Source organism: Zeus faber (assembly GCF_960531495.2).
Source record: "Zeus faber genome assembly, chromosome: 21".
Taxonomy (NCBI): Eukaryota; Metazoa; Chordata; class Actinopteri; order Zeiformes; family Zeidae; genus Zeus; species Zeus faber.
Genome location: NC_137208.1, coordinates 16,169,863 through 16,453,345, shown reverse-complemented (window position 1 = coordinate 16,453,345; position 283,483 = coordinate 16,169,863). Strand labels below are relative to the sequence as shown.

At 47.2% G+C, this 283,483-nt stretch overlaps 14 protein-coding genes across 23 annotated transcripts in view; 9 read left to right on the top strand and 5 right to left on the bottom strand.

The window, feature by feature from the left end:
* The window catches only part of magi2a (membrane associated guanylate kinase, WW and PDZ domain containing 2a), a gene marked incomplete at both ends in the record, with an annotated part of 192,299 nt that extends 113,572 nt beyond the window's left edge, over window positions 1–78,727 (top strand). Inside the window, 21 exons of the mRNA XM_080022644.1 lie at window positions 8,172–8,291; window positions 15,276–15,491; window positions 17,428–17,638; window positions 19,098–19,177; window positions 37,224–37,281; window positions 38,744–38,865; window positions 39,470–39,745; window positions 40,863–41,045; window positions 46,999–47,688; window positions 58,741–58,772; window positions 61,220–61,475; window positions 63,542–63,583; window positions 64,008–64,123; window positions 65,284–65,476; window positions 67,776–68,027; window positions 68,774–68,959; window positions 69,046–69,310; window positions 71,037–71,274; window positions 71,641–71,784; window positions 74,262–74,400; window positions 77,997–78,727. Of these exons, the coding sequence (XP_079878770.1) occupies window positions 8,172–8,291; window positions 15,276–15,491; window positions 17,428–17,638; window positions 19,098–19,177; window positions 37,224–37,281; window positions 38,744–38,865; window positions 39,470–39,745; window positions 40,863–41,045; window positions 46,999–47,688; window positions 58,741–58,772; window positions 61,220–61,475; window positions 63,542–63,583; window positions 64,008–64,123; window positions 65,284–65,476; window positions 67,776–68,027; window positions 68,774–68,959; window positions 69,046–69,310; window positions 71,037–71,274; window positions 71,641–71,784; window positions 74,262–74,400; window positions 77,997–78,727 (4,550 nt within the window). The remainder of the gene's footprint in view (window positions 1–8,171; window positions 8,292–15,275; window positions 15,492–17,427; window positions 17,639–19,097; window positions 19,178–37,223; window positions 37,282–38,743; window positions 38,866–39,469; window positions 39,746–40,862; window positions 41,046–46,998; window positions 47,689–58,740; window positions 58,773–61,219; window positions 61,476–63,541; window positions 63,584–64,007; window positions 64,124–65,283; window positions 65,477–67,775; window positions 68,028–68,773; window positions 68,960–69,045; window positions 69,311–71,036; window positions 71,275–71,640; window positions 71,785–74,261; window positions 74,401–77,996) is intronic.
* Window positions 78,728–85,980: 7,253 nt separating this feature from the next.
* Window positions 85,981–126,713, top strand: LOC307246492 (fatty acyl-CoA reductase 1). The gene is made up of 12 exons (XM_080022428.1): window positions 85,981–86,013; window positions 101,604–101,892; window positions 113,769–113,944; window positions 119,133–119,312; window positions 119,738–119,915; window positions 122,304–122,348; window positions 122,475–122,593; window positions 123,086–123,153; window positions 124,684–124,855; window positions 124,979–125,108; window positions 125,623–125,750; window positions 126,291–126,713. Exons 2-12 carry the CDS (start codon window positions 101,704–101,706, stop codon window positions 126,451–126,453), a joined length of 1,548 nt encoding a protein of 515 aa, XP_079878554.1. The 5' UTR covers window positions 85,981–86,013; window positions 101,604–101,703; the 3' UTR covers window positions 126,454–126,713.
* Window positions 126,714–130,266: 3,553 nt separating this feature from the next.
* Window positions 130,267–136,160, bottom strand: LOC307246240 (endoplasmic reticulum-Golgi intermediate compartment protein 2-like). Its single transcript, XM_080022104.1, has 14 exons — window positions 136,026–136,160; window positions 135,380–135,510; window positions 135,174–135,282; window positions 135,021–135,067; window positions 134,858–134,925; window positions 134,185–134,225; window positions 133,907–134,008; window positions 133,708–133,803; window positions 133,319–133,374; window positions 132,755–132,853; window positions 131,704–131,801; window positions 131,459–131,621; window positions 131,233–131,312; window positions 130,267–130,711 (listed from the first exon to the last, which is right to left on the bottom strand). Exons 2-14 carry the CDS (start codon window positions 135,483–135,485, stop codon window positions 130,631–130,633), a joined length of 1,146 nt encoding a protein of 381 aa, XP_079878230.1. The 5' UTR covers window positions 135,486–135,510; window positions 136,026–136,160; the 3' UTR covers window positions 130,267–130,630.
* A 2,211-nt stretch (window positions 136,161–138,371) lies between these two features.
* Window positions 138,372–162,417, top strand: kdm7aa (lysine (K)-specific demethylase 7Aa). Its single transcript, XM_080022643.1, has 18 exons — window positions 138,372–138,490; window positions 147,073–147,158; window positions 147,771–147,888; window positions 148,028–148,188; window positions 150,568–150,709; window positions 151,424–151,610; window positions 151,985–152,147; window positions 153,441–153,528; window positions 153,614–153,720; window positions 154,038–154,129; window positions 154,555–154,641; window positions 154,801–155,055; window positions 156,896–157,020; window positions 157,670–157,806; window positions 158,017–158,111; window positions 158,199–158,422; window positions 158,856–159,268; window positions 159,393–162,417. The coding sequence occupies exons 1-18, from the start codon at window positions 138,393–138,395 to the stop codon at window positions 159,479–159,481; spliced, it is 2,667 nt and encodes an 888-aa protein (XP_079878769.1). The 5' UTR covers window positions 138,372–138,392; the 3' UTR covers window positions 159,482–162,417.
* Window positions 162,418–162,604: 187 nt separating this feature from the next.
* Window positions 162,605–164,555, bottom strand: ndufb2 (NADH:ubiquinone oxidoreductase subunit B2). The gene is made up of 4 exons (XM_080022045.1): window positions 164,350–164,555; window positions 163,987–164,131; window positions 163,131–163,243; window positions 162,605–162,697 (listed from the first exon to the last, which is right to left on the bottom strand). The coding sequence occupies exons 1-3, from the start codon at window positions 164,433–164,435 to the stop codon at window positions 163,169–163,171; spliced, it is 306 nt and encodes a 101-aa protein (XP_079878171.1). The 5' UTR covers window positions 164,436–164,555; the 3' UTR covers window positions 162,605–162,697; window positions 163,131–163,168.
* A 5,671-nt stretch (window positions 164,556–170,226) lies between these two features.
* On the top strand, window positions 170,227–199,275 carry kmt2e (lysine (K)-specific methyltransferase 2E). Of its 9 annotated transcripts, none has more exons than XM_080021976.1 (25): window positions 170,227–170,447; window positions 180,990–181,174; window positions 185,220–185,331; window positions 185,652–185,881; window positions 186,056–186,195; window positions 186,832–187,013; window positions 187,099–187,137; window positions 187,226–187,426; window positions 187,519–187,649; window positions 187,757–187,874; window positions 188,442–188,551; window positions 188,697–188,955; window positions 189,781–189,879; window positions 191,436–191,507; window positions 192,095–192,277; window positions 192,796–193,122; window positions 193,233–193,532; window positions 193,629–193,779; window positions 193,905–194,131; window positions 194,392–194,448; window positions 194,542–195,096; window positions 195,213–195,469; window positions 196,727–196,806; window positions 196,885–196,958; window positions 197,034–199,275. In XM_080021976.1, the coding sequence occupies exons 2-25, from the start codon at window positions 181,104–181,106 to the stop codon at window positions 198,066–198,068; spliced, it is 5,010 nt and encodes a 1,669-aa protein (XP_079878102.1). In that variant the 5' UTR covers window positions 170,227–170,447; window positions 180,990–181,103; the 3' UTR covers window positions 198,069–199,275. The 9 variants fall into 9 exon arrangements, with proteins under 9 accessions (XP_079878102.1, XP_079878101.1, XP_079878100.1 ...); XM_080021975.1 differs by having other exon boundaries at window positions 193,230–193,532; XM_080021974.1 differs by having other exon boundaries at window positions 185,217–185,331.
* A 3,198-nt stretch (window positions 199,276–202,473) lies between these two features.
* On the bottom strand, window positions 202,474–226,332 carry lhfpl3 (LHFPL tetraspan subfamily member 3; the record flags this gene model as incomplete). The annotated part of the gene is made up of 3 exons (XM_080022759.1): window positions 202,474–202,496; window positions 204,054–204,284; window positions 225,873–226,332. 3 exons carry the CDS (start codon window positions 226,330–226,332, stop codon window positions 202,474–202,476), a joined length of 714 nt encoding a protein of 237 aa, XP_079878885.1.
* Window positions 226,333–228,808: 2,476 nt separating this feature from the next.
* orc5 (origin recognition complex, subunit 5) lies at window positions 228,809–237,457 on the top strand. Its single transcript, XM_080022031.1, has 14 exons — window positions 228,809–228,924; window positions 231,033–231,125; window positions 231,847–232,032; window positions 232,248–232,322; window positions 233,938–234,049; window positions 234,463–234,593; window positions 234,697–234,745; window positions 235,465–235,555; window positions 235,669–235,724; window positions 236,007–236,119; window positions 236,213–236,260; window positions 236,346–236,456; window positions 236,903–237,015; window positions 237,122–237,457. The coding sequence occupies exons 1-14, from the start codon at window positions 228,814–228,816 to the stop codon at window positions 237,165–237,167; spliced, it is 1,335 nt and encodes a 444-aa protein (XP_079878157.1). The 5' UTR covers window positions 228,809–228,813; the 3' UTR covers window positions 237,168–237,457.
* A 1,393-nt stretch (window positions 237,458–238,850) lies between these two features.
* Window positions 238,851–244,194, bottom strand: guca1aa (guanylate cyclase activator 1Aa; the record flags this gene model as incomplete). Its single annotated transcript, XM_080022641.1, has 5 exons — window positions 243,213–244,194; window positions 241,027–241,261; window positions 239,597–239,746; window positions 239,410–239,503; window positions 238,851–238,978 (listed from the first exon to the last, which is right to left on the bottom strand). Exons 1-5 carry the CDS (start codon window positions 243,479–243,481, stop codon window positions 238,851–238,853), a joined length of 876 nt encoding a protein of 291 aa, XP_079878767.1. The 5' UTR covers window positions 243,482–244,194.
* Window positions 244,195–244,773: 579 nt separating this feature from the next.
* Window positions 244,774–261,517, top strand: golgb1 (golgin B1; the record flags this gene model as incomplete). Its single annotated transcript, XM_080022640.1, has 20 exons — window positions 244,774–244,811; window positions 245,178–245,256; window positions 245,516–245,695; window positions 245,811–245,924; window positions 246,484–246,651; window positions 246,760–246,882; window positions 248,088–248,201; window positions 248,409–249,189; window positions 249,364–249,440; window positions 250,844–250,913; window positions 251,502–256,599; window positions 256,743–257,154; window positions 257,282–257,515; window positions 257,670–258,512; window positions 258,661–258,854; window positions 259,039–259,198; window positions 259,388–259,476; window positions 259,591–259,662; window positions 259,852–259,942; window positions 260,051–261,517. 20 exons carry the CDS (start codon window positions 244,774–244,776, stop codon window positions 260,186–260,188), a joined length of 9,075 nt encoding a protein of 3,024 aa, XP_079878766.1. The 3' UTR covers window positions 260,189–261,517.
* A 170-nt stretch (window positions 261,518–261,687) lies between these two features.
* On the top strand, window positions 261,688–266,705 carry hcls1 (hematopoietic cell-specific Lyn substrate 1). The gene is made up of 17 exons (XM_080022793.1): window positions 261,688–261,756; window positions 262,494–262,577; window positions 262,673–262,746; window positions 263,117–263,246; window positions 263,392–263,502; window positions 263,588–263,642; window positions 263,733–263,843; window positions 263,947–264,057; window positions 264,161–264,271; window positions 264,375–264,485; window positions 264,570–264,625; window positions 264,721–264,790; window positions 264,925–265,079; window positions 265,203–265,340; window positions 265,617–265,785; window positions 266,150–266,212; window positions 266,325–266,705. The coding sequence occupies exons 2-17, from the start codon at window positions 262,494–262,496 to the stop codon at window positions 266,459–266,461; spliced, it is 1,686 nt and encodes a 561-aa protein (XP_079878919.1). The 5' UTR covers window positions 261,688–261,756; the 3' UTR covers window positions 266,462–266,705.
* A 233-nt stretch (window positions 266,706–266,938) lies between these two features.
* Window positions 266,939–268,779, bottom strand: llph (LLP homolog, long-term synaptic facilitation factor). The gene is made up of 3 exons (XM_080022795.1): window positions 268,704–268,779; window positions 268,083–268,317; window positions 266,939–267,409 (listed from the first exon to the last, which is right to left on the bottom strand). The coding sequence occupies exons 2-3, from the start codon at window positions 268,303–268,305 to the stop codon at window positions 267,249–267,251; spliced, it is 384 nt and encodes a 127-aa protein (XP_079878921.1). The 5' UTR covers window positions 268,306–268,317; window positions 268,704–268,779; the 3' UTR covers window positions 266,939–267,248.
* A 382-nt stretch (window positions 268,780–269,161) lies between these two features.
* pex26 (peroxisomal biogenesis factor 26) lies at window positions 269,162–271,568 on the top strand. The gene is made up of 4 exons (XM_080022255.1): window positions 269,162–269,371; window positions 269,739–269,879; window positions 270,643–270,968; window positions 271,102–271,568. Exons 1-4 carry the CDS (start codon window positions 269,163–269,165, stop codon window positions 271,353–271,355), a joined length of 930 nt encoding a protein of 309 aa, XP_079878381.1. The 5' UTR covers window position 269,162; the 3' UTR covers window positions 271,356–271,568.
* Window positions 271,569–272,216: 648 nt separating this feature from the next.
* usp18 (ubiquitin specific peptidase 18) lies at window positions 272,217–275,470 on the top strand. 2 transcript variants are annotated; one of them, XM_080022019.1, is made up of 10 exons: window positions 272,217–272,313; window positions 272,792–272,888; window positions 273,109–273,248; window positions 273,370–273,455; window positions 273,556–273,690; window positions 273,875–273,970; window positions 274,050–274,214; window positions 274,326–274,457; window positions 274,761–274,804; window positions 274,905–275,470. In XM_080022019.1, exons 1-10 carry the CDS (start codon window positions 272,271–272,273, stop codon window positions 274,969–274,971), a joined length of 1,005 nt encoding a protein of 334 aa, XP_079878145.1. In that variant the 5' UTR covers window positions 272,217–272,270; the 3' UTR covers window positions 274,972–275,470. The 2 variants fall into 2 exon arrangements, with proteins under 2 accessions (XP_079878145.1, XP_079878146.1); XM_080022020.1 differs by having other exon boundaries at window positions 273,370–273,449; window positions 274,905–275,469.
* The last annotated feature ends 8,013 nt before the right edge of the window (window positions 275,471–283,483 follow it).

Here is a 283,483-nt window from a genome sequence, read left to right as displayed (position 1 = left end):
GCTAGTGTTAATGTGGTCTGGTGTGGAGTGGCGTGACTTTTGCAGGGCAGCAGTTCAACATCCTCTTTCAGGCTGACGTTCTGTCTGTCCATTTGCCAAACGTGGCAGTAGGCAGGCGCTGAATGGCATGCTGATCTATCCCTTCTAATACCAGGGCATTAAGAAAGGCCGGTCACTTCCTAATTGGCTAATGGTTAGATTAGGGCAGCTATAAAGACCATGCTGACGCTGCCTCGGCCAGTAACAACAGGGAGATTAGGTAGTGAATCCGTGGATCTGCTTCATGCCCTCACGCCTGAGGCCAGTGCCTATAGTTGCCATGTCATAACAACACCGAAGGGGATGATATTCGCCGTTAGAGGCTTGCTGTCAGGTGATCTCAAACCTCCAACGCCCATTCTCCCCTTACATCTTTGGCTGTGAAGTTCTACACTGCAAAGCAACTCAACTCAACAAATACACAACAGCACATCCTGCTGACTTAAAACACACCGCTCTCCAAACATCGTGGCAGCTGGACCCCGGAGAGACCTCTATAGTAACTTCCGTTATGTCTGCTAAGCCCAATGTGGTAGCTGTGGAGATGGCGAGCTGCCAGACATGCATACAGAGGGAAGAAGAGGGAATTGGTGGGATAGTAAATGGATGGACAGTGGATCGGTCAGGTACTCTTATTTTGGTTATAACGGTAGTAAATGGATGGAGTGAATACTGTGTTTGGATACAAATGTGAGATAGTTCATGGCCGCAGCGTACACCTCTGTAGGAGTCCGGTCCCTGGGACTACATAGAGTCCGATGAGTAAAAATGCCAAGTCAGTCACTTTTCTACTCAGTCTGAGAGAAATTAGCATGTGAAATGCCCTACTTTAATGTTTTAGTGAAATATCTACTGTATGAAAGATATTTTACAATATTTACTTATTCTATTACTACTTCTACTACTACTTGTCAGCCTCTGCAAACACCCCTTTTATAGCTTCAAAGTGCCGCTATACAAGTCATCACAACGTCCTTTGTTCAATCATCATTGAAAATGTTAATTAGCAAAAATATTCATAATAGTTGTTAGTTATGGTTGTAAGTTCGACAGTCAAACCCAACAGGACTTGGATGGACAATTTCTTTTTTTTTCTAGCGATACCAGCAGAAGTATCGTCCAATAGATAGCATCAATCACATCCATTTACTTTTATAGCGCAGCGTATACTTTTGCTCATTGTTATGAGAACATAAAAACTGAGGTTCAATTCATTTGTATCAATTAAAGGCAGAAAAATAATCCATTTCTTTAATATCTGCCCTACTTTCTCCTGGTATCAGATCAATATCGGCCCTCTGACCTGCCGTAACTATTGCCACTCAGCACTCAAGAAGCTTGTGACTTAACTCACTTAAACCTACCGGTCTAAAGAAGCAGACACACAACTCACTGAACTAATTCAAATGTAATCAGGCCCTTCTTTCACCTGATCCAGTCGCTCCAGACTGCGCTCAAGAGAAAGGGCTGCGAGAAAGGCACTGACCGGCAGCCACAGGGCTGAAAGGTGGCACGGCGACAGCAAGTCTCCAGACAGGAGGACCCGAGAGACCCGGCACATTCTGTCCTACTTACTCTCTCTCTCTCTGTCTGTCTTATTTCTTTATTTCATTTTCTATTTGACATACACACAAGTGCAAACTGACACACACACGCGACATACACACACACACACACACACACACACACACACACACACACACACAGAGAACATACACTATTTCTGTTCCTTTTCCTTATTCTCTCTTCTCTGTCCCCCACTTTCTCTCTCCCCTCTCTCTATCTAAATTATATTACTCTGTACTACATGACTGATGATTGGCCCTAGTTCTGACATCATACAACAAGCTCCTGATGATGTATAGTATGAGCGAGTGTATATTATCAGCACAGCAGAGCCCTATTCCATGCATTGAGTGTCTTGATGTTAGTACGCAACACCTGCCCGGGGATGAATACAAGGACCTCATTGCCCTCACGTCAGGCAATTTCTCACATACGATCCGGTATTTACATTCTCTGCGTTTTTTTCATGCCGTCATTGTATCCGATCGGGCATAATTTCATGTAAAGCATGCACCAGGGTCACGTGTTGTGTAACGCGTGGCTTCTGTCTAAACACACAGATGGCTCGGAGCAGAGCCGTGCTAATGCAGTCCGTGTTCCACGGCAGTGTTTTTCACGGCCTCCGCCGGTTATTAAAAACCACTCCAGGTATTGCAAGTGATCCGTGCCCCGTCGGTAACAGGGCTTAGCTCCGCGGTTGAGAGCTGCTTTCTTTCCCCGCGACTGCCGAGTGGAAGCTGGCGGGGAAGAGCTGGGGGGAGGCTGCAGGTGTTGCTGTAGGCTAGGAGACCCACAGCCTATTGGTGTTCTCCACCGGCTCCCGCCCACCTCCATCTCAGGCGCTATTGTTCCCTTTCTGCGTCTTATTCTCCGCCACCTCACCCCCTGCCAAATATCTGTGCTCACAGGGAGGCTCCAAAGAACAGTTTTCACACAGGAGATGAATCTCCAAAGCCACGCCTCTGTTATTACGCGCTGCACCCAAGGACAAATAAATCGCCATCTGCTCCGGTTGTCAGCAGTAGTTGGCGTTTTTTTTTGTTTGTTTGTTTTCCCCAGCGCTATGGTTTCAACACGCAAAAAGCACCAGGGAAGGCATTGCTACTGTTCCCCTCTGAACTATTGCAGGTATTTTTATCCCTTATCTCGCTCTCTCGTAATGCCTCTCTCGCTCCCAATTTCCCCCACTTTTTCTCTCTCTGTGGGTCGCACTCTGTCTCAAAAGAAAAAGGCCTTGATGGATAGGATGTCGCTGCAAAAGAATGAGGGGGGGGGGGCCAAACACTTGGTGAGTTTTCGTCTTTGAACCCCAAATGGCCCGAATCCAGAAATGGGCCGGCGGGGAGCTTTAAAAGCACGACACCCAGTCGCCTCAATGACGCCATGGTGAATGCAGTGTTTCACCGTAATGCATTTCCCAGCGTGCTGTAATGAGCGTGTTGCAAAATGCAAATAATGGTTCACTTCCCTCCGAAAAGACGCACAGCGAGCTTTGTCTTTGGCTGAACCTCACAGTGGTTTATCGCAAGATCATTATTTTTGTTTTTCAGAGAGGTATATTTGCACCGAATCGCTGATTTGCAGTGCAGGATCGTGACCCATATACACAGGAAAGAAAGCGAAGGTGACGGGGATGGGGGGCTGGGTTGCGCCTGCCTCCTTTTAGTAAACTGTCACCCAGGAGAAGTCCCCCGCCAGAAGACACTGCTAAAAATAGCTCCCAACATCAAAGGTCCTCTTTGAAGTGTGTATGTGTGTTTTATTGTGTGTGTGTGTGTGTGTGTGTGTGTGTGTGTGTGTGTGTGTGTGTGTGCGTGTGCGCGTGCGCGTGTGCTGCTACAGCGTAACTCGGTAGATCCGCCAATGAGGAAGAACTACCAGTGAAGGATACACGTGTCTGTGCAAAGTGACACCACCACAGACCCCACCGCTGGAGATCACACACTCACACACGATGTCTACCGATTCTTCAGCAAATCACCTCTATGCTCTCCGTTTTACTCTCAAAGTTTCATTTGAATGCTGAAGCCGAGCCGTAGGCTCACACCAGAAGAGATCTCTGTCGCTTGTAGCCATTCCTGTTCAACTCCTCAGAGTAGTTGCCATAGCAGCATATAAAAAGATTAATGCACAAATGCATATAGCTGCTTTAATTTATTTAGATGTTGTTTGAAAATATATTTATTTGTAAGTGAATTTTTTTTTTTATGTTTAGTTATTTATAAAATGTATTATATATTATAATATAATATATGAATATCATAAATAATAATATGTGACCCACAACAGACTTTAAGCACATTTAGTGGCTTTTTTGACTTTTTCCGCATAATTTGAAAGTGAAGAATCAGTGCTTCAAAACAAGGTGTCACTTGTGTATATAAAGCAAATATTTTTAATGCTATGACTTGTTAATGGCATGGATGTGGCAAACTGTGTTTCTGAGATAATCACCTTCAAAGTTTTCCCCCACACTTGGCTTCATTCAGCCAGCTCCCAGAATGCAAATAGCTTGGAGGACCAACACAGCCTAGTTACTTGTCACCTGTCCAATTGACACCCTGCTGAATGGGGACTTGACACCCTGCTGAATGGAGCAATCTCTGCATTGTTCTTTTGTTTTGAAGGATTGTTGAACAGCTTCATCGACACACAACATCTTTTGTTTCTAAAAAAGCTTTTATTTAACAGTAAGAACATACATATTTTATAAAAGTGGAATTATTTTGTATTTTAAAAGTGCGGACAACACAACAAAATGTAGAGTCTATCAATAATGAGTCTCTATATATCAGCCTCGGTGTGTCATTTAATATATAAATGTGCGTTTGCCAATTATCTTCAAAGTTGTTTGTGTTATGTGGGCTAACCCCAGTTCTTGTGCATTGCTGCTTGTTCATAATCTGCATCACCAACCTCGACAGACTTCATCACGTCATCAACTTCTTTTGTTGTAACAACAACGAGCGTATCGTTGGTCTCCTCCGGTGGTTCTTGAAAATATTTTTTTTCATCGTCAACATTCCGGTTGAAATCCGCTATTTGAAATGTTCTCCAAGTCCAGGAGTAACGCCGGTATCAGACTCAGCATCGCTGTCAGAGAACTGACTATCAACGTGTCCAAATCCAGTATGCGCTGCTTACACTGACTTGGATCTATTGCACTGGTCAGATTAAGGTCCGCGATGTGATTTAGATCCTCCACCCGCTTCTCGTAATCCATAACTACACTGAGATGTTTTCACAGACAAGTGAAACCAGATCCTCGTCTCGTTTATGGAAGTGACATCAGCATTACTTCTTTGTTGGTATATGTTGGTATACACCACCTACACAATAATGTCTGTGTGTGTGTGTGTGTGTGTGTGTGTGTGTGTGTGTGTGTGTGTGTGTGTGTGTGTGTGTGTGTGTGTGTGTGTGTGTGTGTGTGTGTGTGTGTGTGTGTAAAAGTAGTATGGTTTGAAGGTTGAACTCTATCAAACAGTTTCACATTGTGACTTCACATGGAATATGGAGGAATAATCTTCACCTGGACGGTCGCTTTAAAGGAAACAATCAATCTGCGTTGTTCAGCACTATTCAGCGTCTCAATAAGTGAACTGTGTTTCCCCATGTAATCTAACCGGAATATTTAACTCCACAGTTTAACATTTTTCTACTATTTATAAATCAAACTCGGTTTTGAAAATATGTTGAGTGATTAAAAAAAAACTGAATCTGGAAAAATCGAATTTTCCTACTAGAACGTTTTTTTTCAACTTATTTGGCTGCTCCTGGTGATTTTAGAAATGCACGACAATTCGGATTTTGCTGCAATGGGTCACATATATATCACGTTACAAATCAAGTGGCAAACCTCACCAGGAACCCAACTACCTCCGAGATCTTCTTCCATCATCATAAAGTTGAACTCCGCTTAACTTTCTCCTGTTGCCAAGTCTCCGAGATGGCGTCGCCGAGCGTCGCATCGCTCCCAGTCACTCCTTGTTGCCACCTCCCATTGGAAATGAATGACTTCTGGCCGCTTTGTTGCTGTTTGTCGCTTCTGGTGTGAGCTTACAGAAACGGGTATTTTGGAAGGTGTGGGTTAATGCGGAAACAGGATTGGGTAGTAAAAACAGTTTGAAATGTTAGGCTAGGCTTAAATGTCAGTGCTTTTTTTGTGGTATAGTGTTCATTTTAGTTGTCGTTAACATGGTAGTTGGACTTACTCAGCTCCATTGTAACCATTAACACAATATTACACAGTGAGATCTGTGTTTCTGTGTTTGCCAATTCTGGAATCAAATGAAAAGGCCTGCTGAAATCCTGAAACTCAAAATGAAATATAGCAAGCAGCTTTGAAAAAAAACAGCTGGTTTCAACAGATAGTCGCTGCCACACTTGAGAGATGGAAGGTGGAATACCATTTAATTTCTGGCATTGTTTCAGTGATTTGTATGTGCATTGCAATTAAACAGAAAGCAGTAATCGTACATCTTTCAGCCAATGTAAACCGTTCATTATTCCCCACATGGACACCTACATGTAGACACCAAGTTATTCCATTACCAGGCACCATTATTGAGACATCGTAAAGGAGAGTAAGACAGGATTTTGCTGTTTCTCCATTTAGTAATAATGTGTTGGAGATTTTTCTAGAGACGGAATGTTTGCGAGCAAGACTAAAGTCTGGTAGGACAGCAATGTACAGTATATTTACTTTTTCTGACCAAGCCTTAAAGGAAAATGGAAAAGAGAAAGGAAAAGGAAGAATCAGCTCAAGTGATTGGCATCAGAATCTTTGAAATTGATCCAGTATTGAGAGAATAGCTTTGGCCGACCACCGTGCAGTGGGCGGATGAATGTGCGGCAGTCAAGATTGTGATCACTCGGGTTGACTCCCAACGATCGAAAAATAAGGCTTAGGTTTAAAAAATACCGGAGTTTTAAAAATATGAAGCCTTAAACGTATTATTTGAAGGGCAAACTGATAACTCAATGCCCGTATACAGATCTGGACTATGCTTTGTGTAATTGGGACAAGGTGGGTTTCCAGGACATCACAGCCTAACAAATAGTAACATCTATTCAGGTTTTGTTATGTCCATATAAGGACATATTAATCAACAAATTGAGCTTATAAAACGACCTTGGCCGACATCTTCATAGCCTCAATGGATTTATTGTCTTTTCATCTTATCCATTCATGCCTGGGCGGTCAGCGACGTCCACAGATGGAACATAGTTGTCCAAGAGTCACCACGCCAGAGAATAATCCCGGGTTGCATGCCAGACTGAACAGAGTCCGGATATTCAATTTACACCTGTCCAGTTGTCCGCTGCTGTTGTCACATTATAATGATATGTGACAGGTGGTAGGAGCTTGTGTCAGCTGGTGAGGTTCTAGCGGTGGCAGGATTAGCTGCATCGCTGGTTTAGTTGAAAAAAACAATTTTGACCTCTTTTGATTTCTCCATGCTTCAGTATTTGCCAGCATTGTGTATTGATTGTTTTTTCAGTTGACATTTTAAAGGCAACTACAAAATCATGCCTTGCCACAAAAAAAGAGCGATCAACAGTACAGGTGTTGCGAACGGAGACCACAAAGATCGAAATGGATTGTTTAAAGCACTTCACGTACTACGTTGAGGGTCTGAGGATTGGGTTTGCTGGCTTCTCCTCCAGGGAGAACAGCCCTCAGCTCAGACGTTTAAACCCTCTTCAAACCTCAGATGGAGAGCTTCTTGACACAGCCAGTGTCAATTTGTCTAACCTCCAACAGGTCTAATTGGCACACAGCAAGGAGGAACGCAAACCCTCACTTTTCACCCTGGAGTTGTGTACAGGTGACAGTCTTCCCTATGGATGTGTCAAGATTTCTCCTCTTAGTTGCATCACACAGCTCCAGGAGTGGCACTTGTACCCTTCTTAAATATTTCCTCTAGCCTAAGGAGAAGAGAGGACGGAGAGCTGGCACAGGATCAGTTTCCCACAAGTGGCCTGTTATATACCTTTGCCTGTGTATGTATTTTTTTAGACACTGACTATGATGCTTACTGTGCTGTAACTGTTAGGCCCAAGCCTTTGCAATGAAAGTTTTAATGTATGTAGTGTGTTGCCAATGTTGCTACAAAACATGGTGTATTATATTTGCAGTTTAAATATTATTTGTGAGTTTTTTGACCAGCGTATCCACAATACAGTATATAACGCACTTGATTTTCACCTGGAGTTTACATCCACAGCATCAAACTGTCCTGAACAACATAAAGACAGACAAGACTCATGAAATGCTCACAAGCATTTAAGTTGATTAAGTTTCTATCGCTGGGCATAAAAAGTTTGAGATGAACCACCTGATTTTTCCTCCGAGCAAGTCTAAATCCTTACTATGCAAACACAATTGACACAATTCAGTCCTTTGACTTAAAACCAAACAAAAATATGGATACGAAATAGCAAGTAATCATTGTTCATCAGGGGGAGGCGGCTGATGGTTTCCCACCACTACTGTGAAGTGACGAAGGGTCTTCAGAAAGTATAACCGAGCTCCCCTTCTCTCCTTTCGACTTCTACCCCTTCAGGTACAACCAGGCAGCCCAAGGAAGGAGAAGTACCTGGGGTGGACTACAACTTTGTGACCATTGACCGGTTTATGGAACTGGAGAAAAGCGGGGCCTTGCTAGAGAGCGGAACATATGAAGGTAAAATCCAATTCAGGATACGATTCATTGTGGAATGTAAAAGTTTTTCCATTTACGACCCATCATCCCCAACCACACGCGGAATATAAACGCGGGCGAAAATGTGTCGTGAGGATCGCTCTGTTTTTCCACGACCAAAACTCTTGACATCACTCATCGTGACGGCGGAGAAAGCCTCAGTCGAAAGTAAATTAAGAGAAGGGAGAGAGAGACCAAAACGCGCACGACATCGCCGACAGCTCTCCCCTCCTGCACGTTGGCTCTCCCTCGTGGAGCCATCATGGGGCCTCAGTTGCCTTATCAAGACGAACAGGCCCCCTCTGAAACCGCCAACTACTCTCTCTGGACAGCGGTCGCAGAGGCCTTCTCTCTCGGGCACTGTCTTTGTAGGGTTTGGCGCATCAGTTTACAGTTTACTTGGCTTGCGCGTCCCAGTCGCAGAGGAAGCACAACAAAAAAAAAACAGGGAAAAAAAAACCCCAAACTACATTGCAGATGGCCAATTTAACGGTCGGTTGCCAGGAGCGATGTTAGATCCTTTCGGCAACGGGAGCATTGCATCTCATTCAACGGATGGCTTCCACCGGGAGACGAGATCCTCCTCGGGGTGGACCCTCCACCATCATTCACCATTTTATATATTTTAATAATTTATTGCCCAATTACACGAGAGAGAAAGTGAGGAGAGGAGAGAGAGAGAGAGAGAGAGAGAGAAGCAAAGACTACTGGTACGGAGAGTGCGCTGTGAGGAAGGCAGAAAAAAGACCAACATTTATGACACTTGATGTGAATGAACGCCCTATCATTGCTTTTCGCAATAGAAAAATGGTGCATTATCATTCTATATAACCTCGTTTTTTTTCAGAAGCGTTTAAGCCATCAAATTATGCAATTAGATGGATTTTAGTAGTTGTGGGCCGGATTAATTGAATTTTTCATTATGAATCCCATTCCTAATCCGCTTTTTAGCACAACCTTAGTGGTACTCTTGATTGATTGAAGCCATCGGAGTCCATGGCTTTCACAGCAATTCTGCCACTTGCTTTGACTTCAAAGACGAGCGTTTCTGGGATCCTGCAGGTTATTTTAGTTCACACTCTTGAGTGCGCTGAATACGTTTATTTTATGCCTTTTTCTTTTCTTCCCCGGATACAATTCTCCCACTAAGTCTCCAGAATTTGTGTCCATAGTTTGCGGTTCTAATCCCGACAGTCGCATGATCTCTTTACAGCTACACTCTTCCATTTCTTTATCAAGGTGTCCGTGTTTTTCCGAGAACTCCAGCAAGACGTATCAATGGCTGTCTCCTACCCAAAAGGAGAGACATCGACTAATGTATTTTTCAAATCTCATTGGCACTCCCAAAACTGTCTGCTGTGCCCTCTCATTGTTGCTGTCGTAGTTTGTCTCGAATGTTGACACCCGCTCATTGGAATAATCTTTGTGGGTATTAACGCATCTTCTTCTCATCACCCCCTCCCACCAGTAACACAGCATACCAGTTGAGATACGTAACTAGCCTGTCCTCGTGTAACGGCAAAACCATTCAGAACCGCCGGAGACTTGGCGGTTGGAAAAAAGATGGGCTGGGAGTAGAGTTTCTGTTGGAACAAATTGCTGCCGGTCCACGTTTCCTGGAAGAGTTCAATGTCCCGGACAAATGGGAGAAATTCCCGTCATCTGTGTTTATTGGGCTTAGAAACGCTTGATAGGCAGGTTATATAAAAATCAGGCATGTAAACAAGAAGGCATGTAGATTCATAATATTCATTGTAGAATAAATAAAATAAGTGCTGTCAGCTAAGCCATTTTGAAAAACAAATAAATATTACCAGTATTATGACTTGAAATGAAATTATTTTCATTTGCGAACAATAAGTAACAAGTGCAGTCACTTCAATAAAATTTTGACGAAATAAAAAATGCCAAGTAGGTCTAAATATATAATATGGTTTGTGGTGTTGTCCACATTTGTCAGGACGTCCCGTCAACATATCTTACGACAGAATGGATATTTACCGTCTGCTTTTGTTCGAACCTAAATATCCCAAAAAATGCCAAACTATGGATGTCTGTGTCCCTGTTGTCAACGATACATCATCTTTCTGCTTCTCCTCCGAGTTCTGGACGCTGCGCTCCGTCTCCACTCCTGTGTCCTGTGTTTATGAGCGCAACCTGTGGGCGGGGCTTATTTCTATATCGACAAACAGGATTGGTTAGAGGTGAAGGATCAGCTTTGTATCGTCCAAACTGATTGGCTTTCCATTGCAACTTGCCGAATGCGGAGATAAACAGATCTGCTGAGGTTTTTTTTCATCTAAATTATTGTGTGTATTTTATTTCAACATTGAGGAAAAAAATATGCCGATCATTATCGTTATTGTTTTATCGCACTAATTCAAATTGTGCTTAGAGGGAATTATGTTCACCGGACATTATTACCGGAGAGATATGAGAATATGTCAGACTTCAACAGATTGTCCCGGTCAAAAAACGGTAATTACCAGGTAACGGAAACTCTGGTTTGAAGTCTGCACCATGGGGCTGTAACCGCACAAACTTAGTTCATTACGATTCTTTCCCACACTAACAGCTGAAGTCTTCTCCTAAACAGAACATTTTTCTTTGCCTCAGGTGTCGCGGTCGTGTGTCCAAACATAAACTTTGTCTGTAAATGCATCTTTGGTGTGTGGGTGTGCATGCTTGTGCAGATCGACCCGCATTATTTTGTGTCTCCATGTGCGCAGAGTGTTTGTCTATGCATGTACGTGGCTTTTTGTCTCCTGGTGGAGGTTAATGTTGGAGCCACAGTACCGGAGGAAACAGACAGGGCCTGTTTGTTTGCCGAGCTAGACTGCGAGCTTTGTCCAGCATGAAGCGTGAAGCCCAGACACAGCTACTCCCCTCAGGCTGCGTTTCAGACTGCGTAGAATAATGCAGTTCTGTTGCATTTTGAAATACTCACATTTACGCTGTCTAGCTCGGACCGGGCCTATCCATCTTGCACGGTGAGGATTTGAGGCATTATGTAACCGCGAAATAGCGCCTCAAATAATTTGTTTCACGAATCGACTTTTGAAAACTTGTGAGAAATGGAGCTGTGTTTTTTTATTTCTTATCCTTCTTTTCTTTTTGACATATTAACAGTTTAACAGTTCGCAACAGACACTGTGGATTGAAGGCGTCATTTGACTTTCTCCACACATAATCCTGTTCAGATGTAGTGAGGGTGAAACATGGCTCATCAGACCATAATACTTTTTTCCCATTGTCAGGGGTCCAAATTATGTGTCTTTTTGCATTGGCCCTTGATTCAAACACTCTCGCACATCGCTTCTTTGAATTCCAGCTAATGTTTAGTCTTTGTTGATACTGGGTCACAGAGGTTCTATTTCATTCCTACCGACCGTCAGAAACGGTGCCTTCAGGCACTGGATTTTCTCCATCTTGCGTCTCGGCAGGTCAAGTGCTTATACCAAGAAAGTCACCTGTTGTCCTTCGATGACACGGAGCCACCTCCCCTATAGAAGCCCGCATCATCTTGAAGGACGCCCCTTTGCATCTTCTCGCAATACGCTTGAAAGAAGCAGGTCCGTAAAAAATGTAAACATAAGGCGTTTATTCTAACGGGTGAGTTTATCTGTGGGTAGCCTTGTAAATTATTTTGGAGCCATGGGTGTTCGTCCCCCAGACGCTACGGTGAGCTTAACCAGTCTTACATCTTGGACTGTCATGCAAGGTTTTCATTCACCTGGCTGATGGTATTCACAATACAGCTGTGGCTAATGGTAAGTAGAGCAACAGTGTCGCTGGTGCTCTCTTAATTACAGATATACTGTATTTATATACTGTTTTTGATGTCTACTATCTGACATTAAGTAGTTGAATTGTTTCAGTAACTACTTCATTTATATTATAACTGTGGCAGTGGCTTCGGGGTACCGGCCCCGGTAGTACTCGGCGTACTGTTCTGTTTAGCCTGATGCTAATCGGAGTTCGCTAATGTGAGTGTTGGCAGCCAGTTACTTGTTCCGCTGTGATTGTGCGGGCGGGGATTGTTGCTGGGTCATTGTTTTCCCTGTTGGAAAGCTGCAGTCTCAGCGATTGTTGCGTTCGCTGAGTATTGGTTAGCAACTTAGCATCTACGTATTTACGTGGTATCGTCTGGTAAACAGTTAAAATGTAATGGACCCCAATAGCTGTGGCACATGCATGGCTGCTCTTCAGGTAGATGACGGTCAGGATGAGTGCCCTGCGTGTCTCGGTGTGGACAACCTGAGAGCTGTGTTATCAGACACCACGATACACCGGTAATTATCCATAATTATTGCTGAAAACGTGGACGACAGGGTGTCCCTGAAGAGATCTGAAGTAGGTGCACTGGTGGGCAAGGTCAATGCTCTGACTTCTGAATCCGCCTCGAGTCCCACAGGTATCCCCGTGGGACTTGTCGGTGCTTTTGTAATCCCTGTGCCCGCCCTCATTTGAGCCCATCGGGGAGGCCGAGCTGAAATGGCTGTCTATTCAGACAGGGTTCCTCCTGGCCATTGCATCAGCAAGACGAGTGGGGGAGCTTCATGCTCTATCAGTTGGCCCAAGATGCATGTGCTGGAATGCCAATTTTCCCTCTATCCCTGTCGGTGATCTTTGCCTTCGCCCGCTGATCCTCTTTGCGAGGGGTCGGGTACCTTTTTGGCTGGGAGAGCCATAAAAGCCAAATATTTCTAAATGTATTTCCTTGTGAGCCGTATAATATTTAATAAAATTTAATGCAACTTAATGCATGCATTTTTTAAGTAAGGCATACATTTTTAACGTATAACAAGTCTCTGAGTACTTAAAAAAGCGCTATATATAATACATTTCTCTTTATTCTTCTTAATAATATTGTTTTACTGTAGCTAACCAATAATAAATTAAATACTTTTTACCATTAATGCGACTTCTGGTGCTGCATGGTTTTGCTGATGGCCTTGTAGTCTGCGTCATACGTAGTGAGGTTAAGCTTCATGCTGCGTTGAGGCTTCCATCAGTTAAACGTGTGCGTAGGTTGCTCTTAATGTTTCTCACATGTGAGAAAGTCTGCTCACATGCGTATGTAGAGCCAAACATGGTCAATACGGCAATACTCACACGCTGCATTGTGTGCTATGTGACGGGAAGCTCGTTCCAAGTTTTAAGAATCAGCTGGTCCAGGTTCAAGTTCAAGTTCAAGAGATTATTTGTCACATACATATTGAAGTTTTTTCCATTTCTGTCCACTTGTGTTCAGCTGATTGGTCCTACACGAGGCAGGGAGTTTTCTCTGTCTACAGAGGGGATTGGCGCACAGGCTTGTAAGCAGCCCAGTAGTGGAACGCCATTCCTCCTGCACCCAAGAGGATCCTAATTAACGACAATGATTATTATAATCCTCAGTGATATATATAATTGTTGCCTGCGTGCCGCATATTGAAATGAACAATAAAATTCTTGCCATGTCGGCGCACCACGGCCAGAAAGCCTCCGTCTCCCTCCCTAAACCCTTACCTGTGGGCAGAGACTCCCACAAATGGCGACTGAGCAGAGACCCGGGAGGGGCCCGGAGTCTTTCTGTGGTCCGCAGCCGGTGCTGGACTACCCCCCTTTGTCCGCCACAATTATATTTTGAATTTTATTTTTCAAAATTGTAATTTCGCTTACCTGTTTTACTAGAAAATGACACAGAATAATTATTTATTACTTGTTAATTGTGATGAAAAATTTTAGCTCAAAATTGTCTGCGAGCCATATACCGTCATCGAAGGAGCCATAGATTCCCGACCCCTGCTCTGTGCTGATGCACTTCGCCCATGTTTGGCATGTGTTGTCATGGTTTTTCGAGACTTTTCAGACATGGATTATCTGACGTCCTGTGACTCACTATTGTATCTGCATTTGACTTTCTGTTTCAAAGTATCAAAACTGAACCCGTTTTTGATGTGATGTGTCTGTTATATTGCCTCCCCCTCCCCCCTTTATGACAGAGCAATCTCTGGACGATCTGATAATTGATTGATGTGCACAGCAGAGGAAGAGCGACACCAAGGGCAAACCACCTGGTGTGTGTGTGTGTGTGTGTGTGTGTGTGTGTGTGTGTGTGTGTGTGTGTGTGTGTGTGTGTGTGTGTGTGTGTGTGTGTGTGTGTGTGTGTGTGTGTGTGTGTGTGTGTGTGTGTCTTTGTGCCCGTCCGTCTGCGTGCGTGCAAATGTGTTTGTTGTTGTTTTTGCATCAAGAGTGTGGTGATCGCTGAGATTGTAGGACACGATCTGAACTTCAGCTCGCAGCTTATTTGTTCACGGATCACCTGGCTTCGACATGGAACAGGATGTCAACCTGGGCTTCACCTCCTCCTCCCGGCGTATTTCAGCGGCGTCACAAGACTCCATCTTCTTTCGACGTGTTTTATTTATTTTTTTCCTCCTGCTTGATACCTGGTGTATACTTCTATTTTGATTGTCTGTTATACTTTTGTTCTGTCTTTGTTTTCGTTTCGTTTTTTCGTTTATTCTCCCTCCTGCTGCTCGCCGACTCCCGCTATGTGTACATTAACATTTCAGACCTTTGGTGGAAGTTGTAATCCCTCCATTGTTTATGAGAAACACATTAGGCAACATTTACCCCCATCACTCCATGTATCTATCTATTCCTCATTTCTTTTCATATTTAATTGAAAACGTGCATTTATGCAACAGCCTTTTAAGCATCCCTCATTCTCTCTCCAGATCCTCATGCACTTAAAGTATCAACTCTTTACAAGTAAAGCGTGATCCACAGCCATAGGACATGAGGCTTGCTTAACAAATGCAAACCAATACAAAAGGGCCAATCCTCTTGGTTATCCAGTGTGCAAATATGACTTAATCTTTCTCTCTCTCTCTCTCTCTTTCCCTCAATCTCTCTTGCTTTCACGTGTGTCTATGTATTTGCGTTTGAATGTATGTGTCTGCCTCTTCTTGTGTCCAGACAACTATTACGGCACTCCGAAGCCTCCCGCCGAGCCCAGCGCTCTGCTGCTAAATGTAACGGACCAGCTGCTGCCGGGCGCCAGACCCAGCTCAGAGGGCAAGAGGAAACGCAACAAGTCGGTCAGCAACATGGAGAAGGCCAGCATCGAGCCCCCCGAGGAGGAAGAGGAGGAGAGGTCCGTCGTCAATGGCAACGGCGTTGCCGTCACTCCAGGTCAGCCCCGGCAGCCGCTCCCTGATCGCCTGGGTTTTCCCCCCTTTCCTCACTGTAGCTGGGGACCACGTCCTCCAGCAGGTCAACCCATCAGAAGAAATACGAGAATCACACTCTCCCCTGGGGCTGTTACCTAGCAACATGAGTTGAAACAGATTGTCAGCGCATGCAGTCTTGGTATATAAACACCTTTGAATTGTTGCCCAACTACAAATAGTCCAGATACAGTACATCTATACCCTTAAGGACAACTATAGAGCGGGGTATGTGAAATTATGATTATAGGTCACACACATTAAAGCACACGAGCACGCAAAGCAAGGCTTTTCCGGACAACACACGTGCTGGTGTCCAGGGTTGTTTGTGGTTGACAAACAATACACCCTGGTTGAATCATGCGGCCAAACAAGTTGAGCACGAAGAACAGACTTCAGAATTAACTCAATCCAACAAATACATCACTTTGTGTTAGAACCCCCCCAAAAAAATCTGCATTTAACATCAATAGCCAAGCTTTGGAGAATAGCTGTACCTTTAAATGTCCCCATAAATATCCTTAATTGACCTCATATGCAGCTTTGAGTTTGAGTCTGAGTTTGGTTTTGTCTCGTGATCACATGAACCGACGGTTATAAAAGGGCACATTATTTGTTTTTTATTATTTGATTATTAGAGTCCAAATCCACAAGCATGCTCTGGTCCTGTGATTTTATAAGCCGGGGTTTAACGGCCCGAGGACAGACTCTGTATTTATCGAGCTTCCCACAAAAAGGGAGCGTATCAGTCGGGGGTGGATGAATGTTTCGGAGGCCACGCCGCTCCTCACACACGGCAACGTGGCTCGACATCCAAAAGAACAGATTTTCGAGACCTCGAGCGTGGGACTCACCCCAGTGAGGAGGCGCCGCATGCGGGTGGCGCTCTGTGAAAAGAAAGGATGAGATTCTGGTTTTCTTACCGCAAGGAGCTCAAACAAGGTAAGGCCAGTTGGTACGGACAGTTGGGTCGGTTTTGCGGTTTCTTTTACGGCTATCTCTGCATTATCTCCCCCCCCGCCCCAAATACATAACCCAGTGCATGATGCTTATCTATAATCTACAACGTAGCCGATGGCGCTGTGAATTCCATTCCGTTCCGACGACAGAAACTGTAAAGGTTTTGCACTTAGCTGTATTTATAAATATATTTTTTTATCAGTCGATAAACCGCCTGTCAGCGCTACGGTGAGTGCCACTTGGCTGAGTTTTTCCTTGTGTGGATGGACAGAGTGCAGGCTGACCAGGGGGGAGGAGGAGTGGAGGGTGTGGAGGGGGACGGGGGGGTTGCACAGGATCGATAGAGCACGGCAGGCTCTGTGATCTAAGTAGATAGCTCCCTCGCTCTTTCCCTCTCATAGATTATCTCTCAATCCCCCTCTCCCCGTTGCGCCGTCCGACCTGCTCTCCCTCCCTCCCTCCCTCCCTCCCTCCCTCCCGTGAAGCTCCCCGGGGGAAGCGCACGCATGAATGCAGGTGTGCACGTGCTCAAGAACGGCAGAATTTGTTTCCATGTCTCTCTCTGGCGTCCGCACACGCACGCACGCACGCACACACACACACAAGGACGTGCACACACATGCGCAGCACACCGGCACGACTCAAACTATCAAACTAGGGCACTATCAGCCAACTTCTCTCTCTGTCTGCTCCCGCCTCTGCTTTCTTTGTCGCTTTACCTCGTTCCTTCAGTCATTCTCTCTCTCTCTCTCTCTCTCTCTCTCTCTCTCTCTCTCTCTCTCTCTCTCGCTCTGTCCCTCCACCTCTAATCTGCTCCATTCCTCTCTTTCGTTCAACTTGCCGGGCTAGCTGCAGTCCCCCCCCTCACCCATCCATTACTTCACCTGGCGATAACGTCGACCCCCCCCCCCCCCCCCCTTTGTTCCCCCTCGTCCGCCCAGAGTCCAGCGAGCATGAAGACAAGAGCACAGACGCTTCGGGGGACCTCCTCCCGCCAGGGCCCTCGGCTGAGGCCCCCGCTGAGGGGCCCAGGGACGAGGGGCAGCCCCTCGAGACGCCTGCCCCCAAGCCAGAGGAGAACGACGAGCTGGGGCCACTGCCGGACAACTGGGAGATGGCCTACACCGAGAAGGGAGAGGTGTACTTCATAGAGTAAGTGAAATCTGCAACTGCTGCGTGTGTGCAGTGATGCATGAATGCGCGCGCGCACACACACACACACACACACACACACACACACACACACACACACACACACGCGCGCACACAATCTATTGTTGAAGGTCTACGGTGTAATAACATTAGGTGGTCTCCTTTAATACATTTCCAGGTTCTTTTTTGGACGGGGTCAGAAAGAGGGTAGAGTTAGCAAAACATTTAAATACCCTTTCAAAGCCAATTAAGCAGCCACGCTCGCACGCACGCACGCACGCACGCACGCACACACACACACACACACACAGTAGGTATTCTGCCAGTTGTTAGTCCCGCTGGTTTTATAAGAGCTGTGTTATACAAGCAGAGAGGTGCAATTCATTAGAACCGTTGGGGGTTTTAGTGCAGCAGTAAAAACCCATGGAGGTAAGTCTTACATCTAAGTTAATGTAATCGCTGTGTGTGTGTGTGTGTGTGTGTGTGTGTGTGTGTGCGCGTGTGCGTTGGTTTAGGCCCCGCTTCTTTTAGTGTTACAGTCGAGGAACGAACCAAACGTCAAAGCATCGCAACTCTGTCCAAGTGTGCGCTTTCTGAGGGTCCCCATAACGTCCCCTCAACGCCGCTCGTCTTTTGGCGGGCGTGCCAGGCGTGTGCCGTCTGTGCATGTGTGTTTCCACACGTCGGTGGGCTTCTAATTCGTCACCATATGTCCCTCCCACCCCATCACAACACCCATTGGTGCCATTAAAGAGCCGGTTCGGTTAGCCAGCCTGCCGAATAACACAATTTCGGCCGTGTTTATCTTCCTGTGTGTTGGTCCAGGAGGTGAGTGATGCAGCGCAGAGGTGACGGAGATTGCAAAGGGAGGTGGGAGCGGGGTGGGGGGGGGGGGCCAGTTTGATGAGGAGAGGAAAGAGGGGGATGCTTTGAAGAGAGCGGGAAGCAGTGGGGTGGAGGGGCGACACCATATGGTGGGAAGTTAGAGAACCTGGATGGCTGGAAGAGGCGGCCGTGCGTGCGTGCGTGCTCGTTCCCCGCTCTTTCGTCTTTTTATAATCACTTTTCATCCGAGGCAGATGACCGGAGGAAGCGTAGCAGCTTTCCCTGCTCCATCACTGTATCTGATCCGGGGTTCCAGCTCTCTCCCTCTCTCCCTCTCTCTCTCTCTGCCTCAGGCTTAGGATAGATCTGCCCGAACCCACAGCTGCTCCCTCCGTCAGTCCGTCAGTGCCCACCCCCACCCCCCACATACACCGCCCGTCTCCCCCTAATGAGAAACAGTGAAGCAATTTAAAAGTATCGATCTCCACTTTGTTAACCAAAAGTGTCTTTCTTCTTCTCTTCCCTCTATCATCCTCACCTTTTAGCGGCGGGGGAGGGGGTGGGGGTGGGGGTCTCATCAGGCTCCGTTCCTAACATCTCTCTCTCTCTCTCTCTCTCTCTCTCTCTCTCTCAGTCACAACACCAAGACAACTTCGTGGCTCGACCCCAGACTGGCCAAGAAGGCAAAGCCGCCGGAGGAATGCAAAGAGGACGGTGAGTGCCGTCATCCTTTTACTCTACCTTTTTTTCCTCCGCACCGTCGTTATTCTAAATGCAGAAGTTGCGTCGGTCCATCGCCTTGGCAACCACTACGACACCCGCTATCGTACGGCCGAAATTTCTGCGCCGGGTGATTAGGACATCTTTACTCAGGTACACGTGGGGTGTAATTGCCATTTTTTATTTATTTTATATATATATATATATATATATATATATATATACACTGTTTATAGACAATGAGATTAAGATTATAATATATTTTTATTAATACAGACCACATAAAAAATGTATAATTTGTTTACCTGTCCTTGAAGTCCTTGAAAATGAAAAAATGGTCCTTAAAAAGTACTTGAAAGTCCTTGAATTTAATTTTGTAATGCCAGAATGAACCCTGTCCCATCTATCTAGATGTGTGTGTGTGTGTGTGTGTGCGTGCGTGCGTGCGTGCGTGCGCGCACATGAGCGTCTTTTGGGTGCTACAGAGAGCTCTTTATTCTTATCTGAGAGAGGAGAGAAAGGTGGAGTGTCCTTCACGCATACACACACACAACCATCAAAAGCAGACATACACATATACACAAATGTCACAGAACAAGGGAGTCTGCTTTGAATCTCAATGCAGTCAGCGTTTATATATATATATATATATATATATATATATATATATATATATATATATAAAAATATATGTACGTCTGTGTGTGTGTGTTTGTGTCATCTTTCTCCCTCACTGGCTTTCCCCATCGCTCTCTCGATTCTGAACGCAGCTTAGGGGAGATTTACGGCCGCCAGTCTGGGGCGTGCTTTGAGATGGAACCCGTGAAAAATAAAGGCTTTGTTTTGGTGTGGCTGTTCAATAGCCTTTCTAAAGCGCACGCATCTATGTTTTTCACGTGTGTGTGCGTGTGTGTGTGTGTGTGTGTGTGTGTGTGTGTCGATGTGTTTTGTTTGCACACGGACACGCTGTGCCAGAGCGGATCGGTTCCCGGAAAATGAGTAATCGGGCAACTAGGGTTTCCTCTAAAAAATATACCTGACCCGCGTACACATAACAGATATGGAGGTGTGTGCGCACACACACACTAGCGTAAACTTCGAGAGTTTCAAGAGAACTTAGTACCTGGAAGTGTATTTCTTTGTGTTGATGTGTGGCCCAGTTTTTGGTGGATTCTGCCAAACATAGAAAAAAAATGAACTCCCATTAAACTACTGTACTCTAAACGAATGTAAGAATTATTTATTTTAAATAGCTAAAAAAGAAGTCCTGTGCTCATTAGAAAGGATTATCCAGCTGTTTTACATACCTTGCATCTACAAATCAGAAACAAACTCCGCTTTAACAACATCAAGCGGCTTTGGAAATGCGTCCCGCATTTTAATTGGCTTCATGTCTTCCAAATGAGCTTGGCACAGCGACTGTCATTCAAACCGCCAAGGTGTTAGTCGGCGCACTTTTGTGCTGAAGTGCTTGAAAACAGAGTCATTGAAAACCTGAGATATTCCCCATGGTTTTGTTATTCAAATCGTGACATAATAAAACAATTCCAGAATCACTTTTCTGACGGGTTATGCCGTAGAAGATGACAGCGATATTAATAATGGATATAAACTAATATAAATAATGGAGAATGAGACTACGATTATATTCTATTTGAATTAATAAACATAACATTAAAAATGTATTAAATTTCTTTTGAGTATTTTGCGTGTTTTGCATCCTTAAAAAATGAAAGATAGGGCTTAAAAAGGTACTTGAAAAGTCCTTGAATTTCATTTTGTAATGCCAGAATGCACCCTGTTGAGTTTACGCTGAGTAAAGGTGGTAATAACCATCTGGGTCAGGCCCTGATGCAAGGCGTACAAGCCTCTCTGCATCAGATGCCCCGCCAAGTCTAGCCGAGGTCTGGATGTACACATTTCAAAGTAAGATCGAATTTGATAGTAGGAACATTCTAGAAATGCGTTCCAGATCCTATCGCAAGGAAGATATTTGGAAGCCATAAATACTAACTGGTTGATATTTTGCCTACCCAGATATTTTTTAGGCCTGTCTATGAGCCTTGTCTTCAATGTGGTACTATAAGTGGATGTGTTTGTTTGGTGTAGGTGTGTGTGCGGCATTAAATGGGCTATTAAACGTAGAAAAAACTGTGTGTGTGTGCGGCAGTAACCAAAAACGCGCCCCCCCGTTGACTCAATGCCCCTTTAATCCCTTGAATTGAATCACCGTCACAATCTTCTCCTTAATTTAAAGACACTGCCTCCACTGAAGCCACTTAATACCCCCCCCGCCCCCACACACACACACACACACACACACACCGCCATCCCTCCCAATCTCCAAACATTAAGAAGAGTGGGAGGGAGGGAGGTAGAAACATCTCGGAGATGATGAAATGACGCAGAAACAAAGGCGGCGAGGCGTTTGGCGAGCAACCTAATTGGGCTTTCATCTCCCCCCCCCCCGCGCCCCCCCGATCGCATCGGTCCCGGCGAGGAGGCTCCACGCCACGAGGTGAGCGCGGCTGATGTCTGCGGAGATGCGTTATTGATCTCGTCGCCCGGCGCGGCAACTTTGTCCCACGGCGGGGCTGGAGGGACGCCGGGGCGGGTTAAACGCTCTGGTGAATTTCCTCCGGCGTGGAGGTCTCCCGTCAGATGGGTTTCAGGGAACGTGGATGCGTTGCCCAAAACGCGCGCCTTTGATTGCCCAAAAGGGTTCTCTGATCTCTGAGCAGTGCCCGCCCCCGGCTCCACAGATGCACAAATCGCTTTTGTTACACGTTTCACCGGGATGATAGGCGGCGCAGAAGTGGGAACGTGCATTTGAGACTCGTAGCAACCGATTCAAGCCGCTCCAGTTATCGACTTGTGCTTGTGCTCGAAAAATATCCAAGAAGAAAAAAATTTATTCGTGAGGAACTATTTCACAGGTGTGCAACTTTTTGGCACGGCTGTGCGAATATGTTCTGCGCCACCGCCTCTGCGCCACCGCCACTGCAGCGACCGTCGCGAAAATGTGAACGTCTGAGCGTCTCAATTAGTGATTCGTGGAATGGGATTTGTGGTGAAGGTGTAGCTGTTGCTTTGTGTTTACGGAAGAGAAAACAATTCTACGAAATTCAAATTTACTGATACAGATGTGTGACTGTTTTCTACTACGACAAATTACATATCATAGGTGCTTGGTTGTTTTTGACGCAATAATACCTTCAGGGCCGGTCTCCGAATGGACTATTGTGTTGTTTCGAAGTGCACCAGAAGCATGGGCCCTCACTTTGATACCATTACGTGTGTGTGTGTGTGTGTGTGTGTGTGTGTGTGTGTGTGTGTGTGTGTGGCTGTGCTGTGCTGTGCTGTGCTGTCCAGAATTTGACAGCCGGCCACCCGCCACTCCTGAGAGCTGAGTTGGGAAGAGAAAAGCTGCCTCTGTATATTAGGTATTGATTGTCAGAAGGTGTGTGTGTGTGTGTGTGTGTGTGTGTGTGTGTGTGTGTGTGTGTGTGTGTGTGTGTGTGTGTGTGTGTGTGTGTGTGTGTGCGTATGTGTGTGTGTGTGTGTGTGCGTGTGCGTGCGCATTTGGGCCCGAGCCAGACTCTGATAGGCACTAACAAGATCACAGGGTGGGATCCGCAGGCTGTAAATGGGACAGCCTGTGCAGTGGAGCCTCTTGTATTTAGAGAACGCGCACACACACACACACACACACACTCACACACACACACAGTGAAAGAAATACAACAACCTATTTTCTATGTAGTCGCTTGCGTCACGTACAACCAGATTCTGTCAAAATACAGCCATTGGATGGAGCACGGTGCACGGAGCTGTCAGACGATTTTCTCCAGTTCAAAGGACCGAGGAGGCCAGAGAAGACAACAGCCCACTGTCAGAGAGACTTCGGCGTTGTTATGCAACCGTGTCTATCGCTCTCTCTATCTCTCGCTCTCTCTCTCTCTCTCTCCCTCTCTCTCTCTCTCTCTGCCTCCGTCTTTATCACCTCCTCTCACTCGCTGTCCGTCTGCGTCGTTTGTCTTTGCCTCCCGTCAATCTCTCTCTCTCTCTCTCTCTCTCTCTCTCCCCCACCCTCCCCTTTCAACCCTCTGATCCCGCCCTCCAGCGGTCTTAAGATAATGATATTTAAGGACGGGGGTCTTGCTTCTCTCCCTCCCACACCCTTACCCCTACTGCCAAATATTCGCTGGCCATGAACTAACAAAACCAGGCCGTCGGCCAGGGCAGGTACTCCCGCCGTTGTATTTATTCGCTGCACCTGCTGCGCCGTTTTTTTCACCCGCTGGGTTTGTAGCAGAAAAGCTTGTGAATGGGAGTCGGAGGAAGGGGAACCGCCACCACTGTCTTCGCCCCCCCATTTCGCCGTGTTTCATCACTCTCGGAGACGGCGGCGCGCCCCGACTAAAAAGGACGCTCGACGCAGAGTGTGTGCTGATGTCGTTCTTTGAGGGGCGAACGACCCCCACCCTCCCCCGCTTCCTCTCCGTCCCGGCTGACTTTGTCCCTGCAAAGTCTCCGCTATGAGAGCACCTCAGCAAGCGGGAAGCGTAATTAAACATTCCGCTCGTGTCACGACGCCGGAGAGACAGTTATCATTGCTTCGCACGCCCGGGCTCGCACGCCCGTCTCAGCCTCCGTCCCGGGAGAATATCAAAGGCTTCTGTTTTCTTTTTCATGGGGGTGGGGGAGGGGAGAGAGAGAGAGAGAGAGAGAGAGAGAGAGCGAGCTTCTGTACTTGGCGCCCTCTGCCTCGTCGGTGAAGGGGTCCAGAGCGATGAAATAGAATCGGCGCCGGCCGGACATGTGCTCCCGACACACACACCGGCCCAAGTGGGGGTCGCAACTATGTAGAGAGAGAGAGAGAGAGAGAGAGAGAGCGGCAGAGGGTGTTTCCGCGGGTTCCCCCACCATGGAGGCCGTTGGGGAAAGGGAGCGAGACGCAGCGCCCTCCTTCACCTTGAGACTGCTGCAGCGGAGTGGTGGTGGTGTGGAGCTGGGTGTGGGTGGTGGCGGGCGGGGAGGGGGGGGCAGGCAGGCAGGCAGGCAGGCAGACCGGCAGGCCGACCGAACGAACGAACGAACGACAGGCAGGCGTAGCTGTCAGCAGTCTGATTGATGGGTATATTTTGAGAGCATCCCCACGCGGGCATGCCTGAGGCCTGGAGATTGAGGGGCCCATTCAAAACACTGTGACAAGTGATTGTCTGCATTTGGGCATCAAATTCATTGTGTGTGTGCACGTGTGTGTGTGTGTGTGTGTGTGTGTGTGTTATATCCATTACTTAAGCGTTTTGGTTTTATTTTTTATAAAAGAATAATTTTGGGCTGTCTCTGTAAATAAGGATCTCTTTTCACGTTGAACTACGCCGTTTCTTGGTGGAGGTCCTGATCACCTTGCCGGGGGTTATTTTGCGATAAAGCCCGGCTGGCTGCACACTATCCCACTGTGGCGGGTTGGCCGCGTAGGGGTACGAAATGGAGGAGGCAACAGTCCGCTGCAGCGTTAACAGCGCCGACTGGCGCGTTTGTATTATAAAAGAACGGCTCTCTGGCCAAACATAGAAAACGGAAATCATAAATAAGCGTCCCGACGCTTGGTCTCTCTCTTCCTTGCCCGCGCACTAACTTGCGTGTCCCGCCGCTTCCCGCGCGCGGCGCCACTCGGGAGCCGACATCCCTGACTTGAAGCAGGTCGACGAGAGAAGCCCATGCCGGCGTCTGCAGATGGCGATTTAACCGCGTCCCCCCCCCCCCCCCCCCCCCCCGGTCTGCCACACCCACTTATTACACTGCTCTTCACCAAATAACAGAATGTATTGAGAGGGAATATTGATTTGAAAGGATTTCATAACAAGTACGCCTATTTCCTCTTCGGGAAATTGTCCTCGAGAACGTAGCTGACGCTGGGTGTAGCGAGGGACGTGAATCCAGATGGAGAATCGGTTGCCGGGAGCAGCGGCCATTATCAACAGACAGCGGTCGTTATCCAGAAGTAACCGAACGCTGACCGCCGCAATTGACCAATCAGAATTGAGTATTCCTCCGAGCTGTGAAATAACCTCTACTTGATCAAAACAAAGTTCAGAACATAACACGATAGAGGATGAGTGCGCGAGAGCCTGCAAATGCCTGCAACTATTATGTTAACTGGGCATGTCAGAAAAACATGTGCTTCGTGGAGCGGAAAAAAGTTATTTTGGGACCTGTGTGTGTGTGTATGTTTTTTCACCCCATTGGACTAATCTGATTAGCACACGCTTACATTTAAGTGTGTGAATGGCATTGGATCCGATGTTGTTACGGCATGAAGAATATTTTGCATTATCACATGTCTTTAAGCCACTTAAAGTTCATTGTTCATCATTCATTGAGTTCACTAATTGATGTAACAGCGTTTCGCTTTTTTGGGTCAGATTTCTAATTTCTGGCTCAGTCCATCTTTATTTTAATTTGTCAATTCAAACTGTTAATTAAGTTAGAAATGAGTTGAATGTAATTAGTCGTGATACATAATTTTGTGTAATGAACGTCATCCGCGCGGCTGTTATAATGCAGAGCACTTAGCATAATTATCCTGTTGGGTGAAAGGACCTCGCTAAGTAGGAGTGTTTTACCGCTCCAAGTGTGTGCAGGTGTCGCTGATGACAGCGCGTAGACGCGAGGGAAAAAAAAATCCAAGACCAGAGAAAATAAGTGTGCGTGAGAGTACCTGGGTTGTGTGTGCTGTGTTTTGTTGTGTTGTGTGACGTCTGAGGGGTGCGGGGACGCCACAAAATACTACCGCGGACAGGTTATTGCCGGAGAATTCTCACCGCGTGGCCGGTGAGGTACACCCCGTGTCACTCCAGGGAACAATCTGAGAATTCATTAACAGTTTATTCGGGCAGAATAAAGACAGATGCACAGATACCGCACACTTTAAAAGCGGTGGATGGCTGTACACTCTGACCTTGCCTCCACTGGATGAGCCTTTATACCGAAAGAGGCGGCCTTGTCATTGGTTGGATGTCGTCCACAAGACCACACCTCCCCAATCACATATCCCATGGTTGCAATGATTAACAGTCAAAGTTCGGTCACAGTTACAATCCTACTGTGCTGAAACAGACCACAGTACTATATGTGCATCAATAATAATGCACCAACACGGACACGTCTATACTGTATCCATGACAATACAGCATACTTTCCCTCCATCCCTTCCCTACACACTCAAATACTGGACGCTCGTTGGTGCGGTGTCTGCAGAGAACACTTGCAATAAGCCGAAAAATGCGTTGTTTATCAAATTTGGACCTTTGAGATACTTGCAAAATCGAAGATGTAAACTTTCATTCACTGGAACTTTGAACTCGAACAAAATCGGAAGAAATGTCAAAATGCTTCTTTTTTCTCAACCTGTGCTGTCAGCATGCTGGGGATACAACTCGGAGTGAGAGCAGTATTCATGTGCGGCGGCATGGTGGAGGTTGACTTAATCGCTGAAAACATTCTGATGAATAAGGGGGATATAAGTGGTCAGAAGTGTTTATAGAATTCCACTGGGCAGCCATCTGATCCAGGTGATTTATTGGTGGGCATAGAGAAGAGAGCTTTCTTGATTTCTTCTAGAGTAAGTGGTTCATCTAATGTGGTAGCCTGCTCTGTGTATAGGTTAGGGAGGTGGATATCATCGAGGAATGAGTTATTAATTGTTGTATTTGATTAATTATCCGAGTGATATAGCTTTTTATAAAAGTCTCTGAATATGTTATTGATGTCTTGCGGGATATGTTATCCTACCCTGTGGATCTTCGATGGCTGTAATAAATGTTTTTTCTATATCGTGTTGGAATTGATTGGCATGAAATTTACCTGATTTGTCATTGAATTCAAAATAATTTGCTCTTGTTCGTTGGAGGAATTATGTCTTTTGATGGATGACATTATCAAGCTGAGATGTAATTGTCCTGATCTCATTTCAGATTTGCTCAGTGGGTGAGTGGGCTTGTTGGGAGTGCAAGTCTTTTAACTTTTTACATTTTTATTCATGTCGTTTCTTTTTCTTGTGAGTGGAGAATGAAAATAATACTACCTCTTAGAACTGCCTTAGCCGTTTCCCAGGGTAAGGTTGGTGATATTTCTTGAGAGTCATTCAGTTCAATGAGGGAAATCCACTCTCTGGAAAATAAATGGCTAAATTCTTTATGTGTCAAAAAGTGAGGTGTTAAACCGCCACCTGCCGGGAGGGTTCCGGTTGGTTTCATTTATGAGGTTGAAACTAATCGGCCCGTGATCGGAGATTACAATAGGGTGGATTTCAGGATTAGGGATTTTGGACATTACAGAGATACTTGTCAAGAAAAAGTTGGTTTTTAGAGAAGCTTTGGTGGGGTGGTGAATAATATGTGTATTTTCTATTATGTGGATTATTTGATCGCCAACAACAGCGAGCTCAATCATATTGTTTTATAATGTCCGACAAACGCCAGGGCTTATTATTTCTGGTTTATGAACGATCTAAACTTGGACTGAGTACTGTGTTGAAGTCCCCTCCTCGTATAATAATTGAGTCAGAGTATTCGAAGAGTTTTGAAAATATATTGTGAAAGAACTTGGGGTCGTCCTCATTGGGTCCATAAATATTAGCTCGAGTTAATTTAATGTTACCGAAAATTCTGTTCATCATTATGTAACGCCCTTCTGTGTTTGATACTGTAGTTTTATTCTGATATGAGCTACTTTTGTTGATCAATATAGAAACACCTTTTTTTTTTTTTGTTGTATGATGCAGAAAACATCAAATTAACACATTTGGCTTTGCGTTTGAGGTGCTCGAAATGCAGTGAGGTGAGTTTCTTGCAGGAGACAGAATCTGGGGATCATCCTGGTGAGGTGACTTTGGATTTTGCTACGTTTAGCTGGTGAGCCCAAGCCTCTCACATTCCAACTAACAACCTTAATGGTTGTGGATTTGTAGTTTTCCCATGCAGCAGCACAGTGCATCCAAGGCAATAGCTATATTACCATGCCTATGTTTTCCCAAAGAAAAGTCTTGAGTTTTTCTTCTTTACATTCATTTTTACTGTCTTGGTATTGCAGGAAGTTTGTACGGATGCATATCTACACAAACAAATGACAATAGAAAAAGGTAAACATAGAACATTGCAGAGTTAGACATCCATATTGTGAGGGACTGAACAGAGTGAGATGATGAGAGGAGTAGGGAGGGAGGGATTGGGCAGGTGAGATTGAGATGAGAGTGAGCAATATTTTCAATCCCGACATAGATAGGATGCTAATTTCCACATCTATCATCTCAGAAGTATCAAAATAACCAGGGAGTGGTGGAGTCTTGGAATAGCAGACCATCTATATATAGTTTATCAACACTCGTTTACCCTTCCGCTGGTTCTCCTTCAGGATGGGGTACACCACCTTCCTTCGGTCGTTGATCTCCCGGGGGAATTGGTCATTCATACTCAGCGTGGTTCCTTTCAGTTCTCGCCCTTTGCTTTTAACCAGCTCCTCGTGCTTGAGAAGTGTGCAAACCTAGCAACGATTCAGCGACTGTTCCCAGTCGGTGAGCCCGGTGGAAGGAGTCCGTGGGGAGTTTCAGGGCCGTGTGGAGGAAGTCTTTCACCATGTTTTCTGGGCACTCTGTGTTCCTCTCTGGGATCCCAGAAAAGAGGAGTCCCACATACTTCTGGATTGGATATCTAGGATAGTCTCTTTCATTATTTTATTTAAATTTTTTACAACCTCTATCTCCGTTGTGAGATGCTTTGCGGAGGATTTTAGACCCGTGTTATCATTTTGCAACTCGCCGACCGTGCGGTGCAGGGAATCAAGGCTGGCGAAGTGGACCAAGCATATCCAGCTTTTTGTTAATCTCATCCAAAACACTAACCTATCACTTGCTGAGTCTGCCTTCTTCCTCTTCACGGTATTCTTCCGGTCCTGGTTCTCTTCTTCTTCTCTTTTTAAACCTGCGCTGTCAGCATGCTGGGCATACAACACAGTATTTGTATTTCATTGCATCTAGGACAGAGTTAGTCTGCAAGTGGAGTATAAATTCTCAACCTGCAATGCAACTCTTTATCCATTCTTTAATCATCAAGAACTGCTGCAATAACTCAGTCCTGTGGACGACCTGTAGGATGACAAGAGTGTGTGTGTGTGTGTGTGTGTGTGTGTGTGTGTGTGTGTGTGTGTGTGTGTGTGTGTGTGTGTGTGTGTGTGTGTGTGTGTGTGTGTGTGTGTGTGTGTGTGTGTGTGTCCGTGTGTGTGTGTGTGTGTGTGTGTGTGTCCATGTCTGTCTGTGTGTGTGTGTGTGTCCGTGGGTCCGTCCACCGGTGAGTGACAGGATTTATCCCAATTGGTTCTGGTGTTTAAGGGTCAGTATTATGTGGTGCGGCCTCCAAGCAGCGGAAAGGGCCCTGAAGCCCCCCCTGAGCTCCGCAGCTGCCTAGACACTCCAAGGCTGCAGGAAAGCCACGAGCACTCTGCCCTGCGGCCACAGAAGACCCCTGGGCCCCCAGAGAAGCTGGAGGCCCGCGGAGCCACCCCCACGCCCGGCCCCGAGGATCATAACCCAGTCCAGGGAGCACGAGGAGACCCCGCACTCCTGGGGCGCACAAATACAATCAACCCCCAAGTGCAGGCACAAGATGCAACCGTAGGCACAGAACCTGGGCCGCAGGCGCCGGGCATGGACCGCAGGCCCAGATCCAGGCCCCACGCCGACACGCAGGCGAGCAGCCGGGACCCACATGCCCACTCATGCCTCGCTGAAGGGGTGAGGCCCGCCCCACCGCAACCGACCAGACGCCCCACCCAGCTGCGAGTGCCGAGCACCCATCCACGAAGCAGAGCGTTCTCAGCTCGGGGCACCCGGATGTTAGCCCCTCCCACCAACGTCAGCAGCCCACCAGATATATGGGCCCTCCAGCACAAGGGGCACCCGCTGCAGAGAAGCCGCACAGCGGGAGCAAAGGCCGACAGCCGCCAGGACTCCAGCCCAGCCGGTGGGGGGCCCACCCGGCCGCCCCCCGGACAATTATACCCCCACACCGACACGGCAGCGACCGGCCACCCCAGAAAACCCCAGTGCTCGATGTGTGCTGTTGGTAATTGCAGTTAGAATTGCGGGGTGTGGGGGTGTGAGTCCTTCAGGCAAGTCAATCACTTGCACCCCTCCTGCCCCGCAGACCCTGGTCTGGTGGAGTGTTGTTCGGTCATGGTCCGTTTCCATGAGGTACTTGGTATAATAATAATCATTATAATCCTTGAGGTCCTCTACCTTGGTTTCGCGCAGTGTTTCCTTTCATTATAGATATATATATTTTGCAATTCACTTTGTTATTTGTCTGAGTTGGAGTAGATCGTCGGTGTTTTTGTTCGTGCAGCCTGTTTTAGTTTGTTGTCACATTGTCAATAAGCCGCATTATAAGGTCGGTGCTCATCAACACATAAAGCATTAATTGATTCAAAGCATCAACATTTATGTAATATTGACATACTGTATAATCTCTCCCTCTCGGAGCCCGGCAGGGAGCGTGGGGGCTCCCTCCGCTTTGTGCCTGCCCGGGGACGGGGAGCTCTGTTCCCGCTCCGTCGACTCGGGGTACACACGCAGACATGGCTTTTTTCCCCCCCAAATAATAACAAGCAACTTGGGACAGAAGAAATATCTGTTTCCATCGCATTATTAGTGCTTTCCTGAATAAGGTATTCGGATCCCTACTTACCACTGCCTTGCTTTCTTTTTTCCTCATTCTCTTTTTTTCTCTTTCTTTTTTCACTTCCAGATGGATAACTCCTCTTAATTTTCCTTCATTGACTTTCAATTCAAACTTCAAGGATGTTCTGGGAATCAATCGTGCAAGTTGATGGGGCCCTTTAGGGAGCTTTTCTCCTGAGATGTCATTGCAAATTGTCCATTGGTTGTTTGGGGGGGGGGGGGGGGGGTGTCAGTCACTGCGGTTGCTACATTTTGAGACATTGCTGTGGAGTGAAGTTTGTCAGCCCTCGGGGGCCCCCTAACAGCCTGGGGCCCCAAGCAGTTGCCTGCCTTGCCTGTTCACAAGCTGCATGTCTGACAATAATCTAAAAGGTATCAACAATGCTCCCGTTTAGAGACATTCTCTTCATGAGGTCAGACTACACTGCAGACTGCACTCGGCGCTGGCTCGCAGACTCTGGGAGGTATCAAGCAGGTTTAATATCTTGTCGTGTGAGGATGGAGTTGGAAGTGACTCAGCGAGCTACGGCCAATGAGAGCAGACATGGGGTGAGGGGGAGGGGAGTGCAACGAGAAGGGAGTGCACGGGGCAGCAGCCAGAAACACACGACATGCCTATTTTACTATTCTTCTCTAGGTTTTTAATATATTTTTACTTAAATTGTGCTTTTATTCACCTTCCTCCCGATACCTTTGAGAGGACATTTAATATCAAAATGTATGCATGTACAGTGTCCATGGAGATGTATATGGCATGTATGCACAATTATGGACAGATTTGTGCTGTATAGGAATACATTTGGAAAGCAGAAAATACACAATATAAACCGTGCAATGCAAGACAGTGTAAGGCAGTGAAATAAAATGGATCCGTGACCCTGTCAGTAATCAGAATTAGCCGATCTACAGTATTTAAAGATGTGCAGCATTTTCAACACATTTGGCCTTGATAGATGCCAAAGACAGTCATGCTCATTTACTCGTGTTTTCCATGTTCCCATCATGTGGTTATCATGTGTTTTTTTTTTTTGTTTTTTTTTTGCCCCCACATCAGCATTGATAATGTTTAAAAAAAAAAGAAAACAATTTCCCAGCGGCTCTTTGACGCTGACGCTGTTCACCAGCCCAGTCACACCGCAAAATTCCAACGCGCACCTTATCTTCCCCATCTGGTCCGGCGTGTCGCCCCTGAAAGAGCCCTTTACTTTCTTTTTCCTTTTTCAAACCTCCGTTCCCGCCCCCCTTGGCTATTCCACACCGACCCGGCAGAGGAAAAACCCAGGCAGGTACATCTTTCTTAGTCCTTCAAAGGAATCCACGTGTTTATCCATCACGAGGCCGGAAGGAAGGGGAACGCACGCCGCGTTTTCCAGCGACATTAGCGCGTCTCAGGTCCCAACGTACTCGGCCCCGGCTTTCCCCCCGCAACTTTCCCAATTGTTCTGCTGATTGTGACAGGCGGAGACAACGATTTTCATCACCGAATATCGGGGAGAAAAAGATGTCTCTCCTCTCTCTGATTGGAGAGGGAGTCATCTGGTTTTCCTGAATTATAGGTTGTGCCAGTTGAGGGGATTATTGATGTTGCGGTTCTTCTGTTTTGTTCCAACACTTTAAAACATTTATTTATTTATTTTCTTACATCATCGTGGAAATGTGGAAATATCAGCTGCCGAGTGCTCATCGGTTATTTTGAGTGTGTTTACTGTGACAAGCTGGGAAGGGGTGGGATTCAAAGAGGGGGAACATGAAGTGCTTGGTTGTGTTTTCACACCCGCTGGAGGTTGCTGTTTCATATCTGATCATCTCAGAGTCTCCCCAGGGCAAGGCTGAAGTCTTGAGGCTTTGACTGTTGGAATGTCTCTTGATCTACATCGTGGTCTCCTCTCGAAGGAGCAAACAAACCCGCTTGCCTCTTACTTTTTCCAGGCAAATATCAGGATTAATCACCACAAGACTTCGTAAGAAGTCGCAAATAATGACGAACAAAACATTCATGATTCTCTTTGAATAAATTAACTGAATAAAATTCGGCAATTAGGAGTGGAAGCTTATATCCGAACCGGGAGGGCGCGGTGGTAGCTTTGAACGAAATAAAAATCTTTTGAAAAATTAAAAGGGGGTGTGACGTAAGGCTTCTGCTTCGTTTAAATCAAAGTTCTGAGTGTGAAGAATAAATTAAGTTTGTACCGCGCAGACTGGCGTGAGAAATTACAACCGCTATGGATTCACAAAAAAATAGCGCCATGAGATGATCAAACATCTAAGAGCCCGTGTCGCCCTAAACAACGTTGATATGATGTGACAAGCTGCCACGCGCGGGTGAGTCACTCTGGGTGTATTTTTATACATATTTTTAGAACAGCACCTCAAATTGTTAAAATAGGTGTCCACAGTAACCACTACTGTATATTTGCACTGGTTGTAGCAGCTTTGGTGGGAAAAGAAATGAAATAAAAACCGTGATGGGTGTATACTACAAAGCCTGATTATCGCGTAAGAGGAATATTTTTGTGCTCAGCTCGGGGTTCCCTGCGGCTCGGGAGTGACTTATAACTCGCTCCAAGGCAGGTTATTTTCAGTTTGAAAATGCTTCTATTGGTTGCAATGGATATCAACAATGATATTTATTTTGTGTAATATGCGTTACGTGAACAAGCAAAGAAGAAGCGCAGCAGCAATTTAAAAACACTGATGTTTTAGTATTTGCATTTGGTTTTCTTCCAATTTAAGACTTCTAAGAAGGCAGCTAAGTGATTCATTATTATTTGGCACGCTGTTTATCCGCCATGCGGTTGTTTTTACCTCAACAGGTTATGTCCAGGTAAAACGAAAAGCTTTGTTCTGTGCTTTTTGCAACGGTGCTTATTGAGCAGGCATATGCATTAACACATGCATTAACACATATGCAAGTAGTACATTAAGACTTAAGAGGTTAATAAGTTACTCTCCAACACCCATCCACCAGATGGGTGTCATTTGGATGATATACGTATGACTTACAGCAATATACGCAAGAGTTATCTTTGTAGACATTAGAAATTTAATTTTTTTTAAATATTCAATATCCTAGTCGGCTCCTTTAGGAAATGTGTTTGTGTTTTCCATTGGCTGTCTGTTGAAGACCCTTCAGGTAAACACGCTCAAACGCGGGATCGGAAAACTCTGAATTAACGCATCAATAATCACCTTTGTAGTCGAGGTTGAGATTGATCGCGGACGTCGGGTTTCTGCTGACTCGGCTTCTTGAGAGAAACCCGGACTTGTCAATCCTCCTTTGTGGTAGATCAGGAGTACATGACTGGACTCCTTGACACTGACCTGGAATAACTTGGTCCAACTCCTCGAGAAATAAGGACAGGGGTATGGTGGATGGAGGTGTGTAGAGTAAAAAGATAGGGGAAGGAACGGTGGACTCGCAGTGATCTCTAAGGCCTGTGTGGTTGTCAGCAGCGATCAAATACACATGCGCTCTTGAGCATGCATATTTAGATTGGGCTTCGGAGAATGCCGTTTGGAGGAATTGGGATTTATTTGTTCAGTTTAACTGTGACGGTGAGCAGAGCAGTGTGGACTACACTGCAGAGCCTCGGATGGCAACATTTGTTGACACCTGTTGACACATTACAGTAATGTACGTTCACACACCGTGACGATCACATAACTGCAAAAACCTTTCATTTCTTTCAATTCATATCAAGGACCCTCATTTTTGCCATTGACCCTCGTTGATCAGATTTTTACTCTGGGATCTGATAGTTTTTATTGTTAGATATGATTCAGTCCAAACTTCCATACCTGTCCATGCTGTAGTTACAGAGAAAGTAACGTCTTGTAAATCAAAACTTGAAATCATCTTGATGGGGACTCCCTGGAACCTCTCTGCGGCGGACCAAGGGGCGTGGTGTGTGTGCCGCACAGCTTTCCCGAATCGGCCAAATTAGCGCCCGAGCGGCCCTGATGGGTCCGATTCGGGACAGGGAGCTTTCTTAATGTTTGCTGCAGAGAGGGATCGGCACACGGGGCCTGTCAGCCAACGAGGAGCCACTGAAGCGTCCTTCCTCCTGCGACTTATTATTATTACTGTTTATTGTTTTGGTCAGCGGGCCTTTCAATTGCCATTTCATTTAATAAATACTCACGACATGTCGGCGCCCTAGTACCAGAAAGACTCCGTCTCCCTCCCTAAACCCCCACCGGTGGGTGGAAACTCCCACACTCTCCAAGGACCCCGCTTTAAGACCCACTGTTCTACACCGCAGAGCTGAAGTGAGCGGAGAGAATAAATCCACCCTGTGTCGGGTGCGATGAGTGCACAGGGATATATGTCTTTTCCCCTTTCACCTGCCGCTGAACGCCGGGATGTCGCAGCGCCGTTCCTCTCTCGGACGTTTTAATAGAAAGGCTTTTCATCAGCTGAAGTGCACTGCTGAGGTACATGGCAGCACTTTGATCTTCCCTGTGTGTGTGTGTGTGTGTGTGCGCGCGCGCTTGCCCTGCGTTCGGTGCTCGACGTAGGTGCAAACATGAAAAGCTCTCTTTCATATTTAATGAGCGGAGATCGGGCGAAGGAATGTTGGTGTTCACATGGAGGTATTCCCCAGGGCCGTCAACCTACTTCCAGCGCTGGGTAACATCAATCACAGCTGTGTGTGTGTGTGTGTGTGTGTGTGTGTGTGTGTGTGTGTGTGCGTGCGTGCGTGCGTGCGTGCGTGCGTGCGTGCGCGCGGCTTTAAAAGGGAGTGAATAGTGCCATGGATTTATCTCTGAGAGTGGTCAAAAAATGGCACCCCCTAGTAGTTAAATTTGCATGGAGAGGACAGGAGCAGGGGAGAGTGTTTTTTGGGTTTTATTTTTATTTTTCCAGGGCGGGGGGAGGCTGATGCACCGGGAAGAGCAATTCCGTTTCCCGGTCGTTTCCAGTCCGTTTCACAGCGACGAGCAAGGTGGCCGTGGACGCATCGTCCGGTGCGGGGGAGGCCGTCGTTGTTTTTTAGTTTTTAGTTTTTTAGTTTGTTTTTAGTCCTCCTTCCTCAGAATCGGCGGCCTAGTTCCGAAGCAGCCAAACCCTCCCGGGAGCCCCGGGGCACTTTAGAGCTTCCCCCTCCCCTCGCTTTGCCGCCGTTTCTGATTAGGAAGCATTATCTCTCCCATTATCTCCGCTCTCATCCTTATTAGCTTAGCCTACTCACTAATCAAAGCCGCTCTCGTTCCGAGCTGAGCTGCGCACTAATGCCCGGCCCCCCGGCCTCGCGCCGGATGGGGCCGTGGCACCGGGGTTCCGCGAGAGCCTCGGATCTCGGGGGCCTCCTGCTGCCAGTACGCCCCCCCCGCGTGGGATTTGGCGAAAAACGCTCTCCACGATGCACAAAAATCGGGACTAGAAAGTGAACAAAGGCACCGACCCCCGGATGCCTGTTGCTGTTTCAAATGGAATTCCGGAATCTGTGGAGTAGTCCAGTGCACACAGACAGTCTTATGCATTCCAACTTTAATTTGAGTCTGTTGACATGGATTCTGTTTTTTCATTTGATGGGGGGAAAAAAGAACAGCTACTTAACTTGCATTGGCATTAACATTTTGTCACTCGCTCTTTTACGTCATTTATTCCAGCGCTGTGTTTGCCCTTCTGGCTCATGTGCTTTAAACAGACATTAGCATGGGATATTTTGTCAGTAATTGCCTTCAATCCTCCGTTTGAAACGTTCCGAGCCAAAGTCAAATAAGTGCGAGAAATGTGCTCGCAGTTATTTGAAGGGTTAGCGCCCAGAGGGGTTGTGCATACTCCACGCGAGCCCATAATCTATGCAAAATTCCCGCATCAAAACACAATATTTACAACGCGGAAACGAGGCAGGGCATGAATATTTAACCGATTAAAAAAATAAATAAATAAATACAAATTTTAATTAAAAATGTAATATTGGCCACTGGATCGAGCAATATTGAGTGTTATTTTGCAGCTCTTTGGCGAGCGCTCCACACTCAATAGATGGAACAAAACATGGACGACGCACGGGGTCGTCCGTTATCTCGCGCTTTGTTTCCGTCAATGGAAGATTGAGAGTCCGACCCGAGCGCGCCGGGAGTCGTCCGGAGCCGAAAGACGCGAGGGGCTTTCTCCTCGGAAGAACCGCAACCCGAGCTATTAACATGTCACCAGGCCATTTAATTGCAAACAATTAACCGTGGCGTTACAAAGAGTCCTACCTCCCTTCTTAAGCAAGGTCAGTGTGTTTCTGTGAGAGCTCGATGACGGCACCTTCATCATCATCTCGTTTGCCTTCTTTCTTTCTGCAGAGCTTCCATATGGCTGGGAGAAAATCGATGACCCCATTTACGGCAGCTACTATGTGGAGTAAGTCTGAGAAACATCTTTAATATGCAATGGAGCTGCTTTTGATTTCCGCTGCAGCCTGCCGCTACATTAATCAGATCGGCGACATGCGCGCCGGCGCTGAAAATGGCTTTTTAGTGTCGTTGGGTATTTTTTTGTGCATGTATGAACGTCTGCCTCTCTTTCTGTTGGACTGCCTGTTCTGTTCATGTATTCAGAAGATGTGTGTGTGTGTGTGTATGTGTGTGCGTGTGCGTGTGCGTGTTTGCGTGCGTGTGTGTGCGTGTATCCATGAAAACCATTTTGGGGGCTGAATATATGCGTGTCAGGGTTCTTACCAGGTCCTTGATGTAAGTAAATGTCAATTAAAGAAAAAGTAGGAAAAAATTAATTTGTGCTGAAGTGCTTGAAAAATGCGCTCTTGAAAACCTGTGATATTCCAGCTGGTTTTGTTGTTAAAGTCGTCATAAGTCATAAGTCATAAGTCATAAGACCTTTTGTAAAATAATCGCTTTATGATATGATTGATTATGCCGGGGAAATATTTGCTATTTAAATATTTTACATTTAATTCAGCATGTTTGGAAAAAGACACTTATAACAGACAATGAGTTTAATAACAGATAAATACTGTATATATACAGTATATTTATATATATATATATATATATATATATATAAAACAGATAAATACTAATATAAATAATAGAAAATGAGATGAAGATTTTATTATATTAAAGATCAAGATAAAGATCACATTGAAAATGTATTATATACATTTTTGTCCTTGAGAATGAAGACAGTGCTTAAAAAAGCCCTGAAGTTTTCCAGAATGAACCCTGGTGTGTGAGTCGCGGCGGCACCGTCCTCGCCGTCCGACAGACGGGTCCCCTATCTCCCCCGGAGGTGTCATCTCTCTGGCTCCATGCGTTCCGCTCAGGGAAGGTTATTTTTAGAAGGTGAGGGGAGGTTATGGCACCAGCCACCTCTGAAGAAGGGGGAGGGGGACCTTCACGTCCACCCTCTACCTGGCCCCCCCCCCCAGTTGTTGGAATATTCAAGTGTCGTCATCACACGGCGATATCATGAATGACGGCGCCGGGGGCTGCAGTTATGTCGCCTTGTACAGTGAAACGTACCGAGGAGTTTCTGCGATTTGCACCGTGTCACCGTGGCGTTCGTTCAAAGACAAGGTGCTCCTGCATGTACTGTATGTGTTTTCGTGTGTTTGTGTGTGTGTGTGTGTGTCTGTGTGTCTCTCTCTCTCTCTCTCTCCGCACGTACTGTAGTGGCATTGTTGTTGTTTTTGTTTTTTCACCCTACAAGGCCATTCTGCAGCGCTCTTATATAATCACATGTATGTGTATGATAACATCAACGGCCGCTCGTATGGGCTGGATCCGAGCTCTGCCTGGCAACACCCTTCCTCAATGCCATCTATATGTTGTCGCTGTCGTCGTCGTTGGTTTTTTCGTTCCTGCAGCCACATAAACCGAAGGACCCAGTTTGAGAACCCAGTGCTGGAGGCCAAGAGGAGGCTGGAGCAGCAGCAGCAGATGCAGAGCCAGGGTCTGTCCTCCCTGCCGCTGCCCACCATCTACAGAGGTGAGGACGCCCGTGCCGGCGTTCGCCTCACCGGTGAACCCCGCACGCCCTCCGACCCGCCGACGCCCCTGAAAGCGAATGGATAAAACGTCAATGAAATGTGATATTTTATTACGTCTTTCAAAGTTTGCGCTAGGATTCTTTAATTGCCGGTCACGGTGTCATACCGGAACGCTACGATAATTCTGCTTTGCCTGGACGTTGATCTCGGGCGCCATTGGGGACATCCAATGAATGTCTGCCTGTTTTGGAATGTGTTTTACTGCCTGCTTTCACTCCCAACACTGACATGAACGCTGACTCTTTGCCTCCCGTTGTCTCAGTCAGTGTCAGAAGTATCTCTAGGAGAACCTGTCTGAACCCCGCCACAGGGAGGTTTGTTTCCGTAGTTATGTAGCGGCTGGCCGCCGCCGTGCCGAGAGCCCGTCTCCGTGGTTACCCTCTCCCCCTCTGCAGTCCAGTGAGACGCTCTCTCTTTCTCCCCCTCTCTCTCTCTCTCTCTCTCTCTCTCTCTCTCTCTCTTACCTCTCCTCCTCTGACGCCCCCGCCCCCGCACCACTTTATGATCTAACCCCCCCTCCCTACCCCTTCGCCTCCGCCCCAGTGGAGGTCGCCAGCCCCTGTTCCACCCTCCCCAGATACTCTCTGGCCCACGTCCAGCGGCCGGCGGCGGAGCGCTGCCGGAGCCTCGGCGACCTCTCCTGCTCGCCGCTGTCGGGTCGCAGGGCGGCGGCGTGGGGCGCGGCCTCCTCCTCCGCCAAGGCCTCGCCGCTCCGCCACGTTCTGACGCGGCGGATGAAGCCTCACCAGCAGCTCCCCGCCTGCGCTGTGGTGCTAGAGCAGCCAGTGTGTAGCCCCCTCTCCCTGTGGCACTTCGTCAGTAAGTAGGCCAGGAGGGAAGGCCGGGAGGCTTGCCGACTGTTTCGCTCCCCCGCGCTGCCTACGCTCCATCGACTCGCTGCGAGCATGCTAGCTAGCAAAGCAACCCCCCCCTCCCCCCACCCCATCCCAAAACCCCCCACCACTCCCTCGAGGCAAAGTGGCGGATTTGTGTGGCGTGCAGCGTGACATGTCTTAGCCTCGACTCTTATCGCCTGTTGTACGCAGGCGGTGGATGTAAACACTGCTTTGTGCCTGGACCAGTGACAAACAAACAAAGGATATAAATGAACACGCTAGCCATGCCTGCTTCCCAGGTTACAAAAAAAAGGAAGACTCGGGTGAGTGTGACTAAGCTCGTTCGCTTGAGACACCCACCCTGTTCCGGTCGGAGCCCTCCTCCAGAAATCTCCCAGCACTCCCTTCTTCTTTGCTTTACGCACCCGCTTGACTGCCCCCCTCCCCCCCCCATCCCCGACAGCCGCCTCGCCACCATCCCCCACGAGCATCTTGCGCTGGAACCGATCCCTGTGCAATTCCTGGGTGCGTGGTGGTGTTTTCACTGAATGTTGCGATTGCTGTATCCCTGGTAACCTCGGAAAGGAAAAGGACCCGCCGCATCACGGAAGATCCACCCCCTCCTGCCCCAGCCCCACCTCCCGCCGTGCCTATCCCACCCCGCCGGCTTGTGTCCCAGCCACCAAAACTGCCTGGCGTGGGACGACCGCAGCGGTTGTTAATTAAACGTGCTTCGGTCGCCTTCGGGATCTGAGCTTCTTGTGCTTCTGGGGTGGGGCGGGGACGCATCACATCCGCATCAAAGTGTCACCTCCCCCTCTTCCCCAAATGCTTTTCAAGGACTAGAAAACCACAACCTGACAATTTTACCTCCAATCCTGCCCCTGCAGCACCAGCACCTTTATCAAGGTCTATTGCGGACTGTAAAACATTAACGTCAAGGATAGACATGTCTGCTTTAATCACTTGTGGGTCCTGTGTGTGTGTGTGTGTGTGTGTGTGTGTGTGTGTGTGTGTGTGTGTGTGTGTGTGTGTGTGTGTGTGTGTGTGTGTGTGTGTGTGTGTGTGTGTGTGTGTGTGTGTGTGTGTGTGTGTTGCAGAGAAGCCGCTGTTCACGCGGGACCCCACCCAGCTGAAGGGCAGCTTCCTGTCCACGGCGCTGCAGAAGAGCAGCATGGGCTTCGGCTTCACCATCATCGGAGGGGACGAGCCCGACGAGTTCCTGCAGGTCAAGAGTGTCATCCCAGACGGGCCCGCCGCCGCCGACCACAAGATGGCCACAGGTGAGTCGACCGAAATTAAGAGCAAGGGGAATTACAGCAGCACACATCAAAACTACCTTAAAGACAAGGAACCTCTGTATGTATAGTTTCCTGTTATGCACTGTATTTATTTATTTATGCATTTATTTGTTTACCAGAATGTGAATTCCTGATTGATTTGTTTATTCTTTAATTTTTAGGTTTGTTCTTTATTGTATTTTGGCAAATGCTTCTATTTTTGTCACTTTATTCCACTTTGTTATTTTTGCATCCTTGTTTTGATGTATGCTGCTGTAGTACTACAATTTGGGGATCGATCAATCAGTCTATCTATCTATCCATCTATCTATCTATCTATCCATCTATCTATCTATCTATCTATCTATCTATCTATCTACTGTATCTGTCTATCTATCTATCTATATCTGTCTATCTATCTGTCAGTTGATCTAATTTAACAGGGAGAATCTCAGTTTTTTTAACCTTCAGATGATTTCAAACTATAATACAGTGATATAAGATAGTATATCTATATATATACACACACACACACACACACACACACACACACACACACACACATACATAAATACATTCAGCCTTAAGTAGGGTGGGCACAGAGCCATGCAGCCTCTCACACACACACACCCACACACACACACATGCATACTCATACTCTTCTACACAGTGCATTAACTTCGATACAGTCTCCGGCGCACAGCTCCCTCAGCGTGGTTAATTTGCCGCGAGTACAAACGTGCGTTTAGGCAAAACAATTTTCCACATACATGCACACACACACACACACACACACACACACACACACACACACACACACACACACACAGACACCAGTCGGCTGTGTGTGTGTGACCTGTGCTACACCGCAGCGTGCGACGCGCGCATGTGCGTGCACGCACGGGCGTAGGGCATCCGCAGTGCTTTGTTCTTCCATTAATCATGTTGGACTTTATGAACACCATAACTCCTGGCCTGTGCCGCATGGGAGCCGAACTGAAGCACATCGTGCAAACACATGCAAAGAGACGCACAAACTCAAACACACGCACGCACGCACGCACGCACGCACGCACGCACGCACACACACACACACACACACACACACACACACACACACACACACACACACAGAAACAGTCAAGCCGTACAGAAGGTCGGCACAGGGGATAGGACTAGCAGGTGTGTCTGTGTTGTCATGCAATAAAGAAAGTGATGTTTTTAATTCAGTCCAGCCCCCCACCCCCACCCCCATAGCCCACATGCTTTGAACTGTTCTGCTGTATTGTCACTTGTCTGGTACTATTTCTTTTTTTAGGGTGGGGGAGGTTTATGTGTGGAAGTTGCTGCACAAGCGTTGTTAATGGCTAAATTCCCAGACGCAGCCAGTGTGGCTTATCTTATCTGGTTTATGCAGCATATGAGGCATTTTGGGCCTCCCCCTGCCTCGCCCCATCCTGCCAGATATGATGAGAAGACCCCCACCCCCACCCCCACCCCGCTTTCTTTTCCAGCCCTCTACTGTTGCCCAGTATCTCTCCCCAGCTTGTCCCAGCTACATCTCTATCATCTCCATCTCATTTCTGCGATACCAAAGCCAGCTCAACGCTCAGTTAAAGCTCAGAAGATAGGGCCCACGCAGGGAAGGGGGGGGGGGGGCGAGGCTCGTTGAGGTGTGAAATTCCCAATTCCAGGAGGGGGTGATTGTGCCACTTTTTTTCCTGGCGGCCTCATCTGCCCGTCCCATGATTGCAGCACCACAGCCGTTGGGAAAAGTGTTCCCATACATAAACATTCCGAAGCCTGCAATAATGGGTGCATCGCTGACATCGGCACTGATGCCGGGAAATATGTCATCATCGTACGTGCGGTTGCATCAGGAGGTGGAAAGGGGCTGTGAATATGTTTGTGAGGCTCTAGAGGACAACATTTTGGTTTGGTTTGGCTGCTAGATTTAGCTTGGATGCAGTGTTTGATGCCGAATCGGGGAAGGCAAGGGGGACAGGCAGGGGGGGGTCGTCGGTTGATGCGCTTGGAATCGCTTTTGCCACACGCCCGGCACTCGGGGGGGGAGTTCTTTAAAACGGTGTCGATAAACCATGTCATCAATTTGCATAAGCCCGTAGACAGTGCAGCCCAGAACCCAACGACACTCACTGTTTCGGTTGATTTGACGTTATCCAGCCCAAAACGTGCGGCGCATTATTGAATTGCAAGCGCCTGCACATCAGAGGGACATGGCTCTCCCGTAACATTCCTACTTTTAATCAAGCCTCAAACGTAGCAGTACCGCCTTGGATCTTGAGGGGTTGACAAATTTTTTTTCTATTTAGTCAAGTTTTGGCAAAGTGAAGAGGTCATGCCAAGTGTGGCTGGTGCAACGTGATATTTCAACTGGATTATAGACACACTTGTACACAGTTCACACACACACACACACACCCACAAACTACTCGGTTTTGATGGTCTGTTCTTGGCAGGATTAGATGGAGCTCATTATGAGGACAAACTCTTAAACAGGCCATTAGTCTGAGAAGAACGCGCCATAATGAATATGTGAGGATTAAATGATGACAGATGGATGTGTTGGTGTCATGGGTTCCAGTTCTATAGGACTCTGGGTTTATAGTGAAGGTCACTATACTTTAGAAGAAGGGTTCCCAAACCGGAGTCCACGGCCCTCTAGCGGTCCTTGAAGGCAAATTGAGGGGGGAGGAAAAAGGGGTCCACAGCCAAATTATTTTCATATTTTTTATTTAAAATTTTAAAATATTTATTTTTTAGGATACATGTTCAAGCTCACTAATGGTGGTGTTTGTTTGTGAGATTTGCACTTTACAATTAAGTTGAATGTTAAATCACATGACAGTGTATTACAGGCAGCTAAAGTTTGTACACCTTTTCGAGGGTGTAAGGTGGGGTGGGGTGGCTCCTCGGTCAGAGGGTAGTCTGTTAAGGGGGCCTTGCCATGAAAAATAACCTGTGAGCGTGTGCTGCAGCTTCTCACTGCATCTGCGTGTTGGTTTTTAAAAAAGGCACTTTCGCACCACAGGAACTTTTTCATATTTCCAAGAGCTTTTGGAGGAACCGTCCCTTTTTTTGTGTCCGCACTGCAGGAACTAAGAACGATCGTAGTTCATAGAACGCCGTTTTTGTGGGACTTTTTTGGCTCTAAGCGGCTAACCGGCGCAAGAGGAACCTTCAGTGTCCTAAGTGCACGGTGATTGGTCCAGACTTAAGTGCACCGTCCCTCGCCAGTCCCTCGGACTGAGGACGGGCCGCCCGATCGAGTCGCAGCGCTGTGGGTGCGGACCAGCCCACTGTCACCCAGAGCTAATAAAACAATAATCAATAAAAAATGAAAAACAATTTTCTGATCTTAATTGAATGAGCAAAAAAAAAAAAATCCCTGTGCGGGGCCCCAATGCAAGCCTGTGCCTTCAGAAAGTCTGAACAAGCTTCTCAATTAGGCCCTGTACACCTAATAAGAGTCAAGATTCAGAAACCGGATTGCTTATTTCTCGCTTCAAATTTGTTCTGGAACAGATTTTGGTGGGCGGATAAGGTGAAATAGGTGAAAGTTACAGAGTAAATACAACACGGAACTCACACTGGAACCCCCATTGGCTGACGTCACTTCTGCTCCACTTCAGCGTTCCTCTGCAGTGCGAACGCAACTAAAAGAAAAAAAAAAGCGCCATGGCGGTATCTAGTTCTCGGGGGACCTCCCCACTTCCTAGTTCCCGTCAGGGAGTCCCCAAAACTGTTCGGTGCGAAAACGCCAAAAGATTGAGATGTCAGGGCTCAATGATTGAGGTCGTGACACACGTCATTTGTTTTCTGCCAGTGTGCAAAACTGATCGATTCTGACACTGCGGCTCAAGGCAAATGTCGGCCGCATTTAACCAGATTAATTAAAAAGTCCCCCATGTCACGCTGCCCTGAGGCGTGCACTTGGCCTGTCAATACCAGTGGAGCGTCTGAAACTTGGAAGTCACATGACCTCAAAAAGAAACACTGTTAGGTAAGGGACAGCAAATTACTGCGAGACCCTAATTTAAGCCGTAAACTTTCATTTGCGCTGTCTTCGGTCATTTCGTGGGCTCAGCCCTGTGAGCAGCAGTCTAGGTATGCATTGGATTCCACTTCGCCAGTCAATCCGGGAAATCGATATGAATTGCTAGGTTGATTTACAAGAGGTGGCTTTGAGCCCCGAGGGGTAAATTGGACAGGATTGAGCCGCCAGTAAGCGAGGTGCGGGCAAGCACCTGCCAGGCTTTCTAATCATGGCTGAACTTTATGTCTCTCGCTCCCTTCTGATCTCTCTCTCTACCTCTCTCTACCGCCCACCTCTCCCTCCCCATCTCTGTAATGGGCATGGTAATTACGCTTATAACCCGGACAAGTTGTTGACATTATCTGCCGCGGTCATGTTGACTGGATTGCTGACCTCTTTACGAATTCCACCTTTGGCTCCCATTCACACAAAACATTTAAATAACGCGAGCGTGGTATCTTGGCTGGTGGAACATGACACTCCACGTTTAATGTTCTTACTTGAGGGAAAAAGATAAGCCGCAAGCCGTGGGGTGGAAAGCTATTGTTGTGTGGGGACATTTTAATTGTAAGACAGCTTTTATCTACAGACCGGAGAGCAAATATTTGCAGCTGCTGTCATGGTAGAGCAGGGAGCATTTCAGCCACTTGTCGTCGCCAGTTTTTACTCTTGAAAAGCAGGTAATAACACTATCCCTGGCGACATTATCTGTAGTCTGCTAAATGCTTTATGACTGTTCCAGTGAGCTGATACACAAATAAAGTCAATCAAGTACTGACGTAGTCAAGTCAATCAAGTAGCAGAAATGCATTAAGCAGGGCCTGTCCTGAACTCACTCGCCTTCTGTCCCCAACTATAGTTTGTAAGAAGCCAAGAATCTAATCACATATGTGCCCTAAGAAAGCCCTAAAAATAATGTCCAAATGATCTAGATGACCTTAGCTGGTGACTTGGCTAACTGGGTGGACCCTGATATTCCACAATTCTTCTTGACAATGATGCTACTGTTGAGGGAAACCTAGGGCTGGGTGATTAAACTATCTCGATAATTTTCACAATAAAATCTTCCCTGATAACGATGATAAATTTATGAGATTTATTTTCGATACGTTTTTGTTTTGGGTCCGTTTTCCTCTACCTACAAAGACACAACGTGAACAGCCAATCAAACAGCAGAGAAACAACCATGTGACGCGAACAGCCAATCATACAGCAGAGAAACAACCACGTTTAGTTAAATTCAAGCACACTTCTCTCGGGGTTTCCATTGTCTGAATCGCATAAAGAGTCGGCGCGCCTATCCCTTATGCACATATTACAGTATATTACACATTTTATTATCAAACATGAAGTCTGAACAGTGTTGGGGTCCAGTAGCACCAGGGCTTCCTCTGTTCTCCCCCCGACTGCGGCGCTTTCCGGCTGGGCAGCACGCAGCGGGGATGAGGCCCCCCGGAGCTTACACAGCATGTCTTCACACCAAATTGAACTTAAACTCGCCCTCCTCCCTCTCAATATATAATATATATATAATATATTATTTATTATTGTTTTATTCATTATCTCTTTTTTTGTTTACATATTTATTATTTTATTCTTTATTTATTCCGTCTTTACCTTAAAGTCATGAGAATACACTTAAAACTGCAAATTGTTATTTTATTATTATTATTATTATTATAATAATAACAGCAATAAATATATATTAAATGTATATATATTTTATAACAATTTTTGCCATATCGTCCAGCCTTAGGGAAACCCAACCATATTTTCCCCCTCTTGAGAGTGAACTTTAAAGGATAATATCCATTCAAAAGTCCATTCTTGAGTACCAAACATTTTTGTTTTCAGTCGGCAATCTATAGTAACAAAATCAATAACCACCGTGTTCCACAGGTGATGTCATCGTCTATATCAACGACGTGTGCGTTCTGGGCACCACCCATGCCGACGTGGTCAAACTCTTCCAGTCGGTGCCCATCGGCCAGAGCGTGACCCTGGTGTTGTGCCGCGGCTATCCTCTGCCCTACGACCCCGAGGACCCGTCCAACGGTACAGCCACCTCGACCACCACCACCATCCTCTCCCCGCTGGGCATCATGGAGCAGCGCCCCCTCATGGTCAACGGCAGGACCGGCTATGACAACTACCTGGACTACCTCTCCCGCACGGCGCGCTTTGTGGCTGACCACGGCCAGGACCCGCTTGCCTCCCAGCAGCAGCAGCTTCTCACCCCGCATCCAGGGGACACCCACCTGGATGGCTCGCTCCCGCCCACAGCCGGCACCACCCCTCCGGACAGCGTCTCCATGGCATCCTCAGGTGCCACCCAGGGGGAGCTGCTCACCCTGACCATGGTGAAGGGCTCCGACGGCTTTGGCTTCACCATCGCGGACAGCGCAGCGGGCCAACGGGTCAAGCAGGTGCTGGAGCCCCAGGGCTGCCCGGGCCTGTGCGAGGGCGACCTGATCACGGAGATCAACCAGCAGCCAGTGCAGGGCTTCACGCACGCCCAGGTGGTGGAGCTGCTCAAGGACTGTGCGGTGGGAGCCGAGACCAGCCTGGTGGTCCAGCGGGGCGGAGCAGGTAAGAAAGACGGCGGATGTTCAGGATCTATAGCAGATTTTGTTCTTTTGATCAGCCGAGCTGTCTTTCTCCCTATAGAGCTATTTTTTCTATATCTTTTTGTGTGTGTGTGTGTATGCGTGTGTGTGTGTGTGTGTGTGTGTGTGTGTACACATCACAATAGTGCTGTTTAAGCCCGCTGTGCTTTGGAGACAAGAGAACCGTCGTGGCTTCCTCGTGGAATTGAGGAACTTGTGAGTCGTCGTCATTGACGACTCAAATGATAATACCAGCACCGTAGATTGTCAGCGGAGTCAGCGGCGGTTAGTGTATATATATAGATATAAGATTTATATCTCAAACCTTGCTGACTTTTAGCTGCCTCCGTAGGTCACTCTGGCCAGGCCTCTAGTGCCCGTGCGGGGTCTAAATCAGGGCGAGTGGCCGCCGCTTGGAGCCGACTAACATCACATACCAGCCACGATGCCAAGCGCTGGGTGGCACTGTGGAGACTTGCCCGAAAGGTCAGAGTCCTCCTCTGAATTGATTTACGGCCATTCATCTCTTTATTATTCCGCCCGTGTCTCCCTTTCCGTCTCCCGCCCTCTCTCTCTGAGCAGTGAGCCAAGGCACAAGCCTTGAATAACAGAGAGACAGAAGGAGAGAGAGAGGGAGAGGGAGAGGGAGATGGAGAAGGAGAGAGGTAGAGAAGGATGGAGAGCAAGAAGAAGACACGTCATTTCGGAAAAGGGACATCGATAGTTTTTAGGTCGGGCAGAAATCGAAACACCGATATTTTCTACCGTCACTTATAGGATCATCGCGCAGTTTGCTCTGGTAGAAACTGGTATTTCTGTTTTTCCTCTCGGTTCACCTCCCGCTCCATTCGATCTCCGTCTTCTGATTCTCAGGACGTCCGATCAATGTGTCCGATCTCTACACTCGTTGACATCCAGCCGATCAGATCAGATCATCACATTTGGGAGCCGTGCCCTATACGTGAACCTTTTCGATCCTCCAAGTTAGTACTGTGCTTCAATGTTGGCAGACATAAAAGGACTTGATTCATGATTTTGCCCCCACCTGTTTTTCGAGCGTCCATCATGTCCATTTACTCTCAACAACATATTGTTCGTACGTCCCCACACGCACAAAGGCGCAACAATGTGGGGCCCATAAGCGTCTACAAAGGCTTACAATTTCACCAGCGCACCCTCTCGCACACAAAGATTCTCCCTCCGTCTGGGCAGGAAGCTAACCGTGACGCTCTCCGGCCATCTGTCTGGGATCTTCACTCGTAGCAGAATGCTTGGAAGGGCCGATTCCGGTATTTGAGCCGCCTGTCACCAGCAGACCAAAGGCGACGTTTATTTACACGGTGTATCTCACCTCGTCATCCCGAGCCGGGGCGACGGTCCTCCAGTAGGCCGCGTCGCATCTGCTTGTCGTTCAGATCTCGAGGCACGACGAGCCCGGGGGGAGCCGGGGGTGGGAGCGCCCCACAACGCCCGCGTTTGACCAGTGGCCTCGGCGCGCCCTCCGTCTCCGGCAGCCGTTCGAGAAGGAACGAGGAGAATCAGGCAACAGCGATGCTAACAAGGATAAACGTGCAGTGTATGAGAACACACAATGTAGACACACAGGTTTATAATGCCTCATTAACCTATTTACATACTGCGCTGTGATGCTTAAGGTTCCTGTGCGCTTTTATTTTAGTTAGTTAATTTAGTTCCATTAGACTGGTCTGTGTGGAAGAAGTGAAATCCACCTTTTTTCTTTCTTTTCACAAATAGAATAAAGGTTTCGCAAATCTGAAATAGTGTTTAAAATGCTGCTGCTAGGCTTTTTATCATTATACAGTCCAGGTTGACTACTATAAGTACAATAGTTTTATCTGGACGTGGTCTTAAATGGCCTGTCTGCAGAAAAAAAACCAATAAAATCGACCTCTTCTCTGTTTTTACGAATAAGATAAAGTTTTCACAAATCTGAAATAGGGTTTTACATGCTGTTTGACATCAACACTATAATACAAACCATTTACCATGTGTTTTTACTGACGTTCAGCCGTGCACCAGTTATGTCTGTCAGACACATTACGTAACAAGGTTTTTGAATGCGCCATAACGTCAGAAGCTGCGAGTCGGCTCGCTTTCAGCTCATCACTGAAATGAATAAACGCAGTTGTTCTAGTATTTTATTATTATTATTATTTTTTTTTTTTTCACAAAAATAATTTTGACCTTTTAAAATAAAAAATGTCTTAAGTCAAGTCAGACTTTTTTTATAAAGCGCATTTCATACCAGGGCAACACAATGCGTTTTACCAAGAAACAGAGACCACTGATGTAGAGGAAGTATTTGAGAAATGCGTTTCGCTGAGCGTGCTGTACTGAAGCTCAACGGGAGAAATGGCAAAGGCTTGCTCAGTATGGTTCTCAGTATTTCTATTCATTGCCCCCGGCACTCCAGTAATGGCAGGTTCCTGTCCAGACAATAATCCGCGCTTGCGCCTCCTCAACTCGCAGTATCTCACCTCTCGCAGCAGCCAAACCCATCGCCACCCTCCACCCCCCCCCGCCCCGCCCGCCCCCCGCCGCGGCCTCATCAGAGGAGCGAGCTCGCAGCGTTTAGCCAACCTATTACCCGTCCATGAACCTGTCACCATTCCACTCTAAATTATGTTTCACTTCTAAACGGCATGCAGTTTGGCCACGGACCACACAATGTAATTGAACTGGCTCTTTGCGAGGCCACAAGCTGCTTATAACACACACACACACACACACGGAGAACCAAGTTTACCATCTCCCGATATGAATCGCGTCCCCTTGATTTGCTCTTCAAATGTTTGCTCCTTCTGGCACATTCACACTTGAAAGACTGTTCCAAGTCCCGAACAGAGGGTTAAGATGATCAGAGCTAAGTGGCATGTTATTTGTGTGTGTGTGTGTGTGTGTGTGTGTGTGTGTGTGTGTTTGGTACTGTGTACACAGAAATACCTCCTTCTCAGTGTTTCTCTTCATAGGGAGAGAGCCATCTGCTGGCTATGCTCACACGCACACACACACACACATAGAGCAACCAGAGAACCCTGCGGCATTGTTACAGTTCTTTTTATGGCGGCGTTGCCATGACGACACACTCTTGGCCGGCTTCAGAGATCATTAATGATGAGCAAGGCGGAGAGGGTCTGCGGGAAGAATTAACCAGTAAATATCTCTCCGTTTCAGACACACACACATTTGATCTATTGAAATGCATGAAGGCACGTTGAAAAAAGGGGGGCGGTGGCAGGAGAAGAAGGGAAAAAGTTAGTGGAGAAGGTGTTCCTTGATTCCTTAAACGTGGAGGCTAAAGAACGATGGGAAGTCCCCTGGAGAGGAGGGGGGAAAATGGAGGGAAAACAGCGGAGTACCTCTTGAAACAACGACCTAACTTGTTTTTCCATCTGTGGAGAAACATATAATGATGCGTCCCTTATTTTATCGATAATTTAAGGGATATTTTTCATTAAAAAAAAATGGGGATCGTGCCTAATCATGAACAATTACGAGCGGCCTGGGCGTCCATTTTCCAAGGACTGGCACCCTTGAATGTGTATCGTCCCTTCTAATGGCGCCGCTCATTTGCATAAAGTTGATCTGCTCAACTTTCCTCGTCGGCGTGAAAGCCACGAGCTCGCTGCGAAAGTAGCACCGCCCCCTGCAGACGGATGAAGCTGAGCTCCGTTTGAAATGCATTGCAGCTCGTCAATTTGCAGTGCATGTGCGCCGGCGGTGTGAGCGTACCTTTAGACTGGTACTGGCCTTATTTAACACCCCACCCCCCCGCATCACATCACATCCCTGTTGTGTTCTGGCCAAGTTTTTCACCCACAAGGCCCTTGGGCCTCGTCCCAGGAATGATCCGATTGGCTATTGATCTCTGGCGAGCAGCTGGGCCGGTTTGGGAGCGGTGCACCACTGGGACAGAGCTGCGAGTGAACATGGCCGACACTCAGCAGGCCACTGGCAGAACGCCCATCTCAACACTTTTTCCTTGCCCTCTCTCTCTCTCTCTCTCTGTCTCCCTCCCTCTATCTTTCCTTTTCCGCCATTCTCTTACTGTGAAAAATACATGCAGGGCACGTGGACACATCTGTGCAAACACACACACAATTATCGTCATGAGTGGAGTGGATCTCAACAGGTGCAGCCTCAGCTGCATTTGTCGTCAGTCATTAAAGTTATTACCAAAACACGTGAAAACAGGGCCCGACAATAATGGTTGCCCAGTTGCCCCGGGCAACCGGTTTTGGGCCATGGTCAACCATCTCATAGCGTTTGGCTGACCCCTTGTCAACCGAACCGCTGTACCTGTGTATGTTTAGAAGCTTCCACAGAGGAAAATCAGTTATCCTGGGGTGTTCATTTGCTCTGTCAAAAATGGTGAAACAAGAATATTTATATATGGATTATAATTATATAGATAGACAACTAGAGAGATTCGGCAAACCATGTTTCATCCGATAAAATTCACTTTCATTTAATTTGACCTGTCTAACAGCAGCTATTTTACTTAATTTCGAACTTGAGTTCTTACTATACCTTAAAACTCCAGCCAAGAGCTGCTGCGCCTCCTTGAGAGAGGGGTGGCGAAGCTGGAGATCCCACGGGCAGACCCCGAGCCCGCTGCTCCCTCCATACTGTCCAGGAAGTATTTCACGGAGGCTTGGGATCAACCTCCTAACTTGCGTCCCCTTCCGGTGCTAGAGGTTTTTACCAAGGAGGTGAGGTCGTCTTAGGGCGACCTTAGAAGACACACTCCCCCATCCAGGCGTTCAGCCAGTGGTCGACCCTGGACCCCGAGCTGGAGTTGTGATACATGTCTATGCCCACCCTGGAGGAATCGGTAGTGGTCCACCTGTGCCCCTCCCTTCCCATGGAGAAGCCTCAGCTACCATCCAAGGCGTGTAGGCTGATGGCTAATCTGGCGGAGAAGTCTTACAAGGCTGCGGGGCAGGCTGTGGCTCTGCTGAATAACATCTGCCTGCTGCAAGCTTACCAGGCAGGGCTGCTACGGGAGCTGGAGGGGAATGCCATCCCCGAAATCTACATGGAACTGTGCGAAGCCACCGACTTCTGCCTCATGATGACCGGCTCCTGGATGCGCCGGTGAAGGTGTCAGGCCTATTCGGGCCCATTGTGGACTCCGTGACCCACAATCGAGCAGCAGCAGGAGGAGTCGGTGGCATTGAGTAATTGCATGCCCCGATGGACCCAGACCCTGCGTCGCAAGCCCCGGCAGAACCCCGGCTCATCGCGGGAGCAGTCAGGGTCCTTTCTTATCTGATGTCGATGCTGATTACGGGGACCTACCTTACCATTCTGATGTGCGCGGGTTAAGTCGCGACTCTGTGCTGCAGCAGTTTTATTCCCTGAGATCAGAAATTGACCGGTTTTTGAAAGAGAAGGACCGACCTCTTCATGAGCTGAGCTGCCTTTTTTAATTGATCTTACTTATCTTAACACACTGTACAAGGTGAAGACCAACTTGTACAACAACTTTATGCGCACAGCCAGGACTTCTACTCTGTGAGGTAAGTACTGGAGGTAAGTTAAAATCAATTTAATTAAGGTGGATTGAAATGTACATTTAATACAACAATTTTAATACGGACAATTTATTCTATTATATGATTATAGAACCCGGAATTGCGATTGTGGTGTCGCCTGTACGCAGGCGGTTTTGACAGCCTGCGTACAGAGTTACGCTACAGGGTTTCGCTACGTGGTTGAGAGTGGTTACAGTCAGGTGATACAATCTTAGCTGTATGCGGAATCCCCGCCCACAAGCATAGTGGTTATATAATTGAACTCCACATCCTATGAATGGGTTCTTCTACGCTGGAATTGGGGTTTAAGGTCAGATCAGCCAGTTTGTCCTTGGAATGGACTACCGGGACCCTGGGTTGTATGTCTCTGCCTTTGGGGGCTTGCATAGGAAACATTGGTTCTGACCTGCAGTCAGTGAGGATCGGGGGTTTACAATATGGCAGAGTAAGAACTCGAGTTGGAAATGAAGTAACTGCTACAACCCTTATTTTACAAATGAAGAATGAGTTCTTACCAGTGGCCTCACTGACCAGCTCGCCCAAGAGCTGAATATGTAAGAGGAAGTATGACAGGCGGTGACCCAGTATATATACTGGGGGGCAGGCCTTATGATGGTTGCCCGAGTGGCCTGATCACAACATGTCAAGGCCTAATTGAGAATTGTTTGGTTTAAAGGGCCTTTCGGCTTTATTCAGCGGAGCTATCTGGAGACAGCTTAAGGCATAGTAAGACATCTCGTTCTGCTTTCATAAAACTACCACCCAAACATTTAACGGTGTGAGCTGTGGGACTTTGGTGAGGTCACGACAGCCACATAGCCCGTGTTTCAAAATAAAAGCGCAGCATCAGAAATTCGGTACACTACAGATGTTACGCAGAGACTCTTCTGAAGGAATTGGAAGGAAGTACATTACACACCTAATCCAAATGGACCCTTAAAGCCAGTTTTGGATCATGTCCCACCAGTTGAGAACCACTGCACTAGAGGCTGCATATGGTTGCTGAAGGAGGGGGACTGTATAGCTGTCTTTGGAAGCGAGTCGGCCTATTAGGTAGCCGGTCTGACAGCTCTGCCTGTGTCTGAGCGGAACACACAGCGTGCACATAACTTAACCACGTGGCTGACTGTATGGCAGGTTACATGCTCGGAGGGTACATATGGTGTGCTGGGGAATGCTAAATGCCTGCATGTCTCCCGGAATGAGATGGAACTCTCCACTACTAATTAAAGCCCTGTATCTCTGCTGGGGCGGCAATGAGAACGCTGCCAGTTAATGGTACAGATCGCCACTAATTAGGCGTGCGCGCACACACACATACACACACACACACACACACGCGCGCAAAATAATTACTGCTGAGAGACGGGTTGCCAGTTTGTTTGGCAAAACAGTGCAGTGCTCCGGCTCAAATTTTACGGGATGGCTAAATATCAGAAATACATGATGGGTGTGGGATGTTTGGAGGTGATCCCGTTTCATTGACTGGATGGGTTTTAATTATGAGAACGTGGGAGAGCCGTGGGCAAACGCGGAGTCGTCGCCCCGTTTGATGTACACACAAGTACACAAGGGGAGACCTCACACACACACATTCACTCATACCGTACCCAACCTAACATTCAAAGACTCACACGCACATGTATAAAAACACACTTCCTACATAGGCTTTTGCGCTTGCTGCTACTTTGCTTACTGCTCAGATGCTCTGTTCTTAAATCGGGAGACTTTAAACTCGGCGACTGGCTGCGGTGCTTTCTGGCCGAGCCATTCATATTCGTGACAACGCCACGCTGAGCCAGACGAGCGTTTCCCAACTGGATGCGGTCACACCGCCGCGACACATGTGCTGCGAAGCGACAGGCTGGAATGCATTTCACACAGAGCTTGGCTTCATCGGGCTGCAGGGGGCGGAGCTATGTTCAGCACCGAGCGCACGGCTTCACGGCGACAAGGACAGTTTGGCAGATTTCGACTTTATGCAAATGAGCAGCGCCGGGGCGACAGCCAATAGGACGGAAGATTCGCTCTCAATGATGCTGATCCTTGGAAAATGGATGCTCAGACCACTCCGTAATTGTTTTTGATTAGGCCGTTTTTTTTACCTTAAACCAGTGGTTCTCAAACCTTTATTTAGTAGTGCACCCCTCTAATATCTTTTTTCAGCAGAGTGCCCCCTTCACTGGCATTAGGAGGAAAACAAAAAAAGAAAATTACATTAGTTATGTACTGTATGGAAATCGTATATGTTTTTTTAGCATTATACAGTATGTAACCAATATTTTTTTAACACTTTTTTTTTTTTTAATTTTCAGAGTACCCACTGCAGTACTCCTAGGGGTACGAGTACCCCCATTTGAGAAACACTGCCTTAAACTAATAAAGTGTTATGCTTTATTTATTTCTACATTCATCGTAGATTTGGGGGTTTCCCTGCAGTCTGTGTCTGATCAGCTGTTTGCACGTAATGTTTTTCATTTTCTGTTATTTTTTATTTTTTTAGGCTGCAGTTGTCTTCCTCCCTCATGGGAAGCAGATGCGGTACATATTCATAGAGTGCTGAAATATTTATGCAAACTGATGTTTAATCTACTGTTATCAGACTCCCGTCTGAATAATTTAAAGCTCTGTCATTAACCTCTGGGTGTTATTTCGCGGAGGATTGTAGAGGCGTCAGAGGTGCCGGGAACGCCGTCTCTCGGCATTCCGTGTGGCTGCCATGTGGAGGGGGGAGCTGCTTTTCTGTCACGCACAAACGGATATGTGCGCGCGCGGGCGTGTGTTTGTACAGATTGCATGTTTGAAACCGTTTCCTGTTTCCCTGCACATCCCCACGCTGGGTATTCAGCACCCGATCCAGGCAAAAAAAACAAAACATGGTGGCTATGGAAAAGAACCAAATATATATATATATATATAATACATATCATAAAAAGCCTGTGAATAAGCTTGCATTGATTTAGAACTAACGAGGCCAAGAATCCTCCAGGCGGATCTAGTCTCTCCGAACCGGGGGTGGACCAATACGACTCATTCACCATTGTAGCCCATTTGATGTGACTCATTGTGTTTGGCTTTTTAATCGACCGTTTCGAATTTTTCGTGCACGGTCGGCCACTTGGTAAAGGTCAGTTCCGCTTGAACAACTGAGCATGCTTGTTTTCTAATTTGTCCTTCCTTGCAGTAAAACATGTATTCATTTGGATCTCTCGTCTACCATCCCTTACACCGAGCCGAACCTTTCCCACCGATAGACACTCTTTACTAATAGCGCCCTGAAGCGCTTTACCTGCTTCCCGGCAGACACATGTTGGCAACTAGCTCGCGCCACCAGACCGACAGCCTTGGAGGCGAAAAGCTGAAGAACAAACTTCATCAGAGGGGATGTTCTCGTCAGACTGTTTCCATCCCCTCCAAAAGCGTAGATGTAGAAATCCAATTTCCCTCCCAATTCACCCTCCCCACACCTACATGACCCCATCTGCCGCTCTTCTCTCAGGAATTCGGCAACCGGGGTTGGACGGGAACCGGGGCCCGGCGGCCACAGCGGTTTGCGACCCAGCGTCCGAAGTCGGCGCTCGCCTCCAGCCCGTCCCTGCCGGCCGACGGGAACGGTGGCGGGAATTTCGGGAGAGTGGGATGGAGAGCGCGACGGGCCCGTATTGATTCACGTCATTCGAAAAGAGAGTTTTTCACCCTCGCAGGGGGCTTCTGCACTATCGGTCCCCTTCAGGCTTAGATCTTTCCCTGAAGGGCTTTTATCTGTCCTTTGCAGTAGACTTATTATTATTATTTTTTTAGTTCAGGCGTTCCAATACCACTTTGAAAATGGTTATCGAATTCTAGAGTCATTGTTGACAGCCCATTGAAAACGCCTCGTGTCTCCGGAGCTTAATCGTGATCGTGACAGGGAGGGTAAATGGTTGTTCTGTAGGCTTTGGGGTTTTTTTTGCGTTTCAATGTCATCGCCGTGCATTCACACGCAGCGCCGCGCGAGGATTGGCTTCTATATTGTATTCGCAGCCCTGCGGACACCGTCCAGCGAGCCTGGCGCCCCTCAATTCCACCCTGTCCGTTTCCATGCAGTCGTAGCTCCCCCGCAGGACGGTCGGCGGCAACACTTGAAAGGCAGGAAGGAGGGGAAATGGGACCGGGATTTTTTCTTTCTTTCTTTTTTTTTTTTACCCTCTCAGGATCCAACTGTGAAAATAGTTATCGGGCGCGTGAAGCATTGCAGCCTGTGTGCCAACCTGTGCTGTTGCGTGGTTGGAGGTGCGTGCGCTCTCATTTTATAGTCAACCTCCACCGCGACACTATGATTTTAGGTAATGCGTCCCGCCGCCGAGACGCTGGGCTGGGTGTGAGTTTGTCGTGCGTGCAGACGGGTGTCGGAACTGGCCACGCGTGGGAAAAACCCAGCCTCGCTTTTTAAAGGTCGATTCAAGATGAACGGGAAAGTCACATCGGGTAATGTATACAGCACATTTGGATTTGTGTGTTTGTGTGTGTGTGTGTGTGTGTGTGTGGGGGGCGGGCTTTCTTTCGCTGCAGGGAAAGTCCCCGCGCTCTCTCTATCCCGCTCAAGTCAACACAACGCCGGGATGGATTTGCAAATCACCCCCGGTGGTGCCGCTTAATTAGGAAACCCGGTGTAATGGCCGTCGGTTTTTCAAGCGCAGACTTTACATGTGTGAAATATGGAGGAACGATAAACGGCCTCCTCCCTTCACGGTTTGGTTTTGAAAAAAGTGAAGTGCAATTTATTTCAAGTGGATCCACGGCAGCGACGTAAAGCCTCTTTTGCCCAGTCCGGCACACTCCAGCACCCCAGATCACTGGGAAACCATAACGCTCCCGAACAGCTTATTGTATTTCTAATTTAAATTGATTTGGGTTGAAGCGCGGATCAATGGCCATGGGAACCACTACATTTCGTCTCCTGGAAGTCTCGAGGTCTGAGTTGAAGCTACACGCGAGCGAGAAAACACCTGCGTTTTTTAAGGCGTTAATGCATTAATGAAACTGCTCAGTTTGGGTGCTTCACACCGTCTTGAAATATTTTAGTGACCCCCGGATCCTAGTTTTACCTCATCAAGTCTGCTGATTAAGCAGCGGGGCAACCTACATTTTCCCGCGCCGTTGGTCAAATGCTCACCAGGTTTTCGGTTAACCCCAATTTACCGTAATTCTTACCTCCCCTAGAGACGTGGCCAAGCGCTTTATTTCCCTATTCTTTCATTTCTTTTCAGGTTGGCCTTATTTCTTATCATCTTGGCTTACACGCTGTCGCTTTTCCTTTCTTCATTCCTTTAAAAATGCAATTTTCATTTGGTTGTTCATTTATTGACCGAAATCGAAATAGCAGCCGGTTCCATCTTTTACAGTTGATTCATATTTTAGACTGAACAATTTTTTTTTATTATTTTTTTTTTTTTTATTTTGTTTTGTTTTGTTTTGTTTTTTTCTCAACATTGCAGGCCACTATTCCCCCTGGAAGACCACTAAGCAGGTAACACACAATTGTCTCCGAAAAATCTGAATCCCACCTCTTTCCCGCTTTTTATTAATTCAAATACATCATTAACACAGCGGCGGCTGCGCTTATCTGTGTGTGCTTTATCCAAATGAATGGAGTCCGCAGCTGCTCTAAGCCGCTTTTGCGCCGGTATTTAGCGTTGACTACTCAGTACCATTGATGAATTCATATTTATTTAAGTATTAAAACAACTTGCCTCACCTCTGACTCTAATCTCTGGACGCAACCGAGCAATTCCATTCGTCACTCAGCTCTTCATGGCGATTTTAAAGTTAGGAACCGAACGAGTGAGTAAGGCTCATTCTACCGGGAGAAGTGGCGCTGGTGTGGAGGCGGCACCGCTGACCTCTTCTCCTTTATTCCTTTTGTTTCTCCCATCTCTAGCCTGGATTATCCACTCGTATAATTTTTTTCTTTCTTTTGGTTCCGTGCCTTCGTTAACGTCGTCCATGACTTTATTTCTTTCGGACGGTGCCACAGATGGGCCAAACAGCTGTTGCAGACGAAGCGTGCAGCAGTACTGTAGCTATAGCCCTTGTGTGACCGCGTGTCCCCTGAGACGACGCATTCCGCTCCGAAGGTCGTCGCTGCCGACGGAACCTTCTGCACGTGCGGTCTCTTCGCGTGTTTGCGCCAGTTACGGACCGGAAGGCCTTTACCCCCGTACCCTTCGGTGAGAATGTCCAATGTCCATTCGTGTCTTTGCGTTTGGTCAAAGTGCGAACCCGCTCCATGACAAAACAGCCTCCCTTCCCTCCGCAACACACACACGCGGCTAAACTCAACACATTTGTACATTAGACCCCCCCCCCCCCCTCCAACGTCGACACTTGTGCCAACAATCGTCGGGCCCACGAGCCTCCATTGTGGATTATTGAGCACCGGCGGCTTCCAAGGCCCCCCACGCCTCCCAAACCCCGCCGTTCGCATTGTTCATCATTCTCTGTTCTCTCTCTGTTCAATCAATCTTTTTATCCCTCCCACAGATTAATTGTAATTCCGGGCCCCCGGGGAAGGGCTCAAAACGTGACAGCGCAGACAGCGCAGACAGACTGACAGAAATACTGACACACGCACACACACACACACACACACACACACACACACACACACACACACACACACACACCGTGTCCTCTCTCACCCGCCTTCTCTATCGCTTCCTAACCCCAGCATTCATTTGTTCAACATCTCTCTCTCTTTACCCCCCAGCGCTCATTTGCTCACTGGCCCCCGCCCCCGCTACGCCAACAGCCGGAAAAACCTCCACCAGAGTTCACTCTCGGTTTAATTGGACGCGTTGTTTGTCACGGGGGGAGATGATCAAAAGCCCGGAGATTGAGACGGAGAGGCGTGACTGATCAGGGGAGGATGGGGGGGGGGGGCGCCCCTAATTGACGCGTCGACCTGAAGTCTTGACTGCGGCCCCTCCGCCCCGAAAGAGAGAGAGATCGTAAATAAGGACGCCCTGTCTCGACGCCCGTCGCCGCGCAAACATTGCTTCAGCTCGGTAGCAGGCGCAGCAGAGACCGCGAGAGACGGACGGCCACCGTGCTTTTAACCCAGCTCCAGCACAGCCCCCACCCAATACCCTGCAGTCACCCACGGCAAAATCAAATACTGTCTGTCTGCGGTCTCACCCATTCTCAATTTCGCCAAGAATGCTTGTCTGTCTCCCTGGCTCTCTCTTTCTCTCTCTCTCTCCCTCTGCACCGCTCACATTCTCTCGCGACTTATCTACGTGTCATCTCGGGCTCTCCGCTTAGCGTCATGTTGTGACTCAAGCGGACCAGCTATCTGACACATCAATGGCGGCGCCCCAAACGCCTGCCGTACGTGTCACCTCGCACACTCGACTCCCAGCGCAGCATGTGTTCGGATGCAACCTTTTCGAATGAGTCGCCACACGCAATATGGCAGTGAAGATGTGCAACGTGGCCCCCAGCGCGCCGGCCGTGTTGCGGGGATTTTGAGTGGCGGTTTCCTGCAGTGATTAGGTATTTAAAAGTGGCTTCTTTTATTTACCGTCCATCATTTCGCAAAGTAAGGTCCTGAGGTTTTTCCATGGCTGCTCGGGGAAAAGTCATTCTAAATAACACTGAGACACAGTACCACTCTCCAGCTGTTGTTTCTGCCCAGCCATTTGGATCCCTCATGACGACACACTCTTTTTTTTTTTTTTTTTTTGCTTTACCATAAACGTAACTCTTACTAACACCCCGCCCGCCTGCCTGCGTGCCTGCAAAGCTTAAACCAAAGACGCCACGCATCAAAGCAAACCCTCATCCCTACGCACCCACCTGCAGCTTATTGCTTCAGAAGGGTAACCGTCACAGTTAGTGGGCTCGGTTCAAAGGTTGAATGCTTGGGCTTGGCGGGAGGGGAAATACTCACCGCCTGTGTGCCGCTGTGCTTTACAGATGCTGGAGCAGTGGGAGTCCCAGCAGGCCCAGGGGCCCCAGGGGCAAGGCAGCCCCGCTCAGACCAGCCTGTCCGCCCCTGCTGCCCCCCGCAGTGCCCACTTCCCACCACACCTGAACCACCACCACCATCTTCACAACCACCACCACAGGGCCTCTGTCCCAGACTCGGCGACAGAGGCCCTGGCCCTGGCCCTGGCCAAGCCTGACCCCTTTGACCTTTATGAGAAGTCCAGGGCAATCTATGAGAGTAGGCGTAAGTACAAGATCTTCTGTAAAAAGAAAAATAAAAAATTTTAAAGCCCTGACGCCTACATGCACAACCATCGTCGCCCTTCGCTGGTGTACGCGTGTAGACATCTCTACTCCCCCAGACTTATCCATTAAACACATCCTCCCATGTACATCCACAGATCCACGGTCACCCATTATACATCATTACTTTGCACCCGGAGAACTCCAAATGTGTTGAAATGTACTCAACGTTTCTTGTTGGTTTGAATGATTAGTCGCTCAGCGTGAGCAGAAATGGGGAACGGCTAACATCAGCATCAAAGAACCCTCAGAGGCCTTTGTGGGCGTGTTCCGTCCATATACAGCTATTTATTATCTCCCCTGACAAGGTTCCAATGTTTACGTCGTCAGGAGCCAGCAGCAGAATGTGAGTCAATAAATTTGTACTTGGTCCAGACCCGCCAACTCCTTCAGCCCTGCGCCTTCCTTCCCCCCTTCCATCCCTCCTTCCTTCCTCCCCTTTTTTTTTCCACGCTCTCCTGGCTCCAGCCCACAGTCTGCCGAGCGCGGATCTTGATGCACCCAAACATCCTTTCTGACTTGTGTCGCCGCAATTTTCTGCCAGCAATATCACAGGGCCACAGACTTGCAACATGTCAACAGATGTCAGAAGTACAGCCTTTCCCATAGTTTTGAGCGAGAAAATGTTCCTTTGTCCTTTTTGTTATTTTTGTTATTTTTGTCCGCCAAGCGCTCTCCCTCAGCGCCTGTTGGTTAATAGCCGCCATCAGAACCATGAAGTATTAATAAGGATATGAGGACTTCCGCCACGCACAGATGGCGAAACGGCACAAAGTTCTGGTTTTCCGTGAGGTCGTTTGAGGTCTGCGATCGTCATCCACGTGGGAAGTGTTTTTGAGGCTTTCCTCACCTTTTCTTCGAGACGGCTGTCAGAGCACCTTTCAGTCACGGCTCACTGTCTTTATCTTTCCTTCTGTCCATCTCTCTCTCGCTCTCTCGCTCGCTCCCTCCCTTCATGTCGCCTTCGGTCTTCAGAAAAGGTCAAAAGAAGTGATGTCCGGGAGCCTCGGCTGGGATCAGGCAGTGGCGACTTTTTGGAATCGCCCCATTTTCCGGGTGTGAAGGAAAGAAAAAAGAACTTCCTCGGCCGTCATAAATAAAAGCCACAAGGGCCAGAGAAATAATTTCTCTCCGTGCTTGGAGTCATAATAATAATTGACTGACTCATTTTCTTCAACCTTTATCGATCTGATTCAATGTTTACATGCTGAAGGAAAGGGAGATGGATAATAGTCAGTTAGTTATTCCCTAGCGGGTCAAGAAAAGGATTTTTTGGCAGCTCTTCACCATCTGTAATCCATCAAACTGATAGAAATGCTCTCAGACAGGAATGAATCAAGATCAAGATGTTAAAATTGTTGTGCATAAGGAATATTTATGGTAATGAGCCTGGTGATGTGAATACATATGAAGCAAGGTCCAGATGAAACGGTGTGTATGATTTCTGTGGTGAGGGCTGTGCCAGCCATCTTGGTGTGTGTGAGTGCGTGTGCATTTGTGCGTGTGTGTGTGTGTGTGTGTGTGTGTGTGTGTGTGTGCGCGCGTGCGTGAGTGTGCTTTTCAATCATTGCCACAGTCTCACGGGAAGGTCCTCGCTGTGTGATTAAAACAGTTAGGAAATTGGATCAATTTTTCATTGAGCTGCCGCGGTTGAGTTCATTTTCGCTGCTTTGCGGGTCGGGAAATGTGGCGCGGATCGGCTGATTGCCGATCCGCCCGTGCCTCCGCGCTCTCAGTGTAGATAAAGGGACGGGCGTATTACATGGCGTAAGCACTTCGTGAACGCAACGGCTAAGGTCGGGATTCCAATGATCCTGTGTGTGTGTGTGTGTGTGTGTGTGTGTGTGTTCTGGTATAACTGCTGTGTATGCATGAGCGATCATGAACACTGTGCGCGTATGTGTGTGTGTGTGTGTGTGTGTGTGCGCGCGCGCATGTGCTTTGTGCTAATGTGTTTTTTTGCTGCTTTTATTTATGGGTGTTTTTTGCATATGCCCCCCAATCTAGAGCCCGGACAGCAGCGGACCCTTTTTCCCGTGGACCCCGCAGGTAAACGATGGCACCTCTAAAAAGCAAGCGCTTTCTTGAGGACTAAACAGATTGACCCTTCATTACATTTAGGGGATAGGACTGAGAAGTACACAAAATGAAATCATCCAATCACTTTATGTTTTTAACCCTGTAAATTCCACAGTTGTAATTCACATTCGCTTTTAGCTCTCCTACAGCACGCACCTTTATTTTTAAGAACACATTAACATTCTCACTGGATTCTATTGTTTATCCTTGCAAACCGATCATAGGATAATGTGTTAATTTATTTGATCGTCTTTTGGTCAACTTTCCCCTGAGCTCATCTCTCTCACTTATCGCTTATTTGGGCTTTACAGGGTTAATCGGGACTCTATAGTCATATTGACGATGGCGGGTGGGGGACTTTTTTTTTGTGTGCCATGCGCTAACGGTCCTTCAGGAGCGGAATACCAGGATATCGAGGTCCACCTGCGGCGGCAGAAGTCCGGCTTCGGCTTCCGGATCCTGGGTGGGGATGAGGCGGGCCAGCCTGTGAGTCCGGAGACACGTGAGAAGGCTCGTATGGCGATGGGCGTGGAAACCCTGTCATTTCCTCCTCTGTAACCCCACGGCATCACCTAATCTTTGACCTCTGACCCCTGAGCGAGTGATGGCTCTGTCCGCTTTGCTGCCGTTTGTTCCCCGTCTGTAAAAGTAACACAACACAGTAACCTCTCTGTTATTCTACAGTTTAACCAGGGTTGTGTGCAGGTCCTTGAAAAATCCATTTTGTCTTCAATTCAGACTCGCTAATAATCACTATTAAATTTCATGAATTTGGTTTCAAAAAGCCTTGACTATTTATAAATAATAACCATATCTCCCATGTCTCTTATTTGGTTGGGCTAATGACAGTGGCTAAGGATATTGTGAAACAGGGATCTGACCCGGTCCTTGAGGTGTTTGAAGCGTTTGAAACATCCTTGAAAAGAACGTGATAATGAAAGCCTGAGATATTCCCCGTGGTTTTGTTATTCAAATCGTAACGTATTAAAAAATATATAATAAATCCTGACATGGATTATGGCAGGGAAATGTAACTTTCATCCAGCATGGTTGGAAATAGCCATATTTTATTAGATGATGAAATGAGATGAGATGAGATCAATAATAGATATATCAATTAAAATCAATTTAGATAGTATATAATCGATATACTATCATACATAATAGACAATGAGTCTGAGATTATATTATTATATATATCATATATTTTAAGGAATAAAGATAACATCACATTGAAAAAAAATATGTTTTGTGTGAAGTCCTTGAAAATGAAAAAATTGCTTGAAAAAAGTACTTGAAAGTCCTTGAAGTTCATGTAATGCTAGATGAATTAAACCTGAAACCAGTAATTGAATTATTTTTGTGTTTGTCGACGATACAGAGAACAATTTGCATATTTTCTATCTATTCCTCTAAATAATTGAGGGAATTTTGTTATCAATGTATTTTTCTTTTGACACATTGAGTGAGAAATGTGAACTCTTGAACAAATTTTCACCTGAGGATGTATGCACACACCCTGCTTAACAACCTCCTTAGCAGTCTGATAACGCGCGCACGCACACACACACACACACACACACACACACACACACACACACACACACACTGCACGCCGTTCACATGGGCATGTTCCACCACTGTTACTAAGCCTCGCCGTCCCACCACAGATCCTGATCGGCGCCATCATCGAGAAGAGCCCAGCCGACCGCGACGGGCGCCTGCGGCCCGGCGACGAGCTGCTGTTCGTGGACGGGATCCCCGTGGTGGGGAAGCCGCACAGATACGTCATCGACCTGATGCACGGGGCGGCGCGGAACGGCCAGGTCAACCTGGTGATCAGGAGGAAGCTGCAGGCCGCAGGTGTGTATTTTTCTATTTCTTTCTTTCTATGTGTTTTCTATTTGTTTTCTATTCATTTTTTTCTGTATCTATTTCTATTTATTCCATTTATGCTGTCATAGATATAGATTCGTATTTTTTTTATATTATAGTTTAATTCTTCCGTGTGTGTGTGTGTGTGTGTGTGTGTGTGTGTGTGTGTGTGTGTGTGTGTGTGTGTGTGTGTGTGTGTGTGTTCAAATTCCAGAATTGTTTTCTGCTTCACTGTTTATTTCATAAGTTATTGTGGAGGGCTGTATATTAGGATGTTCAGGATGTTCATTTTTATATATTTTTTTGTTGTTTTTCTTTTATTTTGGGGTTATATTCATTAAGTTTAGTGTATATTGGCAGTTTTTTTTATTAGGTACAGTTAACTGTTTTCAAATTTCATATTTTTATTGGATTGTTTTATTGCTTTATTATTATTTTGCCCTATCTGTCTGTCTATCTGTCTGTCTGTCTGTCTGTCTGTCATCTATCCATCTATCCGTCTATCTATCTGTCTGTCTGTCTGTCTGTCTGTCTAAAACAGTTATTTTGGTTAAAGCCAGTCGCTCTTCATTGAGGTATTTCAACATTATTTTTAATTATTTTCTATGAAAATGTATATAAAAATGCTGAACTAGGTGGAGGGCACACTAAACTCTCAAGTCCTGCGATTCCATGTTTGCGGTCATGATTCGAACGTCATAAAGAATGTTTGAAAAAAAAAAAAAAGATCAACCCTCGGATCTATGAAAACGCCCCCACTGATGCAAGTTGGGGTCCAGACGTCAGCATTTTTAAGAAGCTCCAATTTACTCGTCCAAGCGAATACATGGAAAACGGGTTTTGAGCAGTTTTGAAAAACCACCTGGTTCCAGTGACCCAAAACGCCGTTCCCTCGCGGGCGGGGAGGCCTAAACGCAGAGAAAATGCAAAACAAGACTTGGTGTGGACGGGGCCTCAGACCATCAGGTGAATTAATTCAGTGATTTTACATCTCCTCGTATTTATTTGAGCGTTATTTAAAGTGGATCTGCCTCCGGCGATCCTTTCTCCCTCGCGCCCGTCTCCTCTGCGCTCGCCGCGAGCCTCGCGTACTCGAAGGAACCCTGGAGAACAGACTCGGTCATGGAAAAGGGAAAGGACTTGTTTTGTTTAAGTAGTTGTAGAAAAAAAATGTGTGTGTGTGTGTGTGTGTGTGTGCACTTACCAATCTTCTTCCTCCCACTCACTTGGTGCTCCCTGACTCACGGCCAGCCTCGTCTGCGGCCCTCCCTTTCTTCCTAATTATCCGACTCCCACTAGAGCCAGTCGAGGTGCGAGACGCTGCCCTCTGATCCCAGCGCCCCGTCGCGTCTCCGCCCACTCGGCCGCTTTGCTTCAACTACAGCATGTGGTGCCTTGTTTTTTTTGGGTTTTTTTGTGTCATCTAGGTTGCTGGGGTTTTTTTGGGGGGGCGAGGACATCTCTCACACATCAGTTTGTTGTTGGGGAGTTTGTTTCTATCAGCTCTGGCAGAGTGCGTCGTCGATAAATAGACATGTTTATGGCTGTGGCATTGACGTGTGATCAGCTGAACATAAGAGGGTTTAACCCTTTACCGACCGGCGTGTGTCATGGAGGTCGATTCACAAAATGTTCACAATGCATAACACAGATGGGGACGACTGTATGCAACTGTTGTACTGCCTGCCTATGAATTGAACATTCATTTGATTGAAGTAATGAATATGATTATTTTATATTTTTTATTTGTTATTCAAAGCAATAATACAATAGGCAACCGTGTGCTACTGTGCACAAAGACCTTATGACAACGCATGATGTAATAAAGTCGTATTTTGTAATAACTTGCCAAAATGTAATACATTTGGCCATATTTATGGCATATATCGCATGTTATAATTCGCCAAATTTTGTAATAACCTGAACAATGAGGTGATTACTTTTTACGGGGTTACAACTTATGATGGATATGTAATAATTTAACAATAGAAGAATGTAATAATGTAGGATAATAACACACCAAAATGTATATCAAGTGTCTTACTACAAGAGAACATTCATTAGAAGGCTCAAATTCATTGAATTCATCGTGCAGAATGTCATATTATGTGTTACAATGTTATTACAAAATGCATCACGCAATTACAAAATGGGGATGTTATGACATAATAAAAGTAAAATTCAGAGTCAATTTAGAGTCTCTGGGAACAGCCATTCCCACAAAGACTCCACGTGTCTGAATGGCCTCGTCTCGGCTCAGTGCTCAGCTCTCTACCGCCCTCTACAGGTGAGTCCTGTCCGGAGAACGGCCGCAGCCCGGGCTCGGTGTCCACCCAGCACAGCTCCCCCCGCAGCGACTTCACCTACGCCAACAACACCGGCGGCGGCGGCGCGACGTCCACCGCTGCCGCCGGCTCGGACGGGACGTCCACGCCCAACACGCAGCCCAGCGACGTTGTCATCAACCGCAAGGAGAGCGAAGGCTTCGGCTTCGTCATCATCAGCTCTCTCAACCGGCCGGAGATGCCGGCCGTCGTCAGTGAGTCCCGCCAACGCCTGCCCCATTTAAAAGATGTTCTGTATTTATGTATTTATCAGTGTCTGAATTGTTTGTTTTCATGTTAGAGAGAGCAAGGTTTTTAGAGCATACGATAAATTAGCACAATATTTAGAACCAATATTTGACGAATAAGAAACGCATCCCTCAAACCGCCCAAGCCCTCATGTACTCCCTGGGTTCTCTGGCGGCCTCCAGTGGGGGTCCCAACCCCCAGGTTGGGAATCACAGCTCTGTTCTGTCTAACCAGCCACCAAAAGAGACGAGCCGTTTTCCCCGGATGCTCTCAGACGCCCCAAAAAGACAGATCATCTTAATATAGCCTCAAGACGTATAAGTGCAGCCGTACCTACGACTGAAGCCTGCTGCCTGGCAGAGAAGGTCAGGGCTCGATAAAAAATGAAACACCTCCTCTCCTAACAATCCTTTTACCCCGCGTCTCAATTATACATGCCCTCCTACTGTCTGTCAGCCGCACAGATCCGTGGCATGCCGCATTGAGTTTCGGAGCCTCACCCACCCACAAGAATAAAAAGAATGTCCGTCTTATGTAAACCTTGGGGGGATAGCGACGAGAGAGGAGGGAGAAAAACAGCCAGTCACACTCATTACAGTCGCTCAGCGGCGTCTGGGCGCACTCCCTCCGTCGGCTGTGTTGCGTCAGGTCATCTTGCGTTTTCCATCCTTTTAACGCAAGATTGTCGCCTGCTTCGAATCCCCTCCGCCAGCCGTGCCGCACAAAATCGGTCGCATCATCGAGGGGAGCCCGGCGGACCGCTGCGGGAAGCTGAAGGTGGGGGACCGGATCCTGGCGGTCAACAGCCAGTCCATCGTCAACATGCCGCACGCCGACATCGTCAAGCTGATCAAGGACGCCGGCCTCAGCGTCACCCTGAGGATCATCCCGCAGGAAGGTGAGGGGGGAGGGGGACTGGAAGACCGGACTAACTGCGCTACAGGGTAAAGACTAACCTCTCTCTCTCACTCCTTTGTGTCCTAGAGCTGAGCAACCCTCCGTCGGCGCCCAGCTCTGAGAAGCAGAGCCCCATGGCCCACCAGCCCAGTCCCCAGACGCAGGCGGCCGCGGTGGCCGCCCCCCACCCCGGTCTGGGGGCGCCTCAGCCCGGCCCCCCGGCGACGGACCCTCCCCCCGCTGTGAGCCAGCCCGGCGCTTCGGTCGCGCAGCCGAGCCCCCTGCCCCACCAGAGCCCCGCGAGCCAGCCGCCGGCCCCGCCGCCGCCCCAGACCTACAGCCACGAAAGCAGGTAGGGCAACCGGGAGTCGAGCGGTACGCACGTTCAGCCGTACCGCCACTCAATCATTTGTCAATTCGTCGTCGTCGAGCTCGTCAATTATCAGCGTCGCAATCAGAAAGAGAATCCGTTTACAGGGAAAAGTACATTTTCATGGACAAGAAATTTGGGACGGTAGTAGTTGGTGCATTTTGTAGTGTGGATAGACAAGTTGCATAAAAGAGGATGCTTAATGGTTGTGAGAATAGACATACAATATACAGGTATACACAAATTCAGAATACAAAATGTCAAGATTCAAGATTCAAGATTCAAGATTTTTATTTGTCACATACATATACATACTTCCATACATATATGCAGTGAAATGTAATGCAACGCACCCGGTGACGCAAAATGTGCTCTATGTTTAAAGATAAAAGAGGCTGCACAAAGGCTGTGGCAGGGGACTAAGTATGTAAGTGGCAGGAATTTAACTGGGTATGAATAGATGGTGTTGAGGATGATGATAGAAAACATGATGAAAACAAATAATAATACTGTATGTGTACACCAGTATGGACACGGCTAATAATTGACGTTAGTGTTATTACAGTGTTATTACAACCCAACTTTTACAGTGTTAACGCATATTGCCCAGTTTATTACACCCTTACTGTTGCACACACATAATGTGCATGTGGGAGTGTGTGTGCCTGTGTGTGTGTGTGTATGTTTGTCTGTGGGATCAGTCATAGGTTATCGCGCGCCGTGTTGGGAGATAATTGGGTTGTTGTTTTTTTATACGTCCTGACGGCCTTGATTTCCGTCCCTCCGTAGCGGTGTGTTGGTAAACCCGGCACGTGCGATGTAGTCCCGCAGGCATTTCCGCCCAACTTTTCTCCAAAGTCGATTTTCTGTTCACGTTTGCACCGCTTCCACGGCGACGACGCCCCAACCCCCCCCCCGACCCCCACACTTCCGATGATCTCGGCAGCCGTGAACCCGATCCTCGGATCTGAAATGCGCCGAGACATTTGGTCGCGTTTTGTCCCTCCGGGAAAACCATTGTTATAAATAAACATTATGGACGTATGGATTTTTCCTCAGTACGTTGGATTGCCGTTTGCATCCTTGGATCGGTCTCGAGGGCCAAAACGCTGTCTCCATGAAAACACAGCTCCCCCCAACCCCAACCGCCACTTTTTTTTTTTTTTTTTTTTTTTTTTTTCCTCCTCACAAATTGTCTTTTCAGCATTTTAGGCGTCTCACCATTTAGCCCCCACCCTCCTTGCTCAATCCTCAGTTTGTTGTATAACATCACTTACCTCTTATGGACTTATGAATTATTGAAATAAATTGCTCCGTCGCAGAGGTACCTTGAATATTTCAGCAACGTCTACAATGGCAGGAGGGAGGCGGGCGAAATCGGCAGTGTCATTGGCTTTACAGAAATTTCCCAAATTTCAATTTCAAAGACAGGCAACATACATAGGAGGGAAAACAATAATTTCTTCCTATTTATAAACATTTGATGTGACAGGCGGGAGGGAACATCTTAATTTCCCACTCTGGCCTCGTTACGGAGGCTGCCGGTGGGAGCCGAAACAAGCTGTCTCTGACAGCGGAGTCAGAGTGGCCCGAAGGATTGTCACGGAGCGTTATTCTCACGCCGCACTAAGTGCACTCACACTCAAGAGCAATGCCCTGACGACAGTAACCGTGGCAACCCATCCACGCGGCCCCCTTTGGGGCTCAGTTACAGGTCGGAGGTGAAGGCGAGGCAGGACGTCAAGCCCGACATCAGGCAGCCGCCGTTCACCGACTACCGGCAGCCCCCGGTGGACTACCGCCACCCGCCCGTCGCCGACTACCGCCAGCCCCCCACGCTGGACTACAGACACCCGCCGCTGCTGGACTACAGACAGCTGGCCGCCGACGCCTCCAGGCAGTTTGCCATCCCAGACTACCGCATCCCGCCAGTGCCGCAGGTCCAGGTAAGTGTTTTCAGACGCTGCTCGTCTCCGTTCAGTCTGCCGCTGCACTACGGTTTGGATCTCGACAATCCGCCCCTCAATGTGAATCACGAGTATTTAACATTAAAATAATTTTGAAACTGGAACCAAAACTATGTCTTCAATTCCAGTTTGGTTCGTAGTATTTTATCTAATCCTGGAGTGGAACTTTTCCTCTCTGAACCCGGATTTTCCACCCCTGCTGCCAAGGTTGTTGAATTTTAAATTCTTGAGATTTTGGTTCTGATACTCGCCACAGCCAGTGCAGTGGAAGCACTGAGTTTAGATTGTCCAGCCCCCCGAGTCCTCAGACGCTCAGGCTCTCTGCGTGTGTCCCAGCTCCCCCAGGACTTCAACTTCTTCACGGTGGAGCTGGAGAAGAGTGCGAAGGGCTTCGGCTTCAGCATCCGCGGGGGGCGCGAGTACAAGATGGACCTGTTCGTGCTGCGCCTCGCCGAGGACGGCCCCGCCATCCGCAACGGGAGGATGAGGGTGGGTGTGATGATATCGCGGAATCGAGTCTAATGTTTTCAAATTAGCGGACATATAAGGTAGAGTGACTTAAAGGGAGTGAATATTTCATGAATAGCATAGGATGAATAGGGCGCACTTCAACTCCTCTGCTGCAATGTCCTGAAATATGACTCATTTGGACCTCTTACTTTTTCTGCCTTGTATGGAGCTTCACTTATTTCCCTGCCGGCAGCGCCGGCGTTTCAACTGTCACAGCAGTTTTTTTTCCTCGCGTTGGCCCAACCCGTCATCTTATCCGGGTGACAATCACATATCTCCCTCCAGCTTCCATTACCCTGCTTTTCTCTCTCTCTCTCTCTATCCCTCAATCTTCCTCTCTATCGATGTCTATCGAAGCGCTCCGATCTCCGCGCGTGGAGCTGGCGTCAGTGTTACGTGCCTTATCTATAATGAACCTGGCAAAGGTAATGTTTGAAAAAATGCCCCGAAGGGAGACTCCCCCCCCCTCGCCCAGGACCCGGGACACTGTGCTACAGCCACATCAGAAAATACTTTCCGGGTTTGTATCCTTCATCACCCTGAGTTAAAGCCACTCCATGCATCACGGTTCTCGCTGCATTCACTCCTCACTCCCAGTTCCAAGGTGTTGCACCGGCCCCCAAACGCCGACGAATTCTAGTCCCTTCATGCGTTGAAGTCGGGAGTCATAGCTTGGAGTCCAACTAAAATTTTACCTCATAGTAGGTCCTCAATATTTAAAAATGAAGCGATTGCACAGTATTTAATTAATAATGTTCTGTCCCCTCAAAACAGATTATTCCGAAATATGTTTTTACTTTGAAGTTCAAGAAGTAACCGGAAAAATAGGGCTTTAATGGAGAAAGTCATATTTATAATTACTATTTTAAGTGGGAAATTAATAATCCGTAGTGGACAACCGTGCATTAACAAGCTTCCCAACCACGACGGCGATAAATCCTGGGCGCTCTGGACTTGACGTCTCAAGCGCCCGAGGAAATCTCGCTGCATTCGTTTCCCACCGCCAAAAAAACAAAAACAAAAAACAAAAAAAAACAGGAAAACAAGCGGTTTGGGCGGCACTCCTGCGTCTTGGCTGTACACCTCTGCTTCCTGCTCGGTTTGATTCTCCCGGCGTTTCAGAAGAAAACATAAAAATAAAATCCAACGTGTAGTTACCCATCCCTGTCACGGGAGCGCCGTCATAAAGCAACGCGGCGCCGATTTACGATGCCTCTAAGGGGGGGGGGGGGGGGGGCGACGACTCGGGGCCAACCCCAATCTCCCTGCAGATGCCCGGGCACTGGCTTCTAAATTCCTCCGCGCAGCCTCGTTCCCCCGCATTCAAGGGGACGACGGAGATGAATCCCCTTCTGCTGTCAGGGGGTAAGAATTAATAAGCCTCTCCCGCCTCGCACCTCTCCTCCGACCGTTATAATGACGCCTGACGCCTCCCCCCTCCCCACCGCCGCCCACCCTTTCTGGCTGGAAACCGCTCCTGACTTTCAAATCACCCTCGGCCGTTTCAGAAGGACTTCTCCATTTGTTAGCCTAATTGGTCAGCGCGTTTTTGCCACGCTGCCGGCGAGTTCGCCCCATTAGTCACTCCCCCGGAGTCCGTCATTTGAAAGAAATAAAAATAAAAACTTAAAAGGCTCAACAAGCGAGAGCCCTTACAGCGGGGACGTTGACCTTTGACCTCACCCCCCCGCGCACCTCAGAGTTCGCCAAACTTTCGCGACGGCGGAACGTGGGTTACGCGCGCCGCGTTAGCTGAACCGAGCTGCCACAGCTGCATCCAGGGCGGAATCAGAGGTGACTGAGCCCGACATTGGTATTCCGCAGGACGTTCCCAAGTCCTAACCCCCCTCCCGGAGAAAAGTGTCCGCCATAATTTCATCCAAATGACATGTCAGAATAACTGCCTAAATTAATTATAACTGACACCAATTCATGGCCGCTAATGCTTTTGGGCACTTGGAGGAGCTGATGGGAGGGACAATGAGTAACAGATCCATATTGATCCTTATAAATCACCGTCGTCCCCAAGAAATGGAACTTGTTAATTTGCCACTTATTATGTGTTGTGCATATCTCCAAACCTGCCTGGAGATAATTGCCTCGGTGTGCCGGCTGGCAAACGCTTTCCATAATTTCCTCATCTATTTGCACATTTGTGAACATGCCCCTCGGGTTTACCTAACCCCGGACGGCAAACGCTCCCGCCCCTTAATTCGGCGGGCCGGATGTTTATTCATCGTCGCCGCGGGAAGCGCCCTCAGCGGCGCGACATCCGGCGGGGCGCGGAACTACCGCGCGTCCGGCATACAAACGCAGCCGGACATACGTACAACCCGGACGCGCGGACATCCTCCCCTTGTACGTCGCTCGCTCGCTCGCTCGCTCGCTCCACCTCGAGTCCTTCCCCCCCGAAACCGCCGCCGACTTCCCCTGACGCTCTGTGGCTCACACTTCAGGTCGGGGACCAAATCATCGAGATCAACGGGGACAGCACCAGGGACATGACCCACGCCAGGGCCATCGAGCTGATCAAGTCCGGGGGCAGGCGAGTGCGCCTCCTCCTCAAGAGGGGCACGGGGCAGGTCCCGGAGTATGGTGAGTTTCCGCTGTAGTCTCCCCTTCTCTTTGGCCCCCGGGACCATGTCATATCTTTATCCTATCTTACGACAACGGCGTACTCTGTTCACCGTCTATGCTAATAACGTCACTTCATCTCTTGATTAACCGCTAACCATAGTAGTACTGAGACGTCCGTCCCCTCTCTTGTCTTTGCTCTGCTGCTGTGTTTCTCTTCAGCTACACTGTTGTTTTAATCTCTTCTGTCTTGACTAACAATGGTGCAGCCTGTTTTCCATTTCAATGGTCTAACCCTAATGATTGGTCTAGGTTGTTACTTCCCCTTCTATAGGAATGGTATCTTCCAGTCTCTCCATGTGCATGAAAAGTGACAAGCATGGCTCCCCCTATTTCTTCCTAATGGGCCACTCTAAAGACACGGTTTGTGACCATAAGAATGTTTATTTCTCTTATCTTACCGCGTAACCTTGGCTTGGTGTGGTGTGCTGTGCTGTGCTGTGCTTGTGGTTTGAGTGTTCTGTGGTTAAAGTGCGACAACCTCGTCAGGGCACACACTTAGTTCCTGCTACTCGTCCTTTTCCCACAGGACAAACGTAGCTCCGAAACCAGTTCCGTTGGATCGTTCCCGGTCCCAAATAAAAGCCCGCTAGCCACGTGGTACTTTTTTCGGGGGAGTGGGAACCGTCGGGGTGGAGTTGGTAGTACTTTTAAAAACCCGGTAAACAGCTGATTTAACGCTCTCTGCTTGCTTCTAGCTTAGCTTAGCTCGAAACGGGAAAGCCAGAACCTGGCGTGGCCAGCGCTTGCCAAAACGACGGCTCCAACCAGTCGCACGTTTCTCGTCGCCCACGACCCGATCTCCACGGTTCCTCGCAGAAACCTACCGACTCATATTCTTTGGGGATCGGCCAGGGTTCCCGTTCCAGAAGGGTCCGGGCGTAGACGGTTCCTCGTTGAGTTCTCCGACCCCGGTGGCGCTCGTTTCACAACCTCGCGTGGGCATGCAAAATCAATTTTCTTCGTCGTAATGTACACGAACATCCATGTCTTCCCGTGAGAGTGGCTTCCGGTTGTCAAATCGGTGAACCCGCATTTCTAACCGTTATTTGACAGCAGGGGAAAGAAAAGAAACACCCAAAGCTCGGCAGCTTGGGGTGTGCTTCGGGTGTGCAACCGGGGATTAAGATTGAACTGGACAAGCTTTTAGCTGCTCTTTATTTGTCACACACATCACATGCATTACTGCAGCTACAGCGGCCGACGCACACATGCAATGGAGGCTGTCAAATGTCCTTCCTCCAGGGGGCGGGTTCTTAGCGCGGCTCCGCCACCGGAGCGCGGTGCCAACAGCGCCGCAGGCGGGGATCGAAACCCGCTGTGCCACTGTGCGGCTTTTGTACGACCCCGTGTGGGAGGGAGGGAGGGAGGGAGGGAGAGACGCGGCGGGGGGCGCGAAGCGCGAAGCGCGAAGCGCGAAGCGGTTACTTACTATTACGACGGTCGGCCGAAAGAGGCTGCGCTCGGTCGCTGAAAATATATCTCTGTTTTCGGAGCCTGAATGTAGAACCGATCAGTGGCAAAGATATCGGAAAAAGAAAAGGAGAATAACAGAATGCAGTTTGTGTGGTGAAGTAACCAATTCAGTGCATGTGTGTGAAGGTTACTCAGTGTGCGTCTGTCTGTCAATACCTGAGTCATTCCATGAGATGGGTGCCGTTTGACCTTTCTCTTTTCAGTATTTTTAATTACGGAATCAATTTTATTTCATATAAACGTCCCCCCCCCCCCCTCCGGCACAAAAGCCTTTTTTTTTATTTTTTTTCATCCATTACTTGTGACGGAAATGTTTCATCCTAAAATGGATGCCACAACAATATATTCAGGGTTGAATTAATTGGCTAATAACTGGCAGTAAATAACATGTTTCATCTTCATAAATATCACTAAAAATTGATTTAAAAACCTTTTTTTTTCCCATCTATTATCAGTGGCGCGGCCCTCAAACATGATAAAACATCAAATCATCAGTCATTAATAGGGTCATAATTTACCAGCTTTTGAATTGAGCTCCTCTGAAGGTGTAAATGATGTCACTTTCTCTTTATGATGTCACTAAAAGCAACAGTTCATCCGATTTGGAGGGGGTCAAAAAGCTGGTGTGACGGGGGGGGACGACTGAGGGACACGATCATATTTTAATTAAAGATAATGTTGTTTTATTAGTATGTGCTGTGTGGATAGGGAAACCGATTTACTTCTGAAAATAACTAAATTGTCATTGTAATACATCATTTATTCAGTTATATTTGTCATTCAACTTCCATGACTCTATATATGCAGACATGCACATAAACAGTGATCCGTTGCAAAAGTTATTAAATAAACATATTATTCACTTTAAATAACGGTTTCTCATATAGTATGTTAATAACTTTAAACTCATATTAAGTAAAATTATTTAAATTCATATTTTTTAGCTTGACAAACTTGTTTGCAGATTATCGTGTTTTCTTGGCACTCCTTTCATGGAATGACTCACTTGTGTCTGTGTTTGTCCCAGGCTTGGCTTTGCCGTGCGTGTACGCATGTTGTGTGAGGCTGTTTCAAACATTTTTGTGCACGTGCCTGCTTTCGGTCGTTAGAAGCGCGGTAAACGCCGAACGCGTAGTTTGTTCCGCGTTTGGGTCGGTCAGCGGAAAGCTGAGCCGACCCGAGACGTTTGTAAGCTGACGGCGGGCATTAGCAGGGTTTGTGACAAGCGGAGGCTCTTCCCCACCACGCACGCCCGCACACATCCACGGCGCTGTCCCGGACGTTCCCGGTGGGCTACTCAGCGGATGTCACGGGAATAAAAAAAAAAAGTGGTTGTTGTTTTTTTTTTTTTTTTTTTTTAAAGCCAGCGAGCCAGGAAGCGGTTTGTAAGCGGGGTAGGATGAGCGAGTAGAGCGTTCCAGCGCACTCCCGGAAACCCACCAGGTACTTTCGCTCTGGACCCAGACCCAAACACGCCTCAGATCGTCCGTGAGACTTTTCTCTTTAATTGGGCCTCATGGCACTAATGCGGCCGGGCTCGCCTCTGCCCCCTGCCCGGGCTGCTGCGAGATGACTGATGGCCGAGGGGAGCCGGCTCATCGGTGCGGAAACCGGAGCTAACAGTCCATGAGAGAGGAGGCTTCGAAAGAAGCCGATCTCAGATTCACTCCGGCCACACTGCTTTTAGGGAGGGAGAGGGAGAGAGATGGGCCCCTTAGGGTTTCCTTCTCACAGAGGCCCCTCCCTATCGGACCGATCATCCATTTCATTAAACCGTTTTTTTTTTTTTGATTTTCCGCCAAGGTTTTAGATTGGCCGGGGCTTTAAAGGCAGCGAGATGAGGCAGATTGATGTTGTCTAAAAGTGGAGTTGAGCGTGACACATTCAGAAGTAGTTTCTCGTTGTGCTTTACATTCCTCCTCACTGCGAGAAGAAGAAACGCCGTTGCTCTGACTGTTGTTTTGTTTTGCTGTTCCTTTGCATGCGTCTGTGTGTGCTGGTTGTCCTTTATTCTCTACTATTACTCTGGTTAACTGTGTGTGTGTGTGGGTGTGTGTGTGTGTGTGTGTGTGTGTTTCCAGACAATGCCCCCTCATGGGATGCTCACCCTTCAGCCTCCCCATGCCTGCCGGAAGTAGCTCCTCCCATTGACAGCCTGCCCATGACATCGCCCTCATCCCATCTGGCCTTGGCCCCCGACCTGGCTCACCCGCTGTCCCTGGACGCCCTGCGAGAGCCGGCGGCGCGCGAAGGCCGGGCAGGGCGTCCGCAGAGCCCCCACAAGGCTGAGGCGCTGAGCCCGGACCGGAGCGGCCAGGGGAAGAGGGCGGCCACGTCCGACGGGAGTGGCAGACTCAAAAAAGAGGGTGGCAGGTCCACCCGGAAGGGCAGCGGGCACAGGGGGCAGCCCGTCCCCGAGGGGGAAGGGACCGGAGAGGAGCGGCCAATCGGGGACCACAGACCTTCCAGGGGCTCCAGGGGGAGGTCCGGCGAGAGGACCGCCGGAGAGAGTGCCCACCCCAGCGGGCGGAGGTCTCCCAGAGGCTCCAAGGCCCCGCATGTCAATTCAAACGGGAACAGCGGGGACAACGGGGCCCGGAACGGTTGCGGGCAACGGTCGGAGCCGGACCAGAGCACGTCCGTGGCCAAGTCCAGGGACCCGGGGAAGGGCCCGGCGGAGAGCCGCCCCAACAAGAGCACCAGCAGCACGGCAGGGAGGAAGGCCACGGTGTCCCCTGGGCCTTGGAAGATCCCTGGCTCAAACAAGCTGCCCAGCACTCTGCGCTCAGGCACGTCCACCCTGAGCAGGTAACGCCCCGGCCCCACCGCCGCAGGGCCTGCGGGGGTCCGGGCCGGGGCCGGGGAGGACTGCGATTAGTTACACCCATCCGGACTTAACGCCATCTTGAACCCTCGATCACCCCCCCCCCCCCCCGGCCCCCCACCCCCCTTCACCCATATCTCCCCCACCTCCGCCTCTACCCTTCTCCCACAAACCCTTAGAGAGGCCAGAACTAAGCGGGCAGGGTGCTGAAAAAAAATCATGTTTCAAAGGAACTTTTATTTCCCTTTTTTTTTTTTTTTTTTTTTTTTATTTATGACGCTTTACTAAATTATTTTGAGGAAAAAAAAAAAATATTTTACACCAACCACCTTAAAAGACTGGAAGATCATCTACTTTTGACAAAATCAAAACGAGAAAGTGCGCGTGCTCGTGTGTGTATGTGTGTGTGTGTGTGTGTGTGTGTAGCGGGGGGAGGAAACGTTAAGAAGTGCTTAGTTAGGTTTCCCCATCGGCCCCCACCCCAAGCCCCCCCCCCCCACCCCGAGCCCCCCCCACGGTCGCCGTGGTTTCTCCCCAGGAAGTGGAGCCGAGCGACGAACATGCACAGCTGAACCACTGTCTGTTGCCATTGCAGTTTTATAAATTTATATAAATATATATATATAAATATATATCTACACAATGGAGTCTATTTTATGAAATGGAATGTTAATGAAGGTTCCGTAGGTTTTTGTTTTATTCGTTTGTTTTTTTTTGGGGGGGGATGAGAGAGAACGACGTTGAAGAACCACTCGAGGGGTGAAGTCGACCGTCGATCCAAGGAACTTTGCCTTAACAGCGACTGTGCGGCCCTCAATCCTACCGCGTTTGATCTCATCACAGGGTTCTAGATATAGAAGCGTCGATGACGAGTGTGAATTGTGTGGGATCGTCGTGTAAATACTGATCGTCCGGAGCTACAGCCGCCACCCACCACGCCTAAAAAAATGACAATAAAATAAAAATAAAAAAAACACCCCTGTGACGGGGGACGGGGGGGGGGGGGGGGGGACGGGCGGGTTTGTCCACCGTCAATCCATCCCCCCCCCCCCCCCCCCCCCCACCCTTGTGACTGCAATAAAAGAGATGAGAAGGTGCTTTTGGAAATATGGGCGAGAGAAAGACACAGAGACAGAGAGAGAGAGAGAGAGAGTTGGTGTGATGCCAGGGCAGAGTGCCTTAGACTGTCATGGGAGGTGAGCTTGGAGGTCAGAACCCCCCGAGGGAGGGTTCGGGATAGGTCCGCGAGGAAAACACCGTCTGTTGGGTATTTATAGTAAGCATTAATATTTAATGGAGGGAGGGTTCGTAATGAGTATGCTGTTATCTCACTAACTAACTAATGAAATATGATTTACTTCACCCGGATTACTTATGCAAATTAGTCAGTCGCCAGAGGTCCCGGGAGTCGATCTCGGGGCTATAACGGTTTTTCATTACTTGGGTTTTCATTACTTATGAGGTCTCTCTTTAAGAGTGTCGTAACCAAATATGAATGCAGAGTTGAACGTCTCGACCCAAATTCAATTCAGTTAGTTATAGTCAGGTTGAGTATTTAGAGGGTCCATGCATCCAGCCTTTTTATCAGTTTCCTACATACTGTAAACGGATTACACCTGATACGCACTAAAAGGCCAAAACCCGCGCTCTCGAGCCTGATTCACACCGAATACGACAAACGTCACGGGGCAACGTCCGTTCACCGCTATGGAGGCGGATCCCGCGACCACGCTGCGGCGGTTTCCGCGCCCGTTCAGGGGTCGGGGATGCGTTCGCGTTTTCCGACCCGACCGGAAGCCCCGTCGGTCCGGTTTTTCCTTGTTGGAACCGGGCTTGAAACGAAGTAAGTAAGTCGTGTATATAAACTGACGAAGGGTGCGATTGACGTTGACGTTGGATGTCACCGTATTCACTGTCAATGATATTCTTTTATATCAGTGACTTGTACGTGTTTTCTATTTGTTCACACTTTGCAAACACTATATTAACTCACGGTGGAAAATTTTGGTAAATGTCCAACGGAGAGAAAAAATAAACATTTTGGGATGTGAAACTTGTGCGAAGGCCTCTCGGGGGGCGGGGGGGGTGGGGGTCCGGCTGACGGACGTGGACCGGTATTCCGTGTGAATCACGCTTCAGAGCTCCAATAGTTCCACTCCTTTGACGACATTAAAGCAGTGGGATGCTCTTTATTTTTATTTTGCCTGTCTCAGATTTGAAATAGCGCATTGTACATTTGATCGTTTTACTGATTGCTGTGTAACTGCAGACAGTGTCGTTCGCGAGCCTCTGTTTCTTCTGTGCCAATAGCCATTTCTGAGTGGTAATTTCCCTCAAATTGAGGCGGTATTAACAAAAGAGGGAACATCCTCCCTTCTACCACAGGTGGCGAGGGAGGGGAGCGAAAACAGTGTTTTGGGATCAGAACAGGAGGACGGGAGTCATTCCGGTAGCTATTGTACACCATCATATAGGCCGGAGCTGGATGAGTGACTTTAAAGCACAACCTCACGCAGAGGGGGCTGAGAGTACAACTGATGGGGTGAGACAAAGAAAAAAGAGCGGAGAGACACAAAAGGCTTCGATTCGATTATTTTGGTGCTAGAGCAATCATTAAAAAAAAAAAAAACGATAAGACAATTTACCGCTTGTTCAAACACATCGCCAGCGTAACACAAACGCAAAGATAGAAAATAAAAATCGTTAAGAGGTTTTTTTTTTGTTTTTTTTTCGTGGGGTTGAGGGGTTTCATCAGGACGTTCTTCACGACTGCACTGGAAAGACGAGGGGGGCAGTCGAGACGGGGGGGGGGGGGGGGCGATGTCTTTGATTTCTTTTTTTGCGGACGGGGGGGGGGGGGACCGGAGAAGTGCCCGACCCCGATGACCCCCTGGCAACACAAAGTGAAAACCCAGCGAAGGCCCCAAAGCTATTTTCCGCTGCTTTAATCCTGTGACTGCTGTTACAAAAACGCCGAGGGAGAAGTGTCGACGCCCGCTGTCTTTGCACAACACGCCTGAACTGTCCCGCGTGGGGTTGGATTATACATAGGTTTCTATGGGTGGGGAGGGAGGGGGGCAAATGGTCTGTATGGTTCTATCTGCTGAGTCAGCCACTCCCGCGTGGCTCCGTATCACTGTGCAGCATCATAGCGGTGTGTAGACCCCTGGACTTTATCTCAACATGACTCAATGTACTTATTTGACGCTCGCAAAAGACTTGTAGGCGGAGCAACTATTTTTATGAAAATGCAACTCTATGGATATATTAACTTTTTCAAGAAAAAAAAATCAAAAACAACACAGACCTTGTTTACTTGTATGATATCCCTGAAAAGCTGTCGACAAATAAAAAAATAAAAAATGAAATAAAACTGACACGTTACGGATTGAACCAGGCTTTTGCTGCTCTGTGTGTGTGTGTGTGTGTGTGTGTGTGTGTGTGTGTGTTTTCATGGGGCGGTGGCGGGCTTGGGGTCGGATCTTTGTGCACATTGTAGTGAAAGTGAATTATTTAGCTGCAGACTGTTCACAGGAGTCCTCAATGCAACTGGGTTTCATCTTCATTCTCACTCCTTCAGTATTTTATTTTATTTTTTATTTTTTCCTGAGTCACGCCTCCGTTTGGCCCCAGGGAAGCACTGCCTTTGAACAAAGTCACTCAACTGCAAATGATGTCATTTGAAAATTGTTGAATAGGTATAGTCTTCCCTTTGTGATCGCACTAATACAAATGCTTGTAAGGGGTATAAATGCGTAGGGTTTTTTTTGTGTGTTTTTTTTTTTGTCCTGGGTCAAACAGATGATTCAGGAACAGACAACTCATGGTTTTGCAAACCGCCTGCGCATTCTGCAAGATTCCACCAGAGGGCGCTGTAGACCAGACGCTACCTTCACGCTACTTAGTTTTCACGAGTGTTGTTACTTACATCAACATTGCCAGTAAGTTTTATCATGTGGTTCAATGGGACGAGACGTTCACCCCGGCCATCTGGCCCCGTTGTGTCTCCCAATTTCCGGGTGAATCCCCCACGAGAGTTTCCTCAAAGGTGCCCCCTTCAGTCGCGCTTTCCTTGTGAAGCGTTCAGATGCGAGGGGGACGCAGGACTACATGCACACGTTGTGTAGTCGTCGTTCTCTTCGCTGTCGCCCCAAAGTATCTGCAGTAGACAAACGGTGCAAAACACCGGTTCATCTGCTCACATTAGGCTACAAGGATGCACTTCGGGGACGTTGGGCTTCTGTGTCGCCTCCGAAAACCTCTGATCCTTTTCCTGAGCGACGTGCACCATGAGGTGCGCAAACCCGGGGCTGGGCCGGATTCCTCATCGGTGACAGGTCCGAAAGATTTATGTATTTATTTTTTAGCCGCTCTCAAATAAACCCCCAAAAGAATCTCTAAGGCTCTTGTGGAATCTTGAAGGCTGCGCCCTGTCGTGTTTGTGCTTTTAGTGTCAAGTTGCGAGAGAAATGGTCAGCGTGTAAGAGGTGTTTGACAGGAGGGGAGTGGATTACTCAGGAGAAGAAGAATCTTCAATTGTCACTGCACATGAGCCAGGAGCCGTGGGCAGCATTCGGCGACGCGCCCGGGGACCTGGTTCCATACGTCCATCGCTGGTCAGACGATGATGTTGTGCATGTTTTTGGTGGGGGTCCTGACTGACGTTAGATGGAGGAAGCCCCATGTGAGCACGGGGAGAACATGCAAACTCCACACAGAGAGGCCCCTGATCGGGAGATAACCCGCCGGAGCACGGTGCCAACGGCGCCCCAGGCGGGAATCGAGCCGAGGACCTTCTTGCTGTGAGGCACTGTGCCACCGCAGGATGGGGCTCTGTTGTCACATGTATTGCAATGGGTGTCGGGCAGGTAGGTGAGTGGACTGTGGACCCCCACCACTATGTAATATTTATGGATTAAAGCATAGTTGGTTTATGCAATCCATCAATATCATTAACAAGCTGATAATGTGTTGAGCTTGGAGACTGTAGGTGTCGGACACACTGTTATGAAACTGATACAAAAGCGGTTGAGGAAGAGGCAGAAGCACACGATGGTGAATGGGAGCACATAAGGACGGCGTGCCAGGGAGCGGGAAGGAAAAGGTCGCGGTGTTGTTTTCCGCGAGTGCATTACGTGTCCTGTTAAGGGACGTTCAGTGAAACAGCAACGCTCGTCGGAGTGTTTCGTCAAAACAAATCTGTCAGCCTTTTGTGCGGCGTCTGCCGCCGGGGAGGCCCGTACAGCCTGTTCTTGCCGTTTCTCTCACGTCCGTACCGTCCGGTCACATGCACCGCGCTCACACCTTCACATGCTGCGCGGCTATGAATCACCGTGTTCCCAGCGCGCTGTCAGTCAGTGTGTGTGTGTGTGTGTGATTATCGAAACGGTTGCGTAAGCACTGGAAGGGAGGGCCGTGTCTTTCAGTCAACTCCTGCGACGCCGACGGAGGGGACGATGAAGCTGAAAAGACGGCTGACACGCCCGGGCCCCATAGCGGATGAGTCACGTAACCGAAACCCGGCGATATGGCGTGGACTTATTTTAAGCTCGTGGTTGTCACCCGCTGGAATGTTCCGCATTCATTAGAGGGCTGGCGCTCTGAGCTCCGTCCCGGTCGGAACGTTTGAATTTGGAAAACAGCTGTAGCGGCGGACGGGGCTAATTGTTGTCACGCCGTCTGCTCGTTGGTGTCTGGGACGGGGACGCCCTGCCCGCGGCCTGCGTCGACTGCTGACTCAGGTCGTTCGGCGAGAAATCAAAAGTCTCGGCCCCAACACAATGGAAAAGAAGAAGTACTGTTCTCCTGCAAACAAAGGATCATGCATTAGGTTTGAGTGGACAAATCGACTTTGTTCCTCATTTGATTTCATGGGTGGTAAAAAAAAAAAACCATGCTCTCGGTCGCCTATTTAAAATGTATATCGGGAGCAGTCTCATAATCTCATAGCTTGCGCGTGGAGATTGACAGTATTCCAGACAGGAGGGCAGAGCAGTAACATTATTTGTTGTCGTTGATTTATTTTTATCGATGTCGTTGGACATGGACGATATCTGCTTATACCTGATTTGCTGTACACGCCATGCGAGAGAGACGGGTAATTGGCAAACTCCTCCACTCTTTCGCAAAATAAAAAATATGTCCGTCCATCTCCCTCTGTCCGTCTGTCTGTCCGTCTAACCCTGACATTAAATAACTCAAGTGCAGTGGTGTGCGCAGAGCATTTAAGGGGCAGGTAAAAAAAAAAAAAAAATCTGCATCTCAGAGATGCGGGAACTCGGCCAGACTCTGTGCTGTGATTGGTTGAGATGCTGCCTTTCAGTGCCGCCGTCACAGGTTCAGCTCCACGTTTTGACGCCGTCCAAGTCACCGCCATTGGTTTGGTAAATTGGACGACTGGAGGAGACGCTGGAGGAGACTCGGGTTCAAAGGGGTAAACGGCTGTCGGAGCCCTGCGGGTCGCCGAGGGAAGGCGAGAGTCTTTTGAAAGGCGTCGCGTTTAAAAGCGAGGGGAAGGGGACGGTTCTGACGCCGCCGCGGGCGAGCGGCCGAGCTCGGGGCAGCAGGTCTCAGTGGGCCAGCACCCCGGGGGCGCATCTAAAAGCGCCCGGAGACCAGGGCTGAGCGTGACCCGGTGACCCGGCGGCCTGACGGTGTTGTCATCTCGCGGCCACAGCATGGGTTCGATTCCCCTCTTTGTCCCGGTAGAGTTCGTTACATATCCCTTAACGATATTTCATACTAATGGATGAAGTAACAGATCAGGCCACCGTAGGTTTTGTGCTCCTGATAACCCTTGTGGGGCCGCGTAAGCATGATGCTCTTATTTACCTGGTTGATTCATCTTATGTGACGAACTCGGGCAATGTGTCGTGTTGTAGTCACGGACGAAAAAAAATAAAAATAAATCCAAGCCTTGCAGCCTGGGAGAAATCTCATTCACACAAAGGACCGAATCTCTAAAGAGAGCCCGACTTTCCATCACTCAAGTCCCGACACTGCTCCCCTCCGCCCACCGTGGCTGTGCGCGTCTGAGGGGCATTTTTCTCTTGGGCTTCCATGCAAAACGATCAATAAATAAACAAACAAACAAGCAAATAGATAATAACAACACAAATCGATAGGGCGCACGGGAAGAAGAGTCCCCAGTGTTCCAGACAGGGGGGCTGGCCGCTCGCCGGTGGGAGGGGGCTCTGACTCCGCAGCTGCTCTCCACGTTTCCAGTGTCTGGTCCCGGAGCAGAGAGCCGCCTCCGCCGATCATCCGCCGCGCAGGTAAGAGCCCCGCCGCTGCGGGTCCCCAGGGGCTGGGGGGGGGGGGGGGGGGGGGCGGTTGTCGATGTGGGCACGGGGTTCCGCTTCTGGTTGTTGGATGCGGGAGGTTGCGGTTTGGTTGCGGGGTAAATGAAGTCCTCCGCCCGGCGCATCTCGCCCTCCGTCAGCCGCACACACGCACACGCAGAGACGCAGAGACGCAGACCAAATGCCGGAAAATTACACGGTTTGCGCTGTTCCGTTGCGGACGTTTTTTAAGGGCTAGAGGGGGGTTGTTTTTGCTCATTCATTCCCGCTCGTGTTTTTTTTTTTTGGGGGGGGGGGGTTTATTGCGCCTTTCCAGTTAGCATCGAGCTAACCGGCGCGCCCCGGGCAGCCGGGGCAGCTCCATCCGCCGCAGAGGCGCAGTGAGCCGGTGCAAGCCGGGGCAGCCGGGGCGGCCGGAGCCCCGCCGCACGGGAGCACAGGAGACACGCTCCGTCTCCCGGGTTGGAGGAACGGGGGAACTCCTTGGGAACTCCTTCATTTAAATTAAAAAAAAAAACAACCCAAACATAACATAAAAAAAAAAGAATTCCATCTGGAGGGAAGCGTTTCTCTGGGGGCTCAACATTTAGTTTTCCGCTGAGCGCCACAGACCTGACGTGCGCTCTGCACGTCCCCGGTGCTTCTGCTCGGGCCCTGGACCAGCGGAGGAGCTTCTGCCGCCACCGTCCATGAACTGTAACTGTGGTATTACCAAGTATTCCCCGTGACCTCATCATTCCTTTATTTATTCCTTTAACATAGTTTTCCAAAATGTTCTGATCCCCCCCCCCCCCCCACACACACACACACTCCCCAGCTGCCTTGCTTCCAGGACCTTCACCTACACCTCGTGTTGTGGACATGCAGTGGGGCGGGTCTGACTGACACAGCACCAGCACCACTGACACCCTCCAAGCCACTGTGCCTCATCCTTTTTCTTCATATCAGGGACCCTCGATCCCATCGGCCACGGGGGCCACGGGCCCCATTTGATGAGGTGTTCTCCCTCTGGGAGCCCCGATACGCCGAGAGCTTTGCCGTTGGATGCGATTTAGTCGAGGCGCCCATACCTGTGTCCGTACAACAGTCGGGGTGAAGGCGGTGAAACGTTGTCGGAACGGCGTCATGAAATAACGGCGACGTCTCACTATCGATCGTTTTTGCCGGGGACCCCCAGGAACCTCTTGAAGGAGCCCTGGGCGTCCCCCGGACCTCAGGTTGGGAACCGCTGCTCTAAGCAATACACCTGCCTCTACCTGTTGTGGTATTCCATAGGCCTATTTATATATGTATATAAATGTGTTTTTATATATATTAAAAACATTTTTGTTTTATATGCCTATATAATGTGTGAAACTGTGAGCAGATGATGGGAAGTGATTTGAGGAGTAATGGCTTAATGGTCTTTGTCCCTTGTCGTGAGTTTAAGGAAGAATTAAAGTTTCTATGATCTTGTGAGTGTGTCTATATCGGTGAGACAAATGAGGTTCTAATTATCACCAGGGAATGACCTATATTTTGTTTTTAGATTTGTCTACTGTGTGTGTGTGTGTGTGTGTGTGTGTGTGTGTATTAATAGCAACACTTAATACGATCAAAGTCGCGGGTCACCTGATGTAATGCTCCGCTTCCATGAGTATTCCATGTTCTTGACAACTTTTGCAGCCACAGTCAGATATCTTGCCGCGCTTCTTTCCACAGGTTATTCTAAGCTTGTACCATTTGGCTTTCCTAGAATATGCAAGTTTCTATATCGACTGGAGGGGGGGTTATTCCTTGTGCACTTAACAGCCAAGAATTGCGTATTGCGCTATACTGTGTAGTGAAGACTAGGGGAGCCTTTTCAAGCTTTTGGGTTTCTAGTCATACCTGTTGGGCGAGGACTGGCAAGTCACGTCAGGTTCATGTCTTTCTTTCCTTTCTTATACGTGCCCAATCCAGCCCTCTTTGCTCTTTCTGCTTCTTTTCTGCCACCTTGCCATGCTTTTCATTCCTCTCTCTCTCTCTCTCTCTCTCTCTCTCTCTCTAGCAGGCTATTATAAATATTTTAGCACATGGTGAATGTGATTTTTTTTTTTTTGTCCCGTCCATCCCACCGTCCTCTGCAGACCTCCATGCCGCTGAGAGCAGTATGGTGAGCACAGAGGCATGGTGGGGGAGCAGCGTGGTGCCACTGGGCATCAGCATCCGTCCCGGGTTGGCTCAGCAGTCCCTCGCCTCGCAAGGCTGTCGCGCTCGGCGCTCTATTTTAGGACCCTAAAGGGGCCATAATGGGCAGAAAAGGTGTGGGCTGAAGAGACAGCAGCCGCAACAATGACATTTCATCTTACTTGGCCTTTTGTTAACCAGTTTAGCAAACATTGGGTGTCCATTTATTTATTCATTAATTCATTCGTTTATTCATTTATTTATTCATTCATTCATTTATTCATTTATTATTATTATTATTACTATTATTATTTATATATTTTTTGTATTTTTTGGGGGGGGTTCCTTATTGTTTATTTAGACTAAAATCTTTATGTGAATTGTGACATCAGTGCATACAACATATTTACGTCGGGGTGCATATTTTATATATTGTACAAGTACTGAACAATCATTCTTGAGCAATTGCTGCAACAAATCCAATTATCATCAGTGAGATCAGTGAAGACCCGTTTGTGTTTATTATTTTCAACAATTAATTTATTCTTTAAACGAAGACGGATATGACATGAATCCATCACCAATTTTGCGAAGAAATACACAAAACCAGATCCCAATGCAACCAAGTAAAGTTTGTACGTTACGTTGGTATCGTATTTAGGCCTGGCATTTTTTGCAACTAATACATAGGAACTGATCCCCAAACCGATGCCTTCACAGCAGTGACGCAGAAAGTCCAACAAGTTTTCTGTAATCTGAGGCATCGTTCTCTCTCCAAACAGAAATGTCAAATTGGATAACAAAGTGGCATAAAAATGGACGGAAATGCCATCACCTCACAATGGTCCCGGTGAAACACAAATCAGGCCAGTGCAGTTAATGTGGCTGCAAAGAGAATACATTTAGCGGCCCCATGCAAAATGGCAGGAAGCAAAGTGACGCTTTGCCTCTCGTGTATCGGAGTCCTTCTAAGTGTCCAAATGCAGAGGCAATAAAGAGCGAACGAGTGGATGTGTTTGTATTCACCAGGCTTTCACTTGTACTGTTCCGTTGTTTCGGCCTCATGCCTCAGAGCTGATTGATTATAGGAGTATTATTTGCAATTGTTCTACTCATTCTACGTATAAAAGCAGGGCTGAGGATCTCCCGAATATCTCCGAAGTCTGTCGCCACAAAGAAAAGGAAAGTCACAAATACAAAAGAAACATTGCAAGACCATGAATGTAGTGATATCGGATAATAATTGGTGGCAAGGGGACGGAAATAACTGGTGACAATATCCTTAAGTAAAGTAAAGTTCCCAGATATAAATCCTCACATATTTCCACATTGGCATTCGTAGTGTAGGGTGAACAAGCGGGAGAAAGGCGCCGCAGCGCTTGGCGGAATGTCTTGAGGTCCCAAACCTGCCCAGCGGGTAGATCGTACTGCTTTTCCAACGAAATTCACCATGATATTGTTATGCACGTTATCAATAGTGGTCAGGTTCAGTGAGTGGGAGTTGGCTCGTGGGCAGTCTTCTCGTGCGGAAGATGAGGCGGAGGAGACCGGGGCTGTGTGGATGTGACATTGCCTGGACCCCACAAGGACATATCCACTCCTGGCTTTAACAGTACGTCATCACATGGTACTTTAGAGGATTAAAGACGCTCTGGATGTAAATTGGTGGAGCCAGTGGTGGGGGTGGTGCATAAGACTATAGATTGTACTCAATGACACATCAACCGTGGATTTCCACAGGGCTACAGGGGAGCAATATCTTCACATCAAGGACGTAACAAGCAGCGGGGCCCTTTACCCTAAGAACAGATGTAATCCTTCCTGGAATGCCGTCGCACAGGTACAACTCCCCCCCCCCACCGTCTGACGTGGGATAATTGCGGTGTTCTACAAGAGGAAATGCCTCCGGTTCTTTCGAGGAACGAGGAGTTCGAAAGCAATTAAGCGCTCCAGAACCTCCCGGATCATTTTGTCAATGGGTCCCGTATGTCCCATCTAGCCGGCGCTTTTTCAAGAAAGGGGGAGGCCGTGGAAGGCGGGGGACCCAGCTGGCAGACGGACCCGCGGACCTGCGATGAATTCCAACTTTTTCGGAAGCGCGCAACGTGTCCATCACGCATACTGACACATAATGCTGCTGTGATTAGCAATCCAGCAAACACAAGTCGCCATCGCATCTATTTGTAATTGTGATTAGGAAATGTTTCTCTACTCTTACCAACCATTGCACCACCCTTTCTGACCCCGTGTGGATGCGGCGTTGCAATAACAGGCTGCTTGGCTCGAGGAGGTGTTCTCGCGTGCGGCACACCAACGTTCAACCCGTTCTGCACCGCTTAAGAGGCGACGGGTCTGTGTCAACACACGGGGCCCTAAGGTGTTTCGGGGCGGGTCAGCCGGCACGACCAGCGCACCTGCAATCCGCGCTGGTTCCAGCCGAGTGAGAGGCGTCTTCAGACTGTTACGCGGGGATCGCACTTTGTGTGCTCAAACCGCCCGCCAGGCGAGTCCGTCCGGGAGAACGAGTTCCTGTGACGGCGGAGGCAGCAGCGCAGCAGGTAGAGTGCGTCATCTAGTGATTGGAAGATTGCCGGTTTGATCCCGGGCCGCTTGCGCGCTGAAGTGTCCTTGCACAAAACACTTAACCCCTCAACTGCTCCCCGGGTGGTGGATTCCTTAAAAGTATGCAAATCATGAGTTGTCGAAAAACTGCTTCAATATTTTTTATTACTGTAGCATATGAATACAATAAATAACTTTTCTATTTAATGGGACGTTGGCATGATCGATCTCCGCACCACGGGTATCCAGCACAAGTCAATTTGATGTTCTTCTTAAGGAAAGGACTTCTGAGGCTCATTTCTAATGAGATGTCTGGGAGCCCATTAGGGATGTTGGTGGCAGGGTGGCCCAACCCGGCTGTCTCTATCTGAGGCTTTTGGACCAACGCCCAGCCTCCCACAGTATGTACAGACAATATGGCTGCAGGCCAGGGGCAGGCATCGCTCCCCTCCCGCTATCTTTTGGTTTCAGGGACCCGAACAAAGATATCCAAGTCATTCTTTTCTTGCAATCGCGTGCTCACCATTGGGCTTCGGAAATACATTTCACTGCACGTGGTGCTGGTATGACAGAGTGTGTGACAAATAAAAACATTGATCTTGAACGTAAAAAAAAAAGTAATTGTGTTTTTTTTCATCAGATTATTATTAATTATTATTTATTTAACTCACAGCCACAATTATAAAACATTTTAGACAGTTTGGTAAATAGAAAAATAAGAATTAATATAGTGAATCTAAATAGGTTGTTCGTATAAATGCATTGTATATTTTTCTGCAAAACATAGTGTACAGCAAAAAAATGTCCTCGTTGTTCCATCTGTTGTAAATAATTGAATATTTGTCCAGATAAGATAAATGTTGGGGGCTGTTCTTTGAACCAGCTTCCTTCCAAGAAAGCTCATGGGGAAAAGTCGTTTTTTACAGTCCCAGAAGACATGAAAAAGAGATCCTTTATATGTTTTAAATCGATAAAGCATAGAGTTGGGATGGCTAGGTTCCAAATGTTCATTTATTTGAAGGCAAGATAACGGGAGAATGCTCTTTCTTTTTTCTTTTTTCCTTAATATTTATCCTTCATTTTTTATTTTTGCGGTCCTTCTACCACAAGGGCTACTGTAATCCCCTCTAAAGCATCAGAAATTGAACCTTGGAGGGAGGGGAGGTTCAACGCTGGAAATCAAACGCTCGAAAACAAAGGAAGCACAAAGTTGTTAAGAAAGAGCGAAAGTGAAACGAACTAAAACAAAATTAAGTGTGCGTGCGTGCGTGCGTGCGTGCGTGTGCGTGCAACCACCTGTCCGCCTGGCTTGACGACGTGGTCTGCGGCTCTGGATTCAAACTCTGCAATGGTTTGTTCAGGAGTGGAAATGCAGTGAAAGCAACACTGGTAAGCAAATGAATACCACCACCGATATAGCAGGTGAAATAATGAAAATATTGTTCCCGTTTAAACGCGGGACAATTTTGTTCCGTTGAGGTTTACCGGCAAAGGTATGGTTCACGCGTGTAATGAATCCATGACAAACTACACTGTACCCGGTTTCATTCCTGGGACACATGACTGCAGCACCGCCCCGAGCCAGTCTCCGAACCGGATACATGGGGGGGGGGGGATAGATCACGCTCGATGCGGATGCTCCATACGGCTTCTACGTTTTTTTTTTTCCCCGATCACACCAGCACCATGCCACGCCCCTTTTCCGGCGCGGTCGCGACATCGAACATGACACACCAGGGGAAGGGGGGAAAAAAAAAAAAAAAAAAAAGGAAAGGTGTAAAAAGCGACACCCCTGAGATGATATCCTCTCCATTCGCTGCCGGCAAGAGAGCAGCATTTGCTTTTAATCTCTCACGCTCGTATCGAACAGACAGCCCAAGCTGATTGCATCGTCTCTCCCTCCCACCAAACCCTCAACACAACTCAATTTCCGGGCGCGGGGGTCTTTTTTTTTTTTTTTTCTTTTTTCCTACTCTCTTTTCCCTCTCGGTTCTCTCTTCGGCAAAAGATGACCAAGTCCAAGTACCGACATGTGTTTGAAGTTGCCCTTTCCTAGATTATAGGGAAGTAATAATCTCATGTGCGCTACGCCTGTAATCCTCCCCGTGTTAGGCATCCCGCCCTCGTTCAAGCGAACGAGGGCGGGATGCACCCGACCAGAGTCCCAATTTTGTTGATGATTCTCAAGATCATCTTGGTAGATTTTCCTGTGTGTGCGAGGTATGTTAAGAGGGTTTCCGATCTGCTCGGAAGTCTGATGATGGATGAGACACCCAGCCCGCTTGCCGGTGACACCGGGCCACTGTCATTAATTAGAAAGCCTGGCTGGCAGCCGAACAAGGGGGAAGGAATCTAATAATGTGTGTGAAGTAGTACATTAATGTGAATTAGCCATGTCTGTCTCTCCTCCCGGCGTCCGCCATTATGCATCTGGTCACTCCGCACTTGATTAAATGAATCGCTTACAGGTAAAGGTTTCCGAGCTCGGGGGCGGAGCGCCGTTCCCCCAAGCACCGCCGCGGCCTCGTGACGTCGGAGCCGGACTTAAATCCATTTAAATCCGTTTACAATACCGACGTCTGCCTTCGCGATGAAATGCCGTCTGTTATTGATTTCACTTTCCAAATCTGTTCACGGCAGTTCGTCAGGCGTGTGTATTTTCGAGGCGTCACAGTCACAAAGCTGTGGGAGGTGTCGCAATGTGTGTGTGTGTGTGTGTGTGTGTGTGTGTCCGTGTGCAATATCACACTATACATTTTTGTCGTCGGGTATTTTCATTCTCAATTCGGCTTTCCCGGAATGGATCTGCCGAGTGTTGAGTTTGATAAATTGATCTTGACCGCCAGGCTTTCTTTTTTTTTTAATCTTGTCTTGTTTTTTTGTGTGGGGGTGGGGGAGATGTGCACAGTTTATTGCATTTCCACCACAACTTAATCACTTTATGTCTATTTTGGCTTCCCCCCAAGCTGGCCTCCCGATGGCTTTACTGAAAATAAAACCCAGCGTAACGTAATTTTACATTTGCTCAGATGCGGGGGGAAAAAAGTGGATAAGGACGGTACGGCTTGGAAAAAGAATTAAACTGATATAAGTGGGAAGCCAACAAAGTCTACGACCAGAACAAATGTGTTTCGAACTTGTGTAGTGAGCGTGTGTGGGTGCATAAGCGTCTGGCCCTGTCACAGTGCATGTACCCAGCGTAGTGCCGGTCCGGGAGCCGGTCGGGGCTTAAACCGACACCACTGCACCGAGAGGCCTCGTCACGCGCAGGCAGCCGGTTGTAATTACAGAATCCCATCGCGGTCAAACATTGTGTACTGCACTGCACCTGCACGCAGGCACAGAAAATTTGCGTCCGCATGCGCACGCCGTCAATCTATAGGGCCAGATCCCATTACAACCAACGACCTACATGGTTATGTACACGAGGCGACATTGAAATCGGCTCGGCTTTGATATTTAAAACCTTCAGCATTTGAAGTTGATAGTCGAGCGTATTGACTGATTGGCCATTGCCTACTGCAAACATCTAAAAGGCGTTAAAAGGGCCCCCGATCGCTTTTTAGAGTTTGCCTCTTGAACACTACCTTCTCCTGGCTTGTATTCACCATTCAATGCCAACCCCCCCCCCCCTACCTCCAACTAAAATATTCTAAGTTGGCATGAGGCAACTGGAATGACCGCCTGTCAAGGCAGCAGGCTTTAACGCTGCCCCCGTTGGCGCTGTGTGTTATATAGTGAAAGGGACTGACTTCTGCTTTTGTGCTGCCTGGCACTGCCATTCACTTTGACTAATGTTGCTTTAATTATTGGCTGTCTCTGTGAGATGTCCCTCTCTATTCTCCCGCCGGCCCTCTGGGGCTAAGGCGGCTTTTGTCCCTCGCCTTTAATGTTCTCAGCCGGTCGGCGGCTGCGGACCCTGCTTTTGCTGCGTCTTCCGCAGCACGCGGCTGACCCACTAATGGAGGGGTTGTGTGAGGGAAAGGCCTGGGGCAGCGGGGAGGGCTGCAGTGCTCCCGCTTTTGAGCAGCCGCCTTCCAAACAAACGGCGAGGACCTCCCGCAGAGACGAGCTGTGCAGAAAATAACTCGAAAACACTTGGCTGCGTGTGTGTGTGCGTGCGTGCGTGTGTGCGTGTGTGTGTGTGTGTGTGTGTGTGTGTGTGTGCGTGTGCGCGTGTGTGTGTGTAATCAAACGGCCCCAATTTCAACTGCATTTGCTGAGCACAACACTGTTCTTGAGGTACACCGCCATCCCTGAAGTGTCTCTAAAACCTATTTTGGAGATGACTTTGGACGTGGTGCAAACTACTTTGTCAAGATGCCATTATGTCCGAAGTAGTACGTCCTTTGGGGCTTTTAATGCTGCCACAGCTTCCTGGCCTTGTCCTTTTGCTTTTCATGATACCATATGTAGTCTAAAGAAGGACGTCACCTTATTTTTGTCATTGACAGCCCAGCGAACGCAGACCTATCCTGCATCCCAAATCGGCCCCCAAGCCCAATCATGGCTCTCCCTTTCCAGAGACCCAAACCGAGTGAGAAGTTATTCGGCCCTTCAGTTCTCGTCTCTAAACTACAATCGGAGTGCAGCCTTGGGACCCCAAGTGAGCCTGACCTTAAACGCTGAACTTCCCACACAAGCGAATACGCATTTTTGTCATGGCGCAGTTTTGCACTGACTGCTACTTTTTAGAAGATTCAACATCTCCAATGAGGAATATATACTTTGAACATGTTTGTTAATAATGTCTACAAAATCTCCCGGTCTCGTGCGTCGCTAAAGCTCCTGTCCTGATTGGCCGGGCCTGCCCCGTGCTCCGCAGGGAGTGCCAACGCAGCCAGCACAGACCTCTGACCATGACCCCTCTATGGGTCACAGAAGGGAACCCATGCAAGCGATAAAGGATAGGTTTGCCATATTCCGACCCAGGTCTATGAACAGTTGTGGCAACCGACATTATAGTGTTGTAAAGGCCTGGGTTGAAAAGTGGTGAACCTGTCCTTTAACACGGATTTAGTGTCATCTCCTGATGTGTCGGTACTGAGGAGCGCGGGGTGGTTTTTCGGCAATGAAGGAGTGATAGATACACGTCATTCTGACAGCTAAATTTTAACTTAATAAGACATCTGCCTTACCCACTGCAATGCAAGTTAACCTTTAGGGTAACATTTACATAGACGAGTATTATTGCATTATAACTTGAATGTTGTTTGAACTTGACAGTTCAAACAGTGCACAATGTTAAAAATGTTAAAATATATATTATTATTATTATTATTTATTCATTTTAATTTACATATTTTGAGATACAAATTTAATATCTGTTGCATGTGTTGTAGTGTGGTGTGCTGTGTGACAAATAAGGATTGTTCTTCTTCTTCTACAAACATTTAATTTAATATAAGCGTGTGATAACCCCAAAAACCGTGATAATTCCGGTCACTATAATCCTAACGTTGTGAAATGTTCCGAGAAAGATGCATTTTGTGGATAAAATCAACAAAGCTCACAGGGTTACAGATTATGTGGGAAAATGCATATTATTACAGCAGTAACAAACTTGTGAATAATTGGTCATTTTTAATATGCTGATCTTTCCTCTGTGGTTCGAGGGAAGGACAGCTGTGTGAGAGAACTTTGGTGTGGCCAGGATTCGTGTCTCTATTCCTAGTTATTCTAAAGTCTGAAATGGTTCTCCTCGCCCAGTTAGGGCAGTCACAATGACATTTTAGTTGACAATTCATTCATAAAAAGTCATTAACAATTGAATCGTTTTTGTTTTTTTTATCAATTTATGCCACTATAAAAGTGGAAGTGAAGTTTCAAGTGGAGATTAGAGCACGTCCTCAACTCAACAGCGAAATTGATGCACCTAATTCACATTGTTTTGTTTGGGACATTTCTAATATTGTTTAAAATTGTGGGTGGAGACGTAGAATCGATTTCACAAAAAGATTGCGATATGCACGAGAAAATTGAACTATCTAAATTAGATCATCTTACAATTGTGACCGCTCTACTGTCACTCTTATCTCCTATGACTGGGAACAGACGGTGGTGAGTAGTCCGTCTGTTTCCCGTGTCCATGTTGGCTCACAGCAGTATGTGGCTGAACAGCAGACCATCGGCGTAACTGTAACCGAGTGGGGGGCAGTGACCTATGAAGAATGCCCGGGCGGCATAAAGCGTGTCTGTGTGTATGTGTACTCAAGGATTAGGAAGCAAGAGTGTTCGCGTGTACTCTCAACTATCTTGCACTGGCGTCCCCTTTTTTTTTTTTTTTTTTCCATCGGGTGTTAATCCATAGTGCCTTCCAGCGCCCCCTCCCCTTGCTCTTGTCCTTGTATCACTAGGGAATCTTGCTCGTGTGCAGGAACGCACAGCGGCCTCGTAACAAAGCCATTGTGGTAGTATGTGTATGTGACTTGAGGGCAGCACATTTGTGGTTACTACCCCACGGGCTGCAAGCACCAGAACCCGGTCATTGTCAACTGGAGGCGTGTTGCAAACATGACGAGCGGTGGAGCCTGCAGCGCGCCGCCACCTCAGCTTCTCGTTTCCTGCAAAATGCTCGAGCTTTGCTTTCTCCGCTGACTCCGGCTGGTCGACCGCAGTCCGCTCGTGGAAGTGGTCAGACGGGTGTGTTTTGTTTGTGCTTATTTGTGTGTGCTCGGGTGCTCACAAATCGGCATTCTGTTTACGGGGCGGGGTACTTTTGCACTGCATTGTGCAGGGAAAGAGGAAGGAAGGAAGTAACACACCAGAAACTGAGGGAGCCCGGTTGTGTGAAAATGATTTAGTTATCTAGGTCAGGTAGGGCTGCAGGGGACTTGGTTCCTGTCCTTCGGCAGACACTGCTGGGAATCTTGGAGATGCTGCTTTCATTGCCTCTCATTGGTCCAGAGAATAACCACATTTGGCCTGGCTTGAATGCAAATCAAAGCTCCATTTAACCGCTAAAAGTGCCGATCAAAAGCCGCTCTCGATTTAATGTTATGCTCTCGCTGCCAACTGCCAGCTTTGACAAGTAGGCATCCTATTAAGCTAGAGTTTCATCTGGCCATTTGGCACAGCGATGGCACCATTACAACCAGCCTTCTCCTCAAATTCCCTTATAGGGAGGATGATGCTAAATGGACGGACAGGGCGCTGTCGTCTACTCTTAAGAGGGCTCGTGCGTTGTCGTCATGGTGACAAGTCAACAGACAGCAACAATGGCAGCATGGCTCTGAGATTTTATCCCACCGATCAGACACAATGCTTTGATCATCGACCTTGTAGCGCTTTGATCATAGCCCTTGCGAAGGTGACATCATTCTCGCCGACATGTGGACTTTCTAGCATTTTGAGATGGTTTCTCGAGGAGGAAAATGAATGGGGTTTTCGGAAGCAAGAATCTTTCATTATTTCGGAGGCCAGTGAATTGCTTTAAATGTTTGCATGTATTGTCTGAGAAAGTGAGGACAGTTATACGCAATAATAATTTGACCGTGACAAAGAGTATTAAAGTATTAAAGTATTAAAAAAAGTCAATATGCAAGTACCCCAAACACCATAATCCAGTGGCTCATTTGTTCAACAAATTATAACCCTTGTGGATGCTGCATTCATTTACAAGGACACACACGAAATGTGTGTCAAAGTCCGTGCCTCATGAACGTCCCCTTCGCCTGTGGACCGTGAGTGCCAATAAAGTCTGGCGCCTGCATCTCCATCTCAGCGGGGTTGTGACAGGCACTACTGTATATGCATGATGTCCTCTTCTTCACCCTGGACACTGCGCCCCCCCTAACCCCCCCCTATCTTTCTCAACCCGTTTGTGACTCATCTCTGGGGTAGTGGACCCCCGCCCTGCCCCATGCCCTCAGGGGCATGCCAAGTCCTTAGAAATAGATACTGGACAAGGGCAGTGTGTTGGAGCATATTGCATGAGATGATGCTTTGTACAGAATCAACAAGAAAAGAAAAACCACTGGACCATCAGTCAATGTGCAGCCTAACCACACTCTTATCATGCTTATAATATTTTTTTTTCTGTCTACTAAAATGTCTTGCATAAAATTAGGCTTTAATTTGAGCAAACAGGCGTATTGAGAAACCACTTTTCTTTAGTGTTCTCCACCAGTCCACAAGGGAGGCTTTCAGTACAGAAATTCATGTTGACCCAAAAATAGACACAGAATATTGCAAATCATTTTGGCAACATTGTATTTGCAGAATTTTTTTTTTTTTTTTTTATGGGATTTTTCCTGACTCAGACCCCTTTTGAAAAAAAATCAAATCAAGTTTCAAGGACCATACAGCTACAGCTGTACAGCTTTTTTTTTTATGAAATGGACAGGACTCTGAAGCGCACTAGAGAACACGAAGGACATGTAGTCAGGGCTGTAGTGCCGGCTGGCGGGTAAACTATTAGAAAGGAGGCTGGATGACTCAATTTCAATGAATATTAGGCTTTTAGACAGGCATGCTGTGCATTTGTGGGGGAAGATTGACTGAAAATAGACTGATCAAATTGAAGCTCTTCAAACTTCTGCCCATGGTTTTTTTAATTTTATTTAAATTTTTTGGTCTGGATCTCACCAGATTGTTCTGACTCAATTTGCTCCTGGCTTATAACTGTTTGTACATTGTTAGTGTAGGACAGTTTCAAGATTTCCTGTTTTATCTACAGAGGAGCACAGCTCTTCCGAGTTTGGTGGCTGACTGACTGGAGCCTTCTATTCAAATCACTTTAGGCACAATTATCCAATTAGAATAGCCAAGCATCCACCGGACGGAGAAAGACGACAGGATATCAAACTATAACGACTATAATTGACGTAAACAAACCGCTGGACGGGGCAAATGTTGCCGAGACAATGAATGAGAAAAGAGGACTGTATTATCCCTCATCACTCATTACCCATATTATCATTCCATGGCATCTGAAATCCCTGACTCCTCCGTCCGCTGCCCCTCCGGTCCCTTCCACGGGGGTCTGGCTGGCTGCCACCTGCCAAGCAGCACTCACAAGGTCAGATTTATTGCATTGACTTGGCCCAAATAAGCAGACACAGTCCATTACACCGGTGCCATTAGAGTACGTATTGATCCAATTATGTCCCCGTGAACGGTTAGGTGCCGGACATCCAATGAAACGTTAAGATTCATACTCAGTCTGACTTGTGGTGTCTTGTTTTACTTCTTTGTTGGGGTGAGTCGCGTGCGAAGGGTAAGGGTCGTTTGCAGAGGTGGAATAGTGCGTTCCGCGCTCCAAAGTGTTCTTCTGAGTAATTTTGTGGGTTCTATGGAGATTTTAGAAAACACAAATCTTTATTTGAGTAATTGTAAAAGCAATGTGAGGTAATGTGTTTTTGGGGGTTTTTTTACACCGGCGACCTACATTCTCATCGCCAGATTTGACCTCAGTCACATCTCTATACCTCCATCAGGTTGGAACTTTTAGCAATTTGAATGTGGAAATGGACTTGATCCTGGCTGGACTGTCGAGGCCACAGGGTACTTGCGTCCGGCATCCAGTCTGCATGCAAATCTCATCAAGCAAAAGATTGCCGCAGCAGGTCAAGAGACATTCCAAGAAACCACCACACACACACACACACACACACACACACACACACACACACACACACACACACACACACACACACACACACACACACACACACACACACACACACACCAGGACCAAAAATCGTTGTCTGTTCTAAGACTTCTCAGAGCGGCGGGGATTACACAAACAAAACCCAGCGTGCCTTGCGATGTCTGCAAAACATGGTTAAAGTGTTTCCTAATCCTTTTGGGGTTTTTTTTTTTTTTTTATCTTGCGGTGTCGCTCGCTCGGTGAAATGAAAGGGATGGTGAGAGAGATGGGGACAGGAGGCGTGGGCGCGAGATGTGAGTTCAGGAAGGCGGTGGCCTGATGGGGCGGGGTGAGGAGCAGGTCACAGTGTCCCACCGAAAGAAATAACTTTCTGTGTGTGTGTTTGTGTGTGGGGGGGGGGGGTGTCTGCTTGCCCTTGGGAGGGCATGGTAATTAAACTCTTATCTTTCTTTTCATGTTTTTTTCCCCCTCCCCTCCTCCTTTCTCGCTTTGTCTTTCTGTTGATTTCACACTAAAACCCCTCTGTCGCCAGCCACCTAATCCATGCTGATTGATTGCTCTAAAAGCCTAATGGCTGCCTTTTAAAACGGGGTTTCAGAGGACGGCTGCTGCCTCGCCTACCATCCGCCACTTCAAGAGGACACACTTTGGCATTTCACTTCACACCCCCCACCACCACCCTACATACAGTCCCTCCTTCCGTGTGTGTGTGTGTGTGTGTGTGTGTGTGTGTGTGTGTGTGTGTGTGTGTGTGTGTCTGTGTGTCTGTGTGTCTGTGTGTCTGTGTGTGTGTGTGTGTGTGTGTGTGTGTGTGTGTGTGTGTGTGTGGTGAAGGCTGTCTCCACAAGGATTAAAAAAGAACAAAATAGGCCAGTGTTCAGGGTCAATCGGACATACTGTATCTGATGTATGTATGTACGTACTGCCGGTCGCCTTCTGAATTTGATGTGTGTGTGTGTGTGTGTGTGCGTGTGTGTGTGCGCACGCGCGCCTGTGTGTGTGTGTGTCTAAGAAGTAGATGTGCCAAAGCATGCCATTGCCCTCCCCCAACCCTCACTGCAACCTTGTCGTCGCCAGCCCCGTCGTGCTTCGCAGCCCTTCTCGGCGAGACAACCTGTCCCGCTCAGGGCTGCAAAGAATTAACACAAGTGTGCACACCCTCACAAGAACTCTGTTAAACCTGTCTCCCCCTCACTTACCCACACACACACACACACACACACACACACACACACACACACAGGTGCTGGCTGGCGTCAAACGGAACCCTCGCGACTCGGGGAAAGCAGACGGCAGAAGAGAGGCACAAAGAAGCGACTGGCGGAGGCACAGCAGGCGGCGTCATGGCGTCCATACCCGACTACTACGCCGGGAAGTGCGTGCTGATCACAGGGGCCACGGGATTCATGGGCAAGGTGTTGGTGGAGAAGCTGCTCCGCTCCTGCCCCGAGGTGAAGGCCCTCTACATCCTGGTCAGACCCAAGGCCGGACAGTCCATGCAGGAGAGGGTCAGCGACATGATGAAGTGCAAGGTAGGACAGCAGGGGAGCTATGGCGGTTCCGTATGATACGACTGGATGTCGTCTGGGATTTGGTTAATCGTGATATCACGATATAGATAAATGTTGTCTTGGTATAGTTTTGCAACTTTCAGAACTTCATAGACTGTCCTAGCTGTTCTTATCAACGTCTCCACCTCCTCGGTCATTATATCCACAAGACTAATGATTGTTTCTTAAATATTTCTTGAGTGTGAATACTGTTTCCTTTGAAAGTGTATAGTCCTCCCCTGAATACAATCATCAAATGATCATTATCAAGGTGTTCGTCCAAAAATATTGTGATATTTAATTCTGTCGGTTTCACGTCACTGTCACTGTCTTTCCGACGCCGCCATTGTAAAAAAATGTGAATTGCATTCACTTACGGGTAGTAATTGTATGTTTACTCAGGTGTGTAGGTGTTTAACAGCTACACAAACGCTGTTTATTTGAATAGTCTTCAAACTAACTCATTTGAAGAGGCGACGCTCGAATGCCACCGCAGTTCCAAGCAAGGGCGAGGCGAGGAATTTATTACCGCAATTATTTTACGGGCAAATTTATTACGAGTTATCACTTGTCCCTAATTCCGAGGACATGTCGCAGAATGATGGAATTTTTTGCCTGGGACTCGGATTTACGTCAGTAGCCGCCCCCCTGCATGCAAAGCAGTCAAATAAATTCCAGTGCTGAGCTGCTTTTCATGAAGACGGAATAAATTCACATTTCTCGGCCGACCCGCGGGAAGCCTCCTGTGGCAGAGGAAGAGATGATGAGGAGAATTCGGCGACCGGAGAAAAGGTTTCCGGATGACGAAAAAAGAAATGTGGTCGCAAAGGATTTTAGGGTAGACAGGCGAGATGGGGAGGAGGGTGGGGGCGGGAGGGGGCAGAGGGATTGGGAAAGGGTGGGAGAGGAGATGAGAGGAGCTCCAAATGTGTGGTGTCAGCTATAGGGGGGTGGCTGGGAGGGGTGGGCTGGGGGGGCTACACAGCGCTGCATGACTCAACTGTGAAGAGGGGAGGAGAGGGAAGAAAAGGGAAGAAAGGGGAAGAAAGACGGCCTGACGACGGCGGGCTTAATGAGGGCTGAAGGATCGACACTGGGAGCGTATTGACATGCTCGGAGACGCACGCCGCCGCGCTGCGCTTCCGTTCCGTGTGGCTGTTTCTGGCCTCAAACTGTCAGGGTGCCCCCAACCCTCCCCCAACAAACACACACATGCACACACACACCCACACACAGATACTCTCTCTCTTTCTCTCTGTTTATACTCTTTTTTTTCTTACGGCATCTATTTTTATTCCCCGCGCGACGTTCATTATTTCACTCATTACGACGGCGAAAAAGGAAAAAAAAATGCCGCCGCAGCTATTTCTGTTAGTGCCCCGCGAGGGTGCGCGAACCTTTCCCGCTAAATTAACCGCCGTCTGTTTTTCTCTGCCTTCTTTTTCCTTCCTCTTCTTCTTCTGGTTCTTCTCGTTCCCCCTCCTTCTCGTCTTTCCCTCGCGCCCATCCGTCGCCGTGATTCCCCCGCCCCCGCGTTTTCACAGAACACAATCTCTCACCGCGTGGTTACCGGGCTCTGATGCAGCGGTATGAGGCCGCTAATGGCGCCCTGCAATTTTACCGCAAGGTGGAGAGGGTGGGAGAACCTGCTAGTTTGTTAGGGCACCTTCCGCCCCCTGTCGCAGGAGCTTGGCGGGGTGAGAGAGAGACCTGATCCAGCTCAGGAACTGTGCAGTTATGCACCCGCTTGGGGGAGTGGGCGGCTCCTGACAAGGCTAAAAACGCAGCAGAAGGTGGATTCAATCGGAATGGCATGGAAATGTATTTTGTCAACGGTCACCTGGCCTCCGATTCGGGGAGCGGAGGGGAAAACAAACAATATTGTTTTTCTTCACGTAGCCAAGTATTTCTCCACACTGCCAAAATGTCAGATCTGCGTCACGTCTCAGCATGAATTGTGTTCAATTTATTCAGTGCACCTCTCAGTGTCTTCCTGAAACAAGCACACATACTGTACATCCCAGCAGTCTAAGTCTGTATACCGAGTTTTAAGGATATTGCATGAATGTGAAAAAGAATGGTACCAAATGGTTTAGGATCATTGGGTTTGGGACAACAAATGGATTGGAGGGGAAAATAAATTCAGTTTTTAACCCTTGATTGTCACTATATCAGGCAGCAGCCTCTCTATCCCACATTTCTCTCTGAGAAATAGGAGGGTGTCCTCTACAATGGGGACGGCTATTTGCATTTATTGGGAGTAGGAAAGGAAACACACACATACACACACACAAACACACACACACACACACACACACACACACACACTCTTGGTGAATCCAAATTTGAACACCTCCCACTGATGGCATCAATCGTCACGGCTTGTTCAGTCAACCCATCTGGTTCCCTGGATGCGCTTACAATACAGAGTCCACTGTTGGGACAGCGTTCAATTCAGCTGCCAGTGCAGTGTCACGCTCAGCTGGATATTTAATTAAAGAGAAAAGGGTTTGTTTTTGTCTTTCTGCCCGGCTTCAGAAAAGGCAGCCTCTTTTCGACACGCCCAAATAGCTTCGCTTCTCAAACCTGCAACTACGCCAGGTATGTTATTCGTAGAAGCCGGCGCTAAGCAACGACCAGTGACACCGCCCCTGTTGTGTGGGCACGACGAAAGGCGGGAGAATAGGCCTCGAAGGAATGTTATCGTCCACATGCCTTTCGACTTTGTTATTGTAAGCCCACCGTTTTTCCGCTTAATCAAGGTTGAGACGGGTTATCAGGGCCTGTGCGGCATGCCAGGCACTCGGTAGGTGTTGACCCATAGACGCACAGAGCCTGTGGCATGCTGGTCCCTCCCACCCGCAGACTGTTCCCAGTGGCGCTCACATGATCCGCCTCTCGGCCCCGTGTGGGTTTGTCACCGGGCAAGGCCGGCGCTGTGGCTGCCCTGCACTGTCTCAGATATCTGTGGTGGAGAAGGCAGGAGGGATGGGGGGATCCGGAATTCTGCTAGACCGCTATGGCCCTGCACGGGGGGTGACTGGGTTGATGTTGGAATGGCTGTTTTGTATTGATTTTCAGGAAGCCAATGGATGTCATCGTCAGCTGGTCCGCTTTAATATGGCCTGGCGCACGGATGGCCTCAATCGATGTACATAATTGACGTAATGTGAGCAAACTGTGAGCCGAACGGCGGCATTTTGCAGTTCAGAATGGTACGCTACAAATGGTGCACTTGAGACAACCCAGAAACAATCATCGTGCTACCAACAATCATTGTGTCCGCAGCGGGCCGTTTCCCGAGGGGGAAAATGGAATTGCCATAGAATCTGAAACTCCATTTGTCATAACAGACGGGCAAGCACAAGTCCCACATGCCAACCCAGACAGCACTGCGCCTGCCAGCCAATAATATGTGCTGAAGACACCCAATGAGCCATCGACAAAACATCCTTTCCATATTTTTGGAAAGAAGTAAAAATGGTCCCTATTTCATCTAATATTATTTAGAAATGTCATACTTTCTCTAGCACATTTAACTCTAACTTAACATAATTATATATTTTTCAGATTTAACTTTTGCCCAGATGGACGCCACTGGGCATCCAGCCCATGAATTAAAATGGTCTAAAGCCCAGGTGGGCTTTATTTGATACAGAGGTGTGTGTGTGTGTGTGTGTGTGTGTGTGTGTGTGTGTGTGTGTGTGTGTGTGTGTGTGTGTGTGTGCGCGTGTGTGTGCGTGCCTGCATGCGTGCACACCCTGACTCATCAGGTTGCTCAACAGGAAAGACACTTGCTCACTGACAGAACTTTCCGTCTAAAGCAGAGCAGCTTCTCGCTCCCCTCTGTAGTTCCACTGACGTATTTCCAGCGGTCGTGGAAGTATGTGGTACTGTGAGTATTTGCTCAAACACGTAGTCTGAAAAGTTTGCCGGGCCGGTGGCCAAACAAAACTTGTCGAACAGATTGCCGCCGCGTCCTTCTTTCCAGAAAATGTGAACAAGCCTACCTTTTGTCCGCCACTCCTTCCTTCCGTTATCTTTTTTCTTTCGCCGCTCTCCGCCCACCCCCGTTCTTGCGCACCCAGCTGTTTGAAATATAAAGGGCCGTTTGTGTTAAGACTGATCTGACGCAGGACTAGAATTTTGTGATTGTTTTGTCTATGTGGGAGGAATCGTGACAACACCCTCAATGCGATCCTTACTCTGTCACCACTCTTCAATATTCCGAGCAAAATGCCACCACTCTTGTTCCCTGTCACCTCTTTACAGCGGTTGTTGTATTGTTCCTATACTGCGCCGTGGGGCTTGATGTGGTCACGAGGGAGAGTGTTGTAGACGTAAGCAGTGATTATTATTGTGGTGTTATTTTCGTCTTCAACCGGAGCTGCCGGAAGATCCATATTTCTTTCACGAGATTTAACACTGGCATGAATCCGTTGGTGGTACGACGACGCCCTTTGGATAATGCACATGCCATCGCTGTGGGTGTATTCACAAGGAACTTTACTCTGTCCTTTCCTCACTCTGTTGCATGAGCATTTCGGAAATAAGTGGTCGTAGAAAACGGCCCCCTGCGCTCTGTACGTACAGTACATGTTGGGTGTGTCTGACATTTAAGATGATGCATCATGACAGGAACCCTGCCCCCAGTGCATTCTGGTTTACAGTCCTCTTCCTATATCAGGCAGTGATCCAACGCCACTACATTGCCATATTGATTTCCTCTTGTTGGCGTCTGCAGAGGTGATCTTTACAGCAATATAAATATTCAGGATGGATTGATTCATGTTGCTGTGTACCACTTGTGGAGCCGGCGAGATCCCGGCCTGCATTTGTAATCCAATATCCAATATAGACACACTTCAAGCGTCGCTATACTAATCCTTTAAAAGCAACAGTACACCTTCCCCAATCTGTTTGACTCGCACCTCCAACCTGCGCTCCTGATTTGATCGCCAACGTCAACTTTTTATTAGATGAGCGAGGACAGGCCGTCTTAAATTGACGGGCGAGGTGTTGATCCCAAGCCTGCGAGATGATAGAGATGGCCGACAGAAACGTTCATCTTCGCACGTCTGTAAAGAAGTATAATATAACTTAGGTAACGTAAGGTCCTGTCTTCTGGGTCGGCACACTGCGACACGTGAGCTGCTCCGTAGTCTCAGCCAAATTGACAAGCAGAGAGCTTTAGAGGGTAACCAGTAAGCACTCTGCAGAGCCACAAGCCCCCCGCCAACCAGAGACAAGGCAATGGGGAAGCCATACTTTTTGCGTATAATTAGGTCGCAAATTAACTCCAGTTTGTGAAACAAATTAGCACATTAAACATTGCTGGTGGAGTCATTAAAGCGGGGCTGACATTCGGTCTAGCAGCCTCAGTGAAAGGCATGTCCGTGAAGGGACTGCCCCAGCCCATCCGAGCCGCTCCGCAGGCGACAGGGACTCTGCCAACTCCCGGTCTCTCTCCATATGCAGATGGTCAGTCGGCCTCTCCACAGATCTGGCGTAACATTTCCTTTTTTATAGTTGTTGTTGTTGTTGTTGTTGTTGTTTTAGTTCAAGAACCATCAGTGAGGACTGAGTGCGTGGCCTTGTGAATAATCAGCGTTTAGATAAGCTGAGAAACTGTGCCGGCTGAGGAGCCATGGAAAAACACCACCAATTTCTCTAAACTTTGAGAACCCCCAGTGAATAGTGCTGAAGAGAGGAGAGCAATGATTAAAGTCCTTTTTATATTTCATCTTTATGGCACTCTGGTATTGAAGGTCGTTTGATAGATGGCGAATTCTGCGTAAACAGTTTGAGGAAATTCAAGGAAGGGCAACCAATGTATCATCTTGAAATGTGGAAGCATGCATTAGCATTATCTGTGTCCTCGCGTTGGTGTGTGTTCTAGGTGAATTTGAGTGTGCACCTGCTACGTGGGTGTTATTGATCCAGTCTGGATGGACCAATGCATCATTTCCGCACGGGGGCCCGAGGTAGGGCGAGGTGGCAGGGACAGATGATACAGTGCTCCCCATATCGTCAAGGATCGTGTTCATCGAGATTACAAAAGCCCCGAGGCATCGCTCCCTTCGGATTACCAGGCTCATTTGATCTCAAGACAGCCATGGCCGCTTCGGGCCTTCTCCCTTGCCTTTCGGGCAGAAGTGGTGAGAACGGTTTCCCTGTGAAGATGTCAGACGTTGGTGGGAGTGTGTGGGCCTGTGCATATCCATACACATGATGATCATTTATTCGAGTCGTCACCTTTATGACCCAAACGAGTCAATACAAATACCAACCTTTGAGCCCTCCTTAGAGATAGAGAAACAAATAATGCAATAAAGAAACTTGGGCTTAATCAGTTGACGCATTTTCCAGGGCTTGATAGGTTTTTCCTTCCCTGTACGCGGAATGAGGTCACGTTCTTCTTTAAACCCTGGAATGCAATAGTAGTACCAAGCAATATAAATCTCACTTGCTTTGTCAACTCATATTTTTTTTTTCAATATTGATCCTTTCACTTAAGTTGTGTGCAATGTGGGCCATTTGCATTCAGATACATATATTCACGAGGTCACCATGTTAGTCGAGCCATGTTATCAAAGTGTGACAAAGTTGGAGGGGTTTTGTTTTGGGGGGTTTTTTAACCAAAGTGTGCTCCACCTCACCAGAGCTGTCTTTGCATCCAATTGTCTCAACAAAACTTGCCAAAATTGAGTTGGAAAGACATGTCAAAGACTTTTATAACTGATTTTAAAGGTTTAGGAAAAATGGTCCACCGCTCAAAGTTTCAGCAGGAGCTAATGTCAGCTTTGTGTGTAATGGTTTTGGGATCTCTGCCTGTAGCCATAGGAAGATGGGGGAAGGGAAGCGATGCCTCCTGGTCAAACTTGCTGACAGCCTTGGCAGTTTGCCCTCCCCTCTGTCCTCGCACCCAGGTCTGTCCTTCTGGGTTGGAGTGCTAACATCTCCTCCCACCCTGTCCCAGCAGGCTTAGCAGCGCCCAACACCACCCTGAAGCCCTTCCACTGCAGAGCCAAAAGCAAACGGGCAAACAGAAGGATCTGTCATCCTGTAACATTAATTCGGACCCAACGTTTCTGGAGTATTGTTGAATATTGTATCAAACTTTCCTTAGAACTGGTTTTCAAGCACTCTTTGGCAGTAAACCTATCAGTTGCTTGTTCTTCAGCTCATTTAGAGTGTGCGTGTCAGGAAACAGAGGTCAGCGAGGGGCTTCCATTAATTCCTTCTCTGACATGATTTGGCACGACCAACGACCAAATTATTGTAAGTTTTCCGACCTGCTTCTTCCCTGATCGGCCGTGTCCAGCTGACTCTGCAGAGCCCGGTCCAACCGCAGCGCAGTTCCAATCACTGGTGGGACTCAAACACATGCCAAATGCAGCGAGAAGCAAATTTGGTCGAATCATATTTTCAAACCAGAGCATTTATGAACCGGTCACTAAGATGACCTTGTGGCACTTTCCTCCTGACAGAACCACTGAAATCAGCCAGACTGTGACAGTGCCTGAGTTGCCTTTTCGCATCGCTCGGCATCTAGTACATTTCCCTGTATACTGTACATGTAAAGTGTTACAGTAGAGTCCACTTGAAAACACCTCTGAAAGTAGGTGGCATCCCCACTTGGGTCCACCTCACGCTGTGTCCCATTGGGAGTCTTTGTATCCAAGGTCTCCCTCAAAAATGTGTTATCTTTTTGGTACCGCAGCCACCGGTCATTGTGACAAGGGAGAGAAACAACCCTATCTTCAAAACATCCTTCACATGTTTATGGTATTACGGATTTTGTTTCCTTCCGCGGCTTTTCCTCTGCCTGCGTCTCTCATATCATGGCTCTAGGGTAACGGCTCACTATGGAGGGTGCTGTGAAAGAGCAAAGCTCCAGTTAAAGGGCAGTTAGCAAGAAGAGGACCTCTTTAAAATGGCATCTCAGATTGCCGAGCTGAAAGGGAAGTGCCATTAGTGTTGGGTTTCTGTGAAAGCTCGCCGCGTGGCCGCTCCAAGCACTCAGGTTGGAAGATTTATCTCTCCGAGGGTCCTTACAACAGCTGTCCCCCTCCAACTGCTCCGTGGAGAGATGACAGCGAAGCAAACCATGTGCACGGAGCGAGCTCCACTGCCGAGGCTCAAGTTGACATTCCCTCGGCGGCAGCAGTGGTATTCTCTGCGACGGTGCAGGCCGCCGCGCCGAGGTCTAGGGCGGATGCCTGGGCTCCTTGGACACGGGACGAAGCCCGTCCGCGCCCCCGGTGCACTGGGGATTCTGCCACGTAAGGCCGCCCAGAACAAGGCCGTGGCGACATTCCTTTCTGTCCCCGAGCAGCGAGATCAACTGGTGTGTGTGTGTGTGTGTGTGTGTGTGTGTGTGTGTGTGTGTGTGTGTGTGTGTGTGTGTGTGTGTGTGTGTGTGTGTGTGTGTGTGTGTGTGTGTGTGTGTGTGTGTGTGTGTGTGTGTGTGTGTGTGTGTGTGTGGTATTGTGTTCCTGCACAAGACAGTTTACTCATTCACACCAGTGCGTTGGAAGAGGGGACGTGGTGGTAAATGAGAACCAGTGGTTGGCTGGCACAAGATCGCCCATCGTCCCAAGGGCACAGCGGTCCCACAATGGCAATTCTCTTCTTGTGTCTACAACAAAGAACCCTCTGAGGCCTTCCATCTCTGGCCTTACTCACCCCGTTGACCCGACTGCTCTCTCTCTCTCTCTCTCTCTCTCTCTCTCTCTCTCTCTCTCTCTCTCTCTCCCTCACTTCCCCTTTTTCATCCTCTCCACATCTTTCCCGCTTATTCTATTATTTTCACCACTCCCACTATTTCAGTATTTCGTCGTCACAGCAGCAGCGGTATGCTCCCCACCCCAAGGGAGTGTGTATTTACACAAGAATGTGTTTGATTCTGTGTACGGTAACTGATAGCATTGTACACGGTGAATGTGCAGCCCGTTTCTGTTGGCATCAGCAGGACTGGTCTGAGCGCCGCAACACTGCTGATAAGAGGGATGTGAGCTGCCAGGATGGCAACTGATCCCTTCTCTCTCTCTCTCTCTCTCTCTCTCTCTCTCTCTCTCTCTCTCTCTCTCTCTCTCTCTCTCTCTCTCTCTCTCTCTCTCTCTCTCTCTCTCTCTCTCTCTCTCTCTCACTCTCTCTCTCTCTCTCTCTCGCGCTCTCTCTATCTTTCTTTTTTCCATAGCCATGTTCCCATCAAAATATAAATAGAATTTTTAAACAAGCTTTCGAGATGTCACAAAATCCAAGACTGCAGTTGCCCAGAAGCGAATAAACGTGGGACCACACCCACAAGTTAGGCCGTATATATTTTATTTTATTTTATTTCTGACTTCTCTTGAGGAAATTGATTGTCCAATTTCTTTACTGACCAAACCCGACTGGTCAAATGACAAGACATCTTTCTAATCGTGTTGGTGCCCTGCCCGAGCCTGTAGAAGGAAATTATAATCTGCATTTATAATCTGCATTTAGAAATCCAGCCCAAGTTCCTCAGGGTTTGGTCTGTGTCTCCCTCGTGACAGCTGCTGGCTTCGGTGTGACATTGAAATCTGGTGATGTTTGACGCGGACTCTGTTTCAAAGGGAATGTACAGCAGAGGCCGATCGCTATTTTGGGGCGTTTCAATTTTGCTGGGAGTCCTGGATCTCCGAGATCAACAAAGAAGCTCTCGATTGGGAACAAAGATGCGTCATTTCTTTTGTGATTGCATAAATGCATTGTCATCTCTGCCTCACCGGAAAGGAATGCGGGACATTAGAAAGGAACCATCTTTTATATGTTGCCAGGGTAAACAGTTTGAAGGACTTCCCGGGCACGATTCGGTTCTGCAAGTAATGAGCTGCTGCCAAATTTTGGGTGTGCTGTTCTCGTTGCATAGGGACACACGCTGTAAGAGGAAGCTGATCTGAGATCATTACAGTTGAAAAAAAACCGAAAAAACCGAGTCACACAATACAAAGCATGCATGGCGTTTATTTCTATGGAAATGTTTTAATTGTTCCATATTTTTACTGTATTATACACATAACGTATCTGCAGAGTACATTGGATCTTGCCTTACCTAGGGAGTTCACTTCCAGAACCACACTATAATAATTTACCAGTTATTCAGAGGATGGAGCCGTCTTGGCCCCCTGCCTCATATTTGTTTGTTGTTTTTTGGGGTCATGACACGGGGCGCATCGGGGCAGGTCCCTTCTGACCCTCGTCCAACAACACTGCTGATTCGGAACGGAGGCGGGTCGGAAATGGTAACTGGATAAAGACATGAATACAAACAGCTGTCTGAACCTGTTTAGCTCAGCATCTGTCCTCTGCAGCACGGGTGCTCGGCTTAGCAGTGCAACTAACGCATGCGGAGACACACGCATCCATGCTAACACACACACACAGCCAATTTCATAACTGGGAGTGCATGCGGGGACATGCCAACCCTATCACACCCAGTCTCTCATCCTCTTTCCTTCCTCACGCTATCGTGCACTAACCATCTGTAAAGTGTCCCGGAACGGCACTGTCACACCACATGGATCAGGAGGACGACAAGGTCTATGGAGCATGGGATATAGGATGAACTATCTCATACAATGGAAACTGATATGGCATGTAAAGCTTTGAGATCTTTGAGCACCCTGAGAAATACTTGTGATCCAGGGCTTTATATGAATAAAACCTGATTGATTGAGGTTACGTAATCTATGCTGGAAATAAATGCATCACTGACCTGAACTGCACGAGGTGACGTATGGCATCATATATCATTTCAGTGTTTTTATGGCTTTTGGTTGGCCAATATTGACAAAAGCAAAAACCACAATATTTTTGACCTAAATAACGCAAAATTGATAAGTTAACGATATTTTGGCAGTACCATGGGTCCTCAGATATTTACATAATACATTTACATACAAGAGAAACAATGTGGGTTAATAATGTGGATATTATGACCAAGCAGCATTGAACATCTAGAAGTCTCTGAAGTTCAGAAAATTGCATTTATTTACTGGAATTCTGCCTCAAAGATAACATTTACCGATATCATGACCCAAAATCAAGATAGCTTAACTCCACAAAAAGGCAGTTGGTCCCTCTTACTATCCCTCTGAATGGTCATGTGTGGAGCAGCCTTTGTGTGTCCTTCTGTGTGTTGCCCTTGAAATCAAGTGCACAACAGCACTGCACTTATGACCACCTCCCCACCTCACCTGAGCAGTATTTGTTCAAGAATTATAAACCATTACGTAAAACTATAGCTTTGGGGCACAACGGACAAAAAAAAAAACATCCTACAGTTCTACTGAACAGAAAGACAAATATTGGATCGCCTATTCTGGACTCTTGTGTGTCTGCTTCACGCAGCTCATTTGCTTGTGCAAGTGCGTCTTCCAGAAATTTCTGCACTGAGCTGGTTTGCTTTCTGGGCTGAGGCCCTGGCTGACCCGTGTGGGTGCCCAGCGGGGAAACACGCCCTCGGCCCAGTCACGGTAAAGACAAAACGTTTTACGAGAGCTCCCCCTTATCCCGACCGTGTCCAGGTCAGGATTTCAGGAGTTTGTTGGGGGAAATGAGGTGGGCTGGAGCTTTTGAAAGACAAAACCCCTGGACTGCAGCCATCAGACGATACAGACGATCTGGTGATGGCGTGTCTATGTTCATGAGCTACAGTCAGGCAACAATGTGCATCGTCAACGAAGCTCCGTGTGCCATGAAAGTCTACCCCTGTGTACTGAGTGCTTCTCGGTTCACACTTGAAGACCTGCCCCTTATTGAGCCTAGCATGTGAGCTCATGTATCCGTCTCCCCTGTGTTTGTTCGTTTTTTTCTCCTTATGTTGACAGCTGTTTGACCGTGTACGGGAGGACTACCCCGACTTCCACCGGAAAATCGTCCCCATCAGCAGCGAGCTGATGCAGCCGGGCCTGGCCATCAGCCCGGAGGACGCGGAGACGCTCACCGGCTGCATCAACATTGTCTTCCACTGCGCCGCCACCATCCGCTTCGACGAGCAGCTCAAGTGAGGGTTCCGTCCGTGACGCCCACGTGCACACACACACACACTCGTGTCTATCTTCTCATTACATCCTGAGTTTCAATGGTGAAAAGAAGCACATTCAGACACAAGACAGACGACACATCCATCATCGCTGCTTTCTAATTCCCAATCTAATAACAGGTTGAAAGAATTTCAGCTGTGAGATATTGAAGAACATTCGGTCCGGAAATGGTAATAAAGCAACAAAAATGTGCCCCAACTGTGTGTGTTCTGCGCGTGTCTCGAGTTTTTCGTTGAGTCATAGTCCCGCAACAAGCAGGAAGCGTAGATTATGAAGCTCCACTCCAGCGGACTCGCTGAAAGGCGGGAGCCGGCCGCAGTGCCATATCGATTGAGAGTGAAAGAGGAAGCTGGAGGAGGATGTTGAGGGGGAAAAAGCCAGGGAAGGTTTACGTCGTAACAGACTTTTGTCGCCGTCTGTCAATACAATAGATTGTTTGTTCGCCATTCTGCGGCACTTCTTGTTTACAGAAGGCCCGGACGAAAAGGTTTACGAGCCAATTTAATCTTTGGGACGGCGGACGGCGGAGATCGTTGCTGTAAGGGAGTCGCAGCTCAGAGGATGTTTAATGAGTGTCGCTGCAAATGGCACTGAGCAGCACAACGGATGGATAACACAATAGTTGTCGTGTGGTGTCGGGGTGGTGTGGTTTCAGCAGCCATACCTGTCTTGAGTGTCGGTAACGGGCCCAGTATCAGAGGTGGCTGTACGCCTGTTGCTCGCCAGAGCAATCTACGAGCAACAGGTAAATCACCCATCCCCACACACACACACACACACACACACACACACACACACACACACACACACACACAGGGAGAGCCTCTGTCATGACGTGTCTACCTGCTCCTGGCTTGCTCCATCTTGCCACTCTCTACTCTCTGTGTCGGAGGGCCCTGAAATTTCTCACGCGTTTTGAACATGGCTGATCTGCTGTTTTTGGTTTATGGCCCAATGCTTCCAATAAAGCCTCGCTGAGAAACATCTTAAATTAGAGTGGGGCTTAAAGGGTTCAGCGCAACACGTTCAAACTATCAATCAGCTCTTGGCGACAGAAACTGCTCTGCGCTACATGTTCGCGGAGGTTGGGGTGGGACGGCAGACGGGAGGTACGGCGAGGCGGGGCACGTGTTAGTGATGACTGACAGCTCAGCCAGGTTCAAGATGTTAAAGACTGCACCGCGCACCGCTTTCTATTGATCCGCCCTTGCTCTCACCATCCATCTTCCTCTTCCTCTCTCTCTCTCTCTCTCTCTCTCTCTGTCTCTCTCTCTCTCTCCCAGTCTCCTCCCATACTGTGCGTGTCGGACAGGCTTTGCCCGCCCTTCACCTCCTCTCTGCTCCTTTCACTTTTCTCTCCGTGGCTTTCCGGCCCCGGCCCTCTCCACTCTCTCCCGGGCCTGTGACCCCTATTGTATTTTCCCACTCCTCTCCCGTCTCGCTCTTCCTCCTGTCATCTTCTTTCACCTTCACTCTTTCTTGCTCCCTCACCCTCTCGGAGTCCCATCCGCCTCCTTCCTTCTCTCTCTCTCTCTCTCTCTCTCTCTCTCTCTCTCTCTCTCTCTCTCTCTCTCCCCCACTCTCCTTCATCTCCAAGTGCCATTACTCAGTGTGCGGAACAAGTCTTGTCAATGGTCTTCCCTGTTCCGAACTGAAGACTCAAGGCCTTTTTTTCCTGTGTATGTGTGTGTGTGTGTGTGTGTGTGTGTGTGTGTGTGTGTGTGTGTGTGTGTGTGTGTGTGTGTGTGTGTGTGTGTGTGTGTGTGTGTGTGTGTGTGTGTGTGTGTGTGTGTGTGCGTGTGTGCATGCGCGGACTCTCCACTTTCTCCCTGTGCACGTCTTTATCTCCCTCACTCCCTCTCTCTGGCTCCAGAGAGCACTAATTGAAGGCCGTTGGAAGCAACACTATCTCGCCGGCCTTTTGTGTCCAGATAAAGATACCGACGCGCGGTTTGGAGCATGAGTCACGGCCAGGGAGCCTCTAGCTCTCCATTACCGTTCCCACATCCGTCTCCCAGACGGAGGTGGGAGGACGACACGCCCACATCGTGCTGCGGCGCTCGCCTTCCCGTAAACAACCCCCACCCCTCCTAAATCCACCCCACTAGCCCGTACATCTCACTAAAAGCCGCAGCCACCAGCCTTCCGCCGCTCCCCGTCCTTGGACGCCGACGCACACCGCGGCCAATTTCTATCTCTTTCCGCCCCTCTCTCCATCTCCGCCTCTCCCTCGCCAGGGCCATAACTGTCGCCCGCCCGCCGTTGGAGAAGCACTTTATCTCCCCTCGGTTCCGCTGCCCAAAAACTCATCTGTGGGAAGGGTGAATGGCTATCGTCCGGTGGCCCTGCTCTCGGATAACCATGAAATGCTTTGAACAATTGGTTTTGGCCCACATAAGGGACACTGTCAACATCAACGTGGACCCCCGTCAGTATGCTTATAGGAAGAATCGCTCTGTGTCTGACGCAGTGTCAGCTGTTGTCCACTCTGCTCTCACCCACCCGGGGAGCAGGGATTCCTAGTGTCAGGCTGCTCTTCCTGGACATTAGTTCTGCTTTTAACACTTAATTCCGCAGACTTTAGTCCACAAACTGCTGCTGTTGGGACTAGGACCATCTCTCTAGAGTACTAGACTTCTTGACAAACAGTCTGTTAAGATCCATGGCGTCTCATCTTCCACCATGGCACTCAGCACCGGCTTCCCACCGGGATGAGTCCTGAGCCCCCCTGCTGTGCACGCTCCTCACATATGATTGCTCTGCGGGGTCGCCCGAGCAATCACAAAGTGAAGTTTGCAGACGACACGGCCGACAACGATGAGCCTGTGTACAGGCAGGAGGTGGAGGAACTTGTGGACTGGTGCAGAGCAAACAATCTCTGCATCAATGTGGGGAAGACTCAGGAGATGGTTGTGGACTTAAGGAGGAGAGGCCACAACCCCACTGCTGTCCTGACCTCTTTTTACCCGCTGTGTGGTGGAGAGCCTACTGACATCCTCCATCACTGTTTGGTATGGGAACTGCTCTGACAGGGAGGCGCTGCAACCAGTGGTTAAATCTGCTCGAAGAATAACCAACAGCGGCCTCCCTTCCTTGGAGGACCTTTGTACCAGCAGGGGCAGAAGCAGGACGTCATGTATCAAGAAGGACCCCACTCACCCGGACCGCAAACTGTTCACCCCCCTTAGGCAGAAGGCTGTGCAGCCTCAAAGCCAGAACAACAAGGCTAAAGTGCAGCTTCTTCCCAGAGGCTGAGGCTTATGAACTCCCTGACTTAAAGTCTGTCCACTGCACATTTTAATGCTGCTACTGTATGCGGCTAGTTTTATGCACGATAAATTTATTTTAAAAAGTTTGGGCGATTACATTGCAAATTGTTATTTATTCTGTACGCTGCTGTACCTGGGTAACAACATTCGTTCCTTCCATGTTTTTAACATATTTGAATGACAATAAACTAAACTGATGGTGGTTTGGCTGGAATCTCCCGCTGGCGGGAGCAGTGGCTTAGGTTTTGTTTGAACATTGTGGGGGACACATTAAGCAGGGGGCCTGGGCATCCTCCCCGATAACATTTTGAACGTGAAACACTTCATTTCCTGCATTCTGTTGAATTGCTATGCACCAATATGTGCCTTTGCTGCATAAATTCATTTTGGAAATGTCTTTATTTATCTACTATAAATTCTTTCCGCTTTTTTTTTTTCTTTGCTAATTTCTGGCCGCAGATGAAGCATAGCGGTAGGCCAGCAGTGTTGGCAGTGGAAGCAAACAAATCGGTACACGCACTTTTAAATTCTTTATTTTCCTCTGAGGGTTTTCTGTTTTCGGATTTGGAATGCATAGCTACTGTATTGCCAGCAAAATAGCTCCAAAAATAAGGATAAATAATATGGCTGTTCGGTCAGAGCTGCAGTCTACTTACGGCGTTCCCGGAGAGCGCGTGCTGTTGCTATCCAGTATCCACTCCCAGCTGTCTGCTCTCCCATTGGCTGGAATGTCTGCATGAGCGCGAGTAAGGGGCCGAATACTCGATTTTGATTGGTTGCTCGACACGTGCGGACCCCGCCTCGTCACGTTCCTGTGGCGTGCTTACGAAGCAGCTGCGTTCCATCAAAGCTGGAACTCGCAAAACTTAAACCCCTGATGCACATTTCAGTTGAGTGAAATGTGAAAACTTTTTTTTTAATACGGTGTACAGGCTACACATTTCTACAATTGAAATAGAATGTAAGGATCACTTTTGGCCTACAACAATGATAAATGAAAATGAAAATGTTGAAAAATGCCCGTTATTCATTTCCATATAATTTTTTGACAAAGCCACAGGGAGCCACTGGGGAGGGACTAAAGAGCCGCATGTGGCTCCGGGGACGCAGGTTGCCGACCCCTGGTCGAGAGTAATATGGACATCCCTCTGTGTTCTCTTTGACTGTACGATTATTTAATTAAAAGACCGACGTAACTGAAAATGACAACATTGATGACCACACGTGCGAAAGACAGAATGTCAATCACTCTCCATCACTCACATACATCGAATAAGATTACTCCCACCAACCACAAGTATATATTTAGTATTGTGTTCAATATTAAGATAAGATAACACTTTAAATCCCTGTTGGAAAATCCAGGATTTCTATCGGATTGAATGGATATAGATTTAATAAAAGTATTGTAGAATAGTATCAATCGATCGATCAAAACGTTATTGTCCCCGAGAGGAGATTTGAAGTTTGGCAAGCAGAGAAGACACCTTGCAACAGCTGTACAGTTCAACACAGATGGGGTTCAATACACATAAAACACATAAAATGACTCCGACAATATGAGGTGTGTCAAAAGAATAAAAATGGCTAAAAAATATTAGTTAACCATGTGAATTGCTTTGGGGACAAAATCATTTTTTGAATCTGTTTGACTTGACTTTGGGAGCATCAGATTCAACTCCGGTCTAAGAGGGGCGTGGCCGGGACAGTTCAAGGTGGCATGCGCTTGCCTAAACACCTGCCGCTGGGAAATCACAGGACTGGAGATTGTATTGTTTAGTATGAGTAATATGTATACTGTGTACTGCATATCATCTCGGTGTATTCAGATATGTAAGCGAATATGCTCATTGATTGAACCATGTCTGGTCTCTGTCAGACACGCCCTGCAGCTGAACGTGATCGCCACCCAGCAGCTCATGAGCCTGGCACAGCGGATGCACCACCTCCAGGCCTTCATCCACATCTCCACCGCCTACGCAAACTGCAACCGCCGGCACATCGACGAGGTCATCTACCCGCCGCCCGTCGAGCCCAAGAAGCTCATCGAGTCCCTTGAGTGAGTCACGGCGCCACGCTCCCTTTCGGTCTCGCTCCCGGAATGCGAGAAACGATTTAAAGCTTTAAGGCAATGGGAAAGATTTTGGAGACGTGATTGTTATTGTTGTTTATTTTAGAATTTATACTTTTTGGTATTTTGCCAATTTTTTTATTGTTTGTTACTTATTTAATTTATTGGGGTTTTTTTTTTGTTTTTTTTAGGTTTATATTTGTTTATTGTTTGTCATTCGGTGTATCGTATATTGACAAATTTCTATTGTTTATTTTTGGTTTATTGTACATTTCTGAATTTGGCTATCTTCTAGTTGATTTTAGTTTTATTGTCATGGGTTGTATTTATGGGTTTATTTCCAAATTTTCAGCAATTTCTCTGTCTTATTAAATATCCATCCATCATCTATCTATCTTCTTTCCCGGCTGCAGGTGGATGGATGATGGCATCGTGCGCGACATCACGCCGCGGCTCATCGGCGACCGGCCCAACACCTACACCTACACCAAAGCCCTGGCCGAGTACGTGGTCCAGCAGGAACAGGGCAAGCTCAACATTGGCATCATCAGACCGTCCATAGTGGGAGCCAGTTGGCAGGAGCCCTTCCCCGTGAGTCCCCCACCGCTCTTCGTCCCTCCCATTCCGGTCTCCCTCGTCGTGCGCGCTGTGTTTTCATTGTTATGGTGGGAAAAACGCGCCTCACAGCACTTGCCGTCTTCACCTCTTAATACTGACAGGGCCCCGAAGCCGCTCTGCACCGACATGGGCCGAGTTAAGAGCAAACTTGGCTGCTACACGTTCCTAGTTCCCAAGGAAGCACAAGGTTATTCTATTCTATTCAATTGTTTTGAGTCCAGTACTCTAATGCTGTCTATGTGCCACCGCAATTCAGCGGTCCAACCTGCGCTTTGTTGTGTGATGCAGGGGCCCTTCAAGAGGTTCCTAGGGGTCCTCAGCAAAATGCTAAATAGTTAAACCTCAACATCATTCACAAGATTTTGGTCCCATTAGAGAATGTGCAATTACGACTCTTTTCATCCTAGTTTCACTGTTATCTCCGTAACTATAGTATAGACGGGTATATAAGAAGTTTGGGCTAAATCATATCTCACAATAAAAATCTTCTCATTTTGGGGTTACCGAGACAACATTTTATCACCTAGGGCTCATGGCCTTGATATGAAAAAGGTTGAGAATCGCTGGAATAACGCACCCGGCGACGAGCACAACAGAGTTCGGTGTTCAGTGTTTATTGGATGAGTGTCGGGGGCCCCAACATTCATCAGGATCCCACTGTGACATCAAAATGAATGGAAATAAGATATTGATCAGTGTAAACTGACTCCAATCGATGCCTTTACCCTGCAGGCTTTAACTTAAGTGGCCAGGATTACAGCAAATTGTTTTGGCCGAGGGAAGGCTTTCTGGCTGGGTTTCAAAAATGTCCGATGTGCCGGAGGTTAACGTGGGAGAACGGAGGAAAAAAAAAAAAAACCTGCCCCCAGACAGCTGTTTGGGGAGACAGATGGACGCAGGGCACAGCGGCCCACACCGAAAAAGGCAGAGTGTCAAGAGTCAAGTGTTCTGCTTCTTTCCCACTGTCTGCCCTCGCATGTTCAGCCCTGGGCTTCCTGAGGGTTTAAGGTAGGCTTGGGCGATAGCCAAAATTTTATATCGCAATGCGGTCCCGCCCAAACGTCCCGATGCGCTTTGCGATACGATTCCTTTGGAGAAACGGTGAGCCTTTATGCCGGATCACAGAGAGCGGGTGGCTTCATGCCGCTCCCACTAGGAAGCCGCGCGTTGGCCTTCACGTAACGCCACAGACACACACTGCACGACTTTTTAAGTCAGGTCCCTGTGCCGTTCACACGACACAACTTTCTGTCTTGGGAAGTCGTTGTGGTTTCACACTGTCACACATTACAAGGTGTTGTCTTCCACGGAAACGCACGCGATGTCCAGGATTATTTCGTTCGCACATGTTGCAATATCCGATTATTCAATATCTGCCCAAGCCTAGTTTAAGGCATTTCACTCACATTTAACATAAGATGGTGTGACATGCTTTTGCCAGAGCATTAGCTGGCGTTGCAACTTGAAGGTACAGAACAGAGGCAGAACGTAGCGTAGTTACACCGATTCAGTTTGACTTTGTCAAATAAAGCCTTAAGTAGATCTCTTGTTTACTATTGCAGGTTCCCAGCTATGAATGTTCCACGCTTGGGGTGATTCAGAACTGTCCCAAGGCACAAACAAATTCCTAACAAAGTTCCTAGTCCTCGCAAAAGTTCTCCTCCGAGTCTTGGTGTCAGTCACTGCAACCGTTCCGTTCTCCACAAGGCCTGGTGGTGACGTTTTGTGTGGTTTCTCTCACCTTTGGCCAGTTAATCACCTTGGTAACACCGGGTGGAAGGATCCTTTGTTTGTTCATCGAGCCCCTTCGTCATGTTTGGCACGTCTTCATAATCCTGCCGTGTGACCCGCATGCGTATCAGCGGCCAAAATCTGAGCCAGGGCTTAGAGGATTGACCGGCCCCCTCTGAAGCGAGAGCGGAGCCCTCGGCAGACTGCAAGGCTCAAAACCTTCGTCGTTGGTTACAGGGTCCCATTATCGACGTCGGGAGAGGGCCCCGCCCCCCGGCACAACGGGCACCCGTCCCACACGCAAGGGGGAAGCTGCAGGAGTCTGTAACCAGTGGTTTCATCCATATTTAACGGGATCTTATTGATGATGATGACGGTTGTGTTATCCCCACCCTCTCTCAACCGGGCTCTACTACCACAGCAAGCAGCCCACTCCGGATTCAGCAGACACACACACACACACACACACACACACACACACACACACACACACACACATAAATGCAGTAGTCGTTGTCCCCAGAGTGACTCGATGATGCTGCGACGATGTTCTGGGAGTGTTGCACCTGAAAGACGGGGCTTTTCCCCACTTTGACCTCCAAGCACTAACTCAATGCCTCCCTCCTCCAGGGCTGGATCGACAACTTCAACGGACCGAGCGGGGTCTTCATAGCCGTGAGTCCATTTTGTTGTGGTAAAATCTGTACTTCTCGGGGCGGCCTTGGACGATCCCAGGAGCGCTAACCCGGTGCGCCACCCACCCCCACCCCATCCCACCCCCGCCCCTCTTTGCCGTTTCAGGCCGGCAAGGGCATCCTGCGCACCATGAGGGCCAACAACGACGCGGTGGCCGACCTGATCCCGGTGGACGTGGTGATCAACCTGACCTTGGCTGCCGGCTGGTACACCGCCGTGCACAGGTCAGAGCTCCTCTTTGAAATGGCATCCAAATCAATATACAGTATAGGAAGGGATGGCAAAAGGACAGTGGTTTAGCGGATTGGATTCTTTGATTTGGAATTATAAATCTTAGATAACCATTACGACACCGCCATCAGAGACAAACAGCCACGTGAATGTTGTCATTGCCTCTCTTCCAGGTAATAGGTTGAATAAAAAGTTGAATAATCAGTGGATAAGTCCTTCTTTCCAGGCAATATGTATTCATATTTGTGGACACTTTGCATAAACTTCCAGTTCGACGAGCCGCAGGTGTCTCGGCACACCCTCTCCCACAAACTCATAAATAAGCTGAGCTCACTCTTTACCTTTCACCATGACAGGCTTTGCTCTCGTAAATCAACTGTACGCCGGAAATATGGAAATGTATGTTCGTTGCGTTTATCATGATGCAGTGAGTGGGCGGGGTGGATGCCTGACTCTGTGACCCTCTCTTCCCACACATACCGCAGACCGAAATCAGCGCTGGTCTACAACTGCACCACTGGTGGAATCAACCCCTTCCACTGGGGAGAAATTGGTATGTACGCCGCGCCCCCTCCTACCTTCCGTCTCGCTGGAAGCTTCGGAAAAAGGCTGTTGCCACAGCGGTGCGTTGCTGGTGTGTTCAGTGTTGGTTTGTTTTCGTTTGTTCTGTGGCATCCCACGGTATTGTTGCCATAGTTATAAGGACTCTGAGCTCTGCCGTCAACACAAATCAATACTCTTGACGTGACGCTCCGGCCCAGAGGCGGCGCAGTACGTAGGCTTGAGGCTCATGGAGAAGGATCGCCACCTGGTGGAAGCCCACGGGATCGACTTGAACGTTTCAAGCAAATGAATAGTGGGAATTTCTGATCACTCATCTAATGCTTTTCATAAATCCTATGTCTCTGTTTCGATTCTACTAAATCCTGAGGTTTTATCGACCTCATGTGTCATCAAATATCACCTCATAAATATATGCATGTCAGGCGTCTTGTCATGGAGGTTAGAGAGTTGTGGAAGTTGCGGTCGGACTGGCAGAGGTTTAAGCGCCGCGGGGTGGCGAGGGACTTTCTCTTGCACCCTCCCTCGGATTAGTGAATGCACGCTCTTCAAAAAAAAAACATTCGGAAATTGTTAGCAGATGGCTTGTGGCGGGATTAAGTTTCTCAGCGGTGATTTCACTGTTATGAAAGACTGGCACTGTCGCCTGCGCTAATCTCTCTGGCCCAAAAAACATGGCGGGAATGAAGCTAATCAAAATGAGGTGGATCAGGGGGCGACCGGATAACAATAGATGGAGGCTTAATAGAAAATAATAACTCTGTATGCTCTCAGAGAAGCGGTTCAGTAGGGTCACGGCGGTTGCTCCCGTGTTCGAGCCCGGGCAAGGCATCGTGGGTAGTATTCCTGCGTGGTGTCGCCCCCCCCCCCCCCCGGTGCTGCGTCTCCATGGAAACCCCGTGGAGCTGGGAGGGCGGCTGAAGGTTAGCCCTGCTATTGGCGGGCCGGGGCTGAGCCGGGCGGCCGCTGAAGTCGGGACACATCTGGCTGTTGCCTTGGATCTGGTCAGCCGGTTTCCATGGCAACCCCTCGCACAGCTCTCGCTTGCGTGCCGTGTGTGATGTAATGCGCATAGTCACTTGACTCTCTCTGGGGGGGGGGTTTTTTCATACATGGGTGGCTACTGCTGACTGTAGTGAAGGGGAAGGGGGGCGCCCAGAGGGTGAAAGAAGTCCCTCCGTGACTGCTGGTGCCAGATAATCCATCGGGAACGGGATAAAGGTCACAAATTATCAGCACCGACCACGGTTCCTGGAAATCGTTTTCCCTGCATACAGTGTCATCCGTGCGATTACGTATCTAATCACTATTTCCGGCCGTCCCTGGATAACACTAGATGTTGCCCGCGCGTCGTAGCTGAATCCGGGAACTGAAATTAAATTTGATTCAAATTTGCCGTCCCGGCCTTAGTCCCGATCGTGATGCGTTTGGTGTCTTTTTGAGCAGACTCAAAAGAAGACGATCAAAACGTGCGGGTTCCCGGTTAAGTTTTGCCCGCGCTTGCCTTTTCCTTCCGGTCCAGAGCACCACGTCATGTCCACTTTCAAGAGGAACCCTCTGGAGCAGGCCTTCCGCCGGCCCAACGCCAACATCACCTCCAACTACCTGATCAACCAGTACTGGATCCTGGTCAGCCACAAGCTCCCCGCCCTGATCTACGACCTCTTCCTGCGCCTCTCGGGCCAGAAGCCACAGTAAGACCCGGACGCTCGTCGTCGGAAACATTTGAAAAAGGATTTTGCCAGAAAGATTCACCGTGGAACTCCCGCCTCACCCGCTCTCTCTCTCTCTCTCTCTCTCTCGCGCTCCGTGTCCAGGATGATGCGTATCTTTAATCGCCTTCACAAGGCCATCGGCATGCTGGAGTATTTCAGCAGCCAGGATTGGGAGTGGAACTCTGAGAATATGAGCATGCTGATGAGCCACCTCACCCCCGAGGACAGGAAGGTTGGCTCACACACACACACACACACACACACACACACACACACACACACACACACACACACGCACGCACGCACACGTGCAGACACAAATGCGCGCGCACACACACACACATACACACACACACACACACACACACACACACACACAGAAATCTCTATGTGCTAATATGCTAATTTGAGCAGGACAGACGAAAGGAAAGTTTCGACAAGCCAATTGATTTTACATTTTTTAATTGTCAGGTGATGGGAATAGTGCTGGTACAATAAATCCCATCTATGCGGCGCCTTTAATCTAAATGCTAATAGAATTATATCAACTACTGTTTGGCTTTTGACTGGATGAGAGAGCGACTGCTTCGCTCTGTCCCTTATTAAAGAATGAAAAATGACAATACCGCTCAGCGTGACTCTAGCGCCGCCCGCCGGCGGAGAGCGGGACCGCGCGCGGCGGTCAGCGGGGCCGCGGCGCGTCCTTTTGCCTGAACGGCCTCCCCTCTTCCCCTCCCGCCCCGCAGACGTTCAACTTTGACGTGCGCCAGCTCAACTGGCCGGAGTACATCGAGAACTACTGCATCGGCACCAAGAAGTACGTGCTGAACGAAGACATGTCTGACATTCCCGCCGCCCGCCAGCATCTGAGGAAGTGAGTGTCGGAGGCGGTGAACACTCCCAACTCCGTATGCACACAGGGTCATGTGACATTCCTAAGACTGATTATATGGTTATTTTATTGACGTGTGTTTAAAACACATTGAAATAGTTTTGAAATATGAGTTTCTATGTGAAGTTGTAATGTCCTTTTTGAAAGTACAGTAAGAAATTCAGATTTTTTTTTTTTAAGTTGTAATCCGTGGCCTATAGACCTCAAACAATGAACCAAAATAATAATAATAAAAGGACAAAAAAAATAAGACTTTTTTTTTTCAGACTCTTAATTGCTGTCGCAATTAGTTGCCATTGCAATTTTTGGGACCTAAAAACCTACAACTGACTATAACCTATTTATTGTTGTTAATGTGAAATTGGACGTATCTACCTAATTTCATTAGCCTGTAACGGACAGCGCTCATTATTCAGAAATGACTGACCGCTGATGGCCGCTACCTTATCAACCAATCCGAATCAAGTATTCCAGAAAGCCATTATGTAATGTTAATATTATTATTCTCTCTCTCGCTCCCAGGCTGAGGAACATCCGCTACACCTTCAACACGGTGCTGCTGGTCTTCATCTGGAGGGTGTTCATCGCCCGCTCCGAGATGGCCCGGAACATCTGGTACTTTGTGGTGAGCCTCTGCTTCAAGTTCCTCTCCTACTTCCGAGCCTCCAGCACCTTGACCAACTGAGGCCTCCTCCAGGGCGCCCGGGGTGGGGGAGGGGTGTGGGGTGGGGACCCCGCCCGCCCACCCGCCCGCCCGCCCGCCGCTATCTCGCGCCCCGCGGGGCAGGACACGGCGTCCCAGCCTCCCGAGGCACCGTCCAGAAAAAGGGACGTATCCTCCACTTGTGTTTTTTTTTTTTTTTTCTCTCTCTTCGAGTCTGAACAGGCGAACTCCAAGTCCGCTCGTCTAACGTCTCGTCAGAACCTGTGTCCATTTGTTTGATATCCATCTTTTTGGGGAGGGGGGGGGGGGTTGGATTATATATGCAACAATAAGCCTTGTCCAGTCTTTCCACATGTTCTTGTCCCGCTGATCCTGTCCTCTTACAAACTGCCTTGAAATTACTGCAGATGTTTGTTTGTTTTTTTTTGCATACTTGAAATACGTCAGAACTTAATACGATGGGCAATTAATTTTTATTTTATTTCTGTTTTTTGGCTGTCACTCTGAAACGACCCGTATCCTCCCTGTAAAGCCTGGTTTATGCTTCTCCGTAGACACGTCTGCGCCGAGTCGCGCGGTGAAGGGGGTTTTGGGTAAAGTGTCGCTCGCAACGGAGCAGATTGGTTGAATTGCCCAACTTCCTGTCGTGAGGCGGGTTCAGAATGGGAAAAAAATTTGTATTTTGGAGACAGAAGCGCGTCTTGTGGACGAGGTTCGAAGTTTATTTTTCGCATATCCATATTTTTGGGGTCTAAAGTTTTCGAATAAAGAAAGAAAGAAAAAAAAACTCTTTCTACTGATTTCTATGTTTTCTGTATGTTGGCTTAATGGAACACTGCCCCCCAGTGGACAGGTAAGGTTATACACAAAATCACCAAAAAAAAAAAAAAGTCTAAAAGCAAACGGCCACAAGAAGGTCTCCAAACGACACCCACGCATGTTCACTCACGTGCAGAAGGAGAAGCATGATCCAGCCTTAATCCCATTGTACTTCTTCATTGTACGCACGGTCATCTCTGCCTGGTCCGCCGAGGGGCTGAGGGGGAGGGGGATGTTTCTGTCGTTTAACTTTTGACCGCACACTAAAAGTCGCAAAAAAAAAAAAAAAAAAATCTTAAACGATACCGATTTTACTACCTTTTGTTATGGAGCTGCCCTGTCACAAACAGCCGCAATGGTCGCGTCTCTGACCCGGAACCTTTGTTTGTTTGGACGCTCGTCCACTTTCTGCCTGTTTGTACAGCGGTTTTTACTGAAGCTAAGTTTACTATTTTTACATCTTTATAAATACTTGTGTCAAAAGGCTGGTCCGGACCTCGGCAGTGTATGTGAGATATACTGTGTGTGTGTGTGTATATATATATATATATATATATATGTATATATGTATGTATGTATATATATGTGTATATATGTATGTATGTGTATATATGTATATGTGTATATATATATATATATATATATATATATATATATATATATGGACACGACAGGAGTTCGGAAGAGCTGTAAATAGTTGAACTTGAACTTGTATATTCTTATAGACTACCAAAAAAAGATTAAAAGAACTGTATTTGACTGTTGATTTCGCTGCCACAGAGCTTCCCAGGGAGTCGACCCCAAAGTGAACAAGCAGAAGAGATGTGTCTGTCCCGCGTTGTGTACGTTCCCGCGTCGCGACTCTTTAGCGGGACGCAAATGCATGGCGGACGACACCGATTGAATGTGCTGGGGTTTTTTTATGCAAAGCTCGTGTCCGGTGCAAACCGAGGTCGCCGCTCGGGGGGGGGGGGGGGGGGGGGGGGAAGGGAACCGTGAACCAAAATGTCCGAAAGTGCGGCGTCCTCCGAGTGGCCGCGGTCGGACGGAGCGAGGGCCCGTCCCGAGCTCCCCCCTCTGCGTTTTGTCTTTGTTGTTGTTGTCTTTTCTGGGACAGCAGTAGCCTGGGAACCACGCCCAGCTGCAGCTCATGTTCCGTTTGCGCTGCAGAATATGTCTAGCCACCCTCCCATTCAAACAGGTTTCCACCCGACCTCGCCCGGGTCGGGCCAATCGCAACCGTTCATCTAATATGGCTGAAACGGTCTGTTGAATTGCAATCGCAACAGTATCAAACAAACCAGACCGTGTGTTTTCTCTAAAAGTTTTAATTTACCAACTGGTGCCACTGTCATTGCCATTTGTCAGTCGCTCCGATTGGTTGTAGGTCCATCCAGTGCTCTGATTGGTTGTAGGTCCATCCAGTGCTCTGATTGGTTGTAGGTCCATCCAGTGCTCTGATTGGTTGTAGGTCTATCCAGTGCTTTGATTGGTTGTAAGTCTATCCAGTGCTCTGATTGGTTGTAGGCCTATCCAATGCGCTGATTGGTTGTTGGTCTACCCAATTGCATCCAGAGACATTGTTCTGCGCCAGTTGAGGTTCCATAGGCATTTGCAAATTGGTCTGGCAATGTCAGGCTAGAACAGCAGTGCAGTGTGGGTAAAAACAACAACAACAACAACAACGACAACAAGCAGGCTGTGGGAGAAGAAACCGCCTCATGTAGTGTCTGTAAAAATGAACTGTGAAACATCTGTACAATGATTTCATCTCACACTTGCTGCCCAAAACGACCCCGTTTAACCACCTTCTGCCCCCTCCCCACCCCTCCTCCTGAAGAAAACAATGAAAGAATTGTGTTGTTCAAGTCTGCTCGGCAAAACTGAAATAAACTCAGAGCAAACGTGTGCTGCCATCCATTCACTCATCGCCCTTTAGGCTTGTTTTTTTTTTTACGCTCTGCTTCAAATGTGTATGTATATATGGACTAAGAAAACACTGAAATATTTATATGAAAATATAAGTTGGATAAAAAACCTGATTCACTTACAACAGTAGTATTCAACCCCCCCCCCCCCCCTTCGCCCAAAAAAACACAAATTAAAATGTGTCATATGCAAATTAACATAGTTAACCAGGTCAAGCGGTCACATTCTTTTACTTATTTGTTTTACAGGCTGACGGGTGCAGAAAGGTGCGCAACTACATGATAAAAATAAACAAATAATGACAACAAGTAAAATAATGAATAAAACAAATAGTTAAAACAAATTCAAATATGCACAAATTGCACGATTTTCAATTAACTATTGAAAATGACAACCCCTCTCTCACTCAGATATAATTATAAACATATTTAATGAAATTTAATTGGTCATGTAAAATGAGTGCTTGAGCGATTTTTATATATATGTGTGTGTGTGTGTATATATATATATATATATATATATATATATATATATATATATATACACATACACACACACACACACATTTTTATTTTGCAATTCTTCCGCTGCCCACTAGATGGGAGCGCGCCGCAGTTTGAATACCACTAACTTAAAACAGGTTTTTTTTCTCTCACAATTTTGGGTGTGAAATCATCTTTGTTGACCGTTTTATTTCTAAATTACTACACACACTTCCACTTTGTTCTATGCAAAGATGCTTAGTCGCAGAGATTTGTGAGACTGCATTCGGAGACCAGCATCTTAGAGGGCTTTATTTCTTTCTTGTTTTCGGTGAATCTCCTTGAAAATGAACGTGCAGATTGACGGTGCGGCCCCATATTTCCCCTTTAGCTCAGATTTTGCGGATGTGTGTGGGGGTTTTTTTTTGTTTGTTTTTTTGTTTTTTAAAGCAATGCCGTCATCGTAACCCCGAACACTCAATTCTAAATGTGTGTTATATCCCTGGTGGTAACAAGTGGGTGTGATACAACTTCCATGTTCATTTGTAGTTTTGATATTGTGGGGAAAATCCACACTCGCTCTTGATTTGAAAAATGTGAATGAGAGGGGAAACACTGCACAAATGCGGCGACATGTACAGTTTATTGGCATCGTAACCAAACGACAAACATGAGACTTAATCGGTGAGATCATAGAATGTAATAACGGGAACCTTCCAAAAAGTTGGTTTTGACACAGATTGGTACCTTTACCTACAGCACCATGGATGGACACATGTGAACTAACTCCAGTGCGTGAACCCTCCCATCCCGTCTCAACGTTCTTCATCATGTCGGTAGATATTCAAAAGATGGAGGAGGGGGGAAAAAAATTAAAATCTTTGTGCGAATCGTGTCGGTTGGAGTAATGAACGTACAGCGGTGGTCCCAAATCTTTCCAGTGATAAGTCAGTCAGAGCCGGTGACGACTACTCCTCTTCTTCGTGCGCGGCGTCGTCTGCCAACAGTGGGGCGTGGTGGTTGTTCATCAGGCCGTCGGCCCGCGCCGCCTGGAAGTGAGGGGAGAGGTCGCTTGGACATTTTCGGACATTCATCCCGTTATCACAGGCATTTCCGGGATCAAATCCGCGCGAGTAGTCAAACGGAAGGTGAAATGCAGGGAAGGCGTTCTCAGCTCTTCAAGGGGGAAAAAGCTCGAACGCCGAAGATGGCGGCACCAGCAAAAAACACCCGATCGCCACTCTCCTCGGGCACCGCATTAAGCATCGTTGCGTTTCAAATTCGCGGGCGCCTCTCAATACGAAATGTGAACAGGTATAAGTATGACATTTTTACACACATTTTAAATAGATAAGACTTTCCAATCCACCACAGAGGAGTCGAACCCTAATCACGACGGCAGGCCGACGAAATAAAGACTTCTCAGCGGTTCGGTGCGAAACAAGCGACATGCATATGAAAACTCAAGGCTAAGGTTTTGTACAAGCAGGAGGTAAGGCTTGTGTCCCGCCCACAGAAACGGACCAGCCGAGCCTCCCGCCCGCACGGAAGCGCGCGTTCCGGAACTCACCTCCCCGGGACGGTGAGCTCCAAGTTTGAAGCGACAGCAGACGACATGGAAGCAGAAGCTGACAAAGCCGTGGAGCATGCCTGTGAAGGAGGGGATAAAAAGGGGTGGTGCAGGATAAATCCAGGGGCTCTGCTTTAGTTGAGCGTGACTTTGGGGTAAAGAAGGGAAGATAGATAGACAAATAAATACAAAAACAAACAAATAAAAAATGAAAACGGCGACCTACCCGTCGTGGTGAATATGCCTCCGACAATGCCGCTCAGTCTGACCAGGAACTGCCACAGCGGCATGTGCTGCTCTCTGACCGTCACCATGAGGGAGCTGGTGTCGTACTTGACGAAGATGCCGGAGACGCCGTGGCTGCCCGCCGCGTGGTTGATCGCTCGCTCCTGCGGGGGAGAGGAGACGGAAGGGTGAGCGTCGGTCGTCCTCTCGGTCACCTCTTGGTGGCGTGAGTGAGCGCCCACTGACCCGCTCGGTCACCGCGAACTGGTGCGTGTCGGCAGAGATCTTGTACGTGTGCAGTTTGGTGGGGACCACTGTGATGAAATACTGGAACATCTGGTTATCTGCCATGGAAAAGCCCAAAAGGATAGGTTTGATTTTTTTGGGATTATTATTATTTTTATTTTTTTTTACACCACATATTTACATTATGGTTCAGACCACAACCTCGCTGTACGATTGAGAAACATACCACTCTGCTGCACCGTCACTGTGCTGGAATGCAGTCCAATGGGGCAAACGTTTAAGCCTTAAAAAAAAAAAAAAGGGTGTTGCGTCTACTTTCCGAAAATGGGAAACTGCCCGGCAGCAGGTTTAATGGTGGGAAGCGGAATAACCTCCTGTTTCTAGCCTCTCACGTTAGCGCGGATGTAGCCAAAGAAAAAAAACAAAAACAAACAAAAAATAATAATAAACAGCTGATTTGCGTCAGGAAACACCTTTTAAGGCTCAAAGGTTTGCCCCCACGAGACCAGTGTTTCTCAAACCTTTTTTTTCTCTGCCCCGGCCCACTTTGGATTAATTAGCGCAAATCATTTTGATCTGGCGACGCAAAAGAACTAGTTACCATGGAATTTCAAAAGTCTTCACGGCACACCTGGGCAGAGCAGTTGGAAAAACACTGCACTGAACATCACTTGAGCACGGCGAGCGGCTGCGGCAGAGTGGCAAGTTCCTCAGCGGCGACGCTTTCAACGCGGCCGTGCTGTCGACAGTCATAAACGATGGAAACCAACGTTTTGATAAGAACCGGGTGGGGGAAAATGGTGAACACATCTTCTCAAGCGACGACATTAAGTTTCCAATAAACAAAAAACGAAAATAGGCCCGACAAAGACAACAAAGGGATTCGCTCCATTCTCTGGCGGCGCGCAAAAACGCCGGGTGCCTATTTACCAAAATGCTTTATTAGCCGCGATACAGTGGGAGAAATAAAGAAACCGCCGTCCGACGGCGTTGCAATCCATCATGCCCCCACCCGCTCCTCTCACATCATCTCAGAGCAGCAGCATCTTACTGTTACTGGTGACCTTCTCCGTGCCGTCCAGGGGATTGAGGATGCCCGGGATCTCTTCTCCGAAAGACAGATGGTCGATGCGGTGAGAGAAGTTGTACGCTGCGGTGCAGAAGGGGGACAGCGGCGCCGAGTCACTCGGGGCGCGACGGGTCGGGGAGGGGAACGTTCAACCACACGTTCATTATCGTTTGCGCCCAAGGAAATCTTTCATTGCAGATAGATGTTTTAAAAAGGCCACGGCGCCGTCCAAGTGGCCATTTTCTACATGTGTCCCTTTTCGATAGTCATCTTTAATTTTTAAAGGCAACATGGGGAAAAAAAAGGCATAAGGATGCAACCTATCCTGCCGGAACCTTTCTATAGTCAAGATCCTGAGAGGAAACTAGTCCTCGGTTGGAAGGAGGGTTTTTCTGACCTCGTCTCAATTTTTTTCATGGTTTATTTCTCTCACGCAACTCCAACCTCGTGACGTGAACGCGGCGGCGGATGTGCACTCATTTCGGTTGCTCAACACACGGAATCGATGACAGAACGATTGAATCGCACCAAAAAGAAGTGACATACTTTCGTGGCTCACAAAGGCCGCGATGTGGGCGTGGCCGCGGGGATGATGGATAGGTCTGAAAAAGAAAACAAGACGATAGAAATGTTGATGTTCAGAGGAATTAAAACAAGCCTGAGATTGTTGGGGGAGGGGGATGTTAATTGAACAATAACTTGATCATTCCAAGTTATATCAAACTCCGGTGTCAATATCATTCGGATGCATTGTCACAACCGACCCCTCCTATAAGGCGGGGCTCATGGGGAACTTAGGTCTTAATTCAAGAAAACGCTACCGCTCTGCCGAAATGGCCTTAAAATGATTAACCCTGTACCTCCCCAAGGAGGGGCCGAGGAAACCCTTTTGCCTATTCGGACGGAACCGCGCCGACCCTTCACCCGAGTCTTACTTTCCAACGGTGATGTGGAAGTTTCCGGCCACCTTGTTGACGTAGACGTAGCCGTGTATCCTGCAAGCGTTGAGGGGTTCCACAGAGGCGTCCTCCCTACACACAGAGGAGTGCCGCTACTTTACTGTCTGGAGCTGGCGCGAGGCGTGACCCGCCGACCACCACGCCGACAGGATTTAGGGGAGGGGAAAAAACTGACCGTGGGGGGAGGGCGGTGGGGGCTCCCTTGAGGACCGTTTTGTAGAGGACCTCCTGGAGGGCGTGTTCCTCCCTCAGCCGGTTCTGTACCAGAATCAAGGTCCTGGCGAACACAGAGGGGGCGCATGACTCACACATTCTATTTTCGGCCGCGCGCAAAAAATGATGTGGCGTCGAACAATCCGGAATGTGGATCGGCAGGATTGCGCCGACTCCCGCCGAGGCTCACGTGTTCTTCTAGAAGTAGTCTAGGTTGTGCGGGGCCGGCGCGAGGCTTACCTGTGCCACAGTCTCTGTTGTGGGGACATGTCAAAGATAACCTGAACGAAAGGGTGGAAAAAAAAAAAAGAAAAAGATCTGAGATATAAAGGATATTTGGGTGATCTCATGCCAATTTCAAATCATTCAGCTGTTGTCAGCCTCCGTTAATGCCCGGTTCACACCTAACAGGACAAACGACAAGAACAAAGCGGTCCGTTCTCTCCTGCGGAGGGTCCCGCAGGCGAGAAAAGCTTGGACGCGCCGCGGTGCGGGATTACCGTGTCCGATCGTGGAAGTTTCGGTCGGACGGCACAAGTTTTTTTGTTTTTTTTTATTATTATTGGAAATGGGTTTAAAACCAAGTAAAGCGAATTGTGTGTGAATTTTTTCCCTGCATTCGTGTTCACACTTGGCAAACGCTTTTTTAGACTGAGTTTTAAACTTTCATTCATGGAACATGGCAAATGCGCGGCCGGGTGAACCACTTGCTGATGTACCGGAAAAACAAGCTCTCCTATTTTCCCCCGACTTATTTTGTGACGTGAAAATCGGACACAGTTCACCTGACGGCCACTGGGAGGAGGGCGGGAAAGGTGTGAAACAGGCATTAGTGCTAGATTGGCAGTGTGAACTCTGACTGGCAGTCACTTGTCAGTCTTGCAGTGTCAAAAAAAAAAATAGCTCCACTCACAGGTTCATACTTAAGGCCACTGGACGTAATCATTGTTTCGGCAAGATCCAGAATGTCTGCTCCAACATCTGAAATAACCACAGTGAGTGAGCGCATATATATATGTATATATTCATACCATAAAGGGAATTTTGGAATGGAATAAGGGCATTTGCGCACTTACGCTGGCATTTCATAGCAACCGTGATGTCGATGTTTATTCTCAATTTGCTGTTGGGTCGCAGGGCAAAAGCATGGTGAGGTTCTACACCCTTTACTGATTGTCTGTGTGGCGTTGAATATGCTGAGCGGGTGTCGCCCCTGTTCTCAGGCTTACCTGGAAAAGTCCTTGTCCACTTCGTACTCATACTTCATCCAAGTGTCCCGGTAAACAAAAAACTCTAGGATGGCCAGGAAGGCCATGGCGCTGAAGGCGAGCAGCGACACTGCGGAGGAGACGGACATGACGGGCCATCCCCATCATTAACGGCCCCGGTCGGTGTTTGAAGTTTAAAACCCTGAGACACATCCGAGATCACCCACCTGTCCCCCCAGATGCAGAGGTCTCCACATAGCTCTCTGGGACCTTGGGGAAAGCATCAAGTTCCTTCACCAAGCTCAGGGCCTTCTTCTTGGACAGACGTCTCATCTTCAGGTCCGGGGTTGTTCTCCACCTCAGTGAAAAGAAGAGACAATATAAGAACCAACACGACAGCGCATTCAGATGTGAGCTTCCATATACGTGTGTGTTTTGTGCATTGTTTTTTTTCTTGGAAAAGATATTCAACCTCAATGTGGCTACCCTGTCCGAATAAAAGTCAAATACAATTCCCACCCCTGAGCAATTGCTTTAGACGATGAGTTCAATGAACACTGTGACAAGATGGCGGTGACATTTACGTGTCCGCCGTAGCGCGCGCGTGCGTCCATCGGTGGAATCTGTGGAATGAACACCGTGCCAAGATGGCGGCGGTTGGGTACCGACGGCAAACCCAACGGGTCCGACACAGCGACGTGGTGAAGAGAGCGGGCGAGCGCACGACAAACGCACCAAAAGGTGCGAAATATCACAGCAAACGCGGTGATGAACGTCATGGCCGTGGATAGAATCGGCTGACTCGGCCGGGCGTGATTTGGGTCATTTCCCACCACGCAGGCGACTCCCAACGCACAACGCGTCGCTTCCTACCTGTGTTTTCATCTATCAAATCCTTCGGGGGCCTCCATCCATGCGCGACAGAGATGGCGCGGTGCCGATCGCTCGCACGGACTCCGCATGATCGCCATTCAGGGGATGGCGACGCCTGCCTCGCGTTGTTTTGGTCGGCGCCGTCCGCCCCCAGACGGTAAAGTGGTGACGTACAAGTCGGTGATGGCAGGGGTCCGGCCGCTAGATGACGACGCAGACCAGGTCTGTTGTTCCCTGTCAGCGCGCCGCTGAAGCGGGTGGATCGAATAAAAAAAATAAAAATAAAGAATAAGAAAATAGGATAGAGAAATAGAAAATCAATTAAATACAATTGAAGAATATAATATAATAGAAAATAATACAACCAAATAAAATTGAAGAATGGAAAATGATAGAATGTAATACATTAACATAGAATAAGAAATAATAGGACTATAGAATAGACAATGATATAATACAATTAATAGATTGTAATGGGATAGAAAATAATAGAATACAATCATATAAACATATTCTTTGCTACATAGCTGCAGCTATAGAGCAAGCTTTTGTGGACTTTCACAACAAAAAATGTCTTTGTAGACGAACAGGAGCCTTTTTGAGTTGTAACTCATATTTTGAACAATTATGTAACAGAAACACAGGTTATACTATAAGGAGCTTTTTGGGGAACAGGTTTATCTTCTGGGATTTATTGTTATCTTATCTGTTGATAGTTATAACAAAATATATACTAGCTATATACTCATCTCATGGAGATATCTTTATTATCTTACCAAAAATATGAGTGCCTCAGTCAGGTGAAGTACATCATTCTGATATGTGCGGGGGACGGTTTTTTTGTTTGTTTGTTTTGTTGTTGTTTTTTCGTGCTGTAGACAGCGAATACATTTTCCACTCAGGCGTTTTTGAGAAAGTATAAACACCAAGAAAAATTGTAAATATGCAAATCGGTCCTGGGAAGCACATGTGTCTGTGCTGCATGCGCCATGTACCTTCTTGGCTATGCGGAGACACAGATGGGCGTGTGGGGGGATGGGTGCTGTCAGCCCGCAGATCAAGCTGCGGGTCGGTGGTCCCATTGCTATTCATCACACAAGCACGTAGGGCATGTCAGACATGCTCCATGGAGACATACCAGGGGTATTTATTTATTTAATTTTTTTTTTGTCCGAAAGACATTTTGTCCTGAAGCCTTATCAAGTGGATAATCATTGGCCCATGAATTTATAAAGGACCTCATTCCATATATTTACTTTGAACGCATTCCATTTAAATCATTTTAAACTGATTTAAAAGTAAGTTTTGTCACCTGATGTTTACAACATACTTAACCCACAATTAGAGCCTATTAAGCTTGCCGTGATATCATCAAATCGCAGCACTTTGATTTGAACCACAGCCCACTGCGTAAAACTATGAAATTAGGTAATTCGTTTGTTGGTAAAAAAAAAAATAATAATAATAAAGTTGGGTCTTTTGTTGGTAGGCACACACAGCCAGATGGAAATGAGTAATATGGAAATTGATGTCAGGGACGGGGCTGCCGAGAATAATGCTGCTGCATTCAAGGACAGTCGGAAATCGGTAACTCCCGAGTTGGCAGTTCCCACTTCCCAGCTCAGCGTGTTGGTTTGTTTGCGCACCGAGCTTTTGAAATTCTACAGACATATACGCAGGAGCTGCAACTGTCCGGTAGTCATTTGGATCGCGGTTGGGCGTCTTTTCAAAGTGAAACCCCACGCGAAGGAAACGTCGCTTTGCTCATAAGAATTACAAGCGACGCGAAGTGACGGCAAGGTGACGGCGCCGCACTGTGACGTCAAGTCTGTAATCTCGGCAAACCCGGCTCAGAGCGATTCGCCCCGACGCTCCGACTTGGAATTCCGTCTTCAATGGCCGTTGCTTTGCGCTCTAGAAGTGGACGTAGATGTCAGATGTGTGAAATAAAATTACAATTTTTAAATCTTATTAAATACATTAATCGAACGGAACACAATAAGGTAGCGTAGAAAATTTGGAAAGAGTAGAACAGAAAAGAATACAATATAAAAGGAAACAATAGAACAGGGTATCGAATAAAAGGCCATACGAATCCATACACAATAGACCGTATAATGATACAATAGAATATAGGAATATTAAAAAAAAATAATAGACTAGAATTGAAATTGAATAGTATAGATATAACTTAGATAAGCGGCCCTTTTGCGCTTCACAACAAGAGGTTTCAATCTTTCCCCGAGTTTCACCATCAGCGGAACGTCGCGCGCGTTTTCGTGTGTGATCGGCTGTTTCCGGGTTTCCCGAGTTAGGCTCCGCCCCGCCCCCCGCTCCGTTCCTGCGTTGTTTGGGGACAGTAGGAAGATGGCGGCGGCCCCGCTGTACTGTGTCTGCCGGCAGCCCTACGACGTGAGCCGGTTCATGATCGAATGCGACATCTGTAAGGACTGGTTCCACGGCAGGTACGTCGACTATCCACGGCCGCGTGTCTCCGATCCACCCGCGGGCGCCAACACCGAGCGCTTGCAGAGGAAAAGCGGCGGGTTTGTAAGCGGTGTTGACTGCTAGCTAAGTTAGCATGCTAGCCAGCTAGCGGTGGGCGACGGGGCTTTAAAGGGTCTGTTGACACGAGCCCATACAAAGTGTCTTTCGCCTGTTACGTTTCATTATCTCAGTGCACGTTTATTTTGAGTGATCGGCGGCATGGTGTGATCACGACACCTTCTGGGGTGCAATGTAGATGTTTAATTTAACCACAAGAGTGTTTAGATATCAAGAAATTGGGTGATAGATACTTTACTCTCCGGGGAAATTGCGGCGTTTCGGCGGCTCACACCAAAACAATAGGCAGTAATAACAATAATTAAACAATAACAATCAAAAATAGGAGGAAAAAATTTCACTACGCAACGAACCAAACAAAGTTAATACACAATAAGTCAAAATGTGAATTAAAAACAGAAAGTCAATCTGCAGCAAAACCTTAAACCCAACAACAACCCTTTATATTCACACCTCGTCAAAATAAGTAAATGGTAGGACAAAAGAGAATGAAAATGCGGTTCCATTCGGGACGTGTCAGCCAGTTTGAGTGATCAATGCCGGTCTGTGTGGAGATAAAATGCCCTGGCGTTTTGAGTCACAAGTTGTTTTTCAGGAGTGCTTCACATGAACTCACGTTTGGTTTGAGCTCCGCGTCTTTGAACGAAAGCAATAGACGCGTTGACCCGTTCAAGATTCAAGATACTTCATTTGTAATATAGGTAGAGAGAGAGAGGGAGAGAAAAAAGTAATAATCTATAATAATCAAAAAGTCAAATAATAACAAGCGTAAAATTCAAGCAAAAAGTTACGACGTCGGGTGATGTTTTGTTGTCAAACACGACTGTAATCCTATGCGCTAAGCGTTTTATAGAGAGTTATACTTGTTGTTGTTGTTGTTGTTGGTCTGCTCCCGTCGAAAAGCACAAGGGTCTTGTTATGGTCGGGCTCTTGATTGACAGCTTGAAACATTTAAATCCCCTCTCAGCCAAAACGGGCACATGGCAGGAGACACCTAGTGGAGCACGGGGGGATTATTTAAAGGTATGAGGCACGTGTCTCCATGAGGCTCACGGGTTTTGGCCCAGTTTTCAACATGACTTGTTCAAATTGACGGTGGCTACAGGGGTGGTGCCCAGTGTTGTACTTAAGATATTAAATGTTTACTTTGATTTCATAGAGTGCATAAAAATGATTTGGGATTTTATTAAGTTTGACTTGGCACCTGTTGTGTGTGTGTGTGTGTGTGTGTGTGTGTGTATGTGTATACACACACCCTGTGGTTGATTGGAAAACTTGATTGTGTGGCATGTCTTGGGCATCCTTTTGGGAGTGATCATTTCGGGGCCGAAAGCGTCCCTGCCCTCCCTGATCTCACTGTCAGTCTGTATGGATCCATCTCCACGGCAACCGTGTATGAATATAATAAGCCGTTTTTGCCAGCGTCTAAATGACGGAAGCAATTGCGTAACCACACTAACAGGGCTGCCAAAAACTCAGGCGCCCAGAATTTGCAGGGCATCTGAGCCAAGAAAGTGGCTGTGTCATGTGCCAGAGAGGAAAAGAACAAAATGTTGGAGCTTCCCCCGTTGATGACTAATGCACACTCACTCACGCACTCAAAGAGCAAAGCTCCGCAGCCAGCCCTGCTTCTAGTGTCTTTCCCACGACACTGGCCAGAACCACGGGGATTTTCTCTGGCTTCACCCCATAGAGTTGTGTATTTGTGTGTGTGTGTGGGGGGGGGGGTGTTCCTGGTGCCTGCTTGTCAGCATAGCTCAGCTGTCCTTTCTGTTTGGGTTTTTTTTCTGTGAGGGGAGTTTGTCTTGTTGTCTCTGCTCCCGACCAGAGTGATCCTGTTTTTTTGTGCCCCCTCTCTTTAAACTCTCCTCGCACAATTCAAACGAGCACTGAAATGGGCCTGGTCGCGTGGTGGCGGGTGTGACGTGGATTATTTATTTATTTACTTTATTCGATTTAGAACCAAAGGGAGGGAACGGGGAAACAGAGATCACCATTTACACTTTGGATGTCAAAGCTCAGCTCTAAGCCCGTCATTTGCTGCTCTACTTAGATCCAGGGGTGGGGTGGGTGGGTGGGTGGTTGTCTTTTTTCTTATTTTCTCTCCTAAGGAAGATTCTTAATTGTTTCATCACCTAGAATTTCAGTGAATTGTCGGCGGGTCAACACACTTGACTTGAAACTCGATGTAAGGCACTCGGGTCAGTTTATGTCTGGCTCAGCCAGCTGTGGTTAGAGTGTTGATAGACCAGGGGCTTGATGGGATCTAGGAATGGGTCGGGGGATGATTGATGGTCTCGCCACAGAGCCAAGTTCAATGCACCATCCGTCTGTGTCGTACAGACAGAGAGCTCTCGGAAGAGAGATGGATCGCCTCCATAGTGGGCCTTTTTAGTGTTTACACAAACTGGAAGGCTTGATAGATTAGCGGAAGGAGGCTTTGGTCCGGCTCTGTTCTTTCACTATGGAGACATTTGAGATTATCTGTTTGGGCCTGCTGATAAGTTAATGGGTCAAAGTAAAGAGCTGCTTTGTAGCCCACACTTAAAGCTCATGTTCACATTTATTTGCATGACCGTCTCTAAGGACCTGGCAAATTACATTAGTTTTAGTTTGATCAATGTTGATTAGAGGGGGCAACGGCGTGTTGTATTGATTAAGAGTCGGTTCAAATTAGGCCACAGTACAAAGCAGTGCTGCTAATGTTGATTCAAAGCTTGATGTACATTAAGCCAGACTGAAGAAAACGTATACTCCATCTTAATCTTCAAATATGTTTGGTCGCTCTATGATTTCTTGTTAAATGTGTAGAGCATTTTGCACAATAGACAGAGGGAGCAGACATACTTGCTATTGTTTAGAGGAGAGAGAAAACTTGATTATGGGTTTTTATGATTTTATTTGTTATTTCTTTTCGTATTTCTTTTCAGAATATAAGAGCTGAACGCAAATCGTCATAGCAAATTCATCTGAAGATGGAGGCATTTTTTATTCTTGTTTTATTGCCCTCTATTGCTATACTGCGCTAAAGAAAACAAGCTGCTTTGACTGCACACCACTGAGTAACGTTCCTCTCCACTGTTCATGATGCAATATAAATTTTCTCCTGAAAAGTATAGAGAAAATCGATTTTCCGATGCTATAAGGTGTGTGTGTGTGTGTGTGTGTGTGTGTGTGTGTGTGTGTGTGTGTGTGTGTGTGTGTGTGTGTGTGTGTGTGTGTGTGTGTGTGTGTGTGTGTGTGTGTGTGTGTGTTTTAAGGGTCTCACGGGTCTGCGTAGGCATGTGTGAAGGCAGAGGCCCCGGAGACTCCACAACTTGGCCCAAAGTGCCGGGGGAGCCTGGAGGCCCTGCAACTTGCACTGTCAACAATGACGTTGTTTAAAACTCTGCAGGGCTGCATAGCACCCCACAGACAACAAAGTGATCCCTTTTGTTGTTTCCCAGCTGACCACCTAGCGTTCCTCCTCCTCTTAACTGCTCTCTTTGCCACTGCTGGCAGGCTAGAGCGAGACAATTTAGGCCAGATTGACGCATTTGGGCTGGAGGCAGTCAGGTGCCCCCTCTCGGGGTCAGATAAAGATGGCCAGGTGTGTTTAACTACGCTCATCCGCTCTCCGTCTCCGCCATCCATTAGGGATCTGCCAGCTCCCTAATGTCGGCGTGCCGGCTCCCCTGACGTGGGGAGGTTATTTAGAGCTTAAAATGATGGCTGCGCCCGCCTCAGGCTTTTGTGTTTCCTCAACGATCAACGAGGACAATGAACCCCTCACAGTGCACGGGCTAATGAACAAGCCCTCTCAGTCACACAGGAAGGAGGCCCTCGCTGAGAGGAAGCGGAGAGGGAGCGGGGTTGTTGATGGCAGGGCTTTAGCGAGCAGACAGATCACTTCTCATTCACGATGGGATGTTTGGCTTAGCGAGTGGCCGGGGCGCTGAGACAGTCTACGTAAAAACAACGACACTCGGCTCTGAGGTTGTTGGTTTTCTTAATTGCTCGGCAATGTCGCCCCTCACCTCCGCCAAACGTCGTTGCATTATCCACAGGAGAACAATGCAAGTTCTTTAAGTGTCCCGCAACAGATGGTAGCAATATTATATCTGGCGGTTTAGGTGACGTCAGTTTAATTTGTTGCGCTTCACTTGCCTCCCACTCGCTGCTTTCCAAGGCTCTGAAGTACAATCCAGAGATTTTGTGCGTACACTCGACCAACCCCGCAATGATGCAACTCCTCATCATTCCTGTGCAAAAGAGGAAATGCTTAGCCCTCTTTTGTTCATTCTTTTATTTATTTTTTTCTGTTCTTTCACTGTCCTCGCGGAGTTTCCTCGCATTTGGCCCCCAGCTCCTTTCTGAGCTCAAGGTGCTTAAGCTGTCGAGCGCGGGTGTCGTGCGAGCTCAATCAGGCCGCTGCACAGCACAGTGCCGTGCTTTCTCACTCTGCTGTTGCATAAGGAAGGAAAGAAAGGAGGGACGAGGGCAAAGAGGTCGCACCCACCCCGTTGGACTCACCTCCGACCAGCACGTCCCGGCGAGACTCACGACAAGCCGCGACTCATGAACCTAACCTCAACCCCCAAAGCTCACAGGTCCCCGACAACAGTTCGGATACATGAGCGTGTTCCCTGGTTTCTGCCAGTTCCTGCTTGTCACATGGAGGGGCAGGACTTTCAAGTCTAGTTTGAAAGTATCTAAAAATAAATTTAAAGCGCTACAAAAGAAGCAACCCTACTTATTGCAAAACCAACAAATGATGTGAGATTTCATTAGCCATGTTGTTAGTGCTGGGAGATCAGTCATTACAATTTTCAATCATGAAGCAAGATACTGTCTGGGGTTTTGCTCATCTTGATATAGTTAAATGACGTCTTTGAGGCTGCATTACTTATGCTTGTTTCTCAAATATTTATTTTGTGTAAATATGTTCTTGAAGCACAAATAGTCATTCCCAGTCATATCTCCCAGCCCTGTGAAGTGTGATTTCTGTGCCTTCACAGCTTCACTCTGCCACTGAAAACTGTGTGTGTGTGTGTGTGTGTGTGTGTGTGTGTGTGTGTGTGTGTGTGTGTGTGTGTGTGTGTGTGTGTGTGTGTGTGTGTGTGTGTGTGTGTGTGTGTGTGTGTGTGTGTGTGTGTGTGTGTGTCAGGAGCTACCGTTGGTGTCGTGTCTTCTGGAATGCCGGAGGGGGGGAGGGGGGTCAGTAAGTCTCGGGACCTCGCCACTTCCCGATGAGTTAATGGCTCTCAGCTTTGTTTCCTTTTTACTGTTTCCTGTCAATTCCCCTCAGATCAAAGGCGATAGCAGGCCGTAGCCGACGACGCAGGTTGTACCGCTAACTCGAACCCTGCCGTTTACAACCCATGGCACTTTGCTCTCCATCACCTTGAAGCCCTGCGGCCCCGAGGCGAGACACCGGGGAGTGTTTGTTTAGGGGAAGGCGTTGCTGGTGGGGGTGCGTGGGAGAGAGCTTCGAAGCAGTGTGTTCAGAAGTTATGTGTTCGATATTAGCCAAGCTTAATTTCATGGGAATGTCAGCTCAGATGGTTATCAAACAAAAGATTACCAAAACGTAATGTTAAGAAATCGAGAAATGCTGCGCTGAAGTAGTAGTTCCCAGTGTGGGGTCCTTCAAGAGGCCCCAAAGAGTCCCCCAGCGTAAAATACCAATCGTTAAATGTCACCGTCATTTAATTGACAAGACTGAAGCACTATTAAAGAATGTTCGTTCATGACTGTTTTGATTATAGTGTAGAGTTGGTCACCACTGCACTAAAGGACATGCACCACGGGCATTCTAAGGCCTCAACACGCAAGACTGTGCTCCCTGAAGTCCTCAAAATCCGAACCTCCAGAATTCACACCAAATTGACAAGCCGAACCGGGGCCCTGCAGTGCAGTGTTGACTTTGAGCAGAGTCTTTATTTTGAATTTTTTTTTCGAAGTGCAAAATAGCAAGCATAGCAGCGCACATACTGAAGACACACAAATGTGCGTTGGGACCCGCTGAGGCAGAGTTGCAATACTCTGGGGCTGCTGAGCTCACTGCTGCTCTGGTGTGTGGGTGGGTGGGTGGGTATGTGTGTGTGGGTGGGTGGGTGACTGTGCGTGGGTGTCTGCTGCCTGCGGTCTAGCTGACGCAGGGCAGTCGGGGGTTGAGGTTTGAGCGATGCCGAAACTGTCACTGAACGTGGGAGAGAGAAACGCCTGCGTACAGTTCCTGTCGTCTGATCGCTATTGCGCAAAGGTTTCCAGAACACAAGCCTTGCTCTTATTTCAGCGATCATGATGCTAGACTTGTTTATTGATTTTTATTTATTTTTTTTGCTCCCCCACACGAGAAAAAGCGTCATTGGCGGCAAAGGTCATTCGAGGTCACCCTCCAGTGAACACTGTACTCTGCCGTTTCTCACTTTTGTTTGTTGTCTCGGAGCCTATAAGTCATCCCCGTCACCTACACTCAGACACACTTGCCCTGCGCCCAATTTGTTAGGGGTGTGATTTTTAGCTTGTGTGTGGTTATATCCACCCCCCACATTTATGCGGCTGGCGGAAGACTCGACGTGAGAAGCCACCCGGGGTCGACCCTTTTCTCTCACTCTTTCTCTCCCATTTGATTTGTGCCAGAGGCCAACTGTTGCCATTGTTGTTTCCTTGTAATCGCAGTAGTCAAGAGAGGTCTTATTGCTTTCCCCCGAGCTGTCTTGGTAGGAGAAACAGCGTGACTCTTGTTTTTCTTTAATCGACTGATAACCGATCTTTAGAAAGATGGTTTTAATGTCTGCTCGCCTTGTTGTGGGGCGTGGACTACACAACCAAGATAAGATGTTAAGAAGGCCACGTTCTGTCCGCTCTGCGTTGTTGACTTTATTGTGACTGCTATCAAATAGATACTGTCGTTATCGTTGGTGCTATAACTTTGCTTTGAAGCAGCGGTCAGTGGTTAGTCAGCTGTGCGTTGCAGGATTTATCTGAAGGGTCATTCCTCCTCCACGTTGTTTCTTCAAAACCTTCCAACATTAGCTGCTGGACTGGGAGCACCTGTTACATAAATCTCAACAACGTCGCAGCTTGTGTCTTGCAGTTGCGCGCCTGCGTGCTCTATCAGTGTTATAATATGCCATCAAATTAAAAACGTTGTCTCGATGATGATCCAACCTCAACATTTTTTCACCATGAGAGCTTCGTTTTCCGGTCTGATATCAAAGCACTATTGCCATTTAGTTTTATAATCACAAGCTTCAGTTGGATTTTGTTGGGTGGGACTTGATGAATATGTCGTGATACGTCTATATTGTGGCTATCAAAGTTAATTTGTGAAAATTAACACGTTTTGTTTTTTGCCATTGGGGTTTTTATAAGCATGTGTCCTGGCTTTTGTGGCTACCTGTAGCTACTAGGGGTGCCATGATTGTCCAAATCCACTTTAACATTTCACTTTTGATTTTAAGGTTTCCATTTCGATTTTTCAATTTAAACATATGTATTTTTTTCCAGCGCCGGTGGCAATGCCATTGTTAGACTATCGAGTCTTGATTTGTGAAGAAAACGCTTGTTTCTCAATATGTAACTTTGAGGCCAGTCAAATTAAATAATTATAAATAATGTTGTTTTTTTTTGTCGTGGAATAAATATAAACAAAATAGTTAATACAATTTCATAGATAAAAGAAATGCTTGGGAGCCGCAGAGCCGTCTCTTTTTCTCCTTTTCTCTCTTCTCCTCCGACCACAACACCTGTGTCCGCTCTGTACATTCTTCTCTATTCTGACTGTTTTCCTTAGCATCATGTTTTGTTTATAATTATTATCTTATCTTCAATATCACCATCTAAGTCATATCCATAACGTTTACTGCTGTTATGGAGCGCCTGTAAAATATATCATATTTTATTGAATCAAAATCCTCCTGCCCCCCGGATAGTGATACAGTACACAGTTTATTTTCAGATAACGTTACATTAGACATTACATTCATTTTGATAACAAAAATTACCCACAAAAATACGGGGAGAATCGCGAACCGGCTTGTGATTACGAAGTTCGAAATCGAACGCTCAATTCGATTGATTTTCGAATCGGAATGTGTGACACCCCTGCTAGCTGTGTTTACCCAGTAAAAATCATCCTAGAAAGCTCCATTAAACCAACCCAACAACAGCACACATCAGCTCGTATATAATACAGAGTTCAGGCTGTTATGGGTTAACTTAGAAGTGGATTCTGAACGTGCGTGGGTTAAAATACAAACGTGTTTTTTGGTCAGCACATTTTTTTGTCAAATGTTCTTGGATTTCTCTGCTTTTGCATTTGAACTATTAGCGTATTTTTAAGTTTATTTCCATTGAATCTGGTTTCGAGCCTTCTGTGGAGTTGTGAAGGAATGCAAATAGCATTTGACAGCACTTAATGTATATCCACCTTTTTGTGTAAAATTCCCAATATTGCAGCGATAATAAACTCAGCCGCTCCTTCCTCTCTCTCCAGCTGCGTCCAGGTGGAGGAGCACCATGCCGTGGATATCGACGTGTACCACTGTCCCAACTGTGACGTCGTACATGGACCCTCCCTAAGTGAGTACCTGTGTTTATCTGCCCACCTGACTTTGTCCCAACGTCGCCATTAGCCATCATTAGGGCGTAGCGTATATATCCGTGTTAGGACTTATCAGCGTGACAGGCAGGTGATATCAGGACTTCCCCTTATGAGTATCTATACCTTTGTACGCAAAAGGAAGGATGTTTTAAAGCATTTTCTCCCCTCAAAAGAGCTCAAAAACATAAAAATCCATATGTGTTAATAAAAAATACAATCTCTTGACTGCTATTCTGCTATTCCATGCAGCACATCCTACTTTTCCCAAATGTCTGTCTGTGCGTATTTCCCCCTGTCCCCCCTGACCCCAAACCACCTCCTACCCCGGTGTGGGCTGCTGGACAAGCTCCAGGGGATTTTTTTTTTTAGTGGGGATGGTGGTGGGGGTAACCCTGGCCAGCGTGCAGATATTGTCTGGCTTATTGAATGTTGTTGTAATCCTTCCGATAAAATTGGACAAAAATCGGAGAGTTGTGAATTGGCAGTTCTGAGAGCTCGGCAAGGGGCCAAAGTTGCTAGAAAATCAGACTCAAAAAACGACACTTGGGTGTGAGCAAAAGCCTAATGCAGGGGGGTTTCGTCCTTCGCAGTGAAAAGGCGCAACAACTGGCACCGGCACGACTACACAGAGAACGACAATGGAAGCAAGCCGGTGCAGGCAGGGACCCCGGTGTTCATCAAGCAGCTACAGAGCCGAACCTTCCCCAGGTACGCCCCCCACACGCCGACACACAGGCAGCCAGGAAAGCACACCTTCATGCAAACCCTGTATTCCAAACCGATTAAGAGCACTCTCTGCATTCTGTGGAGCTTGATAAATTATCGTTGTTTTCTCCGTGTGTTCCAGCGGGGAAGAGGTTCTGATGAGGATGAAAGGCGAGCAGGTGACAACCAGGTACCTCGAGCGGCACGGCTTCAGCTACCCCATCGCCGTCACCGAGATGGAAGGCCTGGGCCTCAAGCTGCCGCCGCAGAGCTTCTCTGTCAAGGATGTGGAGCAGTACGTCGGTAAGGGTGCTCACCCGTACCTACAAATAAACCCAGTGGCGGTGGAAACAAGCAGTCGGTGTTTGGGGCTGGACCCTTCTCAGAATGTCGGGTTCGGCCGTTCTATGCAAATATTCCACTATTCAGTGGGCGCGGGGGTCTCCATCCCGAGGGGGCGACGAGGGAGGGATTGGGGTGCATTTTGCGCACCTGTCTCCCTGACTGATGATGCGCGTGCCAGCGACGGGGAGCCCACGTACGGCGCGCTAAACAGTGGGTTTTTTAGATGTATTTACATTATTTTATTTAACGTCTGCTTATGGAACTAAACCATGCATGATGGGGATACTTTCCCCGTTATTCTCTCTCCCATCACCCCCTCTGGATGCGTTATGCGTAGAAAATAATCTTCGTCTACGAGTCGTGCCCCTTTCACCACACTAGTTCTTAGTTTAGTTTTTGGTTGTTTTATTTGGAGGATCGGGGCGCACGGAGAGCCGTGTTCGATTCACACATAAAAATATATTAACGATTCCTCTTTTTTCTCAATTATAATTCCTCATTCATCACCCCTGTACATTTTGTAAGCTTCTGTCTGTTTTATGCTGTTATTGCACTGTTACTGACTGACAAAAAGAAAACAAAAAAAACGACCGCTACTGATTAATCGACTGGTCAACTTTCAGGGAGCAGCCCTAGACGAATTAACTCCCTGCGAGGCGCTCCCTGTGACCTGTGTATTCCCATCCACATTCTGTTAGAAGAAGAGCCACTGAAATCACCCGTAATTGGCCGTCGCAGAGCAGGCACCATCTGCGTGACAATATGAACAGGTTGCCAGGTTCACAGGTTTTAACCCACTTATCGGGCATCAGGCGTCGGCTGAGTGAGCTCTAAACGTGGAGCAGCTCGGCTTTCGCTGCCCTCTCCGTGACCACGACTCTTCCTCGTGGAGAGGGCCCGGCACTCGAAGGCTCCTATTACAAGCCCATTACCAGGCCCACCAGTGTTTTTATCATCAAGTTCAGATTACGCCCTCTTGCTCTCTCTCTCTCTCTCTCTCTCTCTCTCTCTCTCTCTCTCTCTCTCTCTCTCTCTCTCTCTCTCTCTCTCTCTCTCTCTCTCTCTCTCTCTCTCTCTCTCTCTCTCTCTCTCTCTCTCTCTCTCTCTCTCTCTCTCTCTCTCTCTCTCTCTCTCTCTCTCTCTCTCTCTCTCTCTCTCTCTCTCTGCCCCCCTTCCCCCCCAATACCCTTTTGAGCCTTTCTCCGTCTGGCAAGGCGCAGGTATTGTGAGCCGAGGCTGGGTTTTGGGTTACGTTTCTTACAGTGTGAAGACAATGGCACGAGAGGGGAGCGGATGCCGGCGTCTAGAGTCCCTACCCGCTGAAACACAGTGCTGCTCGGGCGGGGTACGCGCGCCGCCAAACCCCACGCATGCTGCTCGTGTTTTAAATCCGGCGACGGCACATTGCCACCGGCTCCGTTAATTTGTCGGGGGTGTAGGGATTTCCGGAAAATCGGTCTAGTCGCAGCAGAGGGTGTAAAAGGCACCGTCAGACCGTGAAAGGCGACGCTGTCTAAATCTCTAACCGCACTCCCCTCCTCAGGGTCTGGGTTGGAGTTGCGTGGGCTCGTCAGCGTGTGGTTCGCACAACGCTTTGTCCCCTCTGTGTGACTGACTGGCCCCGCTCCAGCTGTTCTCTGCCATCAAACGCTGGCCAGCTGGGCCCCGAGCTGTGTGTGTGTGTGTGTGTGTGTGTGTGTGTGTGTGTGTGTGTGTGTGTGTGTGTGTGTGTGTGTGTGTGTGTGTGTGTGTGTGTGTGTGTGTGTGTGTGTGTGCGGTAATAAAAAGGAAAAGGTGTGTGTGGGAGGGGAGTGGGGTGGGGGTAGCACACAACAGCCAGCTGTCTCACTGCACACGTTGCTCGGCCACCGGCTTCCGATCCCTTGGTTCCCGGGTTCCAAGCCCTGTCTGGTTCCATCCAACTGTTTGCTGGTGTGCCGAGAGGGACTCTTATGCTCCTTATCTGTCTTCTTTTTACATCCGGGCTGAAATTTTTATTATTTTTTTCCTCTCATTTATACGCCCCCTCCACCCCCGAGGGACTGTGGGTCTGGACAGATTGTCTCGCTCTCCTCCTCCTCCACTTCTGTATCGGTGCCAGTTTCCCCCGAGGGGCTTGGCTCTGCAGACACACAGAGAATGCGCCAGGCCTCCGACCCCATGAACCCAGCCACCCACTCCTGGCCAATTAAGAATTTTTAAAGTTGAACCACTGTCGAAGATCAGCTTTCCGTCCCCTTTTTTTAAATTTTAATTTAAATTTTTTCAGTTTGTTGCATCCCAATATTTGGAATAAATGGTGAAAACTGCGGCCGTTTGCTCTTTGTCCCGTTGCAGGCGGCGACAAGGTCATTGACGTGATCGACGTGGCGCGACAGGCGGACAGCAAGATGAAGCTCAGCGAGTTCATCAAGTATTACACCAAACCGCAGCGGCCCAAGGTCCTCAACCTCATCAGTCTGGAGTTCTCTGACACCAAGTAAGCCCCAGAAAGTGTGGACGCTGCCGCGTCAACTCGGAGGAGAAAGCGAAACGCAAGCTGGTCCCGTAACCACCAACAAACAAACTGTGAATCTGTAGGGGAGTTACATTGTGCTCATGCTATAGCTACACCATCATTTAGGAGAGATGGGCACAGGTCATTTGAACATGGTCAGTACTTTTCACAACTTAAAAGTAGATCTATGAAGGATGTTCCAGTAGCCAGTATTTAGTTTTGAGTACACAATTCCTGGCCATCAACCTCTATTGATTTATTTATTTTTATTTTGTTTTTTGAAATGGTGTACAAATCATGCAGACACTCAATGACAATCAAAAGCGGTCACTGTACATTAGACGGCTCAAATATATATTAACAGACAGCCATCAACATTTTTTTAAACTTTTAAGTTATGTGGTAGGGCTGCGTTAAAAAATAAAAATGGATACTCGATTCAATGCTTTCATTTGAATTTCTGAAACAGTTTGAAAATTGTCGATAATTGTTTATACTTAGTTTGGAAGTTACGCGACCATTGTCCAAGTGAATGAAACACAGGCCATAGTTACAAATAAGTTGAATTGTGGAATTCCTGTAATGAATTTGTTGCATGAAATGTTTTTGGATTGCACTGAAAAGAGAGTTGCAAATTTCATTATGGATGTACCGCCTCCCATCTCACCTTAAACCCACCTCTTCCCCGCCCCGCAGGATGTCGGAGCTGGTGGTGGTGCCGGACATAGCCCTGAAGATGTCCTGGGTGGAGAACTACTGGCCCGACGACTCCTTCTTTCCCAAGCCCTTCGTCCAGAAGTACTGTCTGATGGGGGTCCGCGGCAGCTACACAGACTTCCACATCGACTTCGGAGGAACCTCCGTCTGGTACCACGTCCTCTGGGTGAGAGTCTTTTTCATTTTTTTTCTTAATATCATATGGCTATTGCCAGGGTTCTTGCCAGGTCCTTGAGCTTATATATATATATATATATATATATATATTTATTTATGGACATTGAAAGTCATAACATAACAAAAGGTGACAGTTAATTGATGGAATGTATTCAAACTTTGCATTATATTTGTTTCAAAATTTCTGATACTGGCTTAAAATTCCCTATACATTCGTATGGAAACATGATTGTAGGATCTCAACTATTTTACAAAAATATTCCGATGAGTGGAAATAATTAAATAGTTAAGTCGATTTGTGCGATAGGGTCAGGTGTGTTTACATGTACCTATGTCAACCTCCCCCCTTTCTCCCTTTCACAGGGTGAGAAGATCTTCTACCTGATCAAGCCCACTCTGGCCAACCTTGCACTATACGAGGCGTGGAGCTCCTCGCCTAATCAGAGCGAGGCGTTCTTTGGGGACAAAGTTGACAAGTGCTACAAGTGCATCGTTCCCCAAGGAACCACCCTGCTCATCCCCACAGGTGTGGGTGTGTGTGTGTGTGTGTGTGTGTGTGTGTGTGTGTGTGGGTGTGGGTGTGTCCCCGTTACTCTTTATAGCCGTCGTTCCCGAGGGACCTCCACCGCTGGAGTCACTTGGACGGCGGTTCCCAAAAGCCAATTGATTGCAGGCCATTATAAACAAAGACGTCGATATGTGTCCCTGTGGCTTCATATCAGGGAGCTCCTCGTCCAGCTGACTTTGCTGGGGCAAGCCCGGCTGACCTGCGGGTTCGGAAGCACCATAGGCCTGTTGGTCTTTTACAGCCTTGAGTGAATCTACGCTGCACGTGTTGGACCGTCTCACACACACACACACACACACACACACATACAAGAGCAAAAGTATGATCTGTCCTCCCATGGCGTCTGCCAGGAAAAGTCAAGACACCTCGGAGGAGCTCTCGTCGCTGCCAAGGAAGAAATGTCATAGACAGGGGAATTTCCTGCCACGTAAATGAGCAACGTCCAAATTTTAAAAGTGCTTGGTTATCTTCATTACCGTGGAAAAATAGCTGTTGTTGTTATTATTATTATGTAATGCGGCTAAATCCAGCACCAGTGACTCGCCGCTTCCTCCCCCTCTGACGTTCCCTTTTGCCGAGGACTCCAAGGCCTGTTGAAAAGTTTGAGAAATGAAAAAAGCATATGAGCTTCACGGCTCCGCAGTTCGGCTGGCCTCCCCGAGTTGGCGGTTAATCCGTCGCCGTCGGGGTCAACTCGTTCTAAAGGTCCGTCCGTCATTCTCTGCCAAAGGATTGGAATTCCATTGACTCTGTGAGCGAGAGAGAGACGGGGGAGGTGGGGTCAGAGAGCACAACAAGCCAGTCACCCACGGCCCCAGTCGGTGGCGGCATTATCAGTCTATTTACCCCACCACCAGCGTCCCTCGCTCCCCCTGCAAGCCTCTGCTTTCTCTCACTTCGACCGAATACAGAGTTGCTGTTTATCCAAGTGGGCGCACATCTCAAATAAGACCTTATCTCCTGTAGGGTCTGATTGGAGGGAGTGGGGAAGCGTAAGCACATACGTGTGTGTGTGTGTGTGTGTGTGTGTGTGTGTGTGTGTGTGTGTGTGTGTGTGTGTGTGTGTGTGTCTGTGTCTGTGTCTGTCTGTCTGTCTGTCTGTCTGTCTGTGGCGCACATGCATTTTCAAGCACGTCAGTAAAGTTATTTTCACTGTAAATATTTATCCACATTGTCTCTCTCACACACACACACACACACACACTAATTGGATCGCTTGTACCAACTGGTGTGTTGCGCTGCCCCCTGCAGGATGGATCCACGCCGTTCTCACCTCTCAGGATTGCATGGCATTCGGAGGGAACTTCCTTCACAACCTCAATATCGGCATGCAGCTCAGGTAAGATGATAACAAGCCCAAGGCCAACTTCACCCTGCTGTGGCTCTACTTGTCTCACTGTCCCGTGTATTCGTGTTCCGCAAAGGTGTTATGAAATGGAGAGACGCTTGAAAACTCCTGACCTCTTCAAGTTCCCTTACTTTGAGGCGATCTGCTGGTACGTGGCCAAGAACCTTCTGGAAACCCTGAAAGGTGAGCGTCGAACGGCCGGTTTAGCTTATACTCTTAGCGTGAATTTGGAGTACCTATCACCACATGACAATGCCTTGATTTCATGTCAGCCTTTACAAAACCACAGCACACTAATTGTGTCGGATACACTTCTGAACACGACTGATTGGATCGTCATATGGTAGTAACATTGTCATGTGTGAGAGTGGGCTAAGTTCACATTTAATATACAGTCAAGACTGTGAACTGGGAGTCTGATACATAGCGTCTCTCAAAGTTGATTAAATATTATTCTTGTTGTACCCTTTTTATAATTATTGTTCTTTTTGCTCCTTTAGAACTACGAGAGGACAACTGTCCACCCCCAACCTACCTTGTGGAGGGCGTCAAGGCTTTAATCGGCGCCTTGAAGACCTGGTTAAAAAGAGAGGTGAATAGTCGTCCGCACCGTAGATGGCCTCCAAAGCTGAGCCCCCGCCATCACCTGCGCTAGCCCCATGATCACTGGCTCAGTGGTTCTCAATTCGTTCCTTCAAGATGTTCCAGGGACCCCAGAATAATGATCAATATTGAAACTTCATTATGTAGATCATTTTAAAAGATGTTGGCTTTTTTGTTCCTAGTTTCTCTGTTATTTCTGTAGCTAAAGTATGGCGCTTTGGACTAAATCATATCTCACAATAAATATATTCTCTGATTGGAGTCCCAGAGCCAAAATCACATCAAATGGGATCTGTGGCCTAATGCCTCTCAAATTGAAGGTCCTTGGTCCTTGATATGACAAAGGTTGAGAATCTCCGCCCGAACCGACTGTACTCCCCTCTTGGCTGACTGTGGTCTATTGGGTCCGTGCAGGTGACTGAGCCCACCAGCGAGGTACCAGACCACATCAGGCCCAACCACCTCATTAAAGAGCTGACCAAGGAGATCCGATACCTGGAGGTAAGGAATGAAGCAAGACACGAGGAAGGGAGAGCTGACAACGCAGAGATAAACAAGGTTTAAACATTACCCAGTGCTGGTGTTCAATCATTTACAATTTGTTGGCTGTTTTTAGACAGTTTTTTTATTTTTTTATTTTATTTTTTTATGCATCTGCAGGAGGAGCCTGGCAGCCTGATCAAGGCAGCAAAGCCTCAGGTAACCGTGCCGGGGTTGGCAGTTGCGCCGGGGGGCTGCCCGGCCACCCGCTCCACGCTGGAGAGGCTGTGCCAGGCACGGCGGGTGCGGCGAGCAGCGCGGCGGCTGAGGGAGCAGCGGCGGAACGACTCCCCCAAGGTGCCCTCCAACCTGGACATCCTGGAGCAGCACACCAGAGAGGTGCTGAGGAGGCTGGAAGTCGGACCCCTGGAGGAGGTGAGCGGTCATCTCATTCAGAAAGCTGCTTGGTCGAGTCGCAAACTATAACATTGTTTGTGTTGGGTGGATTACACTACAAGTGGTAAATGGATGCATTTATAAAGCGCTCCTCTAGTCCTGCGACTACTTGCACTTTACAGTACATGCCTCACATTCACTCATTCACACCGCAATTGTCATTTAGTGCGCGTGGCATTCATAAAGTCATTGCGGTGCTCGCTTCATGGCCGCACGGTGATTTTTGGCTACGGCGCACACCTCCCAATTTTTGGAACTGTGCGCTGTGTGCTTCAGGTTCTTCTTCTTCGGTGCTTATTGGCGGTTGGCAAACCAGCTTTAGGTGCATTACCGCCACCAACTGGACTCACTCCCTTCTCCTTTTGTGTGTCCTGCTGCGTGGAAAGGGCAGACATTCCACCTCCTTCTGCGTCTCTCCCAACGCAATAATAAAGAAATGATTTCTTCCTTGAGGTTCAGCAGCTCCATGTTGTAAATAGCCGAGTCTGTTTTCATAGACTCGGTCTGTTTACATTTGCATTGCTTGCGGTAATAAAATCCGGAAGTCAGCTCTTTCTGGTTTGTGCACAGCGCTGCCTGTCTTTCAGGAGAATATCGCCACGGCATCTACACGGCACTGCGCAACTAAAGCCCCTTTCCCACTTGCACTGTAAGCCATAAATCTACGGCAATGTTCCGTATTGGCGTCATGTGGGAAAAGGAGCTGGTGTCAATGTTCCGTAAAAGTCGTTCAGTAAATTTCCCCACTCACGACCTAGTATAATTTACGGCAAAATGGCATTACAGCTTTGAATGGAAGTGTGTGGGAATGGAAGCGTCAGATTCCGTAAAGTAGGGGTGAAGCACAAATAGTGGGTTTTTACAAATGTTTATTTTGTCCAAATATAAAAAAAAATGTGAAGACAAAAAAACAATCGGAGAATAAAAGTGCCGTCCCAACCGTGGAGCTCGGCCGCAAAGACGAGAAAACACGTCCAGTCTCTTCGGAGACAGGTCTTTATATTCTTCAATTTTATTATTTTTCTTCTTAAAAATGGAACTCGGGCCCTAGATTTGTCTTTTAGAGTTAGGGGTGCGGTGTGGGGACATCAGCCACAAGCGCTTTTCTTGCCCACTGGTTGCACCAGCGGAACGAGTAGACAGGGAGGGGTAGAAGCTTCCTTCCCCGGGGGCAGAGAGTGTAGGACCGGTTGAAAGGGATCACACTGATGTAATAACGTTGGGGTTGGGTCATTGCGACAGGGGCTCTGTCCCCTCGTTTCCTAGTCTAGTGTGATATTAGACACCGCTCGCACAAGCATTACGTACTGTACTGTATCGTACTGTACTGTTTCCATTCTTGCCGACAATAGATATACCATATAGAAGAGCACGTGTACAACATGTTGAAACGCAATACAAATACATTGAAACGCTGTTTCTTAAAAAGTGCCAGCTAAATAGAGTATTAAATAAGGGATTATTTTAACAAAATATAATAATCTCTTGGATTATCCCTTTAAACCATACATGAGACTACAGTGGCATATTCATGATGATGATGATAAGCTTTATTTTGTCAGGCGCCTGACCCCAGAATGAATCACATATATAAAAACACACATAATAGAATTCAGTTACAGAACCACTGCACGCAACACACAAGTGGTGCACAGTGCCAAAAAAAGTTTTGGACATGGTGGTTATTTTGATACAGAGTCCTTTTATTTATTTGTGTTTTATTTATTGAACAGAGTCATTCCTTCTAGTTTACGGTGCATGCCTATACGTGTGCATTGTGTGAGCGACGTGTCTGAGTTATGGTCATGTGACGCCGCAGGATGCCGCGTTCTGCGCCAAGGTGCACGGGAAGCTCAACAAGGTGTCGACAGCATCCGCCGCCGCCGCCGAGTGTCTGGAAGACAACCACCTGCGGCTCACTCTGGTCAACGGCAGAATCATCCGGTGAGAGCCCGCAACTGTTTCGAGCGACCCTTCGACCCGCGCTTGGCAAAGCACAACATATCTTATCTGTGTTTTTTGGGGTTTTTTAGCATGGATTTGTCCGTGTGCAACGATCCAGCCGGCGAGCAAGAGTCCACATGGCGGCAGAATCGTTTGTAGAGCGGAATAACAACAGTTTAAATAAGATAAGGATCTGGTTACATGACATTCTGAGGACTGTTGAATAATTGCACGGAAGATACTTTTTGCAGCAGCGATTTATGAATTATTGATAGGAGCAGGCTGATGTAGTCCTTGGTACAGTTAATTACATACAGGCTCTCAGACTAAGAGAAAAGACAGCGGTTAACGGCACCATGGGTAATATTTAAGCTGCTCGGTGCACGGATTGACCACAATGGAGCGTAAACACCAGTCAGTCCACTGCTCCCTCGGCCCGGGGCTCTCCGTTTCGGAGGAAATGCACCTCACCTCTGGACCCGACGATCTCTGCTCAATCCCTGCTACGCTCAGAAGCCTCGTGGCGATGGAGCGGTCATGTTTGGCAATGTTGGTGTGGGTTCGATGGCTCCCTTTAGAGGTCGCTATTTGACGCTAATTGTCCAGTTGGAATTTTAACCCTGTGTTCGTGTTTTGTATCCCCGCACAGCGACGTGAGGCGGCCGCCGGCGGGGACCAGCCCGGTGAAGGCCGAGGGGGGGAGGCAGCCGGCCGCCCCGCCGCAGAGCTGCCTGAACGTGAAGGCGGACAGGACGACGGGCGGTCAGGAGAAGCCCCCGCTGCTCAGTAAGTCACCGCAGAAAACACAAAGCGCTTCGAGGAAGCACGACGGCGCATACATTGGACCTGGCAATGTACAATTATGAGCCATCGTCTTCAGCCAAATTGGGGGAGTGGCCTGATCTGTGACCTACGTGGGGTGACAGGAGTGGGTAGTCATTGTTGTTCCAAGTTGAACTGCTGGGCCGTCTAACTGTTGTCCGGCTTTCTCCACAGGGGGTCTGCAAAGGGTCAAAAGTGAACTCAGGGAAGAAGCTTCAGGACACTCTAGTGTTTCGGACGTGGGGTCAGACAGCGACTCCCCCGCGGAGGTAACCCAGCTCGCACCGGCCAACGAAGCACACATCAGATCGCCGGAGGTGAGCCACCTGACTGTGACTCTGCTTTGTCTCTGTCAGCGGAAAGCGTCCTCGTCGACGTCGACGTCATCGTCGTCCTCGTCCTCGTCCTCGTCGTCTTCGGACGAGGACGTTTCGGGAAGCTCCCAGGAGGAAGAGGAGGAGGAGGAGGAAGAGGAGGATGAAGGAGAGAGGGACTCATCCCAGCAGAAAGGCTCAGGGCACACCATAGAGCTGGACCAGTCTGGCCAGGAACTCAGGCACAAACACAAACCACTCAAACGGTGAGCAGCGCCGCTCACCAAGACAAGTCCAAAAAATAAAATTGTTGTGACCACTTTGTGATGGGGATCCATAGTCAAAGCCTTGAAATGCCTACGGGCTATCTTCATACAGTGATGGATTATATAGTACAGTGGTTCTCAACCTAGGGTCCGGGGACCCCCAGGGGTCCAGCAAAATCATTAATTGTATAAGTGTAACATTATATAAAATTGAGGCTCCCCGAAAAAAGGTTTTGGAACACGGGTATAGTAGACGGATAGTATAATGGATGTGCCAAGATAACGATAAAGAATCTTTTGTTAAAGTTCAGCAAGATTTCAATCTCGATATTACCAATCTTTCTCTGAGCTATATCACAATATTAAGGTGACTGGGAGGATTTTGTCCAACGTGAAATCAAAAGGCCTTACCCTTCCTGTTCCTCCCCTGCAGAGAACGTCCTACCTCACCCAGCACAGAAGAGGCCATTCAGGGGATGCTGTCTATGGCTGGCCTGCTCTGCCCCCCCAAGCCGGAGAAGGGCGGCGTGTCCATGGAGCCCTGGTGGTCCCGACCGGGGCCCCGCTCGCCGCAGGAGCGACGGGAGCATCCCACCCAGCCGCAGCAGCCGCAGCCGCAGCAGCAGCAGCAGCAGGAGCAGCGACACCCCCACGGCGACAACAGCCCCATGGACAGCCAGGGCAACAGCAGCAGCGAGGCCTGGGACAATCAGGGACCCATCTGCCTCGGAGCCCCCAGCCCGGAGGCGGAGTACCAGTACTGTGACCCCTCCATGTCCCCGCCGCTGCACCCCTCCAAGAGGCACGCCCCCAACCCCCCGCCCATCAGCAATCAGGCCACCAAAGGTTTGGAGACGCATTTCTGTTTTGTGGATGTGAATGGATGCCCTTCACCATGCCTTCCTCTTTTGTCTTGGTTTCGAATTATGTTATTTCTAATTTATTTATTTATTTATTCCCTCCCCCGCAGGCAAGCGGCCCAAAAAAGGGATGGCCACAGCCAAGCAGAGACTGGGGAAGATCCTGAAGCTCAACAGACACAATCGGGTCTTTGTGTAGCACTCTAAATTATCCCAGGTGTGTGTGTGTGTGTGTGTGTGTGTGTGTGTGTGTGTGTGTGCGTGGGCGTGCGCGCGCCCTCCGCCCCAATCTCAAGCTCGTTCCCTGGTGGTGGAGGTGGACGGAGGGGGACCCTGTACATTTGTTTTCAGACACTTTTTTTTTTTTTTTTTTTTTTTTTTCACGCTATTGAAAAGAAAACACAAAGAAAATGGGGGAGAGGAAAAAAAAAAACAAAAAAAGCAAAGACAAAACACAAAAAGAACCCAATCCGCCCGGAGACGCGCTCACTGTGCATTTTTAGGAGACAGGGTATTCGGCGCGTCGGGCCGAGGGCACGACTTCACTACAAGCACACTGAAAGGACGGGGGGGGGAACAAATACGTGGCAAAAAAAAAAAAAAAAGTTCAAGTAAAAGCCATTAATGAACAGACGTTAAATTAAAAAAACAGGAAAAAAAAATGTAAAAAGGACTGAGTTGAGGGCTGGCTTCCGATCGGTTGAGACACTGGCGACAAGGTGCTGCAGACAACGAGGCGAACTGACATTTCAAAATGGTGCTTAATGTTTTATACTTTTTCAACGAGAGACCCCCCCCCCCCCTCCCAGCAATAATGACTCTGAGCAGCGGGCGAGAGAAGAGGCACTTTTTCGCTGTATTTCGCTCGGAAGTGAGGTATTTAAAATGGCCGCTGCAGAGTATTAAGTGAATATTTCGGGAACTTTTCAGTCCCCTCTCTCTCTCTCTCTCTCTCTCTCTCTCTCTCTCTCTCTCTCGCACGCGCGCTCTCGCTCCCCGCTTTAAGGCATTCCCCCCTCGCACACTCAAAGCGCTGCCTCTCTCTCACTCCGAAATGTCAAGAATAGGAACGAGTCGTCCTAAAGCCCAGACGAGGAAGCGTGCTCACATATCCTGCTTAATTTATTTGTTTTATCTGTGATGTTTTTGCTTCTTATCGTTTTTGTTTTTTTCTCCCTTTTTTTTTTATTTTTTTTTTTATAATTTTGTATTTGATTGAATGATGTATTTATTGAGAAAGAGGTGAATAATTTTATATTTTGACCTTCAACCTCAGCTATTCTGAGGACTTTAGAGGGGTTCTCTCTCTTTTCTATCTTTACACGTAATTACTGTAAATGTGGAAGGTTCTTTTTAATTATTATTATTTTTCCTTAGATTCCATGTCTGTCGTGTAGCAAATTGCCTACATCTCATTTCCTCTGTATCTATTTGGTCGTTACGCCCCCCACCCCGCCCCCGACTCTTTTAGCTACTGGTGACGAGGAGGATTGATCTCACGTCGAAAAGTTCTGAAAAGCGTTCCAACTTCCACATCTGCTTTGGAGATAGAAAAAAGCAAAAAAAAAAAAAAAATCAAAGCCGGGTGCCACTTTTCCATGGAGCAAAGTGTTCTGAGCCACTGTGGTCGATCCAAAGTAGTCAGCTTGTAATCGCAGACGACATGAAATGAACATTTTGAGGCGTTTCAGCGGGGCCGATTGGAAATAGAGATATATATATTTTATTTTTCATTTTCTAAACGATTCCAGCGATGTGTTGTTGACGTCAGGTGCGTGTTTCGCTCGGTATGCGCAGTTCTTCGCTCTCAGGGAATGATGCCACGGACATGCCCTTTCGATCAGCCACCAGCCACATCATGGATGCAGACGAGCTTCTGTCCAAGATAGATTCTCTTCCAAGTTTTAAGGTTGCTGAGGGTTTATTTGTTTTTTTTGTTTTTTTTTCTACAACGGTCAAGTTATTTTGTGTGGTCTTCAGGATGATTGTGTCCGTAGGACAGGCTGTGCTCGGTTTTTGGGTTTTTTTACCCATCAGTTTGTTTACTTGGGCCAACTCTTCTGATGTCTTTTTTAAGCTTGAATTTGGCATGTCCTCCACTATGCTACCAGACTAATTGCTTAAGTCTGGTTTTTAAAACATGGATTGATTTACGATTCAATGTGTATAGATGTGGAGTTAAATACCTTGCAGACAATCAAAGAATGTGGGTGGCCCACCAGGTGATCTTATATCCTTTCTTTAAAATGGCTCCCCAAGTAGTCTAGCCATTAAGCTAGGGGTAAGAAGTGGATGTATAGGCCCGCGGTCCAATTTTGGATCAAGACCTGTGAGTTGAGAACCGCGGAGCTCTTGCAACGGCCCCAGTGGACAGTACAACTGTCCGTCATCTGGAATACCGTCCGAAAAAGCTCTTGCCATTTCAAGGAAGGAAATAATATACATCACACTGTGGGCCCTCACCATGCTGACCTTGCCCCCAAAAGGCTCTAGATCAACATGCTGTTGCCCCCAAAAGGCTCTAGATCAACACGCCGAAGCTGTCGTCCAGGTATCCAACTCCTCTCATCCGTACACTTGAACCGTTTCTCATAACTGACTTAATAGTTGACCTCGACGTGAGCCCTCAAACCTCAATCGCTTGAACGCTTTCGTCCAGGGGAACGAAACCCGAGTAGCTTTAAGACCGGCGCTGTGGTGCCGGCCCGCCAAAGCTCAGGGCGACTTGTGGTGCGCGCCGGCACACGGCGGTCGTGTGATTGAATGCTCAGCGCTGACGAGGCAGCTCCACGTCATCCAGACACAGAACTCCGAGCAAACGAAACGAGGGTCGGCGATGTTTTTCACCGGGTCTGTCGGGGTTTGTTGTCTTCCTTCCTCCCTCCCTCGACTTTACACTACATGTTCATCCCCGAACCCTTTGCATGTCAAGTTAATGAACTCACAAGAGCTAGCCTGCAGGCAGGGTTTCCTCGGGTTTGACTAATATTGAGTGTACAGGATCTGCTCCATGTCGGCTTTCCCTTCGCGTGCAGATCTCATGCCATTTGTGTTATGTGCGTTGACCCTTTTGATGGTTTGTTTTGTCTGAATTAAGACTGCTTATGATTTGAAGTAAACAAAACACTGGCTAACTGTGACACTGATACGTAATGCATTGCATTTGTTTCTGCATTTCAAAAATTGCCTGTAAATAAAGTTTCTGAAATAATTTACCACTTGTTTTCTGCAGTCGATGGTAGCCCTCCCAATGTGCACTTTGACTTTTAGACACCAACGAATAAGGACATTTTTCACTGTCAAACATAACCGACAACTTCCAGTAATTCAGATCAGTTTATTAGTCTATGTACAAAAAGCCTTTCAGCACGTTCTGACGACCTCCAGCATGACTGGCCATGACGACGGGAAAGATCTACAAAGGAAATAGAACAATACCCGTGTTAGTTTGTGACCATGTGCACTCCTTCAGTGCCGTTGTCCCCTTAGATAAACCGACTTTTCAGTAAACTCCATTCATGTGCGGGGAGAAAATGCCGTCTTGAAAGTAAGGCAAGGCAATTCAACATTGTGAAAATCAGGCTGAAGTTTACTCTTATTGACCTGATGACTTTGACTACCTATTATAATAAAGAGGCAAACCGCACCGTGTTTACCCCTGGCATTAATAATGATCTTGGGTATGACAAGAATATAAGTAAACACTTTGGGAAATGCAAGGTGTGTCAACACAATGTGATTCAAGCTAATCCAGACAATCTGTATGCTGGGTGCATATTAACCCCAAGCGTGGACTGCTACTGTGTATTTCCAATACTACCATAATGACAGCGCTGTGCAGGCCAAACCTTTATTCGTCTGTGGGAAGTTGACCGCAGTTGCTAAATCATTCCTCATCATCTGGTGGGATCCCCAGCTCCTCATCTGTCCAGGCCGACGCATCGGGCCATGCAAAATGACCCTAGGAGAGAGTTCAAGGTTTTTAGGATTAGTAAATTATTCCGTCATGGTAAACTCAAATAATGCCAATTCATTACCCAGTCACTGGGGTCCATTGTTTTTTTTTTAATAATTTCAAAAGCGATGCATTTTCATGTCATACCTGAAGTACAGTTCAAGCTTCAGGGCTGAAAATGGCAATAGCAATGATCCACTGCCCGCACAACTCCCAAACCCAGCGGGGGCAAGAATGGAACCTCAACGCAACTAGTAATGTTTCTCCAAAGGCATACAGTGTCCCACACCGTAGCCTTCTTGATGGCGCAATGACAGCCACTGCATGGCTTTTATTCATAGTTAATTTGTTTATCATTTGAACTATCTACAGCTGTATCCCAATGTATTGTGGACTTGTTCTTAGTTGTATTGCGTAAAATTTTCAGTTTTATTTTCCATTGTCCTCCGATATGTTATTGTGTACAACTCACTGAGGTTTATTGTATATTTCACTCCTCAGATATTGACAGTTTCCATCTAATTCTATTATTTGTAGTTATTACTGCCTATTGTTTTTGATGCCTTTTATACTTGATGGCTGCTGGATTCCAATTTCCACAAGTGAATTAATAAAGTTATATCCAATCGACAGTTAGTAATCAGTTATCGGTGTTCATATACTTCATTGTACTTCACCAGAAATGGGCAAATGGGCTCAGAACTGCCTGTTCATCCTGGGGATTGTTCTTGTTTACCAGGCCCACTCACCAGCACGGCGTCGTAGTCGTGCCAACAGTGCCACAGAATCCAGAACCACATGGCCCCGCTGAGAATTTCCGATTGGTAGATCTGGTTCTTGGTCAGCTGGGGGTACTGCCTGTACTGTGGCTCGATGTGTGGTCCGCCACCAGCTCTGAGGTGAGACAAGTTTTAGGGCAATACTCGGGAAGGTAATCCCCCAACCCATAAAGATATTACACGTATAGACATATATATCCACCTGGGGGGGGGGGGGGGGGGGGAAGCCCAAACTCTCTGATTAGAACTGAGCCTCGTGTCTCCCGATAGTAAAACCCACGACACGTTGTATTATTTTCAACATAGCCAAGCGTGCTAGCTCGGTTAGCTTACTTTCTGCTGATCGTCTTCTGCGGCCCGCGTCTTAAAACCCGCGCCCCGGCTCGGAGGAGGCCCGCCGCCCTCCCGAAGGAAGACATCGTTGTCTTCCGCGGAGATTTTCTCAGGTGCCCTGAGAATAGACTTGTTCGTGGCCCGACGCCGAAATGTCACCTTCCCTCGGCAGTGGACGACCAACCCCCCGCCCCGCAACAACGGGAGCTGTGATTGGACAGTGGAAGAAGCCCGACCTTCCGACGATTGGTTGGGGGTGTCGTTCGCGTGCTGCATTAACGTTGTGACGCGAAAATTGGAATTTTTCGATTTTTATTTTTGTCGTTGGACCCTTTGGACTCGCCTGGATTCTCTTTTAACTTTTGCATCCGAGCTCGCCGTGTTTTCAAGTAAAATATAACGTTTGCTCGACTGTGCGTGACGCTATCTTCTTGTGACAGCTAGCCTGCTGTCATCCGACCCGAAATTCCGACTCGGAATTCCTCCCCCCCCCCCACAGGGCCGTACCATTGCGCTTTTCCAAGTAGGAGGTCGGAATTGTCCGAGGTCCGGCGTCAAGGAAGGCAGCATTCAGAGTGATGGCGGGGGTGTGGGGTGGGGTGGTGCGCCCCCTTCTGGGTGTTTTGGGTAAAGCGCGTAGGTGGAACGCGCAGGGCGCCGAGCGGAGTTGCAAATCAAAACTTTCAAGATTCAAGATTCAAGATTTTTTATTTGCCACATACATATACATACTTCCATACATATATGCAGTGAAATGTAATGCAACGCACCCGGTGATAGCACACAATATGTCCTAGGAAAAAATAAAAAATAAAAGAAAATAAAAAGTAGAAATTTCCTTTCTAATAGGCCGACTAACTGACTCCTAAAACGTAATACAGTAAGTGGAATACTTGTAGAATCTGGACTGTTATTTATGGATTTATTACATTCCCCGAATGAACCCGAGTCGGTCACCTTGCAATCTTTTATTTTTATATATATATATTTATTTATTTTTTAGCAGCAGCAGCAGCAGCAGCAGCACACGTAACTACACAAATACAGCGAGGGGTACAATTTTACAGGACACACACACATATATATACACACACACTTGTAGAAATAATGGTAGTTATGATAGTTTCCAAAGTGAAGGGTCGACATAAGCCTTTTTGTTTATTTTCATGTAACGCCCACAGTGCATTAGCGCTGCAGTGCTACCGTGACGACAGCACCGGCCGCGCCCACCGCGATTCCCTCCCAAGAGGGCGCCTGGCATGAACTAAAAAGTGATGTCACGTTTTCCAAGCGCGACGTGCGACGCCCGGGCACATTCAAATCAATAGCACCGACACCGCTCCAAAAAGCGTGACGCCGGCGGCTCGGCGTGACCAGCGTCACCCAACTCCCCCGGCGGGCACGGGCAGTGGCATCAAAGCGCGTTTTTATATCCATCGCAGTCAGTGCCGAGGTGTTCAAACGGCCCAAACGTTTTGGGCAGAGGCGGCGCCGTCTCCGTCTCCGTCTCCCGGAGACGGAGACGCCGATCGGGTTGCTCCGTGGCCCCACGCGCGGGTGGGTTACAGGTCGTACCTGCGGAGCCTCCGGCGCAAGCTCCCTTCGGACGCGTCCATCTTGAATGAACGCAGCGTTCCACTCGTTTTTTGTTTTAAATCCCACGTTCACCCACTAGATGGTGGGGGAAGACCACACGGGGGACCGGCAGCCCCCACGATCCGCTCCGCTCTTTATTTATTAAAAGCACATCCGCATGACAAATTAAACCCGGTGACATTGCTATTAAATGTGGCAGGGAGTGATTATGGGATTATCACACGTCTGCGCGTGTCATATTCAATGGTTCAGCTGAAATATTAAGATAAAATACAAAAAAAAAAATTTGTAGAGTCATTTTCCATTACATGGTATGACCCCCGTTCAGAAAATATGACTGAAAGATTCCTCTACGTCCTTCCGCTTCTCACATACAGCCCGTGTACTTTTATTACCTCTATGCAGGTACAACCTCACATCTACCATCGCGCATAAGTAACATTTAACGCTAAATTTCACGTTGGTATGTAATCTGTGAACATCACCCCCTTCCAACCCTACGGTACTCCCCGTAGAACATTGCACAACTACTGTACACACACACACACACATTCATAATTATCATTTTATTATATATTTTATTTATTTCATTTGCTTCTGCTTGTATATGCATTTCTGACTCATATTGTTTTGTTATCCTGATGTTTTATTACCCCCCCCCCCTCTTCGTCTTTGTCGTTTAAAAGACCTTGGAGTCTGCCCCCTTTGACATTTGTCTCATTCCCGTTTAACAACTGACCAATAAAAACCTGGAATCGCGTGTGGACACTGCGCGCCGCGCTGCCGCCGCCGCCCATCGGCGCCGAGTCCGGACGCCATCTTCTCCCCACTTCGCTACATTTCGACAATTTCGCCCTGAAGCGTCGTTCGTTTTCAACTGTTGTCGAAACAATAACAATTATAAAATGACAGTTCGCAGTAAAGGGCAGAAAATAATTCCAAGGTACCTCGACCTAACTACTATATATTTATATATATATATATATATATATATATATATATATAAATGAATTTAAAAAAAAAATATATATATATATATATATATATATATATATATATAAAATCACTGCGACGGCTGATCGTGTAGCACCGTAGCGCTTGACAACGCTATCTAATGGCGTCTGGGTCTAGTGATGCAAGACTCTGGAACGATTCGTTCGTAATGAACGAATTTTTCAAATGACCCGTGCGTCGGAAGTCACTCCGGCATCAAAAAAAAAAAAAAAAAAGGGGGGGGGGGGGACTGCATTTGACTCGGAGGCTGCAAATAATTGAAGATTCGTATTTATTTATGAGAGTCGAGATTTGTCACACGCAGTCACACAAGTACGGTGCAGTGAAATGGTCAAGGGCCAACGCTGAAGACGGTGTAAAATAATGTCGGAAGAAAGGAATAAATCAGGAAGATGAAGAACATTCACTACAAAGAAATATGAGCAACACAATATATATATATATATATATATATATATATATATATATATATATATATATATAACAAAATATATTATAAAAGAAAGTCCAGAATCAATATTAAAAGATACACATTTATATCACCATATAATGTTTAATTCCGCCAAAATAAATAATTCTGTCAGAATGTTGGTTTGTTTTTTTTTCCTCCCCGGCAAACTCCGCTCTCTTCCGTCGTTCACCGGACGCGCTCCCCTCGCTCACCCGCGAATCTGAATCAAATGGAACGAGGAGTTGTCAAATGGAACGACTCCTTTTTTTTTTGGTTTTTTTTTTTGAGTCACACGTCAGGAGGCGAATCTCCCAAAAAAAAAAAAAAAAAGGCGTCGAACCTCCGTTCCGTCGTCTGGGCTCCGCGGTGCTCCTTGTGTTTCTCCGGGTGCGCCCCTCGCTCCTCTCAGCTCCCTGCCCGCCCACTAATTCTACACAAATGACGTCATGGAAGGGCAACGCTCCCCTCACGCGCATACGGTGGATTCTCTGCGTGTAACCCTTTGGGGCGCTACACGGTTTTGCGCCTTTTTGCGTGCGAATCAGACGAGACAATCCGGTTGAGATCCAAGTCTGCCGCTGACCATGAGCGGCACGACGCGCCGCGCAGCGAACGCGTCGAGATTTTGTCGGGAGCCAGCCATTTTGCGCCCTCTTCCGTCACGATAAATGACGTCACGCATTGCGCCGACGCGCCCCGTGGTTTTGCGCGTCCGGAGCCCTCTCGGGTCTGCGTCGCCGCCGTGAATAACAATCGCTCCCGCTCTTCCGTCCAGATGAGCGGCGCGACGGAGCGACCCGCCCGGCGCGAGCGAATCCGTTAAGCGACTCAGTAGTCGGGAGTCGGCCCCGACAAAATAATGGGCGAGCGAGGTCATCCCCCCCCAACTTAAAACAATTACTAATGCCCAATGTGACAGGTTTACATTTCCCATCCCGCCGAATGATATGATTTGGGCCGAATCGAATTATTCTCGGGAGAATTCCACTCGCAACTCAAAAACTCCACGATCCGGCTCTTCCCCGTTCGTCGTTCACCGGAAGTCCTCCCTGGCTCACGTCGGAAAACCGAACCACTTTTTCTTTTTCCCTTTTTTTTATTTTTATTATTATTATTATTTTTTTTTAACCGGCGACTCACCGAGAACCGAATCCCGTAAAAAAAACGGCCGAACCCCTCGCCACCGGTCCGAACGACTTAAAACAAGTTGACGGGAGACGGGACTCCAGGAGGGCCCGCGTGCTGCCGTCCGCGGTGCGCCTGCGCGGGAGGATGCAGTGTTTGGGAGTGGGGGGAGGGTCACGAGCTGAACAATTGCCGTGAGTGAGGAAACCGACCGTCTCCTCCTCCACCTCCTACACCTCCTCCTCCTCCTCCTCCGATCGTGGTGGTGGTGGTGGTGGTGGGGGGGAGAGAAAAGGGCTTTCCAGAAAAGACGGCGACGCCATCGCAGCGCGGCCGACGCGCGGCCGGGTAACGGGGCGCGCCGCGCTCGGATCTCACCGGGCGTCGGGGTCTGTGCGCGACGGCGCGCACCACGGACGCGCGACACAAATTACGCGACGGTGTGCGGCGTCCGCGCGGCTCGGTCCAACCCTCCCGAACCCGCCGGTTCAATAAGGAAAACACGGCTCTTGTGTAAGGGCTTATATAACAGCTCGGTCCCCTCCGTAGGGGAGCGGATTGAGACGCGCGTTTCCAGCGTGTGTGTGTGTGTGTGTGTGTGTGTGTGCGCTAGATGGAATAAGGTGATAAAAGACACGACACACACACACACACGTCAAGAGTTTGTGCGTGCGTGCGTGCGTGTGTGTGAAAGAGCAGTTTGGCATCACAATACAGAAACAATGTGGCCTTGTAGTTAGTTTAGTTTAATTCGAGTAGCGCACTTAACCGGTGTTCTAACCTGACAATGTTGCGATTAGAAGACCAGTCCAGGTTACTTTTTAAATATGATAAAATGCCTTGCACTTTTAGGGGTTTGAGGAATCTGACGGGATTTTTAGTCGGTACTGCAGTCTTCCACAATGAAGCACAATGAAGGAAATACGAATACCGATTTGTTGAAACAATAAAGGAATTTATTGTTTTTTTGTTTTTTGTTTTATTGTTCTATTGTAAAGGAGCAATCCATTGTGCAAGATCTCCTGGTTAAAACTTCCCACCATCGGCATTTTTACAGAACAATTCTGTCGGCCAAAACTTCATCAAATTAATCCAAACGGTTATTGTGATGAAAACATACACTAGACATTGTAGTCATTTAGTGAACACCGTAATTATTTACACATACTCATCCATTAATATATGGTAATGTCAAACTGTGGGGTTGCTTGGTTTAATTTGGGACAAACGCAGTTAACAGTTGATTAGTATAACCCCCCCACCGTGCCTTTATAATTGTATCATTCATCCTGTACGAAATATCGCATCAGTTATAATTTTAATGCTCATTGCCAATACCTGCAACCACTAAGCCCTGCCATAGCCTTTTAACTGATCTTCTGTATAAAATCACATTTTGTGTACTGTATTATGTGTATGTTTCTCTTTTTCAACCATTGAGCTTGTAATGCTAAAAGTTTGCGACGTCCGCGGCGCCGTCTCAACGCAAGCGGCATTCGCGTGAACGTGCGTAACGCGCGACTCGGCCGCCCCTGCTAGTTCGGCCCGGTAGCCCCGCAGGATGTGGGGGCGGGGCCAGAGGTTAGTGGTTCGGAGGGGGCGGGGCCTCAGCAGTCCCTGGCAGGGCCGCCATTTTTGCACAGGGTGAAAAAGAGAGGATCTAATTTCCTACAGTCGGCGTAGGTAGAGAGCACAGTTTTAACGGTTCGGAACTGAACTAAAGTCCAAACAGGATCCCGAGACGAGGAATTTGGATAGAAAAAAATACAGTATTCACAGGGACGTTTTATAAGCCTTGCTTGCTATTCTTAGTGTGTGAGCAGCAGTATTGTTTTGGTTGTGGAGGCTGTGGCGGGGCGCTCACCCAGGTCCCCTTGTTCTTTATTCGGGCTTTCTAGAGTGGACATAAACGGTGAGTACAATTAAATGATGTGGTTTCTGGGGGTGTGGAGTATTAAGTCTCGGGGTACAAAAGTGACCAGAGAAAACGCAGCTTGCTAGCTAGCGCATGCTAACAGCTCAGGCTAGCTTCAACCCAGGGCTCTGGCTTGAGTGTGACGTCACACGATAAAGATCGTATAAAATAACGTTGCAAATCGACAAATCGATTAACTTTATTACTTAGCCTTTAGGCAGATATCCATATATATATATGTGTGTATGTATCTACCTCTAAGGGTCTCTATCTCTTCTAAACTCTCCTCTCCCGTTATCTCATTAGGGTCTCTACCCCCCTCTACCTCTTTCACATACGGTTCTATCTTCACTATTCTTTAACTCATAGGTCTCTATCCTCCTTTACTCTTCGCTTTCTATCTCATAAGAACCTATATCCCCATTAGCAATAAAGAAAAATCTCTAACTCTACTAACGCAACTTAATATATGTACTGTTACAAACACACGGGCTTTTTGGTGGCAGCATACAGACTCCATCAAAACAAGTTAGCCCGAAATAAATGGGAGTTTTTCCCGTTTTTATATTGTTCTCCTCGACTTTGTTAGAAAGTCACAAAATAACGTGATATAAACAAGTCATGGTGGGCTAGGGCAGTGTTTCCCCAGCCCCTTTCTCTCGGCACAATTAAATAATCTCACGGCACACCATATCGTTACCAATTGAAAACATCACAAACACGTATAACTTATTGTTATTATTATTGCCTCGAGTTTCATTGTGGAACCTGAGCTTGTTCTAAAGAACACAGCTGCTATTCTGGGTGTAAGAGATGAATCGGTAAAGCCTGGCAAAGAATGAGAATTTTCCATTATTTTTTTCAGGTGAAATTAAAAATATATGTAATGGCAGGCTCTCGTGGCATACTAGTATGACACGACCTATTGGCCGGAGTGTTCTAGTTGGTTTTAACACAGTAGCATAGCAGAGACCTGCACAGGCTTTCTAACCGTTTAGTTTTGTGTAAATGTCAATTTGGCATAGCTGCCCTAACAGCCAGATAGAAAAGTTCGACAAATTAAAACTTAAAACGATCGGTACGGGCTAAAGTACCTTGGTTTATGTATAACACATGCTTCCTAAAATATTTCAGATACACACTTGAGTATGTGGCTAGCCCTGATACTTATGGGCAGATTACACATAATTCCCGACAATTTACTAAGTATATGACACGAATTAGACGCCAGAATACAACTCTTAAGTGTACAGAAATACAAGACTTGTCGGTCATATAATGCCCAAGCTACAGACAAGTTCAAAAGAGATCAGATGTTCAAGATGTCGACAAAAGCAAGTCGTAGGCTAAAGAGTATTTTGGCAGATTAGCCCTGTTGAAACGACACGACCGAATCGAAAAATGTCTACTTCTGTGTCCGAGCCATATTGTACCAGACAGGCACGAAACGCGTTTGGTGTTCAGTTGTGTGGCTCAAATGCTGCAAATGTGGGGGAGGGGATTCTCGATTTTAGGTAAAGCGATCTTTCCCCCAATCCTACGATGTTGTCTTTAAATCCAGAGAGGATCGAAGCAGCAACGACGTCCCTCCGTGACGTTCAATATTTTTGCTCAAGCTGTAGATTTACATTTAATTGGGCTTTATCTTGCTGCGGGCATTGACCTCCCTGCACTGACGTTGCCTGCTCCTGTCTGTGACAAGACGAGTAATCCACTAGTGACGAAAGGTTCGACTCTTTTTTCGAGACCCGGTTCTTGACGAGTCACTCAGCAAAAAAAGATCCGTTACACTTTCTAACTCGTCGTTCGTTGGATTCAGTTGGTGTAAATCACGACGAGCGACGGGGGACTTCCGATGGCCGAGACAGAGTAGTCGTTTCGGCTGTTTTTTTTTTGTTTAGTGGATTTAATTTGCACGGGAACAATCGATTCTGCCACTATCGTTTATGCGAAGTGTTAATCGGCTGTATTCAATCCGAACGATTTGAAATGCATTAGTCTGTGTAGTCTTGCACTATAATTGAGTCCCCGGCAATTGTTTTGAGTTGGTCAGTCGAAGATTCTCGCATTCGCCTTTTTCGCCGGAGAGGCTCCCCACGCACGAGCGATTTTAAAATATTCGTTCGCTACGAGCGGATCGTTCCTGAGTCTTGATTCATCACTCGACGCTAGCTCCGCAGTCCAGCCTGGCAGTGGTCGGGACCACAGGCCGAGAATATTTTGTCAGTCGTAGCGTTTTGTGGTTCGGATTCGCGGTTAAGAGAACTTCTCGCTGTGATCACACCATTGAATTCCTCCATTTAACCTCAAGGAGGCCGTCGCTAGCACGTTAGCTTAGCTGGCTCGCTTTTCGACGAGTTATCTAAAGATCTGAATAGTAACATCGGAAACTTCGACGACAGAATGATACCTAGGGAAGAATGTGTGAAAAGGCGACTGTTTGCGTTCTTGGGGAGTTTCTTCTGGTGTGGCGAGGCTCCCTGGGCCACACGGTTGTCTCTCCGTCCTTTGAAAAAGCGCTATGAAAATGGCGACCTAACCCAGCCAGGGTGTTGTGGTAACATAACAGCAGCGCTGTGCCCTCCACACCCCTGTCTGTCGGCAGAGCTGACTGCAGCGCCGACGTACTTAACAGAGAGCAACTGCACAATAGACGCGCGGATCATTTTTATTTTTGTACAAATAAGGATCTGTTTATTCGACCAGGTACATCTTTATATAAAAGGGTTTTACTTTGGAATTGGCTATTGTATTGTGCAGAGAATTGGCATTAAAAATCGTGTGCGTGTTACAGGATGAATAAATATCTATGTCCTTAGTTGCATAAAAATGCATTTCAAATCTTGACACTGTTGCTTCAAAATCAAAACGTTCACCAAACTAACACCATAGTTAGACATACCTACACCACAATGAATACAGTTTGAATTTTATTAAACTGTTCCCATCTACACCCTTCATTGTGGTGCACTTCATTTTAACAATTCCATGTGGCAAGTGGTTTTCCTCAAAGCCAATTCAGCATAGTAAATACGATTTATATTTGTTTTATACAAATAGAATGAGTAATAGTCGTTGCTGTATTGGTTATTTTAAGTACAACAGGATTTGACTTGACAAACTAAAAATATTAACAATGCTGTTTTTCTGTCCCTGTCTTGTAGTAAATGTTACGCTCAGAGGGGCAACTACATTAAACAGCAATCGCCACTTCATTACCCATGATGGGCATGGCAAGACCACGTACCTTCCAGTTGTCCTTCTTCCATGACATTCTCAGAAGCATAGAACAAATGCCAGTCTGAAAGCAAACTTTACAATTCTACTCTAACAAATGGTTTGTTTTTGTCTTGATTCTTTGTCAAAAAAGAATAAAGCTTCTTGTCGGAGGTTTGACTGAGAACCATCTCGCACTATTAAGAAAATTAACAAAGGATGTGAGAATATACTGTCATCCTTAAGTCATGATACATTATTTATAAATACTTTATTGAGTTTCAATACCATATAATCAGTATTTATATATCTATGTTAAAAATATTTAAAGTTGTAGGTCTTTGTCTAGTATTCTGTTAGTTTAGGCGGTATTCTTTTATAGAGGTGTACCGATACCAGTATTGGTATAATTTGATATTGTTCTTATATATTTGTGCTTGTGAAAAAGCTCTGATACCTAAAACTGAGAAAAATATACCATGGTACTGTTGCAAGTTCCGTGACTGTTTCACATTATATCCAATGTTGATTAAACAGAGCAATGAATAAGTAATTTACTAAAAATAAGAGACACACGGGGTCTCCAAAATTGGGGATCTCATTATTATAACAGCAAATTTCAGTATTCTGCATTGTTACTCTCTATTGCCAACTACTCAAGAGTGAAACTGCTCTGAAGAAAAGGGCATGCCACTCTGTTGCCTTGAAAGTTTCTACAGAAATTCACACATCACGCAGGTGCAGCCCCTGGCCATCACAGAAACCAATTTACCTAGAGACCTTTGCTTGCACAACCAAAACAATGTATTGTGATGTATGTCATATTGACAAATACCAATCCATGGCATAAAGCTCTGTTAATGTTTCATATTGCATTTATGTGCGCCTATAATGCATTCTGCAATTGCTCGCCTTTTAGTCCTGCTATACCACTTGGCTGTTATAAAGCCATTGAAATGTGAAAGCTAAGAGAACGCAGGTAACATATCTGCCAGGTAACATATCTGCCAATGTCTGAACAATCTCTGCAATGATGCAATGCGTATTCATGCTTTTGGCCTGTGTTTCCAGTAAGCCTGGAAGAAATACCCATTTCAATACGTTACAAAGTTTTGGTCTAACTATGGTTAGAGTGGGCAAAGTTGTATCATAACCCAAACAGCTTACTGACACTACAGGACTGATGAAATAATTTACATGTCAATCTGTCACACATAGGTACCTGTTCGGTTAAAGCAACCTGTCAACAGCTGCAGAATTGTATGAGACCTCCTGGATATATTAATAATGTTATACTTCCCTTATATGGAACGTCACTCACCAAAGCCAGACCCACATCTCACTGGAACGTCCAGAATTGATTTAATACCATTGATATGGAATTGGACTATTGTCGGAGCCCAAACTCTTTCATTGAAAAGATGTTCACCCTGGCACAAGTAGCAAAAACACAATGGTTTGCCCCTTTCGGAAAATGGTAAATGGTCTCCATCTTGTGTGGACAGGATATGAATACATGATGAGTATGGGCCCCAACTGTGCTTAATCAGAAGCTGCTACATAATACACAATCCCCAGCCGCTCTGTTTTACTCCTTAAAGCAGCATGGGCAACTTCCCTGACTTTGACACCTTGTTGTTGTAGCCTGCTAACATTCTAGAATCACAAGCTAATATCACAGCAGTGGTACATGGGGTCTACTATTTTCTCATGAAGATATTTAAATGACATTGGATTGCAATACTCAATGTTTCATATATAATGCTCAGTGTATTGCATGTCTCATATTCTACACAATATCTTAAGTGTATTAAAAATTGAATATTATCATATAATACCTAGTAATGAAATTGCCCTTTTATGTGTCCCTGTACCCGTTGAACCTTACTTACCTTGTTTGATCTGTTTGCTTGCTTATACTGAGAACGGGAGGGTAGGCGAGTTGCTCCTGTTATTCCGTCCCACAGGAACGGCAAAGTCTGTTGCAGATTGTAGAGCATTGTATTCTCATGTTATTGACCATTCCTTTTTCCCTCGTAGACAGCCATATATGCTGTTAGCTGCTTCATGAAAAGTGTGAAATTAAATCAGTGTGTGTTAAGTGATCAAATTTACCAGAATAAAAACATTCTATATCTAGGTTCAGAGTGGTAGGGCAGATGACTGTTCCATTCTCTTGAATTTGGCCCTTCTTAAAAGAGCATTGTTAATGTTTTCCCACTCATAATGCAATGAACTTCAGTTGAACATAATATCCCTGCCGTGATTAGAGGCACATCAAAGCAAGTTTTATCTTTCTTGGCTAATTTTTGGCCTCGTCTCCTATGCACAGTTCAGACCCAGAGACAAAGCTTCCCAAGTATGAGTCTCAGCAGAATCACGTGGTATTCGGTTGGGACTACAAAAAGCCAGGGCTCAGGTGACCTGTTTCTGTGCTGCTGGCTTGGCCGTAACAGATCCCTCTTTAATGGGCCTTCAGCGAACAGGCTACCTCCCAGACAGGTGGCCTAGGGGCTGCTGCAGAGTTGCTCTTGCTCCTCAGCCTGCTTTCTGTGGCTGTGCTGCCACGGCCACTGCTATGTTACAGCAGCGCTTAGTGATAGGGGTGCAGGGTATGCTAGGAGTTACGGCAGGAGAGTGGGAGAAAGCTGGGTTGGACATTGATGTTGATGACGCAACATCATTGGGAGCCAGGCGTAAAATTGATCATGCAACACTGCCGTAAGCGGGCACGAGTGGCTCTTATTGTTCTGTTTCATCACATGATAATAACAGCTCCACCCCCATTTAAGGTATTACTTTGTCAAACACATCTCATATTTTATTTAGCTGTGCATTACGCAATTGGGTACGGTATGCAATAAGGTATTCATAAAAGGCTGTAATAAGTACACAGTGGCATGTGCGCCATCATCATTTCTGATGGCCGTCCACGCTCTCCAAATCAAAGTGAGCACACACGTCATCACAATGCCTGAACCGAAGGAACGACAAGTAGCCTTCTTTATCATGCAATGGTTTATTAAAAAACTGGAAGGGTACCCCCTTAAATGTAGCTAGATGTGGTGTTAGATTTATTGAGTCAGAGAGAGAAATAGTTCTCCTGGGGGCTTTCCTGAACAGGCATTCCTCTGACGATGGGAGGTCTACCTAAGCCCTGCTGCCAGACACACTCCTCGGCTGTCTTCAACTCAAATTCCTTGGCAGCGTGATCTAAGCCCAGGAAATATTAGTGTTGGTTTTCTACTTTATTTTAGTGAGATACTGTTCTGTATCTTTTCTTAACATCACAGCCATATTACAGACTGCTAGCTGCATTACAATCCAGTATTGTTTATTTAATCTCTCTGTATCTGTCAGGTGGTTGTCCTGCTGGCCCTTGGCCATTATTGTCTGACTGCTGCTTGTGGTATTCTGCAGGGGTCTGTGAGCCACAACACGATTGTGTCCTAATGATAGGTCTTTATGGGACCATAACACTTACCAATGTACTTTGAGCTATTATTAGGATGGCTGTTTCTTCAGAGTCTGCTTTTCTATCTTTAAAGGTTCCATTGTTGCTTTTTTAGACAGTCTGTTGTATTGATGAATTATATTATATTCAGTGCTTAAGTGCAGAGGGAGGGCTACCAGGCATGTATCAAGGGCAGAACAGATGCAATATGTCCCACTGTAGGCACTATGAAAAAGAGGGCCAGGCCTACATTCCATCTGGGTCGTTCTTCCTGTGTACACGGGCCTATTTGTTTGAGTGTATTTCGTATGTGTATTCATAGGCTGAGTCATTTCGGCCAGCTATGGCAATGGTGCAAAGTCATGACAGCTTGGTATGGGAAGGGGTGCAGCAGGGTTAAGTTGGAATCCCTTGCTCCTTCACCAGCACCCCCCCCCCCCCCCCCAAAATTGAAACTGCCGAGAGTAAGCTGTGAAAAAGAAGAACGAAAACACTGTTACTCACAGCAGTGTTAACAAACCAAGGAGAGAGGGAGCCGTTGTACATAGCTGTATGATAGGCGTGTGTAACCATGTGGATTTTCCCTCACTGACTTCAGTGCGGTCGAGTCTTAAAAAGAGAGTTATTCCCAACACAATGACGTGACTGTGTGCCTTCGCTGAAGGGGGAGGGGGAGAGGAGCAGAAAGGGGAGACTGGGTTATGCTGTATGCTCCACTCCGCCACCCAGAGTCCACCCAGGTCCAGGCTGGGTAGCGTCACCGTGAGACAGACCCCAATGTACACCTCCCCCACTCTGCTGCCTCTGAATCACAGGGGCGTTGGACAATTTCTAAAGCTTCCTTCTGTGCAGCAGAAAACTGATCCTGGGGAACATGACAGGCTTGAAGATGCTTTAAAGACACGACAGCCACAACAAACCTGTTTCCCTAATGTGGCTTGCGTTTCTCCGATTTCAGTTGTCTCCCCCTCTGAATATATCCCTCTTCTATCCGCCCCCCCTTACATGGTCACCATTTTCCCCAGCTTCACCTCCTCTTCAGCTTAATTAACTGCACTGGATGTGGCCAAAGGTGGCTTATAAAGGTCCTTACTCGCCTCCTTGTAATTATCAACCTGGTCTGCGGCACTCCCCCAAACCCCTCCACTCTGCTTCGCTCTCCTAGGTTTATTTAGGAAGTGCACAGAGGAGGGAGAGAAATCCGCTTGGGCGGAGTGATTGGGCACAGGAAAAGGGGGGCAGTGTTGTTTTTTTTTTTTTTGGTTTTTTTTCCCTCTTTTCCCCCTCCCTCTTTTCCTCTTTTTCCTTTTTTTGGCAGTGCTTCTCTGGTATGACAGACAGCTCCGTTAAAGGAAATGGGAGGCGCGGTTAGAGGCAGTCACTGTGCAGCTCAGATTTAGTTAGGAATGCTGCTGTACTGTACTTGTTTTCTTTTTTCTTTTCTTTTTTTTTTCCTGAACCCCACCATCACTTTTTTTTTTTGTCGGTCTTGACTTTGTCTGGCCACAGTACAATGCCTGGGTGTTTGCATTCTGATGTTGTTTGAGTCTTTTCCTGTAGGAATATTTGTACGCACGGGCCGGGGGTTATCTCTGTTTAGTGGGCGAGTGCATTCCTCAGTAGTGACAGCAGGACCCTCTGGCTGAAGCACAGGCTGAGCTGTTTGATGGGGAAGCGGACAGGCTGTTTCTGATGAAAGCATTTAACACTAACATTTCAGATGATACAGCAGCGATGATCTTTAATTACAATGTTCTTGCCAACTGCCCTCTTGTTAGAAACTATTCTAGTAAATCACTGCTCCAATTGTGAAGTTGTCCTACTTGTGATACACTTCACAAAAAGATGAATCAGAATAAAACAAACAACAACAAAAAACAATGTCCATGTTTGTTGTTGATCATTTTGAACATAATTATGGCTCTTTCAACTGTAACTCTCTCTTTCTCCCCCATACTGGGGTCTACATTTCACGTTTATTAGTCCTGGAGTTCACCGCTGTTGTCACTGATCATAAAGTAAATACTTAATGTTGTTATGGCTGGGAACTCCAAAAAGTCAGTGATGCCTTTCAGCTTAGCCAACAAATGAAATGCATCCTTTCTAGAAAGAGATGTCTTCATATGGTATGTGTACAAGCAGGAACTGCTTCAAACATAACTGGATTGCTGTATAGATTGTATAATGAATGTTATTGCTTGCTTGTGTTGTGAATTCTACCTATGTGAGGCATCTCTGCTATGGAGCCCGCTCTCATCCACCCCCAGACTGTGACCTGAGCCTTTGTTTGGCCCCTCATGGGCACAGGCAGTCAAAGGTGTGACCTCCTGCCTATTCTGTCTCGGCGTCTGTCCCTCCTACTAATCCTGCTTATCAACAGAGCTCTCAGTATCAAGCACAGCCCCACTGACACTGTGACACATATGCTCATGTCTGAACGCACATCGTGGATACAAACACTCTGCTTATTATGTCTAGCCCACCAAGGATGTGTGTTTTTCATATATTCTGTCGATCAGTAACTTGTGGAATCACATTTACTCAACAAGGGTAACAGAGCAGACTTCTCGCCCTGACACCTAATGTAGTTAATTATTGACCGCTTCATTTTTCAGTTCTTGTATATCTGCAATGCCAGGGAGACATGTACAAACAATAGCAATGTAGCCTTTTTCGGCTCTCACGTAAACAAAATCCTAACTGGCTCCAGTTGCAGTGATGGTTTTTGTGAGGTGTTTTTAAATAGTCAGAAAGTGTGTTTGCCGATTTTGGACAGCAGTTCCCTTTGGAACAGAGGAGAAATGACTGTGTTGATGCGTTTCTCTCCTTCCTTTCATGGCCACTGTCTGCTCTATTCTCATGCTCCCCCCTGTGGCTGCATGGTGACACCGCAACTTCCTGCATCCTGACAGAAACCATGTAGAGGTCGCATTTGCGCAGTTCACATCAACACTTCATGCTTCACTTTACATCTCCCCCGCTCCTGTTCGTCTATCTAGCTTTGGTTAGCCATCTCATAGGGGAATTCCTGGATGAGACTGCTTTCAGTATGTGGCCTTGGTTTTGAATTCACTATTTTTGGAAACTTTGACTCAAGTAATTTTGTGTCCTATGATGAATACCCAGTTTTCAGTCTGACTTACTATCCAATGGACTAGATTCCTAGTCCACTGGATAATGGAGATGCTCTAATACCATTTCCTTCCCAATACAGATTCTGATACCTGAACTTAATATAATTTTTTATACTCACCCTGTATCGATGTGATGTGTTTGCTCTCATTGTTGTATGGCCTTGCTCATATTAAACACTTTGTATAACAAAGAATGAATGCCATATAACTTTATTTTATTGTCTAGTTTTAAAGTCAGAACTCAAAAAATAAATGAAACAATTCCTTTAAAAAAATTATGTGCAGCTATAATTGAGCAAAATAAGACATTTAAAATTTTTAATAGTACAATAACAGTGCAACAGCAACTTAAACTAAATAAATCTAGGAATACGTCTGACGCTGTTGCGACAGCGCAGTGTTCCGCCTTATGTTTGTGCCAGTGTAGTGTCTGCTTACATGCTATTCTGTTGCGAACTGTGATTGATTGAAGGGAGTAAGCTCAGGCTCATCACCGTGATCACATGACAAATTACGTGACATCGCATCGGTGCATTGGACCGTGTACTCGCCGATCCAGCATTTTAGGCTGTATCGGTGGCATTTCCGATACCGGTATTGTTATTATTGTCCACCTTGTGGATGGTTTCTTCTCAGCATGAACAAACACAGACATATGCTCTATCTTGCTCTCCTCAATGATGCCATGCATTACTAAATATTTTTTTCTTTCTCATTCTCTTGTGCGATTTATAGGCCTTGTGGATGCACTTAGATGTCTGCAATGAGTGCTGTGGCTGGCATGGCTCAGTGTTTTGGACTCCCATGCTCTGGACTCAGTAGGACAAGAACTGATCAGCAGAGAACGTCATGAGCATAGTCATCCCAGTAGGGGTGGACACAGCAGACACCTCGTACCTGGACATGGCTGCAGGCTCAGAGTGAGTAACACCGAAATGCACACACATTCTCCTTGCTCTCATCTCTTCACTCAATCTGACCTTCTTTCACTCTCATACATTCACTCAACCCCTTCTTCCCACACCTGTTCATTCTCACTTTTGTTCTAGTGTCTTCGGCATCATTCGCTTAACTTTTTTTATTCGGTTGTTTTTTCCTCACTATTATTCATACTGTCCAGGTATGAATACTGTTCTTGGTGCTCTGCTGTTAACTTCGTCTGCCCACCAAAGCTGGTATCAAGCCCTCAAAGTGGATTTCTATGTTTCTTATGTGTACGTCACATTAGCTGTGTTTACAATTAAGCACAAAAAACAATTTTTCTAGTAAAGCAGACCTGGTCCAGTTATCAGATTTAATTGATGGATTGGGTACCCCTGTCCATCCTCACTCAGCCACTTATAGTTTCTTAAATGACGCTGCTGTGGCTTTTTTTGGTGGTCAAATAAATGAAGAATGCCACAAATGCATCATCAGCTTATGATGGGGTTTGTCTCTTTAAAAAGAGGGGGGTGGGATGGGCTTCCCGCTGCCTTCATCAGAGCTGTTGCCACGACAGCTTTTGTTGCCATGGTGCCTTTCCTTAGTGCCCCGCCTTCCCTTCCGCACTGCGCAGGGCCCATTGCTATGACCACCGTCCTGAGTGACAGGTGGACTTCAAGCAGATAAGGCATCTTAAATGGATGCACCTCCCACCGAGCTCCTTCCTAGCCTTGAACCCCCCCCCCCCCAACTCCTCTTTCTGTTTCTGTGCCCCGCCTCTGCTCGGCTTCTGCAGATATATTTAATAGCAGTTCACAAGCTTGAAAAGAGCCTTCACCTGCTGCTCTGCCGGTCCATCCAGAGGGCAGACAGGGAGATCAGCTAAACACACGAACACAATCACTGTTGTTTAGCTGTTGGCGCGGTGTAGCCTTGAACAGCATCATGTCCTCTCTGAATCCCCCTGAAGCCTGCAGCAGCCTGACCAGCTGTTGGTTAATGGTGCGGGAGCGCATGTGTGTGAGGGGAGGGGGGCTGTGACTCCAAAAGCCAATGAGCGAGCACCAACAGAGACCTGAACGTTGCCATGGCAGCGAGTTGGAGCACTTTTAGATGGAAGGCGTTGCCTCTGGCTGTGCAGCACTGCTCTTTTCCTTTCTTTCTGTTGATCCCTCCATCCTCAATACACTCACTTCCACTTCACTCGCTCTGCAGCGCATGCCTCACAAATGACACACAATCCCTGTTTATGCGGTATCTTGAGTTGCACAAGCTATGATTAGTTGACGCGTATCTTGCCGTCTATTGAATTTAAACTTCCATTCCATTGGCGTCTCTACCTTCTCAGTCTTGCCATGTGCCCAGACCACACATTTGGAACCACTATTTTAAATGAAGAGTGCATGCCAGTTCAAAATTTCTCAGACTTTCTAAGACATTTTAATGGCAGTCTAACAAAATGTCAATGATTCAGACCTGTGTTCCAAAATTGAAGATTAAACTTCCGGTTAAAATCATATACCGGGGAAAGACAATCTTTGTTACTCAGTCGCAGAGCCCTGAGACCCCGCCCCACTGGCTCGCTGTTCGCAGTTGTTTATATATTTAAAGAAATGAAATAAATAAAAGTAAGAAATTGTTTCATACAAGTAAGGAAACACACAAAAATAAATAGACCTAAAATAAAAACACACATGGCACAGAGCTGTATGGAGGAGGGGGGAAAAAAGATTCAAATTCCCTGTGTTAGGTTTACATTTTGCCTTAAATATGTAAATTATTTCAAAACCGCAATCCAGCTGTTTTCTTTCAAAACCGGTCAGGGAGGCTCTGCATTGCCATCTTTAATGGGCTTACACCATAACAAACCAGAGCAAATGAGATGAGCGACGACAGCGAGTGAGTGAGAGGAGGCGGGGCTATAGGCGGGCTATGTGAGCGCTGCAGCGGTGTGTCTGATGCGCTGTCAGAGAAGAGAGAGCAAGGAAGCGCAGCTTACCGGTATATCAATTGTTTGAGGAAAAAGACTATTGAAACTGTTTGAAATATTCAGAATGTATTTATTTAGTTATTTTTTGTTAACACTGGTCTGCAGACATTTTGTTTACCAGCCTTGTGAGCGCAGGCATCGGCCAATGTATATTTTCTCAAAATGCGCAAATATCGGCCCAAATTATCGGCCGACTGATCAGTCGGCTAACCACTAGTATCGCATGTCCCAATTTCACCAAATTCTACACTAAGTCCTTGGGTCCCCAGCAATACACCTGCTAAGTGAAGTAGATCAGATGAACAGTTGTCGATATAATCAAAGGACAGACAGACGGACAAAGATTCCTGCCTTTACAGTTAGATTACTTTCCCACTGTAGCTTTTGAATGATTCATTGCATTTATGATTAGAGTAGTTGTTTTTTTTTGTTTTGTTTTTTTCTTGTAGATCAGTAAAGGGCATTGAGCAGACACATACTCCCAACTTCCTTTGAAGGCTGGCTTACTTACTGTCTTATGGTTTAGTGTCTGCATGGCAGTTGGTCTAATGTTACCATGCCCTGGTACACACCTTCCATGTGGCCCTCCTCCAAGCCTCATGCTTGCACTTATGTTTTCACTTTGACAGCGAAAGCTTGAGTGGCAGCCCTTTCAGGAAGTGTTACACAGTATTCTCGGGCGTGCGACAAGAGTAGTAGAGCTGTAAAGGACTGCCACAGGTACTGTACCGCAACCTTACACTGGGACACTCTTTAATAGTACAGACTCTTGGTGGAGGGCTGGTGGGGGTGAAAAGAAAGGCTGGTGATTTAGGGAAGTGTTCTTGTCTATTTTACTCATGACACCCTCATTTATAAGAGATTTCTTTTAAGCCTGTCATGGCTTGATTTGTCTTATTTATCTGTTGCTGTGCTTTTAGAAACATATGTAAATATTTTCATTTAGTAAGGCAATACCTCTGCGTCTGTGTATGGCATTGGCTCAACAGAAATGCCGTAGAGGCTGTTCAGTCTCTGCAATCTTTTGTAGTTATCGCATTGTATCTCAGCGGCTGTCCAGTGTGTTTATAAAGCTTTTCTCTTCATGTAGTTTGTCTTGTTCAGTTTCTGGCAGAGCCCTTCACCCCTCATGCAGGTTTGTGTTAAGCACTTAACTGCTGACTGTATGTGTGTCTGAGAGAATAAGCCCGTATCCACAAAGGCTTTCTGTGATACTCGTACTGAGTTTCTATCACTCGCCTGATAGCAGTTGTCTGGGCAGGACTTCAAGCAGCCGTAGTGTCTTAAAGATTAATATCTGACAGTCATGTTAAAATGGTTGGAAGCTAACCATAATGACTACACGCTCCTTCTCGCTCTTTATGGCAAGCACACTTCCTGTTTACAGAAATTCGTTTTTCCTGATTTCTCTCTATCTTTAATCCTTTACTTTCTTGTTGCCTGTCATACTGTGTGTTCCTCACCCCTTCTATTAAACATTAAATGAATCATTCGGCCCAAGTCACCTTAAGCTTGGGCTGGTCTAAAAGTGCCAAACAGGCTTTCTCCACTTCTTAACAGAAGTGGAGAAAGCCTGTTAAGCGAAGTGGATTTACCTGTTTGGTATGAATATGAGCCTGATACTGTTTTGTCCATGTTGGTTGGGGGGCGGCGGCGGCGGCACATGGTTCTTTGCGGTGCTCCTGGACCTTGCATTTGGCTTAGTGCTGTGCAATGGTTCTCGTGCAGCAGGCAAGGCTTGTTCATTCCATTCTGGTATTTACCTGGGTTTTAGAGCTAAGGAAGTATCTGGATGCAAATTCTCAGACTTTCTGCCTCTTGTCGAGCCAACAGGACCAACTGTCATTTTGTGTCACTACCAATTTCTGCTTTTCTCCCCTACTAAGCAGTTTCACACACGTCCTCCTGCCGAAATTTAAGGAAACACTCCTCGGAATGTTCTCACTTGTAATCCTTTCATGAAGGTTTCTTTTTTTTTTTTTTTTCTTTCTCTTTTTTGTACACTTATCTCAATTTAAACATACTCCTGTGTGTTCTGTGTTCCTGCACAGCAGACCTGAATCGGTGGAAGCCAGCCCTGTGGTGGTGGAGAAGTCAAGCTACCCTCACCAGATCTACAGCAGTAGCTCCCACCATTCCCACAGCTACATTGGCCTGCCTTATGCTGTGAGTACACACATCTTCACTCATACTACCTCTTATATTTGACCTACATACCTTTAGTCCTCCCCACCCCGCGTGGTTAATCATCTGCCGCGCTAGCAAGTAGTTGGTTCCCATTAAGAAGAATGGAACATTGACCTGTAATGGATCACTTTCTCAACCCTTGTCTATACAGGATTGGTTTTTTTTCCCCTCCCAATTTTCATGCTTAATTGAAATGCTTTGACCGGTTGTCATAGTTTGGCAAAAAAATAAAATAAGGATATGGAGGTTGTGTGTCAGCATGTCAAGCAACAAAATGTCTTCTCGCCTTCTCCCATCAGGACCATAACTATGGGGCACGGCCCCCGCCCACGCCGCCTGCCTCCCCACCCCCCTCCATGCTGATCCGGCCAGGAGAGGGGGGACTGTTCGTGCCGGGGGCCCAGGACGAGGCATCCCGGGGCACCACGCTCAGCACTTCAGAGGACGGCAGCTACGGGGCTGATATCACCCGCTGCATCTGCGGCTTCACCCACGACGATGGCTACATGATATGCTGCGACAAGTGCAGGTGGGAGCTTGGTGGAAGCACCGTATAGTTGGTTTGGAAAAGGCATGCTTTTATATCCCTTTTGTGACCCTCAGGGCTTCCCTAGTGGCCTCATGTGGCCTGTTCTTTACTTTAATTGAATGGTTTGTAATGGATATTAACATATAACGGGAATAAAATCTCTCTGCTTTACAGTGCTTGGCAGCACATTGACTGCATGGGCATTGACAGGCAGAACATTCCAGAGACATACCTTTGTGAGCGCTGCCAACCTCGGCACCTTGACAGAGAAAGGGCAGTCCTGCTGCAGACCAGGAAGAGAGAGTGCTTGTCTGGTGAGTGGCGCACAGGGAAAACTACTTTTTACACGGCTGTTATTCCTTTCCATATCCGAACCAATTCCACTTGAGATAATCACCATAATTGTGCTGCTACACCCTACCTACCCTTTTCTTAGCTGTGATAACCAAGTTGTGTAAGTGTTTAGGTATAATTTCTGTTTATAAGAAAACTTTATTCTTCGGGAATTCAGGTGTGACGGAAGCTGACAGAACAGATCAAAACAAGTTAACTTGTGGGTGGTGGTACTAAATGAAAACATAGACCTCTTTCAGCTCTTCTTCCCTCAATGCTGTCCTGCGGTAAATGGCCAGTCTGCTAGGAAGCAAAGCAGGGTATGTAGCCAGGCCACGGCCCCTCCCCCTGCAGGGCAAGTCAGCCTGAGACACACTGACACCTGCTGGACAACTGGCAAATTGATTTGGGGGACAGTAATTTCGATTGCGAGATAAGAGGTTACAAATTGCCTTGTCCTTCACATTAACACTATGTTCTATGTGTAACCATTTTGGAGTCTTTTTTTAGTAAATTGGTTGCTATGCTGAGAAAAAAACACAGGATTTAAGTTTGTTTTTTTCTACTGGTGACAACTGTTGATTATTATTGACTAGGATGCATGTTAATTTGTCTAGATGGGGATACGAGTGCCACAGAAAGTGGAGATGAGGTGCCTTTGGAGCTCTACTCAGCCTTCCAACACACTCCCACCACTATCACCCTGACCACGGGGCGCCTTGGCAACAAGCCAATTGACAAGAAACGCAAGAGAAGTGGTGAAAAGGAGTCACCTGCATCTTCTGCCCGAGCCAAGAAGGTCTGCGTCCAGCCAGTCATTTACTATGTTACGCACGCACAAAATGACACAATTGAATAACAAGTATCTTTAAATTCTCCGACAGGCCTTCCGTGAAGGGTCCAGAAAATCTTCCAGAGTAAAGGTAAACTCAAGGAAAATGACATCATTCCAGTGTGTTAAGTATAGAAGCCTATAGCAGAAGCCTAACCGCTCTCCACGCATCACCCCAGGGTGCAGCTCCAGAGCAGGAGCCGTCAGAGCCTCCGTCTCTGTGGGAGAACAAGATCAAGACGTGGATGGAGCGTTATGAGGAAGCCAGCAGCAACCAGTACAGTGAGGATGTGCAGATTCTGCTGCGTGTCAAGGAGCAGGGTGACGGCAAGAGCCTGGCATACAACACACACCCCGCCTCCTTCAGACCCCCTGTGGAGGTAAAGCACACACAAACGACTATGTTCAGCATGCCTGAAAGCTGCGTTTTGTTTTTATTTTTCTAAACCTGGCTGCCGTCCGTCCCTTCCAGAGTCAGGTTCAGAAGAACAAGAAGATCCTGAAGTCGGTGAGAGACCTCGCTCCAGATGCGCTCATCATCGAGTACCGGGGGAAGTTCATGCTCCGGCAGCAATTCGAGGCCAACGGATACTTCTTCAAGAGGTTGAGTTTATTGAGCACATTTGACAATATGATACTTTTAATTTACAGTTTGTTTTTGTTTTTTTAAATGCTTTGTTTTTGTTTTTTTGTTTTTTTTTTGTCTTCAGGCCATATCCGTTTGTATTGTTTTACTCAAAGTTCGATGGACTGGAGATGTGCGTGGACGCCCGCAGCTTTGGCAACGAGGCCCGCTTCATCCGGCGCTCCTGCACCCCCAACGCTGAGGTCGGAAGAACGGCTTAATGATTAGATCAGTGTATGGCAGGGCCATTCCACTACATTCTATTGTTATTTTTGTTATTATTATAGCTACTTGTAAAACAATGAAGAAAATGCACAACCACCAAAAAATATTATGACTGTTCCATTTCTGTATGACTGTTTTGGGATATTATTCTCAGCCATTTGTTGTTGTGTTTTGTTTTTTTTATTTTTTTGGTTGGTTTTTTTATTTTCAGTCATCAGGTATTTTTCAAGGTAAGCTACCTTGGATCAAGGTACATTGCCAAACTTTGATTGGCAAGGGGTTGAAAAGTACCCCCCCCCCCTTTTTTATTTTTTTTATTTTTTTTTATTGGATGACATTTAGTCAGATTTAGCTTTGAACTAATTGTCCAGGTTTTTTGGGTTGTTTTTTTTTCTCTCCCCCAGTTTATCGCTAACCCTTCTATCTCATTCAAAGTGCCAACCTGCATTGATGCACGGGCCAGCAGTTGAATAAGCCTGGTGTACAGGATCTGTCCTGAATTGATGTTCAACAAACCCTGTTGTGTTGTGTTTTCTCTCTCTCAGGTACGGCATGTCATTGAGGACGGCATGCTGCATTTATACATCTACTCATTGAGGCCCATCGCCAAGGGTACAGAGATCACCATTGGCTTTGATTTTGACTACGGCAGCTGGTGAGTTGCTGGAAAAGAAGGCCCCATTTCAAATTTCCAATGCTTCCTCTGGGAATCGTTTTTCCTGATTATTTATTAACTTGTTTGTTTGTTTGTTTATTTATTTATTTATTTATTCATTCATTCATTCCCCCTCCTCATATAGTAAATACAAGGTGGACTGCGCCTGTGTCAAGGGCAACCCAGAATGTCCCGTGCTGAAGCACAACCTGGAGCCCATCGAAAACCTGGGGTTTGGGAGCCGACGCCGAGGGGGCGGGCGTAAGGACAAGGACCCCGCCCGGGACGATCCCCTCGGCCAGAACCAGAACATGGGCCTGGACGGTGAGGGAAAGGCCAAGGGCCTGGGCGACAGCAAGCAGAGGAAACTCTCCCCTCTCCGCCTCTCCATCTCAAACAACCAGGTACAGCTCCGTTCCACACCCAGACTCACCCCTCTTCTCATTTTTCATCATTAGACTTCTAGTAGAACATTTTGCCTGAATTTATATTGACCCAAATTAATGTAGTACTGTGTACAGTATCTTTTGTCTTTTCTCTGCATGGTTTTCAATGTTAGAAACATTTTGTTACTGTACATCTTTTCGGTTCCCCCATTTTCCCCTCTCAACGCCCTTTGTGCATCCAGCATCATTTCATCACCACTGACTTAATTTTTTATAATTATTTTTTTACATAGTTCAGTGTTCACTGGCATCAGGCATTTGTAACGTTTGACGTATGTTTACCTGTCAAATCCAAACTTTGATTTAGAAATCATGCACTCGCTGATGAGGCCTATCTACGGGTAGGGGAAGAAAAAGTTTTGGGTGGAATTTGGGGAAGGGGGACATCATTATAGATGGTGTTCAACAGGGCAGTGATAAATGATGCTGTAGTTGCAGAGTAGCGTCGTGGCCCCTAGAAAGTTAATGGGGAAACGTTGAGTTGCACTATGGTCCACAATGTAATGAACTTGGTGCTTTAGTTATGCACGTGATTTGTCGGGATCACTTTGGATTTCCTTACAATAGAGGAGCATTTATTGTTCTACAGGTGTGTTTTGATTTGGTTGCACAGGTGGCCACTGCATCCACCAGTGCTCAGTCCAGTGATACTACACACATGCACACACTCCTTACCTCCTCCTGTCCTACTCCACCATTTCTGCCTCTCTCTGTCTAGTCTGTAGTCAGACTGATTGAGCAGCAATGATAAAGAGCCATCCCCCCTCTCCCCTCCTCTTACAGGATCCTGAATTATTTGAGGATCTAGAAGACAAAACCTCCGTTAGCAATGAAGTAGAGATGGAGTCAGAGGAACAGATTGCAGAGAGAAGGAGGAAGATGGTAAGTGCCAAGCTAGGGGCTAAAGCTTTTTTTGTTTGTTTTTGTTTTTGTTTTCGTCATGCAGCCACTTGGCAACAGTGCCCAAAAGCCAAACTAAGCTCTGCCCTGCTGCTCCAAGTTTCCACTTGCTGTTAGTCTGCTATGGGCGGCCGGGGTTTAGACGGAGGATGGGTGTCCTCATCTCTGTTTCTGCACCCTTCCATGAAGCTCCGTTGCTCCATGACTCACTCATCGCTAGCGCTTTCTATCAAGCCTCTATCACTGTTTTGCTGTCTTACCAGTCTATTTTAGGTGTGTGTGTGTGTGTGTGTGTGTGTGTGTGTGTGTGTGTGTGTGTGTGTGTGTGTGTGTGTGTGTGTGTGTGTGTGTGTGTGTGTGTGTGTGTGTGTGTGTGTGATATAACGAAACATATCTCCGTCATGGAGTCCTCCTTCACTCCTGACATGGTTCTCATGGTGCTGAGGCTTTGTTTGTCCTTCATCTTCTGATGTCGGATTTTCCCCTCATTTTGTTAGCTTCGTTTTTATCCTCAAATACGTGACAAACAAATGAAATGGCCCTGTTCCAAACGCCGTCCCTTGTCAGCGGGAACAAAAGCGGTTGATCGGGCCACACACATCCAGAACAATCCCTAATGTACAACATATTTCTGGCAGAGCGCACACCGTTAATACACCGGGGAGTTTGAAATTGCCATTAACTTGTTCAACCTCTCTCTGTCAACTACACACACTATCCTAACGAGCCAACGAGCCCAGTGTCCCCTCAGAAATGGGGTCACACACACACATACACACACACACAAAATTGCCCAGCAGTCAGCTCCATTTCACGCAATGGACCCAAGGTGCTAAGTGCTGACTCATCTTTGGCTCTCATACATTTCTGCTAATGGGCCAGAAAGGAGACGGATGGAAGGGGCCAGAGCACAGGGCCGTGTTGCCAGGGACTTATCGTCTCAGATCCAAAAGGCTGACTGCACCATAATGTGGCTCTTGAGAAGCCCCTGATGTCATAGCAAAACATGTGTGTGGGTGTTGTAAATTCTAGCCATGCCTCAACATGGTCCTGGAAGATGACATGGGTGGCGGTGTGTTGGTCACAGTACGCTTCATACTACCAAAAACAAGGAAACTGCTATTGTGTGAATCTCACCCTCCAATTAAATGTATCCTTGTATTTTCATAGTGATGTCAGTTTGGTTCACTTGTGCTAATGCTTGTGGGTTGGTACCTGGACTAAATGGGCTATCCAGGGATTACCATAGTGAAGGTTGTGTGGAAAACTAGAATCTTGCCTATAATATTCTAATGATACAAACAATAATGAGCCATAACCCAAGTCCTTTATCAACTAACTCCAAATTCCCTCCAGTATAAATGTATTGTTGTGTAGGTGCATTCAGTAGCATGTTGGTGAGGACACAGTTATAATCAATTCAGGCCGATTATTTCATCTTTTTCCTAAGTTCCCCAAAACTCAAGACAGGCCCCAGTCCAATATTACTGTATTCATGTGTCTTCTAAACTGGGCTGTCTCTTCGTTGAACCATTCAGGCCTGCCCAGTGGAGCAGTCCCATCTGCCTGTCGGGGGGGCCTCCAGCTGGAAGGGAGTGAGACACAAGGAGGTAAAACTTGACCCACACATAGCCGAACCCATTTCACTTATGTCACCCTGCCCACCTAACCCACCCACAGCGTCGTGCCTTGTCAAATTGTGGGCACACTAACTGTCCCTGCTAGACACCCAACTGCAACCAGATCAACACACAGCTGTACGCTGGTTGACTATGTGTTCCGACATGAATCTTAACATTTGTAGGGTGCAGTGTTTGGCTAAATGTGGTGAACATTGTTTATTTTTGGATGATTCAGCCTATCCCCACCCCATCTTTGTGGCATAAACACGCATAGACATGTACACAACAAACATTTTCCACACTCCAGGTACTTAAGGGTATGTACTATTTTATGATGACTTTCTTTTCTCTTGTGGTTTGATCTTTTTGCCTTTTTCCCCTCTTCACTGTTAAAATGTCAGGTCTTTTTAGCCACTTCTGTCTTCATTCTGCTTTATTGTTTTTAAATCCTTGCCTCTCTCTGCCATGGGCCTGTATAACATGTTAAATAGTTCTGTGCCTCAGCCCGTTTGAGAGTGTAATGCTTTTAAGGCTGATGCGTCCGCTCTACTCCCTACTTCTTCTGCTCTCTGCAGACACGTGAGGAGAGGAAGATGGAGGCCATCCTACAAGCCTTTGCCAGGATGGAGAAGAGGGAGAAGCGCAGGGAGCAAGCCCTGGAAAGGATCGGCGGCAAGTCTGAGATTGGGGGACGCAGCGACCTCAAGGAGGAGCCCCCTGCCACCCCAGAGATGGCGGATTCTCCAGCTGTCATGCAGGTGACAGAGACCTACTATCCTGACACACATAGTCCTGCATGATAACGTATCTTGGTGATTCTGCAGATACGGGCACTTTTTGCTGTGTTAAGATTTAAAAAAAAAAAAATACTTCAAGTTGTAATTTAATTACTTGGGATTTTGTTATTAAAATATAAAGTGAAAGATCAAAGCTCTGGCTTTGGTACCAGCCAAAATGGTTAAACTAAGGTATAAAATGCTTCCCAAAATGAACAAAATTATGTTTTAATGAGCTGATTTTCAAGATCAAGATTCAAGAGGTTTGGGGTGAACTTACCATATTAACAAGAGGAAAAAAAAACTGACTCTGCCTGTTAAATCTGCCCTCCAGGCACAAAATGTCCCGTGTTTGCATGACTCATCTACTACCCAGATGCGTGATGATAAAACTATAATTATATATAAAAATAAAAAAAATACAATGTACATTCTGAATGCTGTGACATTGCACTTCAATTTATAACACTCAACAAAGTGTCACTGTACATTGTTTTCAGCCGATGCTGGAGATAAAAGAGGAACCAGGGCTGAAACCAGCCAAGGTCAAAGGCTCCAGGAACAGGAAGAGTTTCTCCAGGAACCGCACGCACATCGGACAGCAGCGGCGGCGAACGCGTACCATCAGCACCTGCTCCGACTTGCCCCCTGAGTCTCCGGCCGAGTGTCTTGAGCCCCTCATGAATGAGGTCTCAGAGGGAGAAGCGCCCAGCGTTCCAGAGCCAGAGGCTCTTGCCTTGCAGCTCCCAGAGGACAGCCCTCCGCACAGCAGCTCGCCCGCCCCTGACAGAAATCGCTCCAGCCACAAGAACTTCAGAACAAAAAAGGTTCTTGTTTTACTCAACAGTGTCTCTGTGTGACATTCTTATTTCTGACCACACTGCTTTAATGTCATCACGTCGCTAACTGTTCTCTAATGTGTATCTTTCTGCAGCAGCACTTTGTGAGCGAGTGGGTGGGGGATAAGCAGCAGGAGCGAGGCCCCGTTCAAACCCCCGAGCCTGTCCCAGAGAGGCCCCTCAGAATCAGCAGTGACCCCGAGGTCCTCGCCACACAGCTCAACGCCTTACCAGGGATGGCCTGCTCGCCACAGGTGTACAGCACCCCCAAACACTACGTCCGCTTCTCCTCACCGTTCCTGGCCAACCGTAGTCCCACCACCCCAGGGGTGCCCACCGGTCGGCGGCGCTCACGAGAGTTGCCGGAAATGCCACAGACCACCGGTTCCTGTAAAAAGGTACAGCAAGATTCAGTTTAGTTGAAGGAATGGAGTTTCTCGTCCAGGTTTTGTTTAGTTGTGTGGGATAACCCCACCCTCCCCATCTTCCTGCAGCGTTGGCTGAAGCAGGCGCTGGAGGAGGAGGGCTCCACTAGCCCAGCAAGGCAGCCCAGTCTGCTGATGCCCAGCGAAGTACCTCTCAGCCCCTCCATCAATGGAGACTCAGACAGCCCTCTGCCCTACAATGGCACCTGCTTGTTACCAGGTAAAATAGCTACAATCAGGCAGAAAGTTGCCATGTTGCATTCTAGAGACTTGGTAAATCTTCTTTCAAAATTTAATTATGGAGTTAAGACCTTTTTCAGAACCCTACTGTTTTCCTTCGAACAGAGTTGCCCACGCCACTGAAAAAGCGGCGGCTGAGTCCATTAGACGCCTGTATGTCCGAAGGCTCGACACCCTACGGGTCTCCTTGTGCCACGCCCACCAGGACTGACCAATTGGAAACTCCCACGACACCCATTTTGCTGGCCACGCCGCCAAGGCCCCGTACAGAGGAGACCAATGCAGAGCCCTTGCCCAGTACCCCAACACAGACACTTAGTGCCCTTCAGGAGGTAAGTCCTGTCTCTCCAGGATTGCGAGTTTTTCAAGTGTTAGTTATTTTTCAGTAACATTGTAAGACCAAAAAGATTTGTTTGGTTTTTTAAACTGCAACCAAATAAGAGTTGTACGCAACATGCCTATGATAAGCAATCTGCAAATCGCAAAAACTGTAGATCTACTGGCACCGCAATTTTTTTCCGTTGTTGAAGGCCATGTCTTTGGGCTTCATTTGGGAAGAGAACTGAATTGAAGACTGTACCTCTGTTCACAGAGCGACACTTCAGTGGACAGCTCACCAGATGGCTCCCGCAGGCCAATCACGCAGGAGGTGAGTGAGAAAGATGGCAGCAGTTATTTATGGGATGCAAACTTGAAATTAACGTTGTGGTTCCTTCATCATCCCTAATCTCCTAATTCTCAGGCTGATCGCCCCCCCTCGCTGCTGTCCTCACCCTGTGTCAGGGCCCCCAGCTTGGATGGGGCCCCGACTGAGGTGAAGATGTCCCCTCCTATGAGTCCCCAGCTGCTGCCAGCAGAGATCGTGGACTGCGGTGGGGAGGACAGGGCGGACGGCGTGGTGGTGGAAAGCGGCAGCGAGGCCTCCTCCACGGAGCCGGTGTGCTCTTCCTTCCCAGGCTGGATGAAGAGCCCTGAGCGGGGCCCCACCGGCCCCACAGGACTCAACTTCTCTCCAGTCAACTCCAACCTCAGAGACCTCACGCCCTCGCATACCCTCGAGCCCTTGGCGACTCCATTCCGGCCCGAGGTAGTAGTCCTGGCAGTGGCAGGCGCCCCCACGGGGGCCGCGCCGATGGCAGGAGCCGGGGCCGCTGCAGCTCCATTCAGCGAGGGCCCTAGCCAGCTCTTCTACCCCTGTCCTGAGGAACAGACTTCCCTTGGCTTCTCCCTTTCGCTGAGTGGAGACGGCACAGCGGATGGAGGAGGGTCGGCACAAAATCCTCCACAGAAGAAAAAGGTTTGTCTGTTGCTCTGAGTTCAGCATGTGTTGATGATAAACTATTCCAGTGCTGCCCTCCAGTGGCTCCACCGGAGACATTTCTGCTCTTCAATGACATCATCCTGTTTTCCCAGGTGTCCTTGCTGGAGTACAGGAAGCGGCAGCGTGAGGCCCGCCGCAGCGGCTCCAAGACTGAGTGTAGCTCTCCTGTATCCACTCTGCCACTGCTGACCATGGAGGCCTTTCCTGTTGCTGTGGAGCCTGTCAGCGAGCCTCCACCGCCCCCCGCTCCCACCCCCATCAACACGGTCTCCGTAAAGGAAGCCCCGGCCAGTGAGGAGACCGAGAGCCCCTCAGACAAGGGAGATAAGGAGGGGGGAGAGGGACAATGGTAGGCATATGCCAACATGCAGAATATAGAACAACAGATAATGTGATGAGATAAAAGATGAGATTAATATACAGTGTTTACCCTAGAATTTTTTTCAGGCTTGGTGGTACGCACCGAAAAAGCCCCGAACAGACGAGGCATGGCATATTGGCATGGTCGGCTTGGGTCACATGGCGCAGCAGGCGGTCTGCAATTTATATTTGCATTCAAACTTTTGTTGCCTCGGTATATTCAAGACTAAAAACAAAATGAACACAAGGAGAGGATAACTTCATAAGCTGCATTTATTGCATAATAATAAGCTGTGACCAATGAACTTTGAAAAACATTAGCATATGAACACAGTGTGTATGATTCATTGACGCACTTTATCTTCCTTGGCTCGGAGAAATATTTCACCATGGCCCATTTATTAAAATCTTCACGCAGGCCCCCGAGTGCTCTCCTTGTAGCCTGTTCCTGAAGTCTGTTTTCACTAACCAAAAGTGAAGATTGGTCTTTATCTAGTAAATTCCAAAATTTAAGGATAGCTTTCTATCAAAAGCAATCATGAGTTGTGAGTTGTAGCCCGGTACCCTGTTCGTGGCGGAGAAATCCGGCCATGGCAGCAAGCTTGCTCGGGCAGGGATGGAGCTGACCGAGCTCATCATCCTGTGACGCTCCTTCAGCCCATACGATCTCACTTCAGTCATTTAAACTGACTCAGGGACACCGCTGTCGCATGATGTCGCCACAGTATTGAGCTCATTAAATTTAAAAATTAAATGTAGATATAGATGGCACGACGGACGGGGTGGAGGCAATGGTGCCCTCGTGCCCCGGTGGCAGCAGTTGAGGTGCCACGGTGTCACGGAAAAATAAGCCATTCGTTTTTCATTTTGAACGTTTGGAATAGGCTATTTTGGAAAACAGAAAGGAACTAAAAGTTTCTAGAACATCTTGAGGCCATTACTTCTTTTTTCTTTTTTTTTTTTTTCTCCCCCCCGATGTCACTGTTGACACGGAGATGGTCGGTCGTTTATTCTGCACATTTTAACATCCCTAGTTTGTACATGTGTTTAAATAGCATAAATGGACTAAAGCCGAGTTAAAAAAGGGGACAGTGCCGTTATTTGGTGTTTGAAAAGGTATTTTTTCGGCCTGATGGGAGTTCTCGTACAATTATAGGGGAAACACTGATATTATAATACAGTATGATGTAAAAGATGAGGCGAGGCAAGCGTACTTGGTGCTGACTGTGCCGACGTTTGTCCTCAGGACGTCGTCCACCTCTGTGGAACAGGCCAGAGAACGCAGCTACCACAGAGCGCTGCTGCTCAGCAAAGACAAGGACGCAGGTGAGACGCCATTACAGCACGCAGGAAGTTTGCGGCCTTCTCCTTCTATTCCCTTTTGACCACTTCCTCACGTTGCAGACGGGGAGACGGAAGGCGACGCCCCGGTGACTGACTGTCCATCTCCAGGTCTTCAGAGCACTCCGGTTGCAGCGGTGAGTTTTCTCTTTACGACTAAAGCTCGTCTCAGTAGTTTGACTCGGGGACTGACCTGCTGTCTCACCCCCCAGCCGTGCTCCCCCGGTCCTGTTCCACCAGCCCCCGCTCGGTCCTCCAAGGAAGAGGAAGCAGACGTTCCGCCCTGGTCGTCCAACCCAGTGGCACAGCCGCCCAGCAAGCCCAAGCCGACCCCCCTGACCCCCACCAAGCTGCACGCCTCCCCCCTGCCCTCCTCCCCCGTGCACTACCCCGGCCCGTCGCTGCACTCCCCCAAGCCGCAGCCGCAGGGCTCGCCCTTCCGCGGCCAGCGGGTGCTGTTCTCCGCGCAGCCGCCGCCCCAGTCCCTGGGCGGCCCCGCCTCGTTCCCCCCGTACGGTGCCCAGAGCGCCCCGCCGCCGCCGCCGCCGCCCCCTCCTCCCCCCGTGCCCCCTGCCTCGGCGGGCTACTTCCCCGGCCCGGCCGCCCCGGTGGTGGGCCCCTTTCCGGGGTTCAAGCCTGCCGTCGCCACCCCTTACCCCGGGGCTGCCCAGCCCCTCATGCAGACTCTGCCCCACAACTTGCACTACCAGAGCGCCGCCTCCGCCGCCGCCCCCCCGCCTCCCCCTCCGCCCCCGCCCCACCCGCAGCCTGCCCCTACCCTGCTGCACGTCAACCTGCAGCCCGCCCCCATTCAGCAGCACCAGCTCATGCTGACCGCCGCCCCTCCTCCCCCACCTCCCCCACAGGCGCAGAACCCGCAGCAGCCGCCCCCCGCCGGCGGCGCCCGCCTGTCCCTCACCCCTCCGCCGCCTCCTCCGCCACCTCCTCCCGCCCCGTCGTCCGGCGCCCCCATGCAGGCGGCGTCGCACCACTTCCAGACCTTGGGGGGGTTCCAGCCGGCTCTGCTGCATCCCGGCGCCGGCGCCAACTCCTCGGTGGCGGCGTCAACGTACCCCCCTCCGCACCAGCAGACAGGACTGCCTCCCCCTCCCCCTCCGCCCCCCCAACAGACTCCGCCTGGCCAGGCCCCGCCCTCCGCCTCTCAGCTACCCAGTGGGACTCGTGGGGCCCCCGCCTCCTCCGCCCCCTTCCACAGTACTGGGTACCTGGGCACAGGGTGGCACTGACCCACCCCCTGAACTCTGCGTGAGAGGAGCTCTGGCAGCGCGTGTAACATAAGCTGTAGATATGTTTTCTATGTCTCTGTACACATGGCCAATGGAAAAACAGGTGAACGTGGGATTTAAGGGTACTTTTTTGGAAAAAAAAAAAATTTTAAATAAATAAAGGCAGAAAATTTACGAAAGAGGACCTTGAAAGAAATCTTCAGACTTTGCGTAACACAACGAAAAACAAGTGAAGATGGACGATTCCCCGGTGCTCATAACCCTCTCTCTGGCCTCCTTTTGGTTTTTAGAAGCCCTTTCTGTGTCTCATCCCGACTCCTGGCGTAAGGCCCGCACTTTCTATATCAGTGGACATTCCAGCTTAACACCCCCCCCCCCCCCATCTCCGTTAGTTACTCCTTCCACTTCCTCCTTTTAGTCGGTCTTCTGCTTTCTACACCGTTTGTTTGTTTTATCTAGTGGCTTGTTATAGCAACAAGAGAAAAGCTTTTTGTATAGAGAAAAGAAAGTTATTTTTCTTATTCCTGTCTAACAGCAAATAACTGCACCACTGCAGAGATTCAGAAAATGACCTTTCTGGAAGTGTGTGTGTGTGTGTGTGTGTGTGTGTGTGTGTGTGTGTGTGTGTGTGTGTGTGTGTGTGTGTGTGTGTGTGTGTGTGTGTGTGTGTGTGTGTGTGTGTGCGCCAGTTGAAGGTGGAAAGCGAGAGGGGGGGGGGGGGTCACACGGCACCAGAGTGAGGAGTGCCGTGATCTTGTGAGGTAACCGAAACGGTCTTGCCTATAGTTGGGACGTTAGCGGTTTATTTTTGAATATCAATGGTTCTTTGTAGAAAGTGTAATTTAATGTATAGGTGGTTACCTCCAGCTTTCACCAGGAACAGATTGTAAATATTAGCTTCTTTTCTTTTCTATGCTTGTACAATTCGCTCCCATCCCATTTTTGGAATATTGTTGTAAATACAAAACGCTCTCTTGGCAAAGCTGAATGTTTTCCGTGACCGTAGCAAAAGATTTTTTTTTTCCCCCTTTTCTCTCTCTCTCTCTCTCTCCCCCCCCCCCCTGGATTCTTCAACTTTGTCTATTTTTATTTTTTTATTTTTCTGTGTGAGTGTATGTTTGTGTGGAGGAGAGAGACTCACAGACACTGCACTGGTTGGCTATTTTCATGGTTCATTATAATAAATAATTGTAATGACTGTTTTATACCACTCTTTGTTTCGTGTGTTTCTGTCTCTCCCAAGAAACCAACCTGAAACCGACCTGCGTGACTTTTTTTTTTTTTTTTTTTTTTTATAAGTCACAGCAAAACTTCTACACACTCAAATCTCATTCGCTTTGATTGTTTGGACCCACTACCACCCACTACATCTGATGACTTTATGGGTAAACCACCATCACTGTTAACTGCACATCAATCATCCATCGTTTTCCCAAACGGCCTCTTTCCACTTCTCCACACTTGAGAGAAGAGGTAAAGACAAAGTATTTCAAGTGGAGTCGTTTTAGTTTTTCTTTTAAGTGAAGCGAAGTGTACGGTTGGGATTTCCGCCGGTGCCGGGGTCTGTTTTTTTTACCGCCCTTAAGAGATGGATATGAACATGGATGGCTGCCAGGTATGTTTCAGATAATAAATATTTCATCTTTATATGTTGTTGGTTGTTTGTACTGTATAACCCCAATGTCTCCCCTTGTCAACGTGCTTTGGCATTTTGCCTAAACAACGCAACTCATTTGGGAGACTTACCAAGAAACAAGGCTTCAAACACTCCCAGGTAGAAAGGTGAACAGGAAGTGGAGTGAATGATGGACAGTTCAGGCTTAGACGTCATTTTAGACGTGATTTATGTTTTACCTTCACAGGTACAGTAAGGGTGCGGCGTCGTCGCTTCCTGATCAGTCACCCGTTTCCTGTATGTTTACATTCTCCTCCAGACATCAGAGACTTAAGGCCCCCAACCCCTCTTTCTAGGTGCTTGAAGTGCTTGAATCTCATCCTCAGAAATGTAAGTATCGGAATACCTTAAACAGCCCCTTTTGTGTTGAACTGCTTGAAAAGTCCTTGAAACTTTCGATCATTGAAAACCTGAGATATTCCTCCGGGTTTTGTTATTCAGAGCATAACATTTTTCAGAATCGATTTTGACAGGTGATGCCCGGAAAATGTACATGTAATTCAGCATGGTTGGAAATGGACTCATATGAAATAGTAGTAGAAATAATAGTAGATGACAATGAGATGACTAATATAAATAATCGACAATGAGACTAAGATCATCTTATATTTTAATTCATAAAAATCACATTGAAAATGGATTATATTTGTTTTTTTGCGTGAAGTCCTTGAAATTGAAGAAAAGGTGCTTAAAAGCACTTTAAAGTCCTTGAATTTTATTTCGTAGTGCCGGACTGAACCCAGTCTTACTCCTTGGGAAAAAGTTGGCCTTTTGGCTTTTTATTTCAGGTTTCAATTAATTTATCAGTTATTACAATGTAAAAGTGACATTACATACATGATATGCAGTTTTGCAATTCCATACAAGTATCGGCCCCCATGTGGAATAAATCTTCAAAAGTAGTTTTTAAATGTCTTCATTTCCTGATCAGGATCAATGAGCTGAAAGCTGAAAACAACTTTTATTCTTTTTATTTTATTTTATTTTTCCCCCAGCCGTCAGAAATAAAGGAAAGTCCTGGCTTCAAAGTCGAATGTGTGGCCTACTCGTCCCGGTGGAACGGGACAAACACGCCGCCGTCGCCCATGGCCACGGCTCAAGCAACAGATGGTCGAGGAAAAACGTCCGGAGTGTGGGGAGGACGGTCACAATTTTTTTTTGTTTTTTTTTTGGAGTGTGAAGACCTGGTCCATACAGTATCTCTATTGTTCCTTGGTGGCCATTGTTTATTCATGGCCGAAACTGTCCAAAATAAGGTCACCCGCCTGGTTCTGGTTTTATTTTTTATTTTTTGTTTGTTTTTTCCCCTCCACATGTTGAGTGACAGAGAAACCAGGGGGAGGAGAGCGACGAGGGTGAGGCAGGACATCAACGGCACTCAGCTCCACGCAGGGCCGTGGTTCGGCCCAGGACGCAACGCTGCTGTAGCTGCAGCAGAAACACTGACCACACAGCGTGGCATACACACACACACACACACACACACACACACACACACACACACACACACACACACACACACAAACTACACTGGATCGATGCCGTGGAGCGGGAAAACAAAAAAAATAAAACACGCTGCTGTTGCTTGAGTATGTTTAAACATGGAGACGAAACACGGGGACATATCTAATGTAGCTGTACATAGAATATAGATTTCACATATATTTTGACACTTTTACATTATAAACCGCGGACCAAAACTCTTTGTTTTGATCGGCTCGACTTTTTTTTCCCCAACCGGATCCATCTTCCCCTCCGAGCAATGGAAAAAACGTAGTTCGCCGTAGTTCTCATTTCATTTCCTTCCCCTCGGCAGCGCGGACGTGCCGCCGGTGGTGGAGGCGGGCGCTGCTACCGAGGTCATCCGTTTCCACCCTCGGCCTCTCAACATGGCCGCCCTGTCGGGGCTCGGCGCGGGCGCGCGCTTTACACCAAAACCGCAATCGCTTCAAACGTAAGGAACGAGCCAGGTAACACAACACAATACGAGAACGGTTCCATATAAAAACAGATTTTTTTGTTTCCCCCCCTCTCATTTCAACGAGAGAGCTATTTTACAAGTGGTCCATGGACGTGTTGCGTGGAGAGAAATGTGGTTGTGTTCAGATCCATATCAAGCTGCTCCTTCACTGCGGTGACGTCCAACGGCTCCCGAAGTTGCGTCTTTCTGCGGGCGGTGATCAAAGCAACGCAAAAGTTTTCTGGGTCAGTATAGTTTTGGAGAAATGACCAAATCAAATAGTCCAGTGCTTCTCAACAGAGGGTCCGGGCCCCCCCAGGGGTCCTCCAAGAGGTTCTAGGGGGGGGTCCCCCGGTAATATCATCATTAATGGTTATAACGGTTATTTCATTTACAACCTTATCCCAGGACTAGAGTATGTACATTAAAGAGAGTTTTGATCATAGTTTCGCTGATAGACAGGTGTGAAGTTTGGACTAAATAACAAATAATGAAGTCCTCTGAGATCGGGGTCCCAGAGACAAAATCGTGTCAGAGTGGCCTAGTGCGTATCGAATTGAGGGTCTTTGATACGGAAAGGGGGCATGCGAAGGTTCTCCGTGTGGTACCGTAGCAAAGTAACGAATGTCACAAACTAAGTTACTCGGTTCCACGTTCCATCGCCGGTGAATTGCAGATGTGCAACTCTTAAAATTCATACGTACATTTGTTTAGGGGTTGTAAGTCACACTGAGTCTTTACCTGCGTGTCCGCTGCGCCGTCGACAGGACTTATATGGCATTGTTACCGCTCTCTGTGGGAAGAAAAGAACCGTGAACCAAAAAAACATCCAAGTCAATACTCTCACACTCATCTCTGAAGACGCGTTCACTGCGGGCGTTGCAGTCGCGGTTCCCGGCCACGAGGTGGCAACCTCTTCTAAATAAACGGGAGGGAGCGCAGCCGCTCGTCCTGTGGCGCCAGATGTTTCCAAATGTCCCGAAGAAATGATTTTCAGTCCTCGGTGAAGGGGGAAGAAATAAAAATGTTGTATCCATAATGCGCTTTATTGCGACTAATGCACTCCTTTTTTTTTTTTTTTTTTACCCTTTAAACAACCTTTTAGTACACTTTTTTCTCCTTAATACACTTTATTTTTTTTTTTTTTAAATCCTGAATACACTTTTTTTGTCACCATTTAATACCTTATAATATAATAATTTAATATCTACTTAAATCCTTCGGAAATAAACTGTTCCACCCGTGATACACCTTTTATTTTATTTTTTAAATCCTTAACACATACTTTTGCCCGCGTTGATGCACTTTTTTTTTTTCTCCTCCTTATGCCAGTTTCCTCCCTCCATCCCTCCTTTCTCCCGGGTCGGCCGATAGCCTGGCGGTGATTAATTTCGGCAGACTGGCAGCAAACCGCTTAAACAAGCATTGGTGATTCACGACGGCGTCCGGCGTCCCGAGGCCTCAATTAACCCCTATTTACTTGTTTGGCTTGGACCCTGCGTCGTCGCTCCGTCCCGTCCTCCGTCCCCGTCCCCTGTGTCCTCTCCTCTCCCCTCTCTCCTCCTGCTGGCCTCCTCGCCTTTCCACTCCTTGCCTTCGAATCAGCTGCTCTCTCTCTCCACCGCACCTCCATTTCTACCCTTGCTTGCAACCTCCCTTCCTCCCTTATGTATTAGCAGCAAGGCAAGCAGGTGCCATGTAACACCCATCTAATGTATGCAAATTACAAACTCGGCTGTGTGAAATTATGGGTGGTGGTGGTGGTGGTGGCGGCGGTTGGGGGCCGAGCAGGGAAGCGGATGCATTTAGAGTTTTTCCAGTTTTTCCCTGACTGCGGCTTGGGATTCGTGTCGGGTAGCAGATATGTACCAGAGTCCTTCCCCAGTGGGATGGGTGCCATTTGGCCTTTCCGTTTGTAACATTTTTAATAACAAAGAATCAATTTTTTTTTTTGACATCCCATCCTTTAATATACATGTTAAACTTCCCAGAAAACACATTTTCCCACCTCAGGCACAAAAGCCTTATTTTGATCGTCCATTACACATGTGTAATGTGACGCGGGATTACACAAATAAATGATCGTATTTAAATTTATAATAATGTTTTAATTTGATTTTATTAACATGTGCTGTGTCGATGGGGGGAAATAGATTTGTATGTTAATAACGAAATTTAAATTAGTATTTCTTAGCCTGGCGAAACATGCCGGCAGATTATTGGGTTTTATTGACGTCCTTCAACTCTGTGGACCCAAACGGGACTCCTTTCATGGAATGACTGTCCTTCCACGTTCATGAAAGCGCGCCTGGCTGGGGTTGTTTTTTGGGGGGCGGGGTGCGTCTCTTACTGTCTCCCAGCAGCTCCTCAGACATCAGGTTGTCCTGGCGGTTGCCCAGCACGAAGGCCAGGAAGGAGAGGATGAGGGCGTCCATGATGCCCATGATGGCCAGGATGTAGGCCCAGCGCACCGAGCAGGCCCCCAGCGTGTACTTGTCCGTCTGCTCGCCGCACATCCTCTTCACCTCGTCGCTATCCCAGCCGTCCGGGTAGATCATGCAGCCCAGGATCAGGCACGTACCTGTGTTTTGGGGGGGGGGGGGGTTGTTATTAAAAACAAAGGGTTCAGTCTAACATTACAAAATTAAAGTCAAGGACTTTGGACACAATTTTTCAAATTTTCAGAGACTTCACTCAAAACAAATGGAACCATTTTTCAATGTTATCTTAGTCCCATTGTCTATTATTCATATTAGTGTACAGTGTGTGTGTGTATATATAGACGTGTGTGTGTGTGTGTGTATATATATATATATATATATATATATATATATATATATACACACACACACACACGCAAAAATAATTCATCTTATTATCATCTATTATCAGTCGACATTATAAGTGTCCAACCTTGCTGGATTCAATTCACATTTCCCTGGCTCACCTGTCGTGAAAGAGATTCTGGACAACAAGACCAGGGGGAACATCACAGGTTTTCAGTGATTTTATTTTTATTTTTTTTCCCCACGGCTTTTTTTCCAAGGGCTTTCCAAGTACTTTGGCACAAAGGAGCTATTTTCAATAGGACTTAAGATTTCTGTACCGACTTTAATTTCTTCGGACAAAATTCAAGCACTTCAAGCACCTCGAGGGACCTGGTAAGAACCTTGAAAATAGGAGGCGCTGCGGGGGGGGGGGATTTGTGTTGTTTACCACAGAGGACTAGAAAGCAAAACCAACAAAACAGTGTCTATACCAAGCGGTGTGTGTCCGACTCTTCCTTCCTTCCTTGCACTTGTATCTCTCTCCATTCCTTCCATGATATGCACACTCCCCCTTATGTCCGCAACAGTCACTGGTTGAGAGGAGGAGGAGGAGGAGGAGGAGGAGGAGGGGAGGGGTACACGCGCCGCCTTCATTAGCCTTCCCCCCTCTTGCACGGCTGACAATGACAGACCAGGCTGTTCAGAAGGCGAGGCATCAGTGGGCGCACACACACACACACACACACACACACACTGAAATGCAGACCAGGGCCAATCAGTGTCATGGTGATAGGCCTTGGACGTCTGTGTTCCCGCTTTGAGAGCCGCCAAGCCCAGACTTGTTTTTTTCTTTCTTTTTGGGGTGTGTGTGTGTGTGTGTGTGTGTGTCAGAGAGAGCGAGCGAGAGAGGAATGGCGGGGGGTTGATCTGTATCTTTTGACACGTGTATTAGAGACTTGTGTGTGTGTGTGTGTGTGTGTGTGTGTGTGTGTGTACTCCTACATACGCTATCGGACTAAAATGCCACAAGATTAAGTGGAATGATAATCCGCAAAAATGACAGATCGTGAATGTCCCTCCCTCCCGCCACACCCACCCCTAGGATTCCCCCCTTCTTCCTCCTCCGCCCCCGAAGTGTAAGAGCGAGAGAGAGAGAGAGAGAGAGAGAGAGAGGGAGAGCGACTTCTGCTCGTGTCCGGTTCTTCTCTATGACTGCTGTGTTAAAATGGAACCGGTACTATGGGTGTGTGGGGCATCGTGTCTCATACTCCCACCAATAGAAATAATAGTAAAAATATAGTAAAAATAACCAGCATTGTTGGAGGGCAGCGATTCCCAACCTGTGGGCCGCCAAATCATGGACACAACATAGGGAGATTTTATTGAAAAAATAAATGCAAAATTATTAATTACAAAAATGATTTTAAATGTCAAAATAATAATAATCATTTCATGGTATTTTTTCTTTAAAACCTATAAAAATGCATGATCACTGATAGATAGGAACCAAGCCGGACCACGATCGCATGCGCCTGCTCATTTTTGAACTTGAGGTGAAAATCAAAATGGATAGTTGGCTGGCATCAGGCACCACGAAAAGGAAAGAAGCCATTAAGACATCGAACAGACGGGACAGGCCCACCTGTCAAACAAAAAAGAAAGGTTCGGAGAAAGTATGGGGCCGAATATTTATCACTGGGTTTTTTTGGGACAGGCACAGAAGACGAACCGTTACCGCCGTGCGTGGTGTGTTCCGAGACTTTATCAGACTAATCTCCAAAGCCATGTGAACTGCGCCGTCACCGCGAGACAAAACACCGACGTGTCCAAGCCGCTTGAATTTTTCGATAATAAGCTCAAGGAGTATCAGGGCAAGAAGAAAGTCATTGAAACGTTGTGTATGGGCACCGAGAACTCAAAGGCAGTGGAAGCGCCCTATCGGGGTCGCCCGACTCGTGGCCGAGGCCGGTAAAGCTGCGAAAGACCCATCGGTATAAAGTTATATTTAACCCACCTCTTTTTTTTTTTACCACTACTACACTGTATCTATGAAAATGCCTTTGATTGTTAAAATAAACGTCCTCTGAGAACACACTGTTTGGCTCCCCTATCACTTCTGCTCCGGATGTGGGCCGCATCCACTTTTGAGATTTTCAAGTGGGCGGCGAGTCCGGAAAGGTTGGGAACTGCTGTTGTCGGGGTAAGATATGCAGGGATCCCTATTCCGTGCCTACAATCTATTGACTGTTCCGGCAGCCTCCCAAACAAAAACAAACACACACACACACACACACACACACACACACACACACACACACCGCTCCTCTAATGTCTAATCAAAGCGATCGCTGATCTTCAATGACACCTCCCATAGAGGTCAGTGGGGGAGCCTGAGGGGGCCCCTGAAACGCCCCGACGTCCACTTCTCCGTGGGGGGGAAATATTTTTCACGTGGGAAATGGGAGAAACCAAACTTTTCAAGCAAATAGCGTACACGGTATGGATGTCTCGGGTTTTCATTTTAATTTTTTCCGTCTCTGCCGGAGGATTCGTTGCATTGTTTGCGTATCTGCTGGGTAATAACAGTCAGCCCCAGTGGGACTGGGGGCTGCAAATAGCCGGCGGCTGAGGACTCGGTGCCGTTGCAACCGCAATCTTTACAGAGCTCAACCCTCGAGAGCGGGCGATCAAAGAGCCTCTCTCCCTCTCTCTCTCTCTCTCTCTCTCTCTCTCTCTCTCTCTTTCTGATGGCCGCGCTGGACTGAAAGCAGGTCAGACTCACACGGTCAAAAGTTCCCCGATCGGGAGACCAGATCCTGTAACCTTGACATCAAACACTCCGCCCGTATGTCACTGTTCACGCGGTGATGCAAACAAAGACCGTCCGCTGTCCTCATCAACCTCACACATCCTGCTGCGTTTCAATGTGGGGCTCAGATAAACCCCAAAAATTAAATCAAATGAAAACAGACACAATCCTTCTCAACGCCTCCCTCTCAAGGCCGAAACGCTTAAAAAATGTAGGAGGATGGACCGGGCGATAGTCGCTAAATCCGGACGGAATCCTGCCGCCTGGCGCGCGAATACAACCTTGGACAACGGGGGGGGCCGCACCGACGAGGGTCAAGCTCCTCATCTCCACAGGGATGGATTCAGACATTGAGGAAGGAAGCATCCAGGCAGCCCTCACGCCTTGGCAGCCTGTCCGTCGCTTGATTCCCAAAGAGGCGGCGCTACTTTAATGTATCCGCGGCGTTTTCCACACCGGCTCGCCGGGCGCCATGAGAACCTCTCAAATGACGCGTTAAAGTTACGTATTTTAGTGGAACGCAAATAAGTCACATTCAATACGAATTACGGCAAATGCATTCGCCTGTTTTTCTTTGGACTTGGCCATAACAATAAGCAGAGTTTTTAGCGGTTAAAAGAGGAGGATGTGGGCGTGGAATAGCAGGACAGTGTGCCACGGAAGAAGAAAGGCTGGAAACACTGATGCATCCGTCTCGGACTCGGACTACGTCACCGACGCCTTTTCACGGGAGGAACGAGGCACAGAACTGAACGGCTCTTTCCGCTCCCGCCGGCGTCCGGGCAGGAGGGGGTTAATGGAAGCCCACCGGGCTCCGTAGTTCCGTTCTCCGTCCCCGGAGGAGGACTCTGAAAATTCAGAGGCAGTACGTTGGTTTTTTTGGGGTTTTTTTTTTTTTTTTTGCAAAAAAACCTGCAGGTGAAATTTAACTGACCTTCTTGTTTGAATGTATTTTATATATAGCCTTAAGAAGACTGAATTAATGTGAAGGAAGTCGTATTTTGATTCAAACATTCGTACGTTTGAGTTTATTTATTAATAGGTTTATAAAATGCATGTGAAGTCAGTTTTCTGTTAATTTACAAAGTGCAATAAAATAAACAATTATTTTATTCCCCAAAAAGGATTAATAGCCGTGATAAATAATCGTGACCACAATATTGATTAAAATAATCTGTACTATGGTTTCGGCCATAATGTTGCAGCCCTACTTCAGATTCATAACCATCGTTAGTGGCGGCGTAGGAAACCCACCCGCAGCCGCAAACACCACCCGATCACAGAAGTACACTGTGACCGGGCCAGAGCGAATGAACTTCTGCCGTCACGAAACACAACAGAACAGAGGGTCAGAGCACACTCGTCCATTGAACTTTAACAACGTCCCAACTGCCCTGGACCCCGCGTATTGCTGCATGCAGCTGTATTACATATTTGTGATCATGAGGCATATGGTTTATTTACCAACTTTTCTATTATTCATTATTTGATTTGATTTTATTTTGTTATGTTCATCTGTCTGTCTGTGCATGCATACAGTATGTGTGAGTGCATGTATCTATGAACCGGTGGTGCTGAGGGCTCCAGGGTGGTCTCTACTGCGTGCCCCCTTCCTCCTTATCACCCGCTACTAGATTCAATACCTCACGGCGTCTCTCCCTGCTGTCGACCCACATCACAGCAGAGTGAGGGTCCGAGTGTCACTGGTTCACATGCAACACCACACTCCCCTAAAAGCAGACATTCAAAGGTACTGTGTGTTTGGGAATAAAGTCTTTATTTCCTATGAGCTCCATTATTAAAGGGGAGGGGAAACTTGAACACTCGAAATACAAATAAATAAATAAATAAATAAATAAATAAAAGCGACGCCTTCAGCTACATTATTAGTATTCTCACTTGACCCTATTAATTGGGAAAGAATAATAGAATAATAAAATAAAAAGCAATAGCCTTGCCATGACAAAAAATGCATGTTCGCGTGCGACAGTCGGATCCTCCCCTAGTGGCCATTGGATGAACTGCGCCTGGGTTCCGTGGGACACGAACCACGTCAGGGAAAATGTCAGGCTGTTTTTTTTTTCCCAGTACCACCGAGTGGTTTTGCTCGGCTGAATATTTAACCTTTTTCCACGAGACAGCTTTTTCGTGCGCGGAATCCGACTCTCCACAGGAAAGGAGGGGCTCCCTGTTGTTGTTGTCGTTTGTCGTATTGGGTGTGAGGTTGATGAGGTGGTGTTGTTTGGCATTGTGTTTTCCCGTGGGGATCCGTCCGACCGCGGCGGTGATTTATTCATTGACGATTGATGAGAGACGGCGCAACTCTGGTACAACAATATGCTGTCCGTGAAACACGCCAGCGAGAACGTTGTGGTCCATTGTGCATGCACCCCGGCACCAACAGAAGTGCATTAGCATGCCCCCTGCCACCATTCCTTCGGCTATTCTACCTAAATTACAAAACCTAATTTCCCTTGTTGTCATGACTGATAAGGATTTTATACAAGGAGGTAGATGAGGAGGGTGGAAACGTAAAGGAGAAAAGACAATCTTGAAGGAAGAGATAAGGTTTAAAGGGAAAAAGACCGCATTAGAGCGAGGGAGAGGAGCATATCCCCGTGCAGACCGAGCTTAAAATGGTAAAAGAAGTTTCGTGCACTGTTTTCCACCAAAATGGGCCCATATATGCAAATCTTTTGAACGCGGGTAAACACGCTAAAAGTAGGCAACTGACTCCTCTCCCACTGCGAGTAGACAAGTAGGACCTTCTTTTTTTTCTGGTGTGTCACGTTCGACCTCACGAACGCGCCGCAAAAGGGCGTCTTGTGTCGGCGCTGGAGCGGTCTCGGAGCCCGGCGTGGAGCGTGGGGAACTTCGGCGCCCGTCGCCCGACGCAAAAGGAGTGTGTCTGCCCAGGTGTTATGTTTCCATCACAGCCGTTCGGAGCCGGAGTCGATAAGTACCTGTGACTAATGCGCGAGTCATTTGTCCCGGGAATGAATGCCGATTGTAACCTTTCCCACTTAAGACAAAAGCCGGAAGTTAGCTGGCGTGAGTGTTTTTTTTTGTTTTTGTTTGTTTGTTTGTTTTTTGTGCAGTAGAAAAGGGGCTTTAGTGTTTCTTCATTGGCCGTGCACCAGACGGAGCCAGACATGTGGATACGCGCTCAGACAATCAGTCGAATCTGATCGGGATGCCCAGCAACGCAGAAAGACTAGGTGGTGTCAGGAATGAGAATGAACTTATCAACAGGGTTTGCATGTGCTGTATGTACGTGTGTTTGCCCGCATGTAATGTGTGTGTGTCTGTGCGTGTGGGTGTGTGGGCGTGTGTGTGTGCGTGTGTGTGTGTGTGTGTGTGTGTGTGTGTGTGTGTGTGTGTGTGTGTGTGTGTGTGTGTGTGTGTGGCGGGCGCGGCCGCCTCTCCGCGTCTATAATTGATGCTCAGATGTGTGCTCATGTGCTTTCATGTGTCACTTCCAGGCGAGGAAGGAGATGACAGGGGAGAGAGGAGCGGTGGCTGGAAGGAGCAGAGCAGGAACAAGAGCTACAAGATCGGAATCTCAATGCATCTCATCTGAGGCGGGGGGGGGGGGGGGTGGTCGGACAGGGGGCTGGTTAAAGGTGCAGCGCGAGACGGGGCGTGCTCCTCCATCACAGAATAGCTAAACCCAAAAGCACACTTCACATATTTGGGCGGAGACTTCAGTCAAACCATAACTAACCACACATGGTTTCACTGGCCTTCACTGCACGTCAATACAGATTGCCTGCGCTTATTGAAAAGAGAGACATTTTTGTCAAAACGCACGATGGGGTCATTTTGGGATGGTCCCTTAAAAGGGGGTGTCCCCTGAAATGGATTGAGGATCCAATTTTTACAGCCCAATCGTTCCCTGTCTCAAGCAGACACATCCATTAAGTAGAGAGAGGACTAAAAAGAGCAGGATTATTAGCTTTCATCATGTCTTCAGAAATAAAGAAAGAACACCTGGTTTTGGTTCAGGCTTATACAATACTTGCCTTTATCAAATAAATTGTGCTTTGTAAGGCAACAACCAGGGAAGCTCCCCAACTCTGGCGCTAAATCAGATTGTTGTGGCCGGTTGGGCTCACAGCTTACTCTGAGTGGAATGGGTGTTTACGTGTGACATTTAATGGAACGCCGCGGCGCGTCCCCACTGGCCATGAATAGACACTGAGTGATTCTCGCGATCTGGAGAGGTCATTCAATGCACCAAATTATGCAATCAGCAGTTGAAAAACACGGCTTTGTTTGAGACGGAGGAGGTAGATGCTGCATTGCCATGGTGACAGGCCATGGCCTATTTTTTTTTTTTTATTATTATTATTATTTTTTTTTTTACTGCCCCATCGCGCTAGGGTGCCTCGTAAATTTGTGTGCAGGAGGAGAGGAGAGATACACTTGGGGTGTGATGAAAACTTCCGCTCTTTTTAAGAGATTTGGCCCTTTACACGAATGGAATTCTCACAGCCTGCAGGGACTGCCACTCAGATTTTTTTTTTTTTTAATTTTAGTCCATGCCTAATTTAGTCCAACACAAGAGACCAAATGTACGCATGTCGTCTGAATTCATTACAAAACATAAATCAATCAGGTGAATAAGCAGAAGTAACAATAAGCTTGTTACACGGCACCGGGATTATCATGAATACAAAACCTACAGTAGTCTGATAAATTACATTATTCATCATTCAATATGGGGGATATTATGAACTATTATTACTGTTATGAACTTGTAATTGATAATGTATAAAATTACCTATAGCTGCCGTGATCAAATATATTCCTCCATATCTAGTCCACAAACGGACATATCGAACGCAATACCCAAAATGGGCATTAGACAGACAGACAGCGCCCAGAGACCAGAGCCAAGCGTGACGTCGACCTGGTGGCGTGATGGTACAGATGCTGCCGTCACAGGGTCAAGTCCTAGTTTTTTCCATCCAAGTCCTGTTCCTTGAATCACATGACTGTCGGAGGCAACGAAGCTTCATACGACTCAGAGGCCCAAAGTCATTTACAATCATCATAATACGTACACCAGTCATTTATGAGGTGTCTCAAAACTTCAGCCGCATACGGCTCTCTGTCAGAAAACACCCCCCAGCATCATCGTTCCAGGTCCCACCGCAGCGGGATTTGTTGTTTTTGCGATTTCGGCGACCGGGACAGAGAGGGAAAGTGAACTGGCCACCCGTCCTCATCCACGGATGCGTTTGGGATATGAGATTGAGAACACCATTACGCTACCGGGTCACCTTCACGCTTAGCCCTGGTGGCCGGCCTTTTTTTTTTTAAACGTGCCCTCGGGGTGCCAGCTTTTTAAAAGCTCTCTCGGCATTGAACCCTGAAGTCCTCTGACACCGGCTAATCTCTTTGTGCCCCCCAGGACTTGCTGAGCTCAGTAGGTCTCCGACAATCATTTCATTAAAGGAACAGGACTTGAACCTGCGAGTGCGGTGCTCCCACTCGGCATTGAGCTCTCAGGTCTTCGAAACCTTGGTCTCCTGCATGAGAGGCTTACCCCAATTTGAGCCGGTGAGTCTTATGAGGAGTCATTTGATTCACGGAACAGGACTTGAATGGCAAAATCTGGCACTGAACCTGTGACGGCAGCACCAAAAGGCGGCATCGGAACCCATCACTCCAGCTGTGTTCCACCTTCTCTGAGGTGATCAATTTTGCTCTATGCACACTAGCTATGTTATGTCAGGGTACTGGTACACCTACTTCATTAAAAGGTCTACGTTCTTCTCGCACCACAGACAGACGGTAGCCGTGCTTGCATTAAGTGAGGTGGAGAAGGGCCTCACATTTGTCCAAATCACTAAGACCGTCCCTGTGTGCTGTGATACTCAGTCTGTATCTCTGTAACCCTCTCCCTCGGCCTACGCTAAGTAACAGCCACCAATTAGAGTACCACATCCGTGATCCATAGCAGCCTTTTGCACTTCAGAACACCTAGGGGACTTGTTTTTTTTGTTTTTTTGTTTTTTTTTTCCCCAAAACCTCCAAGGTGTAAGGAGCAGAGTAAGTGACTTGGAACAGATGTTCCTGTTAATTACTGGCTCATGCCAGTAGACCTGTGGAATGCCGAGCGTCTGCTAGGGAGTCTCGGTCTGGCGACGAACTGCACCGCCTCGCAGACAGACAGAGAACATGTGATTAGCCTTGTGTTCTCAGTCAGCAAAGCTCAAATCCCCTTCCACTAATAAGTAGTAAATAACGACATTTTTGAAGCACTTCCATGAGCAGGATAAGCCCGAAAATGTTCTTTGTTTTTTTTTTACAACTAGAGTGAGGAAGAGCCCAAGGGTCAGACGATAGTCACGCCTCTCGTGAGAGTTCTTGCCCTCATCGCGCACCCTGAGAGTCCAGGCATGGAGCACTTCTTCAATGGAGATCAAACAGAGCTCTTCGTGAGCGCATTCTCTCCTCTTTCTGATCTCGCTCGTCTTTTCTCGCGTGTAGGGACGATGCTCCTTCAGTGGCGGGCAACGTTGACAGTTATTTTAAATGTTTAACCATTGTCCTTATTTTCTGTCCAAACCATTGGCGTTTGAAGTTGGGGCTGAGGGGATTGCTCCACTCCGGCTCGTTGGAGCTCATTTTTCTCAGATCTGTGCAGATGCCAAAGTGCACAACATTCTCTCTCTCTCTCTCTCTCTCTCACTCTCTCTCTCTCTCTCATATACTCCGTAGTGATTAAGTGATTAAGAACATCCAGAGAACTGCCTTACTGAAGGATATCCACATGGCATGAATAGAGAAATCCAAGCTGGCAATAATGGGGCACTGGGGACAAGTTTACAACAGAGAGACTTGATGATAGTGGGCGGGTACATAACAGCAGACCTTAAAGTTTGCTTTGAAAAGACGCAAGAAAGCTGAGACAGAAAGCAAAGAAGAAAGAAGTTGAGTCTTGCTTTATTCATGCGCACTTACAGAAGCACATGCGCTGCGTTTGTATACAGCTGTCAGGGCGGCGGTGTGAGACGGATCATCTCCCCGCACCATGTTGTGACCCACGAGAAAGGGGTCGCCAGGGAATGGCCAAGCGGGACCTCTGGTCCATTACACGTTGCCATGGAGACACCCTCAACTCAAGGCCCGGTGCATCGATTCCAAGAGTGCACCCATCTGTCTCCACCCTGCAGGACCTTCTCTTCTCCATGGACTCCCCGTTCAGGGTGGGGTGTAGGGAGCGGGTGATGCCGCGCAGCCGGCAGAGTGCCGTTTCCATAGTAACCTGTGCGCAAAGCTTCGGGAGGAAGAGCATGAAATGCGGTCGCTCTGTCTCCGTACACCCAACCCGCCCCATGTTGCTTCCACGCCACGTAGTGGCTGTCCTCTGATCCGCGACCTACGGACACCACTTGGCTATAGACAACTGGGGCCTGAGGAAACAACGTGCTGCGGACTGTTCACGTGTGTAAACACAAACCCACATACACACACACACACACACGTCAAACTCAGATACACCCACACTGGCTCACGGCCGCATTACGATACCAAAAAACCTCCCAGAACCAAAACATCAGATCCTGAATCCGTCTCCCGTTTGGGACTCCCTGGTGTGATCACCTGTGCCCATTGGGAAAGGAAACCGAAATAAACTACACCGCAGCTCACAGATCTTAACTCCCCAAGGTAAGCTTATCAAATAACGACCCTTCGCGTGCCGCTAACATGACGGCCGGAGCCTTTTGATGTCCTCCCCAGCTCGGGAACTAATTTGTATTCCATCTATCCCCCCACTCTCCGCTGAGGTTGCTTTTGATGCAACCCCCCTCCCATCAATATTGTTAGTCTTTCATACGGCATGGTGCTACCTCTCTTTCGCAGCTCCACGCCCTCCTCATAATCACAGATGGATGATCAGCGTAATGAAGGCGTCCACCTCAGAGGACACTCGCGGTTGTATGAACCGGCTCTTCCCCTCAACAGCCCGTGGAGATGCATGTGTTCCGTCTAATTTATTTTACTTCTGCGTGCACTAGCTCATTTCCTATGGCCTGCAGTCTCACGCAAGCCTGTATAAAAAAACCATCTTGCTTTTAGACACATCGGAGGGCCTCTCCGGTGGAACAGCAGGGCACTTTGACTCATCCGCGATCGCAGTCATGTCTTCCCTATGTTTCGGTCAATGTTGTGCTTAAATCTTCTTCCGGGCCAGAGGCAGCCCGGGAGGCAGGGTAATATATTCCAGAAGTCATGTCTGCCTGACTGGTCATAGCCTGCGTGCGCCAGCCCTGGTCAAAGACATTCCTGCTTCTCCAATGAAGGCATTGATTCATAAGGAAAAGGGGATTGAACAGATGAAAGCGCCCGCCAAGAAAGCTGCCGGAGAAGACGGAGATCACTGTCTTCGGGATTTGGACTTTTTGCCTCCGCCCCCGATGAAATGTGGAGGTACGCAGGACTGGAGAGCCGGGCTCATATCGTATGTCGAAAACGGAAAGGGAGAGCGAAAGAGGAAGGGAGAGAGAGCGAGTAGTTGCTTTGATCAAAAGTCAGAACCCCACGCCGGGCTGTCTCGTTCTCAACAATGTCAGGCTGAATTCAGGACTGTGGGAGTGGAGTGGTCCACATCAAAGGGAAAAAACGCGATGTCCACTTCTGGGAGGAGGGAGGAGGGAGAGGAGCTGTGTTCAAAAAAATAATAATAAAATAAAGATTTTTCCTTCAAAAGTTTAAAACACTATTTCGCCTCCTCCCTGTCTTCAAAAATGAGAGTTTACAGCTTTTTGGGGAGGTCCAGACTGGACGGCGCGGTGTGACCTTGACGGGGATGCTTTCCCCATCAATCAGTCGACACCACAGGATCATTTACCCTCAAACAAGGACAGCCAGGTGACACAGCTGGGCAAGATGGATGGAGAAAACCTGGCTCTGCACGTCCGTCTTGACACAAGCAGACGCCAACATCACTCATTAACTCACACACACACACACACACACACACACACACACACACACACACACACACACACACACACACACACACACACACACACACACACACACATATATTCTGGCCAGAAATCAGTCAAGCGAGCACATGCAAAGATGCCATTTAAACACATACAGATTATTTAAAATGGGTCAGTGCGCCCTGTTCACCCCACACACACACACACACACACACACACACACACTGAAGAAGAGGGGGGGAGTAAATCAGCTGGCTGTCCTGCTCACTCAAGCCTGGCGATCAAGAAGATAAACCCAGATGGGAAATCTATATGCCTCGCCCCCTCCCTCTCCGATATGTGAAGGCCAGCTGCCTGGGAGAGGAGACGTCTTCACAAAATTTAGAGCGCACCATCCCAAAGATAACGTGTCTACTCGGATAGACCAAAATGCAAGTGACCTTGCTTCTGTTGGCTGACTCTAAAAGAAAACTATTAATATTGATATCAAGACAGTCAATGGTGAGCTCTCAGTGTCGGCTTGCAATATGCAAACATGTCGGTTTGTTTGCAGAATATAAAACATTTTCACAGAGAGCATGACAGCTTATTAGGGATATGAGTCTCCCAATTTTCCTGGTAAAACGCGCCGCTCTCTCGTATTGCCCCCTGGGCCTGAGATTAATTGTGTGAAGAAATACTCTCCCTTTACCCTCAGGTCCTAATTAAAGGGAGTTCAACTCGCATCACTTCTTAATTATGAAGTCAGAGAGAGAAGCGCTTATTCAGGGCCAAACGAAAAAAGATAGCAGGCTCGTGGAGGGATGGGTGAGAGACGGATGTGTGGGCAGCTTGTTGAGCATCCTCGCCTTTTTGCAAAATCATTCACTGTGCTCTGCAATGTGCTCGGTAACAGAAAGCAGGATTCCTTTTGTGTTGTCGTTGTTCGGAGACTAAGTCGAGCACAGGCCTGCCACGGGGATGTTTTGTCGGAGAGAGCTGCAATTGCGTTTCACATAAGAAAAAAAAAAACCTGCACCTCCGGGGAGAATCCCAGAGAAAATGCCAAAACGCCCTTGAGGGCATTCATTCAAATCAGCGACTGAGAGGATTTATTCACAAACCAACGGTTATTTTGTTTCCGTTTCCGTCTTAGCCAAGTGGGAACGCAAAGTAAGTATGTGGTCTCTTCGCGCATGGCGAATGGGGTGGGGGCGAGGGGGACAACCGCTAGGGCAGACCTCTAATCAGGTCATCGTCCTTCTCCTCCTCCTCCTCCTTCCCAGCAACACTAATTACATTATTCCTGGGGAGACAGGGGAGCCAAATCCTAATGAGCTGTGGAAGACCCGACGTCCTTTCGGACTTTCGAACCGAAGAGGCTTAACGTGTCCCTTTTTAACGGGTTACGTGTACGCGGTGACCATGATTTAACGGAAAACGCCCGGAGTGATCAGAATCTGAGCGTAGTGTACGTGGGACGTGACAAGCAAGCGAGATCCCCATGTTGGCCGTAGGTGTGACCGGTGTGTGTGACCCTGCAACGGATAGATGGACGGATGGAGTTACTACATGGGAGGGATTGATCACATGCTACCATGAAGAACGAGTTAACTGAGTTGTTCTAGATAGCTAGCACTTAAAGACATTGAGAAGGAGAGTACATTATTTGTGTTCCCCTTTGGGAGAGGCTTACGCTCTATGAGATTATCACTTACTTCTGCTGGGGGATTTGTCACTGAGCCCCTGCGTATGCAAGTAGGCTATTTAGTGACTACCCGGAGGGATGGACAATACAATAGGATAACAGACGAGGCGACTGACAACAATCTCCTTTGCAGGGAGAGAAAAATATCATAACATCAACGGCTGCCGGCCTCAGCGGATACCACGGCTTGAGCGCCCTCGTATTCAAAGTAGTTCGGAAACGCCGAAACGCGCTCGCGGAAAATACCAGGATGAGTAGGGCTGCGGTGATTTTCCGGGAGCTTTTATTCCATTTTCTCCCTCTCACTCTCCCCTTCACACGTCCACGCTGTCCCCACGGACGGCTCCGCGGCGCGGAGTGAATATTGCTCTGCGCTGCCAAGCCCTCCCGCGGCTCTGTAACTACCGCCTGATTAGCCGTGTTATCGGCCGCCGTTAGCGCCGGGCACGGTGCTGCCGCCGCGCTTGCACACCCCCTGCGGCGGGCTCCTGGAAGGACCTCGTTATCTCCACATCAGGCGCTGTGACAGCTCTACCTCGCTCATAATCCCCCAGAGCTTCACTACCAAACAGTTAGAAATATGCGACCAGACTTTTGAAGATGCACATCCAATTCCAGCATTCCATCGCCCCGTGTGAGTGAACCATGGACGTCCGCCTCATAAAACATGTATTATCTATCTTCGGCAGCAATGCAAGGATCCATCGCTCTTCAGGAACCGCGTTTGGATCGATTCGTCATCCTGCAAATTATGAGTGTAATTGGCGGATCGACAGTTGACTTTCTTTGAAAAAGTTTTTTGTTTTTTTTAACGATGAGTTGATGGGAGCCTGGGGTACGGGCCTCAAACCAACGGTGTTAAAACCGTCCTTCATCCTACTATACTATACCCATTACGGTTGTTGCCACCACAGAGGCGGTCCAAACTACCAGGAAGACGCGTCCCTTTACTCAAATAACATCCCCTGTGTGTTTGCATTCTCAAAAAGCGAAGTGGTCCTGCCTGGAGCGGTTATGTTAAGTTTGCTCGTGTCCGCATGTTTGCCATATCAATGAGCACCCTGTCGTCAATGTCATTTTCTTGGGCAATTTACCCGTTAATGTTGGAGTATGCATTTGGTGGAAGGTAATTAGACTCCTGGAGCACTTTGAAGGAGAGGGAGCTCGGATGTCATTTTCATCCACTGCTCTGTCAGTCTCTTCGACTTCTCCCATCTGCCCTAATCTCCATTTCTCTCTTCATTCCACCTCCTAACTGCACCGCAATCAAAACTGTCAGTCATACTTAAGTCCCTAAATACCCCGTGACTCCCGAATCAGGCACGCCAGTCTTGCTTTACCTCAAACGGGCCCCCACCAGCCCTGCGTTGCACCTGTCCATCATGCTTGAGCTCAATTTCAGGGCCACTTTGACTCGTGAAACATTGACTTATTATCACCTCAGAATGACAAACCGCCGTCACTAGAAAAAACATTGCAGGGATCAAATATATGACCTTGACAATGCAAGTTCAATAGCAAGTCAATTATCTATCTGCTCGGGTGCAGGGCCAAATCTACACAGCGCAAACACGTTAAGACCTCGGGATACTCAGCGGAAGCACCTCATGAAAACTCGCAGACGCATGTAGGCGACGTCCCCACAGTGATGGCAACATCTCCATTACGGTGCAAATGGAAATGAATGTCTTCGGTCTATCATTATTCCATGGGGCCACAACGCACATAAAACAGATCACCTCCTGTGCCACCTTTACAACGCCTCCTCCGCATTGTGTTTGGATTTACACGCAGGATGAGAGTTCCATTAGACGGCCCGCTGAACTCATGCAGTTTGCACAGTGTGCACTACAGGACTCCATAGAGGAATCAGGAAGCAGGAGAGAGCTGGCTATTATTATTAATTACATCATTAATTAGTGACGTTTTTATTATTATTGTTATTATATATATATATATTTTTTTTTTATTAATTATTATTATTATTATTATTATTATCATTTTATGAAATCCTATTATTTTTCTATGAAATCATCTTTCCATATAAAAAAATAATAATAAAAAAAAAAAAATAATAATAATAATAATAATAATAAAAAATAAAATAATAATAATAATAAACGATATAACTATATAATAATGTATGATATAGCCATTGAATCAATTAATTGTGAGTATGAGTTAAAAGCCACTCAAAAACTTGGAAAAACTCCGCCGTCGCAGCATCCAAAAGAGGGGTCGTTTTTCCAAGGCCTCCTGATTCAACATTTGAGTCATAACTCAAATAAGAATCGAGCGAGAGAATTATGGAGCCGCGACATTCATTAAATTCACTAAAATGTCAAAGTTGTTAAATTAATTTTTCTTTATTTGACTTTTTTTTTTCTTAAACCCGAGTATCACCTTGGCGCTACAGCTCCAGTGAATACATCCACCATAGATTACGTTGGCACCTTGATATGGACCGTCATCATATTGCCTTCTTTGTTATCAGGGTTATTGTGAGCATAAGCCAGTTCAAATGAAATAATGATTACAGAACTCTCACAGTGCGGTCTAGACAGAGTAATCAGAAGAATTAAGATGTTCTAAAAATAACGGAGTAGATTACTACACATTATGAATGCTTAAGTGCGAGGACAAAGTACAAATGTGCGAGCGCCTCGTGTCGATTACGCAAACTTTAGTATTTTTAGAGCTTATTGTGCGTAATCTCCGGGTGCCATGACATTTCACTGCATATATGTATGAACGTACAGTATGTATACATACAGTATGTGGCAAACAATCCTCTTGAATCTATTAAAAAAAAAAAAAAACTTAGTTGTTGCAAGTTAGTATTTCTACACCTTCATTGCAACACGGACACACCTTTGAAATCGTTGACTCAGAATTAGGCTCTGAAAATAGATTTTAGAATCACTTTGTGACATCTAGCTGCTTAATCATCCAGGTTCCCTGAGTCTCTCACAGAGCTCTCACTAAAGCTCTGCATACTGACCATTTCAGTAGGACGGCCTGTGTGTGTGTGTGTGTGTGTGTGTGTGTGTGTGTGTGTGTGTGTGTGTGTGTGTGTGTGTGTGTGTGTGTGTGTGTGACAGATCATGACTGTGTCCTAAGCTCCAGTGTACTTTAGTTACATCACTGCTGTAAGCCTCCTGGACTCTTCCGGTCCCTAACGATACCAGTGAGAAGCTGGGAACTGGCTGATGTCATTAACGGCCGACTTTAAACCAGGTCTGTCTCCACCACAGTGACAGTGATCAATAGTTATTGCAATTTAATTGCAATACAAATTGCAATAAGTGACAAAACTAAAGCAGACCTTGCATCACAATGTAACTTAGACTGGGTTATTAACCATAGATTATCCAAAGTTCATGGTTACTAAAATATTTGTGCAATTTTTTTAAATAGTGAATACACATTCAGCGCATTTCTCTCTTTATTTGTAAAGAATTTAACAGAAATTGATGTTGCTTTTCATCAGCCCTTGTATTTTCTCCCTTCGTCTTTTCCTCCGCGTTCCACTGTGGTAAGTGTGCACCTCTTGCGCATGCCATCCTTCTGAAGAGGTGTGAAATTGAATACATCAGGAATGCAGTGTGCGCTGGCATAGCATTATCAACCTTCACACTACAGCCACTCATCGGCACGCATTTCAAATTCTGGCAAAAAAAGAACGGGCGGAATGGAAAATCTAGAGAACAATGTATGTGAACCGTATGTTCACATGCCGGCACGGCCGTTGTGGGGGATCATGAGTGTAGTGCTCAGACACACCCACAGTCACTCTCTCTGTTTGTTCCTTACACACACACACACACACACACACACACACACACACACACTGATACAGGTAAACATTTACGCAAACCCTCCAGTACAAACAGTGCTGTGTGTAGGGATGCAGAGCATCCAGAAGTTCACTCTGCTGTGCTAAGAAAAATCACATGAATCAATAAACCTCTTGCCACCAAATGGAGCTTTTATTGTTTGCTGCTAATGCCAGCTTCTCTCTCCAGAGGACCTTTTAGTAGGCACAGAGTGCACCAAGAGGCGATCCACTTAGGTTGCCTAGGTTGCTAGGCAAACAACCGGTAAAAGGATCATTGACAGTAAATGCATGAAAGGCACTGTGGGTAACTTGCCTTGCTTTTCGCGGGAAGACTTTCTACAACAGTTAGGATTTGACAGTCGTTGTTCCTCTAAATGGCCTTTTTTACTTGCGCTGCATTGGCTAGGTGATGCCTATGTCCTATTCCATGTTCGCGAGTTTGTAGGTGTCAGTGAGCCGACGACCATGTGCGTGCACGTGTGAATTTGTGTGTGAGCGCATAAGTGGCGTCCAGATGGCCATCAGTGATCCAGTATATTGAGCACTGACGGGCAGCAGCACATCAGTGCCAGTACATCCCTCCTTCAACCCAACCGCTGGCGGCTGCCTCCACTGCTTGGTTTAGTGATGTTCCCACTGACCTTGCATTCTTTTCCAAGGTTTTGGCAATGGACGGGTGGGGACAGAGGGTGGGGTCACAGGCGGTCTTTCCATTATGGCATAGATAGGCAATTGCCTGGAGCCTGGTGCACTAGGGGGCCCCTTGAATTTGTGTGGATGTTTGTTTTTTTTTAATAAAAACCCTGTTTTAGACAGAACTTTAAGTTAGAAGCTGTCACAGGTACAGGTGCTGATTTTTCCACCCATGTCCGCAAAGAGATAAGTCGTTGGATGAGGGCAGCACTGGTGTCCAGGCGCTTTTAAATGTGAACTTGTGTTGCCGGCTTTTCAAAACATCACCCGGCGTCAAACCCTTAATTCCTTATCCAATGACTTATCTCTTTGGGGACATGGATGGAAAAATCAGGACTTGAACTTGTGAATAGCAGCGTCTGAACCATCAGGGCGCCTTCGCACTCTACCCTGGTCTCTGGGCAATGCACCTTTGGGGCGATACCTTTCAAAAGCTCTCTCTGTATCCAACCCTCTACAGCATCACTCCTAGGGACTTATCTCTTTCAGCCTTCAGCCACAGAAACTTACCAGCCGATGTTGTCTCCTCCAGTCGTCTGATTTACCAAACAATGGCGGTGACTTGGACGGCGAAATGTGGACTTGAACCTGCGACACTGAAAGGCAGCATCTCAACCAATCACAGCACAGAGTCTTGCTGAGTTCCAGCTGATTTGAGATGCTGATTTTTTACCTGCCCCTAAAATGCTCTGCGCACACCACTGCACTAGAGTTATTTAATGTCAGGGTTAGACAGACAGAGAGAAAGACAGAATGATTGATTTCTATTTTGTGAATGAGTGAAGGAATTTGACCATTACCTGTCAATATCATAAGCTATATATACCAAATCAGGTACAAAACGGAAATTTGTCTGTGAAAGATGTACAAAGTCATATGTGCCAAATCTTGGACAAAAAGTCCTTAACTCTGTTTGGAATTAAATATTTATGAGGTTACAGAAACATAGTATTCCAATGTTTCTATTAAAATAAATCCATTTGTATGTACATGTAGGAGTATTAACAGGATCAATACAATTCCTAATAAAAGAGTTTGAACACTGTCCAGTAGAGATTTCATCAGCGACTCACGGTTCAGGTGTCATGGCCTCTGTCCAGTTCAGCCTGTAAATCGCTGCAGTTAGAGTCGCAAACAAAAACGAGCAAATGACTGTTTTGCTTGAGTGTCTCCAGACTCCTGGGTCATTTCAAATAGTATTTCAAACAGTATTTAACATATTCATAATCTTGTCCCCTTGTCTTCCTCTGACTGAACGCGAACAGCGTTTGAATGGTTCAGTTAGAGTTCTCATTTAGCTTTGCTCCCTGAAAGGAGCTCCCTCTAAATCGTTGTTCTACACTAGCCATGCTTGCATGAAGGGAGGTGGAGAAGGGCCTCGCACTGGTCCTGCCTGGGGCCTCCAAATCGCTAAGACCGCGCCTGAGTGGGGTCCCCTGTCAGAGTGGGCCTCGGAGGTAACTGTTATCTCAGTGAGATAGTGGCTTCACGCAGGAAAGCGGTTGTGGTTGGAGAGTGAGACAGGCAGAGAGCCTCTGGAGGTCTCTGACCGGCAAAAAGTTAATGAAAATGTAATAATAATAGCAATGCAATCTTACCTTTTAATTTGCAATTGCCATTTTTGTATGGTAAATCTCACTCAAACTGAAAATGAAAATTCGACATCACATTTGCATTTGATGCTTTACAGCAATATGAAGCATTGATTATTTCAATTTCTTCAAAAGCTCATTTGAATATTAGTGTAGTCAGTCTGAAGGCATGCAGTACTCAGTCAAATGTAATGTCAAACCATGGTGCACTTTAATGTTCACGCTGTTGTGGCGAATGCCATTTAAATAATTGAATATTTATTTTCATCTTGAGTCGTAATTATTTCACGAGTTGCCACTGCAAATTCTCCTTCATGATTGCATTTCCATTTTCCATTTTAATAAAAAATGTTGCCGGCCATAGTCTTCCACAGGAGCTATAAGATATGCTCCGGTAAAGCGGCGGTATATGGTGCTAAATTGAGGGAGATACACCTTGAAATGGATTAAAACCTCGACAGGCCCATCACACTGACAGCGTTCCGTCTGTGTTCTGCAATAATCGTCCAAGAGAGCGAGATTCCAGTGCCGTCATGACGGCGCCACTTATTTGCGAATCGAGCGCAATTATCATTCATTCGCTTCCGAGGCTGCCTCCCGTGTCCTTGATCGAACGCCACGGCGATCGATACGACCTGGAATGACACCTGATAACGTGACGCCCGGGGAGGGTCTCTCGCAACCGCGTCGACTTCTTGAGACGCTCTGGGGAGAGAGAGCTCTTCCGTGCCGCCAATTACGATTCCCCAGGAATCTCTTGATAGCCAATTTCACACTGGCCTCGCGGCATTTCTGGACGACGGCCGGGCAAAGAGATAGAAGCTGAATTAGGGATGAGCCGCGGGGGGTCGGAGGAGTGGTGACGGCGCCTCCGAGCGATCGACGCGCCGGGGAGATCGATTTCGGCCAAACTGAGAGACGCCACCCAATGCGACTCTTTTTTTATTTATCATTATTATTTTTTTAAATTCATACGGTAAAACATATCAATCATATTCTCAGATCTGTGTTATGGGAGAGGATTAGGGCCGTGAGAGAGAGAAAAAAAAAAAAGTTGTTAGAGTTTTAAGATGAATCTGAAAATTCAAAGGGAGGTGTTAAAAAAAAACGAAGAGAAATCAAAAACAGGATTCAGGCATGAGAAGTCGTTTTGATCTGTGAGGGCTAAAAAAACAACAACAACAACAACAACAACAACAAACAACAACAACAAAAACACGTAAAAACAGCCTTATTATGCTGGCTTACGGCGTACACAACGCCAGCACGTTGCAGTGGTGTGTCACTTACACCAAGATAATCAATTTCAACACTGCCAAAGTTTGGGCCGAAACGGTCCCATGCCAAGTCTGATCACACCATAAAAACTGAAGACAACATCAACCGAATCGAAAGCCCACCGGGGGACAGGGACACTCAGACATCTTGATTCTGCGATATGCTGTATTTGAAAGGAGTAAGAGTTGTTTTTTCCAGTATATGATTTTATGATGCGTTTTTTTTCCAAATCATAATTTTAATGATATTTTTCATTCCTCTCTGCTCTCATCATGTCTTTTGTGCCTTGTTGTATCTTTGAATTGCCCCTTGTGTGTGAAATGTGCGAAACAAATAAACTTTCCTTGTTCCCCCCATTGACGGAATGAGTGTGTGGTCACCTACAGTGTCCCGCTGAACACACTTCTGGAAGAGCAAGTCTTCCTACTATGTGCCTTGCTTGGAATGGGTTGCAATTTGGTTCGGTTCTAGTGGATTCTAGTGGATTCTCATGCCCACTTGTGAGCCTCCATCCACCTGTGGACGGAGCGGTCGCTCTCACCTGCAGCCAGCTGCATCCAGCCGCAGATCTTGTACACCGTGCCGGTGCTGCAGAAGAAGAAGAGGGTGAAGCAGCCGATGCAGGAGAGCACCAGCACCATGGACATGCCGATGAAGAAGGACGCGGCCTTGAAGGCACCGGACGGGATGGAGCCGAACTCCGTGAAGCTGCCCTGGCACGTCAGGTCCCGGGAGAGCCCGTTCCCGATGCAGTAGTAGAAGAGCCCGAAGTAGCCCGCCTGCGGGGTGTCCACGCCGTCGCCGATCCAGTAGGGCTGGATGAAGCACACCACGTTGACGATGGCGAAGAGGATGGTGAAGATCGCCCACAGCACGCCGATCGCGCGGGAGTTCCGCACGTAGTTGGTCTGGTAGATCTTAGCGGCTTCCGACGCGGGCATGAGCATGGTGGTGGTGGTGGTGGTGGTGGTGGTGGCGGCGGCGGCGGCTCCGGGCACCATCGTCCAGTCTCTCTCCACACGGTCCGCTTTCCCCCCCCCACGCCCCCCCTCCCGCCCCCTCCCTCCACCTCAAACGATGAATGGGGCTGTCTTCACTCCTCTCCGTGAACGTCCGCTCGAGCCACGGTCCGGTCCGGCGCCGCCTGCATCTGCAGCATCACTGTGATCGCAAGCGACGCGGGTGTTTATTCTCCACCCCACCCCCCCCCCTCCCTCTTCTCCACCCCCCGCCCACCCCCCCCCCCCCCACCCCCTGTGTGGCCGCTCGTTAAAACACGACTGGGAAACTACGCGCCCGACGGAGCGATCCCTGTGGCCGTGAGCTCCATCCCCCACGACCCGCCCCCCGCCAGAATTATTAATATTTTTTAATATATTATATTATATATATATTAAAGAAAATAGAAATCAGTGCAGCCCTACCGGAGCCGTGCCCCGGATCGACTTCGTCATCCCCAAATCGTGATCCGCCAACAGCCTATCCGTTACCGACGCCGACGGAGCGACAGCACCCCCCGGGCTCCAGCCGCGGCGGAGAATCGCTTGAACGCGCGGCACCGGCCCGCGGCTCTAATCCAGCTGTCACGTGCCGCCCCCCCCGGTGTGGGGCGCTCGAAACGGCGCGGCGCTTTCAAGAGCGGCCGCAACCGATTCCAGCTTGCATGGATCCCATACAATAATAATGCAATACAAGACAATAATACAATGCAATGCTACTATATGAAAAAGTAAATCACGATGTAATAAAAAAACAACCCGCACCAAATAAATAAATAAACAAACAAACAAACAAACAAACAAACAGATAAATAAATATATAAATAGATAGAGAAATCGATGGATAGATAAATAAATAAACACACACATTAATTAATTAATTAGTTAATGGGTGACTAAATAAACAAAACAAACAAATAAATAAACAGTGTCTGTATATATGTGCATATACAGTATATTAGATTCGATTAGATTCGATTCGACTTTATTGTCACGAGCGGAGTACAGGTACAGAACCAATGAAATGCAGTTGACGTCCAACCAGAAGTGCAAAGGAAGCGTTTAAATACCAAAGTGCTACTTGAGTACAGTGTTTCTGTGCAGCTCTGTAGGCAAAAGAGATGTATTTTGTACAACACTGTAGGGTTATAAATACAGGTTTGTCAGGAGTATAGGGGGATTATGTACAGAGAGTATAAATAGACATTTTATATCAATACTATATATATATATATATATATATATATATATATATATATATATATATATATATATATATATATATATGTAGTATATCTATGTATATTGTGCAGGTTTTGGTCAGGTTATGGAATATAATAAAAAAAAGTGAACTTAATAAAAAGTATTGTGCATTTTTTTTTTTTTTTGGTGATAGCAGCCCAAGGGCAATTGATGAAACAGGGCAGTAGTGAGTGTAAACAGTTATACAGTGCAATGCAGTAAATGTAAACAGGTGAACATTGCAGAAAGTGAGATGCAACAGGTAAGCAGGTAGCCATTTAAAAGTCCAGTGCTAGAGGGGGGGTGGGGGTGTATTCAACAGTGTTACATCGCTCATCTCTGATATACATATATGTATATATATACATATATATATGTGTGTGTGTATATATATACACACACATATATATATATACATATATATATATGTGTGTGTGTATATATATACACACGTATGTATATGTATATATATATATATATATATATATATATACACACATATATACATATACAGTATACACACAAATATATATATATATACACACATATATACAGATATATATACACAGTATATATATATGTATATATATACACAGATATATATACACAGTATATATATATGTATATAAAAATTAATTTATAATATTTTAAACATATGTATTGATATGTCGATTATAAAAAGGTTTGCTCAACACAAACACGTTTAGTATTTTTGCCCAACAATTCCATGAAAGAAATACGCTTGCCTTTTTGCCTCTTGTCGTACATATATATTTTCCTGATTCACCGTCACTCTTTTTTTTTTTTTGTGTGTCTTTTCCCTATCTCGTCACCTTTCCGCCGTTTGGCACCGCCGCTGGCGCTCGCCCATTTTATCGTTTCACTCCGCCGTGTTCGCAGATGTTAAAATCGGCATCTTGGGTCGTGAAAGACGGCTTGAATCTTGGAACCGTCCACACAAAATAAAACTACATTACCCATCATTCTTTGGGGGGGGGGGGCTCGGCGATTGGCTATTACCCAAGTACCTCCTCTGACGTAATCCAGCGGCGCGCGAAAGTCGTGACAGTGTTTTCGAGTCCTATGGCGTGCGTCGCCCTTCATTCGCTGTGACTTCATTGTCATCAAGCTGTCGTTTAAACCCAGCGCTTAACCCTCGCGATTCCCCTTTCCCCTGTACTCCCCGACGATTCCCCTCATTCTTCGCTCGAACCGCTGTGGCCGGCGAGGCGAGCCCCCGGGATGGCGGCGCTGCAGCATCCAGGCTACGAGGAGGAGACGCTGCGGCTTGTGGAGGAGAAGCTGCCCTGCAGAGCGGCGCAGGCACGGACCCTGCTGTCCCTCATGGGGGAGGTTGGTAGAAGCGTATCGAAGTGGTCTACGAACAGAGCTTTTTAACAGTGCGCGAAAGTAGCTGCTACACAGTATAATGTACCGATTTGATATAGATATACACTACTCACAAAAAGTTAGGGATATTTGGCTCTCGGGGGAAATTTATGGAAAATGTAAAAAGTTCACGCTACAGTGATATTATATCATGAAAGTAGGGCATTTAAGTTGAATCATGCAATGGTGATTTCCTCATCTCAAACAATTTATTGCAACAAAAGCCAACAACAGTGGTGAATATACCACCACAACAACAAATGTCAATGTCTCAATAACTTGTCATGTGCCCTTGAGCATCAATTACAGCTTGACAACCACGTCTCATGCTGTTCACAAGTCGACTTATTGTCTGCTGAGGCCTGGCCCCCCACTCTTCGTGAAGGGCGGCCCTCAGGTCATTGAGGTTCTGGGGGCACAGAGTTACGAGCCTCGACACGGCGACTCAGCTGATCCCATAGGTTTTCTATGGGATTCAGGTCTGGAGAAAGTGCAGGCCACTCCATTTGAGGTGCCCCAGTCTCCAGCAGCCGTTCCCTCATGAGGCCACCTCGATGAGCTGGAACATTGTCGTCCATAAAGATGGAATTGGGTCTGTGTTGTTCATGCGGGGGCACAATGGCTGGATTCATGGTGTTATTCAGGTAGTATGGGCTTGTCACTGTACCATTCACAAAGTGTAGGGCAGTTCTGTATTGACTAGACACACCTGCCCACACTGTAACACCACCACCACCAAAGGCTCGTCTGGTGACAACTGGCTGATGCATAGCGCTCTCCTTGACGTCTCCAACATCGTTGGCGGCCATCATTTCTGCTCAACAGGAAACTGGTGCCAGCGTAAATGCTCCCTGGCCCCTGCGAGACGATGATGCCTGTGCCTGGTGGTGTGGTCAGGTACCCTTGCAGGTCGTCAAGCACGCAGACCACGCTGATGGAAACGGTTTCAAATGGTCTGACGTGACACTAGGTGCCTCTCACCTCCCTTAAATGTGCCTGGAGTTGAGTGGCATTCATCATCCGGTTCTGCAGGGCACTGTTCACAATGAAGCGCTCATCAGTGTGGGATGTGGCCAAAGGACGTCCACTTCTATGCCTTTCTGTGACTCTTCCAGTCGCTCTGTATCTCTGTTGCAAGCTGCTGATGACACTCTGTGACACTCTAAGCTCAGTGGCCACTTCCCTCTGAGAACATCCTGTTTGAAGCGTCGCTATGGCGAGGTACTGTTGCTCAATTGTTAGGTGTCGTCTTGGTCTCATGATGTCAAAATGTGAACAGCGTGATGAAGAGGACTGTTTAAATACCAATTCTAAATGAACCAGGAAATGTATTGGTCGATTCATGGATCAAACACCTGTTTTGAATTTTGCCGTTCAGCTCCTTGTTAGAGAACAGCAAGTTGTGCAAAAAGTACTGAAACAATGAACAGTTGGACATGTGCATTCAAAAGTTTAGAGAAGGTCAAATTAAGTTCACCTGTAAAGGTTATAGTGCATTTTAGGCTGATCCTGAAATTTCACCCGAAAGATGAATATTCCTAACTTTTTGTGAGTAGTGTATATTTAAAAATAATAATAATAAAACCTTTTTTTTGGTCCCACAAATAACGACCTTGTGCAAACGACATATACAGTACTTCGATCCCACGAATTACATGTTAAGTTCATTTAAGCACTATTTGGTATAAATGGTTTGTGTTATAGGTGCACTCTATATGTGATATTACGGTAATTTTCTGTTTCTGACAATTTGAATTGTTGATACAAAGAGTAGTTTTACTATCGTTCATTTTTATGGTTATTGTATATTGTCAGACTTTCTGCTTTGTTTGTTAATTATTAAGGATTTTTACTTTTTTTTTTTATTATTGACTACTGTATTGATATGCGCACTTGTAACGCAAAAATCCCCCAGGTTGAATTACATGTCTGTCTGTGTGTCTAATTTTGATGGATGAAAAAAAATAAATAAACACATTGAGGCTGTTCACATGGGCTGTGTCGGCCAGATCGTCTGATGCCACATTGTAAATAAACTGTTTATTTAATGTGCTTTTTTTGTGCCCCCGCAGCCAGAACAATACAGCTACCCCTCCATCTTCATATATGGTCACCGTGCCACAGGGAAGAGCCACGTGATTCATACTTTACTCAAGCAGCTGGAGGTGAGAGTCTCTTTCTAAGCCGTAGTGTCTCATCGCTCTCAGGGTGTCATGGTGGCTCAGTGGTTGGCACTGCTTCCTCATATTCCATTCCATTATTCCAGGACAGGGAAGCCGACAGGGAAGATCGGCTCAATTTACATTTGAAAACGGTGTGACGATGTAAAGATAAGATATAGTCTTGTTTAGATAATAGAAGTCAAATTTGACATCACATATTCAGGGTTCTTACCAGGTCCTTGTGCTTAAAGTGCTTGAATTTCAACCTCTCAACTATACAGTAAGTAATTGGAAGACTGTGAAATTAGCCCCTTTGTGCCGAAGTGCTTGGCAAGCCCTTCATCATTGAAAACCAAATCGTGACATAATAAAACATTTCCATAGTCACTTTTATAACATTTATGCCATGTAAATGTCAATTTAATCCAACATGGTTATAAATAGACACTTAGTAGATGGCAATGAGATTAATAATAGAAATGTAGATATAATAGATATGTAGATATACTAATATAAATTAAACACAATGATACTTATATTGTAGTATATTTTGATTAATAAAGATCACATTGAAATTTGATTCTGTTTGTTTTGTGTCCTTGAAAATTAAAAAAAAAAAGAATGCTTAAAAAACCTCCTGAATTAAATTTTGTAATGCCAGAATGAACTCTGCGTATTATAATCCACCTTTTTTCACACTATTTCCTTCTTCCTTTCTCTGCAGCTCCCTCACGCCACAGTCAGCTGTGTGGAGTGCGTCCAGGCGGCGCTTCTGTTCGAGGCAGTATTTCTCTCCCTTTTTGGCTCCGCCGCCTCCTCCTCGCTCCCCCGCAGCCCCTCCCTGTCTGACTTTGTCCGTATCTACCGGCAACAGTGTTCCCAGGCCCGTGCCAAGCAGACGCGGTACATAGTGAGTGAGCCGCACATCAACCCCAGTCAAAATTCAGTTGCGTTCCCATCACTGTTTTCCAGCGGAAAGCCGAAATGATTGAAGATTTTTATTCCTGTGTTTTGGGCACGTGGCACCCACGTACGCGCACCAGGATTTAGGCAAATTACCCAAAGCGTTGAATAACTGAATCATGCATGAATCGAGAACTGTTGCCTTACCGCACTTTTTTCCAGGTGGTAGAAAAAGCCGAGCTGCTCCGGGACATGGACGCCAATCTCCTTCCCGCTCTCCTGCGTCTCCAGGAACTGGTGAGAATGGGCCCTTTGGGCCAGAGGACCTTGCAGGGTTCCTACACAGAAAAGTATAACATTAGATTTGATTTGATTTTAGCAATTTCCAGGTCTGGATAAGTATGGAAAAAAAGAAAAGAGTACGGGGGCGGTATTCGTGTTTCCAGACTATTGCCCCCATACTGTTTTCTAAAGTATAAAATTCAGAATTTCTAAAAATAAATTGAGGTTACAGAATGGCTACGGTAACTCAGACAACCACTCTATACAATTGTGGTGAGCAGAAAAATATCTGAGAATGCACACAACATCGGACCTTGGGGCGGAATGGCTACGACAGCAGAAAGACGTTGAGTTCCACTTCTTTCACGTCTTCATGTCACACATCACCACAAAAGTTGTCTCAAACCGGTTTCATGAACATGACAATGTTCAACGATCTTCAGTTTCCTTCAGGAGCTGAATCCAATAGAACACTTTTGGGATGTGATAGAACGGGAGATTCGCAGCTTGAATGTGCAGCTGACCAATCTGCAGGAATTGTGTGATGCAATCACGTCAACACGAACCAGAATCTCAAAGGGATGTTTCCAACATCTTGTGGAATCCATGTGGGGAGGTGTGTTCTGGCCCAGGGCCAGGGAATGAGAGAGGCAGGCGGAAGGAAACAGCACCAGTTGGCGTGTATTTATTTAAATGTTTGAAACAAAATGCGGCTTGTGGCCCAAAAGGACAACTAAAAGGCTCGCAGGCAAATGAGGAAGTAGTCTGCTAGATCGGCGCTTAGGTGTGCTCCCGCCGTGACGTGTCCGGCGCATTGGGTAGAGCGCTCGTCTTTCCCGGTCCGCACCATGTCCTGCAAGCACGCCCCCCTTCACTGCAGGGACCACAAACCCTAAATCGCTTCCTGGTCCTGGATCGGACGAATGCTCCGTTGATTTGCCCCATCCGCAGCAGCTGAGCGGACCTGAGATGGGAGCCTGCACCACCTGTCTGCAGCGGCGGCTTGACCATGCCCCTTTGGCCCACCACACCATGCCAAGAAGAATTGAGGCTGTTTTGCGAGCAAAAAGAGGCCCTGCCCAGTATTAGTATAGTGTTCCTAATAAGTGCTCAGTGAGTGTACATACATATATACCTGGAGAAACATAGCTGTTCTTAAGGTAGTTTCATATTTCTCCCTTCTATACATGCAAACACATACATACAGTAATAAGCAAAGAGCAGTGGAGTCATTCTCTCTCTTGTGAACAACCTTGGAGTTGAGAAGCCGGCGTGGCTCCCAAAGCAAAAGGACAGCTGTCACTGCCGGCATTTTAATTAAAGACCTCAAATAAGAAAATAAATAACTAAAGAAAGCCGGCTTTATTTATTTAACTCCTGGTATCAATGCGAAAAGGCAAATTGTTTCCCACTTTCGCCGCTATCTCGTCATGTGCAGCCGGTTGTTCGTTTCGGGAGCAACGTGTCGTTGGCCTCTCACACGGTGTCGGTTTGAAGTGCTAATGAGGATTTAGCTGTGTATGTGTGAGATGGACCGTAAGACGACTGCCTCAAAGTACTTTCAGAAAGCGATTCACTGACTTGCGAGGTAAGATGCTTTGGCCTGATTCTGTCCTTGGTGTTTCCTCAGGTGGAAGACAATGTGACGGTGATACTGCTCAGTGAAATCGTATGGGATAAGTTTAGACCCAACACCGGCTGTTTCGAACCGCTCCTTCTCCATTTCCCCGACTACAGTAAAGGTACGCTGAGAATAATGTGACTGACACTCAATAAAAAAAGGAAAAACACGCACTTTGCACGGCGGATGCACTAACTCCAGACACTTTGGGAGAAATATCTTGCTCTGAAACCCATTTTTTTTTTTTGTTTCTTTTTCTATTTTTCCTTTTTAACTTCATATATTGATATTTTTTCATTTGTAAATAACTTTTGCCTATAATATGAATTATATAGAATGGTATTTGTATTTTTCGGCATGTATTCATTTGCATATATTGCTTTTATTTTTGCTCCCTGTATAAACATTTTTGGTGATATACACTGTATTTATGTATTTTTCTCACACAAAAAGTGTGTGTGTGTGTGTGTGTGTGTGTGTGTGTGCGCGTGCGTGTGCGTGCGTGTGCGTGCGTGCGTCCATCTGTCCTTCCAGCCGAGCTTCAGCAGATCTTGTCCCAGGACAGCCACCCCGCACACTCTGCAGAGTTGTACTCCTCCTACATCAACATTCTGCTGGGAGTCTTTTACTCCGTCTGCAGGGACCTCAGAGAGCTCCGACACCTGGTCAGACACGCACGCGCACACCCAGTAGAGATGTTCATTCCACGGACTTTGAATTTAATTTTCTTGATTGATTGGTTTTCATATTCATATTTTCACCAAATAGGCTGCCCTTAACTTCTCAAAGTTCTGCGAGCCTTTGGAGGAAGGAAAAGGTAGCGTATCTTGAATCTATTACATATTCACATGATACTGTGCCTATCAATTTTTAACAGGCCAACTTTCTTCTTTCTTTCTTTTCTCTCTTCAAATTTACATTTGAAGGTGGATTTTTCTGGATTTTGTCTTCAGATATACTATGCGGTCTTTGATTTTTATTAATTTTTTGTTGAGATCCACCAGCATGTCTTAATAATAATAATAATAATAATAATAATAATAATAATGGCTTTAACTTATATAGCGCCTTTCAAAGGACCCAAGGTCGCTTTACACACACACACACACACACACACACACACACACACACACACACACACACACACACACACACACACACACACACACACACAATCACATACATAGTGAGGCAATCTGAGTCTTGTGACTCAGCGTACACGACATACACGCCAGCGCCTCTCATTATCCGGAGGATCCACCCCAACACATTAACACGTCAACATTGACCCTAACATACATGTCTTTTGATGGCAGGGCGAACATGTAAACTCCGCACAGAAAGGACCTGGAATGGCTGGGGTTTGAATGTGGCACCTTCTTGCTGTGATGCAGCAGTGCACTGAGCCACTGCAATGTCTGTCTCTGCAAACTGTTGGAATGCAGCAGAGCAGTGACTTCTCGTCCTTATAATTGTGTTTCGATCGATTTTTCTTTTCAATTTTCCCGCTAATGCTCATTTTCTCCCCATCTTCAGTGAAAGAGGGTGACACACACAAGCTGTGGAGGAACATCGAGCCTCACCTGAAGAAGGCCATGCAGACGGTGTACCTGCGGGAGGTTTCCAGGTCCGTCCATCTGACTCTGCCCTCTTTCGGGCCATCTGGCCCGGGCGTTCGTCTGGTTCTGACGACGCCGAGTTGCGGCACTCTTTCATCCTCTCGTCTTTGTCTCTGTTTAGCGTTCAGTGGGAAGGGCTGCAGCAAACGGAGGAGAAGGATGCCGGAGCACTGAAAGGTAAAAAGGGATTGTGTGAGCCTAACCTTTCAATATAAAAACGGTAAAAGCGTGCACAGGGGACCCTGGCATTCAGGGAGTCAGCTAGAAGAATTCCAAGAATTCAGTTTGCATAGATAACAAGGGGGGGATTTGCGCCTTCATTTTCCTGTGTTGGTTAACTAGACGATAGAACTGAGGCTATAAAAGTAATTTTTATTCTTTGTTATGGCATCATTGTAGCTGCTTTAAAGTTCTCTGAGGACGTCTGACTAACGAGACGCGCTTATTCTTGCTCTTCAGGTCTTTCTGCCCTGGCACACGTGGAACTCCCATACTACTCCAAGTTCCTGCTGATTGCCGCCTATCTGGCGTCCTACAACCCGGCACGCACAGACAAGCGCTTCTTCCTCAAGGTAGGGGCGCCGAGGGGTGCTTTTTTTTTTTTTTGATCGGGTTCTGGATGATACCTTCTCTTTTGAGATCCTTTCTTCTGCTTTCCTCAACAGCATCATGGCAAAATAAAGAAGACCAATTTCCTGAAGAAGCATGAAAAGGTACGTAGCGGTGTTCTGGGCTGATTCGTTCCTACATTTCCACTGTTCAGACGGCCCCTTGCACTGCCTCTTTCTCGTTATCCAGACGAGTAACCACCTCCTGGGGCCCAAGCCCTTCCCCCTGGACCGCCTGTTGGCCATTTTCTACAGCGTGGTGGACAGCCGAGTGGCCCCCAGCGCCAGCATCTTCTCTCAGGTCAAAACCCGGTCGTGTTTTGGAAATGACCACTCAAACGCAATTTAGTTGAGCGCCCGTGTAATTCAAGCAGTTGCAATTTATTTCATATTTATTCCATGAGACACTCGCAGTGCTGTTAAGCCTCTCCCGTGAGGCTTTTTTGCAGTTAACCAAAAACCTTCCATTATTCAACAGCAATTTTGCCTGCCCCTTAATGTAAACAAAATGACGTGTAAGTGAAATGACATTTCTTGGGGTTACTCCCCTAGACCTGAGTCGACGCCTTTACCGGTGCCGCTTGCTATTTTTGTCTCTCAGCCCGAAAACCGGCGGAGGAAATTAGGCTCTTGACCCATAATGTGTTTACTGGCCGTGACAATACTCTGGGTCTGCATTAACATCTGCGTCGGTTTAGGAAATCGAATAGATAGGAATCAGCGTGTTCTCTGTAATCCCACTCCCAGATCTCCACTCTGGTGACGTTACAGCTGCTGACTCAAGTCGGTCATGACGATCAGCTGGACGCCCCCAAGTACAAGTGTGCTGTCTCGCTGGACTTCATCCGTGCGATATCCAGGTGCGTCTGTTAGTTTGCAGTAATACGGTTGTGCAATATTCCGGTGACAAGGGGGCATTTTATCTATTTAGGTGGCAATGTGCTCACCGGATTTTTCTTCTTCTAGGACTGTAAACTTCGACATTGTGAAGTATCTCTATGACTTCCTATAAGCCTGCCGACCAGTACAAGGACTCAAGGTTTCACCGCTGTACACTTCCACGCAAGATTTTCCAGGTTCAAGGACTGTGCTTGCGAAACGCTTCCACCTTGTGGATAAAGGGCAAAATGTTTTTCTCGATAAACCTCTTCGCCACAGGGGGAAAAAGAAAAGGATCGACCTGCTTCATCCAAAATCAAAACTGGATTCATGAGGCACTCTGCAGCCTTGAACTGTGATTACACAGGAATATTGTTGCTAATTACTATGTTGGCATTTGTGTGTTTAAAAATAAATAAATAAATAAACTACAAAGATAAAAACATTTGACTAATACAGTACATAACTATTTTCGGCATATAATAAACCACTGAAAAGGATTTACTTCAATTTGTCACACTCTCCAATATCAGGGCAGTGTGAGAATTGGTAGTGCAGTTATGAAGTCAACCCAGAATTTTTTTTAAATGTGGTTCGCAGTGACAACTATGTTAAAAACAAATTAAGAGACGGATTAAGTATTTTCAAATTTCTGTGGTTTTCATTTCATTGGTAAATCTTCGAGGAGGTTGTGTTTGGTTTTTTGTTTTTTTTCTTTTTAAGAGTTGTTTTGCATTATGCGGAAAAGCTCAAACGCCTCTAATGAACCCCACAAAATGTAAGAGCTCTAATGAGAAAAAGCACTGCGTTCGGGGGTCCAATTTACCGAAGTTTCAGCCTTTGAACATCAAACTAGACGAAGCCTTTCTCTTTTGAGCGGATGGGAGATCTTCAAAAAGCTGCACTTTGGAGATGATTAAATTAGGCTCTTGCGTTTCCATCTTGTCACCAATCAATCAACCCGGCCGGCACTGTTGCAGTCGTATTCTCTGCACGGAGCGCTGCTCTGCATCGGAAATACTAATTAAGAGAAGTGGCAACTCGTTGGGCGTTTGGAGTATTCCACACTTAAAGTGTGTGTACCACTACTTAAGTTTAATTTTGACCTTGAAATAAATTGGAAATGAGTTACTGTCACAATCCTTGTGTTGCTGGTCACCACAAAGTCACTCAGAATCCCAGACTCCCTTCATTTCTCTTTTCACATTCTAAGGGGGGATTGGGGTGGATGTCATCATTCCTAGTTGTCATGGCAGCCAGAAGGATGAAGAACTTGCATATCTGAAAGCTGGTGGAGCCAACTTCTGTTGATCCAGTCATTTAACCCAACATTACATAAATTAGTACAGCAATAACATAAGATGGACTTGAACCGTTTTATTAGTATTTTACAAAATCATACAAGATTTACAAGTTATTAAAGCTTTAAAAACATGTTCTGGGAGGAGGGTTTCCTGATGTCTCAACCGCATAAGTGTGCATACCAGTGCCTGCAGTGACCTGGGTTTGAATCCAGCCTGCAGTCATTTGCTGTGTGTCTCTCTACCCTTCTCCCATTTCCTGTCTCTCTCTCCACTGTCCACCAACCGAAGGTGCAGGTTAAACAGTGAAAGATCATGCACGAACGGCCGCCTTTGTCCATTTTGCCACAAAGTACAAGACACAAGCACTAGTGTGTTGATCACATTCGATTTTATAGCAAAACATCAACACCGTAAACTGGGTTCAGTCCAGTTCAAAAGTGATTTACTGCCAGCAGAGGTGTAGCCGAAGGGTTTTTCATGGTTCTGATGAGGCGGTCGTAGCCGAAGGGGCTTCAGGTGCTGTGCCTCCGGGTGTGGATCATGGCAACGATGTGGGAGAGGTCTAGACTCTTGATCATCACCTCCATGAAATCCTGGTCGCTCCGAGCACCGGCCACAAACTCCTCCAAAGAGAGCTCCCCTAGAAGGTGGACACGATAACAGATCAACTTATTCGTCTTTAAGTGTTGATACTGGCTTATCTCTGGTTCCAACCGGGACGACTGTTTAACATGTGGTCGTGGCATTATCCCCTGTCCCATGTTTCCTCAATCACAGTTGCCATTATAAAACCTACGTAATTCTAATCAGATTATGCATCTTTGTTTGTATACCAGTGGTATAGACATTATTGCTTTTATCATGAGTGAATGTAGGACCATAAGCGCACAGGGTTGACCTCCTTCCAACTATCTTTCTATATTTGTGTCTGTTGGACTTGCTGAGTCCAGACAGTAATGAAGCTGATAAATGTCTCAAGCCCCGTCCGCTCCGGTCATTAGCGCTTGTATAATGGCTTTGTTTGGAAGTGACTCTGTCGACTCTCCTTCCACAGCACTAAAAGACACTCACCATCTCCATTTATGTCAATCCTGTCGAACACGCGGTTGGTGAAGTCTTCCGCACTTCCGTCCTGTTTTTCATTGCCATTGATCGCTCGAATGGCCTAAAGGAGCAGACGGTGCAGATTGAAATGAAGGCTGTGTCGTGCCTAATGGAAGTACAACTGACGAGGTAATGCGGTGTGACCGTTCCGTACCTTTATTATGTTGAGGAGTTCGTGTCGATCGATGCAGCCGTTGCCGTCCACATCGTAAAGTTTGAAATACCAGCGCAGCTTGTGCTCCATTTTGCCACGCATCACGAGGCTCAGGGCGGCCACATACTCCAAGAAGTCTATGTAGCCGTCCTATAGATGCAAGAAAGACATGTTTCCAGATAATAGCTATATGGGATGAAAATCACTGGAGTCAACTGATTTGATCTCAACTTGGGAACATTTGAATAACCATAACCTGCAACATTTTAACATATTTTTACATATTTTTACACATTTTTTATTTTTCACATATTTTTTTTTTAACCTAGCTTTTCTAACAGCCCACTGGTTCAGGACAGCTTTGTCTCGGCAGCAAACAAATAGATAGGCTGGTTTTAAATTAAATTATCACAAAATCCCTATTCTTCTGCACACACGTATTCTTGTTTAAATAGTCTTAAGTACAGTCACGTACAGTTCTCGTGGGTATTTGACAGCAAATTCCCCTCTCTGAACTTGGAAGGCCATTTTAGTCAAGTGGGGAAGCCAGGGCCCTGGATTAACAGGAGGGAATGTGTGTGTTTGGATGAGCACAGGCAGCAATCTTGGCATCAAGGCATTGTCTCCGACAGATAATCCCCCCCAATTAAATCATGCATTAAGATTACCCCAGCCTTTTGTAATTGAGGCTGACAGTGTTGCTAAATATAGCAATGCAGGTTCCCAGCCAGACAGATCCCATGATGACCCTCCCTCCCGATAAGCCACCATTCGTTTAGTTGGGCGTCAGGTCCTTAAATGAGTCGTGGGTCTTTCACGGGTGGGTAATCACATGACATACTGGCAATTTTAAGCGTTAGAAAAGTAAAGAACAGAAGTTGCCATTGTGATTTCAATAATTAATTTACCCCAAATGTTATGTTCAACCCCTTCTTACGAACATCAGCATGAAATTCATCCATCCACTTTACCCACTTCTCCTGGTCAGGGTCGCAGAGGGGCAGGGGTCGATCCCAGGTGACGATGGGCATATGACAAGGAACCACTTTATATGGGGGCTTTGGAGCTGAACACACACTATTCACATCTCGGGGAAATAACAGCGTCCACATCGCCCAACCTGTATGTCTGTGGTGACGGGACGAAACCCACAGACACGTGGAGAACATGCAGACAAGAGTCCAACCCAGGTCTCTGGAGTTACAATGCAAGCACCACCCGCTGCCACCACCTCCAGCTAGGCGTTCTGACCGCAGCTAATCATGCAAAGGTTCTGCATGGAGTTTCATAATTACACCCCAGCCTAAAGGCTACCACCCTGTCCCACTGTTGTAACAAAGATTCAACTTGTGAAGTGTGTACAGTAAGACACTGGTTAATACACGACTTTCCTTGGCAAGGCAGCCTAGCAGCTGAAGTGCAACTCTTACCTTGTTCATGTCAAAGGTGCGAAACATCTGCTCTATGTAGGCGTTGGCCTCCGGGTCCAACCCTCTCAGGCCGAAGAACCTCTTAAACTCATGCAGGGTGAGCTGACCCGAGGGGCACTCGGTCATGAACTTCTTGTACCAAAGGTGCATCTCCACCGCCTGGAGATCATCCACAGTGCATCCTGTAGAATTGCCCATTATGGGTGTGAGAAGCTTCTGCCTGTGGCGCTGCAGCCTGGTGCACAACCCTCACTGCCCAATTGGTCTACTGTGAAGCGGAAGGTATCCTTCTTCACAGTCACACAAAAATGGGACCTTGGGAGCTGATGGGTGCGGGTCAGGGCTTTTGTACCGAACTGGGGTCTGGTTTGCGCTCAACCAACCACGCCCCTTCTATTGACTGTAATCCATCTGCGGTTCCAGATGATCATCCTAAGTAGACCAACTTGATGGCAAGGGTCAGCGTGTCCCAACCATGCAGTTGTTACACTAGGATATGCTGACCCACACCGTGGTGCTCTTCCACCCCCTCCTCCTCATGTGCAGCTGCACATGACCAAGCTAATCCTGCTTCTGAGTGTATGGATGTATCTAAGTAGTTTGTTACGTGACAACACATGGTATATAACACTGTTACAGACAGTGGATTTAACTGACATAAAATGCAACTTGTCATTTGCAAAACTTTTATTAACAACTAGTCATTTAGTTTCAATCTGCTGTGAATATGTTAAACATGCAGGATGAAAACAAATAATATGGAAGAGCTTTATTTCATGGAGATAATACAGTCATGAACAGAAAAGCATTCATCACTCGATGGTTAGTACGTGTATTACCTCATCCCTACGTCTGAACACACTTAGCGTTTATTCTTTAGATCAACGTCAGTAAGATACGTAACAAGTTATGCATGATGAATACTGTAACTTGCTTCAAGTGCTGTAGGGCATTGTAGTGTGTCACCTTTCGAAGTCAGCTCCTTTGGAAGTATACAGAGTACTGCAATTAGGTTTGATGGCGGCGTCACTTCAGCAGCTTTTCTATTTAACATCAACCAACAGAGTATTCTCGTAGCCGCAGATCCCTATTCCATCTTTGCCACAACCAGCACACATAAGACTGATACACATATGTCAGATCACGGAAAGTACCAAGATAACATTCTGTTTAAAATAAAGATACTACAAAAATACTCATAAAAAAATAAATGTGATTTTTGGACAAAATATAGATGTTTTGGTACTCTTATTCTTATAATATTCTTGTAGATTGAATGTTATTCTCCCTTGTAAGTCGCTTTGGATAAAAGCGTCTGCTAAATGACTAAATGTAAATGTAAATGTATAATACTGAATCATGATTAGACACTACCTTCACTTGTATTCTTCCGTCTCTCTTTTGTTGATATTCTTAGAGAGGAAGCAACAAAGGGAACGGGGAAAATGTCACCACAGCCTATTAGCGGTGGACAAATGACCAGAGAGACAGAGGGGGCAAAACGTTCGTGCAGAAAGGCGCACCGACCAAAACAAGGCTTCTTCAAAAACACACTAAAGATATGTGTGCAAAAACCACAAAGCACAAAAAAATTACATTCACCCATTAAGATTTAAAAATGCCGAAATGGCACTGATTATTCTTCCTCTGTCCGTCTAAAAATCCAGAAGACACAAGCTCACCCTGGTTATCTATCGTGTCATAGATAGGTTGGTAACCAACTGCCGGTGTGGTTGTTTTGTTATTTAATGCAAATTGACCATTGTGGGGTATGGGGTCATTTTGCTTTTGGACTGACTGCCTTGGTTTTAAGTGCCTTCCTTCTGGGGATCTACATTCTCTTTTGCCATCATTTTGGCAAACAGTCCTGTGTTGTGGCATTGTACAAAGGAATAGTTGTGACTTCTGCCGTTGATGTAATATGTTTTGACTTTTTTGTAAGAGATGCCCTTAATCAGAAAGGCAAAATATATGTGTGTGTGTGTAAGTAAAGAATATATATGGTGACTATGAAACGCTATAAACAACATAGAAGGCTATGTTGTGAGAGCTTATAAAGTAAAAAGCTAAATATCATGTAACTCATTAAGGCCTTATTGTCTGCATCTTCATATCCAGGGAGCTCCTCCTTGATTCATGTGATGTCCAGGGAGAATGCTGCAGAGTAAAACGGGAAACGGGGTCACTCTGTCTGCAGGTTGGGGGCCGGGCAGACCTCCCTGCCCCCTCTCCTCTTGCCCCAGGTCAGGTATCTGTAGATGGACTCGAACACAGACACGGTGTAGCGTGCAAACAGTGCGGTCCACTTCACCACCTCCACCAGCCACTGCACACTGCGGCCCGCGAAGGCCACAAACACGGTGGCGTAGTGGGCGAGAAGCAGCAGGCTCCTGCCCAGTTGTCTGCAGTGGTTGACAATCAGATTGACCCTCGGGTCAAGTCCTCCGTTTTTCATGGCGGCAGCCGTGTGATTCCAGGTGGAAAGAGACCGATTCACAACGCCACTCGAGCGTTGGAAGACCGGCAAACGACTCGTTGGAGAGGGTCAGTCGGGGCAAAATAAAGGCCAAACAGGTCAACCTTTGACTCACAGAGCGCGAAGTACACCGTGCAGTCCACCAAAATATATCATTTTGACAGATTGAAATGATTCCCGTGCCAGGTTCCGTTCACAACTCTACAACCAGGCGACTCCCCTGAGTTCATCGTTCACGAGTCTCAAAAAAAGAATCGAACCTTTCATCACTACAACGTATTTGGGCGTTTTGTAGACGCATGCCCCGTGGGGATAATCCCCGGGTCAGTGGAGCGGAGGGTCTGTCGACGATCCCGTCCAATCAACAACTCAATTCCGCCTCCTTTCTTTTTTTCTTTCTGCGTCGTGTACCAGGTCCCCGGGTCAGAGGTGAGGGCGAGTTTGCAGACGGTCCCTCGCGGTCGACGATCCCCAGCCGCCGAACCAACAGCCCGGATCAACTTTTTTTTTTTTGTTTGTTCACGTTTTGTACGCGCGTGTTCCAATGCGGATACTCCCGGGTCGGGGTGGAGGGCGAGCTCGTAGACGGTCCCCGACTGTCGAGTTAAAAAAAAAACTCGGATCGACATTTATTTTGCGTTTTGTAGGCGCGCATTCCACGCGGACACTCCCTCGGTCGGAGCGGAGGCGGAGTCTGCAAACGGTGCCTTGCCGCGGGTCCAATCAGCGCAGAGCGAGCTTTGTTTCCGGAATGCTTTGGTGATGTGGCTCCGCGCTGAACCCCGGCCGAGGAAACACATCAAATAAAAAAATTAAAATTAAAAAAAGCCTAGATCGATTTACCGTGGGAACCGCTCGGACAGGTCAGTTAAGCCCTCTCGTTAAAAAAAACAACACTATTTGTCACGCATCGGGGGGGGGGGGGGGGGGGGACGCGACGTTGGCTTTAAATAAGCTGCCCTTGTTTCTAAGCTGTGGAGGTAACCGTGGTTAAGGTTGTCAGAGATAGCTGAAGCCAACGCGTTTATAACTCCTTTTAGCTCACATGCTGACTAACGCCGTAGGTCCGGGGGAGAGCGGGAAGTTAGCCACCCGCGTCCTGTAGCGTTAGCAGTGATCGTCGCTGGCCACAATAGGGTGACGCAGCCGCAGTGAAAGGTCCGCCGTGTTTACGGCCGAATTCGGTCTTTTCCGTGCGAACTCGGGGAAGTAGTTCGCGGCCCCCCCCCCCCCCCCCCCGGACAGGGTCTTGTTTGTTTTTCGTGGGAACGATGCCGAGGGCACTGAGATCCGACCACAACGCACCCAAGTAGATCAGATCCATCTGTCTATCTGTAAAATACAGGGACACAGAGATATATCAATCACATCAAGTGTCCTGACACAGGCCACGGCTGTTGTAGTTAATGAATTGTGAAGGCACTATAGGATCTGTTTTACGCAGTTGGTAATGGTTTCAATATTAAAAGCAGGTTCGCAGGGGCTAAATAGAAGTCAGGTTGCTAGTATTTGCTGTGGCTGTAATTGTAAATATAGATGAATAGACATTTCTACAATTATACGGACACGGAAGGGGTTGTTCATCGACATCAAATTTCAAGTAGGCAAGCGACACGGCCATCTGAATGCATTGCTCTTATTTCTTTCCTTCTTTCTTTCTTTTTCTAACCCGCAGTGCCATCTCTATGTTGAGTCGCCTGGCCACCGTCCTCCATGAGCTCTCCGGAGAGGAGGCTCCAGATGGAGGCCCGCAGGTGAGATACCAGAATGCAGACATTCCCCACCTCTGCAGTCACCCAACTCTCTACTTAGTTACATGCAAATGAAATGGGTATTATGGCTCTTTAATATTTAAGTTAGGCCCGATATCTGATCCAGCCGAGGGGGAAGAAGTGTACCGATCTCAATCTTTAACAACTCGCTCCTACCATTAAAGGACCACTACACCACACATGACCGTTTCTAGCTCATCAAGTAGCTACTGTATAGCCTGGTTTGTTTTTGCCTGTGCAGGAGGAGCTGGTGCCCCAGCTGCATCCTGGGAAGGGCCAGGCTCCATTGGAGTCTGAGGTGCCAGAGGAGGCCATGGAGAGACTGGCCCACCTGGAACAGCTGCAAGAACTGATCAGAGACAAAGACCGGCAACTGGCTCTCAAGGACACAGAGCTGAACCACAAAGATGCACAGCTCCAGGTGTGTTGTATAGTGCATGTGTGGGGTGTACTCCTGTTTGTGTGCATGGCCGCTGCAATGATTGAAATGGTTGAAAGTGTGACGTCCTATATTGCCTTTTGCGGTGCATCTGTAGAATGAACGGGAAAGCGCAGAGGCACGTTTCACCAAACTCAAACTGCAGGCCAAAGCAAAGATGGCTTCGCTCACCAAACAGATCAATGACATGAAAGGACAAGTCGGAGCCACTGTAAGTAACAAACCCTAATTACATTATATTTGCTCCATTAAGTTGGATTTCAAAGGACGTTTCCGTCCTCTCTGCAAATGGCTCCTCGCAACATCAGACAACACATCATTAATATAAATGTGAAGCTTCAGTGTTATTTTTAGTATTTAATAAATGGGTATTGTTTTTTCTTTTGACATATTTTATGATATTCAAAAAATCTTAAGAAATGGCACCAGATGCCTTATGACAAAGCACACAGGCCCTTTTCTGTGTGCAGGCTCAATGCTAGTGGACAAAGATCCTTTTTAGCCCAGTGGCTAGGCACAGGTGTTATTAGCTGTTCAAGAGTTCCTTCAGAGCTCAAGTGGCTTAATATTATAGTCAACATACATACACACCTCTGTAATAAAATCAACCCACATACCCCACTGGTTTATGTGGGTGGTTCTACCTGCTAACGGCATGTATTGAAACTATCAGGCCAGGGTGTTCCGTAAGTCCATCGCACCAATAGCAGAATGGTCCTTCCAACCATACATTTGACTCCAATAAACCAACCAATTAACATTACCTACAGCAGAGTCCAGACAGCTCCTTCACAGCAGCAGGTACTGAAGTAGAAGAGGAGCTCCAGTTGCTGAAGACCAAACTGAGCCATGAGGAGGCTAGCAGCAGGATCCTACAGGAGAGCCTCCAGGCTGCCCAACATCTCCTCCAGGAGAAGGAAACCGCACATGCAGAACAGGTGACACACTGGTTGCAATGCATATTTGTATATGCATAAGAATACCAATGCTCTGATGTTTTCAATTCTGCTGCCTTAACGTCTTCTGACTTTCGGTTGTGTCATCAGCTGGGAGTATTGCAGGCAGTGGTGTGCGAGAAGGACGTGCGTTTCCAGGAGCAGATCCAGAAGCACGAGGAGGAGCTGCTGAGGGTCACAGCACATTCTCAGAGTGATGCTGAACTCCAGCAGGTACAAGAACAGAGCTATCAAAACGAGTAATCTCCTTTTAAAAAAAGAAGCAAAAATAACTCAAGCTTTTATGTTTCGGGCTAGGGATGCTAATTGCTAATTTTTTTTTATGACCGCTAGCCGACCCTTGTTAACCGATCATTAACAGTTATCCGACAATATTAAAATATTAGGGCACTGTCCCCCGGGAAAAAATGAATTAGGGTCTTCTTATATTAGACTTTACACATTATATTTATAAGTAAGGGGAATGATAAAAATATTTCTATACACGGGCACAGCTCTCCATGCGATCGCAGAGAGAAGTGGAACAGTGTGTTTACAGTTGTTAACACCTTACCCTTATTTGGGGGAACGTGGACGGACATGGAGGAACTTGTGCTCTGTTCCTCCATGCACCCGTGCCCCGCACCCCCCGTCAAATATTTGCACCGAACAGCCAAATCTGATTCGACTGACAGAGTTCTGAGTCAGGTACAGCCCTAGAAATAATAAATAATAATTGGACTGACACAAAAGAAATCCCCCATATGTTTAACGGACTGTCCCTCCCAGTGACGAGCGGCGCAACTGAAAAGTTCTGTTTCTCCAGAAGTCCTTGAACATAAGATGGAAGACAGTCAATGATGATAACTCACCAATGATTACTGTGTTTATATTTCATATTCTCCTGTAGCTTTCACCAGCAAAAAAATGGAATCCAAAATATAAATAAATATATATATAATTTTTTTTTTTTTGTATTCCATTTTTGTATTATATTGTATAACCTATTTTTCTTTTACCATGCAACACATTTTTTTTCTTAATTACTTTTTTTAAATAATATTTTTTTAACAGTTGAACTGATCGTATTAATCGCTCAAATTATTAACATCCCAATTTCGGACATACAATTACATTTGGTGTTTCAAACTTCAAAGAAACTGCAATATTTCCATTTTCTGGCTCAGCCTGTTGTAAAACCGTGTCATCATTCACTCCTCTGAGGTAGGAATATATTTGTTTTTAGCTTTTAGCACCGCTCCCAGGAGTGATTTTCATCTCACTGGACAATCAAGGGTCCTGATCTTTCTCTCCCTGTGGTAAAAATCTTCAAGTCTTTCTCGGGGCAGATCGAGGCTCAACGCGGTCAGTTCTCCACGTTGGCCCTCTGCAGCGTGCCGGGCCTGAGTCTCATTGGTGTCTCATTGTGCGTCCCCTAGGCCCTGCATTTGTCACAGAGGCGGTGTGAGGAGCTGGAGGAGGCCGTGCACTCACGTTCCCAAGTGCTGGAAATGCTGCAGCAGGAGGTCACAAGCGCAGATCAGCAAAAACAGGTGGAGAATCCTGTCTAACTCGATGCTTTTCGGGGCCTAACAATATCGGAGCCTTTACAGATATTAATAGAAATTTGATGCTCATTGGTGAACAATGCTGCTTACAGATGAAAAGGGATTCTATTCATACACACCTAATCTAGATTGTGTTGTTTTCTCACAAGCACATAACACAAGACTCTGGAAATTTCACCGCCTCTCTCATAGATTCTAACGACTCAGTTCCGGCAAATGGAGCAGGAGTTGGCTGAGGCTGGCAAGCAGTTCCGGCAAATGGAGCAGGAGTTGGCTGAGGCTGGCAAGCAGAGGGGGGAGGAGAGGCAGCAGTGGGCCCAGCAGGCCAGTGAGGCAGATGCAGAGCTGGTAGCCCTGAGGGCCAGCCGCGAAGTCTGGAAGACAGAGAAATTGGAATTGTCGAGGCTGGAGAGGGAGCTGGCCTCTCTCAGAGCGGCGGAGCAGGAGGCACTCGGGGCCAGTCAAGAAGCCTTGGAGAAAGAACACATGGAGGTTGCCAGGTTGTTGAGAGAACTGGCTTCAGTGAAGGAGGCTGAGCTCGCGACCATCCAAGCAAGCCATGACTCCTCCGAAAGAGACAGAACGGAAATTGATCGACTTGAAAGGGAGTTGTCCATGAAAGAGGCAACGATAGCAGCCTTCCACGCCAACCAGGAGACCTTTGAGAGCGAAAGGTTGGAATTTGCCAGGTGTCAGAAAGAGCTGGCTGAACTGAGGCAGGAACAGAGAGAGTGCCAGGAACAGGGAGAGAGCCAGGAACAGGGTGAGATTTTGGGGGAGGTGTGGCGTCACCTTTGTTCCCTGGCATCAGATAGTGTGCATGCAGCAGAGGAAAGTTACATCCCCACTGACCCCTCTGTGTTGCTGGACACGCTACAAGCCCTGGAGGCTCGACTGACAACCCTGAAGGAAGAGCGGAACGCGAGTGAGGAACGCTGCGACCAGGTCACCCACACAGTGGAGACCCTGCAAGGTAAGAACACCATAAAGACCCTGTGGTTGTTATATCAGCTAGTATCAGGTTGTTGTTTTTTTACCCGTGAAGAAAATAACATTCACATTTCAGGCCCAAAAACCTTACATCCAGCAATGCATCATTTCTTTTTTTTTTTTTTTTTTTTTTTCAATACATGTTTTTAATTCATAGAACAACTTGATAGAAGAACTTCAGACCAGGAAGAGGCGGATGTGAAGATACAACAGCTGGAGCAGCAAATTCAGTTGGTAAGATGAAGACAGGGGAATACACATTTTCGAGAATGTGTGTGTGTGTGTGTGTGTGTGTGTGTGTGTGTGTGTGTGTGTGTGTGTGTGTGTGTGTGTGTGTGTGTGTGTGTGTGTGTGTGTGTGTGTGTGTGTGTGTGTGTGTGTGTGTGTGTGTGTGTGATGAGCTGTTTTAAATAATTTGCTCATTGTAATCAAGTATGGGGATGGTAGCTCAGGAGGTAGAGCTGGTCGTCTAGTAATCCAAAGGTCGCTGGTTCGATCCCAGGCTCCTCCTGCTAGCATGCTGTAGTGTCCTTGAGCAAGACACTTAACCCCTAATTGCTCCTGATGGCTGCGTCCGTCGGTGTTTGAATAATTGTAAGTCGCTTTGGATAAAAGCGTCTGCTAAATGACTAAATGTAATGTAATGTAAAGTAGTCGGCTTCCAGTGTTCATTTTGGGTCTTTTTATTACATGACGCTTATTTTTTTTTTTAACAACAGTAATTTCTTTTTTTAATTTTTTTTTTTACGTTACTTCCGTGATGCTTTGCCTCGCGGTAACCCATCTGCAGTGGCGGCGCTATGCTGGTGCTACAGCCCCGTCAGGATTTGGCATAGCACCGGTGCAGTACCCCCAAGAATTTCCTTACAATTTTACATTTTCATTTAACAGTTTAGATCCTGTCCGACAATTATTTTAAGTTAAAAAATTTTTTAAGACTTATAATTCACAGAGCAGTGGCGTAAATGCGTAATGGAGAGAGTGATCTCCGCTCCATCTCCCCGTTTCTCCAAAAAAGTAAATACAGTGTGTTTTTTATTTTAGACGTATTTATTTCCCTCCGTTTCATAATTGAACGAAATAAAAAAAAGCTCCATGCGTCCCGTGTCAGGCTCCACAGAGCCATTGATACCATTAGATGGTAATCTGCATGAGAAATAAAGAAAAAGGGGAACAAATTTGTTATAATAATCATCTGCTTATGGTGATCAATTTGACCCATACACACTGTACGTATATTTTAAAATGCACCAGAGAACTTCTTGCCCACGGACATTTTTTCTCACCCGTTGTTTCCAAATAGTTTGTAAAAAGCACACTCACTGAATTTTATCCTTCACCCTGGGCCAGGGTCAGAGCCTTTGTCTTGCAGGATGACCTCTCGCCACTCAATGAAGCGTTAATCCTATCCAGACTGATCCTCTGTTATGAATGTAGTTGCGGCTGACCTTCATAGCTTTCAACTATGTAGGGTGGTGGCTTAGTATTCCATATACAGACAAAATAGTTACAGATAAGCAACGTTGTTGCCACATTTTTTTTTAAAGGAATACATTTACTGTGACCTATGTTTTATTAAGGGATGATATAACAATCCTACTTATGTGCTAAAAATACTAATGTTGTCTCTGTCCTAGATGTCTTGTGAGCCAGTGATTCAGAAAACAAATGAACCATCAGCACCTGATTTGTCTGAAGATGAAAACGGTAATAAATAGGATTGGTTAGAGCTCTTGCCCCCTTTCTATTCAATACAAAATATTTAACACTTTCACAGACAAAATTTTGCTTTTGTTATTTTTGTACTGTTAGCCACATCAGACAACAATATACCTAACTTCAGAAAATCCTACCATAAAAGTTAATAGGCTTAACAGCGTTGGCTTCTGATCAGATGTCAATGGCATGAACCTGAATTCTCTTGTATATTAACACTCTGAAAGCTTACCGTATGGACTTTGAACTGTATTCAATGTGTTTGTTCTGGCTGACACTGTTTCTTCTGTCCAGGCCCAAATAACAAACAGAACAAAAATATTATAAAAGCAAGCACATAGAACACACAAAAAAATCTCCCTGATTTTAGATTTGATCTTTATATTGTATGTTATCTTATCTTCATGTAGAGAAAATTCCAAACATATCTGACATACGGTATACAGTATATTATAACTTGTTCCGGAAACGGGAGCTTAGGATGAAAAAGTGTGTGTCCTCATTGCATTGAAGATTTTGTAATAAATGTATGTACTAATAGCCTAAAAATCAATTTAGAAATTTGGTTCTCTTCCCCAGCCCATATTCAGGCTTTGGAGAAGCAACTTTTAGACAAAGATAATGAGCTGACTGCCCTGCGGGAATGCCTTGCACTGGCTAAAGAGCAAAACATCAGGGTTATATCAGCTGAAAGCTGTGATCACACTCCAGTGCCAGGAAATGATGCCATGGAGGCCTCCAGCTGCAGTCCTACAGGTGAACAAGACCTTATGGAAGATACACCAGAGGAGGAGACCACCTTGGTGGCTCAGGACACCTCTGTCCTCTCTGTCTCTGCTGACAATGAGAGCAGCCCAGAGTTGATTGGACCCCAGTCGGACTCCCCAGTGGAGTCCAAAGGGGCCTCTTCAGATGAGATGGTCACCAGTAGTGATTCAGAAGTAGCTCACAGTAGCTGGACCCTTCTGGAAGCCGTTGCCCAGGATGGAAGCCAGGAGTGGCCCCCAATCCCGCAAGACTATGGCCAGCTGCAGCTACAGTCATGGGAGGCGACCAGTGTGGAGCAAGATACTTCCACAGTTCACATAGAGTCCTCCTCCGTCATTATCAGAGAGACTGTGCAGGTTCAAGTCACTCAGCAGGTTGGTTCCACCATTGACTCTGCACTGACCTCTGGACAGGTCTTTGCCCAGGCCCTAGCTGAGGAACTCCAAAAGAGGTATAGTGAACTAATGGCTGAGCTCCAGGGGTTAAGACAGGCCTCTATCGAGTCCCAGGAGAAAATTCTGAGCATGGAGGAAGAGAGGCAATCACTGGTCAATGCTAAGGAAGAGGCGGAGTCCCAGGTCAGAAACTTTGAGGAAGAACTCCAATCAGCCAGGGAGGAATTGTATAAACAGTCTCAACTAGATAGCACTGCAAAAGAGAAATACACAGTTGAAATGTGCCTCTTAGAGGAACAGATTACCATTTTGCAAGCTGCGAGTGAAAACAAGGAGGATAAGATTCAGACACTGCTGACTGACTTTGAGGATGTCAAACTGGCTCTTTCTCAGCAGGAGGCCCAGGCCAGGATGCTGAATGTTCAGTTGGAGGACAGAGTGCAGTTTTCCTCTGAGCTGGAACGAAAACTTCAAGATATGGAGAATAGCCTTCTGGAATACTCTCAAACAACAGACCTAAACAATGCTTCGTTGTCAGAGAAGGACTCGGAGATCAACGAGCTGCAGCTCAGAATGACTCAGAAAGAGCAAGAGATGTTTGAGCTGAGTGATAGCATGTCTGCCAAACTTCTTCAGGTGGGAGAGGAAAAGTTTGTAATGAGCAGTGAGGTCAAGAAGCTGAAAGAGCAGATAACTGAATTGGAGAAAGTGAGAGAGGAGAAGCAGAAAGTTGATGATGAAGGCTCAGTAGCTGCGGCTGCCGATGAACTTGGTAATTTGCGACGGGAGAAAGAGGAGCTGGAAACCCAGTTCGCAAACATGAAGAAGAAGCTTCAAGTTGCACTTGTTCAGCGCAAAGAGTTGATGAAGAAGGTTGCCAATCTAGAGGAAGAAACCAAAAAATGTAAAGAGCAAGATGGTACCGCAACAGTGGAACCTCCTAGAAGTTTAACTGTGGCAGAGAATAAGAGGGAGCAAGACATTCAGGAAATGGAGGCCGTGCTCAACGAGGTCAAGCAAGCCTTGAGATCCAAAGAAGAAGCAATTAAGACTCTTGAGCAGAGAATTGTCCAACAGGATGAGGTTCTGGCTGATACTGTTGCTCTGAATACAAAACTCTGTGAAGAAGCTGAGCGATCGCTGCAGGCTGGCAATTCTGCTGAAACAAGTGAGTTGCAATCCCAAGTGGCCTCCCTCGAGACAGATTGTGAAACACTGCAGAAGAAACTCTTGGAAGCCCAAGAGTCTCGTAAGGAAACTATTCGCAAGGCCAAAGAGAAAGACAGGCACCACCGGGAACAGTTGAAACAGCAGAAAGAAGAATACAACGAGCTCCTGGGGCGTTTCGAGGGGCAGAGTAGTGAGCGTGAAGTCCTTTTAACAAAGCTAAAAGACCTGGAGGAACTGCAGATACAGAACAGCACCAGCGCGGAAGACAAAGGTTTGCTTTGTCAAGAGGACAAAGCTTCCACCGTGGCACAAGAGAAACCAGCAGCTGGATATTGGGGCCAGGAAGATTGGGTTGATTTTGCTGCGCCTGAGAGCGATTTATCCCAGCCGCAGCGTGAGGAGCCCATTCAGCATTCCGAAGAGCAGCCTAAGGTCTCTTTGGAAATGGAGTCCCAACAAACACTAAAGGAGGAGTGTAAGGCCTTGCGCTTGGTTCAGTCGGAGTTAGAAGAGCAACTCCAGACCACCCATGCTACTCTGTCGCTGAGGGAAAGTGACCTTTCAGAACTGGGCAGAGAGATAGAAGCCCTCAGAGGAAGAGAAAAGCAGATTGAGGTCCTTTCGGAGGAAACGCGTGCCCTCAGAGAGAAGTGCATCCAAGCAGAGTCTTATGCTGAAACCATCAGAATAGAGGTGGAGGCTGCAGTCAAAACAGCATCAGAGTCCTCCATTATAACTTTGCAGGCGGAAGTGGAGGAATTCAAGCTGTTCCTCAGCAGTAAAAACCAGGAAATCATGGAGCTGAGTCAACAGCTCAGCGATCAGAGTTCACTCCTATGCGCCATGCAGGGCACCGTGTCTGAGAAGGACCAGCTGATTGATTCTTTACAAGAAGAATTAAAGGCTGAGCATGAGAAGAATCAAAGGCTGGAGACCGAGGTTCCACAGAAGCAGGAGGAAATTAAAGACAGTGAGGCCAAGATCCAGCAACTTCAGAGGAAGCTCCAGGCTGCTCTTATTTCCCGCAAAGAGGCCCGAAAAGAAAACCAGACTCAGAAAGAGGAGCTGGCTTCTACTGAGAAGGTAATGGCTGAGTTGCAGGCTAATATGAAGGCTAAGGAGGCAGAGCTGGAGAAACTACAAGCAGAGAGAGTTAGACTGATAGAAGAGGTGGACAGGACCCTAATGGAGAACCAAAGCCTGGGCTCATCCTGTGAAAGCCTGAAGTTGGCCATGGAAGCCGTACTAACTGAGAAAGACGCCTGTAAAAGGGAAGTAGAGTATGCCAAAGAGGAGTCTACTAGAACATGTAGAGATTGGGAGGAAAAGGTGCAGGGCATGAAGGATGAGTATGAGACTTTGCTCAAATCCTATGAAAATGTGAGTGATGAGGCAGAGCGTGTGCGACGTGTCCTGGAAGCTGCCAGACAGGAGAGACAGGAGCTGGCAGCAAGAGTGAGGACTCATGAGACAGCCAGACAGGAAGCTGAGAGGCAGGTAGAGGAAGCTCGCAAAGAAGTGGATTCAGTGAAAGACAAGATGAGGAAGTTTGCCAGAACCAAGCAGCAAAAAATAATGGAGTTGGAGGAGGAGAATGAGAGACTTAGAGAGCTGGAGGAAAAGAAGGGACTAAAACGAGAGGACAGGGCCCTGAATGCTGAGCTTAAAAGACTGCAGGAAGAGCTGGGAGCTTTGAAAGTGAACTTCGATGCTGTAAAAGCAGAAAGAGATTCTTCGGCGCAAAAGGTTGTTGAGTTGACGGAGCAACGTACCCCGGAGGGTGAGGAAGGTCACATTCCAGTTACATGTTTAAATTCAGGCGCCATCGTGGAAGAGTCTGTTGTTTCCCAGGAGTTACACACGGTCATGGCTGAAACTGCTCAGGAAGAAGCTATTGGGAGTCGGTCTGAAGACGAGCATCAGTTGGAGACCAAAGGGAAAACTTCAAATGAAGAGGTAGCGGTGGTAGCCGACGCAGTAATACACCCAACATCTGTTGAGCAAATAGTGCAGGTGGTAACAACTGAAAGCGCCCAAGATTTACTTGAGAATAAGATCAGAGCGATAGAAGCAACTGTTGGCACAGAGAGGGAACTGAGGCAGGAGCAAGAGGCCCAGCTGAAGGCTGAAGTGGCCTCTCTAGAGCAGCAGCTTCAGGAGAGTAAAGAGAAGGAGCAGAGCCTTTCGGCCTCTCTACAGCAGTCTCTCCAAGAGATTAAAGTGAAGGAACAGAGCCTAACAGAGGAAGCTTCTAAAAGGGAAGACCAATTGAAAGAGCTCCGCAGCAGCCTTGAGGCTGAGAAAGATGATCTTGAAGAGTGTCTGATGAACCAGTTGGCTCAGCTCAATGGCAGCATCGCCGGCTACCAGCAAGAGGCGGCAGACACGCGGGAGCGCCTGGCCGATCTCCAGCGTGACGTAGAGAGGTTGGAGAAGGAGCGAGCGGAGCTTGAGGCCCAGGCTCAGAGCGAGATGGACCGAGCGGCGAGGCTAGAAGAAGACAAGAGGCAGGCCCAGAGAGAGAGGGCTGAGGCTGAGGCAGAGTCCGGCAAGCAGAGAGAGCTAGAGCAACAGCTGAGGTCTGCCCAGAGGGTCAAAGAAGGCAGTCAGAGCAGAGCTCGCCAGCTCGAGGAGCTGTTGAGGGAAAAGCAGCTGGAGATGCGTCAGCTGCAGAAGGATTCCATCCACTACCAGGAGAGGATCAGTGAACTGAGCAGGGAGAGCAAAACACTGCAGTTAGGCCATGAAGACCTCCAAAAACAGCTGGATCACTCCCACCTCGAGACCTCCAAAATGCGTGAACAGATTGGGAGAGCTGAGGATGGGCTGTTGAATTGTAAATCCCAGCTGAATGAGGCCCAGAAACAGATCAGAGAGTCCTTAGCTGAGAAGATGGCCTCTGAACAGACCACTCTACAGAGGGAGGCTGCAATCAAATCTGAGGCGGAGCAGACCTTGGACTCTGTAAGGTTTAGGCTTGGTGCAGAGCTGAAGCAGATGGAGCTGAGGCTGGAAGAGGCTTACAGAGATAGGGAGAAGGAGGAAGAGGCTGCACAGGAGGCCAGGGGGATGGCAGCAGGAGCTGAGGGACAGGTACAGGAGATGCAGGCGCGTCTGGATGAGTCTTTGGCCAGGCTGGCGGCCTTCTCTCGCTGCATGTCCTCACTGCAAGATGACAGAGACCGAGTGTTGGACGAGACCCGGCAGTGGGAGACTCGTTTTAACAGTGCAATCCAAGGAAAGGTGGCGGAAGTGCGCGAGGCTGAGACTCGGGCCAAGGAACTGGCCGCACAGCTTCAAGGAGAAACTGCTCTAAAAGAGGAGCTGCAGCTGTCTGTGGACAGGTAAGAATTTCTTGCTGTTTATATTTTTGTATTAATTGCTGTCTAACTTGAAATTCTATGGCACACAATATGATATATTTTTTTCCTCACTTATTTGAGATGAAATGGTAGAATGAGGACTGACAATTTCTTGTATCTTCCAGGTTACAGAACGCAGACACAGAGTGGCAACTGAGACTGGAAGGGGAGAACAAGAAAGTCAGAGAGAGCCAGGCTGCCCTAGAGCAGGAGAGGGAAAGGTTGCAGCAAACCTCAACTCAGCTGCAGAGCACCCAGGCGGAGTTCTCCGCCCTGGAGAGCGAGTCGGAGGGCCTCCGCCACAGAGCACTGGCTTTGGAGGAGGCGGTGGTGAGGCTGAAGGCGGAAGTGGACCAGGTTAGACTGGAGCTGAGAGAGAGGGAAGCTGAGGAGAGGAGGCTGTGTCTGAACGTGGAGCGACTGGAAACAGACCTGCGCTCCTCCAAGGCTTTGACGGAGAGCCTGCAGACCGAGCTGAGCGAGAAGGAGAGAAGAGAGGTGGAGCTTCTGGGGCAGAAGGAGCAGGATGTCGCTCAGGTAGGAACCGTACATTATCCATAATAACACACTGACTGATTTATTTTTATTCTTATTTTTTGCTCCGGCAATTACGAGTTCCCAGAGAAATGGTCCATTTGTTCATGTGTCGTGCATTTCATCCCAGGCTGCTGAAGAGGCCAGAAGAGAGGCCAACGGCAGGGCAGAAGAAGCAGAGACGGCGCTTGAGCAAAGGAGAGCGGAACTAAGGGAAGCCAAAGATCAACTCCATAAGGCGCAGGAAGAAAGCAGCAGCGGTAAAGCCAGACTAGACTCGTTTACAAAGGCAATGGGCTCCTTGCAGGATGACAGAGACCGCATGCTCCACATGTATAAGCAGCTAGAGGAAAAGCACCTCCAGGTAAATGACAAACAGTACAACGCTTACAGAATACCCGTGTTTTCTTTACTGAATAATAAGAAAGTGTAGTGTTTGATTTAAATTAAAACCTGAAATTACTGATCCTGCGCATCACAAACTTATTTTTGATCCTGATTGGTGTGTCGTGCCTCAGGTCATGATGGAAAAGGACGGCCTGATACAGGAGGCAGCGGGGGAGAACAACAGCCTGAAGGAGGAGCTCCGCTCCCTGCTGGTCCAGAGGGATGACCTATACGCCGAGAAGGGCAAATTGGCCGCGCAGCTCCACGGCTACCGGGAAGAACTCAACCAAGTCCTAAGCATGAAGGAGTCTCAGCACAAGCGCCTTCTGACTGCGCAGCGAGAGCGCATAGCCTCCCTGGAGAAGGAGCGGCAGGAGCTGGAAACTCAGATACAGAGTCAAGGCAGAGACGGGGAGACGGAGGTGCAGGCTATGGTACCCAGGGTTGAGAGGGAGACGCCCACACAGGCCGGCGACGGTGGGAGAGCGGCAGAGGTGAGCGAGGCTCCCGGAGCAGAGATGGAAAAGTTGCTGGAGCAGCTGCAGGCGAGCAAGGAGCGGGCAGAGTCCCTGGAGGAGAGCTTGCTCCGGGCGAAGCAGGAGCAGGACGCCAGGGCCAAGGAAGTCGCCGAGCTGCGCTGGGAGGACGGCGTGATGCGGATGGAGTCGGAGAGCGCCCAGGAGAGGGTGGCTGAGCTCGCCCGGGACTTAATGGTGGTGGAACAGAAGCTGCTGGAGGAAAAGGAGGTGAGCGCTCAGCTGAGGACGGAGAACCAGTCGTTTGGGAACGCCATGGCCTCCCTTCAGGACAGCAGGGACCAGGCGGTGCTGAAGGCTCAAGAACTCGGCCTCCGGCTGGACGAGTTGAACAACGCGGCGGGTCCCACGGCTCCCAGCAGCCCCGGAGGATCTACCGGAGAGGTGTGGGGCCTGAAGAACGCGCTACAAGCCCTGCAGAACGACCGAGAGAGACTGGTGAGGAATCGGTTTGGAAAAGCGTCGCCGATGAACATGATGATCGAACGTCACAACCGGACGGGTTTGAGCGGTCGATCCTGATGTGGACGGTTTCTTCTCTAACAGCGGCTTTCTTTTCTTCCCCCTCTCCATCTGGGCTTTCAAGCTCGAGCAATTACAGAAAGGGAACGCCGAGCTGCAGAGGCAGAAGTCGGAGCTGTCCCGCCTGGGAGCCGGAGAGCTCATCAAAGTCAGCCAGGAGCTGTTTGACGAGAGAAGGAAGGCGGAGGAGCTGCTGGGCGTCATTCAGCAGCTGGAGGACCTGGTGGAGACGGGCAAACAGGAAACGGAAACGCACAGGTGAGACCGCGATGACGTCACAGGCTTTTACAATTAAAATTTAAGAAGGCTCTGAATAACTAATTGTGTGTGTGTGTGTGTGTGTGTGTGTGTGTGTGTGTGTGTGTGTGTGTGTGTGTGTGTGTGTGTGTGTGTGTGTGTGTGTGTGTGTGTGTGTGTGTGTGTGTGTGTGTTCTCCTTTGAGGCTTGAGCGGATGGACTGGGTGGCTCAAGCGGAGCAGCTGAAGCAGCAGACCCTGGTCACGCTCTCGGAGCGGGACCAGCAGCTGCGTCAGCTCGCCACCATGCTGGAGGAAGCCCGAGCCGCCAAGCCCAAAATCCTGAGGGAGAGCTATCAAAGAACGGTGAGGGGGCGGGGGGGTGAACGTTTGCCTCGTTTACTCCCCAAAGGGGAAAGAAAACCTCCGTTCTGGGTATTCTTATTCCTACAGCCCTCTGTGCTGCCATCAGGTGGAGGTCACCGTCTTTATCACTTGATCATAAAATTGCAGAGGTTGAAGGAGGACTGAGGCTCCGTGGTTTCATTCCCACAGGGCACGGAGGAAGTGGACGGCGCTCCGGGGGCGCCGGGGGAGCGTAGCAGCCTTTCGGAGAGCCCCGACCTCAAGGAGCTGCAGCGGAGGTACGTAATCCGGCGAAACCCCCTGCCCCCCATCCATCCGGGAGACATGAAGTGAACAGCGGCGGCGTGAGCGGCTCGAAAAACTCATCGGGTTTCCTGGTTTTCCTCCCTCAGGCTGGAGGAAGAGATGGGACAGAGGATGGCGACCGAGGAGCTGCTCGTGGTTGCACGGGATCAACTCAAACGGTGGGAAGTTGAACAATACGGGAACCGGGTTTAGGTCCCTTTTTCAAAGGGGTGTATTGATGTATATAGGTATCTACATCGGTGTATTTGCCGAGGGTTGTGCCGTTTTCCGGGTTGATCTTTATCCGGCCTCAATGAAATAGGATCCAAACAGAGTCGGTGATCCCTGTATCCTCCTTGTGTCAACAGCCACACCCAGGGAGAGTGGCTTTCTGCACGAGAAGCACAGCACTCGGAGACCGCCGTCCTCATAGACCCGCCAGAGGGAGCGGTCAGCCGAGTGAGTGCCCGGCCGAGCCGTAGTCATAGCGGTCGACAGCTTACCGCGCCGTCTTTTTGTGTGGTCTTGGTCGTCTTTGTGCCAACGCCTCCCGCTTCGTGTCTGCAGACGCGGAGGAGCGGCGCCGGGCTGGCGCGGATGCTGCGCGTGGCCTTCTGCTCCCGCCAGCGCACCCCTCTCCTGTTCTCCATCTACCTGCTCGCCGTGCACGTCCTGCTGCTGCTCTGCCTGGGGGGCTACCTCTGAGACCGGCCCCCGCCCTCGACGGAGAGCGTGGGAGGACGGGAGACGACGGAGAGGCCAGCAAAGTGGGGAAACGCGTCGGTGAAACTCAAGCCATCGCCACTTCCTAAATGTTGTCACCTTACGATGGCTTACCGAAAAGAAGGGATTGACGTTCGATACGTTCTACACAATGCACTTTTGATACACTGTAGGAAATGTGTCTTAAACTTTTAGCCAAAGTATATAGATTTATATATGGGGAAGGTGGAAGCACAAATTGTTGGTTTTTACACAAGTTTTGACTTTTATGACGAGCACCGCGTGTTAGTTACTCAAAACCGAGCATTTTGACAGAGCAGAAAGACCGGTGAGGATGCCACATTTATTTAATTGCTTTAAAAAAAAAGAGAGAGAGGGAGAGAGAGAGAGAGACAAAAGTTTTTGTTTTTTCCATTTCCATCAATCCCTAGACTACATATTCCAGTTTGAAAGAAGGGGTCGCGGCACAGGGCCTTGTGGACGTGCCTGTGGACTTGGCGACGTCGCGATGGCCTGAGCTCCGAGGCGTGCTGCCCTGCTCACATCTTTTCCTCTCCTGCTCTCTCCTGCCGTGCACTAAAACACACGAGTACGGTGCAATTTTTTTTTTTTCCGAATGCATTCCAAACACTTTTTTTTGTTTCCGTCACTTGTAAACAATTCCGCTCAGAAGTGTTAATTATAACGATTGACAGATTCCATTGTAACGTGCAAGTTGGTATGCCGTGTGGATTTTGTTAGGTTTGACTATCCAATATTTCCCCTCCCTGAAATTCTGTTGCACAGATTAGATTTTCTTTCTTCCCCTGGGGTTGGATTTAAGACTTCCATGGTAGGATTACGCTGCCATTCACATGCAATTTTGTCGCATTCGCCATCCATTTCCTGCTCAGTACGATTGCTTTTACCCCCACCCCCCCTCCAACCCCAACATTATTTCCGCTACATTCTCGACTACTGTGATGTAGTATTATTTATTCTCTACGTGTTAAAATGGTTAAGTATGTCCACATAATGTCTTGACGCCGTCCTCTCTTTACTTTAACTTTAGAACCCTAACTGTTGGTAAACATCCATCAACCATCCAAACTTTGTGTCTTTGTTTAATATCGTTCGAGTATTTTACACTCACTGAAATAAACTTTTACTGTAAATTAACTTTTACAAGGGCTGTAGAAACTGTAATAAAGGTGGCTGGAGTGTAGACGGGCAGGAAATATTTTTTAAATGCGTCCTGCTTGGGGGCATTTGTAATTTGCCATCTAAACAATAAATAACTGGTGGGGAAAAAAAAAAGAATTAAACCTAAGATGTGGTACAATATGGACTTGTCACGCTTCTGATTTCAGTTATTGCACATGTACGATCAGATAATACTGCATCAAATCAGCTTCGTTTTTACGTGTGTGTCATATATTGCTTTGTAAGCCTGCCCTCAAGTGTTGAACTTGGAATATTTCATGGTCAATGTCCTCGGACAACTTCCTTGCTGACTGCCACAAAGAAGACTTCACCTCCCCTTGTCGACGTTTTCTGTTTTGAAATTAACGGTATGTCATTTATTTTAAACAACTCAATGAGCCTTTATAATGTATCCATCCATGATGTTAATTTGGGTAGAAAATATTTTAAGGAGAAGGTTAAAGCAAGGTACATGTACATACCATGTAAAACATTGCACGGCAACTACAATGTTCAGGTGCAATGGAGTCTTTGTACTAACTTGGACTGCTTAGACCCCTGTAAGGAATCATATGCAAATGTAAAATTATCACAAAACTTTTTTTAAGGCTGTTCAAAATACTAAACATACTAATACAGACTTGCTTGTATCTTAGATTAGCATTCTGCAAAACCCAAAACAAATGGGAAGAAAAAAAAACAATAGTCTAACTGTATAATGAAGATTGTGAGATGTGTTCGTTTTTGGATTTGTGTTTGTGTTTGCGATGTTTATAAAATAGAAGTGTTTTCACGATAAGGAAATGTATTTCTGGTGCGGAATATAACTCAACTTCCTTTTTGTTCACTTCAGCAAACTGAGACCAGTGCTTGTGGTTTTACTTTACTTTTTTCCCCCTGCTCACAGTCAGTCGCTCAGTTAAAATTTCACGTCCATTATGATGGTGCGTTCCCATATGTTTAAAACCACCAGATCTTGTCCTTTGGTCATCCGAGTCATTCATTTCTAGTATGTACTCTGTAATAGATACTATAGTACTATAATATAGCATATTGAAGATATAGTATATTCCCAAAAACTATTGTCTTGATCCTGTCTGAGCAGATGTGGAAGTCAGTAGTGGGCCACAATGTGAGCATGAAGGTGGCCGCGGAAGGTGACGACTGGGAGACGGACCCCGACTTTGAGGTGAGTGCGACTAATGGCGCGTTGGAGCCTTTTTTTCTCCCCCGTGATCTGCACCGTGGAGAACATTTCTGTCAGTCAGGATTTTTGGATTTCAGAACGACGTCTCTGAGGAGGAGCAGAGGTGGGGGTCCAAGACCATCGAGGGCTCCGGGCGTAAAGAGCACATCAGGTAACTTGTGTGAACTGTCGAGAAGGTGAAGGGAATCCGCCGCAGAGAGACGGGCTCGGGAGGGTGCTGTGAAGCAACAGGAAAAGGAAGTGAAAGCCCCGTTGTGGGCTGTCGGGCCGCGTCGCTCCTAATAAGGATAACGCAAGATGATGACTGTGAGCCAGTGAGCCAAGCGGCTGGATCACCACCGGTACCGACGCGACGGGAATATAAAAGGAAAGAAGCAGGAGCAGTCTTCCGCTTAGATTCCTTTTGATGCTATTTATTACTTTAGAGACCGCTACGATGTCGCCATGATTTCACTTTGGCCACACAGCGCGGGCATGGTCTGGACGTCTGTGTTCACCCGCCATGTGATGTTCCCTTCCAGGATTGAGGAGCTCAGACAGAACGTGTCCCGGGAGCACGAGCAGGTGAAGCAGAAGGAACAAGCCCAGGCTCCCCAGGCCTCCTACGGCTATGGAGGGAAGTTCGGCGTGGAGAAAGACCGCATGGACAAGGTTGAAAGTGTTCCTTCGTGTGAATGAGTGGTGGCGGGATATCCTGGATTTAGGTCAAAGTATGAATGCCCTAACAAGGCCGAGCTTAGGAGTACAACATCGGCTCGTACTAGCCGGCACACTTATCTTTGTGTCGACTTCCCAGGGCGCCTTGGGCCATGACTTTGTGGCGCAGGTGGAGCGCCATTCCTCCCAGACGGATGCAGCCAGAGGGTTTGGTGGGAAGTTTGGCGTCCAGAAAGACCACATCGATAAAGTAAGTGGATTAACCCCACCTCTCCCCCGCGCCGCAAGGATGGCATACTTTACACTCACGTGGGCGTCGCACCTCGTTTCCGCAGTCTGCCATGGGCTACGAGTACAAGGGGGAGGTGGAACAGCACACATCTCAGAAAGGTAGACCAGAGATGAAATTTTAGCCAAGTTCCCACTGTTGCACGGTACTTACCCAGTGATATTACTCTCACAATGCCAAACTGTCTCCAGATTACTCTCGAGGATTTGGAGGAAAGTATGGAGTGGAGAAAGAAAGGGTGGACAAGGCTGCCTTGGGGTACGACTACAAGGGAGAAACTGAGAAGCACCAGTCACAGAAAGGTGAGGTCAAGCCACAGGATTCAACTTTGATCCTCGATGTTCTTGTGAGATACACCGGAATCAAACCGTACCTACATTGGTCGTGTTGTTTGATTCCTACCAGATTACTCAAAGGGATTCGGGGGAAAGTTTGGCGTGGACAAGGAGAAAACGGATAAATCTGCCGTGGGCTACGACTACAAGGGAGAAACTGAGAAGCACCAGTCACAGAAAGGTGAGGTCAAGCCACAGGATTCAACTTTGATCCTCGATGTTCTTGTGAGATACACCGGAATCAAACCGTACCTACATTGGTCGTGTTGTTTGATTCCTACCAGATTACTCAAAGGGATTCGGGGGAAAGTTTGGCGTGGACAAGGAGAAAACGGATAAGTCTGCCGTGGGCTACGACTACAAGGGAGAAACTGAGAAGCACCAGTCGCAGAAAGGTGAGTTCAAGCCACAGGATTCATCTTTGATCCTCGATGTTCTTGTGAGATACACCGGAATCAAACCGTACCTACATTGGTCGTGTTGTTTGATTCTTACCAGATTACTCAAAGGGATTCGGGGGCAAGTTTGGTGTGGACAAGGAGAAAACGGATAAGTCTGCCCTGGGCTACGACTACAAGGGAGAAACTGAGAAGCACCAGTCGCAGAAAGGTGACGTATATACGCCATTCCTTTATCTCTGGGTGTATTGCAAGATTTTTTTGCTTTCTTTTAACCAATGATCTCTTTGCGTAGATTATTCCAAGGGTTTCGGCGGGCGTTACGGAGTGCAGGCAGACCGCATGGATAAGGTGAATACTGAGAGAACTGATGACGGCGAAGGACCATATTCTTTCTCAATATCTTCCCCTCATGGCAGCCTCTGTTTCCATGTTTAAACTGCTAGAGTGCGGCCGGCTTCACCGACATGGACGTTCCAAGCTCCTCCTATGAAAAGACGCAGCCACTGGAGGCCTGTAAGCTCACGCTCTGCTTTCCTGTTTTATCAATGTTAAAGCTCCGATACCTTGTGATTTGATTTATTCTCCGGAAAACGTTTCCACTGAGGACGACTGGATTTCGCTGTTTCTTTTCCTTCATGCGCGCGCAGCAAGCGCAAGTGCAGGCGCCAGTAAACTCAAGGCCCGTTTCGAAAACATGGCCAAGGCATCAGAAGAAGAAACCAGGAAGAGAGTGGAGCAGGACAGAGCTAAGAGACAGGCCAGAGAGGAGAAGGAGAAGGAGGAAACCAGGCGCAGGCTGCAGGTGACGTTCCCGGCTGGATTTTTGGCCATCAACTGATTTTGGGACATTTGCTGTGCTTAGAAAATCCGTTGTTGACTCGTTCGAGACGTCTGTGAAGTTGTGACGCTCGTCCGTTTCCTTCAGGAGGAGAAGAACAGAGAGGAAAATACGGTCTGCCCACCTGTTCCCGACACGGTTCCAGAAACCAGGAGGGAATCTCCGGAACTCCACAGGCCGTTACCACCGATACCACAGGAGGAACAGGCCGAGGAACCTGAAGAGGTGCATCACCGGGATTCATAGGATTGTCATTGCTTACATTATAGGATGTCACAAGCCGACCTTCTTTTCTTAATTGTGTTAAATCAAGTATCTTCCTCTGTTAATTCCAGATTAATTTAGCAGGGGTTGAACATCCTTATGTGGAGAGGATAGAGCAGGAATTATTCATCCAGCCGCCCATTGCTTCACTAGACACCAGTAGTTAATGAATAAATAGTTTCAGATGAAACCATGGCGATACTGATCTTCTAATATTCTTTTCCGTGATGCCGGCAGGAAGAGCCAGATTACGACGAGCCGCCGTCTTTGCCCCCTCGTTCAGATGACTTCCTAGACATGGAAGACCCCATGCCGGTGACAGAGCCAGAGCCAGAGCCGGAGCCGGAGCCAGAGGAGGATGATGAGGCAGAGTACGAAGACATTGCTCCTCCGCCTCTCGCACCAGGTGAGCCCGTTATTGCGGTGTTGCTTTGTTTTTCAGTGTCAAACCTTTAAGTGTCTGCCGATACTGGGCACTGTTCCGATATATCCACTTTACTGAACCGAGCAGACAGGCTGTTAGTTTGGTGTCAGAACATTACAGTTGACAAATAATTCTCCGATGCGTCTATGCAAAACAAAATGTATTTTCTCAAAAATTGAACATGTTTGATGTGACTCTTGGCATCAGATTTTTGGTATTGGGGACATTCTCGTACCTTAATTTAACCTTTAATCGAACAAATATGTGATACCAGTGTGGGTGCAGCCAAAGCCTCGTAGCATTTATAAAATAATAATCAATAGATGTTGGTGTCCTTTGGTTTTAGACAATGACTATGAAGAGCTGACAACGGGCCAGACTGCAACAGCAATTTACGATTACCAAGGAGGTACGTCTAAAAAAAAATTTTTTTTACACTGCCGTCTACACTTTAATGTAACAATTACTCTAGAAGCCTCAGCTTATGTGTGGACAAAATCTTAATCTTCCTTGGTGTACAGAGGCGGATGACGAGATCTCCTTCAACCCAGATGACGTCATCACCAACATAGAGATGGTGGATGAAGGGTGGTGGAAGGGACAGTGCCATGGCCGCGTTGGTCTTTTTCCCGCCGCTTTTGTACAGCTGACACAGTGAGGGCCAGGATCAGCCTGGTCCCGTTAGGAGGCAGACTTCTTTTGACCCTGTATCTGTTTTGACGCAAGACATATTTTATGAATTGAAAGGAAAAAATGCTCAAATCTGTCTTTCCGTGGGATGACACAATAAGGAATTTCAACTAATAGTGCGTCAACTAGTTGATTTATAACCCATCAGTTATTGTGGTGCTCTGCTTAGAGCTTGAATTTAAGGTAGTAAATATTCTGCTAGTATTGCAAATGCTCAAAGGCCCAAAAGGATAGGGCCCCGTTACCATTGAGTGGCAGGTTTCTCAATAGTAGAGCGTTCAGTGAGGTTGTATAATGAAGTTATAAATGATGGGAACCATCATTTAGGCTTAGGTTGAAAATAGTTAACATAAATGAAAAGTAATTTGTGGTTATTTATTTTATGTATTGTTTATTGGACTCCTAAACTATAAAAACTGATTGAATCACGTTGAGTTACAACTACTTAAACCATAAACATCAATTTAATTACATGGTGATACATGTACCTCCAGTGTCATTGTGTTATAAGTCACTCTGAGGCAATGCATATTCTTTCATGTCAGGAATCAGGAACCCCTGTTTCATTAGAACAAATGTTTTTTCTCTGTAGTCAACTATTGCAGAAGAGCTTCCATGTCACAACCTGATCATCCACGGGTCAGAAACAGGTTCTACAGAAATGTCCACAGATTGCATGTACACATAAATACATGGCATAATCCAAGTTGTTGTGAATTCTTAGGGCAGGGAAAAGTCCTTTGGTTTCTTGTGTTTTACCAGGCAATCCCCTTCTTTTTAACCTTTCCTCCTTTCTTGGCCACCCTTTTGCCTTTGAGTTTCTTGGCCTGCCGTTGGTTCATCCATACGGGATATTGTCCATGCTCATCCAACTGAGTTTTCTTGCAGCGTTTGCGGTCCATGTCCATTTTTCCATCTACAACACATGAAAATAACTTATTAAAGAGATCCTATAATGAACATGTGTCCAAAAAGTAAAGTCCATTTACTTAACCCTAAAGAGCCCTGCCATGCGCTACATTGCAAAAAGGTAGGATGTTGATCATGGTTAAATTATTCACTTGATGTACACTATGGCTAAGTGTGCAACGTTATTTAAAATTTACCAATTGGAGTCTAGTCTTTACAAATAGAACAGAAAATGCAATGAAAAACAGATGATTTTCCTGCAAATCCAAAAATGCTTAATGATTTGATGAGCTGAAAGGTGTAACAGCTATTCAATCAGATCTATTTTAGCACAGAGTGCTTCCATTATTCATAATCTCCATTATTTGCCCTCTGGGGTGTCCAGGGGTAACAACTGTATAATTTCACATGATTCTTGCATATTTGTTACCTGCACCTAACAATGCACTACAATGGTGCATATTAATAGTAAATAGATGATTAAATAATAAGCCTAATGCAGGGCCAGGAAACCCACCTAAGACGAGCGATTCTTCCAATTGTAATCAGTTTATCATGATTTATCAGCATTGACAAGGATCAAGATGTAGAATTTCGATTTGTCTTAATGGGATATGGGGTGTCCACACTCTGTATTTAATCAAACCCGACAGAAACGCGGATCAAGCGGTCCTACTCACCATCGGCCTCCACCCCCTCCTCCATGTCCGCATCCAGCGCCTTCTGTTGGAGCTGCTTGGCTGGAACCACCGTGGCGATCTCTTGGATGTCAGTCATCGCCGCATCTCCCTTCACGTCCAGAGCCAGGGCTTGCTTCAGCCGAGTCAGCTCCTTCGGGGCGTTCTTCTTGCGCTTCTCTGCGCGCATCTTCCTCTTCCGCTTGCTCCGGAGGCTTTTTGCCATTCTCAAGACGCGCTGAAACGACAAACACCCGAACACGGCGTCACTGTAAAGGGGGAAGCGCCACGCTGACATCTCCACTTGCGTACAAGTACTTCCCACCACCGGTTGACGCAAGGAGAACGAAAAACCAACACGGACGGCGTGTTGACGCACGCCCAAAGCAAATAACGAGCGTTAATTATTAACGTGAACCAAAGCAAATCATGTGGATATTTACAGAGGTTGCAAACCAAAACAGAGACCAACACTCCAAGTAGCTAGCTCGCTAGCTACCCGTTAGCTGTCGAGCTACTAAGGAAAAAACTTCGTTAGTGTTTCCTTTAAGTTGATTTATTCATACAGCTAACTGACGCCGCTCGAACGCGGCGATTGCGGATAAACAATAGACTATAACTTACAATGAAAGCAGCAGTAAACAGTAAATAATCCGCAGACAACCGCACGCACGTCCACACTTTCCACGTGTTTACAGCAGGGGGGGGGGGGCGGGGGGCGGAACCGCGTCGCTCCTCTGGAAGAAGCGGGGCGCTGATTGGTCGCGTCTCGTCCGACAAGCGACGGCTGTTGCTAATCATTGGCTACTGAACGAAACCCCGGAAACTCGACCGCCGTGACCGAGAGGCGGATGGTGATAGGGTGGTCTCGGTTTGTGCGAAGACTCTCTCGTCTGATTGGCCGGAGGGCCGAAGCCCCGGAAGCGTGACGACCGCCACAACAAACGAGGGACGATTTGGAACATATGGTCGGACGTCTTCTCTTGGAGCCCGACAATAAGAACAGCACCAACGAGCGGACGCTGGGGAGAGGCTCCACCTGGCCGGCGTTGCTGCTTGTTCAAAGTCTAAGCCAAAGGAAAGATGAGCAGCTCCTCCGCGCCTCTTGTCCAGTGTCGCGGCTTCGGCCCGGCCCGGCACGGCCCGCCTCTCGGGGCCACTCTGACGCGGGTCCTCGGCTCGATGGACGCGGCGGCAGAGCAGCTGATGGTCCACGGAGACTTCGAGGCGGCGTTTGACGCGTGTGAGAGAGGGCTGGCGAGTCTCGTCCACGTCGAAAAAGAGGACACCAGGTGAGGAGCGCTCTGTAACCACGGCAGCGAGCTCTGCACATACAAGTTACATGTGTGTCTCGGGCCACAGCCTTAATCACGGGCCAGCCTCAACAACACAGTGGGTGAGTAGCGCATTGTAAGTCCAGAGGAGATGTTGCTCCCTGCATCATGGCTCTGAACATTATCACAGAGTTCTGGTGAGGTCCCTTATATGTCGTTGGGAATAGTGAGCTCGAAAGTAATAATATAATTGCTGCAGTTCGAAGTGGCCTCCTTAAAGCAGGTCACCAGCATCTCAGAGCTGAGAAGCCCGGGCACACACACACACACACACGCACACGCGTTTCTGGGAGTGTTATTGACATCGCTTTGCTCATTTTCCCAGGTACGGAGAGTTCAAAAGCGGTCTCTGCACTTTGGGGATTCAGGCGTTGGCGGAGCTCAATCAATGGCGTGGGGTGCTGTGTTGGGTCCTACAGCATTATGAGCAGCTGGAGGAAATCCCCGCCAAGATAATGCAGATGTGGTGAGGGACATTTCTTAATGGGGGCGGAGGGGTCATGCTTACCACAATGGAATGTTATGATATCAGACTACACGGCTCAACACTAATGGGTATTTTCCACTGCGCCACACCGATCAGAAGGTCAGTGTTCTCCTGGCTGTTTGGATGCCTTGGTTACAAAATGAATTGGGGCCCCCTTTCACAGCAGAAATCTGACGGGTATCACCATTAAGCACAGCTAAAGTTGATCACATTATGTTTAATTTAGGCAGAAGGCACCTAAACCCTTCCATGACATGTCAAAAATGTCTGTTGTGAAAAGGGATTATACAAGCACAAGTTCTGTAGTGATAAAATGTGTAAAAAAAAAAAAAAAAAGTGTAAAAATACATATACACTTTTACACACAGTATATGTACAGGACTTATTTATACTTAAGTTAACTTGCTCAATTACGTACTTTATTCATCATGTGAATTGTTGATAGGTTTATTTAAAAAACAATTGGTTTATTGTGTCCAATCACATTTTTCAAATTGTAGTTAATTTCTGGATTATTTTACATTGCCATATTTTTTAAATGTTAGTACATTTTTGGATTATTGTATATTGCAATTTTATTTATTACTTTATTATTACTGCCTGTTGTTTTGCTGCTGTAAAACTGCGAATCCCCTCCGAGCCTGAGTAAAGAATCACATTTTTTTTTATTTAAAGTCATCTATTTTAAATACATGAATTCTCTGTCTTCTGGTCTTTTTTGTTTTGACTTATTTTTCGACAGCATACTTCTTTACACCAAAGTGGGTGAGCAAGGCATGGTCCGGGACACGGCCCGGCTTTGGCTGTCCTGCCCGGCCAACAGAGGCTCCACGGGGTTCAGGACCGTGGCAGAACTGTACCTGCTCTACGTCCTCCTGCCTCTTGGGTGCACCGAAGAGGCCCAGGAGTTCATTCTCGGTGAGGTGGGAAGCGACACGTTCACGGAGGACCAGAGACGGGCGGCGCTGGACGCCGTGAAGGAAAAACAACGTCCAAAGGAAGAACTACCTACAAATTCTAGTCGCAGCCCGAGTCCGGGGACCGTTGGGCACTCTGACTCAACCCAAGGTGAACAACTTCGCTCTCTGTCTCCCCCACGCAGCTGAAGCCTGATTCCGTAGCGTGTGTTCAACCGGATACGTTCCTGTAAACCGCTCGCGTCACTGATGAAGGCGTTGCCCGGTCTCTTTGCATTCTACAGGTGCCGTGATCCACAAGCTGAAAGCCATGCTAAGTTTCTTATACAGAAGACTGAGACTGGGCAGTGCTGGGTCCTTTCTTCTGCGCAGAGTTCTCCTGGCTGTTATCATCCTCTACATGATTTTCGTGCGAATAGATCCGGCTCTCCCCTCCTCATTCCCCTGGATCTCCAAACTTCTACAACTGCTGAAACCGATGTGGAATGTCATGTTTGCGCCGTATTATCGGGCCATTCCTCAGAACAAAGGACAGTGACATGCAGAAAATCCTACATTACTTTGACGGCGTAATGCTTTTTTTTGTTGATGATTTGATAGTTTGATAATTGATCATTTGTTATCTATTGACCATTCAGCTGCATTGTATCTTTTTTTTTATTGTATTGATTCTTTATGCACTATATTGGTTACAGTGAGTTAACACTGCATCCTGGTGTATGTAACTCTGCTCAGTCCTTCCTATCCTTCTTTTTTGTGTGTGTGTGTGTGTGTGTGTGTGTGTGTGTGTGTGTGTGTGTGTGTGTGTGTGTGTGTGTGTGTGTGTGTGTGTGTGTGTGTGTGTGTGTGTGTGTGTGTGTGTGTGTGTGTGTGTGTGTGTGTGTGGGTGGGTGGGTGGGTGGGTGGGTGTGAGAAAGCAGTTCTTCTCCAATGCCAAGTTAAGCAGACATTTTATGCGACTTTTTATCCTGTGATGTTTCACATCAGAATAATAAATCACAATAAAGTAAAAAAATAAAAATAGTAAATGGGGTAAAAATTGCCTCTATGGGAAAAATGAGAAAAAATATTAAAAACAGACAAAACACTAAACGAAACCAAATGAACAATTAAAACCATTGTGAGCGTGTACAATATATACATGTCCTGTATGAGTACTGTATGTACACAGGGTTATAAGCAGAGTGGATATGAAAAGTAAAAGCATACAAAAAGATGTGAGACAGACAACACAACTTAGAAACCCTGGATTAAAAAAAATAACATGTGAGATGTTTAAATGCTTTTGTTAAAAAAAAAAAAAAGTGTGTGTGTGTGTGTGTGTACAAATAAGGCCAGACCATTTCCCAAGTTGTGAGTTAAGTTTCGATTCGCCTCGACGTCGACGCGTTGGGAAAACGAAAGCAAACCAGCTCATCTGCAGATCCCGCGGTTCACGCACCGGCACGGCGCCATGGCCGGCAGCGTCCACTCCAAGCACCCCTGGAGCCCTTCAGGTAAAACCTGCTTTTACGTTTGGAGCGTCTTCTTAATCCTCAATATGTGCGTCTGTGTTCGGGTTATACGGATTACGAGCCGGGGGCAGCAGACGGCACCAGGAGGACCTCGGGAGGGGATCTGAGCCGCGCAGTACCTTTTCCCCCTCAACACCGGGAGAGACGCACGGCTCCGACGTGTTACTGCGATGTTATCTAGTCCGCTCCTTCACATCTATTAGGCCGTGATGGACAATTCACACATCTTCTTCTTCTTCTTCTTCTTCCTCTTCCTCTTTGGGCTGCTCCCGTTAGAGGTCGCCACAGCGGATCATCTGCCTCCAATACCTTCTGTCCGTGTCCTCCCCTCACCACATCCATAAACCTTCACACAAATATGCAGATATTTGTCAAACGAATGCATTGACGAAATCTCGAACGAAGTTACTACACTATTACTGCAAAGTGGTTCAGGTTATTTTGTTGACGTGTGTTACAGACATCAGAGGTCTCGGCAATTACAGTCTGTGCTGCTGTGTAAATGCTTTGCTGCAATCCTTCTCCGCCACATGGGAACTAATAAACGTGCTGGAAAAGTAAGTGGACCTGATCCCAATTTGTCATATACAGTATAATTTAATAGAATATAACAGATACAATAATTAATTCATATTGTATGTGAATATCATATGATTTTGTATTTTCACCTCTGACATGAGCATCATATTTCACATTATATGCATCTCATGTCACATTCATATGTGACATGATATGAAATTCTTCACATCGTATCATCTGAATATCCCATTCCACTAGGTGGAAGCCGACAGGGTGGGGCCACGGCCATAACGTCCCCTGGGAGCTGAAGAGAGTCCTTCAAATCATGAAGAGCGACCAGCCCCAGCCTGTCGATCACCGGGACTTCCTGCACTGTTTGGACAGAAACAACATTCCCCGTGAGAGGCCACGCAGTGTATATATGCAGTATATTCATGTTAATAAGTATAATATGTAAATACCGACGCTCATGGTCACCGATATGAATGACACGACTGGCTGTGGCGTCCCTCTTTGCAGTGTATGTACAGAACGACGCAGATGAAGTGTTTCTCTCCATCCTCAACTTAATGCAAGAGCAGATGGATGATGAAGCGCTGGTTTGTGTACAGACGTCTCATTTGCTTTTCATTAAAAATAATAAAAAATTAGAAATAGAAAGCGCAATATTTTTGACCAGGTCCGAACACATCCGCACCCCACCAGGCCCTGGCCATCAAGACGCTGTACCAGATTCCGGTGGAGCTGCACCTCCAGTGTCTGAAGTGCGCGTCCATCTGCCGCAGAGACAGCTACCTCCTCAGCCTGCCGCTGCACATCCGCAACGGCTGCAACGCTTTGGTGCGTTACCACAGCAACGCACACAAACGCTGACTTTCAGCCGTCACTTCAGATGTCAGAGAAAACTCATATTACACCACTTGATGGCTTTGACGGCAAACAAGGGTTCCTGCGCCAGCAGTGATGGCGTATCGTGACGCGGCAGTGTGATTTCATGCTGTTTCAGTTATTTCGTCCATTTCAGGACGACTGCGTGAGGTCCTTCTTTGAGCTCCAGGAGCTGGGGGGTGACAACAGCTGCTACTGCGCCCAGTGTGGAATCAAGACCACTTCTCGACAGGTGAGGGGTCCGAAACAGAGCGCCCTCAAGAGTGACCGCCGCCCCGGCTAAAAATAAAACACCCTCTCTCGTCCAACAGGGCTTCAGGCTGCTCGCCCTGCCGCCTATTCTGTGCGTGCAGTTGAAGAGATATCGCAACATCCGCCGCCACACTCACAAACTGAGCTGCAGCGTGACCTTTCCCGAGGCTTTTGAATTCAGGGAAATTTTGAACGAGGAGGCCTTTGCGAAGGACTTTGAGCAGGTATTTCCTACAGTTTGCGCTGACCATACGTGGAAAATGCAACCGCTCTTGTCCTAAGAAAAATTGAACAGTTTGACTTATTGTTTCTCTCATTGTGGCCTCCTCCCTCAGCGTGACTGCAGGTACACCTTGTATGCAGTCATAGTGCACTTGGGCAACGCGATGTTTGGACACTACACTGCCTTCATCAGGCACAAGGAGAGTGAAAGATGGTTCTATGTGAATGACAGCTCTGTGGAACCGGTGGGTTTGAGCAAAATTGATGAATTCCCACGCACTGTAATTCACACAAATATGAATTCACTCGAGTGCTGAGGTCAAAAAGATGGCGTCAAATTATCCGTCGCTTTTGCTAAATCTTGTAATGCGTGGTCATACATGTAGATCCTCCCGCCAAAGCTAACAAACGATGAAGGGTTTCATATCTAAACCTCCGTATGGATTAGTTCTCTGAAACGATTATATTATTATATTATTTATTTTGAATAATGTTAAAATGTTTTGTATTTTTGGATTTCTCTGTCTGATCCGCCTCTCAACACCCAGGCCACCTGGAGTGACGTACAGAAAACATATGGAGGACATTGCAGGTAAAGTGCTCAACATGTGATGTTTAGAAAAAATATGTATATATATATATTTTTTTTCAATCGGTCAAATTTGGATCATCTGTCTTATGGCTGTCAACAGGGAAACGGCCTACATGTTGCTGTACAGAAGATGTGAAAAAGAAGAGGATTTTGAGTCTTTAGACTAAGAGTGTTAGGAGCGTCCACAAATTAAAGGTGCAGCGTGTAGAATATAACAGAACGGACTTGGCAGAAATGGAATATAGTGTTCACAGGTATGTTTTAATTAGTGTATAATCCCATGAAAATAAGAATCGTTGTGTTGGCACTACCTCAGAATGAGCTGTTTTTGTCTACATGGGGACGGGCACCCTTGAATAAAAAAAAAAAAATCACCCGAAAAAAAAGTAAATTGATCAGAAAAAGCTGAATTTTGCATTAAAGAAAGTGACCGTCCCGGATGTTAAAATCTTATTTTTTCACTTTTGAATAGAATCAACACAGACGATTTGGTGTATGGATTGACACTATAATTGATGATGATTGATGATTGGTGAATATGTAGACACTAAAAAGAAAATGTTCATGTGCGAACAATGGTTTTATTTAAAAAAAAAGGTATGATGATTGTCTTAAGATTGTTTTGTACACCCATACAAATAATAATAATAATAATAATAATAATAATAATAATAATAATAATAAAACTTGAATAATAAAAAAAGCAGTTTTTATCTTTTTTTTTAACAATGCCCACTAGGTGGAGTCACTCTCTCTGTGAAAGATCAGCACACACTCTATGGGTTAGCTGGATGATACTGTGGGCTGGTTTAAAGTGCACATGGAAAATACCTGCACAAGTTATCGACTCAGTGTTTGTTTTCCTGACTCTGGCTGGTAATACATGACTCACAAAAAAAAATAAAAAATCATATAAAGATTAACCCCCCCCCACCCCCCACACACACACGCACACACACTCACACACACTCACACACACACACACAGAAGAGATGCCTCTTCCAGGCACTGCACATTTTGCATATTACATTTTTTCTTAGTGAGGCATGAGAAAACACCCGCCACTTGGCAGGCGTTCCGCCTCAGAAGTCGATCGGGCCGTTCCTGGGGCCAAGCGTTGGAGGACAGCGTGAATTAAATGGCGTCTCTGACAGAATGGAACATGTCAGCACAGCGCAGGCAGCGTGGGCCTCGCGCTTACTCAGCCCTGTGCCACGCCGTACAGGCAGAGCTCCATGGGAAGGGACATCTCCTCCGCAAAGCGGCGGAAAAGAAACATACACGACGTTCGCCGCGGTCCAGGTATTACCAGAGATACGTTAGGACAACAGACCAGCAAACATCAGCCGCCAGCTTTAACACCAATGATCCGTTGCATAACGGCTTTTGTCTGGAACACCCATTTGGTATGCTCTACTTGACCGTCAAATAAGATGTCCCGATGGCGAACGGGCGGCTAAAATTCATGTACGCACAAGGAAAGTATTTAGCGTTCCATGAAATTCGATGGCAAACCCCATTCGAAAAAATTGGGAACGTGAAGTTTGACGGTTGCTTTTGGTCGCTATGGACACCGCTCGACCATTTTTGGATGATCGCTTCCATTCAGTTGCAAAGAGAAATAGCTAAAATATGGAAAATGTGAAAAAATGGAGAAAGGAAGGGAGAAACAGGAGGGGTCGAGGTTTCACGCGAGGTGGTTGCACTATTTTCTATGGCAGCGTTTTGCCGAACAAGACCTCCAAGCCGTCTTGTAACCCAAAAACGCCGACCGGCATTCACAGCCAACGCAAGTGGTTTCCCCACACATGGCAGCTTGCTCTGGCGATGTGACGTCAGCTTCATATTCCTTAATGCCACCTCGGGTTCTACATGCAAAGACCTCTCACGGTGAATGAAATCTTAATGACAACGGGTCAAACGGTATCCGACTGTCGCCGGGAGTGATTGTTTGTAACGGGGGGAGGGGTTTGATGGCCTCGTCATGTGCCACAGCTTCGGTGAGCACCTGTCCGGCCGGGAGCGCATGGCAGTCCGTGCACCAGGCAGCAGACAGTGCATGGCGCCGAAACATGAAACATACCCTCCGGCGGTGGTTCCAGCCCATCACTGCGGACAAAGACTCATTTAAACATGCGTTGCGCCGCATGCACAGCGCTCTCACTGCTGTCATTCAGACTCCCGAGAGCCGGTCCCTTACGGCCATGTGACTTAGACACCTCACGGCAGATAAGGATCTCTGTGGTCTTATTTAGGTTTCGCTTAAGTGTTCCTTGGTCCGCCGAAGGCAATACGCACATGCCGTCGGGACGCACGGCTCCGACTCTGGTTTCAGGTCGACAGACATACGCGGGGCAACCGAGAAAACCGCATTCCAAGTGGTCGCCTGGTGCCATTGCCTGACTGTACGGGCAACGGAGTGTTTCGCTTGGAGGGCTTGTACGCTACAGCACCCTGGACTCTTTTCATTGGGGGAAAAAAATGAAACCTTTATTTATCCCCTGTTGATGTGTGTTTACCAGTAACTAGGTGAGCACACGGCCGTGATATTTCTCGGAGACAGGGAGATTTGAGATACACCCTCAGATTTCCTCCTCAAAGTTGCATGGTAGATCTCGAGGCGTCTTCCAACTCCCGCGGCTGACTTTTTTTGGAGATGCGATCAGACCCCTCCGACTCCGGGCGATGTACGCCTGAGCGGCTAGCCCCGCAGCCCTTTTTGGGAGAGGTGGCTCCATCGCGATTCTTCATCTCATCATTTTCCTCCCCAAGAGGGGCAGCCAGCTCGGCACCCCTACGGGAATGCTATCGGCGCCGCCTGTCTAATTCCAAAGCCAGGGGTTGTGTATTCTGGTCCGAGACAAGAGAGGAACTAAACCCTCGCTCTGACTTTGCACGGTTCCCCTTTTCTCCTCAGGACGGCGGTTGTGAATGGAGGTCTGACTCGTGTGATTGACCGGGTGGGTTGTTTGATTCATTGGACGCTCGCTCGAAGAGTGGGGAGGGGAGTGGAGGCGACGGGAGGGGGAGCTTGTTTCAGAGACCCGCTGACAAGCCCACGCCGTTGGACACTCACCGTTCTAATGTAATCTAATAAGACCTATCCTGCAGGGGATGCTTCAGGGGTTGCGAGCCGGTCTCCTTTGGCCATCCCCCGGTTACATAACAGGCTTTCAAAAGGGGGAAATCATTCTCTTTTGCTCTCACCATGGCAAATGCACAAACCGGTGACCATGGTGAAGTCTGCTTGTAAATAGCAAACGAGGCCAGCAAATTTCTGTTGCATGACTTTGATTTTTCCTCTCCTCCTTGAAAAATGAGTAAATCAGATAATGGAATGCGGTGCTGAAAACTCCCTGCGTGCTTGCTCCGGAGAAAACAAAAAAGGAGAAAATCCTTGGCGATTCAAGTGGCCTGAACGGACAGTGTGTCCAGCAGTGAACGTAGGCCTAGTCTACATTTTTTCCCTTCCGCCTACATTTATCCTCCTTTCAGCAGTGCGGTCAGGTGTTGGAGGGAAACCGTGCCTGCGATGCACTTTGAGTCATACCCTATGACACTTCAGGGCTATTCCATGGATGGAGTTTAGGCAATGCACCACGTCTGCTCTCCCTGCTTGGATACCAAGCCCTTTTTTTAAATGACTAGGACTTGTATTTCAGTTTCTAGTTGCTATTCCAACAGCTGCTAGCAACTATTTTAGTGTTACTAGTCGAATTGTATTAGGTACTGGTACTTATTTATTATATACTAGTAACTAGTAACATTTTTAGAGTTTAAACTATCAACAAGCTGTTTTGTCTAGTATTTTCTCATGACCAGTAAAATATACATTGTTACTTGTAAGACTAAAAATGTTACTAGTAAAGAAAGGTAAAGGCCCCAGTCACTCATGAATAAGTACTAGTACTCAATAAATAGTGACTAGTGAAATTGGAATCGATACTAGTGACAACAGGAATAGATACTAGTAACAATTGAAATAGATACTAGTAACAATGGGAATAGACACTTGTAACAATGGGAATAGATACGAGTAACAATGGGAATAGATATTAGTAACAGTGGGAATAGAAACAAGTTACAATCGGAATAGATGCTAGTAACAATGGGAATAGATACTAGTAACAATGGAAAAATATATTAGTAAAAATGGGACTAGATACTAGTAAAATGGGAATATACACTAGTAACAATGGGGATAGATATTAGTAACAATGGGAATAGATACTAGTAACAATGGGAATATATATTAGTAACAATGGGAAAAGATACTAGTAAAATGGGAATAGATATTAGTAACAATGGGAATAGACACTAATAATAATGGGAATGGATACTAGTAAAATGGGAATAGGTTCTAGTAACAATGGGAATAGATGCTGCTCGGAGGCAAATATTTATATCTGAAACACAGAGCCCCACAGATTCAAGATCCAATGACAAAATTGTCCAAATTATTTCTTGAAACATTGTCAAAGTTATGAGTAACAACTGTAATAGTTGCTAGTATCTAATAAATAATTACTAGTACCATTTTGACTAGTAAAACTAAAATAGTTTCTACTAACTGTCGGGATAGCAACTAGTAACTAAAATATAAGTACTAGTCACTTTCAAAAAGAGACTAGTTTGTCCTATGGATTAAATGTTAAAACGGCTTACCATACGCTTGAGGTACAAACATACCATGGCCTATGGGTATGCTCGGCCGTTGATACATTTTTATGGAATTTGTGTCTTGGGCCATCTCGCAGGACAGGAACACATCTTATCTTTCCCCGCAGAGTTAATAAAATTTCCTCTCCACAGAGAGAAAGGGTGTCTGGACAACAACGTCAGCGTCTCTCCGCTTGTTCAGTTCTGCTCCCTGGGATTCTTGGCGGACTGAGGCTCATAAATAGCACATCTGCTACACTTCCTTGAAAGAGGGATGTTTTCAAAACGTAATGGCATGACTATAAAACCTTTTGAAAAACAGCGGGCACTTTTGATAGATCGGCATATATCATCATGACTTCATATGAGCATTGAAGTAAAAAAAATATTTTCAAGCTTTCCGGTCCAGTTGTACGAATCTCCGTGAAAAACAGAAAGGAAAAGAAAATATTAGCCTACTTATTTGGATTCCTGCGTGACGGTTCTCCCTAAAGGTGGATCCTCAGTCCCCCTGTTACCTTTATGACATGGAGAGCTCTCCCACCTACTGTCGTTACCCCTCAGTTAGCACCTTATCTCTGATCCCAATCAACAAGGATCCAAGATGGATCAGCCGTGGCCTCCGAGGGCCTCTCAGGTTACGGCTGAATTAGCTCCACCGATGGGCACGGTAAACCGTCTGTCGGAGTGTGTGTACGTATCTGTCTGTCTGCACATACCAACGCAAAGCACACTCCTGCTCTGACATGCAGACTGCCATTTGCCCGTTCCCACGCTTGCATGGAATCTGCTGAGCGTGGAGTGTTGCTCCGCTGGAGAAAATGGCATTTGTTGATCACCGAGTGGAATACTTTCAGGATCCCAGGTTTGCTTTCCAAATTAGATGATTCAATTCCAATCCATTAATTGATACGGCCCCCGAACGTCTTACCTCGGGATTTCTGTTTCGATGTCTACGAGCACATAATACATGAAATGAGCTAAAGCTATCCGGGCTATCTGTTAAAGGTAACCCTAAGCAGTGTAATGGAAATTCCACATGACATCCTGTCATTTAAACTATGAATGTCTCCCTGGCTGATTTGTCAGTATACAGGAACGAGTGGAATTACACCTTGAGGCTAAGCACTAATCTCACAGCCCGTGCTCTCAGCTACAGATAAACTGACGGCAATCTGCAAACTGCTGCGGACACATACTTTGATATGCTGGTGTTTGCAGGCCAGTTGCTACATCGGCGTGCCAGTTAATGATTTGTGCAGCGGGAGAAAGTCTTGTGACAGGGAAAGAACTCAGAGTGAAACTGGCCCGCTCGCAAACAACGCGCTGCCTTTGCCTTGATCTCCTCTGCGCACCTTGCAGAGACTTGACCTGGGCTTTTGCTGCCTCGTTCTCTCTGTAATGTGGGCTGGGCACCTCCAGCACTGAACTACCCATTGTCAAACCTCTTTGACCTGTTCTCTCCTTCAGCCTCTCCTATTTCCGGACAAAGACTCTCTAATGCCAGGTAGCTGGCGCTGGCATTCCTGTTGCATTCCACCATGGGGAAGTTGCTGGGATCAGGATGAAAAATGCCTGAAACAAAGAGCCACTCTCATTCACAGGGTTTAGGGTTCTGTGGGAAAGTCCAGGCAGGACAGAGGTTGGATGGCAGAGGAATGCGAAGCGGAGCAGAGCTCACACAGTGTCTGTGACATGAGGCTCAGAGACACATTGACATGGTGGAGGTCCTCTCTTTGGAAGAAGCACGGCCTCATGATAAGAGTGAGGACTGAACGGTGATGGACGGCATCCTCCCCTCGTTGAGCTCACAGCCAGACAGTAAAGGAGTCTCTTGAGCAGGAATGGGAATGGGAGCTGGGTCGGGGTCGTGTTTGGGGCGAAGCAGGGTTTTTTGTTTTTTTTTTTGTTTTTTTTCCCATTGAAATCTCAGATGCTCCTCTGGCTCTCCATCCTGCAGTCCGCAGCGCTCCCCGTGCTATTGTTCACGTCTGAATCACGGCTTGTGAAGATTAAGACAGGAATTTTCCGTCAAAGCCACGTCGCTCTCCCACAGCAAACATAAACAGATAATGTACTTCTGATAATGCAAAATGCAGCTTGAGGTAAGAGGATGGACCCGGACTGCAGCCAGCGAGTGAACCAGACCTCTGGAGTTTCAAAATGGGATACCCAACATGAATGATCATTTTGTGATTTTTCTGAAGGACAGTAGTAAACTCACATGGACTTTTACGGACTTGATATTTTATGGACATGCAGAGATTTATACAATGAAGCTCAACTGTGTAAAAGTCCTGACTAAATGTGATGCGTGAAAAGGGATGGATTGCATTTTGATGTATCACTCTCCATTTCCTGTCTTCATCACGTGTTTCTGCTTTTCATGCAACTGACGTTGACATCCTGATGACGACTCCTGCTCTCCACTACATCCTGTCTATGAATGGCATCAAAAAATGGCCATGTCATTTCCAGATGTCTCACAGAAGTCACATATTAATATATATATATATATATATATATATATATAGAGCTTATTCATAAGTACATATGTTGATATATGACAGTATATATGTTGATTTCTGTGTGTGTGTGTGTGTGTGTGTGTGTTTATATCTATATATATTTAGATAGATATATATCTATATCTATATAAATATAGATATATACATAGCTTGTGTATATACAGTATAGCTGATAGTATATACATGGCTGATCTGAACAGTATATATTATATATATATATATATATATACTGTATATAAATATATATACTGTATACACACAGCCACAACATTAAAATCACTGCCAGGTGAAGTGAATAACATTGATCATATTAGGCAGCAAGTGCTCAAACAGTCAGTTCTTGAAGTTAATTTGTTGGAAGCAGGAAAAATGTGATGGCTAGACCACTGGGTCAGAGCATCTCCAAAACGATAGGTCTTGTGGGGTGTATGCAGGGGTTAGGAAGGACAACCGGTGAACCGGCGACAGGATTATGGGTGTCCATGGGCTCATTGATGTGCGTGGGGAGTGAAGTCCAGCCTGTCTGGTCCGATCCCACAAATGAGCTACTGTAGCACAGATTACTGAAAAAGTTAATGCTGCTATGATAGAAAGGTGTCAGAACACACAGTGCATCACAGCTTGCTGCGTATGGGGCTGCGTAGCCACAGACTGGTCAGAGTGCACATGCTGACCCCTGTCCACCGCCAGGAGTGTCTACAATGGCCATGTGAACGAAAGAAATGGACCATGGAGCAATGGAAGAAGGTTGGCCATAGTCTGATGAATAACAATTTGTTTTACATCATGTGGATGGTTGGTGCGTATGTCTGTCGTTGGGAGAGAGATGGCAACAGGATGCATTATGGGAAGAAGGCAAGCCAGCTGAGGCAGCGTGATGGTCTGGGCAATGTTCTGCTGAGAACCCTTGGCATTCATGTGGATGTTACTTTGACACGTACCACCTACCTAAACACGGATGCAGAGCAAGTACACCCCTTCATGGCAACGCTATTCCCTGATGGCAGTGGCCTCTTTCAGCAGGATAATGCGTCCTGCCACACTGCAATAATTGTTCAGGAATGGTTTGAGGGACCATGAAATGTTTTGAGTGTGGGCCTGCTCCGTAGGGACCACAGCGGGGAACCCCCACGTCTCCGCCGGGCTCCGAGCCACTCCAGCACCGCCCCAAGCCGGTCTGCGAACCAGAGGAGTGTCTCCGCTCCCCGTCACCGAAGGACCGGTGCACGCACCGCGCATCGGGCACTGCCGGTACACGGGTACAGGCATACTCCATGCTGCTTCTACCCTAACATCTGATTCTTTTGAACGGCTCTTTTGGAGGAAGGGAGGGAACCGAGTCTCGCTGGGTGATGAGCTGTTATTTGTTCTTCCAAGTTTTGCGGTTTTATGTCATTGTTTGTTTAAGTTGCTGTCTTCTCTACTATTTACATACATTCCCATTCGCACTGGAACCATGACACACCCCTTTTCCGGCATGTTCGAGACCGCG

Excerpts from the sequence above, each read along its gene's own strand:
- ndufb2 (XM_080022045.1), bottom strand. The coding sequence starts at position 164,435 with ATGTCTTCCTTCGGGAGGGCGGCGGGCCTCCTCCGAGCCGGGGCGCGG. Across the intron at positions 164,132-164,349 it reads CAGAAGACGATCAGCAGAAA|AGCTGGTGGCGGACCACACA; the intron begins GTAAGCTAACCG and ends GTCTCACCTCAG. Across the intron at positions 163,244-163,986 it reads ACGACTACGACGCCGTGCTG|GGTCATTTTGCATGGCCCGA; the intron begins GTGAGTGGGCCT and ends ACTCTCTCCTAG.
- LOC307246240 (XM_080022104.1), bottom strand. The coding sequence starts at position 135,485 with ATGAGACGTCTGTCCAAGAAGAAGGCCCTGAGCTTGGTGAAGGAACTT. Across the intron at positions 135,283-135,379 it reads CTCTGCATCTGGGGGGACAG|TGTCGCTGCTCGCCTTCAGC; the intron begins GTGGGTGATCTC and ends TCTCCTCCGCAG. Across the intron at positions 131,313-131,458 it reads AGGCATATTCACCACGACGG|GCATGCTCCACGGCTTTGTC; the intron begins GTAGGTCGCCGT and ends CCTCCTTCACAG.
- llph (XM_080022795.1), bottom strand. The coding sequence starts at position 268,305 with ATGGCAAAAAGCCTCCGGAGCAAGCGGAAGAGGAAGATGCGCGCAGAG. Across the intron at positions 267,410-268,082 it reads GGAGGGGGTGGAGGCCGATG|ATGGAAAAATGGACATGGAC; the intron begins GTGAGTAGGACC and ends CATGTGTTGTAG.
- kmt2e (XM_080021973.1), top strand. The coding sequence starts at position 181,104 with ATGAGCATAGTCATCCCAGTAGGGGTGGACACAGCAGACACCTCGTAC. Across the intron at positions 187,650-187,756 it reads AACGGATACTTCTTCAAGAG|GCCATATCCGTTTGTATTGT; the intron begins GTTGAGTTTATT and ends TTTTGTCTTCAG. Across the intron at positions 191,508-192,094 it reads AGGGAGTGAGACACAAGGAG|ACACGTGAGGAGAGGAAGAT; the intron begins GTAAAACTTGAC and ends TGCTCTCTGCAG.
- pex26 (XM_080022255.1), top strand. The coding sequence starts at position 269,163 with ATGAGCAGCTCCTCCGCGCCTCTTGTCCAGTGTCGCGGCTTCGGCCCG. Across the intron at positions 269,372-269,738 it reads GTCGAAAAAGAGGACACCAG|GTACGGAGAGTTCAAAAGCG; the intron begins GTGAGGAGCGCT and ends TCATTTTCCCAG. Across the intron at positions 270,969-271,101 it reads GCACTCTGACTCAACCCAAG|GTGCCGTGATCCACAAGCTG; the intron begins GTGAACAACTTC and ends TGCATTCTACAG.
- orc5 (XM_080022031.1), top strand. The coding sequence starts at position 228,814 with ATGGCGGCGCTGCAGCATCCAGGCTACGAGGAGGAGACGCTGCGGCTT. Across the intron at positions 228,925-231,032 it reads TGCTGTCCCTCATGGGGGAG|CCAGAACAATACAGCTACCC; the intron begins GTTGGTAGAAGC and ends GTGCCCCCGCAG. Across the intron at positions 234,594-234,696 it reads TCAGAGAGCTCCGACACCTG|GCTGCCCTTAACTTCTCAAA; the intron begins GTCAGACACGCA and ends TTCACCAAATAG.
- usp18 (XM_080022019.1), top strand. The coding sequence starts at position 272,271 with ATGGCCGGCAGCGTCCACTCCAAGCACCCCTGGAGCCCTTCAG. Across the intron at positions 273,691-273,874 it reads GCAACGGCTGCAACGCTTTG|GACGACTGCGTGAGGTCCTT; the intron begins GTGCGTTACCAC and ends CGTCCATTTCAG. Across the intron at positions 274,805-274,904 it reads ACATATGGAGGACATTGCAG|GGAAACGGCCTACATGTTGC; the intron begins GTAAAGTGCTCA and ends GGCTGTCAACAG.
- hcls1 (XM_080022793.1), top strand. The coding sequence starts at position 262,494 with ATGTGGAAGTCAGTAGTGGGCCACAATGTGAGCATGAAGGTGGCCGCG. Across the intron at positions 262,578-262,672 it reads AGACGGACCCCGACTTTGAG|AACGACGTCTCTGAGGAGGA; the intron begins GTGAGTGCGACT and ends TTTGGATTTCAG. Across the intron at positions 263,844-263,946 it reads GAAGCACCAGTCACAGAAAG|ATTACTCAAAGGGATTCGGG; the intron begins GTGAGGTCAAGC and ends GATTCCTACCAG.
- kdm7aa (XM_080022643.1), top strand. The coding sequence starts at position 138,393 with ATGGCGGCGGCCCCGCTGTACTGTGTCTGCCGGCAGCCCTACGACGTG. Across the intron at positions 147,889-148,027 it reads CAGAGCCGAACCTTCCCCAG|CGGGGAAGAGGTTCTGATGA; the intron begins GTACGCCCCCCA and ends CGTGTGTTCCAG. Across the intron at positions 151,611-151,984 it reads TCTGGTACCACGTCCTCTGG|GGTGAGAAGATCTTCTACCT; the intron begins GTGAGAGTCTTT and ends TCCCTTTCACAG.
- LOC307246492 (XM_080022428.1), top strand. The coding sequence starts at position 101,704 with ATGGCGTCCATACCCGACTACTACGCCGGGAAGTGCGTGCTGATCACA. Across the intron at positions 119,916-122,303 it reads GTTGGCAGGAGCCCTTCCCC|GGCTGGATCGACAACTTCAA; the intron begins GTGAGTCCCCCA and ends TCCCTCCTCCAG. Across the intron at positions 123,154-124,683 it reads CTTCCACTGGGGAGAAATTG|AGCACCACGTCATGTCCACT; the intron begins GTATGTACGCCG and ends CTTCCGGTCCAG.